General features: G+C 44.6%; 1 protein-coding gene across 4 annotated transcripts; it reads left to right on the forward strand.

The window, feature by feature from the left end:
- Positions 1-7,332: 7,332 nt before the first annotated feature.
- Positions 7,333-237,497, forward strand: PAX5 (paired box 5). 4 transcript variants are annotated; one of them, XM_050943148.1, is made up of 11 exons: positions 7,333-7,462; positions 24,197-24,362; positions 29,506-29,703; positions 34,918-34,982; positions 36,917-37,006; positions 39,621-39,749; positions 88,780-88,955; positions 125,176-125,305; positions 168,708-168,809; positions 217,895-217,981; positions 233,791-237,497. In XM_050943148.1, the coding sequence occupies exons 1-11, from the start codon at positions 7,417-7,419 to the stop codon at positions 233,865-233,867; spliced, it is 1,266 nt and encodes a 421-aa protein (XP_050799105.1). In that variant the 5' UTR covers positions 7,333-7,416; the 3' UTR covers positions 233,868-237,497. The 4 variants fall into 4 exon arrangements, with proteins under 4 accessions (XP_050799105.1, XP_050799107.1, XP_050799106.1 ...); XM_050943149.1 differs by lacking the exon at positions 7,333-7,462 and adding an exon at positions 16,530-16,869; XM_050943150.1 differs by lacking the exon at positions 36,917-37,006.
- The last annotated feature ends 50,861 nt before the right edge of the window (positions 237,498-288,358 follow it).

A 288,358-nucleotide genomic window follows, 5' to 3' on the forward strand; every position in this document is an offset into this window, starting at 1 on the left:
CCCGATCCTGCTCTCTCGGACTATTGCTGGTAATTTCAGTGGGAGGCGGCTGGGGGCTGTCACCGTTTGCATGCCAAGCTCCCGACTGTAGGAATGACTGGGGATTGCGCCAGGGGCAGTGCGGGACAGGAGCAGGGCGCCTGCGCTTGCCCGTGTTTCTGTCTGGGTTTTGGACCCGGCTCGGAAACTACCCGAATGGCAGCTGGGCTTTAAATCCTGCCCAGCGAGCTCCTGCTGCTCAATCAGTCCCGATTCGTTTTAGGCGGGGATTAAGATGTTCAAACCCCTGGTTCGGTTTGATTTGATTTGACTTCGTAGCGCGCTGAAAAATTCCCCTGCACAATGAACAGGAAACACATCTTGAATGGCCGGGGCGAAAAGAACTGGTTCAATTCAGCCGCTCTGGCAAAGCTGGTGCCTCCCCGGTGGTCAGACGTCTATGGGGCGCGCTAGGGCTCCTGGAGCCAGCCCCAGCCTCCCCGGGAAAGCAGACTCCAGCCCAGGGCATCCCAGAAAACCAGCCCAGGGCGAGCAGGCTCCAGCCCAGAGCATCCCAGAAAACCAGCTCAGGGCCAGCAGGCTCCAGCCCAGGTCATCCCAGAAAACCAGCCCAGGGCGAGCAGGCTCCAGCCCAGGTCATCCCAGAAAACCAGCCCAGGGCGAGCAGGCTCCCAGAAAAGAATATAGCACGTGAAGTGGCCCCTTTCCTGCCCCGCCGCTGGCTTGTTCTGTTTTGTTTTGCCCGGGACTAATGTCCTAAGGTTTCTCCTAACGCTTAGTTTTTAAAAAAAGTTCTAATGTCTCCACTTTAACCATTGTAAAACGCAGGGCCTGCTCCTGACCCCCACAGGAGTTTTACCCTCGGTTTCATGCGAGCAGGATCGGGACCTTACCTCCACTTTGCTCCCCTTGAGGGAAATCGCCACTGGGAGCAAAGGGATCGGTCCCCGGAGTCTCCTCTGCCATCGGAGTCTAAAACATACGTTGTGCAGGGCAACATCTGCATCAAGCGCGGTTTGCTGCTGTTAACACGAGCCGGAATGAGGGGCCCTGGCGATAAAAAGAAGCGTGTGACCAATAGAAGGGTGTGTGGTGATTTCCAAGGGAAACCCTCAACGTACATTTATTTTCAAGCTTAATTTAAACCCCCTCAAATCTGTGCCCACCCGCATGTTTCAGAAACTCCGCTCTCAGGTGGGAAAAAGGGCTAAAGAAAGGGACAAAAACGGAGTGGAGAGGGTGATATTTTTACACGTGCCAGGCTCGGGCAGTTGTGTGGAAATTGTCAAGAACTCACCCAGGACACAAAGACCTGGATTTGGCTCCAGTGGAATCGCTTGATGCTCTCTGGTGGATCTGCACCGAGCAGGTCCTTCTCAGCAGAGTTCGAGTTGTTCATGGGAATAACATTTTCTTGGGGTGTCTTTCAGGGACGAGAAATACTTAATTCGCGAACAGAAGGTTGGCGAATTGTGACAGGTTCTTGGAAGCCTCCGCCTGTCTCTTAAAAAAAGCCCCATGTTCCAACACCTTAAGAAGGTATGAAGGCAGGTCCTGGCAGGGGCCGCTTGGCTATGATGGGAGCGCTGAGAGATGGGAGATGTTGCTGTCCCACTCGCAAGGTGCCAGCGCTTTCCCTTTTAAATCCCCGGCCGGACGTGGCTTTGGAAAAGTTGCATGTTCACACTCCCGTGCGCCTGCGACAGTAGAATGGTTTTCCCAGCGGAGCCGGGGGGCTGCAGCGGGGTGCAGCTGGGGGCAGAGGGGGGTAACTGGTTTGTCCCCTTGCTGTGTACTTGGTATTAAACTCTGCCGCAGCTTGGCTGGGATTCGGAACCAGTGGGATCCGCTGTCATTATTGTGAGTTACTGGCGTCCAGTCTCTGCCCTGGAGGCAAGGGACAGGGGGAGGGGGAGAAGTGACCATGACCTTGGGGGAGGCAGCCAGACTTCCCTCCCTCGGCTGCAGATAAGCTGCGGGTCTCTGCTCCAGCTCCCCGCAGGCTCTGGGCTGCTTGTGTCCCGGGGCACACGTGGGAAGGGGGCAATGGAGTTACGCTGTGACCCCCTGGCCCCCAGGCACGGCGCGATAACCAGCGGCGCTGAAGCCAGGAGAGTCGCAGCGGCTGGTGGCGGAGTGAAGGTTTCTCTGGTCCTGGGGTGTCCTGGACTGGGGAGGGCGTGAGGTGTTTTACCCCTGACTCCCGGGTGGGTCCCCACCTGGCCCTGTCCGTGGGGTGTCCCCGAGCGCGCCCGAGTGCCCTGGCTTCGCTGTAATCCCGGTTCCCGCTGGGGTCCCCCCCAGTAAGGTATGGGGCTGACGGCGTTAGCCGGGGATATTACCCTCAGGACAGCGGCAGCACCGGTCACCGACCCTCCTAGTGTCACATGCAAACCCCGGGGTCCAGTTCCGCGCCGCGTCGTTTGAATCCCAGCCCCCGGGACTCTGGTCTCCTGCTCACTGCCCCTGGTGTAACGCGGGGAACCGCTTTGCCCAGACGGGAGCGGGCTGGGCAGATGTGTCCCACTCCCATCGCCTCAGGAACAACCCGTGTCCGGAGCCTGCGGGGACTGGTGTTTATTGATTTCACTCGGCCCCTGGAAAGCCTTTAACCTGGCCCCAGATCGGATCTGATTCCCGGCTGGCCGCGGGCTGGGAAAGGTGGGCAGCGGAGGAGGAGCTGCGGGGGCTGGGCGCAAGGTCAGGAAACAGACAAGCCCGGGGGCCGAGGCTGCTTCCCAGCTCAGGGCCAGGTCTGTGCTGCGCGCAAAGCGAGGCCACATCTGTGCTCGGGGCCAGGCACTGCTGAGGCTCTGGCTGCATTTCTCCTTTTCTTCACTTGATTTCTTCTCGTGGCGGGGCCCGGAGGGTTTTGCTCTTCCTTTGCAGGGGTGGCATAAGCAGATCATGTCTCTCCACCTGCTGGGCTGCAGACTCAGCGGGTGTGTGTGTGTGTGTGTGTTGTGATCTCTCTCTAAGGTGCAGCCTCCTGCCCCATAAGGTTTGGGAAAAGCCAGAATTTGTGCATATCCCGCCGCAGTAGCTGGTTTTGCTGCACTCCTCCTGCGATTTTATGGGGATTTCCTGGGTCTTCACGTGAGAGCAATTAACTTCAGTCACTCAGTGCATTAAGTGGCGAGCTTCATCGAGCTTGCAGAGGCAGAGCCAGACAGCTTTCCTGCCTGGATTTGTTCTCCTACAACCCCGTTCGTTTCTCAATGGACGGGGCGAATGCACATGGCTTCTGTTCCCAAGCTGTGCCCTGGAAGGGCAGGCGGTAGAAGCGGGAGGCCCAGGCACTTCTGGCGGGCGGTGCCCCTTTCCGGAGAAGGGGGCACAGAGTTTGGGAAGTGCCTGCAGCTCCTAGATCGCTCTCCTGGGCAGCCCCTCTCTCCTGGGGCTTCTCGGGAGTCAGGGGTCAGCAAAGGCAGGGTGTGGGGAAGAATGGCCCCAGCCCCCCAAGCTGTGGCCGGAGGGCAGGGCCGGATTGGCCCTGCCCCGTCCATGGGCTCGCTGCCTGGGGAAAGCAGGGCCGGAGCCGGCCCCAACCACCCAGCCCTGGGCGAACGCTGGCCCGGCCCCGCTGTCTGAATGGGGCTCAGCTCCGGGGCCATTCCCTCGCGCAAGGGAGCCGCCAGGCCGCTCCTAAGGCGTGCGAGGCCCGCGGGCTCCGGGGCGTGCAGGGCTCCGCTCCTGGGCTGGGCCCTAAGGGCTAGGCACGGCCCAGCGCTGGGGAAATCCACGCCCACACCCGCAGGAGAGCTGGGCAAGGGCATGCACCCTCGGCCACGCGTTAATCCCCAGGCAGGGGTCTGCCTCCCGGGAGAGACACGTGTGTGTGCGTCCACATACACACAGAGAGAAAACTCTCCCATGTGCACACGTTCTTGTGTCTACAGAGAGACAGGCATACACGTGTCTGCGTATGTGCAAGTAGAGGATAAAATACGATTATTTACAAACGTGTATCTTTATGGAGACACACAGGTGTATATATAAACATTCATAGCTAGCTGAGAATACACAAATATACATTGATAGAGATATACACACACATTATCTATATACACACGATATATATACCTTTGTCTTTTTAGGCTAATATTTTAATCTAAGCGGGCTGCACACACATTTGTAGACACCTTGTTCCATGGCCAGTATAGATAGATAGATAGATACGCATCTCTGTGGATTATATATACGCACATATATACAATTCCCTATCCATACACAAATATACATGCACATGGACACACTGGCATATCCACAGCCGCACACGCACACAGTAACACGTCCATCTACCCACACGCGCATGTGCGCAGCATACGCACCCATCCGCCAGGAAACGCACCCGAGCCCAGGTGCTGCGTGGCAGACCCGAGCCCTGCTCTGTTGATGGCGGGGGCTGGAGAGGGTCCAGCAGCTTTGGGCTTGGTCCCGCTTTGTTCCCGGCGGCGCCCCGTGCCCAAAGCGATTGTTTCGTACTTTGATGCCGCCCTGGGGGCTAATTCATCCCCCTCTGCTCCGCTTCCGGGCTGGGGAGCAAAGACCCTTCCACCTGTTTGGAATATGGACCGCCCCCCCAGCCCTTCCCCCTATGGGCCAGCACAGAAAGCCACGCGCTCCCTCCCGCCTGGGTCGGTCTTGCGGGGCTGGGTTTGCGGGAGGATCAGGCCCGCGGATTCGTGTCCCGGTCCCACCAAAGCGCCCTGGCGAAAAGCAAGAGCCCGGCCCCTGGGGTCAGCGGGAGGCTAGGAGGTGTTTATTGCAGCGGGGTTATTTTTATACAAACAAATGAGCGCAAAGGACGTTAGGAAAAAAGGGAAGTCACAGAGCTGAAGGCAAAACAAAATCTGCAGCGGGCAGCTCGGGCTGCTTCATTTCAACGGCCCGGTCCGTCGTGTCTGTGGCCCGTTTAGCGGCCGTGGAACAAGGCGGCTGCAAAGGCGTGTGCAGCCCGCTCCGAGTAAAACATTGGCAGGAACAGACCAAGCGACGGGCTGCGATGGCTCGCTGCTTTGCTGGCCGTGGGAGGATGTTTCAAATCTTGTATATGGGCGACATGCCGATTTCGAAAGTATTTGATTTGAAATGAGGTTACAACAATGTGCCCCGGGTTCCTGGATGGGAGGATAAAATATTTGTTAAGGTTTTTAAAAAACGCACCTGTGAATTGATTCCCATCTTCGCAGGGATTTTCCCCCCCTCAACCTCTTTTTTTTTTTTTTTTTTTTTGTATTTTTCACTCCCCGTTCACAAAGCAGTTACACGCCCATACAAAACACCAATACCGTTTGAGAAAGAAGGTAAACCTGTCCTTTGGGATCTGCCTATGGCTATAACCATTAATACTTCTTTAATGCATTAGCTTAATATGCCGCAGTAAGATGCATATTCTTTTATTTTCCTCTCTTTGCAAAAGAGGTCAGGAGAGAAGCTGTCCCTTGGCGAGGTCAATTCGATTCCAAAAGGTGCTTTCTACCCAGAGCACCGCTTCCCACGGAGCCAGGGAGGAGAGGAAATATTAAATGCATTTTAATCGGGTGAAAATAATAATAATCGCGATCCCTGATAAATTAACGAGGGGGGTGAGAATTCAGGAATCGCAGTGTTTTCGCAGGAGAAACGTTCGCAGCCCTTTTCAATGTACATGGCTGCTATAGGATGTTTACATTCGCTTGAAGCTAGCTTGGAGTATGTGGGTGTTCATTTTAGTCAAAGCTGGAGTTTAAAGATTCCCTGTCCGCCTTTTTAATTGTAATCGAGACAGGTCGGCGTTTAGCCCACTAGAAAAATGCCTTTGCCACCCTCTGTACGGTGAAAGAATATTTTGCATAAATGTATTGTTTGCCATTAAATCGATATCGGCCCTTCTCACCATATTCCCCCCTTTCCACTCGCTAAATACGCTAGAGAGGGGCTTTCGCTTTGCTAAAACTGTCTCCACTGAAGCATATTCTGCACTCAGGGAGAGAAAAAATAAGGTGTCTAGAAACTATTTTGATACCAAGTTCAGCTGCAATGGCAGATAGCGAAGTGTGGGTGGCTTAGCCGTCTCGTGGAACAAGTCGATTTTCGACAGGCATGAATATTTCCAAACTAATCAGATTGACTACAACAGCGAAGGCGCTTAAAGTGCAAACGCTTTTCTTCCGAATAATTTTGAGTCCGATATTTAATTTTCGATTAAAAATGAACAGCATCCCGCCTTGAGCACAATTGTAAGGCCTATGTTTGTGTGTGTGTTTGTGTGTGTGCACACGCACGTAGGATAGAGGCAGTAAAACACGAGACACACATATTGTGAACATAAAAATCCACCGAAAAATCTGTATTTCCACCGAAGACTTGCTCCTGCGTAAAATTCCAATATTTGAAATGTCTCCGGTGTTAGAATGGTTACAACATGAAAATAAGAAACGTTCTCCTTAATGCCTTACTTAAAAAAAAAAACCCAAATCGAAGTACACGACTGCATGAAATCGAATGATCCTTTTTAATTTTTTTTTCCTGAGGCCTGTGGGACGTTATTGTTATGACTGGTCCTTCGATATAATTTCGGAGGGCACCGTATAAATAAATATTCCCCCTCGAAAAGTCTAGCCTAGGCGCCTCTTTAAAAAACAATCAAAGCTGAGATGATTGTTGAAGGTGCTGCTTCTAGTTCACGATCATCTGGGCTAGTTTTGCAGTATGGTGCCTTTCTAAGCAAGAAGCTGATATTAGGACAAAAGGATCCTTGGTAAGGGACTAATTTTGGTCTGATTATCCAAGCAGATATATTTAAGCAAAGACAAGTGTCCCTCCCTTTAAAGCGAGTATTCGATCAAATACTGCAGGCAACAAGAATATAATATGTAATCATTAAGTTTAAGAGGAAAAATGATTTCCCGGTGTGTCCCCATCAGCCTTTACTGTTGTTTGCCCATTTAACGCTATGAAAGTTGGTTTTGATGAAAAGTTGATCAGGTTTCCAGCTATACATTAAAGCCCTTGACTGTTTTTGTTTCAGTAAAGTCACAGGCGTCTCTCTGCCTCCGCCCTTCGCACGCTGCTCTGTAAACAGCTAAAGTCACACTTTAAGGCAGTTGGGTTGCAAACAAACTTTGATTCCTGCTACAACAGATGTCAGAGTTTCTTGGTTTTTGGCTGCGTCTGGGGACATCTTGTGATGTTTTAGAGAACAGGACATGATCTCACATGGCGAGAAGCTCTTTAGTTCCTTAATCATTTCACGGTTCCTTCGGAGGCTTTTTTTCCACCTAAAACGTTTAGTTTCAGCTCAGTGATCAGCTGCAAAGGCTCGACGGGGAGCGGAAGAGTTGAATTATTCCAACCTGCAAGCAGACCCTCAAAAAAAAAAAAAAGTGGAAACTTTTTTTCTCTGTCCATTTCACCAAGTCCTGAAAAATCAGAATGGAATTAGAGAAAAACTACATGACTTCCAGGACTGGCCGAACAGGTAGGACTGTGCGCCTGGGTTTTAAAGGAGCTGTAAATAAATATGCAATTTCACTCTCTAGCCCGAGAGCTGCCTGTGCGTTGGGCACAAGTAGTTTTCATATACGGTGCGTGTCTATATGAATCTATAGGTGGGTGTCTCCGGCAATACATGCAGTGTGATACTGATCTGTTCTCACGGCATGGGGATAGGGTTATATAGCTCTGGGTGTACAGGCACTGGGTTATGTTTGGTTGTACTGGTAGGGGCTTCAGTGGGTTACAAGCCCAGAGACTTGCTGCTTGGAAAAGACGGTAAGAAATGTTCAACCAGCACAGGGGCTGCCCTGCCCCGCACTCAGGTACCGAGCTGCTGGTGGAGTGAAGTGGCCGCATTGTGTTTGCCTGGGGATGTAGCTTTTGGATCGCCAAAGGGATTATCTGGAGATCGACCATTTTCAAAGCAAAAGTCAACACTTGCGCCAGGCATGGCAGAGTTCGGGGGCGCTGGGTGCGGGGAACAAGGCTAGCAACCATTTGCGTTTCCTGCAGGGGTTTCAGCCACCCAGCCAGACGCTCTGTTTGTTTTTTTGCGGGGGGAGGGCGCAATCGGCAAGCGGCCAGAGCTTTGGAGGGCAGGCTCAGTGGACGGCCACAAACACGATCAGGAGCATTGCGTGGGTCCCACCGCTGGATGCGTAGGGGGGTTTGGGACAGTCCCGGCGAGGGGGCATGGCTAGACAGAGCGCGGACCCCGCGGTGTCAGCTCCAGGCTCGGGACTTCCTGACCCAGGAGGGGAAATCCTCCACCACCACCACCCCAGCGCATCGCCCGCACGAGCAGCCGGGCGAGCTCTGCTTCCCAAGTCTTCGGGGATGCTCCGGACGCTGTTCCGGCTGGGGGCTGTGACTGTCACACTCTGTAAAGGGGCTAGAGATCGGGGCGTTTGTGAGGGAGGCCGAGCCGGCGCTGGGAATGGCCTGGGGGGCTGGGGGCGCAGGGATCTGCCCTGCAGTGGAGAGCCTTGAGTGTTCCCGGGTCCCGCCAAGCTCGCTATAAATCATGCAAGTTTGCAGCGATCGATGGGCCCGTCTATTAGTTAAATTGCCTGATTCATCGGTTAATCGATAACGCGTTTCCTTGCGCTTAGCTACGGGCCCTGGGAGGGGCCGGGGAAGGTCCTGGTGGAGGGGGAGCCCGCTGGGGGGTAGGGGAGGTCCTAAGCCGCGCCCAGAAGCTGCCCCGGTCCCCAGCTTTTGGCTGCTCCTGCCAAAGCTTTGCCCTCGCCCCTGGTCGGGGCTGGGCCTTGCTTCTCCGGGGCCTGCCTGCCGGGCCCTGCGGTGGCGGCTCGCCCAATCTGGGCAGGAGCCGGACCCAGCACGATCCGAATTGAGCGTTGCCTGGTTGTGCCCTAGGCCATCGGTCCATCTTTGCTCTCAACTGGCTGGGGGCGGTGGGACAGGCCTGTACCCATGGCAAACCGGCCTGGGTAGCCGGCTAGTAGCCACGCCACAGGCAGGTGGGGAAAGCCCAGACCACCCCTCCGGGAGATCAGGGGAAGCAGGCCGGGAACCCCAGAATCCTAGGGGGGGAGCTTCCCCCTAGGCCTGGTCTGTAGTTACAGCCCTAAACTTTGTGCCCCGTGTTCACTCTGGACGGAGACCGGCGCCCTGCGCTCTGTGCTTGCTCCTGGGTCCCATTCCGATGATGCCTCCAGCCAAATCGCAGACTTGTCTCCCCTGGCCTGGGAAGAAAACACAACCTGTGTCCGCTTTGTAAAGGGCAGGCAGCGCATCCGGCGCTGCCCGGAGGACTGGCAAAGATGCGGGCGCGGGGGGTGATGGCTGGAGCAGGATGACTAGACCGTCACCTCCGGGCCGGCCCTGGTTTCACTCCGGTCTGTACACACACCGCAGCGGGAGGCTCGAAACAGAAAGGTGACACGGAACAGCGGAAGTAATTTTCGGCTTTATTCTGTATGGCCTGTTGCTTCCAGCCTCCCTCAACTGGTTTCCCTTAAACCGATTTCTGTCATTTGCTCTCTGGTTTTCCTCCTTTAAGGGCTGGTGCCTTCTTTTGCCCCAGAGAGCAAGTGCTTCTAAACACCAGAGACTGAGCCCAGCAGCTGTGCATTCCCCCACCCCAGAAATAGGTACCTTCATTCCGTGATTACTTTAATTTGGAGGCTTTGGGGGGAGATTTTGGCCCCCAGTTTAGTGTGAAACAAAATGCCTTCGTCATCAGAGCTTTCAAACGGACACCTCTGCTCTGGAAATGGAGCTGATCTAAATGACTGTATGTAAATTGCACCTGCCACCCTGCCTAGCAGTGTCCGTCTCCCCAGCCTAGAGCTGGAAGAGGGGCCTGCCTTGCAGAGACATCCAATCACAGCTGCAGCCTCTCTCCCCTTCCCCCCCCCAAAAAGGTATTCACTTGCTGGTAACAGGGTAGATCCCCATATCCTCTAGTACGCTCTGCCATTCTCCGTGTCTAGACGGGAACGGAGGTGGGAGGTGGGGTGGGGGGGTACCTGACGCATAGTAACACAGATCAACTCAAATCTTCTCGCCTCAAACTGTCCAGGGATACCTGCAGCTGTGGGCTGGAGGGGGGAGAATCTTACCCCTGTTTTTTCGTGCGTGGGGTTAAACGAGGGTTGGTGGACAATCTAGTCTCCCGGTGCTTCTCAGGCCACTGAATCTAGAGTCTGTTAAGGGAGGCGCTTTCCCCCTCTGTGACCTGTGAAATAATCTAGAGACTTGTTTATTTTCAACTCTGATCTCACCCTCAAACACTCCCCGGGGCAACACACGTGGGACTCACGCTTCCATTCCCGGCTTTCGCCGTCCTGGGTGGGTTCACATCATCACCCATCACTACTTTATCTGAGATGGTTTAAAAAGAAGTGGGTGGGCGCTGGGTGACCTCGAGGTCCGCCACGAGAATGGCAACTGCATTATTTATCTTCCTCGGGTTTAGAGGGGAGAGGGGGCTCGGGAGAGGGAAGGTTTTTGTCTGCAATAAACCCTCTACCTCACCAGAGCCCATCACGGGAGGGGGAGATTGAAATAAGAACTAACAAGGCGGATCCCTTGCTCCAGGCAAACCTCTAAAACACATAGTTAATAACCATCAACATTGCTGGTGCAATGGTGTCCTGAGAACTTGATCTGTCAAAAGCGACAGAGTCCTGTGACGAAGTGGGTATTCACCCACGAAAACTCATGCCCCAATACTTCTGTTGGTCTATAAGGTGCCACAGGACTCCTTGTCGCTGATAACTTCATGTGGCTGGTGACCGCAGCTTAGCACGTGGTGTGGGAAATCGCTGCACGCCGGGTTTAAGAGTTGTGTAAATAGATGTATATTTTCCAGTCCCACGAGATGAGCATGTTTGCATCTTTGGGTCTGGATGCAATAACCTCGGATGGGCTGGTCCTAAAGAAACGCCTTATTATTTATATTGTATGATTTATTTGCTCAAAAAAGCTGGCTGTGCAGTACTGAAAGGATGCTGCCGATGAAGCCTGCTGGGCGTCTCTCCGGACTGTGTTTCTAGAAGTTGGGGCGGGGGGAGGGAAGGGACCAGGGCGCTGATGGAAAGTTACAGGGAAATCCTCTTCCCATGTATTTGTCCTTCGCAAAAGTCGCCTTTGATGCCCGCTTTGTGCCAGTTTTAGAGTAAATCCCTGCCAGCTCCAGCGACGTGGGCTGGATGCAGTCGAATTGTTCGTGTTTTTATACAAGTTTTACCCGCCTCCTGAGTCCTTTTGAGGCTCTCTCCAAACCCCTCAATGTGCTGGTGCCTGGCACACGCTGGCTACAGCTCATTAAACCCGAGCGCCCCAGGGCAGGCTGCTCGCCCTTAGCCAAAGAGATCTTGCAGCACTTCGGGACTGCTAAGGGGTCCCGCGTGCTCCAAACTGGTGTTACTCATAAGATTTTTTTCCCCAGTGAAAACTCCCGGAAGGTGAAATTTCCCTTCTCGATTGAAACGGACCGCGAAAGGCTTTTGCGGAGATTTTTGCAAGTTGTTAGCGCGGTGTGATTTTCAAGCTCTCTTCGGGCGCAAAGTGAAAATGATCAGGTCAGAATTTGAACCCCCTTACACACCCTGTCGTGACCCCTCCCCTCCCTTCTCCAGCTCTTGAAAAAACACCGACCCTTCCGAGTGTGGCGCTTGGTGCGCAGAATTAAACCGCAACCCCCGGGCAGCTGCGGGAAAGACGCTGCACAAATCTGACCTTCTCTGAAACTAAGTTGTGAGGTCAGCACTGCTTTACTCTGCCTGCAGCTCAACGCAGGTGGGACAGGCTCCGAGTCTGGCAGTTTCTGTAGCCGGAGATTTGCACACACAGGAAGGTGTTTGCCAGCTGCGGGAGAGGCTCCAGAATTGTTTCTGTTAGACAATGGATACCAAAAGCAACTACAGACACTCTACTGTAATCAGATCGTTAGAGATACAGCAGCTAAGTGCCTGGAGCTTGGAAATCCTCGCCTGGAAATCCTTGTCGATTAGCACTTCTCGAAGGAAGAGGAAAGAATACACTTAATGCTGGCTGAGGACGTTCAGTGCAGTGTATAGCGGGAAGCCTTTCGCTTTAAGCGTGTAAACGCCCCGCGGCCAGCCTTCCTCCCCAAACTGCACCGAGCCCTGTTTGGCACAGCGCAGTCTGGACTCTGGGCAGGCGTGGGACAGATTCACCGCACAGCCGAAGCATGGGGAAAGGTGTGTGCCTGGGTGTATTTCACACGTGCGTTCAGGACAGCCTGGGAGCTGCACACCACGGGACGACACCCGACACCCAAAGGAGAGCCCAGAGAGGCTGCGGGTGCGGTCCCAGGTACATGCACACGTCAGGCTAGCAGGAGGCGAGGAGGCTGGTTTTTGGAGAAGACGCTTGTGCTCCCGATGTAGAGGGTCAGAGTTTACCAGGCAGGAACTCCCCCTACTGTTAATTTCATAAGGCTGCAGCAGCGCGTGGGGAGAGCTCTTGAACACAAGCAGGGAGGAACCAACCTAACCAGAGGAAAGGGCTTTTTGGGAAAGGGCTGGCAAATCCGAGCGGTGTTAGGCGTTAAACTGTACAGCGCCGAGCCCGCAGCCCCTTAGAAAGACAACGGGGCCGAAGGAAAAAAGGGAGGTGGTAGAGGTAGGTAGTGGCGAGTCAGGACGAGAAACGAGGCGTTTAGAGCAAATAATAATAATAATAATCATAATAATAATAATCATCATCATCAAAACTAGCCATAACAAATGCCAGCAGCGTATTGCACCGAATAAAAGTGCTACCTGTGGCAGTGACTTCTGCTGCAGTTTCCCTTTGCAAATGGCTCCCACTGCTCTGGCTCAAACTAGTTCATGAGCTGGGAAGACCAGGCGCCGTGTGGACGCTGTCTGTGTGATCCGGCTCAGCCCAAGTCACTTCAGCAAAGCGTAGAACTGCCCAGTAGGGTTTTCCCAAACTGTTCCACGAGTGTCTTGGCCAGAGGAGAGCAGCAAGCCGGCCTTTCAACCGGGCTTCCAGGGAACACGTCCACCCGCATGAGGCGTGTTAGCGCCGGGTGCACAGGGCCCTGGCGTGGGTGCCAGCGATCACACGGGTCTGGAGATACCCGTGCACAAGAGACCAGGGAAACGCGGCTTCACCCCATGAAAACCACAAAGCAATGCGAGACCTTGGGGGGGGGGGGGGCGGAAAGGCCTGCCTGGCCTCTCTGTAGTGTCCTTGGGGCACCTGCTCTCACTTTCCAGAAATGCCTCATTTCTCCCTGATCTCTTCCCGGGGCTAGAGTCGCTCCTACCGCCCCCTCTAGGACTAAGCGAGTCCCTGTGGCCCTGGAATGGGCTGCCTGGGTGGGTTAAGGAGCAGACCCCCCTTGCTGAGGCTAGGGGTGAGACTGGACAGGCCTTTCCCCCGGGGAGGCCGACGGCAGGCTCCGGAGCCAAGGGCATGGCCCTGTTTTCTGCACCAGTTTGTGTCTCTCCAGACCTCTCCCCTGGGCAGCGGGGGCCTGCGAAATGCTGCGCAATAGCGTCCAGCAGACTCGTGTCGATGGAGGCGCAGACTCCCAGCTAAACCCCGCCCTGGCTCCCGTGCCTCGGAGCTGCCGGGCACTGTCCACAGTGGGGAGAGGTTTCCGGACTCCGGGCTCAGCGTTCAGAAAACAGAGAGCATCGTGCATTGCAGCTGCCCGGCCAGAGACAGGCCTGAGGTTCAGCTGCGGTGCGAGGGAGGGAGGCCACGGGCTTGGGCTGGGGGAGGCTGAATAGTGCCGAGGCCAGTAGCCCCTGGGTGTCGGTGGCCGCTCCGCAGAGTGAGCTTGGGGTCATGACGTGCATCACTTCACCCGGGGCTCTCAGATCAGCCGCCTCTCTTAGCAGGGCTATTCCTCTCTGCCCCTAACACACAGAGCGCGGCCAGGGGGAGGCCAGGGGCTCTCCTCTGCCGGCCAGACCCTGGCTGGGACAGAGCCCCCCGGGAAATACCCAGGAGCGTGTTCCTGCCTCAGCTACACGACTCAGCGATCCCTTCTTTGGGCCTGGGCCACACTGGTTTAGACAACCTCCCTGCTCCAGTGACCCTGGTTCCCTGTCCGCTTTAGATCCCTCATTAATGTGGAAAGCAAGCGAACAAAACAGAGTAACCAATCCTTACACCCACAATACACAATTTGGCGGTGCTTTGCTTCAGCTAGTCACTTCAGACAGGGAAAGAATTATTTCTGCATCTCTCTCTGTGTGAGACTATTATAAGTATCTTCACACACAGAGTGATTTATATTATATTATATTATATTATATTATATTATATTATATTATATTATATTAGCATGCATATATATATATGTCATACATTATATTATATATTATATTATAGGAGCATGCATATATATGAGTCATATACGTGCATACATATATTTATATATAGGATTCCTCTGTGTGTGTGTGTGTCTATATACACACATGCTCCTATCTAGTCATTATAATATATATATTCTCCTGTGTATAATTATGAGACACAGTCATAATTTATAGTATGTACGATATAGTTTATATATAATATAAATTATATGTGCTATAAATGTGAGTCTCCGTGTACCATATAATTATACACAGAACTATATATGTGTGTGACTGTGTAGATACAGTCTGTATAGTTATATTCACTCTCATATGCACAGCGACACAGGCGGGGTGTATATCTGTACACCTATAACATATATTATTGATGATGCACTTGCTGCACAAAGTTATCATAGGAGGGAAGAAATCTAACAAAGGGCACAGTTCCTTAATTCTGCCAAGCATATGCAACTAGATCCGGTAATAACTATAGATTTCATGAAGGCAGAATAATAACCAGCAGCAAAACAGACGGTATCGAATCTCTTTTGTGAGGTGTGTCGTGCGCTGCGCTCTGCAGCCAGGGAGAGGCGGCGAGCTCCTCGGTATATTTAATGATCATTATCGCCCCGCTCTCATTTCGCGGTTCCCTCGGTAAAAGGGAGCATCCTTCTGTGACTTTGTGAAAGTGCCTTTTTGAAACAATTGCTATGGTGGGTTTTTGTTTGTTTGTTTTGGCCGCCGTCTCATTAACTTGGGAGTGAAAATACCTGGCTCTGTGTGTGTGTGTGTGTGTGGGGGGCGATTTCACTTTTACTGGAGGCAAAAAAGTTGGAGGGAAAAAAAACCCGCCCCCGATCTCAGCTTTGTCTCCGGGCCTGTCCTAGCGTGGCTGGGAGCTCTGTGGGGGTCCGCTCGCCAGCAGCTCCTGGCAGGACCCGGCTGGCCCGCGCTTTGGGGCGCTTTCCAAGCGGCGCAGAGAGGAGCGGGAGTGGCCAGGACAGATCAGGGCGCCCGGCCTTTCCGCAGCAGGGGGGCGGGGCGGGGGCCCGATCCTGAGCGGTGTGTCCCATGCCCCCCCTGCGGCCGCAGGCCGCCTTCCCCGCCCCCATTCCCGGGGATAACACAACCTCCCCCCCCACCCCCAGCCGGACCCAGCCCGCCTGCCATCCCCCATTCCCGGGGGTAACACAACCTCCCCCCCTCCCCCAGCCCCGGGGGTAACATAATCTCCCACCTCCCCCAGCCGGACCCAGCCCCCATTCCCGGGGGTAACACCACCTCCCCCCTCCCCCAGCCGGACCCAGCCCGCCTCCCATCCCCCATTCCCGGAGTAACACAACCCCCTCTCCCCCAGCCTCCCTCCCATCCCCGGGGGTAACATAACCTCCCGTCTCCCCCATCCCTGGGGGCAACACAACCTCTCCCCCTCTCCCAGCCGGACCCATCCCTCCTCCCATCCCCCATTCCCGGGGGTAACACAACCCCCCCTCCCCTAGCCCCCTCCCATCTTCGGGGGTAACATAACCTCCCGCCTCCCCCAGCCGGACCCAGCCCGCCTCCCATCCCCCATTCCTGGGGTAACACAACCTCCCTCCCCCAGCCGGCTGGACCCCACGCTGCCCCAGCAGGGGGGAGGGGCGCCCCGGGAGCAGCAGCCCGACGTGATGGCTGGCCACCCCCTCCCCCGCATACTCCCCCCAGTTTGTCAATGAACCGGCTCCGCCCCCGCTCTCCCATTGGTCGGGAGCTGGCTAATCGCAGCCGGCCCCGCCCGGCAGCCAATACGGGGGCGGCCGGCAACTTTACTTTTCCGATTGGCCCGCGGGCGGGTGAGTGACGGCCCCCGCCCCCGCCCGCTCCCAGAGGCTGAGCCCCGCGCCGCTGTCCACATGCAGCAGGGTCCTGAAGGCGGCTCCGGCCAGGCGCCTCGCTCCGCCATGGGCGCGCAGTAGCCGCGGGGCAGCCGAGACGGGCAGCGGGATGGGAGCGCAGCGCCGGGCGCCGGAGCCCGCCGGGGCGGAGCGGCGGGCGTAAGGGAGCCGAGCAGCCCGCCCGGCATGGTCGGAGCTCCCGGCCCTGCTCGTCCAGCGCCTTCCAGCTTCCCCGGGGCGGGGAGCCCCCGACTGGTCCGGCCCCGGCCCCCAGCTCACCCCGCAGCCCGCTCCGGGATCCCGCTCCGCGCCTCTCCAGCCCCTGGATTGCTCCGGACCCGCCTGAGGAGCTGTGCCCGCCCGGGGCTCTGCTGACCTTCTCCATGGCGCCCTGACCAGCGCCAGCGCCAGCGCCAGCGGGAGACCTGCAGGGACCGGGCGGCCTTGGGAACCGGACCGCCCCGAACTCCTCCCCAGGTCCCGTCCCGCCGCCGGGCAGGAGGGACCGGACATTGCCGCGCCGGGAAGGATCTTTGGGTGGGGGTTTGTTGCTGGCCTGGAGCGAGAGGTCTGGGCTTTAAGTCCCCGCAGTTTGAGCCAAGGGAGCGGGGCCGAGCGCCGGGGAGTTTAATACCTGACAGGAAAGCTACCGGGGACCGCTCCGATGGAAATACACTGTAAGCACGACCCGTTTGCAGCAATGCATAGTAAGTAGGCGGCTAGTTCCACTTCTCTGACATTTAGCACCGATCCCGCCACCCTGCCTGGTCCGATCACAGAGTCCCGAGCGGTTATTAAAGGGGGGTCGGTGTAGCTGCCTCTGGGCACCACTAGCGAGGACCAGCAGCACTTGACCTGCGCTTTGCAGGCAGGATGGAAAAGACAACAGCCGCCGCCGCTGGCTCGCTCTTTCCCCCTTGAATTCTCGAGATAGACTTCTGCGGTATTTCTAGAGAATATGTGTCACCTATATCCCCATATACACGCCACTCGGACCAGCCCTTGCTAATCAGTGTTTTATGAAAGTCAGAGACAGAGTGCACGGAGAGAACCAGAATGCAAATTTCAAACATTGATTTACCTAGCGCAGGTACTAAAACCACCGGGGGAGAACTACAGAGAGGAGTGTTTGCCATCTCGCAGTGAGAGTCAAATGCCAAAACTAAGCAGTACAATCAACCCCCTTAAATAGTTCCACCGAACAGACCTGTTCCTTTTTGTAAGTCTCTCCCCTCCCTTTTGTCGGATGGCTTAAAAAGTTGAGGTTTTCCTTAGTCGACTTTTACTATTTCTCTATTATTTATGTACAGATAATTTTTAAGACAAATCTTTACTAGAAAAAATAGGTCTTGGAAATATTAGAAACAGTCTGCTTTAGTGTGTATCATTTACTCTCTAGAAGAATGATGTACAAATATTTCTAAATCAAATCTCTCTCTCTCTCTTTCTCTCTGAGAAAACATTGTGTTTGGATGATACTGAAAAGTTTGGTCTGCAGCATTTTTGCAAAATTTAAAATACCGATTTAGCCTAAAAATACTCAGAAGTTATCAATGATAAACTGAGTCTAAAATAATTTTCTTCTAAAAACATAGAATTATTTTTTACAACATCAAAGTCTAAGTGAGGCAGAATGGCCAACTAGCAGAATGTGTGTAATGTGTTTGCTTGAGGTTTGTTGTGCTCGAGAGGCTGGGAGAAGATTTATCCATTAACACAGTGTTATGTGAAATGACATCTTCTCTCATGGTGAGTTAAACGCTGGATTAGATCTAGAGATTTCAAGGAAATATAAAGTAGAACTAATCACATTTCCCTTCTGCACTCCAGCCTTTTAGCCAAGACAGATTTGTTTTCAGAATAAAAGAACGTGATATATAGATGGACATTATCTATCTTATAATAATATAAATTTAGAATAGGACACACAGTAGATGATTATAGAAGGGCAAACTGTAAGCTTACAGGGAAACGTATAAGATGAACTACAAAGAAAAATGCAACTTTTTTTATTAAAAGAACTAAGGTTATATTTTAGCTAAATCGAATGAGACATTTAAAACATTTTCAAACTAACCTGCTTTTTAAAAAAAGGAAAACTGTAAATGGAAAAAATATTTTGATTTTTTTTTAATTTACAAATCAAAATATTTTAACTGCTGTGCAAATCGAGCTTTTCATTTAGGAGAACGACAGTTTGAAATATGACTAATAGTGAAACCCAAGATTTCTCGTGGAGTTGTCTTTCTGCTAATTTGACGGGCAACCATATGTGGAAAAGCCACCAAGGGACTTAGCTGCTTCCTCCATTAACCTAAATAATGATAAATCAATATCTTCTGCAGGAATGTAAGAGGAGAAAAAGAAATGGAGGGGCAAACCCCCAGTTTGATTATGATGCCTTTTGCTATTGTAGTCAATCTGTTTCTGGAAAGATTTAGTGCAACTGACTCCGAAAGAAAGAATTTCTGGCTGAATTTTCAGCTGTACATTAACAGCTATTCTGTTCTCCCTCATGAGACCTAGTTAAAACATTTGGAATAATAATAACATACATATACGTGACTCTGAGGAAAGGGATCAGACTTCTTCCTGCACAACAGCCCAGGCAGTGTTTTGTCACAAGTGGTGATTTAGTCTTTAGCATCCTCAGTGAGCGAAGCCAGCTAACGCCAGCCCCGTCGGAAATACTCCCAGCCTAGAACCGCCTTTGGAGCCGGGAGCAGAGAGATGCCCACCAAACAGCGGAATGCCCTGGCCAGAGAGGACTCATTTCCCAGGGAAGTCTAGCAAAGCCGCCACACAGCGGGAGAGCAAATGCGGAGCAGAGAGCAGAGTGCTTACAATGCCTGCCGTTTTTTCTGGCCCAGGAATAACAATCCCACATTGTTTCTTCATTCTCGTTGGAGGGGAAAGCTGGAAGCCTCCAGCCCCCGAATCCAGCATCGGTGCAGTAAGGAAGAACAGTGTAGTTGTATTGTGCTGTGCTTTCGCTACCAGGAAAGTCAGTTTTGTACAGGTGGGGACAAACCCTATCGGTCTGGTCGCACGCCCCAGTATTTATCCATGGGAGCATAGGTAAAGCTGTTAATAGGTGGGATCTTAATGGCATGTTTCGTGGTTTCAATACCTAGCCAAGCAATAGGTTGGCTGGAGCGGGGACTCACCCCGGGAGTCTGGTCAGTGGTTGGGCTGGTCGAGCTGGGGGTGATTCTTCTGCGACTTAACAACAATAAGCAGCACGAGGTTAAGACCAAGTCCCTGCACCTCCATCGCTTTCCACAGCTTGGTAACGACTCCGCCCCCAACCCCGGGGCATTTCCTCTCTCTAAAAGTTTTGCTCGTTCAACTTTTCCTGCTTTTTGCTTCCCACGGGGGCGAGGGGAAAGGCTGAGATATGACGCGCCAAGCCGCAGGGCATTTTGCCTGCAAACGTTGCCAGTTTGCACGTGTGCGTTGATGTACGAACAATAAAGATCCTGGCCAGATCTCACCTGCGCTAAAATTAGCCCCAGACCAAATCCTAATAATCCGACAGCTCCTTCCTTTCCTATTGGACGTTTGTCTTTGCGGGAGGCTGAGGGGCAAGCTGATCGCTGGGCGAGGAGAGGGAACCCATCACGCGCGTTTCAACTGGGGGAGGAATCAGAATACGCTGAGTCAGCTGCTTCCCCTAGCACTGGGCAGCCTTTGCAGCTGAAATCCACCTAAGCAGCAATCCGAGCAAACGAGCCAGCGAGGATCCCCTTGCAACCGGGCTGGGCTCGAAAAGAAGGGACCGCCAGATGGACAGTTAAGAGCTGGACTTTCCAAATAAACGCCGGACACATTGAGAGAGACAACGAGAATTCATTTAGAAGGGCGCCTCTGTGTCTGTTCGTTTGCCCGGCTCGCCCATCGTTTTCTAATCGTGAGAACCGAGTGGGAAAATACCGTAAAGGTGTTTTGTTCCTTGAGGTGGTGGCACTTAGCTTTACCTTCTGCAAAAGAGTCCCCACCTGGTTCTAGGTGCGAGGTAATATTTGCAAAGAACACTCCGGGGGTTATTTTTCGCAGTGGCACTTTTTTTAAAAAAACTTTCTTTAATCCCCTGTTAGCAAATGGGTTGGCTCTATTGTGAATCAGCAACCCCTTCGCTTACAGCCAATCGATGGAGCAATGCTGGATTTAGTGCTTAAACAGCTGCTATAATGTGTGTGTATTCATAGAGACGTATCTCTCTATACTTCTTTCCCTCACAGATATGCATATATACGCATATTACACACATATATATGAATATATACTATACATGTATGTATTGTGTGCATATATAATATACATATATTATAACAGACACAACAATACACACAATCCATCCATCCATGTATATCTACATATATATGTCTATATGTATTGTATACTTGAATACTTCTCAGTGAAGACTATACAGTACATATGTACATACATATGTATATATGCATACATGTGTGGATTATGTTATATTATATTCACATAACCACACACACAATACATAAATATGTAGTATATATATTCTCCATAGTTAAAATTGCGTAACAGTTTCTCAGTAATAGGCACAGTAGTATAGAGTGCTGCAGACTTGCCCCAGACTTAGATGTGTTGTACTTTTATAATACCACCGTTGGCCTGGCATAGTGCAGTTTTCTTGTGTAATCCCCCCGGAAGACACTGAAGGCCCAGTTATTTAACAACGTGTATTTTTCACAGGGAGGGACTGGTTACTGTTGTCCTGCCAAACTCCCAGAGCTGGCCCTGCCAGGCTCGCTGTGACCTGTACTCTGCAGGCTGATTTTTAAAAGCATTTGTCTTTGCCTTCCTTCAGTGAGAACTTCCATCTGCTAGCCGAGGAGCGGGTGATAATGGGGACAAATACGGGGGAAGAGGAGACGGCATCCCCACGGATGCATCGTTTCCCTTTCATTTGAACTAGCTATTCCTTTCCCAGCCCATACATTTCCCCGGCCCGAAGGTGAATGGTACGAATCCCAAGGCCCGTTAAGTGCCCGTAAAAGGCGCTAGAATGCTTTTTAACCCCAGCTGCAGAGTATTTTAACGTAATTGAACCTCTCCTGCTCCAGCACACGAAGGCAGGGAGCACAATTCACCCAGGCTGAGCAATTTGCTCTGCAGAGTGACCCTAACTGAAGAGGCAGGGTGATCTCATAGCCTGGGCTGGTTAATTTCCCTGGTCTCCATCGCCTGGAAAGCCAAGTGGGGATGGCTCCTTCCCTGGCTAGTGAGACTTGGCATCAGGACTAGAGTGGTTTTGTGTCTTGGGGACAGGAGAGCAAGCAGCGAGTGAGCTGGCGGGGTCGGGGTATTCATTTGCCTCCAGGAGACCAGCAGTATTTGAGAGCTGTACGGAGAAGACAGAGATTTTCAAACTGTTGGCTAATTAATTTGCCGGGTTATTAGCATAACGCCGCTTCCCTTTGTTAGAAATCCAGAAGGATCCAACCCTGCACAGGTTCAGAAATCTCCTCAGCACAGAGCTATTGCACGTAGAGAAGCTCGCCCCATGGCTTGCCAGCCTTATATATGTTTTCATAAAACCACCGACTCTTTACTTGATGATTTATCGCTACATCTTTATTATCTAGCAGCTGCAATCATCCTGTTCTCTCGGAGGGAAAGGCCGGGTTGCTGGGGAGCGCCTCCCGCTGCAGGACATTTTTTGCTGTGACTCTCAAGCATTTTAATCCCCACATAGCCAAACTGGGGGCTGCCTGAGCCAGCAGAGAGATCTTTGTTAGCCACAGGGTTGTTGTTTGTTTCCGGAGGGAGGAATATAACTCCCTTTAGAGAGTGACCTATTTGAAGTCACAGAATGGTTTCATCCCATAGCTATTGACAACAAACACCAAGGCTTTACGTTTCCCCGCCTCTATTTTAATAATCACGTTTACACGTGAACCTAACCCCGGGAAACTCAGGCAGGTGCTGATTTTTGGCTGTTTGGGGGAAACGCGGATGGGTTACCGTTTGGCTTCACTCCGCGGCACCGAAGTTCAAGTCGAGCAGGGTTTCACTTTCGCCGGGGAGAGCTGGCAGGGCATGTAGGGAGCCGAAACCCTGTCCCTGCTGAAGCCGGGGAGAGCATCCCATTCAGCTGGTGAAGCACCGCTCTGCCGCCGCTGCTGGGTGAGCCTTGCTGGCCGCCAAGAGAGATCGCGTTCGAACTTCGAGCGAAAAGCACCGCAGAACAGAGGGCTCCTTTGTTTAATTGTCCATCTAGAGGGTACATTGTTGTAGGGCATTAAGGAGCCTTTGACTCTGGGAGAGATGCCCGCAAAACACCGAACTTGTAATATTTGAAGGGAATAATTACAAAATTAAAACCCTTCCCAAAACAAAGTCTGAGCTTTAAATATCCAGATTTTCTTTCTTTCTTTCTTCTTCTACTTTGAATTGCTTTTCTAGATGAAAAGAGCTTTGCCCTTTTTAAAAAAAACTTAAATACGATGTTAATAATTGAATATCATTGAAATTGCTTAGGAACCTGAGGCTAGTTTGTTTCAGTTAAGTGGGGTTGTACCTCTGCTTTTTGGTATTCAAAGCAGTAAGGACATTATTTTTCTGGCCTTAAAGGAATTTCAGAATCAAAACGGATAGGCTCTGTAAAGCTAAAAGGTTGGGATGGTTCACTCTGGAAAATGCAGCACAAGGTTATCCTCAGACTTCTTTTGATATGTTCGGAATAAACTCCTTTTTGGAGCAGAAACACTTTGAACCTGACGCTTCCACTAAGATCTGGTGTGCTGAAAAAAAGATTCACTTCTGAAATTGACAAGGAACTTCGGCGACTGGCTCCTCTGTGTAGGCTTAAACTGGCTTTAGTAATCAGATCTTTAATGTGGATTCATTATGTGTTCTGACAGTTATCGAAGGGGTTTACAAAGTTTCATAGTAGTTTATCAATGGGGAATTGACAGGATTTAAATAAAAATAGTTTATACAATTGTTTTTTTTTAAGCACTGAGGCATTTGACCTGTCAGCTTATTTTGCATAGTCCAAGTTTTCTGTAAATAAAGATTTTTCTTATTACTTTTTTGTTCCAGTTTTGGTAACAGGGCTGTCTATGCTATTATTTGTTTTCAGTTTTGCCAGCCTTCTGTGATATAAGTAGTTTGAATGATTACCAACTTGAGGATTAATTATATTTCGTCACTGCCACATGGGATTATTACATGTTCATTGGTTTTACACGATTTAGCTGCTCCTCATCTAGCTGGGTCCCATTTCACATCAGATATATGATTCACCTTGCTAAAGGGGAACAGTGCAAATCTGCTAGAAAAAGAATAATGTATAGGTGTGGGCTAAGCATTCCCATTTCATTTGTGGGACCATGATGTCTGCAGAGGCTGCTGTAAATTATAACAGCAAAAGCCATTCCATATTCCCACTCCCCCCCTTTTGATTAAATTAAGCATTAGGCAGTCATTTGGGGGGGAAAAGTAAACGATCATTAAATTCAGTGCAACCCTTTTCTGACTGAATGAAACTAAATTTATAAGGAAAATGGTCCCAGTCTTATTTGAACACAGCCTCATATTTGTAGGGAAACTAAAAGTCACCTTTTTACCATGCAGCCGCAGGACTTGCCTGGGCAGTTCTTACTCAGGCAACATCTTCCATTGGTTTCAAGGGGAGATATTGCCTGAGTATTGCTGACCTGGGCCTAAAACTGTAATTTGAAATGCTGTTTTACGTACTAGGGGCCTGATTTTGATGTCACTTCACTCAGGAGGAACTCCATTGAATCCAGTGGGGTTACATTGGTGTGAGATTGCTACGAGAACAGAATTAGGTTTCAACTTTTAAAAGTCTCCCTGCCTTGGCCGTGAGTGATGATCAGTAATTTGAAAATGTTTAAACTCTTGTTGAGGAGTGAGGTTGGTCATTGTGAAGGAGGAATCGGTGGCTAAACAAGATTGCGGTAGAGAAGTGTCTTCCAACTATCACAAAGATGTTTTTTTTCCTGCTTGTTTTTTTTTTCCCATGTGTTTCAGGACATGGAGGAGTGAATCAGTTAGGGGGTGTTTTTGTGAATGGTCGTCCACTCCCTGATGTTGTCCGCCAAAGGATTGTGGAACTTGCCCACCAAGGTGTCAGGCCGTGTGACATCTCCAGGCAGCTACGGGTCAGCCATGGTTGTGTCAGCAAAATTCTTGGCAGGTAACTTTGTTTCTGTAAAGGAAAATATCAAACTCTGGATCAATGATTCTGAAACAAGAAACATATCAGATGGAGACTGATAGAAATGACCTAGGAATGACAGGAAATTGCATAGGATCAGTCAGTCACAATTTAAGTTGTCTCACCTGGGAAGTGAAAGCGATTTTTTTTTGTTTATTTACTTCACGAAAAATTCTTGCAAATAACTGAAGAAATGAAGGGGAGGGATGGCACATGTGGTCTAAATTTCCTGCACCTGTGTGTACTGAACAAATTGACAAAGCTGTGCATCATCTGCAGTAAAATGGAAAAACCAGAAGTTATGAATCTGGCAGTGAAAGCTACCTCTTTTATTTTCTAAAGAACATTCTATTTTTAGCATATAATTTCACTGCCTAAAGCCACCAAGAGCAGTTGTCAGTCAGCACATTCATTTACATGGCCTCTTTTGAAATTTGTCACAAAAATTTCATTTTAAGGCTTGTTTTATTCTTGTGATAAGTTATATTCCCAATTAGAACACAAAGAATTATAAATAATCATTAACGCTCTTAATTCTGATACTTTGAGAGTAGCCATCTTTTCTGATTGGAGATGCTCAAAGTAGTAAAGAAATAGTAAATTAAAAAAATCGATCATGTCAGAATTAGGTTGTGAACTTGATTTAGATTCAGGAAAGTCATGACTGCATTTTAACTCCTTGTGCACGAATGTGAATACCATATATCACTGGTTTTAAATGAACTAGAATGCAAGTATCTTGGGAACTTTTTGCTGCCATACTTTTCTATTACCTTCTATTTTCTCTCTATAACTCAGAGAAGTTTTTAAAATGTTTATTGAGCATTAATAATTGAATTAACTTCATTGTTTGCATTCCACTGGTATTAGTCATATTCTGACCTTCACTTTCCCCCCTCAATTTTAATTGATCTGTTTTATTGGTCGGACTGTAGTTATAAAGATTGTTAGAGCAAACATTTGTCTAGCAGTGTACATAGACTCTTCCTTCTAAAATAACTGCAGCAGCAGTCCCACGTGGACAAATGCAGTACTCAAAATGAATCTAGCAAAGCTAAGGATTATTTCACGCTTATTCCATGAGACCCATTGTCTCTATTGGAGTATTTTCTCTGCAGTCCTATTCAGATTGCTGCTATAATGCCATAGGAACCAGTCATATGCACAGAAGGTCCCAGAAACCCAGTGGACCTGGTTCTTCTCTCACATGCCACAGTTTTACTCCAGTGTAATTCCATTGGAAATCAGCAAAGTTACCCCTGATTTTACACTGGTGTAAGTGAAAGAACATGTAAGCTCTGATATCTTTACTCTTTCTGAGAGAGAGACTTTTCTCGTGTGGGACTTTCCTGCCTACCACAAGCTGCTCCATTCTGTTTGATCTTTGAATCTGTTCTGAGTGCTGGTCCTATTTGTGACATCCTACCGCTCTAGCAGTTTTACAAACCATTTTTATTAGTATCAGTGCAAAGCTAATAAATAGGCAACTCATTTGCCTACTGCGGAAAAGTCCAACCACTTTCCTGTTTCAGATTTGAATAGATTTGTCATTAGATATATTTGCATTATGGAGCTCAGAGAGCAGCTCCTGAGTTTTGTCATTTAAGTTGTCAACAATAAATTGGAATTTCATAGCTCATTATTTTCATAACTAATAATTACGGTGGGTAAAATGTCACTGTAATTGGAGCTGCTGTCTGTGGGGAAAAAATACGAAGGCTCCACGCAAAAACATTCGGTTCCAAATTCTGGAACTGAAAGTCTTTGAATCCGCTTGTTTTTAGTCAAACGTTGGAAAAAAACACAAAACATTCAAGGAAATAAATGTGAACCTTTGGGGTGATGGTCTGGATGGTGGCAGAAGGAGGCCGACTGTAGCTGATCGCTCACGGAGCATTACAACAGGGGCGTCTGCCCTGCGCCCATTTGAGGGGAGAATTGGCAACCTGCCTGGAGCTCAAGGGCAGGATCTAATTTGCATAAAATCAAGCAGATTGCAGCTGCCCTGTCTTTAGTGTGGGGTTGTGGCCAGATTGAGAGGGAGAATTGCACTCTGGGAGCTGTAGTCTCTGTGGGCCTTGCCCCAGGTTAAAGATAGACTATCCAGGTGGGAAGAGTGCTCTGTGGAATTCTAGAGGTTTAGTTGGCCTGCAGGTTGCCCCCCAGCATTACAGGGAAATTGGGATTAAGTTATTCTGGGGCTGACTCTGTAAGGGCCTCATTTTATGCCCTTTAAAGTCATTGGAATCTTTCCATTGATTTTAATGGGGTTCAGATCAGGCCCTTATCTTCTATGCCAACGTCCTTCAATGAGGCAAAACTGTTACCCAGCAACATAGGGGCCTGTCTGTCTGCAGAGTCCAAAATGCATCACCAAACTGCTTGTCAGTTGGCTAGTTTCCTGTCGGCTAGATTATCCAGAGCTGGAGGCGACAGTAAGCAAGGGGCAACAACCAGTGATCGTTCACACAGGCAGGCCCGAGAGAGGGAGACTGGTTACACAGAGGAATTTTTATAAATGCTGCCATTTTTTGTTTGATCCATGAAAATTGTGAGTGGTTAGTAATGTAGCACTAGGCTTACCAGAGCCCTGTTCTGGAGCTTTCACTCACTGGAGGGATGGCATAAGCGAAGGTTACAAGGTCTGGTTTGCACAGTCATTTTTCATAGGCATGATTTTTTTAGGCGCATCATGCAAACATGTTTGTGCCATTATTTCATCATTCACCCAAGGAAAGGGTATGGGGTGGGAGCAAGTATTTCCTTCCTGCCTCAAGTTCATTGTTAGGCTCAACTCAGGGCAGCCCAAAGGTTTAATCCATCACAAATGTGCATCACCTTCCATTACTAGTACTCAAATGAGTGCATGGAGACAGAAGTGGAACAGACCATTTGTTCCAAATTCATGTGAAAACAGGTGCAAACATCATCTTGTCACTCCCATTAAAGGGATTTTTTTAGGCTCTGAAAGAAGATTGCCCACAGGATGATTAAATCTGTAATACAGAAGAAATTTGATGAATGCAACTGCCCTTGAGACACAAACTTCGGTCTCATAACATGTTCATGCTCTTTTGCATCGCAGAGATTTTAGGAGATTCTTTTTTCCTCAGACAACACAGATGTCAAGTAGCTGCAGAGAAAATATATCATGTGAACATATGTTTTTATTGGGTGGGTTCTAGTAAAGATCGTGCTAAAAATCTGGGATGTGCCAAGGTCAATGAACAAGTTTAGGCTGATAAAGATGATACAGCCAGGCAAGGTCTCCCTGTATGTAGAACCCATGAAGAAATGGGAGCTCTAAGCACAGAGGGCGTTTAGAATCAGGTCTGATAGGGAAGAAAGTATCAGTCTCTCTGCTGTTAGTTCTGGGCTTATCTTTATCTGGTCTTAGAAAATTACAAACTGTAAAAAAGTGCATGGCATCGTTGACTTACACAGCCAGAACAACGTCATCACTTACAGCACAACTTTTTGGCTTAGCATTTAGGGAGATTGTTTTCTTCCTTAGATTTCCTCTTGGTCCTCTGTGGGCAGAACAAGACTCTCACTTTAAGCAATACAGTAACAGCAGTTCTCAAAGTGTGGGTCAGGACCTCAAAGTGTGTTGCGATGCTGTTTTAATGGGGTTGCCAGAGCTGTTAGACCTGCTGGGGCCCAAAACCGAAGCTGAAGCCCGAGGGCTTCAATCCTGGATGGTAGGCTCAGGTTACAGGCTCCCTGCCTGGGGCTGCAGTCCTTGGGCTTCGGCTTGGCCCCGCCCACGGCAGTGGGGCTCAGGCTTTGGCCCCCATTCCAACCCAGGACAGCTGGGCTCACGCAGGCTCAGGCTTCAGTCCCACCTCCTGGCGTCATATAGTAATTTTTGTTGTCTGAAGGAGGTCGCAGTGCAATGAAGTTTGAGAACTGCCACAGTAGGACCTCAGAGTTATGAACACGTTGGGAATGGAGATTGTTTGTAACTCTGAAATGTTCGTAACAGTGAAAGAACCATAATGTTGTGTCCAAACATTTACAACTGACCATTGACAATGCAGCTTTGAAATTTATTTTGCAGAAGAAAAATGCTGATGTCCCTCTATTTTGTAGTAGTTTAACACAGTGCAATATTGTATTTGCTTTCTTTGTCTCTGCTTTTGCCTGACTGTGCACTTCCAGTTCCAAACAAGGACTGTGGTTGACTGGTCAGTTTGTAACTCTGGTGTCCGTAACTCTGAGATTCTACTGTATTTTCCAAGCTTTTGTTTCAAGAAAAAGAAAAAAAGAATCAGGTTCTCAGCTGGAATAAATTGTTGCAGCACCACTAAAGGAAGTGGAGTTGGTCTCATTTACACCGGCTGAGCAGCTGTCACAGTGTCTTTAATACAATTCTGTTAAAGGGCCTGATCCTACCACTCTGTCTGATTGGAATAATTTTTAATCACATGAGTAATCTCACAGACGTCAACAGAGCAATTTGTGGGCAAAGATTATGGTATCAGGCCCTACGAATTTAAAGAAACCAACCACTCTACTTTCTTCTGAGAATAGTGATGAGAAAATATTTGTTTCCTCCTTAAGAACTGGATATTGAAACCATAGCTCCCTGGAAAAGAGAATACAACAAAATGTTACACTGGCATACTTACTTCAAGTGTACTCTGCAAATATTTGTCATGATACTACTTTACCTGGCCTTCACGTGGGTGGGAAGTGATGACAAGGCATTTACATTAATGATGGCGAATTTCCCTCTAAACAGTAATTTATTACAACAGAGTTTAGTACAAAAATAATGGTGCTGAATGTGATTTGTTTCTATTATGTCCCTACCTCTGATTAATAACACACATTTCCAGTTAATTTAGGAACTCAGCATGCCCTTTAATCTTGCATTGTTTCTATTGTCTCGCTGTTATGGAAAAATATATGTTTTATACTGGGGCCCATTTTCAATTACTATAAATTAATCCATTGGGGAGATAATGTACTACGTAGTCAGGAAGTGTGAGTGAAAGGGCAAATGTATCATAGAAGAGACTGGAGATGCATTGTGCTAAAAGAGTGCGCACTGTAAATCTCCAACCTTCCTGTCTGTCAACTCTTGGTAACTAAAGCTTTGTCTTGGATTCTCTCCCAGGTACTACGAGACTGGGAGCATTAAGCCTGGAGTGATTGGAGGATCCAAACCAAAGGTCGCCACACCCAAAGTCGTCGAAAAAATTGCAGAGTATAAACGCCAAAATCCCACCATGTTTGCCTGGGAGATCAGGGACAGGCTTCTGGCCGAGCGAGTGTGTGACAACGACACCGTACCCAGCGTCAGCTCGATTAACAGGTACAGATTTGGACAGCCCCGGTGAGTGGCTTTTGCCACTAGAATTTGCAGCTTCTCCTCATTTGGGTCATTTGCAAGTAATCTAGTTTGTGTTTGTTTCCTGGATGACTTGGGCAGCCATGAAAGCCAGTGGTTGAGAACCGGGGCGAGTGTGTGGCATATTATGAACAATTGCTATCACCACGCAGCCTCTCTGCCGCATCCCGCTCCCGACCTGCAGTTCCTTTGCTGGGAAAGACCCACGCTTATTCGAATTGAGCCCCACACTCGCAGGGTTGGATTCAGCAGTAAGGGATTTCAGGATATAAACATTCCCTAGGGATAAGATCGAGACCACCAGTGACCTGAACTACTGGTGATCTAAAAAAGGTTTGAATTCAGATTCAGCTGAGGGTGGGAAGAGTGGATGTCTAGTGATTAGAGCATGTGAGCATTTCTGGATTCCCTTAGGCCAGATTCATGTTCAGTGGGGTAAGGTACTGCTCACCATGAGTAAGGCTGATGGAATCTGGTCTGTAACCTTTATATGCCTCAATTATCCGCCTGTAAAATGAGTGGTAAATTTACCCACCCAGAGGGGTGTTTGGCGAGTTAATTAACTTTTAAAAGAACTTTGAGGAACCTCACATGCAAGGTACTACCCTGGGGCCTGACCCTGTACTACAGGAACATTGCCATCGACTCTCATGGGCACAGGATTAGGGCCCTGTGAGGTACAAAGTATAATTACTTTTTTTCGAAGTGCTCCACCTAAATGAATCTTAAGCAGAACTATTTAGGAAGCCAGCACTAATCCATTTTGTGTGTGTGTGTGTGTGTGTGGTTTTAAAAATCAACATAGTTTTCATGCAATGTCATCCAAATCCCCAGAATGCAGCTAACTCTAAATTTCCATGTGTGTGTAGGGTCATGTAATAAATAGATGCCATATTATTTTATGTGTCTGTTTGGAGAGCCCAACCTGGATGCCCTTGTGGAATTGCCCCTGAAGTATTAATAATCTCTGACATGATAACATGAAAAATAATGGGTGGCCCTTTACCTCCAAATCAAGTGCAAGACTGGGTAGACAATTCAAAATGTTGAATGGTGTCTGCAGTTTCCTAACTGGAGTGAAATCCTAGCAGCATTCAGTAATACTGAGAGATTTACAGATTTGGACAAGAAAGAGACTAGTTTGAGAAACGGAACAGAAACCGGGGGCTGAAAGAAAATCTTAATACTTGGTGTCCTCAGATAACCGAAGGGCAGCTCCACTCCCACTGAAATCCATGGGCGTCTTGCCATTGTCTTCATTGGTAGCGTGATTATTATTTTTAATTATTGGACCTTCGGGGTCAGGGCTTCATTGTGCTGGGTGCTCTACAAGCACATAACCAAGAGACACTCCCTGCCCTAAAGAGATTACAACCTAACTAGGCCTCTCACTTGTTTTAATCCAGTTTTCACATTTCACTCTTTTGTTGCCTTCTCTACCACTCTAGTGTATTTCTCGTACCAATAATATCATGGAGTGATCCTGTTTACATGTCAAAAAGTTGTGCCATGATTTGGAAGCCACCCCATTTGGTGGAAATCTCATCCCTTCTCATGCATCTGCAGTTGTGGCTCAGAACCTTCCTTTGAAATGCATTCAAGCTTTTTGCATTGGTTTGTTTTATTGGGCAGAATCGTTTTTTGCTACCTTACAGCCCCTTCCTGCTGTTCAGGACTTGCAATTGCATGTAAGAAAAACCCTACATATGGTAATAAGTCGGGAATCTACTCCAAAGACGTGGGGCCCCAATTCTGCCGTCCATTCCTGTTCAGCTCAGCACTCTCTGGGACGCAAGCACAGGATTAAAGTTAAGCATATATGTAAATGCTCTGCTGTGCTGGGGCAGTAAGGTCTGACCCTGCACATCTTTGCTCATGTAAGGTAGTACCACTGCAGTCAGTGGACTTCTCATGTAGTTAAGGACTACTGTTGTTACTGGGTTTGCTGGGTCTGTCTCTTTAAAAGCAGTTCATCTCTGAGAGCCCTGGGGGAAGACTACCCAGCCAGAGGATGATCGTCTGACATTCCACTGCATGGGACCTATAGTCCATAGCAGTCTCCGACCCCAGCTCCAAAACAGGAACCATGGGGCTGGTGCACATACATAGGGTAATGTGAAAGTCCCCATTTCGTTTTAACTATTACATGCAGGATTTGTTTTTCTCTAGCCCTTGGCAAAGAACAATTCCCAAATTCTAAAATGGTAAAGCACAGAATTTACTAGGGAAAATCATCAACATGAGCAGAGCGCCACAGTGCAGACGCAGGGCAGATATAGTATACGCTCATGCACATTACGTTCCTACATGCGAATGTTTGTTCACAGGGCACATTAACATTAACAGGGTAACATTTTCAAAAGCACCTAAGTGACTTAGGAGCATTTTCAAAAGTGACTCAGGGGCAATTTTGAAAGGTATTGCGACACCTAAAGATGCAGGCAGGTGCCTAGAGGGGTTGAAAATGGGTTCTGGGTTTGTAAATCACATAGATGATTTTAAAGTGTAACCCTCTATCCATTGACTTTGGATCCCCATCGAAAGCTCTTGCTTCTGCTTTGTGTCGTAAGTAGCGATAGACAATGGCTGCACGGCCCACATGTGGAATAAATGAAGGGGAGTCATGCAATATCCTCATTCCACCTGGCCTCCCTGCTTCAGGGGAGGGAGGGAGGGACGAAGGAGCCAGCCTATTGCTACTTGCAGTGAAGGCAGTGCTGCACCAGGGAGCTGGCTGGCACGCTAGGCAGTCTCGTCTCTTACCCCGTGCTCATCACCATAGCACAGCTGAATGCCTTCTAGTACAACATACTTCAAATAACACCTGCCAGGTGTTTGCCACATTGATTAATGCCCGACCAGAAGATCCTCAGATACTATGGTGATGGGCCAAGGAGAGGAACCTGGGTAGAAGAGAATTCAGAATTTGGGATAGCCTCAATTCATACAACCAATACTTGATAATATTAATTAATATTAATCATAGTAGACTCCTCAGCAGGAGCAAATTCATGACAATAAGTTTTAATTAATCATAATTATTAGCTTCACTCATGTAATCTGCAGCCTCACTGGCTGCTTTATTATCCGTTAACCTGCCAGAAATAAAGATATTTACATGTAAGAAGGCCCTGACTTCTCTTAATTCCTTCTGACAACTCAAAATCCTTGTGCAAAGTGTTATTTCCTCCCCTTCCCTCTCATGCAGATAGATCTCACTTGAGGGGCTCAGCCCTGCTCCCATACTAAGGTCAGTGGCAAAGCTCTCACTGGCTTCAGTAAGACAGGATTGGGCCCCTGCTCCAGAAGTCCTGGCTTGTTGCTGGGGGAAAAGAATGCTGGTAGGCACTGGCCAGCTTGGCCCCACCACCAGGAATGTAGTGATTAGAACTCAGCACCTGGGGCCGCTTCCCAATCTGCAGCTTTCAGGGCCTGATGGGAGAGGCAGGGAGGGAGTCAGTTCCTACGTTAGGGAGCATGTCTCGCCAGCTATTTCTGCTCAGTAGAGAAATATGGGAATGCCATGTGATTAAGTACCTAGTGTATGGGGCTGGGATTCAGGAGACCCAGACCTGGGATTCTATTCCTCGCTCTCTCACTGGCCTACTGGGAGATCTCGGGTGAGTCATTTCCCCATTCTGTGCCTTGGTTTCCCCCTCTGTAAAACAGGGATCATGATACTGACCTGCTTTGTAAAGAGCAGCAAGACCTTCTGATGAAAAACTCCTTATATAAAGAGTTAGGTGTTGTTACTATTGTGGTCACTACTGAATGGTTGTAAAATAATAGAAAAAGATCTAGTGGGAACAGATAAAAATTCTGCAGAAAACTAATTTTACATAAAAGGAGTCTGAATGATAAAGCCCTTATCTGAGAATAATTTTTAAGCTTCTTCCTTTTGCTATACGCACAAATGCAGACCCCCACTATAACTTTACACAGTTGGTCCATGACTGAAGTTTTGGCATTCTTGGGTGAACATATCAATGTGCAAAAAACTGATGTAGAGCAAGGCATAAACTGGGAATCTAGCTTGTTAAATAGCCCCGGAAGAAATAATCACCACAGCATGCTGTCAAAATAGTACATAAAATGTACAGACCTACTGTGAGAAGCATGTCAATGAACTATGTAGTTAGCTGAGTCAACACCACTGCACAGTTAGTATTTGGGCCTGATTTTCCTTCCACTGAAGTTCATGGCAAAATGTCCATTTATGTCCTGGGCAGATGTCTCACACCTTTTGTCTTTCCCGCTTATACATTGTCACTGTCATTTTTGCTAGCGCATTCCTGTTGCCTTTCTTGCTAACTGGCCCCTTTCCAAAAAGCCACCACACACCCTTTCATTTATGTCTCTGTATCAGTCCTACACCACATGCACAACTGCAACAGATGCTGCTCTCTGGGAACACTGGTGTAAATTGGGAGTGACCCCTTTGAAATTCATAGAGTGACTCCAGATTTACACCAGTGTAAATGAGACCAGAAGATGGTCTGAGGGTCCAGTTATGACAAGGTAATTATTGAGTTTTGATGTCTTGCATTTGGTCCAAGATTTGTTGCTTTCAGTGTTCCGTTTGATTTGGGGTAAAAACTTCAAAAACGCCTCAGAGACTTAGGAGTGTAAGTCCCATTTTCAAAAGTGAAAAAGATTTTTAAAGGCATTTAGGCGCTCAAAGATAGGTGATAGGTGCCTACTGGGTTTTTTTAAATATGTTGGTGCCTAACTCTTACAGAAATCAACGGGAGTTCGGCGCCTTGGGCACTTTTGAAAATCCAGCTAGGCATCTACCTCTATTTTCAGGCACCTGAAAACCTTAGGTGCTTAACAGCCTAAATCTCAATGGAACATGGGCTCCTAATTCACCTGGGCCCAGATCTTCAGCTGTATTTATATGCTTTACTCCCATTGATTTCAGAGAGGTTCCTAAATGCCTTTAAGGATCTGGGCCTTCAGCACTTTTGAAAATTTGGCCCTAGATCTGCCCAGCTGTCTGACTTTCACTGTGCTTCAGTGGAATAATACAGGAAAAGATGTTTCCTTTACCATCTAAGTGTCCTGAATGGACAAAATACCTTCTAATGTTCTCCAGGCACTTATATTATTTACCTGCAGTTTCTACAGTGTGCATGCATCATAGTAAGGAGCCATTTGTTTCTTTTCAACTACATGCAGGATCATACGGACTAAAGTACAGCAACCACCCAACCAGCAGGTCCCAGCCTCTAGTCACAGCATAGGTGAGTCAAACTTTTTTTATATGAACAAAATAATATAATGGAATCCAAATATTCTAAAGAACTTTTAATCATTCTTATGGACAGATAATTCTGCATAAAACACTTCAGCACACGTACTAATGCGCCTTCTTTGTCATTTGGCAAGGGCTGAACATGGTAAATGAATTTTATAAATACTGCTAAAAGATTTTGAATTTTACTGATTAGTATGATAAATAGCTTTCACCGTGAGACAGAAAATTGAAATCTAAACCAACTCCCCTCCCCACTAATGGGGATCTATAGAAAGTCAGATAATTAAAGTAATAAATCAAGAAAGGGATACTTATTCATAACATTTTCTGCATCATTAGTCAGTAAGTAGTTTTGAATGTGTTTTTTTCTTCTATCAACCATCCCTTCTATAAGTCTTTGTGCACTTGCAGTCTTGGGTGAAGAGGTACCAAAACTTTCCAAACTTTCTTCTCCTGTTCTTCCCTTCTCCTTCCTAATGCAGATGTTCAGGCCAGAGCAACATGCTCCAGCCAGGTTCCGATGCTGCTCATGTCAGGAGACAGCAACCCCGATTAATACATTTTTGTGGTTAACGGAGTTGGTGGCCTCAGCCCAACTTTCTTGTTCGTGGAGATTTTTGATCTCTTTAAACATTGTCTTAGGCAACTGCATGTGTATTGCATATTCTCCCTTTGTAGGCATGTTCACTCAAATCAGAAGGTGGAGCATTCCTCATTTGAAATGTCCATTTCCTGCAGCGTTCATGCCTCTTTATGTGCAGAATGCAATGAAGGCAGTGAGCAGCGGACATTATTTACTTCAGTTGAACCAAGATTTGTCTTTTATAGCTAGTCCCTAGGAGGTTAAACTTGGGTTTGCTTTCTTAGTAGCAAGGTGTTCCATGGAGGGTTGCTAAAGGAAAGGGAAGGGAAAATGGCCTTGGGGTGACGGTACAAGACTTAGGCAATCTGGGTTCTGTTACCATCGATGCTACAGAATGGGACCTCCATTAAGCACCTTGCTTGTGGGTCTGGTAGCTCATTCTGCAAGTAGCCCCGGTGGGATAAAGTACTGCTCAGTGTGAGGAAAGGCAGCAGAATCTCTGCCCTAGTGTCCTCATCTGTGAAATGGGGGTAAGGCTCACTTCTCAGGTGTGCTGTGAAGTTAAACTGAGAAATATCTGGGAGGTGCTTTTTGCGAGACTCAGTTGGAAAGTGCCTGGGCGTACTGCTATTTCCAGACATTTGGAATTGTTTTATCAAGACAGTGACTCTAAGAGCCTCCGCTGAAGAAAAGCAGCAGCTAGCGTGAATGATAGGTTAAGGCTTGATTGTGTTACCAGTGAGTTCAGGAGCAAAACTCCTGATGGCTTCAGAGGAGCCTTTGTTTATACGGGGCAAATCCTGACTCTGCTTTGCTCTGCATAGATGGAAGCTCGGTGGTTCATCTTGATGCTGTGGCCGCCGAGCACAAACAGAGTGCTGACTCTCCCTGCTGGCACTGTGGGATTAGCAGCTGTGGGACGGCAGTGTGACAGCCCATCCCCTCCTGCACCCACCCCACTGCCCTGGGTCAAAGGATGTGTGTATGCTCATGCTTCCCTGGCCCCAGGAAAGGATGGAGAGCCAGCTGTGGAGAACCTTAAAGAGGCCAGTTGGGCACAGCAACAACACTGGCTGACATCTCCAAATTTACATTGACCTCTAATGCCACTCCCTGTAGGACAGGTCAGTACCCCACCTGCCCTACCGGGGACATTCTGTCAAAGGGAAGCAGCTTTAATTCATGTCCTGGACAGCTCCTGGGGGCTTTCGCTCCATCCTCTCCCCAGCTGGGCCTGCTCACGCTGTCTGCTGTGCTCTAGGGCTCCTGGCAGACCCAGCTTGCAGGCTCTAGCCCTGGCCACCTGCAGCCTGAGTTCTGCCTGTTTGTGTTGACAGAATCCAGGCAGCGAATCATGCACATTGACTCATTCTTACCACATGCCAGGGTGGTGTATGAGGATGGACGGGGAAACCACAGGAAGGAGGGTAAGTGCTGTGCCCATGGTTACAGAGGGAGTCAGAGCTGGGATTCGAACTCTTGGCTTGGGCACTATTTCCATCTGCATCCTTGGTCAAATCACTTAACCATCTTGCCTCAGTTTCCCTACTGGGGATGTTATTATTCAATTACTTGCTTCCCAGGAATTGTGTTGGAGGTTAATCAGTTTGTGCTCGCAAAGCATGTTGAAGATGTAAAGTGCAATCTATAAGTGCTAAGCATTATTATAATTACAGTTATCCTATCCATTCAAAGCCATTCCACCTCTTTAAAGCTGTAAACTGATAACCAGACATTTCGACAACGTCTTCTGATCTTGGTAATCCTTCTTCGAAAGGTTCCCGTAGCAGGGTGCTCACCTCATACTTTCCTCCTGTTTAGTGTTCTGTGTAATACTGGCGAATGACTCCTCTTCCCCTGTTGCAGTTGCTGGCGTCAGGATGAAGGGTTTAATACAAAAGGCTCACTGAAGCACTCCGACGGTTAGATTACCCACCCTGTAGTTCCCCCACTAATAATACATCAGCAGGCTTGGATTGTGGCTTCAGGTTAACTCCATATCACACTAGATTCTTATTTAGTGGCTCAATATGTAATGTTACATTTATTGTATAGAGAACGAGCCAATTTAAAAAAAGATAAACAGTAGATAAAGCACAACATGAGCTTTGACATTTGTGAGGTGCATATATAAGGTGTTTGATGGGTGTGGCAGTGAGACTACTTTTCAATGGCCTTCAATGGTCCCTAAAACAAGCACAGTAGGGCAAACTCAGCCATGGGGGAGGGATAGCTCAGTGGTTTGAGCACTGATCGGTTAAGTCCAGGGCTGTGAGTTCAATTCTCAAGGGGGCTACTTGGGGATCTGAGGCAAAATCAGTACTTGACCCTGCTAGTGAAGGCAGGGGGCTGGACTCAATGACTTTTCAGTTCTATGAGATAGGTATATCTCCATATGTTATTATAGTTGTTGTTGTTAATTGGAGCCTTGGACCTCTAGTCAGGGACTGTTGTGCTAGGTGCTGTACAAACACAGAGAGAAGAATAGTCCCTGCCCCAAAGAAGTTACACTAGAAGAATAAGACGAGAACAGATGGAGACAGACAGACAAGGGAGTGTAATGAACCAGTGACGCAACATTGTGTCAGAAGGAGAGGCGGTGTGCTCAGCTCTCTCATGGCACCACTGCCAGATCCAACTATTTTTTCACAACTCTCACAATCTTTGGTCTTTTTCGTAATGTCTGAGTTGCTGGAATCAGATTATGGCCTGAGAATCGCAGCTTTCATTAACAACAGGAGAAAGCTTCTAGGCCACACGGTGGGAGAGAAAAGGCTGAGACCCGACCCCTCAACACTCTGACACCCAGGGGCAAATAAAAAGGACCCCACATCTTTTTGATTATTTTGTAAATCTAATGATTTTGGGGGCCTGACTCCTGATTTCTGAACACTTGGGTTTGGCAGCACAGTCTGCTGCCAGCCAGTGGTTTTAATGAACAATGGATGCCAGGAACCAGAACCACCGTGGTACTGATAGAAGAGAAGCAACCTGAGTGGAGCACGGCCCTGAGGGTTACTTTAGGGCCCAAAGCTGCTTTCTTTGCTGGAGCGGGGTTCACTTAGTGGCCACGGCTCAACAGTCTTCAGAGTCCTGGGGGCCTTGTAGGTAATCTGAGGGCCTAGTGGCCAAATTATAGTCTGTCCTTCTCTGGGTTACCCCCGGTTGGGCTAGGGGCAGAGGGAAGGGTTGGGAGACCCAGGCCTTCCCTCTCCACTGGGTCCAGAGCAAGAGGGGAGGCTGTGTTTCCATCTCCTCTAGCTGATACCCCAGACCAACCTCCCCTGGGCCACTTCCTGTCTCCCAGGGCACTCTTCCTTTTGGGGCATGGTCCATAACAACACAAGATTCTATTACCACAGCAACCAAATACACAACAGATGTGATCACAGCCCTCTGCCTCCCTCCTCGAGGAGGCTGTTCAAGAGTCACAGTGATTGAGAGAGTCACTTGGGGTTGCCCAGTTCCCTTCCAATGTCCAGTGATTTCCCCCTTGGAGAAAAATGGTCAGGGCCCTGGCTGCCCCATCAGGCCTTGGTCCAGTCCAGGTCCTTCCTTTATGGATTCCTCTGTCGCAGAAGGTCCTAACAGGCTCCCTTCCTGCAGACAGCTTCTTCTTCCCTCTCCCTGTGTGATTGCCAGACTCCCATTTTAATCAGGTCCTCCATTTGGGGCATGCTCCACGGCTGATGTGGAGTGGGGCCTTCTTGGCCCAGCAGTGCTCCATCACCGCTTTCATCTCAGTGAGAGGGTCTGCAAACCCCATCGCATGTGCACACACAAAGCCCCTATTTCAGGCAATTGTGTGTTTGCCACAAGCTATGCTCCATCAGCCCCTCTTCAAAACTCATGTGTCAGAGGAAACACAACAAAACAGGCATGACCATTCAGCTTCTTAGCTGGGGCACTGCAGAGTCACATGAAATTGTTGTGGCTGAGGGTGTGGAAAGTGGTCCCAAGATGACTGGGATGGCAAGAGTTGTGGGCACGCTTTGGCTTTCATGTTCGTCTGCACGCTGACTGCTCTGCTTTTAATTACAGCCTCCACGGGGTCCGTGACCCAAGTCTCGACAGTGAGCACTGACTCCGCAGGCTCCTCCTACTCCATTAGTGGAATTCTGGGAATTACATCCCCCAGTGCTGAAAGCAACAAACGCAAACGCGATGAAGGTAAACGGGCCTATTTTCTCTTTGGTGGGTAGCATGTACTGAAAAAGGGGTGGGCGGCGTTAAAAAGATGCTCTATCTGCTATTGTCCTCAATACTCACTTTCTTAGAATTCACCATATCTAGTTGTGTCTAACATGGGTCCATGTAACCTGCTTTTGTGACTTAATCTGTTAATGTGGGAACTGTTTCTACCGGAGTGCTACTGCCTGGCCAGTTGGGCTGAGATAGGTACTGAGACAACAGTGTTGCTAAGGAGACATTGCCTGTGTGTGCAAGGTTTTCATGCTGGTGTGACTCCATCAATGGCAATGGAGTTTCTTCCGATTGCTACAGGTTTACGTGAAATCACAATCAGGCCCAGATAGTTTGCCCCTGCTCTACTTGAAGTCAATGGCAGCTAGAATGGAAGCAGGATTGGTCCCATGGTTGGGTGCCAGTATTCAGATACGGTAAAGCTCTTGGGATGCATTGCATTTTATCAATGACTTAAGAATAAAACTGAACTAAACTAAGAAAGCTTCCCGCCCATCAGTGCCAATGGCAAGATACATTATTACGATGGCACAACACTGCACCTTGTTAAAAAATAAAATACAAACGAGGTGGGTTAGACTTGTCTGAGGTCGGGATGGTTTATAGGAACAGTTTCCTTTGCCCCAGCTCCCACTGACATCAGTGGGATTTTTGACAGCGAAGGTTGTACTGAAGACTGCTTGATTTTGCTTTGTACGGAGCATTTCCTGTAGGTTTTGCATTTTTCTTAAGGTTCATAGTTCAATGTCACTTTGCAGCTTGGATGTCGCTTTGATGAACACGTTGCATTACCTTTAAAAATAAGAATAATTTAGGACAAAGGACAGGATATTCTGAGTTTGAATTTTTTAAAGATGCCTTAAATTATAACCGACTTTTTCCTTAGAATCATAGAATCATAGAATATCAGGGTTGGAAGGGACCTCAGGAGGTCATCTAGTCCAACCCCCTGCTCAAAGCAGGACCAATCCCCAACTAAATCATCCTTGAAGAGATGTTAAGGATGTTTCTTATTATCTAACCACAGGAGTTCCAGAGGTTAGGAAATACCATCGGGAGAATATGGCAGCCACTCCCACCTATTATAATCAAAGGAGTGGGACAATTTTAACCCTGGGGCAAGTTTAGGGCCTGATCCTGTAGACATTGTTGTATGGGAGTGACTTCACTGGGACATCTCACATGTGTAAATTACTTGCATGTGGCAATGGTTGGAGGATTGAGGCCTTAGTTTGTTTTCTTTCTGCCCATTTGTTGCCACCCCTGCTTCTTAAACTACTACAGTCGTTGCTTTTGTGCAACGGTGGTCACAAAGTGCAGACACTGCAGTGCTTGACGAGGAGTCTGTTCTGCCAGCCATGAGCCTGCCCTGTTCATGGGATTTGCACACACACCTCAAGGGGAGAAATGACCCTGGAGTCTTTGTAAACTCTGGGGCAGGAAGGGAAAAAGCAGTGTTTTCTCGGTGGCCTTGAGCCTTCCAAAGAGCCTGACAGGACATTTAAGCCAGTTATTCTCCTGTTCAATTCATTCCACTCTTTGTATGTACACACAGAAAACGAGCCTGACTTTTAAACAGCCCGGAGTGCCTGTCCAGGTCGAAACAATGAGTGCGTGTGGCCGTTCCCAGGGCTGCACAAAGCAGTCAGGTGCAGAGGGCTGTTTAAATCCTGGGACCATGGAAGTCAATTGCAAAACTCCCATTGACCTCTGTGGGGCCTAGATTTCACTAAGACTGTGGCTGGCTGCATGGGTGCAAAGACTCAGTTTGTACATGCAGTTGCAGTAGGTGTGCACATTAATTAGATGTGCAGTTACACACTTGACTTTTTGAAAATCAGGCCATAACTATACAAATAAATATTGGCATTATAGTAGGAGCAGTAGCAAAATCTGTAGTTAATTAAAGATGTATAACCATCTACTGTGGTGATAAAAGCAATATGGGAACCGGGACAGAAAATTTAGAATCTCCATCCTACAGCCCTGTTTCCAGTCACTTGTAACTTTCCAAAACATTCTCCTTTGGGGCCGACATTTTACAGGGTTGATCTGTGCTGAAACGTGATTTTTAAAAAACTTTGAGCTAACCTTTTCTGCAGTGCATTAAGGGAAAAGCGGCATAGCCCCTTGGGTTTTGGAGAGAGGCAGTCTTAATGTTGCAAACTCTCACAGGGATATCAGAATAGTTTCATAAATTTCTTCTAAAGCCCCAGCTCCTGTCGTCACAGGAGAGTCTCAGATTTCATTTATAAGAAGTAAACCCTCATAGCTGCAGAGAAAAGATTGAGAATGTGACTGTGAAAGGCTCAAACCCAGAAGGCTACCCATCCCCGGTATGCCAATCCGCAATAGCAGTACTGCTATCTTCAGCTGCACACTGAAGCCGCACAGCTAACGGACTCCCTCCTGCAGACTCGTTAAGAGGGGTAGACAGGGTGCTCTGGTAAGTGTCTAGCTAAACGATTCCATGTTATGGAATTTCTTTTTTCTGTCTTAATCCCCTCTTCCTCCTAGGATATTCCATTAACACCCTCCTTCCCCCACTAAGCGATTGTCACCTGCGCACAGTTAAGCACTCAAAATGCACTCCGAGTAGTACAAAGAAGCCCTGCTTTTGTATTGGAGACTCTAGAATAATGGAATCATATTATATTGTATTATTTCAGGAAGAGGAAAATGTGATGGTTTAATGATGGACTGTATAGTAATATATATGCACAAGGGGGCAGAGTTAACTTTGCCATTGATTGACTTTTGGGAGCTCAGTGCTACATGGTTAAGGTTCTCGTGACTTAGTTTTTTGACATATGTCTCTCTCAATATTGAGGGAGGGGTCTGTCTGTCTATAGATCTGTGATAAGCAGAGCCACTGACTAGGTAACCATTGTAAATTGATCTAGGCTTCTGTCTGAGTGGGACAGTGAAATGCAATGAGTTCGCTCTTCAGCTCTGCAAGATGCATCCAGCACTCAGAAGGATTCTTTGCCTTTTTTATTCCTCTCGATCTGGACATTTTTTTTAGCAGCTGTCACCAGTCTTTAACCCAGTGGGTTGCTAGCCTAATAGCAACAGGGGCAAGCCAAATCAGACAATCTTTATTGGCTTATACAGCTGAAGGTGCCATTCCCCCTCCCTCATTGTAAAGTAGACTCGGAGCAGATGTGCCTTGGTGGGGGATCGGTTGCTTTCACTTATAGTTAAAGGACATACTACTGGGGACTGACACAAGGAGCAGACTACACAGTAGCTAGACAGGCTTACTAAAGAGAGATGCGATCGGCTTTCTAAGTTTAAAAAGGCAGACGCCGTTGGGCACGTTTGCGGTTTTGTTTTCAGATTCCCCTCTCTACCTTCGGTTGCTTCATTCGGATTTTCCCTGCGCGTAGTGGGAAGCCCGAGCAATGCATGTTGAGCAGATGGGTGGGAGGATGGAGAATGATCTTATTTTATCATCTTCTAATGAATTCCATTCAGCTGAAAAAAGGCCGTAGAGGGGAGCAGGCAGTGAGCGTGGGACCCACAAGTAGGTTAGGTTACATTTTAAAGACAGGTTTTTACAAATATCCCTATTCAAAGAAATTGTTTTATTCCATTAAAAGTGCCTACATTTTCAGAAATGACTAGGGGCTTGTGGTGGCTCAGTTCCTGAGTGTCCAGCCTGAGCCTTCGTAAAGGGTCCTGGAATTCAGAATGTGCTGAGCAGCTTCCCTCTGAAAAGCAGCATCTCAAATGGGACTCTCAAAAATGGAGGCTCCCAAGATCACTGCTCGGTTTTTAAATGAAGAGACTCTTCTGTTTGGATTTAAACTTTCCCTGGTGATGTTTGCCACCAGGGGTGAACATAGATCAGATGAGGAGGGGGAGTTCTCCAGTTCTGGCTGCTGTCCTCAAATTCAGTTTTTCTTTTGGTGGTGCAGTGTTATGTTGTCTTGTGATGACAGGACAAAGCTATAGGAGAGAATAGGGGAAAAAGACAAAATGTATGCGAAAGGAGGTTGTGTCGCCAAGCAGACTTACATCCAACCAAGGAAATGAATGTGTGTAGTGTGTCTACAATGTGTGTGTGTATGTGTACAGTTGTCCTTTGTGTGTGTTTGTGCAGGGCACAGACATACTGTATGCATTACATGTGTTTGTGCAATGGGTGCGCATTTGTGCAGCTTGCATGTGTACTGTTTGCAGCGTGTTTGTGCAGCATGCCTGCACACGGTGTTTAACGTGTGTGTTTGCACACCGCATGTAGTGTTTGTGCAATGTGCACTGTAAACAATGCATATGTAGGGTGCCTGTAAGTGGTGTTCAGCGTGTTTGTGCAGTGTGCGTGTGTGCAGTGTGAGTGTGTGCATGTGTATGCGTGCAGTGTGGGTGTGTAACGTGTTTGTGCGGTGATTGGGTGTGGGTATAGCTCAACAGGGTCACGTCCCTGGAGGGCCCCACAAGCCCATTTCTATACGTATGAGATTTTGTAACAAAACTCCAAATGGGTGCTGATGCTCTGCCTCTGCAGTCACTGAACTCACCTTGTAGTTACTGCATGTGAGAAGAGGTTTAAATACGTGTTTTTTAACAGAGAGATTTGATGCAACCTCTCTCTCTCTCCTCCAGGATTTCTCTGTCTGTCTCCCCTGGCCAGCAGGAGGGGCAGGCTCCCTACAGAGGTGGCAAAGGGGGCTCCCAGCTCAGCTGGGACACCTCTTCATCTCCCATCAGGTGGTGCTGTTGCTACCCCTCCTGGCAATGTGGCTGGGAGTCCCAGAAACCCCTCAGCCAGGCACTAGCTCCTCTTGCTGCTCCCACTGCAGAGTCTGCTGTTTGGTGGGGTCTCAGCTCACAGTCCAGGCTGAAGGGACGCTCCGGGGCGGGGAGCTTTCCTTTTCTTTAACCCTGGCTTGTCACTGGCTCTCTGCACCACTGGGCTAGTGCATGAGACCTGCAAGTGAAAACGGCTGTGCACCATGATTTGGGTTTGGCGAGCCTGTTCCCATTGGCCGAGCTGAGCGCTGTGCGCAGAGCAAACAAACCTACCTGGACGGAAGCACCCGTGATTTTGAAAACCGTTTCAGGACACACACTCCCAAGACACACACTCACACACACAAACCAATCAAAGGCCAAGTGCAATGAGAGCAGGACTGCATCAAGGCCCTGTAATGAGTAGGGCTGGGTTTCCCTCCTTCTGGGTGCATGGATCACGTCCTCTCGGCAGGACCATGGCCACCAGCTGCTGTAACGTCCAGGCAGAGCGGTGGGCATGTCTCCACCACAGTTAGCATGTGGTGAGCAGGAGGCAGCCTGGCCGCGGGCAGGAGTGCGCAGCACTGGGGAGGGGAACGGGCCAGGGGATGGAAATCTGCATTCCACAAAGTGCTTCCATCACAGTGTGTCATTGCTGAGTGCAGGGCTAAGGTCCGATACTATTGGAACTCTTCTTTCCGAGGTTATCAGAAGGGATCACCCCACATTTTTAGCCACTCGTCCAGCTCCCCTAGCTTTTACCTAGGTCACCTCTTAAGAAGAGCGCCATTGATTTCAGCCAGGAGCGTATTGTCCATAGCTCCCTCACTAGCTGGGGGTCTGGCCTACAGCTCTTTAGTGTACTTACCCATCCAGTGGGTTCTCATCCCTGGCCGTACACTGCTGTGTCTGTGTGCCACTGGGAGAAAAATCTGCTGCTTTATTTATCTTCTGCTTCTCTTTGCTGCTTATGCACCAGGCAGCCCACTTGGAACATTCTCCCTCTTACAGACCCAGATGATAACAATAATTATGATTTTCTCGGGCCAGCCCCCTCCCCGCTGTAAATTAGTGCAGCCCCAGTGACTAGGGCTCTGTTGATGTCCACCAGCTGTGGATCTAGCTCATCAATATTTCACCAGTGCCAGAAGTAGTCATGACACTGTAGAGAAGATGTAGCTCCTGCCCTGAAGGATGAAAATCTTACAAAGTGTAGCCCTTACTCACTCTGAGGAGCATTTACTCCCACGAGCAGTGCCACTCTTCGATGGCACTGCTCCAGGGAGTATGCTCTCCCCATCAGGGCAATGGGCAAACAAACGAACCATGGTAAAAGCCGGCAAAGGAGAGAGAGACCGGCCTGGGTGAGGACAGATAAAGCTGTTCAGAAGCCGGGTGTCCTGGTAAGGCCAGGTGCTCTGGTGGAATGCTAGTGCTGTGTCACTGGGGCGGCGATGTTGCATGTGCAGCATGTGAGTGTCTCTCCTTCCCTCTCTGCTCTTTACTGTTATTTTTCATTTGGGAATGAGATAGGGCAAGAGAAGGGGAGCTGGTGGGAAAGGAGAGGAGGCCGGTGGCTGGGAGCTAGCTGAAGGAGGAGGGGATTGGGAGGGGAAGAACAAGGATCTGAGGGGTGCTGGAGGAGGGAGACAGCTCCAGCACATGGGGAGTGGGGATGCTTGAAGAGTGGCCTGAGTGCAGAAAGCCAGAATGGGAAGAGCCAGAGGCGAGGGCTGATACATGCAGGAGCAGGGCCGTTCGGTGCATGAGGAGCTCTATTGATGGGAGGTGGAGGGAGCCAGCTGGTGGGGGAAGGAAGGCTGTTGAGGCCACAGCCTGATTCTCTTGTCCTGGTAGAGGGCTATTTTGGGCAACTGCTTCCCAAGCTTTATAAACTCTAAACGTGTCTCCTTTTGGTTTCCCTGGCGACTGCGGAGGCTTCTTTGAGGTCAAGAGACTAGGAATTTCTTCTCCCTTTCTCCCTTCTGCACATGGACCAAAGGAGGGAGGGGAGCTGCTTTGAGTAGGTTCCTCTTTCTCTTCTCACATGTACCCAGGGAAGGTGGTGTCTGCCCGGGTTTCCTAGGGTCATTTGAAATTAGATCACATTTATATTCCGGGATCCAAATACCTGTCAGACATTAGGGCGCTCACTAAGGAATACCACCTGACAATGGTTTACTTGCCATGTGTAATATAGAGAGCAGCTGGGGCAAACGCGCTTCTTGTCCTCACCACTGAGGTGAGAAAAGCCATTGCACCACATGGCTGGTTCTTCAGCAGCTGCGCTGGTGCAAGGAAGTTTCGTGCCCTAGGCGAAATGTCCACCTTGTGCCCCCTCCCCCGCTAACCTCGCCCCCTGTGGCAGCTAACTGAGCCCGCCACCCGGGGAGCCCATCCCCCTGTCCGGGGAGGCCCCCCCCGCAGCAGCTACCCCCCCTCTGCAGCTAACCCCACCCGGGGAGACCCCCTCGCCCCACAGCAGCTAACCCTGCCTCAGGAGACTCGCCCCCTCTGTGGCAGCTAACCCCGCCCGGGGAGTTCCCCCCCCTGCAGCAGCTAACCCCGCCTGGGGAGACTCCCCCCGGGGCAGCTAACCCCACCTGAGGAGCCGCCCCAGCTCTCCTCCACTCCGCCTCCTTGCCTGAGTGGTCTTTTAGGCTCCTCCAACCACTAGGCACCCTAGGCGGCTGCCTAGTTTGCCTAAATGGTTGCACTGGCCCTGTTCAGCAGGGTTTTCCTTCTAGACTTGCTCAGGTAGATTTCATGGAGAAAATAAGGGTTTGGTCTTTGAGAGCCTTGTAGGTTCTAGTCAAGTTGGAAAAAACTCATTTAAGACCTTGTGATATTGCTGGTAATTAATGTTAATTGCTGGAAAGGATTTTGTGATGGAAAACACATGCAGGCTGTTCCGGTCAGCAAAATGGTGCAGTCTAGCTCAGAAGCCAAAGACTATGGACCAGATCTTGAGCTGGTGTAAATTGGCATAGCTCTGTTTATATCAGGACCAGATATTATATGCTCTGGGCTAAAGCTATCCTCGTAGGTGGACACCTGATATTCCGCATTTCCGTGCATAGGTATCTGTTGAAATAATTCACTGAGGAACGTAGCCTGTGAGGACATAAATGGTGAGGGAAGCTGTCAAAAGACTGGGCGGGAAAATGCAGAAGGTTATGGAAAGAAAAAATCATTCGCTGATGGAAATTTTATATTATATTTTATATTAGAGGTGTGCTCAACTAAAGTGCCTGACAAAAGTCAGTGACAGCACTAGTATGCTGGGTTCAGAAGAGGTCAAGTGGGGTTTAGGTTTACCAGAGAGTGATTCAAGATTTGTTCATCATATGTGAGCAATGTTGTATAGCTTACAAATTATTAATTTATATATATATATATACTCTCTCTCACACACAAACCTAAAAACCAAAGACATATGGCAAAAAAGGAATGGGAAAAATAGACATAGAAATTAAACTGTTTGGAATCTACATGTAACAAGCAATGTGAGAGTAAAGAAGAACATGAGAAACAATGGATGTTTGGAATCTACTTATACAGTTAGTAAATCCTTAGTCACATGCGTATTCTTTACTCATGAAAATATTTCTGTTGATTTTAATGAGATGAAGATTTTGAGGGTCTGGGGGCACTGATTTAAATTCCTTCCTCATTCAAATCGTTCTTTGAGTTCAGTAATGCTTTCCAGATGTCTCAAAATACTATGAGATGATTGTTCAATCAATGTATCCATTCCCCGAAAGCAACTATATCTACACCCACACATTGAGAACAGCCTGTAACATGATTCGATTTGGACTTTACTCTCTACATCACAATAATGACTCCATGCATGGTATTTCTAATGCAATCCACTGCTTGCTGGAATTATTTCAGAGGAACCATGCAAGCTAAAATGCTGGAACAAGATATTACACTTCCTGCTGTTGCCTTTATGGGCTTGATTTTCCACTCGGTTACACCATTTTTACATTGGTGTAACTCCAGCGGACTCTAGGGATTTACACTGATATAGGGTTGCTGTTAAAAGGCGGAAAGTATTTGAAGTATTAGTAGCACTTGGGCCAGATTCACCAGTGTGCTCTGGCTGCTGTGAGCCATTCCAGTGAGGCAAAATAGTCATTAAACCAGGCTTAACTGGCGACTTAGCTGTGTTCATAGTTACCCAGTGTCACTGGAGCTGTGGCAAGCAGCTAGTGCACCCCAGTGAATCCTGCTCTGCCCTGTCAAGGAGTGCTAGGCACAGGACAGACCTGTTATCCAGGCTGGATGCTTGTCATCTCCAACACCAGTCAACGTCAGCAGTCTAGTCTCGATTCCCTAGCTGAACTGTGAAGCACTTGTAGGATTTTATCCTGCTGCTTTCTGATGGAATTAACATTTAAAGTCTCTCCCATCTACATTACAGATCGGTTGAGGTGCTATATAGACACAGTCCAGGAGTTGCATTATATGCACTGTGGGGTTGCATTAGAGAGTGATAGATTTGAAGGCCAGGAGGGACCATTGTGATTGTCAAGTTTCACCTTGTGCACAACACAGGCAGTAGACTTAAAGTATGAACTTCTGCCACTTGAGCTAAAGGACAAAGTTCAACTATCTCCTTCCTTCTGAAATTAGCTGTGTTTCCTTAAGTTTGGACAAATGACATTAAATGATTTATTTGTACAAATCTCCTGTGTGAAATAGATCAGCCTCTTTCCATTGTTGCCAATCATTAGATTATATTTTCCCAGTGTTTTCCAAGAGGATTTATCCCATAGCTGGTGCCTATCGTTCAATCAGTGGAATATGATTGTTGTCTTTGTTGTATAGTAGCTTTATGTTGTGTGAGGATGTACATTGTCATTAAGTTCTTTGTTATCAAGTTCTCTCCAGTTGTTGTTGTTTTTTGTTCTGAAGTCCATTTATAAGAGTGATGGTTGATAGATGTACATTTAAAAATTTCACATTTTTGGTTTTTCCCCTTTCTCCCAGACAGTGGAATGAATGAAATCCGGGGATTATTTTCTGTTGCTCATTTTTAATTTTAATTTTAACTTTTTTTTTTTTCATTTTTCCACTCTGTAACCTTCCAAAACTTCCTCCTCTTTGAAAGAGCTGGAGAGCGGCCAGAGGAAAAATGAAACTCTGCTCCTCTAACTTTGCCAAAGCATGAGAAGTTTTGAAACATGTCAGAGGAGCAAATGGAAAAAATAAAGAGTGGGGGGAGAAATCCAGTTTATAGGGGAATCACTTGATTCTTCTCAGGTGTGCGTCTTTCAAGGTTAGCTAGCCCAGGCCCTCCTGCCCTTGGAGAGCAAGCTATCCTGTTACACAGCTCAGCTAAGTAAGTTCAAGCTGCAGCTGATTGCCTCCGTGATAGGCCTATTGACTTGAGGCAATGCCCGCAACAGTTAATGAGGGTCTTTCTAGGGACTGCAGTGGGTGCTGGATGAGGCCCATGCAAAACATGACTCAGCGAAATCCTGCCTTGCTGGTGAGAGCTGATGGGACCACAGCACAAGGTAGGGACAGGTCAGTGGTTTGAGCATTGGCCTACTAAACCCAGGGTTGTGCGTTTAATGCTTGAGGGGGCCATTTAGAGAACTGGGGTAAAAAAAACTGTCTGGGGATTGGTTCTGCTCTGAGCAGGGGGCTGGACTAGATGATCTCCTGAGGTCCCTTCCAGCCCTGATAGTCTATGATTCTATGAAGGTGGTATGGCTGCTGGCATATCTTCAGTTCTCTGCATGCCACAAGCCAGTGGGCCTTCCTGGGACACTTTCCATCCTGAACCCTCATGTAAAGGCAGCAGCAGCTGTTCTACAGCTCTCTGGAGTAGTACCCAAAACACTTGACAATGACTAGGCAGCTCCTGCATTGTTGTGCTGATCAATATGGTCTCTTTGTTTCCTGGTACTCCCCTGTCTGTCTGTATCCACTGGCTGTTTCTTGGCTTATGTTTAGATGGCAAGCTCTGTGGGGCAGGGGTGATCTGTTTGTGCAGCACCTAGCCCAGTGTGGTCCCGGTCCAGAACTGGGACTCCTAAGTGCTTCAGTTGCCTTGTTTCACCTCAGAAGTGGTTGCATTTCAGTGGTGGATAAAGTAATTCCCAAGTCTAGTTTGATTATTAGGATCAATGCAGACTCAGTGGGCTCGCTGTGCAAATCCAGCTGCAGGATCTGGCCCTTCCTTTGTAAAGCGCTGGAGGGACAAAGACTGGATACAGATGCCACATATTGCACTGATAGACAAGGTGGGTAAGGTTAATATCTTTTATTGGACCAGCTTCTTCTGGTGAAAAGGACAAACTTTTGGGCTGCACCGAGCTCTTCTTCAGGTCTGGGCAGGTCTCTGAAAGCTTCTCCTTTTGACCAGCAGAAGTTGGTCCAGCCAGAGATACCAGCTCACCTTGTCTCTCCCATAACCTGGGACCAACACAGCTACCACGCCACTGCAGAGAACGTCTTACTGACATGTATTGGATGACAGGGGCAGAGGTGCTCTGAACATGGAGCTCTTAATATGAGTCAATTAAAAGTGTGTGGGTCTCTCTCCGCCTCCACATGGCAGCATGTGCAGCTGCTCTCTGATTTTGCTAGTTGGATCCTTTTCAAAGCTCAGGGAGGCTAGTGAGGCTAGTGTCTGTCTCTCCTCCCCTGCCTGTCTGTCTGCCTCCCTTCCTCTGTCTCAGTGTCTGTCATTCACAACTGTTACAAATCCTGGAGCAAGATGGTGTACGGGCTGTGAAATGGCTGCGTTTGGTCCCCCTTGGCCAGCCACTGAGAGCTTTTATGAATGGAGCAGTGTTTGCCTCAGGGATCAGGGCTGTGAAGAGCTCATTAATGGATAATGAATTCTCCCCCCTCCCGCCGTTCCCTGAGAAGGAGTGGTGGTGATGGTGGCGGTGGTGGTTTGACACAAACAGTGACAGGGCGTGATCTGCCGATGAATGGCCACTGTCATTTACAGAGTGATCGGGTGGCAAGCAGCACTGCCGCTCTCTGTTCTGGGCCTGGGGCTTTGATCTCTGGGAGTGTGTTGGCTTCCGCCGAGCCTCTAAGGGACACCTATTCAAACCCTCCCCCACTTCCCCCAGACAGACTAAAAGGAACTGGAGTCTCATACACACACATGCACACACACAGTGTTCAGCTAAATGCTAATGCCATTCAGCTACCCAAAACTGGAGGCATCTGCAAAGAAGAGCCTCGTCTTCCTTTAGACGGATCAGTGGGGGCAGGGAGGGGAGTTTTTCCTTGTCTGGAACCACATTAAAAATGTGAATTTATTAAATGCATCTGGCTTTTCTTAGACCAGGCACTCACTTTGCAGGCTGAACAGGGAGCTTCCCAAATCAGCATTCTGAAATGGAACGAAACCAAAACGTATCCAAATTCCCCACGAAATGAAAGCCAGGAAACGAAATGAAAGGAAACCTTTTGGGTTGAACATTCTGGGTTTTTCATTTCTGTAAAACAGAAACATTTCGTTCCGATTTTGACTTTTGCATTTGTTCAAACGTTATACAGGACAAAGTAAAAGTACAAAAAAGTCATTTCCAAAGGGAATACCAAAATGCTCCATTCTAATAGTTTTCTGAAACTAATTTTCACTGAAATTAACATTTTCACAATGTTTCAATTTCAGCCAAAAAGCATTTTCTGTTGAAAACACAATACGCTGGAAAATTAGCAGCCGGCTCTAGTAATGAATTCCTATGTGTAGATCTCATTTGTTACTGTGGCAGGAGTCCCCAAATCCTGCACGTCCCTGAGTATGAGCAGCCCTGACACCCAGCCCTGATCCCCTCGCTACACCTGACCCTGAGCTTGGCCCTGAGCATCTCACTATATCTGGCCTTGAGCATAGGGTGACCAGACAGTAAATGTGAAAAATCGGGATGGAAGTGGGGGGTAATAGGAGCCTATATAAGAAAAAGACCCAAAAATCGGGACTGTCCCTATAAAATCGGGACATCTGGTCACCCTACTTGAGCACAAATGTAACAGGGTGGCCCGTTCCTTTAAGGGCCAGAGGCTTTGGGCCTGTCATTCCTGTTCAATTACCCCTGCCTGCTACACCTGGCCAGGGGAGGTCTTAAAAGGAGGCAAAACCAGCAACTGAGGGCTGGTGGGGGGGGGCAGTGGGCTGTTCTGTAGTGGGCCAGTAGCCTAAGTGGAGATAAGAGCCAATCAGGGAGTGCAGCCCCCTGAAACCCTGCATGGGGGGGTGATGGTGCTGCCCTTTGGACAGTGAGTTTGAAGCTCAGGAGACAGGTTGGTGCTAGGAAAGTCTTGCAGCTGGGGCCAGCCTGCAAAGAAGGGGACTAACAGCTGAGCCTGGCTGGGCTGCAGATTTACTTGTTTTGCTATTTTTGGTTCAGTGAAAGACTCTGAAGCCCCAAAAGAGGTTGAGCCCTGTTATGAGGCCAGGCCTGTGGCCAGAGCGAGCTGGAGAAGACACTGAGAAACTGAGGCAGGGCTGCTGCAGTACCATTTTCAGCCATGGAACACCTTGATTTTTTTCATTTTGAAATGACTATCTGTTTCTAAGAAAATATCTAACAAACAATCTGTTTCTAAATGATAAAATAAATCAAGTCAAAATCAGAACAAAACATTCTGATTTTTATGAAAAACTTTCAATTGACCTGAAATGATGTTTTTTTCAAAAACTTCATTTTGTGGCAAATTTTTAAATTGTTTGTTTTTTTGTTCTGATTCAGAACAAAAGCAAATTTTGAAATGTCAGAATTTCTCAGGAAAAGAAATCCTGAGTTTCAACCAGCCCTAAGAAATATCTGTCTAGCCAGACCAAGAAGACAGCTAAAAAAAAGACTTAGGTGCAGTGAATAATGGTTTTAATGGTGGTGATTTTGTTTCAAGCTGGAAGTCTTACATTATCTCGCACTTTCCACTTCACCCGTGTACAATCTTAAGATGTTGGATTTCATTTATATATTGTGGGAGAGAGCCAATAGTGAGGATAATAAAAATTGGGAGAATGGGGGGAAAAATGGAGAGAAAGGTAGATTCTCATCAGGCTACATTGTCGCAATCCAGTTACTTTGTTCTCTATATAAAATACTTTTCAATTATTTGCCTTCATAAGTAATTAAAGACAGGCCAGAGCATCTTTTGCAGGGGAAAATGGCAGCAGTCAGTGAGCATTGTGGTGGAAATATATTTAAATTAGAATAATCCAGATCTTGTTTGCTTCTAGGGTTGGCTGCAGTATTTTGACTTGCAGAAGGGAAGGATGCCATATACTGCTCGTTTTGTTCTGGAGTAGGGTGGGGGTGGTGCATGGATTGACTGATTTCTCAACTGGCTAGTGTAAACCTGCAGGTGTTACAGTGCAGTAGATTCAGCTTTGTAATTATGGGTCAGTTGACCTCTCAGTGAAGGTCAATTGGATGAAAACTGCTTTCAGTGGGCCCACTATAAGGAGGTGAATTGTGACACCTGCTGCCAGGCCTGAGAGGAACAGTCCGGGACATTTCATTTTGCGGCACAGCCAGGCTGCTGAGCCCTTGTTTCAAAGGGAGCCTGCAACTCGACCAGTTGTGCCTTTAAAACCCCGTGAAAGGTAGAGTTATTCCTGTTGTGTACGTTGGCTTTTCTGACAGGACCGGAATGCAGTCAGACAACAGCAGTGATGTTCGTCTTCCAGACATGGGCAGATAAGGTTTTACACTGTCTCCTCTCTCCCCCTTTTCTGTACGTAAATCTATGTGGCTAACATCTGTGCAAGTGCTTCCCCTACATCAAATGAAATGCTTCAAGCTTTGCCAGTGAAAGGAGTGCTGAGGAAATGTAACCTTATTCCAGACTTGCTCAAGTCAAACTAATGCAAATTTCTGCCGGTGACAAACAGGGCTTTGAAACATGCTGAGCTCATACCCACCTCAAAGGGCCTCTTACAAAGCATTAAATCATTTGGCTGCTCAATAGTTAAAACTGTTAGAAGGAACTATTTGAAACCAGGTACAGTATTTTTCTACACCATATTTTGTCAGAGTGCCCTGAGGCACTGACCTCATCATCCCTGTCTTATTTCAGAGTAGATTTTGCAAAGAATTATAGGCCCCACTTCTGCAAATGAAGCCATGTGGATGGACACTTGCTCTGGCCAAAGCTGTACTTGGCCACAAAGGCCAGGCTGTATGGAAAGCCATTGTCAGTGTCAGAACATCAAGAGGCTTTTGGGGGAGGGAGGGCCAGGGGGAAAGAGAACTGAACTTAGAGATGGAGTGAAATAATAGTTGCAAAACCCAAGATTGTTGACAAAAATTAGATATCATATCTAGCATAGCATATCTAGCATAGCATATCTTCCCTGAAATCCCAGAAACTTTGTGAAAAATTTAACAAGAGAGTTTTGCGACACTGATCTGTGTTTGTATAGTGCCTAGCACAATGGGGTCTTGCTCCGTGACCGGGTGCCACCAGAGAGCTCTAATAAATAATAACAGGCTGAGGAAGTAGTGGTGATGTCACCTGTTTAAAGGCCTCATAGCTTGAAGAAATGAATGCAGGTCTGTGAGCCCCAGAATTCTGAATGCTGTTCCTCTCTCATTTTGATTGGGCATCAGACTTTGCACTTATTTAGTACTGAACTGAATTCCTGAAGCTACTCCATGAAGCCCAGCCATGGTTGGCCCAGGTCAGGTGACTCAGGTCTTGGGCGGCAGGGCTAGAAACTGCAGTGGAGACGTTCGGGCTGGGGCCGGAGCCTGGGCTCTGAAACACCGTGGCAGGTGGGGGAGGGGTTCAGAGCCTGGGCTCGAGCCTGAGCCCAGCCTACTAGACTGCAACTTTTAGCCCTGCAGCCCGAGCTCCATGAGCCCGAGTCAATTGCCCCTGGCCCTGAGGCTCGGTGCTGGGGGATTTATTGCAGCGTAGCTGTATTGTTCTCCTCATTTTGCCTGTGGAGGTTTACTGAAGTTAAAGGACTTCTTCGTAGTCACTCAAAGCCAGGATCAGACAGCGGGGCTGAAATCCGGGCTCCTTTGACTTCAGTGTGAGTTTTGCCATTGATTTCAATAAAGCCGAGACTTGGTCTTGCATCCCCTGGCTCCCTCTCTGTGGCTAATTTGCTAGGCTACAGTAGCTTTCTAGGGCTGAGTTACAAGCCCCTGAAAAATGCGATCCATAATGGAAATGCTGCTGTTTATTGGCGCTCCTATTAACGGCTGTAATGACGACGTTAAGCTTTTGTTCATGTTCTGTCTGGAGGCTTGTGAAAATAGTATTCCTTTTTAAAATGGACTGACTGGGCCAAATTTTCCCTCTCCTTCACCCAAGGTTTCCAGTGAGAGAGTCTGTCCTGTCACATAGCAGGATTCAGTGTTAAAATCTTCTTTTCTCACCCCTCTCTTTTTTTTTTTGTGGCAAAGTAGATACAGATAAAACATAAAATCAGCCTTGCACTAATCCAGCCCATTAATAACATGCAAATAGAGACGTTTAGGGTCAGGATATTGGAAATCTGTCAGTAACAGCCATCAGTGACCTTAAAAGCTTTCTGAGAACATGCTTACTATGTCTTCTCAAACCGTGCCGTCAGCAGTGGCCTGTTGGTTGCTGGTGCAGCTCCAATATGAGGAATCTGTTTTCTCTGTTCTTGGTGTTTTCACTGCCATTTGCTAGGTGCAGATGGTTCTTCTGTCTGCACAGGAATACACTGTCAATAGCATGCTGGGTCTCTGACTATCTGGAGACTGATCACCAATATATTTGAACACCTTCATGGTATCTGATTGGCCTTCAAACACATGATGCCAGTGTCCTGGTTTGTTTAAATGTCTTCTATTCATCCTGCAGAAGCTGCCCTAGTGGTGGCTATGACAAGAGCTGGTAGGAAAATGGGTGCATGGAGGTTTCCATGGAAAACATGGACAATTTAAAAAAAAATTGTGTTATCAAAAAATTTCTACAGAAAATTTCAACTTGTTGTCAAAAACTGAACAAGTTTCAGCTGAAAAGCAAAAGTTTCAACTGGGAAAATTGGAACTAAATATTTCATTTCAGGTGGGGGCAATTCAAACTGAAATACTTTGGGATGTTGGATTGAGTTGCAACTTTTCAGGTTGGCTCGATATTAAACTGTTTCTCCCTGAACTGCCTCAGTGTCTCATGGGCATTGTAGTTCAAATGTATTATATCCCTGTTCTCTGTGGGCCAAACATCCTGCTCAGACTACATCTCTCAGATGCACATGGGCTCCCTCTAGCTGACATGTCTCAGTGCTTAACAATGAAGTCAGTTCTGGTGCATCATGGCAGACTTAGTGTGGCTAGGAAGCCTGGCCCGTAAGGGAGAATGGGGTTCTGAGGTCCACCGTGGCTGAGGAGGACAGTTCAATGTCAAACTGAGCTGACACTAAACTTTTCAGTTCTGGAATGTTGACATGCTTCATTTGGATCAAAAACATTGACAGGGAATGTTCTGATACCTCTGAGTTGAAAGTTTTGGTGTTTGGCCCAAAACATTTGCGTATTGGCTGAAAACACAACCAGAAACATTGGTGTTCGAGCAGCCAGTTCAACAAGAAATCAACATTTTCCACAGAAAGCAGCCACTTTTCACAAAAAATCCATTTGGTCAACCCCCCTCAACTTCCTGTCAAAAAATGTGAAACAGAATTTTTACAGTTGGGCATAACTATGACCTTGATATGATTTGTAGAGCTGTTACCACAGGATTGCCAGCCATTTCACGTTTGGGATCTAACAGTTTCTTGCCATGCAGGTAGCTTTTTGGCATTGTCACAGTATTCCTTCTGTTTTATTTTCCTGGCAAATCATTGTTGTGTAACTACCCCAGCTTTAATAGTCTTTGGCTCAAGAAGCTTCTTAGATATCAGTGCTAAGATTTTTGTTGTTCTGCTCTTGAGACTTTCAACTGGTGAGCCTAATCAAGTATTGATGTGTGCAGGGCTGAAAGTAACTTAAAGGACTTACCAGTACTCCAGAGTCCTTTCCAGCCTGAGGGCTCCATTTCTTCAATTTTTGCAAAGATTTAAGTTATCTTTGGCCATTTTGTAATGCTAAAGATTGTAGCCTGGGCACTTGGTGAGGGTGGATAGCTATTGACTCTCATGAACTGTATCCAAAGAAAGGAGGGATGAAAAAATGGAAGATACATGATGTCTAGGCAGGATTGATTCTAAAGAAAATGTTTTTCATAATTTTACAGGAGCAATCCATGAGCAGCTCTTTGAATGTTATCTATGTGGGGTATTTTTCTGGCCCCCACTACACCAGTATGGGAGCACCTCCCAATCTGTAGTGCATTTGTCCTCCCAACATCCTTGTGGGGTAGGGAAGCACTGTGCCTCACTTTCCATCTGTACAATGAGGATAAGTGACTTGCCAAAGGTTGCACAGGGAATCTGTGGCAGGGAAATGAACCCAGGTCTCCAGATGCCTAGGTTTGTGCTTGAACCCTCCTGCACCATCCTTTCCAAATCCAGATAAAAATGTTTCTGAAACATAACAGTGGCATTCCCCCATGGCTGCCATACTGATAACTGTGAAAATGGGGACTCTGGATCAGAACCTGAACTGGTATAAACTGACACAACTCCCCTGAAGTCAATTTAAACGAGATGAGGATCAGATCCTGTAGATTAAGTGTGCCTGGATTCTTTCCTTGCTTAACCAGTGCTAAAAGGTCTCCCTAAAAGTTACTTTTTTGTCAAGAATCTCCTCCCATGTAACTTTCACACACACATCCTCTTCTACCAAACAAGAGAAATGGAGGTTACATATATGTGTCTGAGTTCCCAAGCAGCTCTTAGAAAACGCAGCCCTGCTGTCACTAGGAGCATCACACTTGTGTTTGGCGATACTGATTTGGTTTCTGAAGTGTAAGCAAACACTAAGCTGTCACGGTTTAACCTGTCCATAGCAAGATGGACACCAGCATGGATAGAGAGGAGGAAATTGCCTGTGCAAACTGTGTCTGTGCAAAGTGAGTTCCCTGGAAAGTGATAAAATTGCAATCATCTGCCAAATTGATTCCACTCTGCCTCGCTTTACAGCTCTTTCCTCACTTCAGGGGAGAGATACGTATCTTCCTATGAAAGCTGCAAACTTCCCTGCAGATTGGCACCACCATCCATAATACAGCACAGGCCGTGCACCTCTTCATCACCCTGGAGACAGAAACAAGACTAAATTGTTCCACAGTGGTCAGCCACGCTGTAGCCACTGCAGTGAGGGGTCATCAACCTCTGATATTTAAAAAATAACGGTGCGGCTTGAATTTGCTTCCTGTCTTCCATGCTGAGTTTGTAAGCCAGTCACATCTAGCTAGTCACTGCAAAATTGAGCCTGGAGCTTCCTGTTTAGAAACCGACAACACACATCCCAGGAAATCATGCTATCTCCATTAAACTGAATGCAACTAGTTAATAATCACCAGTTCAGAGGGTGCAAGGAGCTTTCCTATTACTCTGGAGGTTTCTCTTAAGAACAACCCTACAGCCTAGCAGATAGTTGCTCTAGGTGTGTGTGTGTGTGTGTGTGTGTGTATGTGTGTGTGTCTATCTGTAATCTGAATCTGTCAATATTCTGAACATACACAGTCGTCACGCACACAAACAGGATCAAATTTTCAAACCAGCCTTAACTAGGCCTCCACATTTTATGCCCCAAACTTTCTCATAAAAGTGATCGGTTATGCAATGAAAATCATCTGAGCTGCTCAAACATCAGGTCTGTAGGCATCTGAATTGTTAAGCTAATGCCTGCAAGTTGTGGCAGCAAAAAAATGATCCTTTTTTATTACCCTATCCCACTGTGCTAGTCACTGTACATTCATATCGCAAAGAATTGGTCCCCGTCCCAAGGATCTTACAATCTAAGGCGACAGGTTTTTACAAATCTGGTCTCTGGTGTGTATGAATGCATTTGCAAGTGTGTGTGTATATACACACAGGCATACCGTTCTCCATTGCCCTAACCCCTAGAGATAGTAAACAAAAGGAAAATGAGAGCCTTTCAAAGGAAGTTGATATACAATATGTAAATATATTAGGTTGATTATATTACATTGATTATAATTGATTTTTGTTGGGTACTATTTTTTTTGTGTTTTAATATATAGTAGTATGTTTATATCTAGATCTACAGATGTGTTTCTCTCACGTATACTCACAAACACTCTGTGTTATGTATGTACAGTAAATGGGAAGACCCACCTAATTATAGCTATAAATTATGCAAAATAGGTAATATATGTATAAAAGATTACTCTGGATCTGCATATATTATCACTGATTTTTGCCAGCCTCTTTCGACAGGCTACCGGTTCCCCCTTGCTTGAATTCAGGACATCCCTTTCAATTGGGTCCATGCACGTCTTTGGACGTTGAAAGCAGTATAAGGAGAACAGATATTCTTATGTTCTGCACAGTGCCCAGAAATATGGTGACCTCGCCTTTTCGTCTGTGATTAGCATCTGCCTGTTCATTCCGGTATGACCTACTGTGCTGCCCTGTGCCTTACGTTTCTAATCATCTTCCAAGTCCCGCAATCTTTGTTGAACTCTGACATCCAGGGCTAGTCATTTGGGTCACCGACATTCATCTGGTAACCCTCCAACCCCATTAACACGATGTTGTCGCCAATCTTCCTCCTTTCCCTCCTAACACAGGGAGAGGCAGCGACATTTGTGCTCCAAAGTTGAAAATTGTTTTACTTTTGTGTGGAAACAGGGCTATTGGCTTATGTTACTGACAGTAGTCCAGGGGTGTCTTGGGGCAGGGGGCAGTGTCTTAAGGATCACATTAAAAAGGAGAGAGACGTGCTTTGGGACGCTTCTTTGGGATAAATCCACATCAATATCCCTGATGAATGGAGATATGCCAGATAGGTTCTGTTCTTGCGGACTGAGAGCCTCCTATGTTATGTTCCTTACAATTCACAATGGCCGCCTAGGGTTTGCACGTGGGATGCTTGCCCCTTCTCTTGCATTTCATTTCTCAGTGGATGTTTTATCTAGCTATTTATCAAGGTAGCAACGCCAGCCTGTAACTGCTAGCACTTGGATGGCTGAATCACCTCCTGAAATACAACTGCAAAGGAACAGCAGCCCAAACTAACGCCAACTTCAGTCCAAGGGAGGAGGCAGAAAGCTCTTTCAGCAGATGTTTGATTAATAAGCTAATCTGATCAGAAATGACCAGGGGGTAAAGTGTGTGTGTGTATTTGGGAGAGCAGGAGAAAAAAGGTCCTATGAAAGTATCCTGTAACTCAGTGAAGTAAAAGGACAGCAAGAAGGCTGATAGTTACTAGTGTCCATTAAAAACAAATTATAAACAGAGCAATCATAGATACAATTGCACTGACATGGCAGAGGTCTTTACGAGTGCTGATGGGTTGCCGATAGTCAGCTGAAACAAATGGTTCAATAGTGTGATACCTCAGCTCCCAATAACAGAGGGCAAATGGCCTTCCAGGAGGAGATATAGATTTTCCTCTGAGATATGGAAAGGGAAATAAATTAAATTATGTTAGAACATAGCTTAAAAAAGAGGAGTAGGGGGGAGAGACAGAAAATAAGCTTCTGCCGGCATTTGCAATTTAATTGATGTTTGGCGGCAGGAAGCCAATCAGTATAAGTAAATTGACGTTGTAAGATAAAAATAATCGCTTAATGGGATACCTTCCCCCCTGGCGGAGGCAGAGCGGATAAATGTAGGTAGGCCCACAGAAAGCAGCGTGATGGCTGTTACCGGGTCCAGCCTGCTGCTGTCTTACTGGCAGGGTTCTGCTCATGCTGCTGTTTATTTTTACGGCATCTGTCTTCGCTCCCTGAGAGAAGGCAATGAGCAGTTTCACACTGATTGCCGCCCCAGCCAACGGCGGCCGAGAGAGAGCCCATAATTAATGACTTTATTTGCTGGAGCACTGCTGAGAACAATTGAGTTTGTTATGGTAACAACTGATGCCAGCTTTCCCAGAGGCTCAGGGGAGGTGTTTTAGCGTGGAGTCCAGCCGCCAGAAGCCGGGCAGCGTACCAGATGATCCACTCGCACGGGGAGCGCTGGCAGATGAAGTGTCAATAAAGCTGAGTGATTCAGCCTTGCGCTGATGAGAGCCGAGTGAAGGATGGGGGCTGGCATGAAGCATGGGCCTTTCTGGACACGCGCTTCCAAGATTCATTATTACGATGCCTTTTTTTAACCAGGCAGCAGGGGCTAGTCATCGTGGGAGAGCAGACTCCAGTTCGTTAGTCTCTCTCTGTCTGTGAGACAAGATGGGTGAGGTAATGTCTGTTCTTGGACCAACTTCTGGTGGGGAGAGAGACCAGCCTTCCAACTGCACCAAGCTCTTCTTCAGGTCTCTCTGTCTGGGTCAGGGCTGCCAGGAGACTTTCAGAAAACTGCTGACAGTTTGTGCAGCAAGATCTTTTTTCTTTCTCTCCTGCCTGGCGGCTTGAAATGCTCTGAATTTCCATTCAGGGGGCAACTGAGATGATGCGCGATACCCCACCTGCCAGGCCAAATCAGAATTTCCCAGAGCTGATGAATTTGTGTATGTTTTGTGGTGCTGCAGGCGAAGTTATTTTCATGCTAAAGGCGTTTCCTTGCTTTGATTCAGGTCCCTTTTGTTGCTTTTTTGAAGACGTCACTCAGAAGCAGAATGGCGCAAAACTCGGCGGTTTCCTAAGCAGGGGTTCATGCAAAGATTGTCTTTGGTTTCACTTCACCTTGCTTTACAGCTCCTGAATTTCACTTTGAGTCTCAGGGATTAAAACAAACACAGTGTTTCAAAGCGAAACTCTCTCTAAACCACCAAGTTTCATTTCATAGCACCCTGTGCAACCCCCCCCTTGTACACAGCATGATTTTGGTGTGAAAACAGGAAAGACTTCATGTTGGCTTGCATTGGGGCCCATGGTCACTTGAACCTGAACTCAGTCTTTCTGCAAAGGTCTGTGAACTTTCGATAAACTTGCCTGAGTTTGGAGACTGTAATGAAACAAAGAACGAGGCAACTTCTGTGTGATCTTGAGTTTCACTGAGAACATTTCACATTGTTTTAGTTCCAAGTTTTACTTGCTTATTCCTCATCTAAATAAACCACAGAGGTCCTTGGCCCACTCACAGTTTACCTTCTCCTAGGGTTGCCAGTTTTGGCTGGATGTATTCCTTGAGGTTTCATCACATGACATAATCTTTAATTGAAGATTAATCTTTAATTCTGGAAATGCCAGGACAATCCTGGAGAGTGGGCAACCCTACCCTCTCCTCTTTCTGCCAATGGCATGTTTTTCCCATTGATAATTCACATTAAGAGTTCTTATCATCTTCAATATTGTCCGTCCGTCTTCTCCTTGGGTGGGCATGAGTTACCATGAGGATGTCCTTCCAAAAGATGCTGAGCTGGTTTGTTTTTCATCATTTGAGCTACCTACTCGGCCCACTGATGTGATTTCATCACATTTACTTCATAGACCTGCCACAGTTCCCTATCAGATCTTCCTCTCCACACATCATTCTCCCAAAATTCATCTGAACACTATTCTCCAAGGTATTTATCCGTCTTCTTTCCTTCCCAGTAAGTGGCCAGGTGTCGCATCCTTATCAAACACATAGATCCTCTAGATACAGTCTAAATTTTAAGCTGGAGAAAAGCTTTGCTCGAGTGAAAAGGAGCGCGGCAGGGGAGCAAACTGCAATATTTTTGTACACTTAAACATCAGGGCAAATGCTGAAGTTCCTTGAACTTGTTGCTGGTTAAAAATAGAAGCAAAATTAGGATTCCTCCTTTTGTCATTACAATTTTCAAAAATTCACAACCAATGGAAGTTTGACCAAAGACTTGGAAGGGGGATTTGCAAAAAACAAACCTCCTGCCCAAAAAAACCCCAACCCAACCACCTTGGGTGGAATTCCTGTCCCTGCCCCATTTTTTTTAAAGACAAATTTTGCAAATGTTTGAAATTTTCTGACTCAAACCACAGAACAATGGTGGATTTAAGAATGCAAACAGGTGCACTGTTGTTGAAAGAAAGTGTGTTCTGTGTTTCCTGCCACACAGAGCTAACAGGTGTGATCAGAGAAGCAGCATGTGTGTCCCAGTCACCTCCAGGGTCTGCTCATGCAGATCCCTCACAAGGGCAGGAAGGCTCCTGGCAATGCTCAGGAGAGGTAACAGGTAGGGGAGGAGTTGCAGAGCAGAGAATAATCGGGAGAGATGGGGGAATCCTAGGGATGGATTGCCAATCTCTTAATTTAGAGCGTGTTGATGGTCTTTGGTGAGTACAGGCCAGTTGTGGGTCTGTTTATGGGATCCTGGGAAAATATTACAAATCACAGCAGCTAAGATGGAGAGGAAGTGAGATTCTTATGGCCTGCCGACAGTGGGTTCTGCACAGTCTACAGTTTTGGCATAAAGAGCCCAGAACTCAGCATAGTCTTCAGTTTGGAACTCAAGTGTGGTGTTAATCTCTCACCTAGGTGCATTTTTTGACATCTTGGCATTGTGGATTGAGCTTGGGGCCAGGAGTCAGCTGCTCCTGGATTCTAAGTGTGCTCGCTCTTCCCCCAAGTTGCTCTATCTCTATAATGGAGATAAGATGTACAAACCTTCCCTGCAGAGTTATTGTAAGGCGTAATCTGTTAATGTTGGTAAAGCACGTTACAAATGTAAATCACTGGGTATGCGCTGCTTATTATTATCTATTTTATTTATTATCCTATATAAGTGAGAAGATCCTTTTGGCTTTTTAGAGTACTGGTTAGCTAAGAATCAATGGCCTTATCTATAAGAAGAAAACTGTTAGCTAAAATTTAAAATATACCTTTTATCCTAGTGATGACCAAGCCAGTGAACATATAATGTATATTAAATCGGGCTGGAAAATGTTCCCCCATCTTGTGGAAAATGCTGACTAAAAACAAATAGTTTCTGTCAATTTTCTGCAGAAAACATCAGCTGTTCAACAGAAAACAGAAAATCGATCTTTTTTTCTTTTCTGTTTTTTTTTTGGGTTTTTTTTTTTTTTGGCAAACTAATGTGATCAACTTTGACCAAAGTTTGCCAAAAAAACTCACTTGTTTAGTTCTGTGTTTGGGAGAAAATGTTCAATCTTCTGAGTGGAAAAATAAGAATTTTCAAGGAAAGCAGATACTTCCTTCATTTTGCCAAAACCACAATTTTCCTGGGTGAAAAAAGTTTTGATGGAAAATTTTCAACTGTGTATCTTTCTTTGATGCTATCCAGTATTGTCACACCTTGCAGAGGTGATAGAAGAAAATTCTATGGGGACCCGTCACAGCCCCAAATTTACAATTTTTTAAAAGAAATTCCTCCTTGAAATTGTTTGGTTTTAGTGAACACTTAAAACGAAGAGCATTTTGTTGCGAATCCCTGGGAATTATCTTACTTTAGGTGCTACATTAGCCATCTTTCATGTAACATACATCTGAGTAATAATGAAGAGAATATTTGTATTTCTCACAAGATTTGTGGGCTTCGTCTTGCAGTCTTTATTCAACCCTACAAGCTCAACGTTAAGTAAGGACTGTGAGGCAAGATCTTTGTTTTTTAAGCAATAAAGATCTTCACTTTTTTTTTTTGACATATTCATTATGGGTTTGATTGTGCGGCCCTTGATCACATTGCTGAGCACATTTTCACACAAGTAAGTCCCATTGACTACTCTAATGAGTAAATGCTCCTCGGTGTCAGTCAAGGTTATGCAATCTAACCCTACATTCCTGGCATGCGAGAAGGCTGTATATGTGCTATAGGATGAGCAGGACGTATGTATTATAAGAGGGAATTACAGTGCAAAGATAGGTTGGTTTTATTTTCCCTACAGATTAGTGTGGACAAAGGCAGCTTGATCTGGTGTGAAATTGTTGGCGTTCCTTTAGAAATGTATCAGAGGGATAGCTGTGTTAGTCTGGATCTGTAAAAGCAGCAAAGAATCCTGTGGCACCTTATAGACTAACAGACGTTTTGGAGCATGAGCTTTCGTGGGTGAATACCCGCTCTTCAGATGCATGTGGTGGAAATTTCCAGGGGCAGGTATATATATGCTTGCAGGCAAGCTAGAGATAACGAGGTCAGTTCAATCAGGGAGGATGAGGCCCTGTTCTAGCAGTTGAGGTGTGAAAACCAAGAGAGGAGAAACTGGTTCTGTAGTTGGCAAGCCATTCACAGCCTTTGTTCAATCCTGAGCTGATGGTGTCAAATTTGCAGATGAACTGAAGCTCAGCAGTTTCTCTTTGAAGTTTTTTTGCTGCAGGATGGCCACCTTAAGGTCTGCTATAGTGTGGCCAGGGAGGTTGAAGTGCTGTCCTACAGGTTTTTGTATATTGCCATTCCTAATGTCTGATTTGTGTCCATTTATCCTTTTCCGTAGAGACTGTCCAGTTTGGCCGATGTACATAGCAGAGGGGCATTGCTGGCATATGATGGCGTATATTACATTGGTGGATGTGCAGGTGAATGAACCAGTGATGGTGTGGCTGATCTGGTTAGGTCCTGTGAAGGTGTCGCTGGTGTAGATATGTGGGCAGAGTTGGCATCGAGGTTTGTTGCATGGATTGGTTCCTGAGCTAGAGTTATTATGGTGCAGTGTGCAGTTACTGGTGAGAATATGTTTCAGGTTGGCAGGTTGTCTGTGGGCAAGGACTGGCCTGCCACCCAAGGCCTGTGAAAGTGTAGGATCATTGTCCAGGATGGGTTGTAGATCCTTGATGATGCGTTGGAGGGGTTTTAGCTGGGGGCTGTATGTGATGGGTTTGTCTTGCAGTAGGAGGCTTCTGGGTACACGTCTGGCTCTGTTGATCTGTTTCCTTATTTCCTCGTGCGGGTATTGTAGTTTTGAGAATGCTTGGTGGAGATTTTGTAGGTGTTGGTCTCTGTCTGAGGGGTTAGAGCAGATGCGGTTGTACCTCAGTGCTTGGCTGTAGACAATGGATCGTGTGATGTGTCCGGGATGGAAGCTGGAGGCATGAAGGTAGGCATAGCGGTCGGTAGGTTTTCGATATAGGGTGGTGTTAATGTGACCATCACTTATTTGCACCGTGGTGTCAAGAAAGTGGACCTCCCGTGTAGATTGGTCCAGGCTGAGGTTGATGGTGGGGTGGAAGCTGTTGAAATCATGGTAGAATTTTTCCAGAGTCTCCTTCCCATGGGTCCAGATGATGAAGATGTCATCAATGTAGCGTAGGTAGAGAAGGGGCGTGAGTGGACGAGAGCTGAGGAAGCGTTGTTCCAGGTCGGCCATAAAGATATTAGCATATTGTGGGGCCATGCGGGTGCCCATAGCAGTGCCACTGATCTGGAGATATATATTGTCATCAAATTTGAAATAGTTGTGTGTAAGTATAAAGCAAAAAAACTTCAGGACCAGACTTCAAAGAGAAACTGCTGAGCTTCAGTTCATCTGCAAATTTGACACCATCAGCTCAGGATTGAACAAAGACTGTGAATGGCTTGCCAACTACAGAACCAGTTTCTCCTCTCTTGGTTTTCACACCTCAACTGCTAGAACAGGGCCTCATCCTCCCTGATTGAACTGACCTCGTTATCTCTAGCTTGCTTGCTAGCATATATATACCTGCCCCTGGAAATTTCCACCACATGCATCTGAAGAAGTGGGTATTCACCCACGAAAGCTCATGCTCCAAAACGTCTGTTAGTCTATAAGGTGCCACAGGATTTTTTGCTGCCTTTAGAAATGGACACTTAAAAGATTTGGTTCCCTTTTACAATCATTTCTGACACATAGTTGAGGAGCAGTTGGTTTTATGCTTCTGTCATTCGTCTCACTGATTGGTAGGATCTATTTGTATCGTATGGTGTGGAAGAAGCCGAGCCATAAAGTTTGGAACCAGTTCAGAATTTCCCCAAAGTTCAGGGGTGTTTGGATAAGAGGTTCTGACTGGCCCATGTCAGAGAATAGCCGGTTACAAAGGCTGGATTCTGATCAGGTGCCAGTTTTCTCTAGTGTTTGGTGCATATCTCTCAAACTTCAGATCTGGCACTGTGTGACACCAGCAATCAAAATATGTGGCAGATTTCCAAAATGTGGCTCACCTGTACTTTGTTGTGTGTCACACCATTGACAGATTATAATGTTTAAAACTGAGTAATTTTGTTTTAAAGGATGTTTTCTCATTATCTGAATTAAAAAAAAACTGGTGAAAACAAACAAGCAAGTTATTTGATATGCATCCATAAAGTCCTCCCACATGGACCACCAGCAGTATTTGAACCCTGGACAATCAGTTTTCCTGCATGGATTTCTACCACCTGAACCTCAGAAATAACTGTTTCTCTGTCAGCCACCACAGGAAGGGGACTTGACACACACATTACCACTGGGTTACAAACTGTTTGCTAGGTAGCAGCAGAGTGTTGGAGATCAGGAGTTGTGGATGGTGTTTCTGGCTCTGGAAGTGGTAAAATCCTTAGAGCAGTGGTTTGCTAGAGGATAGCCAGAGGTCCTAGATTTAGCACTTTTCAGTCTGAATGGCAATGTGGCTAAGACCTGGCTCTACCATATTAAATCTATTCCAAGCTGTGCCTGAAGTGTCCTCAAACAACCTTTCCATTAACTCATCCCTAGTTTTACCTGCAGTACACAACTGCCTTGTTGGGTGGGTGTATAAGGCCTTAGTGAGTAATAAGGGCTGTGAAGTGCACAGAAATATAGAGGGCAGTCAGCAGCAATGAGAGAGAACTAATGACCTCCTGGCTCCCAGCTCAGGGTGTGTAGTCTGCAGGGTATTTTGATGAGGGACGCTTTCATGTGTCTGTGGAACGCTGCCTGATTCAGCCCCAGTGTGGAACGTTCTGCATAACCTGCTGTGCTTGAGAGCTCCATGTTGTGGCTACTCAGACCTGGGCTTTTGATCTGGCACAGATTGAATATTATTGGCAATAGGGAGGTACACAAGAGAAATGTGTGAGATTTTGCAAGAAGGAAAGGTTCAGGAACCAATCGGAAGCTGCATACTTCAGCTGTGTTTTCACAGCAATACGTGCAAAGGATGGCCCATACAAAAAGAACCTTGGGTCAGAGCTCAAACCCCTATAATGGCTTTGTGGTGTTCTGGCAGCTCAAACCAGCCATAACCCCAGCTTAAAGTCCACTTGAGGATGCCTCATGTGTAGGGGGCTCTTCAGTGCTAGAGCTTCCAACACAGCACCCTCTGACTGCTGATACAGTGGTCATGTGCGAGGGTGAAGAGGACCTGAGTGGGTATCCCTATGCCCCCATGATCCCTATCTTCTGGAACAGCCCTTGGGTCTATGTGCAACTGGCATAATGTAGATTAGCCTCCATGCATGGCGGAAGGTCTGGCCATTGGATTAAGGTAGAGCAAAGGCCCAGAATCTGACCCCTAATTACTTCATTTGTTTTGTCTGCAAATTACTCCATGCTGCAGTATCTTCTACCCACACACTGCCATTGACAGTAGAACTGGCAGGCAACAGTTTTCCCATTCCCAGCAAATATTTGAGATTTTGGAAAAACTGTCCTGGCCGGAATCAGGATTAAAAGTCAGAATTTCGAATATTCTTGAACTGACAAAATGAAACATTTTGGTTTGTGTCAACTGAAACTTTCATTTCAGGGTTGAAATGTTTCATTTTGATTTTGACCATTTGATATTAATGTTTTATTCTAGCTCAAAGTTTTAAGCAAAGAGTAATTTTAAACCAGAAAACTGAATTTTCATTTTGAAAATGTCAGTGGGATTATCTGTTTGATCTTTTATTTAGCTGTGACACTTAGTACTTTGCGCAGACCTAAAGAAGAGCTCTGTGTAGCTTGAAAGCTTGTTTCTCTCACCAACAGAGATGGGTCCAGTAAAAGAGATCACCCCAACCACCTTGTCTAGCTAACTAGACATTTCAACAACTTCAAAACTCTTTTTTCCAACTTTTTTCAAGTTGAGAAATACATTGAAATGGACCCTTTCCTGTGAATGGTTTCAACAAGGCAACATTTTTTGATGGGAAAACATTTTTTTTCAAAATTCCCAACTAGCTGTCACATACAGTATACGCAGTATCCAATTCAGTACCATTGGCTTCAATGAATGCATGCTCAAAACCACAGATCGCTATGTACTCAATGCTGGACTTTAGTTTTCAATCCACCACCATCCATTCACAGAAATTATTTGGAGAATAATTCTGAGTAATGGAATTAATTGAGAAAATTGTAGTCTGTTCATGAAGAATTGGCTGACATGAAGAGACAAAATTCAGTTAAGCTATTCATTACAAATTATTTGCCGAGTTTTGCCGTTTGCATTTCATTGGGTAACTCAGCCAGGAAAAAGAAAAGAAAATAATGGAATGTAGAAAAACTCAGCCACAGAAGTGAACAGAACAGAAATTGTGAGTTTGCTGGAAATCGGCTTCTGATGCATTCATTTCCATTGGATTCCTAAGCAAAGCTAAAGAGACAGAATTGCTTGTCTCACAAAGCATTGACAGAGCTCCAGTGAGCGCACCGGAAGCAACCAGCTCAACATAAAACTTCCACAGTAACAGTGAAAGGATTTTTAAAATAATGGAAGTACACCTCTACCCCGATATAACGTGACCCGATATAATACGAATCCGGATATAATGCGGTAAAGCAGCCCTCCGGGGGGTGGCAGGGCTGCACATTCCGGTGGATCAAAGCAAGTTCGATATAACGCGGTTTCATCTATAACGCGGTAAGATTTTTTGACCCCTGAGGACAGCGTTATATCAGGGTAGAGGTGTATATACAGTGAAGTACATTCAGACTTGCCTGATAAGGGAATCCCTGGCAATATATGCAATATCCAGGGAATTGCACTGTAGATGGCTAAAGTTACTGCAGGATAAATAATTAATGTTTAGGTGTCACTAATTAATTCATTAATTAGTACAGAGCTACACTGTTTTTCCCCTTCAAAAATAAAATCTTGCCTGGTTTGATTTAGTTCTGTATTCAACACATCAGAATATTTTAGGTTTCTAAAAGAAGAGCCAGCAAACCCAGTATAAAGGATTGATTTATTGTTAGAGCACTGAATGCTTTTGGACTCCTTCCGCTGTGCAATTTTAAGAAACTGTGATTACAGAAGTTTGAATAACTAAAATAATGGGGCGCTAAGAGGCCTTGTGCCACCATGGCATAGTTGACTCTGCCGGTGTGGTGTTCTCCCACAATGTGTCTTCTCTAGTTAGATGGAATCTCTTTGGGGGCAGGAACTGTGCTGCTCTGTTTGTGCAGCACCTGGCACAGTGGGGCCCTGTTTTTGGTTGGTTCTGAGGCACTGCCATAATGAACATGTTGCATTCATCATGATTATGGATCATGTTGGTTCATGCCAATGGAATATGAAATGTAAGAGGTGGATAGCGGCTAAAATTTAATTTGCAGGTTGAGATCTGCACGCTCTGGATTAATGAAGATTCAAAATTGTGGGGAGGAGAACAGTTGAGGTGGATTGAGACCTAAAGTACAATGATAAAGACATAACTATTATCATTTGTTATTTACTATTAACTATTTATATGTATCGGTTCTGTGCATGTTTATGTGCTAATAGAGAACACACACATGCACAGATTTATAGTACCATACCATCCAACACTCATCCCTTAGGCTCTTGTGTGTCTTCCATTAAACGCAAAGGATGATGCCCTCTGGGCCCAGATACTGCCACGTGTGTTCCAGGGATGGGATTTTGGGCGGCAGTGTTGTGCCCACAGGTCTGAATTACAACTTTGAGAGCTGTGGGGCGCTGGAGGAGATGGAGTACAGGGTGCGCCCCAGTGCCAATGGACTGTGGAAGTCAAGTGGCCTCCAGTTCATGAGCACTGGATCTTACTACATCTGCAGCACTGTGGATGCCTGTTGCTGGTACGCAGTTGGCCCCATACCCCTAGCTCTCTGACAACAGTAGCCAAATCACGGTTGCCTCCTGCACATGTGTGCTAGAGCTGCAGGCGGGATCCTTGCTCTCACATATATATTACACTGTAGTGTTTGTGACCGATAACAGTGTGTGTGTGTGTGTGTGTGGGGGTAACTTTCCCCATGTTAGGGATGAACTTGTCACTCATGAGTGACAGAGAAATGGGGCAACACATAGGTTTTTGAATTCATCATCCTAACCAAATTAAGGCCCCAATGTTTTAAAAAGAACACATGAACAGACCCCCTATGCCTGCATGAAACCTTATTGAAGTCAATGAGGCAAGGATGCATATGGCTCTCTCTACAATCCGGGCCTATATTATTTCAGATCCCGACATTCCAAACTTCCAGCATGCTGGTTTCTGTCTCTGACATCCTGGCCCCCTCAATGTCATTGGCAAAACTCCCAGTGACACGAGCGGGGCTGGGATTTCCTGCTCTGTGTATGTATCTTGTAGATAAACGTGATTAAAATGCTAAGAAACCTACAACTTGTCTCCAAAGTGAAGCTAGAGGCACAAGCTATCACTCTGTGGTCATCAGAATGGACGATGCACAGATACAATTTCTGGGCGTGAGAAATAGACACAAATGTTTGGGTTGTGAAATTGCCCAATATGAAATGATGGAATTTTATCCATACTTCTTTTGTTTGCAACGAATGTTGCCCAACTCTAACCCACTTATAAAATATGTAAAATACTATTAAAACTACATATTTCACATAAATTGCAATAATATACTTGTAAATATTTTATACTGTGATAGAGTTCTGATCTCCATTATAAAACAAAGTCCCACTTCTGCAAAGAGTGAGTCACGTCCGCAACTTCAAGTCATTCCATTGAGTTCAGTGGAACTGACCCTATGCTTAAACTTAAGCATGTGAAAGTCTCTACAGGATCATGCCCCGAATTCTTAAGTTTTAAAAACTGAAGCCATATTCAAATGGTGCTAGGCAAAAATCATATCAACAATTTCTGCCACTGTGGTGGGCACAGGCATTGGTACACCGCAGTCCCTCCTATTCTCTGCTTGTGGCACATAATAGTCTAGTGTCCTCTGGGTAGTGATACTTTGGTCTAATTTCAGTTGTTGGGTTAGCATGCGGGTGCTGGTGGCCTGTGATATTCAAGGGATCAATCTAGATCAGTGGTCCCCAACCTTTTCTGGGTGGCCGGTGCCCGATGACGAGCCACCGAGGACCGTGGCCGGCGGACAAGCATCCGTCAAAATGCCGCCGAGAAGTGGCAATGTCAAGAGGCATCGCCATCGAAATGCTGCTGAAAATCAGTGGCATTTTGGCAGATACTTGTCCGCTGGCCAGTATGTGGGTACCATGGCGCCCGCGGGCACTGCATTGGGGACCACTGGTCTAGATGATCTGTTGGTCGCTGGGGGCTGTGAACTCTGACTCTTCCATGGAATCTTTTTGGATTCTAAGCTCTGTGGGAGGAGGGACTGACTCTTCCTGTGTGTTAATTCAGTGCCTAGCACAATGGGACCCAGTCTCCCTTGGTGCTGCTAGCTGCTATTGAGTTATTAATTAAATAATTTAATTAAATGTATTTACATTTACATTTGCAATCTGAAAGTAACAGGTACAAATACTATACTAATAACAGCAACAAAAATAATTTTCATCAAAGAATAATGAACGTCACTTGCTTTTGAAGAGTGTATCATTCTGAACCTTGCAATGTCTGGAACTGGATCCAGAGCACATCAGAGTCAATAGGAGTCTTTCAATGGGCTTTGGCTCAGACCCGTACCTAGTTAGTGTTTGTATATTAGATGCTGCTGCTGATTTTGCACTAGGCTGCACTAGTGTTCACTTTAATTCTGCGTGTTGCACCCTTAAGTCCATTACACATAAAGCCGAATAGTTTAGTCAGTGTAACAGCGCATTCCACCCTTCTGCAGAGGTGCTGGTTTCATTTGCTAATGATGTGTACCGGTTTGAACGGTGGTGTGCAGAAAGGGAGGCGGCCTGCTGTGTGTAAATTCCTTTAATCCATCCTTCGAATACGTGTTGGTCTAGTCAGGTATGTCTTGCTAACATACTGGGACGGCACAGCTACAACAACACTGCGGTAGTCAGGTATGTTCAGACAGCGCTGTCATGAAGCACTGAATAGTGTATAATACCCTTTATTCAAGAAAGTGGTTCTGAACCTGGACCCAGCCCTGGGCGAAGTCCTGCCCTTGCTGAAATCTGAAAGTTTTGCTGTTGGTTTTAGAGGGACCAGGATTTCGCCCGTGGTAGTGAAGACCAGACAGGACACTCCTGCAGGAGGCTCCTCCAGGGATGGAAGTGGAGGTCCCTTGTGTTTTGGAAAGCGCCTCCATCAGATCTATAGTTCTTTTTTTTTTTTTAAGCCAGAAGGGACCCTGCTCAATCCTCCAGTCTGACCTCCTGTATATCACAAGACAGAATTGAGATAGTTAACGGGAGCCGGGGCTTGGCACAAGACAGTGCCTGGCATGAGGAACATATGGGCTGGCACTATTTGCTGCTATTGGCCAGACAAAGTGAGGCCAATTTGGCTGTGGCTATTCACAAGCAACAAACGCAGGCAGTGCTTTAGGCTTCCTGCTCTGCGCAGCAGAGTGTTGGGTTTTGTATATTTGTGTAGTTTTGTAGAGTCCAGCTGCAACAGTGATGGGCACTTAAAGCACCCCAATTAAACAAAGAAATAAAACTAGTCTCTGGGCCTGATCCTGTGTGCACATAATCACGTGCACACCAGTGGAGATCCATTGGCTTTGATGAGGCTCTCCACCAAAGTAGGGTAATGCATGTGTGCACGTGTGTATAGGATTGGGTGCTTCTTCAGGCCCTGACTGTGATAAACACTTCAGCATCTGCTATTTATGTGCTTTAAAGTTAAGCATGTGCATAAGTGGTTTGCAGGATCAGGGCTAAAGTGCTCAGCACCTTGCAGGATTGAACTCTTCATCAGTCAGCTCTTTTCAGTACAACTATCCAGGAACTGCTCACAACTGGGCATCTTCATAGACCGTGAGAGAATGTACTGCTGGGGTAGCACCTAAAACACAACTCCGTCAGCTGCCATATTGGATGAAATCCTGGCCCCACTGAAATCAGTTGTGTCGGAGAAAAACTTAGTTTTTACTTTTTGGTTGGGTGCAGCAAAGTTAGATACTTTATTTTTCAAGCAATTGCACAGAGAGAGAGAGAGTGCACTAGGACACAGGGTTTTCCCCTCCTAGGCAGGTCTTTCTTTAGGTAAACAATTGCAGCAAACATTTATACTTTTTGTTACATACAATAATAAGCAACAGCTGCATTTTGTTTATACACAAATCATTTTGATATTTTATTTTTTTAATTTTATTTAGACTACAGTTTACATTTTATATTTAACACAAGACTAACAACTTTTTACACAGTTTTTTTTATTTGCCTTACACAATCTTTGCTTTTACAAATTTTGCGTTATTAGATTACAGCTAGCCTGACTTTTGCTTAGAGGTGACTGTTTGCACTGACATTCCCTTTAAATTCCTGTCAGCTTTTGCTTTACTTCCACAGTTGCAAAAGTCCCATTGATTTCAGTGGCATGGAGATTTCACCCGCTGGATCCATTCTGCTAACGTCAACAAATACCTTCTAGAAGAAGTGACAGCATATTGGCTGGGTTTACACAGATCCTTTTGGATTGTTCATGTATTTTTGCACTGTTTTTCTTTCTCAGCTATCAGCTTTAGGTCTCTTTTCTAGTTCTGCTTCCCTCTTGACATCTGGAGTAATGTACTTATAGGATCCAACTGACATGTACACTAAGTAAGACCCCGGTACACTGCCGCTCTGGTATAAAGCAGTCTTTGGGCTTGTCTACACTACCCGCAGGATTGGTGGGCAGCAGTCGATCCACCGGGGGTTGATTTATTGCGTCAGATGCAATAAATCGACCACTGAATGCTCTCCCATCCAGTCTGGTACTCCACCAGAACAAGGAATGCAAGAGGAGTCAACGGGAGAGCGTCAGCTGTCGGCTTACCGCAGTGAAGACACCACGGTAAGTAGATCTACGTATGTCAACTTCAGCTACGCTATTCACATAGCTGAAGTTGTGTATCTTAGATGGACCCTGCGTGGTAGTATAGACAAGCCCTTAATTGTAAATGAAAATCAGGCCCATGCATAGTCTGGATACTGTAATGTAAGAAGAAGCTATCAGTTCTTTGGTGGTTATTAAGGCATTAATTACCTGTTATTTGTGGTACATTCTTACAACAAAGCAGTAACAACAGCAAATCCTTCACTTTTGAACAACCATCTCTCTTGAGCAAACATCTGTCTATCTAGTTATCTCTCCATTGCTAAGATTCTTACCACTGACCAGAGAAGTTAAGCAAATCAGTATTTTTCAAAGTTACAAAGTCTTGTCCCATCAGGTATAAGGGAAGTCTGGTTTGGCAGGTCTATGTTAAACAGAGGCTCCAGCTTTATCTTCTGCTGATCCTTTTCTATCTTAGGAAAACATTCGTAGAAATTGCTTTTCAAAATAGATTATTAAAAGATGTTAAAACATGGTGTAGAGTGATGTATAAATGATTTTAAAATACTTTAGGTTACCTTATAACAACCAGTTAAAAAGCAATTTCAGATTGGCATGCATAAAATGTGCACGTCTTTAACGTGTTGTATGACACATCTGAGAAAAAGGGTTTAGGAAGAAATCAGTTTCTCAAAATTTAGTAACAAACTCGTCATGACTGTTTTATTCAGAGAATTACAGGAGTTACAATCTCTCTTATTAGAATTTCTATACTATATACTGTACCTGAGTTATAGTCAGGACTGGCTCTAGGGCAGTGTTTCTCAAACTGGGGTTGCTGCTTGTGCAGGGAAAGGCCCTGGCGGGCCGGGCTGGTTTGGTTACCTGCCGTGTCACAGGTCTGGCCGATCGTGGTTCCCAGTGGCCGTGGTTTGCCGCTCCAGGGCAATGGAAGCTGCAGGAAGCGGCGTGGGCCAAGGGACGTACTGATCGCCACTTCCAGCAGCTCCCATTGGCCTGGAGCGGCGAACCGCAGCCAGTGGGAGCCGCGATTGGCCAGACCTGCGGACGGGGCAGGCAACACATCGGCCTGGCCCGCCAGGGGCTTTCCCCACACAAGTGGCAGAACAAGTTTGAGAAACACTGTGCTAGGGGTTCTGGTGTCTAGGCAAACTAGCCAGTGGCCACCTCTGCTGCCTAGGCAAACTAGCCAGTGGCCACCTCTACCGCCTAGGCAAACTAGCCAGTGGCCATTAACTTGGATACAAAATCTGCTGAAATCAAAAGGACACTTTCCTTTGACTTCAATGAGTTTTGGATTAGGCCTGTACTAAATATCTTGCTGCCTCTTATATTTCACTGACCCCTGTTGTGCCTCTCTGATTGAGCCAGTCCTGATTGTATTGCTCTTTGTATAAGGTGGGGGGAGAAGGTTAGATCAGTAGTTTGAGCATTGGCCCACTAAATCCAGGGTTGTGAGCTCAACCCTTAAGGGGGCCATTAGGGATCTGGGGCAAAAATTGGTCCTGCCTAGTGAAGGCAGGGGACTGGACTCCATGACCTTTTAAGGTCCCTTCTAGTTCTATGAGATAGGTACATCATCATTTAAAAAAAATTAAAAATGTAATGCTGATTGAGTTCCTTTTTACTCAGCTGCTTTGTTTTTAAATTATACCCCTAAGGGTTTGATCTCCTTGCTAGTGGGAGAAATGTATCATTAGAAATAGCTTTGATGATACTGTATTTTTTAAAAGTGCCTACAGTATCAGTATTTCCATCTCTAAGAATTTAAAAGTCATGAATCAGCCCCCCACCCCCAAATCATGAGATTGTTCCTTTTAATCTCATGATTTTTAAACCAAAGCTGGGTCCTGTGTTTTGTAGTTTATAGGCTTTAGGGTGCACTCTGGACATACCTCCAGGCTTTTCTCTGCAACCTTGAGGACTAGAAACTTACTTTATTAAAAGGGAAAGCTGAGATTCTAACCTAATCCTGTGACTCCAGGAGCTGGAGCTTTAGGGAGAACACCAAATGTCATGAGACGTGATAAAATTGAAATAGTTGGCAACACTGTACCATGTAACTACTTTCCTTCGACTTTTAGTATAAAGTTTTGGAGTGACATCACTGGAGCTCAGAAGGCCCATAACACAATGGTTCTGCTATGAAGGAGGGGCTAGGAGATATTTTTGTGGCTCATGTGGGGAACTCTACAGCACCCGCATGTCATGGGACGCAGTGCTGTGAGGGGAGAAAGGGAGCTCTAGATCTGCCAAGCAGTGGACTGTGTCTGGTAGAAAAAGGCTCAGTGTAGCAGATTCTGAAGTGCAGGCCACATGAGTCAGGAATGGCACCAATTCATTGGCTACATTCCCTGTGTGGGAGGATGTAGGAGGCCAAGATATTACTGGATTAAGGCTTTAGACACAACACACCACTGGCTCCGCTGGCTTCACCCCTGCAGTCCTGCCCCCATACCATGGTACCACCTCCCACATGGGCATGATTGGTAGCAGGATGCCTCCTTCACCAGAGAGGACAGCAGATGGGGGCCAGTGGGAGGGTGTGTGTGTTGTACATCTTACCTCAGGTGACCAGAGAGCAAGTGTGAAAAATCAGGATGGGGATGGGGGGGTGGGAATAAGTGCCTATATAAAACAAAGCCCCCAATATTGGGACTGACATCTGGTCACCCTAATCTCACTTCACAAAACACTATCTCATACAGGCACAGAGGCAACCTCTCTGCCATGGCTAGAGCGGGGCAAAATTTTTCAGATATAACTTTCCCCCCCCCACCCCAGTGAAAAATGCAGATTTGGCCACTCGAAAACATTTCACAAATTCATATCAGTTTTGCCGAATTGCTTCAGACAAAAAAACAAACCAAACAAATTTCAGAAACTGTAATGTTGTTTCGACACTTTCTAAAGGAAACATCAATTTTGGGGGGCAAAATGACTTTTTTTTCTTAGAAGGTTCCTTCAGATTTATTTTTTAAAAAAATAAAGGGGATGGGGGTAGAAAAACCCATCAAAACACTGAGTTATACAAAGGGGTTTTTTTGTTTGTTTTTTTAAAATCTGAAACAATTTATTTTTCACTTTTCAATTTGCCCCCAAATTTTTTAAATTGTTTTCAGGTCAACCTGAAAACAATCCCTCTTCCCCTGATTTTTATTTTATTTTATTTATTTGTTTCCCCCCTTGGAACGGCCAGTGAACCAGAAAATCCGTCATTTGCACAAATCTTGCTCTAGCCGAGATCCAGGGTCTCTTGTGTCAGGCAGCTTCCTGATTCTCTGCACCTCAGTGGCTGTTCCATCCTAAATCAGTTAGCAAGGGTCCCCAATCCCTCTATACCTGGTCAGGTTGGGGTAGGAGCCAGCTATGCCAGCTTTCCCCCACCTGAAAACTCTCCCAAACTGATGGGATTCTTATCCGGCTGGATACGCACTGTGAAACAAGATCCAAACCAGGGCCATCAATACTTGCTTAACGTGCACAGTTGTGAACTTGAGCACCTGCTGTGCCTGCCAGCACGACTGTTACTCATGGTGGGGAGTGCCCATACACACAAGCAATCCCATTCAGGACAGCAGCACTATTTGCGCACGTGCTTCCCAATGTGCATAAAGGATACAGAGTCAGACTCGTGAGGATTGGATTTGTTGAGTAAGACGGTGTGAGTTTTGTGATGTTCCTTTTCTGACCATAGTGCACTCGAATGTGATTTCGGAGCAGCATTTGTGTTAACACAAACAGATTTTATAGTAAGATTTCAATATGGGTGTATGAGATTTTTAAAGGAATAATCTGTGACTCATTGAGTTGACGGTTTGTAATGGCACCAAGTCTATGTTTGAATATACCGTGTTAAACAAAGCAAAAAGAACTCCCCCAGGAAAAAAATCCAAAACCAAAAAAACCCAACCAACCAACCAAACCCCCTCAATCTTTCCTGCATGCCTTTGATCATGTGTCCACATATCCAGCAATTCTGCAGCCATGGCATTGACCCCTTGTTTCAGAATTGTGCTCTAGAATCTAAGCTTTCATTTAAAAAGCTATTCTTTCTCTAGCCTTCATAGTAGCAAGGAACATCTTAAAACCACGACCCCAAATGTTACCATGGCAGCACTGTCTGCCGACTGTCTGGAACAATAACTGGGAAAGGGAAACTGCCCCAGACAAGCCTGTGGGGTAATAAGACTGCAGCATGAAGATGGCAGTGTAATATCCACACCATTAACTGTTTCATTGTTGATCATTTGAGCAGAGGCATCCAGATAACGGGTTTATTCCATGATCTTGGACTGCCTCAATTGTTTAATTTATCTGACCCGGCTGCAGAATATCCACTGTAGACTCCAGTGACCTGGCTGCAGGATGTGAATCCAGCTGGCCTCAGAACACGTGGGGTCTGGCCTTGAAGAGGCCAGCTGCTGTTTTGGTTTAGGACACTGTGGCGAATCAGAGTGCTTATGGCCATTTAAAAAGGGTTAAGGAAGCATTTAAAAACAACAACAACAACAACAACACAGGAGTGTATTTGAGGCAGGCAGATATGCTGTAGAGAACCACACTTTAATACTCTTTAAAGTACCTGAGGCCACCCCCTTCTCAGAAGGGATGAGAGATAAGGGTGACTGCTGATTGCTGGGGTCAGAATTCAAACAAGCGTCTCCACACTTCAGACTCAATCTCTCTTTTATCATTTGTTAAGGCTCCATTATGCTATACATGATGCTGTGCAGTCTAGTTTCCCCATAGATTCTTAGGGCCAAGAGGGATCACCAAGTCTGACGTCCTAGTATTATCCCCATTTTACAGATGGGGAAACTAAGGTGGCATGACTTACTCAAGACAATAAAGAGAGTCTATGGCAGAGCTGGGAATAAAATGTCCTTAGTCCTAGGCCAGCGCATTAACCACAAGGCCATGTTCTCAGTTGCAAAGGGCCCTGTTACAGTTCCAAGGAACAAGTGTGGCTGGCCAGAGGCTGCTTGTCACAATCTGCTGCCCGAGGCAACGTTTCAGGGTGCTGCCCCCTCATGCCACTCAAGTTTGGTTTGGCCATTCCCTCTGTCATGGCAGAGGAGCAGTTGGGCCAAACTTGCTGCCCTAGGTGGCTGCATAGCTTGTCTATAGCTAGAGTGGCATCTGTGGATGGCAAACAATAACAGGGAAGCCAGGGTGGAGCAGCCTGAATGCAGTTAAATAGGCTAGTTATGTGTGTAACTTGCTGGCTGTGAATTATTTGACATTTAAAAAAATAGCGATAAATAATAGCAGCAAACTTCCAGTAACCCACAGCTATAATTAATCATTCTCTCTCTTTCCCTCCCTCCTCACTGCACACACATCCCCCCCCCCTTGTGTCAGGCTGTGATCGTGCTAAATTCTACATGGACAATTGCAGTTCAAGTCAATAGGAGTTGGATGTGTGTACCAAGGGGCCAATTCAGCTCATTGTATAGCACTTTGAGATATTTGAGTGTGAAAGGGGCAATAAATTATCTATCTTGTACCTATCTAGCTACCTGCGGTATGCAGAACATTACAGGCATGAAAACAAGGCCGAGTAGATCAGATGGTGGATAATTCTAATTGTTACACACCCATATCACTGTATGGTGAGCTTGGCTTTTACAGTCATTCTGTCTGTGACATCAGTAAAACACAAGAGATTAAAATGCAACTTTAATATGGGAGCATTTAGAAGTAGTCAGAATTTTTGCTAAACTTGGCCATGAGACAATACACTTCAGCATCTGTCTGCTGGTCTCTGTGTATCCAAGACGAGCAGAACTGGTCCAAGTATATCTAACAGGTCAAGCTTTGAAATGAAGAAGCAATAAGCCAGTGAAATGGTACTATCACCAAAACATGATTGATCAATTGAATTCTATCAGAGACAGTGGGCAGTGAGATTAACTCAGGCCTGATAGGTTCAATGAGTTAAAGCATGATGTTCATTTCGGCTTCATTTCACCAGTCTTTGCTTGTGAAATTGGTCAATCAATAGAGGTTGAAGATCATATATATATATATATCGGTGACCATCTTATAGGGAATATAATCTAGTGTAGTCAGCTCCTGACTCCGGCTGCCTTCAGTGGGTAATGGAGACAGAGCTGAGACTCTATCAGTGCCATCGAAATGGCCTGATATCTTCTCCAAATGAAAAGTATTTTTGGATCTCTGATGATTTATCTTCCCCCCCCACTCACTTTGATCTACGGCAAAAATCATACTCATCTTGGAGAAATACAGTGATTTCTCTTGAAAACATTTCATCACTGAGCAGATATATACACAAAGCTTCTTTATAGTGATATTGTCCCTTGCAAAAATAAATAACTGTTTAGAAAACTCAGCCTGGGTAAATGCAAAGATCTCCCACTGTGCATGTGATTTTTTTTTTAAAACCATTACTTTGATACAGACAGAGACCAAGTAACTGCCTGCTACAAAATGCTGAGGAGATGGGCTGAAAATGCAGTTTACATTTTAAACAAAGCCTTCCAAGTGGTAATTAAACAAAGTCTTCATTTTTTCTAGATTAATTTACAGGCATGATACAAGGAAACAAATCACCTTTTTTTGCCCCTGGTAATATTTCATTTGCTTCATAATGTTTTAAACGTCGTGGGTAACATCCTTCCTAATTAGCTTGCATCTTCTGTAAGGTGAAGTAATTAGGTATGATATTAGGTAATGAAGTTGGACAGTACAAAGTAGAGACGGAAACCATGTCCTGTATTAGCATGAGCTGTTAATGCTGTTGATTCTCTGCCTCTTGGTTTAATCTTTTTAAAGCCATGTTGATACTTAAAAAAATGCTCCCAGCCTATTTGTCATATACAATAACACCATAACTTCAGACAAAAGTATTTCCTATAGACCTATATTTCAGCTATAGCATTGTTAATAGCATAGGGAAAAATTATTCTAGTTGAATGTGAACCTTAAGCCAGCTCCTCAGCTAGTATAAACTGGCTTAGCGCCATACGTTGATTTATACCAGTTGAAAATCTGGTCTGTCATATTTTGCAATTATATACTGATATTAATAATATAGTGACACAATACTAGTTTCCTTTTCTAGACAAGCAAAGATGGTGTGGTGCTGACTTTTTCATTTCAGTTCTTTTAAATACAATCCTGTAGTTCTAATTTTGCATAGGATTTAAAAGTGTCTTAAACATAAGTCTCATTTGTGCTCCCAAGTCACCTGGGGGCATTTCTGAAATTCCTATTGTTTTGTGATATCTATCCGGGGTAATTACATGGGTATATGCTGGTACTACAAGCAAGGTCACAGCTTAGCAAATCCTTTAAGGTGGTATCTCCATTCCTCTCCCCTGTCTCCTAAAGTAATTCCTTCTTAAATAACAAAGACTTTCTACTCATGGATATTATTCAGGCAGCTCAAGTAGTAGATTGTCAGCAATATACATAAATAACACACCTTCCTGAAGGTAGACCTGTTATACGCCTGACTGTGCCTGTGTTATTTACAGACTTTTATTTACTGTTGCTAACTCCTTTACTAGCGTGAGTGTTGATTATATTAGCCTATAGCTGCCTAAACTGATTCAGATTTATTCAGACGGTGGCCGACATTTCTTGTTAAAGTGAAGCTCACTTTTCAGGGTAAAAAAACCAACAATTAAGGAGGCTTTTGTAGTTTTGCTTATTGATGCAAGGAAAGCAGCACAGAGAGCTCTGACTGCCTTTCTTTTAGTGAGTAATGGCCAGTGGTAAGTATTGAATGGGGGTCTTTGGGAGCCTGTTGGGATGTCATTGGGACCCTTCAACCAGCTTGGAACACCCTGACAAACACGGGTGCTGTCAGACACAATGAGTCCTTTACTTGTGAACTGTGTGCTAGATTGTGACTTGGATTACACGCTCCACAGGGATAAGACTCCGCTGCTCAAGCTTTGATTGGCTACCTGGTTGTTGGGTCTGGGGATGCAGGTTTAAGCAGGTGCACCACTCCCCCAGATCAGGTGGCTGGGGCAAGGAGGACACAGCCAAGGGTAACTGAGCCAAAATGAATGGCTCTTGTAGTCAGCAGATGGGATAGGCCAGCAGAAATTTACAACCCCCCCAAGGAACAGGGCAAATCTGGGAGGGAATGGTGAGTACATGCCTTGGCAGCACAATGCTTCCTGGGGTTTCTTCTGGAGTACCATGGTATGCATCATTACCCCTTTTGACCTGAGCAGCAAGCCATGAGTCAAGGTCTCTTGGTTGCTCCAGTTAGGAGGAGAAATTGGTGAGAGTCAGGTATTTTCTGGTGCAATTTTGTTTATTTGCAAGGAATGTACACAATCCTGTTTCCTGCTATTTGATTCCTATGGTGTTCAGGGAGACAGTTTCTTTGTTCACTGTTCCTGGCTTGCCTGTCCAGCCAGCCCTCTGTACCTAGAAAGCTTTTTCTGAGCTTTATCTCGGGGACACATGATGGTGCTTCCAGGTGTCTACTTGGTTTTCTCTCTCTGCTCCTGGCTTGCTTCTGTGTCACTGTCCCTGGGTGTATCGCTGCCCACAAAATCCAGATTACTGGGTGGGGTCTCATACCCCCTTTGTCTTAGGTGAGGCTGTTTAGCTGATTCTCACAGCTCAGGAGAGGGAAGAGATCCCAAGCATTTGGATGAGGTTTAACCCAACCCACAACAGCACCATCACTTACAGAAGACTGTGTCTAAAAACACAAACTTGCCTGTAAAATATAAACACCTCCCCCCCCCCGGGGCTGTAAAGGATGAAGCATTTGCTTTGGGACAGTATCCTCTTTTGAATCAAGGAGAATCCTGTGCTTGCCTCCTTTATTAGCATTTCTGGAAAGATGCCATTGGACTGGGAACTAATTGTTTTGCAGAGTAGGTGGGTGCATAAATCCTGCTACTGTCAACAAAACATAACCCTCCTAGGCTGGTGCCTTGATTATATGAAAAATGTCTTTACCACTCCCTGGTGCCCGTTTATAACCCAAACTGTTTCAACCTGCCAACGGTATTTTAATGATCAAAGATGTTTTGGTGAACTGAAACAATGCATGATGCTAATGATAATTATCTTGCATTTATATAATGACTTGCAGTCAAATCCGCCCCAAAGACCTGTATGAACTTTGCTCTTTGACATTATGTACTATGCCTAGGATATAGGAAGCATATTGCCTTCCAGTGGAATGAACCAATTCCATAGCGAAATACAGTGACTATTTAATAGTGTACAGCAATGCTGAATACCAGTTCAGTGCAGGAAGTGGAAAAATGCTGAACCCATTGGAAAGTTCAGGTGTTGGGGGTTGTGGAGGGAGTGTGCGGGGAGAGGGGTGGATTTAGGTAAGCAGAATGCAATTAACAAAGTTGGAAACTGATCTACACAGTGGAGCCAAAACCACTTGTTAATGGTCACACGTCATCAAAACAGAATTAGTCCCAGCATCATTTCTGCTTGTCTCTATATCCTGGTAGGGCGCCACGTATTGTACATCATTCATCTAAAACAAAACCAAGCAGTACCAGGAAGTGCTCCATGTTGCACTCACTGGAAAGGAGAACAGATCCTGGCCTAAAGTAAGGTCTTTCTGCACTGTTTCTGGGGTGCAGCCAGGCCTTCAATGCACCCTAAATGAGCAGCTGAATATCCTAAATGTATTTAAAACTGGTGTGTTAATTATTATTATTGTTGTATTGTGGGGCTCTAGCCCCACTGTGCTAGGTGCTGGACACATACAGAACTAACAGATGGCCCTGTCCTAGAGACATTGAAAGCTAAGTATGGCTCTTTGTCATCTTTTCCTACCTCCCCGATATTGGGGGTTGGAGAGTGGTCAAGGCTTCGCCCCAGGGCACTTCTGCTGGTTCTTATTGTGTAATCACCTACTGCCGAAAGCTCTGGTATAACTCTGGGTACTGAAAGAAAATGGCTGCCTTATGCAAATCTGGAAAAAAGGGGGTAAAAGAGGGACTGGAGAATGTGCCATATAGAAGGTACCAGCTAAGATACTCTTTCCTTGTTTGTTGCCCTTAGCATATCACTGCCCTTACTGAATCCCTACACTGGTTCCCCTTTCATCACCACACCAAGCTCTGATCTTGACCTTCAAGGGTCTTAACAAACTTGCCTCTCCCTACTTATCGTCTCCTATCTCGTAGCCCTATACTCCTGGCAGCTCCACTGATGATACCTGCTTTGGAGGCCTGTTTGTCTCCTTCTCTCACAACCACCTCTGTGCTTTCTTCCATGCTGCCCCCACGTCTTTCCTGCACAGGTTTGCAAAGGTACTGCCATCTTGTCTTTTAAGTCACCACTTGTGGTGAGGTGTACATGGAGTCCTCCAACCAATGCTGACTGAGTCAAGTGGCTGGGAGGAGTGGATGACATTGGAGAGTGTATGTGAGATATATCAAAGGTATTTCAAAATTGTGTATATGTGGCTGGAGCCCTGTCCCCTGCCCTTCGTATGTCTCTTGTCTTCGATCATCTGCGTCTTGTGTAGGGACTGTGTCCAACTGGGTGTTCACATACTGCCCAACACGGTGAGGCCCTGATCCTGACTAGGGCCTTTGGGAGCAACTGTAATACTACTAAATACTTCTTCTGCTACTACTTACAATTCCTAGCATTTATTTTTGGTAACCCAGGCAATCAGTAACATCCAGTGATGTAACCAAATGATGACTTGAACCAAAATAAAGCTAATTCTAATCTTCAGATATGCCCACCAAACCAAAAAAAATAAATAAAGTCAATGGATGTGCTTACTGCAAGTATGTGGTGTTGCAATTGTTTCTAGATAAACAAGACTCCTCTGCACCATATTTAAACAAAATCAGATCCAATTATACACCCACTCTTTTGATATATAAACAATGCGGGAACCATTAGAAATGCATGGAACATTTTCCAGGTCATTCTATAACTTAGATTATTTTTCTCCCTTTCATCACCCCTTCCTAGACTGAAATTGTGTAAAGCTTTAACTTCAAAGCCAAATTGTGAATAACATTGGTTTAACCTGAAATTTAAAGCTGGCATTTCCATGCTCTGTAGACAGGGGCTCTCTGGCCTTTTGCTACCATGCAGCTAGCAACCAGAATTTTAATTTTATAAGCCATGGTTGACTAAACCCAGCACTAGGTCTATTAGATATTATTTGATTTGGAATAGAAAAAAGATTTAAAGATACACTGCTCTCCTATAAACCTTTGTACCTTTTCACACTACTGTATGCATGTCTAGACATTCTGTTCAAAGGACAAGTTCAGATTTTCCCTGATGGATTTAAAAATTGACTCTAAAACTGTTAAACAAACCTACCAGTGATATTTCTGTTTTAAATCAGAGTGACTGTGTCTAAACAGGTAAATAAAAAACGGTTATGACTTGAATCATTGGCTATAAAGCAAAAGGATTCCTCTTTCTGTTTCCTTGTTTGTCTTCCTAACAGCAACCATACATTCTGTGACACCAGTATGATAAAGATGCTGGCCAAAGTTTTCCAAAGTGATTAGTGATATTAAGTACCTCAATTTTGGGGATCCAATTTGATGCACCTTAAAGGGCTCTGATTTTCTTAGTGTTGGTGTGTGGAGCTTTGTGGAAATGAGGGGGCTTTAAATTGTTTCAAGTTGAGCACGCAAAATTGCTTTTGAAAATCTTGACCGCTGTATGTAAAAACCTAATCCTGCATTACTGTAAATCAGTGGGAGTTTGGCATGGATTTCAAAGGGGGTAGGATTGGGTCCTATCGGAAGAATGGTTGTTGCATAGATCTCTTTAGATACTTGCCATCTGCAAGTTTAAATGATGCAGAACCTGTAGTAAATTGTCAACACTGCTGGACATTTATAAGTGATTCATAATGGAAGCCATCTTAACTGTAAATAAAACCTTAGCTCATATGGTATGTTTAGTTACACAACTCAAAACTTTCTTTAAGGCCAGCTCTTGTCTTTCAAATGTGCTCATTTTTGGTATCTAGTGCAGCGTTGCCAGCTCTGACAATTTAGTGCAAGTCATGTGGGATGCGGTGTTTTTATTTAAAGCTCCTGGAGTCATGTGAATATGGGAGAATCGCAGCTTTTGTTTAATAAAAGTACATTTGTAGCCCTCATGGTTGCAGGGAAAGGCATGAAAATGCTACAAGTGCATCTTAAAGGCTCAGAAATCAAAAGGCAAATAAAAAGCAGCCACGTTTTTATCTTCTGAAAATCTTGTTACTTTTAAGCCAATCTCATGATTTTGGGGGGCCTGTTTCATGATTTTTGAACCTCTGGGACGGCAAAACTGCTGAGTAATGTTGCTAGTCTCTGCCAAGTGAATGGACCTAGAAAACACCCATTGATTTTCAGGAGCTAACCATCCCACCGCTACTGTAAAATCTTATTACTAATACAAGCGGCCATTATAACTAACACTGGATTGTGAACTGGGAGCCAAGAGGGCAAAGCAGATCAGACCCTCTAGGATACTGGTGAGTGCCAGGCCATCTTTAATAGCTGGGCTGCTATTGGTCAGTTGTAGTTTCTGATCAGCCCTGGGATTGGCTGGTGGGCTACTACCTGGACAAGGTGGAGCTGGCTGCAAACAGACCTCTTTTTTGCTCTGCCCTCCACTGCTATAGAGTAGATGGCAAAGTTTAGTGTAGCACTGAAATTCACCAATGAAAAATATGGCTTGCAGCATAGCAGGAACGCCTCCATTCTACAGGCAGAGGAAGCAGCTAATACATTTATGTTACTTTAGTGTGTGACTGAGGGGCTAGGAAAATCTGCCTGTAACACCTCAGCTGCTGTGTCTTGATGCTATGAACCCTCAGGAATTATGCATATGTTAACAATGGAACATGTCCATTGCAGCTTACATTTGTTTTTGGGGGCATGGAGAACTGCCTTTTTTAAGGTTACTGATAACAGTAAATGTGTTCTGTTTATCCCTCGGATCCTGATCATTTTGTTATGTATCAGAATAAAAGACACTTTGGACTTGAAACTGTCCATTTGCACCGAGGAGGAAGCTAGCCTTTACCATACCTTATAAAGTTAGCAATGGAATGTGTTTAGTAAATTGCGTTAAGACTTTGCTATTATAAATTGCACCGCTGTTTAATAGTGTCTCTTCTACAAGTTAACTTTTGCTTTTGAATATGCTGACACATGTAATCAAAGGACAGAGTGGAACACAGTGAGAAGCCTCTGTGTTGTGGCGGTCATTGTAATAGCTATTTATTCTTCTGTGTATTTTGTCATCTATGAAAGGTATTCAGGAATCTCCAGTACCAAATGGCCATTCCCTCCCGGGTAGAGATTTCCTTCGGAAACAGATGCGAGGAGATCTTTTCACCCAGCAGCAGTTAGAAGTGTTGGATCGAGTCTTCGAGAGGCAACATTATTCTGACATCTTCACAACAACTGAACCCATCAAACCAGAGCAGGTACGATTGTGAACCACCAAGCTTTTCAAATGCATGCTTTCTGGCTGTAGACACTTTCTTGCAGGAAATCACCAAACACTTAGTTCTCAAGTTCTAACTAGGAGAACATTGGAGAGTGGATGTCATATCAAATTCTGTATCAGTAAGTGCACAGCAGTCATAAAAGAGTCTGAGTTTTAAAAAAATTAAAACATGGTGCTTAAAGGCTGCAAAGTGTTTGGGGTGTGAAGTTGCATCTGATGGTAGCTTTATAGCAGGATTTGCAAAGAAGGCCAAGGTTTTCAGAATTGTGCAGCTAATTTGGGTGCATAATTACGGTGACTGTGCATATAAAGTGGGATTTTTTGCTCATGTAAATGACCAGCCTGTCTAGAGTGAACAGATGTCCCTATTTTATAGGGACAGTCCTGAAATTTGGGCCCTTTTCTTATATAGGCGCCTATTACTCCCCCACCCCCTGTCCCTATTTTTCACACTTGATGTCTGGTCACCCTAAGTCTGTCATCTAAGTGGCCATTTGCTCAGGCAAATACCTAATTTGTGTATACAATTTGGATGGTTGCATGTGCAGATCAGTTGTGTAGTTCTGAAAAATCTGGCCCTGTTTTTAGGAAGATCTTATATTTCCACTCCTGTTTTTCACATATGGGAATAAAGCCCTTACAGGTGTTGACTTATTCTGTTTGTTTGCTAAGTATAAGGTTCTCGCTGCTGTTAGGCCACTGCCTTCTATTTAGTCACAAGTGCAGTACGTATCTTTGCTGTCCTCTGTGTGATGTAGATATTAAACTATTGCTGTCAGTTCAAGTATAGGGTTCACTTGTCACTGGTTCTGTATTTAGCAATACATCTGGTTAATCATTGGTAATATCCTGCATGTCCACTGGTGAACTAGGGTTCCAGGATGTAAAGATGGAAGGACTGATCTCCCTTGCTTGCACACATCCATATGAGAGCAATGGAGGGATACTCAGAAAGTGGGAACATCCTGGATAAATCCAGGTTCTGGTAGTAGCTCAAGGAATGGAGAAATATGTTGCTATACGTTTTTTTTTTTTGAGAATCCTATGCAGTGCTGAAAATTATGCATTATGGTGGAAATCCCATGAGCCTTTGATCACCAGTGTGACCTCTAAATATTGGAGGAGCTTCTCCTTGGTTTTGTGGTTGTTGCAGTGTGTTCTACTTACGTATGTTGCAAATCTAAACCTGAATGTGCGAAGCCCCTTTCCACTAGGTCACAGTTCATATCCAGCAGTGTTGGGGCAGGGGGGAGGGGGCTCAGATCACAATGGGCTTGTTTTGTTCCTAGTTAGAAAAAGCAAACAAGGCTGTCCCTGTGGGTGAGAGGAAAGCAAGCACTGAGAGACTCAAGGAGTGAAATGCCTTTGCGTGCCACTAGATGGTGATTATTCCATCGCTAACGTCCATCGTGGTAACGTGGAGATGCTAGCACAGCACTTGTCCACATTGTCCACTCTTTCCACACTAGCTACATGAAAGTCTTTAGCTGCTAGTTCTCTTTCAGTTCCCTTACTTTCACGGGTCAAAGAAAATGCAGTGCTGGGAAAAGGCTGCTTTGCCACCTTGTTGAATCTTTCAGATTCTGAAGGATCCAGCGTCACTCAGAATTGGAGCTTGAAGTCAGAGTACACAGCACAGCAACAAATCTAGGCGAGTGAAGTGTTGCAGGTTACCGAATCCCTGCGGTGGACCCGTTGCTCTAAGCAGAACAAAGGGATCGGCCCAGGTGTGCTGCTGCGCTATCCTGATCACCACACATTCAGCTGGCTGTGGTGAAGACTGATTGCATTGGGTCCTTTTTATCTGTATTCTTGGGTGGCTGGTCCTGCTAATTAGTCATGAGTTAATTAGGAGGAATTGGCCCACTAATTTAATAACTAAGACCCGGATCCTCCAAGATACGTAGGCACCTAACTGCCACTGAAATCTATCAGTTAGGCGTCTCCATACCTTGGAGGATCTGGGCCTAAGGGCTTGATGCTATGAAGCACTGAGCACCTCTGAGTGTCTGTTACGCCTGTTGAAGTTACTGGAGCTGAGGGTGTTCAGCACTGTGCAGAATTGGCCTTCATAGGATTTGATGTATTTAATCAAAAATGGAGTTTCCAGCTGGATTGCTGTATAGAGGTCTGAGTGCATTCGCCTGCCTGGGGAAGCTTGGACCCAGGTTTTCAGTTTGTACGGTGGGCTGGTGGAAGACCAGCAATCCTAATGAACACTGACGCTCTGTGCAGTAGCTCCCAGCCCCCGCTGCAATAGCGGATGGAGCCCACCTCAGTCCTCCTAAGGGAGGCCAGCCTAGCCCTGCAGACATGAAGCCCCCTGAAATGGGGAGCGTCTCTGGCTCCAGTCTCAGACCCAAAGAAATCAATTATAAACAAAATATTGAAGATATTAATTGCTAGAAGGGAAAAACCAGAAATCTCCCAGCAGTATATAGTCACAGCAGCCTTAAGAGCCTGATCCAAAGGCCATTGAACTTAATGGAAAGAATCCTGTTGAGTGCAAGGGACTAGGGGTCAAGTGGTAAGCTAGCAATGGGGGTAGGAATGATTAGTTGTTGCTGAGGAGACACAGAAATATGTTAATGCAAGTCATTCGCCCCAGAGGTGTGGCATTCTGGCCGTTGTGACAATAAGCTGCCTGCTCCCTAACTAAAGTAAATATCCATAAATATCTGCTGTGCTCCCAGTTTTAGTAATTTTATTCAGGCCCAGCCTTTCTTGATTTCAGGAAGTGGTTTACTTGAGTAGGAGCTCCAGGATTTGGTCCGCTATTCGCGCAGGTGAATTACAATTCTCCATCCGTTCGAATATGGAGCCTCCCACAGTTCTGCCTTGGGAGCCCCTAGTGGGGATTTTCAAACAAGTGGTGAGTGGAGATGTGGTCAGGCTGCAAAATGCACATCTAGGTTTTGAGAGGTTCGGGGCATTGGCGCTTGGGTTTTGGCTCAGCCTGTCATAAAGAGAAAGGTCATCGGCGACATTTAGAGGTGCATCCTGGTTTGGATTTTGAACCCCTTCATAGTTTGTGGTGTTTGTATCACAGCATGTTAGTTTGGTGTTAGCTCTAAACTGAGGATCTGAAAACTAATGGCAAAACTCCCCTGTCTGACGCTACCTCTGCACTTGTGGAGCACAAATGGATGGCTGCGGGAGCTCCATGTGTGGATGAGACTGAAGATCTTCAGTGCAGGGTGGAGAAGAGAATTGTGTTTGGAGGCAGCTTATATGGACTAGGTCTAGGTGTGGTGCAGGGAGCAGGTTGCACTCGTTTCATGGCTGGCAGTGCCCCTGTCCCTGTGTGCTCCCACCCTGAAAGAATTCAGGCTGAATTGGTTGAAATCCTCCCACAGGCTTTTGCTGGGATATGGCTCTGTGTATGTGTGGGTGTTATGTCCTGAATTAGGGTGCTTACTTACCTTGGTGAACACTTACCCAAAGCAGCAGTCCCGCTGATGCTGCATGGACATGCTCAGCTGTCAGTTCCCAGTTTATTTAATTCTTCACAGTTTGTTTTATTCTAGCATGGGCATAGCCCAGGCCAGCTCAGAGCGTGCAGTTGTCAGACCCCATAAGCTAAGTAAGCTTCAGCTGGGCCAGGACTGGAGTGGGGAACTTCTGAAGGAATTCCAGGCTACAAGAGGCACCAGTGCAGCTTCTGAGTCAGGGCTAAAACAGTGCCACAGCCTGGCTCTGGAAATGCTGTGCCTGATGACAGATGGTTTAAGTCCTCGTGACACTTTTCATGCAAGTAGGTGTGACAGCATCAATTCCAGCTTTGGTAACTGTGCTTTACCGGAAGTTTCATTTCTCTGTGGTCAGGGGCGGCTCCAGGCACCAGCGCACGGAGCACGTTCCTGGAGCGGCAAACCATGAGGGGCGGCCTGCCGGTTGCCGTGAGGGTGGCAGTGAGGTTGCCTTCGGCGGCACACCTGCAGGAGGTCTGCTGGTCCTGCGGTTTCGGTGGCAATTCAGTGGTGGGGACGCCAAAGGCGCGGGACCGACAGACCTCCCTCAGGCACACCGCCAAATCCGCATGACCAGTGGACCTCCCGCAGGCATGCTGTCGAAAGCTGCCTGATTTCCATGCCTGGGGCGGCAAAATACATAGAGCTGCCCTGTCTGTGGTATTCCTTTTTGCTTCCTGGCCTAAACTGTTGTGTAGTTTTTTCCTCTGATCTGCAAAACAGCTGCTTTGTGGTATCCCAGGGGTGACTGTAATGCAGAGGTGGGTAAACAGATTGATTGTGGTTTATACAGAGCATCTGGCACATCTGAGAGACTTTAGGCTGGGATGTTGTGAAAATGGATTCACTCATGGTTTGGGGGGGTTAATCTAGCGATAAGCACCAAAGAAAAGCTCATGAGGAAATTAATAATTCTATCTTCAGAGCAGGATTTGACTAGTGTACCGTAAATAAGGCCTGGGGTCACACACTGAACAATGAGGAGAAAACAAAATGTTGAATAGCTGCTCATTTAGTGAGCATCATCCAGTCGGTGCACTGAATGAGACAGGCTCCTGTGTCAAATAGTGTGTGATCATATCATTAAAGGCTGTATCATAACACAGACACACAAAGGGGCCAAACTAACCTGATTTCTGGCATTTCCTAACTTTGAGTGCTTGGCTTTGCAACCAACATGTTCTTTTAATGTACAGTTTTGTATGCATAGGTGCATATGTAAATATTATCATGTTAAGGTTGTAAAGTCTAGCACTCAGAAGTTAAGAAATGCCAAAATTAAGGTCGTCCATGAAACCTTAATTTGATCCCCTTGCACATATGCATTCTGGGTGGGGAACAGTGCTAAAGATGATCCCCTTGCACATATGCATTCTGGGTGGGGAACAGTGCTAAAGAACCCCTCCTGTAAATATTAATTCCTTTTGTCATTTTGTGCCCTTATGTATTCACTTTCTGCAAGCATCCCATGGTCAGTTTGTACTCGCAGAAACTTTTGGCATAACATAGATTTCATGTATTCCTGGAAACTGAATTTTAAATTCTCTCTCACAAATATTTGCCCTAGAAACCCTACTGCATTTTTCTAATCCAGAAACAAATTGTCACCATCTCATCTTTCTGATCAATCACAGCAAAGCAACCCAGCTTGAGCTTCAAATATTTCTGGTCCATCTGCAAAGAAAGACATTCAAACCATCTTTCCCCAGGCTGGGATCAGAACCTTCTTTTCTTTTTAGTGTTTCTTGGTGTGGGAGCCAGATCTTGCTGTTAGCTACCCCTTGATGGAGCTTCGTGGAATGTGTCAATGGGTCACCCAAGAGTGTCTATCTTCTGCAGGCCGGGGATATAACTCTGCAGCTGTAGTCAGGCTCCACATCCCATTACTGTTCCTAAAGCCACCAGCAGCTGAATTGTTTCTACCTGTACCTGCCAGCAGCCTCAGGCAAAAAACCAGGAGATGTTTAATGAGCACAAATTTACATAGATTGGATTAAGCCTCTCATAGGCTGGGTAGTTGGCTCCACCATCAGTGTAATTGCATGGAGCAAACCCTGCTGTCAACAAGCAAAGCTACTGGAGGAGCTTATGCTAGGGTTTCAAGCAGGTGCAAATTCCACCAGTGAAAATACTGGCTTTACCTGTCCACAAAGAGTGTTGCAACAATGCAGCTACACTGACAGCAGGCCACAGACAGCTGTTATCAGTGCTGGTCTCCAGTCTAGACAATGCCTTAGGGTGTGTCTTCACTGCAGAATTAACTCTGCTCTTGCTTAGGTGTTGCCCCAACCTAGCCCCGTCCACTCACAAAACCGTGTCAGCTGGGCATGGGCTGGTGTTTTAATCTGGACTAGTTGGCCCATCTGAGGCTAGAGGCTAAAGCCTTGGTGCTGCTTCTACTCAGCTGGCTCTGTCCACTTTCCACAGAGGACACAGGCTAGTTCCACTCTGTGCTGATAGTCCTCCATTACCTCCCCACAATTCTGCCCTTGAGCCCAGAAGGACAGACAAGCTCTCCCACGACTCACTGGGAAAGAATCCTAAAGTGGCTCGGCTGATGGCAGCACCAAGAGCCATAGGATATGGCCCCAGCAGTCCCAGCAACGCACACAGGAGGGCGTAGCACGTGTGGGGAACCAGTGACTCTTGACTGGCTTTGCAGTGTGGCTGCTCACACCCAAGCTGGGCTGCCCTGGGTGCTCAGTTTGGATCAGCGGTACCCAGGTCTAACTGTGAAGGGTCTAACTGTTAGATTGGTTGATGCTGAGGCAGGGTTCCTCAGTTCAGTGGGGAGAGACTTCCGCCCACTCCCTGTACTATAGGGAGAGACCACCCCAATGAATTTGCCCTTCTCCCCCTCAACAGGCTCCTAAATGTCTAGGTCACTTTTTAAAATGGGACATACACTCCTAAGTCACTCTGGCACTTCTGAAAATTTTACCTAAGAGTTGGCTGAAAAACAAGGCAAACTTTCAAGAAAATGTTCACGAAAAATTATTCCTGGTTTCTCCCCCCACCCTCCCATTGAAATTCAATACTTTGATGAAATTTGTCACTGGAAAACATTCCAACCATTTGTATCACTGGTTAAAATGGGACACATTTTTCACCCAAATGTGAAAAATCCATCCCATTTCTGTGGTCCATGTTTGAAACAGATGAAAAATATTGCTGAAAAATCAACATTCAGTAAACTTTGACCAGCAATGAGGCACTGGAGATTTGAGAAGATACACGCCACATTCCCTTCTTCCATCCCAAGGACAAATGGTAAGGGGCATTCCCATGGCCTGTGGAATGAGGGGATCGTTGGGGTAGGCAGTGAGAGCTGCATTCATAATTTTGGATACAAACAACATGAAACTTGGTCACTTGAAAACATTTCGTCTGAGTTTCACTTTGAGATTTTCATGTTCTTTTGAACTTGAAATGGAAAAACCCGTGATGCAAAAACATACCTAAATGTATATGCAGTGAAGTTCTGTACACTAAAACTATGGTTTTGTTCAGGTCTAATCTCTGACCTATACTATTTTCTAATCTATTTATCTACAACAGTCATTGTTTAACAGCAACAGCTCAGATCCTCAGTTGGTATAAATGAGTGTTGCTGCATTGCAATCAGTGGAGCTACTCCAATTTATACTAGCTGAAAATCTGGCCCAATATATGCACCAGAATCAGACAACTATTTAGACGATTTGGGTCATAAATTTCCTACAAAAAAAATCTAAACTGGATTTCCGTCTCCATCTTAAATGGATTTTCTGTTACATTCCAAGCATTGCACATGGGTCCAACCCTCGTTGAAGCCAACAGGAATATTTCCATTGATTTCAACAGGGCTTAGATCAGAGCCAATGAGGCATAACCTGATGTGACTAACTACAACACTATGTAAATCAAAGACTTAAAAGAAACCACCTGTTATTGATAGCAGACAATTCCCAGCACTGTGCAGCAATTTTCCTGTTACCTTCTGGGTATGTCTACACTACCCGCCGGATCGGCGGTAGTGATCGATCTATCGGGGATCAATTTATCACGTCAAGTGTAGACACGATAAAATAGATCCCCAATCGCTCTGCCGTCGACTCCAGAACTGCACAGTGGTGAGAGGCAGAAGCGGAGTCGATGGGGGAGTGGCAGTGGTCAACTCCCCGCCGTCCTCACGGCCAGGTCAATTGACCTAAGATACGCAACTTCAGCTACGTGATCTTCGGTTGACCCCCGCCCCAGTCCCTAGCCATCACATTCAGTTTGGGATAAAATTTTAATATTTTGGATTTGGATAAGCATTCAGGAGTTTGTTAAAAAAATTTTGATGGCAGATCCATCAGGTGGAAGGAAAAAAATGAAATTCTGTTCAAAACGAAATACTGCTCCTTAAATCTCCTTTGCTTTAGAAAGAATCAGGATAAGGTAGCTGGAGCAAATACATGTGTCTTGGCACTTGTGCTTAGAGAGGACTTAATTCCCTTTGAAAATTTTCAGTTTTTACTTTTATGAATAATAATCTTAAAAAAACCATGTGTCAAACTGAGAGCTTGTGTTTTCCACTTAAAGGATCTGTACTGCAGAAAGGACTCAGCAGTCTCTGTAGGAATGAAACCAGTGAAAGAGGGCGAAATGAATGGTAAAATCCTCCTTGTATAGTTTGAATTTGTACAGCTATAAAAACACACAAGACAATGACATAATGAATGATTTTTTTTTTTGTTAAACTGATTCACTGAATTGCAAAGTGCAATCATTAGATGAGTACAAGATGAGGTGCTGATGGGATGATCACTACTTGTGCAAAGCCACTGGGCTATGAATAACTCACCCTGGTTTCCTGTTAGGAACTAACTTTTTTGATGAATGATGACTTCAGCCAATCTTATTAGAGTGTTAAAGGGGAAAAATGATTAAAGTATGAAAATTCCTTGAATCTCCAAAGTTCATTCCTAGTGAAATTTAACCATGTTGGATCATGAAACAAAAAATATAAAGCTGATATTTATTGAAATCTTACTTAAACCGTCTGTGGTGTAAGACTGGACAGTGGTAAAATCATCCCTGGCTACAGTTACACCTTCTGGGCACAACCTTTCACTCCTTCACCACTTGTAAAGTCTGTGGGCCAAATTGTGCTCTCTTATTCCATTGCAAATCCCACTGTCATAAGAGGGGGGCTATACAAGTATTAACTGAGGACTGTCTGAGTCCCAACCTCTCCTAAATAGTGCGCAAAGGCAATGAGTTAAAACAAAAGTAACATCCAGCTAAACTTCAGTCTCCCAAGACTTCCTTACAGTACCCCCTGTGCCTACTATCCTAGTTCTTTCGATAGAGATCCACTCCCAACTTTTTTGTATCCCTTTTGGAGTTAACAAGCCACACTTACCACAAGACTTCAGCAGCTTTGTACAGGTTTCTAACGCTCAATGGGCCATCCAAAAAGCCCTGCTATTGGGAGAGTAATTGAAAGCCAAATCTGGGCTTTACAAGGTGTTGGGATAAAACTTTCTCGAACAGGACGCAACTATCAGAATGCAATCACCTCAGAGAGTCGGAGACCCTAGTTCTATCTGTGCTACTGAGAATAATTGTTTTCTCTTCCTGGAAACCAAAGAAGTTCAGCATGATAAAATATTCTGAATCTTGTCTGAAACAACTGCTCTCTATGGCCCTGATCCAATGGCAGTTGGAACTAATGAAAGATGCCCATTTGGTTGTAGTGGGCATTGGATTGGGCTATCTGAGGGCTAATATTTGCTTTGTACTTCTCCATAATACGACTGTTACCCTGGACAGCTTTTACAGCCAAGCAGATCATCCTGGAGAAGTGTATCTTTATACACTTGGAAGGAAAGTGTAATAGATGGCCATCTAGTATACTGTAATCAGCAGGATTTAACACATCTTCTCATGGAGAATAAATACTGTCTCATTTCATCATTTGTTGTTTGAGTTGCAATTGTTCTTATCCCTGAAAAATGGCAGTGGAACAGGAGGGGTGAAAATAACCTCAGAGGAAAACAGATTTACAAAGCAGTTTCTCTCTCAAGTAAAACTACCTTTGATTCTGTCTGTAGTTTTATTGGGGGGTGGGGGAGAGCAACTCCTAAATCTGGCACAAGGAAGTACATCAGGAAAGAAAAACATTCCCCTATTTACTCTCAGTAGACTATTAAACAACACCAGGCTATTAATTTGCCTTTTGAGTCTTCACTAAAGCCCATAAAAGCGCACAGTTGTCAAATGGAGTTCATTTTAATTTCCTTTCAATCACAGTAAATTATTCAGGTGATAAATCAGCTGGGGCAGCCTCCTGGCTGTAATAGAAACCCTAATTCCTGGCTAATTATCCAGCCCATTGCTGCCAACAGATCAATACCACTACACAATGGAAAAGGGCTAAGGCCTGCAGTGGGCAGAGGCAGAAGACAGCAGCTGGGAACAGTGACATGCCTGTGACCTCCCTCGAAGGTCAAAGGTCGCAGGAGGCTAAACTTTGCAAAGGATCTGACCCTTGCCTTTTTTTTTTTTTAAAGGAATGCATCCCCTTCCAGTAACTAATTTATCCTCAGACTTGCAATATTTTGCTGAGGCAATTATAGCATTGCAATTCACAGCTTGTCCTTCTGCCTTTGCTTTTGTTACTGTGGCTTTTGCTGGCCGGTCACTACTTACAGGGAACTAATCCCGCAGTCTGTCTGAGTGTGTGTATGTACCAGAGACAGCCCCTGCTGGGTTCTTGTCTGGAGTGGAATTCAATTTGCCTCTCCAGCTTTATAAATGAGAGTAAAATATACTTCCTTTTTCATTTGCTTACCGTGGATAAGACATGGGGCAGGCCCTCCCTCTCTTCAGAAGGACTGGAGTCATCCATTTAAATCTCTTGTATTCGTGACTGTGCTGTTCCACAGAAAAACAAAAGGCGGCCAACTAACAAGGCGAGGCCTGGCTTGACCTTTCGGTTCTATTCGAGTGGATGGCCTGGAAGATAGCCCAATGGTACAACTCTGAACTGGAGTACAGGAGCTCTATGGTAGGCGTGAATACCGTTCATGATATCTAGCTGCTTAGGCATCCAGGGAAGAGTAGTGGTGGACAATTCTGGGCACAGAGAAACATGTGTTTTGTAGTGTTAAAAACGATCCATCAGGCTAGTTAACGAGTAGTTTTGATTGACTCTGAAGGAATTCCTGTCCAATGGTCTTTGCCTGGCTAGATGGTGGCTTTGAGAAGTAGGTAAGAGTTGAAGTGGGAAAAGTAGGGTGCAGTGGATCAGAGCTCGATTCCAAGTGCATTTCACCAGGGGAGGGGAAAGTAGTTCTTTAGGAAGCTAGACAGTACTTGCATTATCATCTCTTTCTGCCGTTGGCAAAACTTGGTTGTTCAAAAACTGCTCTTTGGATAAAGACCTCCAAGGATGGAGACACCGAACCCTCCATTTTAAGAGGGTTTTTTTTAGCTTTTCTCCTCACTGCCCCCTCCCCTGCCCATAAATAATCCGTGTAAATGTATTTTTATGTCTGGGGTGAAGCCAAAGAGTCTACTCTAAAAAGCAGCTAAACAAAGCTCTCCTGCTAGAAGCTCAAATGAGATGGACCCACCAGAGTTTGACTACTGAGAGTGAGGAGAAGTGTGTGGTCTCCCTATAATGAGGGAGCAGGGATAGTGATTGTAGCAGACATTTTGATCAATTATAATTACTCCTTTTGAACTTCTTTGTTTCAAGATGGATGTTTCTTGTGATCTCATAAGTGTTATCTTGGTTATGCGTCATCCTTAGGCCAGGTTAGTGAAACCTGAGTATGCTTTGTCTGTGGATTTCCTCTCCCTCCTCCTCCACAGATGAAATATTCCTGACCATCCTCTTTTTTTGGGGTGAATTCAGCTAAATATCTAGTGTCTATCTTGATTGCCACTCCTGTGCTCACACTTCCAGTGTTCCTTGTAAGTCAATGTGAGTCAATACTTCCTATCACTGTTGTCTCAAGTAATCAAAATGACTTCTGCTGTTGGCAAAAATGTTCTTTTTTCATAGTTGCTCTGGAAATATGTGGTGGATATTATCTATACAAGATGCATCCTAACAGGTCTCTTTGGTTTCAAATAGAGGTGGTCAGTTTTTTCCGTTGGGGCAGGTTTTTCCCTCAGAAAACGCATTTTTGTAGAAATTGAAATATTTTAGGGAATGATGTCAAGTTCAATTAAATTTTCAGTGGGAAAATGTCTAAACGAACAGGCTCAACTTTGTCATTTTGGATCAATAATTCCAATAGTTCTGATCATTGCTGATAATTTCTGAACTGGAATGAAAACAAATGTCAAATTATCAAAATTTCCGGCGGAATGGAAATTCCAGTTTGTGATCAGCTCTCGTTCTGAACCTACCTGGAGCTGAATGCTCAGAATTTTCATGGACTTCACGGGGTGTTGAGTGCACCCAGCACCTTGGACTTGGCTCCATAGTCAACTATCCCTGTTCCCTTGCACTGTTATTATTTGTTTTTATGGAGTCTAGAGGGCTCAACCGACATCAAAGGCTCGTTGTCCTAGGGGTGCTAAGCATGCACATTGTACGAAGGAGTCCCTGCCCTGACAACCTTACAGTCTCAATAGAGATGACAGATAGCAGGTGAGAGAAAGGAAGTATTATTAGCCTGTTTTTACATATGGGGTTGAAGCACAGAAAATTTTTGACTCATCAAAGGTCACACTGAGAGTCTGTGCCAGAGCTGGGAACTCAATCCAGATCTTCTGACTCCCAGTTTTGTACCTAACCACAAGAGCCACCTTTTCACTCAGTGGGTGAAGAGAACGTTGGTAGCTTTCCTCATTTTGCACCCTAAAGATGTGCATCTTTGTAGAGAGAAATGAAAGGAGATACCAGCTGCTGTAACAAAAACAATTGTTATTTTTAGCATTTAATTCTGCCTATTAAAGAGGAACTGCCCAAGTTTTGTATTTAGGAACCTTTTTTTAAAAAATAAAAAATGAACAAACAACCTCCCCTGCCCTCCTTTCTGACCAGTGGACTTTTGTGTGTACACTTTTCAGGAAAAAAAGTATATTATTTCCCATGCGTTGCACCTTGTTGTGACATGTCATGTTGGATGGTGGTCAGTCACATTGTGCTATGTTATGTGACACAAGGTAACAGTGTGACTGATGCTCATTGTATTGCATGACAATTGACTGTGGTTGCTGAGAAATTTCTTGGAAACTACTGCTTCAGAAACCTTACAGCTTGCTAACAGGCTTCAGAAGCAACTTTTTCATTTCTGAAGGACTGCAACTACCTGTGCAAAAGGATGCCCTTTGTTATCGGAAGCAGCTAATGGTATTTCTCATCTTCCAGAAAAAGAGGAAATGTATTAAAAGTTTAACATAAGGGATATTAAAATAACCTTATTGTAACTGGAGCTGGGCAAACAAAATGTTGGCATCTGAACCAAAAAATCTGAAAAAAAATTTAGTTTTGGGATTATGCAAAATAAAATTGTTTTTTTTCTTGCCAAAATGAAAAGCCAAAAACCCTCTTCATTTTGGGTCAAATGGAGCATTATGTTCGACCCAAAACAGAGTATTCTGTTTTGTTCTCAGGTTGTGTTTTTACCCTCTTCCTTTCGTAGATTTAAATTAAAAAATGAAAAGTAGAAACACTTACTTTCAAAAATGACAAAATAAAACACTTCTACTTTTTTGGAATTCAGCTGAAAAAAAACCCAACAACAACAACAAAAAAACAGGGAGGAGGAAACTATTCTCAGAATTTGACCCAAATCCACAGTTTCAGTTGACCCTAAACTGCATTTTTTGGCTCACAATTTATTCACCAAAAAGATTTCCCCAAGCTCTAATTGCAACATACATGGGAAAAATGACAGGTGAGGCTGTAATATCCCTCTCTGCGGCAAGAGCTCTGGGGTGAGATTCTGTTGTAGGTCCCCAGTTTTGTGAGTGTCCCAGAGCCCAGCCCCTGCTCAGTTTCTCCAGATCATGAGTCTGGGCATGGGGAGAGAGCAGGCTGCACTTTCTCCCCTCTCATGAGCAGAGAGAGCCTGGGAGCTTTGGCTCGACCCCCTAAACACAGACAGCAAAGCTGAGCTGGACTGAGGGGACAGTACCTCTACCTGTAAAAGGCTCCCCTCACTTATTACATACTTCCCCTGTGCAGCAAGGGGGAACCCAGGAAGACTCCTTCCATAGGAGTGCAGGAATGCATTACCCCTTAAGCAAAGGCTCAGTCACCTTAGCACAAAGAAGAAGGGACTGATGTTTTTTGTTGTAACTTTGCAAATTTTCTTTTGGCACCAAATTTTCTTTAGCAGTATTTAAGTTCTGCCCAGGACCGTACCACTAGCTGCCTAACAGAAACACAATCAAATAAGATCATAGTTAGGCTTGGAAGGGTTAGATTTTTATCGGTAAATGTCGGTAAACATCAATTTCACCGTGTACACCACAACCCCCCCAGCAAAAGTTCCACTGACAATCTGAATTTATCGATAGGCAAAGTAAGAAAAATGCTGCCTGAGAACTTATTTGATGAAAGGATATTTGCTCTATATGCTTTGACAACTTGTGTTTTAATGGGAAAGCTTTAACTTTTGGAATCTCAACATCTACTGTCATTAAATAATTATTGTCTGGACCCTCCCGTGATCTCCTGAAACTGTGAAAATGTCAGGTGATTAAAAAATGAAATATATGCTTAAAAATAAGCATTGATATTACCTGCTGAAATTATAAATACATAAATCTAATTCTGCCAAGTCTACATATGCTGCATGCATACATACACCTATGTGCTTTTACCTGTTATTTCCCATAAATATTGTGCCCATTGCTCATTTTATTCTTTTCACAAAGTGCGCTGAAAGCAAAAGTGTGTCACTTTTAAACTTGATGTAAAAAGAAATATATACCTATTTCAGATTCGAATCTCAGTTACTCATTGATTCCAGTGGAGTTATTAAAGGTTTGCAACGATGTAACTGAGATGAGAATTTGTTTCTAGGATTTGTAGTTGTGTAGGTGTATAGAATCTTTGCCAGTGTCCCAGACTATAAGAATTCTAAATATCCCTGTAACACACATTGTAATATCCTCACAGCGCTAGTTCTTTCTAGGTATGTTGGGCTTGGATTTAATTCCACTATCACACAACCTAAGTTACCTAGGTTCTCAGCTGCAGTAAGTAAAATATCCAGCTACAGCTTTTTAAACACCCTCATCATCTCCAATTTTTCTTTGTTTCTTTATCTCAGGCAAACTATGATGGGCGACAGTGTATCTCCTTACTTCAGCCTCTAAGGTATCACACAGAAAGGAATAGAAGAGAAAGTTGGTTATTGCCACTTTTCACTATTCCTAATAGCTGGGGTTGTGCAAATTCTTCTTGTTCGGGGAACAAAACTGAATGATGAGAAAAGCCCCACCATTCTGGTTCTGCTGCTGTTGCACCCTATGCCAGTGAAAGACAGCAAAACACCTGTGGTGGATGCTAGCAGGAGTATTGGCCAAACAGCTGAATATGATAACTAGGAGTACAGATTCTTAATGCTATAGGTTTTTATACTGTGTCATTGCCATAGTATCTGATCTAGTATATTGTAGTATACTAGCTGTCTGTCCCTTCCATTGCTTATGAACGAACTGTCAAGGGATCAAAAGATTTATTTTAGAATAAACAAGACTTAAAAAAACTTTCAGTACTAGTTATTTCACAGAAGCAGCTGCAGTGACAAAGTGGATCTTAGTTTATCCATCGACTGTTTTCCTCTTTCTTTATGATGTTTTACTTGCCAGGAGTTTTTGTGGTGCTTTTATGTTGTTAATCTGACATGTAGATGCATGCCAGGCAGAGACCTGAGAGGGTGACTTTTTTTTTTTTAGTCCTGAGTTTTTTGCTTTCTTCCAAACCCACTAATGGTGCACTTCAGAAGCGTGCACTTGCATTTTTTAAACTCTGACATACTAAGAACTGGTGATGAGCACTACAGGAAGCCCCGAGATGGTTCTTTTTGAAAGTATAATACACTCTCAGTTTTTTACTGCTTTCTTCCTTCCTTCTTGCTCTCCAGTATCCCTGTCAATGGAAATATAAATTCCCAGGGAAAACAGTTTCTGCTTGATGCTCTCTCTCCTTTGTCCTTACTTTCTCCATTTCACAGGCTGTGTCTGCACAAAAGGTTTTTGTTTGTTTGCAAAACATTTCCACGGTTTCTATCACTAGCTCTGTCCCACTTGAGGTAGCAGCAGTCAGGGCCCTAGTGCAGACAGGGTCTCAGGTTACCACATGTTCTAACCGCCATGTTGTCTAAAATGACTCAGAGAGCGCAGTGGCTGAAATGTCAGCAGCTGCCAGCACCTTGTCTCCAGTAAAGCTAAATCACTGGCAGCGGTGGCTTCAGGCACCAGCTCTCCAAGCGCGTGCCTGGGGTGGCAAGCCGTGGGGGGCGGCCTGTGATCCCTGCAAGGATGGCAGTCAGACAGCTTTCCGCGGCTTGTCTGCGGGAGGTCTGCTGGTCCCGCGGATTCGGCAGCGGGTGCTCCGAAGCTGCGGGACCGGTGGACCTCCCGCAGGCGTGCTGCCGAAGGCAGCCTACCTGCAGTCCTTGGGGTGGCAAAAAAGCTAGAGCCGTCCCTGATCGCTGGTAGCAATTGTCGAATATTTCTGGAAAGAAGGATAAGTTCTGCTGTTGAAGTGTAGGCTTGTAAACTCTTCAAAGACTAAAATTCTCATGGACAATGAGATTGTGATGCATTGAGCTCTTCTTACAGCCCTGTCTACTCTGAGAGCTAGACTGCTAGCTACTACTAAGTTTAAATATAGCAGAAATACAGTTCCAGTCCTGTTTTCCTTGAACAATGTAGAGAGCTGCTAACAACAATCATGTTTAAATAGTTTAGCTAGCGAGGCTGTATTCCCAGGCCTTGGCTACACCTGAAATCTTTCTTAGCATTCCTAGTGTTGAACTACTGCCAATTTAGATTCCCAGTAATGGGAGATCTAATGGAGGCAGGGTGTTAGTGGTCGTCAGCAGTTTTAGGACCATGTCTTCTAGCAGGGTTAGACAATACAATGGTAAAAACCCATGTGCTTTCCTGTGCTAGAGCTTCCATTGTTTCTACCAGTGGAGCTGCATCAGTGATAACATTGCCCAGAGTTACATTAGGAAGACACCGCTCCTATTTCCATAGGAGACGTCTGAATTTCCCTGGGGTTTGGTGACGGGACTCTTGGTAATTTAATTAAGCTTTCTGTTCATCACCTATTTCACTGGAGAAAGGTGGATTTCAAGCTTTGGGGAGAAAGACCACATCAGTGCGTTAAATGGACTTTAAAATAAAAAATAGCTTATTGTCTAGGTGGGGCTTTCATATCCCTGGTAGAGCTGCAATTAACTGCCCATCAGTCCAAAAGAAGTAATAAGCAGTAGTCAGGCAAACAATGGACTCTGTCCAGGAATTGAAGAAACGCACTGATTTACTGACCATTCATCAGACTTTCAATATGTCAAAGCATAATATATGACTAAGATGAGTACAATATAATTGCTCAAGCAGTCTCTGTTCCTTTGAAAATAAGTCAGGGAGCTCATTCATGCAATTTACAGTATGTATGCAATGCCCACCACTTGTTCTGGGAAAATACACACAGAATTGTCTGAAGTTGGCTTGCTATGAGGATAACACAATGTTACATGGTAGCATCACTCACCACAGGTTTGTGTAATGGTAATATTGACCTACTGCCCGCTGTCTGTGTTAAACCTACAGGAGAATGAAAGAGAAATAAATACGCAAATAAACTTGCCTGTTGACTTGTTCAATGGGCTGCAGTGATAATGTGGGGTTTGCTAATTTAAACAGAAAGCCCTTGCATTCCCATGCACTTGGGTAACGGGCGCAGCAAGAAATACTGCTCTTAGCTCAGCTAATGAGTGAATCCTATAATATTGCTTCATGTCATAACTTTGCAATTATCCTGCCTTTGCTTTGAATGGAGCAGAATAGAATTTCAACCCTAAATTACTCTTATTTTCAAGAGACAATACTTTTTATCGGACCAACTTCTTATTTGCAAGCTCATTTTGCAGGCATTTCCTATATTTATGAGGCAATTTAAACACCAGAGGGAAGTATTTTAAATATATCCCAATACAGCCTGTAAACTGTGGGCATCTCGATGTGTTAAATGATTTGAAAGGTAATTCCTGCTGTTGGATGTGTCCTTTCTGCTTTCCTGAGTGACAGCGGCATAGCCATTGTACAATTGCACTGGAATGGGAAATGCTGACGTGGTAATTGGATGTGGGGTGTGTGTCCCCTGAAATATACAGATATTTAGGGGCTCTTTCTGCCTTTCCAATTATGAACAGACCATGGACAGTTCCAACACGTGAGTCTTTAGATGTGGTGATCAGACAACGTTTGCGATATGTAAGCACACAGGGTCTCATTCCAAGCCCACTTGAAGTCAGTGGACTTTGGATCAGACACACAGTGGTTGTCGTTTAAAGAAGTCAGACTCTCCTAGGGATCATTACATGGTGTGAATTAGAAAACCAGTTTCTCCCTTTACTCTAAGCAGGAAACACATGCTATCAGATGCCACTGTCTGCTCTAGCACTGTTTTGTCAACGCTCTCCCTGCCTCACTGACTATTGTATTGCTCTCCCTGCTATGTGAGAATGTGAGGCACATAAAAATACAATAAAACCAAGTGGGTCCAACTCATTTGGAAGAAGAACCTCAGTTACACGATTCCTTATTTCTCATGTAAGTAATGAATAATAGGATAACAGACTTGTATGGAATGCAAGAATAATTGGGTCTGAAATGAAGTGAAGTCCCATGTATAGAGGGGCAGCTGAACAAGGATAGCTGGTAGCATCTCCATTTCTCCCTTAAAATGTAATAAATGGTGAAATTAAAGCACCAATTAAAAACCCAGGGAACTTTCATTTTGTGTCCTTACTTGATTTCTGAGCTCTGCCACTGTTGTCCAAGGGAAGCCTAGGAGAATCTCCCAAGGAGATTTCCAAAGGTACAAAGGAGAATTAGGTACTCAACTCATCTTGGAAATCAATGAGGGATGAGGACTTAACTGTTCTCTGGCTTGGTTGTCTTATCTGTAAAATGGGAACATTGGACTTGCCTTCTTTACAACGGTGATGTCTGTAAAGCACTTGAAGATCTCAGAGTGTGTGGCAGAAAAGTAACATATGATTGGATTTTCAAATTATTAGAGGGCTTAACACAATTGAACTGACTGGCATTGTTGTTATTTTTCAGAGGAAGCTGATCAGTCTGCCCAAAATTTAGGGCGTCGCTGGCTGCTTGTCACTGAATGGCAGAAAAAAGTATTCTTCAGATAATGTATTTATTTGACCGGTCAAACAGAGCTAGTCAAATAACACACAAATTATTCATCAATTAAATTAGGATATGGGGAAAGGTAGAATGCACCAAATGATGTTTGGCAAATGTTTTTTAATGTGACCACCTCCCAGTATTTTCTTAAAGTCCCAGTTTCCAGAATCATGTGATTAGCTGAGAATCTCAGCTTTCTTTAAAAGAAAAGGTAACTTGCTAGCCCTTGTGGTTGTGAAGAAAAGCTTGAAAATGTGACCCCATTGCATGCTAAAGGCTCCAAAACCAGAGGGCAAACGGAAAAGAACCCAAGATTTGTTTGTTTGTTTCCAATCTCACAATGTTTAAGCCACACTCATGAACTTTGGGGGCCTGACTTCTGAATTTTGTACATTTAGTGTTGGCAATATTATGTTTTCAACTAACTGCGTGTGTCCTAATGGCAGCTGTCAGGCTGGAAGAAGGCTCCTGGTAGGATCGTACAGAACTGTTGTATTCCATTCAGTGTTCCCATGTATTTAAGTACATTAGTATTTTGAAGTACTCTACGTATTAGTACGTAAGTACCTTAAATATTCTGCACCTACTACTAGTATTTAGGTACATTTTAAAGGTACTTAAAACACAAGTAATTTTTTTTCTTATTTGCAAGTACTTTTTCAAAAGAGTTTTTTGAAACAATCACAGCCCTCGCAACCATCCCAGATTGTGGTGGGCTCCTGGGGCCCATTGTCCTGGCTTGGGAGCTTCAGGCCCTGAGTTCCTGCTACCGCGGCTCTTGTCCATTGGCCCTGTTGTTGCACCTGCGCCCTTCACCTCTGATTGGGCACTGCTGCAGCTAGGGAGACTTGTGAGTCATTCCTAGGCTCAGCCCAACAGAGCGGTGAGTCAGTGAGGGGCGGCAGAGCCACGGCCACCAAACACGTATCTCTCAATGTCCTGCAGTGAGAGAACAAACCCAGTAGCTGCAGCTATTTTTCTTTCTCTTCCACTAGGTACTTATATTATTATTATTTAACTGGTTGTCTGGTCAATATATGGACGATTGCAGGGGATATGGGAGTTGAAAATACCTCCCAGGTCCTCAGCAGCGGTGAATCCATGTAGCTCCCTTGAAGACGGAGGACCCATTCTGACTTACCCAAGCTGAGGTTCTGGTCCCATGTATATATTTATCATAGGTTAGGGCCCATTGCTATCTACTATACATGAAATAAATAGCTGTAGCTTTGACAATTTCTGATTGAGAGGGAAAGAAGTCCGGGCAGCGGAGGATAGTTCCTCACTTCAGGTGAAAGTCCGAGGTAAGTGGCAGAAATGCGAATTTATCTCAATGGCATTGGAAAATAGGGCTTCTTACAGTGATTCCATGCTCCAGATTTGCAACATCTGCATGTCACATGTGCTTGTGCCTCCAGAGATCTTGGAGATTTTACACTGGGAAAATGATAGCAGCATTTGATTAAGTAGTGAATTTGGCCCATTGTCATTGTTGACCATCATGTGGAAAGAAGCCCTACATAATTCCAAAATCTGCCCATGCTAAAAGAGGTTTCTGTCATATATTTAGTAATTGTGGCATACAGTATGGCCTGATCTGTGACTGTCATAAACCACTTTGCTGTTACCTTCATTGTGGCACAGTTAACCTGTAGCATGGTTAGTAGTCTGGTTAGCAGATCACAAGAACAAGCTGCTTCCTGTCATTTCTGGCTTTTTTTGGACAGACATACTGTGAGGGAATCTTTCTTGCTGTATTGTCCCTCTGATAGCGCTAGTCATAGATAGAGCTGGTCAAAAAAGGAGAAAAAAATAATAAAAATGGTGTCCAACATGTTTTGTGAGAGGAAGGGGTGATCAGACAATGAAAATTCCAATTCAAATGATCACAAAATTGAAATTAGAAAAATTTTGACCACCTCTTGCCTCAGCTGGAACCCAACAATGTTAAATAAATAAATTTTTATATCAACATTTAAGAATTCCATCTGGTGTATTTTGAGTTCCGTTCTAAAAATAAGCAAAGATTTTGGAGAGTTGCGTACTTCATTTGAGCTGGTTCACCTTTAACTTTGTAACATACCACTAAATGCTGCAATCCCTACTGCTTTCTATTGGGATCTAATCTCATGATGACTTGAACATGACTTAGTCGTGGAGCAGAGGGAAGCCCTACATGGTTTTTTGTTTGTTTGTTTGGCTTATGGCAGTGTACATCTTTGGAAAACATTGTCTGTAGATTAATGCTTTGGATTAACTGTGGTCTGCCATAGCTGTGGTCTTCCAACACAATGATGGAGCAGTTGGTGAACTGTGACCATGAGCTCTGGGAGTATGGGGATGGAAACCCTTCTATCAAGCAGTGCTACATGCCAGTCAGAAGAGTTAGAGAGCTATGAGACGTACTGTGTTATCATGTGTTGAGATCTGTAAGTTACGGGAGGATCAGCCTACAGTCTTCATCACCAGATGATTTCACATTTGTAGGGTGTAAGACTTGATTCTCCTTGCCTTGACCTTGTCTCCTTGCCTTTATCTCTGTTCAAGGTGGGTGGTAGCATTTTACCTTTCCTTTGCACAGGTCTATGCAAAGTAGAAGGCAGTGGACAATGAGGTCCTTTGTCTTCCTCTCTGTCCAAATGACTTTTACATGAAGGTTTTAAGTTTAGAGACAAAATCCTTGTTTTATTTAACGTGGGATTACAAATCCTTTACACATGGTTTTCTTCCATTTCCTGCATTAACTGCTTCCCAGCTCTAGTTTATTTTGGGCATCTCCTTCACAATCTTCCCGTAGGTGATCAGAGCACACCTAAATGACTGCAAAGAAGATCTGTGTTTATTGACGTATGTAACTTTATGGGTGTTGTGTTTTGTATTTTTGTTAGAAAAACAGCAAGAAAAAAGTTAGAGCAAGAAGAGTGCAGCCAGCTGGTATGCTGCATGCTGCCTTTTAAACAGATCACATGGAAATAGCTGGGAAGGAGAGTATCCCATAATCAATGACCAGTTTTGAAATATGGTGTTTAACCTCTCTCAACTTGAGTTTCCTCATCTGTGAAATCCAGACAGTATTACTGGAAAGAGTGTTAGGAGGCCATATTAGCTAACATTCATAAAAAGTACATTGAGAACCTTGGATAGGAAGTGTTATGAATATACAAACTATTATCTTTATTTATGGTTTTGCAGATGCCACCTACATTACTAGGGGCACAATGGGGAAAAAGTTTGTTGGTACTTGATTAAAAACTCCACCCACAATCCCAGGGAACCTGGATGTTTCTGCCAAAATTATCAGTAGTGAAATACCTAGCAATGCTGCTGTTTGAATTTTCTGATTCAGTGGCCAATATCATATGTTTCTGAAGAAGGTGCAGAACCACCACAATAGACAATTATACATTTCTCTAGCTAGTGTAACTGAGGATCTTAATATTGTTATATTTCCAATCCTTTTTTTGAGTCCTCTTTGCCTCAATAATGTCTTGTGGCACAGAACAAGTACTTGTTGGGTTAAAAACAAAAAAGATTTCCTTCTGTCAGTTTTAAATCTGTTGCCTTTTAATTTCATTGGGGTGCCCCCTTTGTTTTTGCATTGAGTGGAGCACTACAGACTATTGACAATGAACCAGTTGTTGGATTAATTTAGACCATTTTTTCCTGTTCACAAACATTCTGGGCTTTTTACAAATATGTTCATTCACTGAAAAGACTCAACAGATAGTTTCTGCCTATAGACCTAGCATTTAGTGCTTTTTCTGAAGTTCATTCGCATAAATGGGAGGCCTTTCACTGACTTCAGTGCATTTGGTTCATCGTCATCATTCATTCAAATATTCATTATTAGCAGGGCGTGACTGAAAACCAGTTGCATGAGCCAAATTTTTAATATATGATGCCTTTAATTAGTAATCCTAATCCATGGGGACATAGCTCACAACTGATTAAGTTAGACAGAAATCCTCACTGGTTTCAGTGGGGACTTCTGCTCAGAAACTGACGGTATGATGCAAATCCATGGTGCACAAGTATTCCATCCAATATTCTGATGAGTGAAAATTCAGTCACATGAATGGTGGGGAAGAGAATGAAAAGGATCACCAATGCTAAGCAAGGAAGGATGGTCCAGTGGTTAGGTAGGTAGCTTATGACACCTGAATTCTGCCACAGACTTTCTGTGTGACCTTGGGCAAGTCACATGGCCGCTCTGTGCCTCTGTCCCCATCTGCCCTATGGGGATAATGACCCTGCCCTGACTCAGAGGTTTTGTGAGGATACGTTATATACTGTCAGATGCTCAGATACTATGGTGAGTAGGGATGGGAGGGATCATATAAACACCTTAGACTGGATACTGTCCAAAAAAAAATGTCCATGAACATTTCTTACAATGTTCATCCAGCTTCAATTGTAAGAGAGAGTAAAAAGCAACCCTGATCTTCCTCCTCTGTCAGTCACTAGTTTATATACCTTGATTATAGTGCATTTTATTTCCCTTCTCTCTAAACTAAATAGCCTTACTCTTTTTAATCTTTTCACCTACAGAACTCATGCTCTATAGTTTTCATTCATAGGATCATAGAAATGTAGGGCTGGAGGGGCCTTGAGAAGTCATCTCGTCCAGGATCAATGAAACCTAGATCATCCCTGGCAGGTATTTGTCCAGCCTGTTCTTAAAACTCCCTGGTGAAGGGGATTCCACGACCTCCCTTGGTAACCTAGTGCTGGAATAGTTTACCAAAGGAGATTGTGAAATCCCCATCATTGAGGCTTTTGCAAATAGGTTAGACCTCTCAGAGATGTATTCATTATACATCTCCAGAACTTTTCTGTTTCTGAGGGTGAGTCATTTAGTTTAGAAGATGGCATTATAATAATGTCAGTATTGTTCCCTATTCTTGCTCATTACAATAAGGCTCATACATGGAGGGTGGGTGGGAGGTGGTGGTGAAAGACAAAGGGCTTAATTCTCCATGCCTTATAACCTTGTATAGTCCTGTAGAGCTCTGCTGAGCAAGAGACCCAGGGCTGTAAAGTGCTGCCAGCTCAGGGTGGAGACCTCCTGACTCTGCATAGTGATAAACGACTGCACAAAGTGCAAGGCCGAGGCAATTTGGATTCCCTGGGACATGCAGAAGGAGAGAGCGGGCAAATAGAAAACCTCTTCCATGACACTACATCCCAAAGCAGGTGGATCTGGCCTTTCATCCTTGGTGGGTTTGGTCAATGGAAGAAGGCTTTGTTTTAAAATTTCAAATGAGAATTTAGTATCTGATGGCATAGCTGGCTAGCAGCCGGCTCTTATTGTGCTAGGAGATAAATGTGATTCCTACACAGTTACGGTGGGTCTGAGCCTGATTACCCTCTGACTTACAGTGGTGTAACTCAAGAACAACTCCTCTAAAGCCAACAGAGTTCCACCAGTAGACCGATGAGAGACAAGAATCCCACCCTATTAACCAGACTTTATTGCAAGCCAGAAAACATTGATCTGATTGAACCTTTGCTCTTCAGACAATTGATGAAAGCTCCCATTATCTATCCAAATCACAGAGCTTCTCAGCGGTCTTCAGGTACAGGCTGTCCCTGCTCCGGCCAAGCCTTTGTTTACTCTGTGGGATGCATTTCTGCTGTTTTACAGTGCAGGCTTTGATCCCTGGTCTGCCCTACACATACACACATTTTCTCCGCTCTTTAAATCCATGCAGGCATATCTGGTTAAGCACTTCTCATTTTAGTTAGAAATAACTGCTCCCCACTATGGTTAATTTTACTCCAGGTAATCTCTGAGGTTGAAGACAGGGGACAGTTTAAATGTGAAATGAAATCACTCAGTCCTACATATTCATGTGCAGACACAAATGCACACTCTTCCAGCCTTGTTTTTATTTAATTTGCCAGCCCTGTTTAAAAATAAAAAGACCAATTTCAGCCACAAGTGCTAATATTTTCCCATGCTTTTTCATGGCGTTTGGTTGTTCAGTCAAGGCAGCTTTGTGTGTGTGTGTGTGTGTGATTTACTGATCTGTGGCTTGCCACATGTCTTTAAAATTACAGTGCCCATTTCCTGCTGAAATAATTTCTACAAAGAGTGGCTCCTATTACAGCAAGAGGAGCACGGACGTCATGATTTATTATTATTTATGGTCCCAGGGCCTTGTTTATGCACGATGGGTTAGGTGCGCAGGATAGAAATGCCATTATGCAAATGACATTGAATGTCCTTACTGAGCCTAAATAATTTTTGTGTTGGACGATTAAACCTCATCTGTTATTGATATGGGCTGCAGTCGGGCTATTAAAGAGTCCCAACAGTACTTACTCCCAGTAATGGGAAAATTGAGAGGAAGAGGCTAAACAATTGCCTCAAGTGTGCTGTGATTGTCTGGTAGGAGTGGAACATAACAAACCCCCTGAATGGAAATCGTGTTTACTACTTAGGGATAAATAAAGAAGGGCGAACACGCAATAAATTACACTTTGTGATTTGAATCAGCGCAGCAGTGCATTTGCGTACTTTCAATTTCTTTATTTAAATATATATATTTTCTTTTGGGGTAAATACTAGAAGTAGCCAGGAATGATTCCCAGCCAGTACTCTCTCTGTATTTCATGAGAGAGGGAGGGGGAGATGGAGGACGAAGCCAATCTTCTCTGAGAACAAGGGAGCGACGTCGTCACTGGTGGGTTTTTTTTTTTTTGACACAGCTGTGCGGTCACATTTTGATCAGTGTTGATAGCTTATGAATTCCAAAATTGACAAAATTTACAGAAAAATGAGGATAATCCATCTTCCTTAGCAGCCTGTCAGGAGCTGGCTATACTTCATAATCCTCAATTACAGATGCTATTTTCAGATATTTACATGCAGATATTAGAACAAAATGAAAATGAGAAACAAAGAGAGAATGGAAATGCAGCTATTTATATGTATAAAAGGAAAACAACAGGTAAATTCTAGGCATTTAGATTGGATTTGGGGTCCCAGTAGCAGAGCTGAGAGTAAACTATGTGTGTTTGTGGATTTCAGTAGGAAACAGTCAAATGCAGCATATATTTCCAGCATGCAAATAATCTGAAGGTTTAGGTCAAAAACAGGTCAGTTATTCTGAAGTATCAGAGTAAATGTGATCCTGGGAAGGTGCACTAAATAATTCCCACTTTTCTAGGGAAATCTCTGGGGTTTGCCCCAGTTCTAATTGGATGTGGGTTAAAATGAAGCACAGCTGTTAATTTTTTAAAACCTAGTCTATAAAAGAGAGCTTTATAAAATATTTTTTCATAGTAAGAAAAAATGATTCCATCATTTGAAATCAAACTTTCATCCCTTTCTAAAGAGTCACTACCAAGTGTTGACTAAAACAAAGGGAAATTGGAGTTCATCCCTGATGGACTGTGTGTATAGGATTTACCCCCAAGAAGAATTGGGTTTGGGGATAGTGCTAGGCAGAGTAGAAAATGTGATGTAAATCATGAAATGATGGGGCAGTGGGGCAGCGAATAGGTTTTGATATACAGCTCTTCAGCTCCCTTCCCACTTCACATTCAGGGGAGGTCAGGAGGAGGGTTTTGCAATGAAATTTCCATTCCCATAAAATTTAAGACAGAATTGCACTGATGTCCATACAGCTGCATGTGGTACTGGGCCTCCGAAAAGCTGGGGAGATTAATTAGAACTGCTTTGGATTAAAGTCTCTGAACCATGTCGAACGTTACATTTCCCTCCCCGCCCTTTGTGAGTCTGACATAAGGCTTCAGTGGAAAGCATGCCCAGTGCTTGTTAGCTCTACCTTTATTTGTTTATTCTTCCTGCATTGTGACACTCTGACATGACTATGTTAAGTTCTAGCCCTTCTAATGAAAATGACGGTAATTCCATAGCCATATTAGATCAGTGGATGGTCGTGGGAAGCTAGGAAAACCCTAGAGATGTTTTCTTTTGGTTTTGGAAAAGAACATGGAGGCAGATCTTGTGGACCAAAGCCAAGTCTCCATTCCGTGTGTGTGTGTGTGTCTCAGACGCATAGACTTTAAGGTCAGAAGGGACCAGTATGATCATCTAGTCCGACCTCCTGCACAATGCAGGCCACAGAATCTCACCCACTCACTCACTCACTCACTAACAAACTCCTGACCTATGTCTCAGTTATTGAAGTCCTCAAATTGTGGTGTAAAGACTTCAAGGTGCAGAGAATCCTCCAGCAAGTGACCCGTGCCCCACGCTGCAGAGGAAGGCCAAAAACCTCCAGGGCCTCTGCCAATCTGCCCTAAAGGAAAATTCCTTCCTGACCCCAAATATGGCGATCAGCTAAACCCTGAGCCTGTGGGCAAGACTCACCAGCCAGCACCCAGGAAAGAATTCTCTGTAGTAACTCAGATCCCACCCCATCTAACATCCCATCACAGGCCATTGGGCATATTTACTGCTAATAGTCAAAGATCAATTAATTGCCAAAATTAGGCTATCCCAGCATACCATCCCCTCCATAAATTTATCAAGCTTAGTCTTGAAGCCAGATATGTCTTTTGATCCCACTACTCCCCTTGGAAGGCTCCAAAGAAGGTCTGTTTTTCCCCAAAGACTTCAGCTAGCGACTGCCTGGTGGAAGGTGCTCTAAGAATCCTTGACCATGGGTTGAACGAAAGAGAGAACCACGTAACAATGAATTTTCAGAGGTGCTTTGGTCTCAGTGCTTCTAGTCATGGTGTGTGGTGTTGTTTTTTTTTTAATTGGATATGTCCAGGTTGAGTGCCAGGGGCTTGTACAAAATATGCCAGCCAAGAGACCAGGTTAACTATGAGTATGTAGAACTGGGCACAGAATTTTCTTATCATACACCATTCATGATGCACCGTGATGGCACCACCAAATCAACGTCTATCCTTGAGAAGATAGAGAAAAAGCAGCAGTCTGGCTTTTTACAGGGAAAGGCCCCGAGTGCATCACTTTATCTTACTGCACATTATTAGCTGAAAGGGAGGGCAAAAGGACAGATTCTGTAGGCACAAAACAGCAACAAAAAGACCACAAATCACTTAGAGTATTTTTGTATTTTGACAGTTCAACTGATTTCCTTTCACATTACCGTGTTCCTAACAACAAAAGGCACCTATATAATACAAAAGAATGAAGAAATATCAGTTGGTTTATTTAATTTTTCAGAGTTGTGGTTGGAATATTGAGCAGCTGAGAAAAGCACAGCATGTGTGTCCGGGTAGCACCTTTGAAAGGTTACTTTCAGTGCAAACGAGACATCCCTTTCCTTTCCTCCCATCACTTGGTCTTCTGACAAGGTTACATATTTTCAGAATGCAAAATAAGTAAGAGGGGAAAAAAAGGAAAACATTTAATTTTAGCACTTTTTCCCTACCACTCAACCTGGATCACAGTAATACATCACAGTAATCCCAGCCAATATAACTTGAGACTGAAGGTGTTCTAGCCAGGTGTTCTATTCCAGTTTTCTCTCACCTTTCTTTGTTCGGGGTTCATACACTTTAGGGAAGCCACCTTTCCCCCGGGCCCCCGCTTAGTATGCTACTCTGGAATACAATTCCAATAACTGCATCAAAAAGAAAATCGCTCAAGAGAAAGTTGTCCACTGCCATTCTTTCTCGCCAATCCTAACTCAGTGTGCACCCACAAAGGTCTATATCACCCCAGCTATAGCTGCTGTGGCCGCCGGCACTAATGTATTGTTCATTCATAGAATAACTCTTGAAGAACAGTAGTAGCAAGGCTGCCATCCCTCATCTTCCTTCACTTTTTTCCAACAAACAAACTGGGAAAAGACCTAGTGTGGCACTAAGGAGTGTTTAAAGAAAACCCTTTAGGTGTTAACTGTGGAAGTTCACCACATAGTACAAGATCTGTACTCTTTCACAGGCAGCCCAACCAAAATATTCCCCCAGATAGGTGCAGGAAAGGACAGAGGAATTAAAAGTGGTTTAAAGACCAAAGGAAATTTAAAAGTAAAGGCTCCTTCCTTCCTGTCTCGTGGAAGGAAGTAGACATAAATAACTGAGGAAACTGACTCTTTGGAAATCTAGGACCACAAGTCAAGGTAAAGAAGAAAATTGAGGTGTCACAGTCCAAAATTGGGGGCAGAAGTGGAGTTGGGACATGAAAACCAAGTCCTAGAGTTTGCATATGAAGAGTATTGCAGTGCTATAATGGAACATGCTTTGAACATGGCTGAAATGTATTCATCGTCAACGTCTCATAGATGATTGTGCAATGAGAGCATATTAAGGACAGTACATAAGAGCTATCTACGTTATACCACTTCTGCCATGGTCAGAAAAATCCCAGCTGAGTAGTTTGGATCATCCAAGGAGCATCAGCTCCTTAGAACTCTATGCACGATATAAGTGAATGGCCTCTGTACAGAACCCCCCCCACACCTTTCTATAGAGTGCCTGTGGGAAAGCTCAACTCAGAAAGGCAAATGATATCCTTATCTGTATTCACTGGAGTAATGTAGGTAACTGCGTTAATATTCTTTGCCTATTTTGAACTGGCCAGCTGCTGTAGAAAGTCAGTTGTGGTATTGAGATGTGTATTGCTACTAATTTTGGTTCTATCTCATGGTAAAAAAAGAATGTGGAGTGAATTCGAAACCAGTGGAGAAGTACTGGTAGGGAAATCTAACCTCTGAGCTGTCTTCAGTCTTTAACATCAAAGGGTTATTTTAAATGAAAGGTTAGAATGTAGGATACTGGCAATATTATTTGTCCTGTATCTCCAAGGCCAGAGTCCACAGCATGCTTCCATCGCCTGAAAGCATGTGTCACAGGAAGGATGTTCTTAAAACCAAAGTGCTGGTTGAGTCTTCATCATCCTGCTTCTTTTCCTCCTCTACCCAGCATCTAGATTGTGTGATCAGATGTCCTGATTTTATAGGGACAGTCCCGATTTTTGAGCCTTTCTCTTATATAGGCACCTATTACCCCTCACCCCATCCTTATTTTTCACACTTGCTGTCTGGTCACCCTACATCTAGACATAGAATAGTGATTGGGCATGTCACAGAACAGAAAAGGGACTTAGGACCAGGTTCTCATCTGGTGTGAATCGGCGTAACTGTGTTGACGTCAGTGAAGCTGTGCCAGTTTACACCAGCTGAGAATCTAACCCTGAAAGTGAAGCAGAGAAATGGAAGGCAGCAGGAGTATCACTTGCAAAAATGGCTAGTGATTGTGTTTTTTTCCAAAGGCCCTTGAGCATGTGGAAAACTTGTGTCTCCTCATCACCCTGGAGTGGGAAGGATTACATAGGCACATGAAAACTGTTTGTGTACAGGTGGAAGTATACACAATAAAAGATTGGCGGGTGTCAGGGAAAATCCTTTACTTCCTGGGGACTGGAAGAGCAGCTCTGGGGAAAACTGCTGTTTTCTTCTGAGGGTGAAGGCAAGAAAGCCAGACTGCTCCGGGCGCTGCTGCTGAATTTTATCACTTTGGGAAAGTCACTTAAACTCTCTGAGCCCAGTTGGCTACAGGTATAAGAAGGTACCACTCCATTAAAGGCAAGGGGATTGCCCTACCTGTGAGAGCAGTAAATGTGGCACTCTGTGCCTCAGTTTCCCTTTTGTAAGAGAGGCCTGGTACTACTTTTATCAAACAGGTATTGTAAGAGTTAACTGTTTGAAAATAACGACTGTGTCCTCCCATCAAATGTAATGCTGTGTAAATACAAATACTTGGCCTGTGACTTCCTGCAAATATGCAGAATCTCTCTTTGGTGCTGCTGATGGTGTTGTTACAGAGAGACCTTATTCAGTCCAGACAGTGGTGTCTCTTTGTTCATTTCCCTTTAGACAGAATGACCGTCTCTCAGGCATGGATGCACCAGGCAGGTTGCTACTGTTAGTCAATCTGCAGCGTATACAACATCTGATCCTCCTGACGTAGATGGGTTGGGGGAGAGGGATGCAGAGAGAAATCTCACATTATAGTTCAGAAGCTTTTTTTTTTCTCACTGCTCTCCTTTTATATATTCTCCTTCTTACATTTCTGTGTTTTCTTTCTCCTTCATGCTATGGCAGTGGTGCTCCATGCTGATGAGACAATACTTGGTGCAACCCCAGGCAGTCATTTTTCAGGTAATTTCTTAGGGTACCAAACACCCGACTCATGCTTTTTCAGGTATCAAGCTAGTTGGGTTTCCCCGATTATGCAGGGCTTCTTTGGTTGTACTTGGGTAGGTTGGGTATTTTCTTTTCCTGGCTATTCCTAGCCCGGAGACCATGGGGCTGTGTTGCAACTAGAAAAAATCAAAGAAGTAACATTCTTAGATTAACGATCAGTCCCCACGGCAGCACAATTCTAGAATGTAACTAAGATTTTTGGCTACTAATTATGAATAATCAATGGTTAGGGTTAGTAGGGATGAATTTCTGATACAGTCACAAGATCGAGGAGGAGGAAGGATCTTCATTCTTGATAGTGAGAGGAAAAGCCCCTCCAAGAGTTGTTAGTTTAGCAAGCTTTGCCTTTTTTGGCGTCATGGTGGGATGTATGGCAGTTATGCGCTGTGTGCGCGGAAGAGGGAGCAGAAAAGATGATAAAAGGCCCACCCCATGTGACAAAGCCCTTGTTTTGTTCAGTGGTGGTTACGTGCACGTCCAAGGCTCTAGTGTTCCAATACCAGCCCCAACTGCAGAACACAGAAGCTAACCTTTTCTTTAGGGACTGACATGGAACCATCAGTGTTATTAGGACTGCCTGCTCTTTCTGTGTGTCTCTTTGCCGTGTGTGTGTGTGATAAGCTTGGCGGGGAAGAAGATCCCATTTTTATTTGTTTGTGAAGTGCTGGACCCACAATGCTGCTGTATGAAGTAATAATAATTATAATCAGCCCCAGAACTTAATGCACCTGGGTTCTGCAGGGAATTTAAGTTTGGACTCTTTTGTTGGGTTTATAAAATAGAGGCTCTCTTTCTGCTCTGTACTCCAAATTCTTAGCTTCTATTGAGGCAAATGTTGGCTCCAGTTGTTTAACTGGCTTGTTAACATACTCTACAGCTCTGCAGCGTGAACTGCTTTCTCCAGGACTATTGTACTTTCTGTTTCCAAAGCCGTACGAACGGTGGTAAATGCCAGTCTAAATCTGGCACGAGATGGGCATTGTTCATTTCATCACAGCTGGCTTGGCCTGGTACCAGCATATGCTAGACATACGCATATGGAGCGTCCTGCCATGAAACACAGGAACGCGGAGCACAACAGTGGGCACCATCAAGAGTGCTGCCATGTAGCCACAGTCTCCTAGCAGCTGCTGTTTTGGGGAAAACCCATACAGCAGTTAATGTTCTTCTCTCTTTGTTTGGGCACATTGCTTTCTGAGGGGAAAAGTGGAAAAGCCATTGACCAGCAGGCAGCTGTGTTACTCATGATGTGATAAAGGACTATGCTTTTTCTGACTGAGGCTTTATCCATATTCCTCTTGCCTCGAGTACCAACAAACATGGGTAGGTGTTGCTGGCAGATCTCTCAGTTCAGGGCCTTTGTGCTGGCCAGGCCATAGCAACAGGCCTGTGAAGTTGGCAGTCACAGCCCCAAAGGAATTTCCACAATGTAGGGGTTCCCCAGTGATGTCATGGCTCTGTATCATCCTGCAGCCCCTGGTGTAGAGTGAGCGTCAAGAGCATTCCCCTGGGAATGGGGACATGGCTGGAATACCACTGCATTCTGGCTATTCCCAGCTGCTGAAAGAGCCCTTGGGGCCCTAGGCTAGGTGCAAGCTTGGACCTTGCTGAGGCTGCTCTAACCTGTGGCAGGCTAGCCAGCCCCTGAACACGGAAGGTTAAAGCCACCTTTGCCTCCTCCTTATTCTGCCATCCTGGGCTGAGTTAGTGATGAATTTCCACCCACATTTTCCTTAATGGCAGTAGTAGCTTCAATTGTTCCAACCTGCAGAAGGTGTCTCAAAACTCTGGCTAGTGCAGCAACTTTGGTCGATCCTATTTTGTAGGCTAAAATAGGCACCCCAGACCCATAGGTTTACAAGGCACCACAAGAGTCATCAAGAGTCCCTGCCAAGATGCAGGATTTGGTGGGTCTAAACCATCCAAGACAGATGGCTCCAGCCTCCTTTGGAAAACCTCCAGTGAAGGAGCTTGCATGACCTCCTGAGGCAGTCTGTTCCATTGTCCTACTATTCCATTGTCCTCCAGTTAGGAAGTTATCAATAAGCTGTCTATGCTGCGGTCAAAAAGAGCAACATTGGCACCAGGTGCATCTTTACAGACATGGCGTGAAGTAGTGGGGAAGTACCTGCTGAATTTCCAAGGCTGTTTGAGTGGGGCAAACAGTGAGTTCTGTGCAAAAACTTTTTGCTATGGTAAAAGTTTGTAGTTATTGATACTAATTCTTGTGCAAAGTTTAAGGCTTCTGTTATTGAGAGTATAGAAAATGTCGTCTTGTTTGATAAGCCTTGTCTGCCCTTATGTTTTTGGGTAATTATAGTCAGTGTGAGGTCTAATCCTGATATTCCTTGTTCCAAAACCAGTTACTGGAGGTTGTAGGTCCAATAAAGTGAAAGGAGAAGAAAGGTAAAGTGTATAAGCATTGTAGACAGTTCCCGGACCCGTAAAACTTGCATTTTGCTGACAGTGAACATATCAGTTGCAAGTGCAGTGGCAAAAGCAGTGGAAACCATGCTGCTGGCCTAGAAATCTGTAGCATTATTGCTGAGAGTTGGCCAAATTTAGACCAGCTGTGAGTGGGTCAATAGAAGTGCATCCGTTTATACTGGATCTGAATTTGGCTCAGTACATTGGCACAGCTTGACGTTTTACATCAGGCAGCTTCAGACTATAACTCTTTTTACAAAGTGTTAATGGTGCTCGTTAGACTCATCACAGGGTTTGTCTGCACTACAGTCCGAGGTGTGATTGCAGCAGGAGTAGATCTATCAGAACCAACTGTAGGTGGTTTGGGTACTGCTAGCAGTGATGTCTGGGCAGCACAGACTTCAGCATGGGCTAGTTGTCCAAATACATACCCAGGATCCTGGATGGGCTTGTTCATCCCATGCTGAAACCCGTCCTGCTATTGGTACCTAATCTAGTTAGATTAAAACTAGCTCAGGAATGTCTACACCTGCTGCAGTCACACCCGTGATTGCAGTGCAGACGTACCCGAAGCTCTATAGGTAAGCATTAAGTTGCATCAGTACTGTGCCTTTAAGTGAACTGTCATCAACATTACAATTAACTTCAGCTCTTTCTAGTGAAAGAAGGATTCTAACCACTGAACAGGGCAGATCTATGTACTCTACTGTAACAGCACGTATTAAATAAATGCTACTTTTTCGGAGGATATTTTGCGTGCTCTCTTCTCCTTATCAGAATATGCTAAAGCACAACTTGACTTCAAGAAGTCGGGGTTTCGCTGGGCCAAACTGCTCACACAGTCCCATACTGCTTATTATTCCAGCAAATTAGCTTTCAAAGGCACTGTACATCCTTACAAGACAACAGCATGAGAAGATGGGCAGTGGTATTTAGGACCCTCTGAAGGACTAGGGGATGTGATAGGGTTTTAATAATCAAGGCTAGAGAAGATGAAGGCATGGATGCCGTGGAGTGGAAGTAGTGGTGTACGCAGCGTTGTTGAGGAAGTGTTGATGAGCAGATAGGCACACCCACAGATGTGTCGAGACAAGGGGTGTTTCAGACTCAAGGGGGTGCAGAAGACTCTGAAAAATGAAGGAGACAGGACACATGGGGTTATGCCTCAGTATTTTCACCTGGCTGAAAAATCTTGAACCCAGAGAGTATCACACAATTGATTCTCTGGCAAGATACCACTTTGATGACACCAGCAATGGTAAACTTGGCAAAAAATATTTGCCGCACCTGCTGGCAAGTGCTCCCTGGTGATGTCGGGTGACTCTGGTGACTTGTGCAGCTTGAATCTGAAGCCTATTCTTCAAGAGGAGTTTGAATCTGCCATTACTGGGTTATCAGTATGAATGCCTGCTAATTTTAATAACAACTGTGCTACAGAGACACAAATATAGACAAACCCTGATATTTATGCCAAACCCCAAGCTGAGCTTTCTGTCTCAGACCATGCACTGAAACCATCTCATGGCTCACCGATAACTTTGAAAACATTTTGTATTTAGGAGCAATCATGTTTAAACAAGATATTTTCTGCATTTCTCCTTACTTTATTAACATTTTAAAAGGAATTTATGGAGTGCCTTGAAAATATACGGGGCCTGTTTCACCACTGCATTACTCCAGTGTTGCAATGCAGTTGCAGTGGCTTAAACTGCAGTAATGCAGTGCTAACTCACCCCAATTTTTAAGTTTATTTGTTACTACTACTTATTCTTCATTGAAATCATAACCTCCGATTGCTCTGCACAGGGTTATAATCTCACAAATATGGGAGCATGGCATTGAGGGAAGATGAACTCAAAAAAGCAGATTCTAGTTTTGTGTAAATAGTCCTGAAAATTACGGGAGGCGGGAAATGCAGATAAACGTTCTGCCACATACGCAGGATTCTTTCTAAATGTAGGGCCAGATCCCCAGCTGCTATGAACTGTCAGAGCTCCATTGGCTTTCAAAGGCATCAGTGGACATTGTCAATCTTACTTCAGTGGAGCCATCAGAGGCTTTGGCCTCAGATGTTTAAAGTTTCCCGTATGAGATCGGTGGATCTTTAATATACCCAGGTGACACTCGATCTTATTTGTTTTAAAATAAATTTGGCATTGGAAATGCTTTGGGAGATGTGGTTCCAAGGCTGACCATGAGCCCCTCCTCGCAGTAACTAGGTTTACCTAAGTACGCTTTATTGCTTACAACTTGAAGGAACTACTGTGTTCTTCAGTGGGATGTGGTTGAAAAACATTTCTGCTTCCATCTTCCCTATAGGCATGTCTTTCTCTACAAGTGTGATTAGTGGAATGAGAACATTTTGATTGTGTTACCATGAACTATTAGTGAACTGTAACAGGCAAATGACTTGCTGTCAACAGTTATAGTCACCAACTTTTGTCTACAAGATGCTGCCACACTGAAAGATTTTGTTGCTTAACAATAATAATATTGGATCCTTTTAGTAAAAAACAAAACAAAACAAAACGTTTTTTGTTCTACCAAAGCAGCAGAAACAAAGATAAGACACACGTAGTGTGGGTTAGTAATGACAGCTTTCGCAGCACATTTTAAATGTTCTTTGCCTTTCACATGGTTAATCTGATAAAACAGGTTTAGGATTTATCTTTTTGCATTGTATGTAATTGTGTTATACTGCATGTATCAGAAAAAGGTTGTTGAATATCAAATATACTATTTCTGAGGTATCTCTTGCTTAATTTTCCAGACGACAGAATACTCAGCCATGGCATCATTAGCTGGTGGATTAGATGATATGAAGGCCAATTTAACAAGCCCTACTTCCGCAGAATTAGGAGCTAGTGTTCCAGGACCACAATCCTACCCTATTGTAACAGGTAAGACATCTTGGGAGCCTGATATATGTTGAAAAAGAAGTGTTTGTTGGCCAACTGGGGGAAGGGCTGAATGGTATTTTGCTGCTCCTGGCAACTCACTGCCATTTATAAGAGACATAAACATAAGAAGTGCCACTATTCTTTTCAGAAAGTCTCAACATTGGTGTGAGTTCATAGCCATTCAAGCAGTTCCAGGCCCAGACGCTCAGCTGGTGTAAATCAGTGAAGATTTCTTTAAGTCAGTCGATCGAGACCAGTTTGCACCAGTAGAGGCTCTAGCCCTCCAAATCTAAACCCTGAGTACCAACACATCACAAAAAGTGAGGACTTGTCTCTGCTTTGGGTGTTGCAGGTTGTTTATCCTGAAAGTGTTTGGCATTTGAGACTGGTCTGAATTTTGATGGCATTTCAGATTGGACTGAATTTCTGGTGCATCCGATCCCTCCAAATACAGATGCTCTGGACCACTTTTGGAATTCCACTCTTGCTATAGGTTTTGGCATTTAAAAGAAGCAATAACTCATTATAGTAGTGTTAAGTCAACTGTATTTGTGTAACAGTCATAGCCATTGAGAGGAGGTTAGGGACCAGTGGCCACTAGATTTTGATAACATTCGTCGACTGAGTCAGCTACATCACTTGGAACTAGACTGCACAAAATGCAATAGAATCTCAAAATATTTCCCGTAAGAATCACTCATGGCTTAGTACATGAGCCTCTAAAATTCAAGGATGTATTTTACCTACCCTTAAACTTTTTCTTTTGTTTTTTTCATGACACTTGGTGACAGTTCAAATTTCAGCCTTAGATTTTCCTTCATTTTGCCTACTGTGGAGTTTCATTTTGGCCCAGGTCCTCCAAGTATTTCAGGCACTAACTCCCATTGAAATTGGTGTGAATTAGGTGCCTAAATACCATTGAAGATCTGAGCCTTAGCTGCTGAGCAGAATGTTGTGAATTTTTAGGCTGCCTCCATCTTGTCTTTAAGCACAGCAGTTGTGCAGAGTCTGTGAACAATTTTGAAAACACTAGTTAATGCAGAGTTACTTTTGCGCAATGCAGAATCAACCTGGGAACTTATTGCCAAGAGCTTAGCAGGATTCAAATAAGATCATATAATTATATGGTTAATGAGGAAATCCGCATGTCTAGTATGTAGGATATACCTATATGTACACATATATATTGGCAGGAATATAAATCATCATGCTTCAGTGCATAAGGCAAACACTGAGTGATGGAAGTTAGGAGCAGTGTTCCCTCTGGCCAGGTTGTTCCATAATTGCTCACTACAGAGCCTCTTATATCTTCCTCTGAAGCACCAGGTACAGGTCACTGCCAGAGACTGGAATTGCCATGGCAGATCAGACAAATCAAATTGCTTTTAGGATCTGATCCAATGCCCACTGAATTCAATTCCATTGACTTTAATGGGCACTGGATCCAGTCCTGAGCACACAGTTCGCTCATCATAACCAAGGTTGTTGAAGGGGGAAAAAGGCAGAACTTCCTAGAAGCTGTGAGAACAAATGTGTATCATGGGTTGGTTAGACTGTTTGATGTACTTTTGGGAGGTGCTCAATAGGATGGTGATGGGAGCAGCGTAAGCATCTCCATAGAACAGAATAGAAGTTCACTGTGCAGGTCTAATTTACCTGCAGGTGCTCAGCACTTCAATGCTAAGGTGATGGGTGCTAAAGGAGACTGTAAGAAGCAAATTAGGAGGGCACGAGGTTAATAAAAGAGAAATGAGTAACAATAAATTCTGTGAAGCTGAGAAAATCAGAGATGTTGAGTGGATCACCAAGGAGCAATTAAGGAGGAGAAGAACAATACAGAGGGGGTAAATATTTCTTTGCATCAGTCTTCCCAGAGAGGATGTTGAGTGAATATCTACCTACCCGAGCCCTACACTTTGCCAGTGGTAGGATGAGGCACTATGAAAGACTAAGGGCTTGTCTAGATGGGGAGTTAGTTGAGTGACAAGCTGGGGTGTTAATCTACAGTGCACTAGCATACCATGCCCCAAAAGTTCCCTAGTGCTCATTGGCCTACCCCTGTTTCAAACAGGGGAACTTGTAGTGCGCCGCTGTAACTGAGTCCATATGGACAGTTAGTGCCTGGCTAGGGTGACCAAACAGCAAATGTGAAAAATTGGGACGGGGTGGGAGGTAATAGGAGCCTATATAAGAAAAAGACCCCAAAATCGGGGTTGTCCCTATAAAATTGGGACATCTGGTCACCCTATGCCCGACATGCTAAGGCAGTGTAAATTTACACCCCAGCTTGCTAGGCAAAAATTAACAAAAGGAGATGCATTCTCCACCCCTCACAATTAACTTGTAGAACCTATTGCAACAAGTTTCAGAGTATCAGAGTGGTAGCTGAGTTAGTCTGTACCAGCAGAAAGAACAAGGGGTACTTGTGGCACCTTAGAGACTGAGAAATGTATTTGTTAAATAAATTCGTTAGGCTCTACGGTGCCACAAGTACTCCTCGTTCTTACTGCAGCAAGATATCCCAGACACTAAGAATTTAGTAGGGTCCAAGGATTTCATCCAAACTGCTAAAGTCAATGGAAAGACTCCCATGTACTTGAGTGGGCTGTGGTTCAGACTCCCTCGAAAGAGCAGCTCCTTATATGGGCAATCAAATCACCCACCAGATAGGATAAAAAATAACTGGGATATAGGCCTTCTGTGTCAGGGCATAAACCAACCACCAGCTGCCTGGGGCTGGGAAGAAACTTACGTAAATTATTCTGTAGTTGTCCATTATGGCGCATTATACTTGCACCTTGCCCTGAAGCAGCCTGTACTGGCCACTGTTGGAGACAGGATACTGGATTGGATGGACCCCTTGTCTGCTCTGGCAGGATAGTTCCTGTGTCCCGGCATATTTTCCTGCCTCTCGGAAGCAGCACTCCTTCCTCTTCCCACCTAGGCCTTTTGTGTAATGGGGGGATTGTAAAGCAAACCTTTCCCAGAGAGTGTTCTCTGTATGCCCTGGCATGAGCCCTATTCATAGGGCTGCCTCCCCTGAGAAACTGCAGTCTTGTAATTCTTACTCAGGCAAAACTCCTATTTACTCCAAGGAGAGTTTGCCCAAGCAAGGAATGTGTCCCCAGACCTGCAGTGCACCCAGAATGTCCAGACCTGCGAAGCACAGGAGCAACCATTTCCTCCCCACGATCCTATAGTGATAACCTGGCCATTCTTTTTATGGGCTTTTTTACTTACCTGTGATGGACTAGTCAGCAATATTTACTAAAATAGGACCTGGGGACTCTAGAAAAGCCGCTACTTGTTTTGTTTTAAGCTAGAACCAAATGTGAGTTCTTATGCAAAGTTATAAGTAATTTTAAGAAGTTGAATCGATCTGTTGGTTTTATTTTTACGAAGCCTAGAAAAATTCTGTCACTGATCTTAGATGTGAGAGAGAACCATAACAACACGGGTGTTTCGGAAAGGGTGAGGTATATAATTCTTATCACACCGGAGTTTATTGTCTAATGTCTGGGTTTATAATGGTATTCACATTAGAGTTCCACTAATATGTGCAGTCTTTTTTTTGGTACTTTTGATTTATGAGAAAAATCCATATGGCTAAAATATTTCATTTCTTTGGTAATATCACTGTGTGTATTATGGTGTATCGTGAAGCCTCAGACAAGATCAGGGCCCACTGTGATAAGTGCTGTACATACACATAGAAAGAGACAGTCCCAACACTTTACAATCTAAATAGACATGACAGACAAAAGCTCAGAGGGAGACAGTATTATCACCCCTATGTTATAGATGGGGAACTGACTCACGGAGGAAGAAGTCTCTAGCACAACTAGGAATTAAACCCAGATCACCTGAATCCCAGACTAGTACCTGAATCACAAACTGCCATTCTTTGGACAATCTATAATAATAATGTTGTAGTTTTAGAGATGAGCAAATTGGTTCAGATTAAATAAGAACCGAGCTGAATTCCAGCTTCTCCTGAGGTTCAAAGACGTCTGGCTAACTTTTAATTCTTGATAGTGCAGAAGCATGCAAAAACTTTCTGGTTCTGGGTGAAATAAGGAGAGAATCTGTCTTGTGGTGTTTCCTGCCTAACCGAAAGCAAGGTCCTACAGTTCTGAAAATCTTACAAGAAGGCTTGGCCTTTGAAGACTTCCAGCTCAATTTTGCAGACCTAAGATTTTAAGGTAGTTTAGATAAAGGTCAGCAAAGCATTCAAACCTTGGTGTTTAAGTGTTCCAAACCACTGTGCTTTTGAAGTCTGGTCTTTGCTGCTTTTAGAAGGTGTTCCAACATATGTTACTGTATAATAAACATGCTTGTTATAATACTTGGTTGTTGGGAGACCCAAGGGCAGTTTTATATTTAAAAAACTGACAAGTGAATTGTAAACTCCAGCAGAAATCTTTGATTGAAATCATCATTTTTATAGGGAATCTTTCTGTTTTGTGTGAAGCAGACCAATAAATACCGAGTGGCCCATGTTTCAGCATACAGAAGGCCATTAATGTGCAGGGTGCTTAAAAAGCCCCATATTCCAGGATGAAGAATTTGAAATATATACTCATGAGAGTTTGAGAAATAGGTTTTATTCTGGCCAAGAAAACTAATCTGGTTCTTTTGATAAGCTGAGATCTGCAGTTCAAGCTTCAGCAGTTTTTATGAAAAAGTCCGGGGACATTGCTGGGCTTCTATTTGCAAACTGACCGACGTCTAGTTCGTATTGTGAGTCTTTAAGCCATCTCATAAAGCAGTTTAATGGAAAATAGGCTGAGAACTAAGGGGATAAGTGTATTATGATCACAGTTTTTCATTGTTCTTATTCCAAGACCATGTTTTGGACAGCAAAGCAACACTGAGAAATGAGATGTGAAAGATCCTCTGTATAATTGTTGATGTGCAGTGTGAGGTTCACGTTTCCGAGTAGACTGGTAGATCAAATTGGCAGTGATATCATTTGAATAAAAAGCACTGCTTAAACATTGGCATTCATACCAGCACATGCCTTTAAAAATAGGCCTAAGTGATGGCGAAAGGAATTGTTGATGACCGTTCTCAGCGTTGTTTCATCCACAGACTCCCTTGTGTTATGGACCGCTGGCTAACCATCTGATTAGCGAGCCACCTGATTTCTCTCCATCGTTTTTATGCCACATTAAATATTAAGTTAAAAAAATTCCTTCTCTTACTGCTTGCTGCCATGGTTCATAAGCACGCTCTCCATTTGCAAGCCAATGACATGTGCCTAGCCCATTACTGCTGTAGTCAGCAGTTTCAGAGCAGCTTCTGATTGTTACTAATTACCTGCAGATGCATTTTCTCCGCTCCAGCTTGCTGACTTCAGCTTGGTCGCTATCACTTTGAGAGGACAAAGTGGCACTGAAATTGATACCTCCGCTCGGCTCTCCAATACAGCGCAGAGGACAGATTGACAAATCCACAGGCAGTCCTGACTGCAGCTGGTTTGAGAGTCAGTTTGCATTAGCAGTGCCCAGAAGTGTCTGGATTCAACTGTCGACTGGCCTAGCAAAGGAGCCAAATAAGAACATTTCATTTTAGTGGGAGCAGACACAAACTCTATCATTCAGTTAAAAGAGGATGCTTAAAACGAAGCATCCAAGGCAGATTACGGTTTTGTTTTCTCAGCAGAACATAGGAACCTTGTCATTTACCTCCCCAGAAGCATTCAAGACCAACGATCCCTTCCTTAGCTTCCTTTCCAGGTTGCGGCAAAAGTAGTGCTAGAAATGTTGGACTTAGAGAATGCAAGGAAAATGGGCCTGGCTAAGTACACGACTCCAGTTTTAGTAAACTCAAGTTTGTGTTTCTTTATGTAGATGTATCTGATACCCTTAGTATAGTATATTATGCCAAGTAGCTATTTCTCCATAGATCCAAGTGTACAAAGCTAATACAAATAACACACACATTTCTCACAGTTGATATTTCCATACATGTTGCTAGGTTTACATTAATATGAAGTGAACGTGGCCAAATGAAAGGAAGCACATGTAATGCAAAGGACCCGTATTTATCCTGGGATCTATGACGAAAGACTGTAGTTACCTGATCCCTCGCCAGACTGTGTTGTTCCTCCAGCGATGCCTCAATTTATTCGGTAGCTCTGTCTCATTAATCTCTAGCCTACTTCATGTCATATTCATCCTGACAGGCAGTGGCTGCTATTTACGTGCCAGTGTTTTGCCAAAGCTTTTGTTGCATTTCAATGCTTGTTTATCATTTCTAATGCTGCGAGCAATACGGTAGGCAGGTAGCAGGCCTGGAGACCTTTCCATCAAACCTGATGGAAAGTGCTTAAAATGCACAATGATGCTGAAAACAACCCCCAGGCTGATCTCATGCCACTTGCATTTTTAAATCATTACAGATTAGACTAGGTCTCCCCTACATAGGCAACTTGCCCAAGATCTACAGGGAGTCTGTGGCAGAACCAGGAATCAAACACAGGTCTACCTGCAACCCAGTCCTGGGCCTTAACCATGGTCAGCTTTCTGGCATGCTGTAAAGTTAGCCTTTTCCCTCAAGCCTCTGGATAGGCTGATACTTGGGTGATGCACTGGTCTAGTTAATGGGTATTTTTATTATCAGAGCTAGCTTTTGTGGTATTTGGAAGAGTAATCAATCGAGTGTGAGCCATGGTTGTGTTTGAAGCGTTGTAAAGCTCCCGGAGCCCAGGATTAGTGCACAGAAAATCTAAGGGTGTCAAACTTGAGCTAACCGGTCCCACTCCGATTGACTTTAAAGGGAGCAAAGTTAGGCCACTATTGAGTGGTTTTTGAAAACCTCACCCTAAGTAACCAAACAAAATATTGCAAAGACTGTACTAATAAAAGCACTATTCTGGGATACATGCTAAATATTAATATATTCTTGATTGTTCCTTTAGGATATAAATCACTCAGTGTCTTGTGTGATCTGAGAAGTTCTTGATCCAAAGAGGATTTATTTTAGCCACATTTCCTGGGAGGGAGAGGGGAAGGTACATGGTGTGCTTCACCCCCCTCCACAATGGTATTTATCCAAAAACAATACCTGGGGACAGATCTGCTGCGGATGTAAAGGGCCATAGCTTCATTGAAATCCATGGAGCTAGGAGTGTGTTCACCTGACAAGCACTGTAAGTGCTGGAAAGTAGAGTATACAGATGAGGTCACCTTGGTGTCCATTGTTTTACTAGTTCCATCTCCTGTTGATGTCTATGTGATTGACCATGCCTTGGAAATCCTAAAGGATGAAATAAAACTTCCCAGTTGGGGGTTTTCCCTTTGAAGCTTTTTAAATCTTCCTTTTCGAACCTCCTACCAGAAGATAACATGTTTTACATCTGCCTTGAGGGATAAAAACGCCTCTGAGTTTGGATCTCAAAAGGCTACTATCACAGTTAGGGAATATATCCCAAAACATCTTCTGGGAATGTGTGTTAGGAGGAAAGGGAAATGCATAAGAGATCTTTAACTAAACCCACCTTTTCTTCCATTTGTCTGTCATTGATATTTCCATGATCTTAGGATCTGGCTCATTCATAATTATTGTTTTAAATATATATATATTTTAAATATAAATTAGAGAAATATAAATGTCTCATGTTTATAAGGAGCTGAGGTATTGCGGTGCTGGATGAAGTAAAAATACCTAACTAGACCGAATAAGTAATTGACATGAGATAGGGTATGCAATTGTCATGGAATAAACTCTTACATAGAGTTGCTAGAGTAAATACTGCCTTGATTTCTTCTGACTTGAATGACTCTGCAGACAGGCTTCCCTCATATCATAACAGAATCACGGCCTTTTTTTTTTTTTGTAAGTTTTACCTTCTCTTTATTCTGGTCATGCTGAAAACAGAAAAAGTTTAACCAATTGATAGAGTGCAGCTCTCTTCAACCCTTATATAGCCTCTGGGATTGATGCCAAGGTAGCTAAGAAAGGGCTATTTATCTTTTAGGTAGAGCACCTTATCTGACCTGCCTTTTATGACCCCTTTTTTGATGATGATCTGAGACAGCTACATTACTTTTCATGTCAAATTGAAAATATAACATGAAAATAAAAATACTAAAATAAAATAGAATAAAAACTCACATTTATTTTTGAATAATACCTAGAAAAAAAGGACTTTTCAGCCATCCTTTCACACTCAAATTCCCAGTGAAGTCAATGCATGGATTAGATGTGCAAAAAATGTAGGCATGGGGTCCTAATTTCATAAATGTCGAGTGCAAAAGTGGAACAGACCTAATAGCGCTTGGAAAATTATTGTGGAACCTGCAATATCTGATCACTGAGGAAAATACTCATTGGTTTTAGTTGTATACTTTTATTTAAAGAATTGTTAAATATTTTTATCTAGTTGGTTCTGAAGGTCATTTTTTCATAGTTGTTAATTTCAGGTCAAACCCTGGTCTCATAGAGAACAATGAAGAGTTGCCATTGACTTCATTTGCAACCAAGATTTAGCCCCTATAAAGAACATTTACAGACGCTTGAATTTTTGAAAGCATTTAGAGAGGAAGGATGGTCATATAGTTATGGTACTCGCTGTGCCTCATAAAATCTGGCTTCAGGTCCCAGCTCTGCCACCAGCTTCTGGTGTGACCTTGAACAAGCCTGGTGTGCCTTCATTCCCAGTCTGAAAAATGGGCTAACACTTGCTTTGTGTGTCTTCTCTAAGAGTGCAAGATCTGTGGTGTAGGGAATTGCTTGCTATTTGTTTGTAGTCCCTTCTGTGCTAATAATTAGAGGGCGTTTGAAAATGGATTTTCTATCGCCTGAAAAATGCCAAGGTTTTGAAAATAATAAAAAAAAAAATCATCCTCAATTGGGACAAAATCCGAAACATCAACATTTTTTTCTGAAACTAAAATTCCAAACAATTTTTTATTTTGGGTCAATTGAAACATTTCATTTTCATAAATTCAGAACATTTCATCTTGATTTTCACCATTTTTTATTTATAAAGTTAATTAAATTTCAAAATAAAAAGTTGTTTCAAAATGAAAAATTGAAACTTTTCATTCCAAAAAACATCAAAATGGGACATTTGAACATTTGTTTTTCTCCAATTTTTTTCTAAACAAAATTTCACATATATCAATAAGGTTTTGCAAAGCATTTCAGTGTAGCCAAAACAGTATTGACGGTAGCTTGGATTGCTAAAAGCATTTCGAACAAGTGGGACAAATCAGGGCACATCATTGGAAGTCTGACTATTGATGTCAGAAGAGTTTTGACAAATATTTTTTGACCAGCTCTAATAGTAATAGTAACAAGGCTTGCTATAACTATTTCTATATGGAAATTGTGAGTAGTGCCTGAACATTATCACCCGATAATGTTGCAGTGCAAATTGGTGATAAGAGATGCCTACTCCAAGAACAACAAAATGCCAGATTTACAGCTCACTCTCTATACTTAACAGATAAATGTGCAGATGCCTTTTTCAGTAACCTGTTTGTCCCTCTGAATAGGGTCTGTCATGTTGTGAAGAAACTCCCATAAGCTCCCTTGGAAAGGCAGCCGATCTCAAAAATGTGTCATTTTTTAATGATGGCCCAGAGTTTAGCTTAAACATGGTTGACTTTTTCCATTTTTTTTGTGATTTTTTGTCCTTCCATTCAAAAAGAGCTAGTGTGTCTGAGAAGGGACAGATATTATCACCCTGGCCCGCACACTGCTTAAGACCATGTTGAACAACTAACTGGTTCTGGTTCTTTCCAAGACATACATCCTGATCCTATTGGGAGTTTTATCATTAATTTAAACAGTGGTAAAAATGTCTCAGTGTAAAGTATCCATATTAATAATTTGCACTTATGTAGCATCTTTGCTCATTATCTTGAGAAACGTAAGGCTTGCTTTTCACGCTTATCTCCATTGACTTCAGTTGGAGATCAGGCATAAATAGTGAAATCCTGGCCCAACTGAAATCCATGGAAATACTTTGATGGGTCCAGGATCCACCTGAGGTTTTTCAACTTGGGCACCCAAAATTAGTGGATATTTTTGAGTATTTGGAGACCTGAGAGATTTACCCAAAGTCAGACACAGATGACCAGCGGCAGATCCTTGATTAGACTTCAGTACTCCAGATACCCAGTGATGTTCTACTGGACTGCTCCGTTGTTACTTCAACACAGTGTAGTCAAATCTCCGCCCAAGTGGCATTTTATGATTCCAGAGAAATAATGTAAGTTTGTCTCAAACTCCCAGACTGCAAATAAAAATAACTGAAAGGGAAAAAACTCCAGTTAATAGAGACATTATCTGAATTGTTCTTTTGAGGAGCACAGCTAACAATACATCTGAAAGTTCTAGAGATTCAGCTGACATGAAACTTCTAAGTAGGCAGAATGATGCATTAGAACCTTATATGGCTCCAATTGTCATAATGTTGGAGCATCTCACAGTCTTTAATGCCTTTATCCTCACAACGCCCCTGTGAGGTAGGGCAGTGCTTTGATTCCCCTTATACAGAGGGGGATAGTAGCACAGAGGGGTTAAGGGCCAGATTTTCAAAGGTATTTCGGTGCTAAGTGCCTACCTCACATTGAAATCAATGAGTTAAGTGCCTATGTGATCTTCAGGTGCCTAAGTCCCTTTAAAAATCTGGCCCTACATGACTTGCCCTGGGCTCACTCAATACCTATCTGGCAAAACAGGACTTTGTCTTTTCCAACTCCAGCCCTACCACTGCACCGTCCTTCCCCTAAATCCTTTTAATAGAGGATAGTTAGTAGCTCAGTACCTCGAGGAGCCTTCCTAGAATGGACGATCTGGAAAAAAGTGGTGAGCTGGGAGGAGGAAAAATCTGTGAATAATGCCACATTATTTAATTAATCAAGACGGGAAGGAGTTCCAGAAGGACCTAGCCCAGCTATTGAGGATGGGCAACAGGACAGCAGATGAAATTAAGCATAGACATTTCCAAGTTGGAAGAGACCGTTTGAACAGCTCATACATGCGCATAGGTTCTAAATTAACTAAATGGAGGGGAAAGGCCTAGGCTCTATTGTTTACACTGAACTGTCCACATCTGCTCAATGTGAAACGTTGGTCAAACTGCAAACAAAATGTTAGAGATGGAGAATAATACTAACAACCTGGTAATTCCATTTGTGCACTGAGGGCGCATCCGCACCTCAGATACTGTATTCCATTCTAATCGCACAATCTTCAAAAGTCTGGGTCAGAAAAAGCAAAGGTCTAGGGAAGGGCAATGAAAATTATGACACAGGTTTCCTTAGCAGGAGATATTAAAAGGATTAGGACTGGTAGTAAGACTTGACGTGGTAGAACTGCAGATAAGGAATGGTATGGAGATGGGTCCTTGGGCAGGCCTGTCATTATACTAAAATGATGTTCACCCAAGGATGTGAACTAAAATGACCCTCTCTTTTTTTTTTTACTCAATGTGCAATTAACATGTGGAACTCACCGCCACAAGATGTCTTTGAGGCAAATAATTTACTAGTTTTTTAAAAATAGGATTAATTTCTCTGAATAATAAGTTTATGTAGAATAAAAATGTGTATGGAATAGAAACCCTGAAGCTTCGGGATCTATGACAAACTGCTACCAACCTTGTATTAGGAATAAACTTTCCCATATTTATGCTATTGCATAAATGTCCATTCAGACTAATTTGCACTCACCATCAATAGAGAGAGTATACTTTTTCTGTTTTGTTCTGGTTCTTATTTTGTGCCCAACATCATGGTATCGGGGCACCTTAGATTATGGCATTAAGCAATTTAAAAGGTATCAGTTATGTGTTTCTTTCCTTCTTCCTCTTCCTGGTTTCTGGAGTTGCACATGGATTTTTAAAAATGTATGCTGTGTAATGTGTTTACGTCAGTGATGACAGGAAAAAGTTTGCCTTGCACCTGATAAGAAAATAGTTCTTGGATCCTGGGGTCGTTTGTTCCACAGTCTGGGACGAACCCCTGAAAAAGCCCTGTCTCCTTTACATTGCTGGAGGCTGCTCCATTGTGCCAGGGAAGCACACTCCTCTTGTTTGCTCTTTGGTCAGATATTGAGTGAGACTTTGTTAGACTTGGTGAGTAGGGGTGTTATATGGGCCCATCTATGCCCGCTGCATAGAAATGTCAGTCACTGACAACTCTCTTCTTGAGAGCTTGGCTCTGCAGCCCAAGCTGTAAAGACTCCTGCTTTTAGCTCTGCAGGTCACTGGCTCAGTCCCTGGTGTTGGCTACCATGATGGCCGTCACACTTACAGGTGTGTCTCACTGGCATACTAGAAGGTCGGGAGGTAGGCTTCAATCTGGCAGGAGTGGGAGAGCAGTAGACAGACCTGCTGCTGGGCTTCTAGTAGGTAGGTTTGATTTTTACAGGGCCATGAGAGGCTATGATATTTTGGGAAGTGAGACTCCTTTGTGGAGGTTCCCTCCAGCTGGCAGGTTATGTCATCACTGGTGAACTGGGAGGGCTGCTCCTGCTAGACGTACTTTCAGTAATGTTTACATGGGGATGAAAGGTTAGACACAAGATTTTACAGAGGCATGTCACAGCCTCTCACGCTCTCCACGAGAGTCAATGTAGCCAGGAATAGCTTCAGCAGTTCGTTTCCCTCTCTGATTCCAGGCAGGTGCAGCTCCCTTTCTCCCCGGCTTTCAGGAGCCAGGCACCAAGGGGCACCAAAGCTACATAGAAAACTGGGAAATTAGCTAACAAACACTATGTTTAGTGACACTTGTGTTACGACAGGGCACATCCACGACAAACCTTAAAAGTAAGGAAGTTAGAGGTTGAGGAGAAACTCCAAGACAGTGGAACATACAAGTCTATGTTTACCCATCAATTAAACACCCATGGCTGGCCTGTGTCAGCTGACTTGGCCTTGCTGCCGATGTTTAATTGCAGTGTAGACTCACTCATATTGCCTACAGCCCTGTTGATAACACACTCCGGTGCACCGTAAATCTTTCGCTTCCATCTCCAGTAGATAGTCAGCTTTCTCAAACTCGCATTCTACTGCAAAACTCAATCAGTGACCTCCGCAGCACTAGGGCAAAATCACTTCCCCAGCACATGGCATGTGTCACAGTCAGATGTGCTGAACTGCTGATACCAAAATACATGAGATCGCTGGGGGAACAGGCATAACACAGTATCCAGCTCCTACACAGGTGGGCAAGAGGAGAAAGAGTCCCGCCACTTGTGTATTCACTCTTGGGTTTAGGTACCTAACTCCACACATGCCTGGGCCCAGTCTTGTCTGTTAATATTAGCATTGCCATTGGTATTTAACAAGCGCTGGAATTGGTGGCCATATCAGAGGAAGGATAATTCAGTGGTTCAGATGCTAGCCTGGAACTCAGACATTGGCTGATTTCCTAGCTCTGCTACAGACTGACCGGATGATCTTGGGCAAGTCACTTAGCTGCTCTGTGCCTTGGTCCCTCATCTGTACGAGAAGAATAATAGATCCCCCCACCACCACTTCGCACTGTATTTTCAGGCTAAATGTTAAAGACTGAGAGGTGCTTGAATAGGATTATTATGTACGTCATATGTGCCTTCGACACAAGGAGTAGGATACGACTAGCAAAATGAGGTTGTTTTCCTCCCCACTTTTGATCTCCCAAGGGACTTCAGTTTGGACTAGATTGTTCACACGTTGTTCTGTAGTTTTACTGACCCAGCGGGCTCTTGGTAATTCTGTCGGACATATGGATGGCGAAACCTGCATTTGTCCCGTGTGTGCAGTGTTGCATCTAAGCTGCGGCTCTCCCAGGTACTCCTATGTCCAGTTTTTTACTTATTGCTTGTATTCCTCTAGCCCCATGTGGCCTAACTGAGATCACGGCCTCCAGGTGTAAGCAACGTGCAAACACATAGTAAGAGATGGTCCCTGGCACAAAGAACGTGAGGGAGTTAATTTTACAGAAGAGAAACTGTGGCATCAAGAGATTAACACACAGGTGAAGCGTGAGTGCAGTCCAGAGCCTTAGCCTTGAAACTAGTTGGGAAGAGAGAGATTTTTCTACCTGTCTCAAATCTTTCTTTCCGAAGAGAACAGATTATCAGGACTGCTGCCATTCTGTTAGTACCGCTTGGCGGTGGTGCTCGTAACTACGGTTAGCCTTGCCAATGCAGATTCACTGGTACTGAAGTGTGATTTTTTAATTTTTTTTTGCAAATATATTCTTTAATTCAGTGGATTTTTTTTCCTGAAAAACGCCTGCCACCCAGGCTTCGTAGTGGGCCCGGGAAGCAGTGGGGTGGCTCTGCACATCATTTATGAGTGCCAGGAAGAGAGTCTTTCTCAGCACTCTCCTGCTACAATTCACCAAGGCTTTCCCAGTGTTGCACCCAGTCTCTTGGCTGGTGTTTGTATCTCATGGATCCTTGCTTTGCTGCTCCCTGAAATGCACCTGCAAGCTGGATATCAGTCTGCACAGCAAGCTTACTTGTATCATGAAAAGGAGGTGACACTGTGTTGTATGGTTAGGTGACCTCATGACAGGTTGCCAGAGATGTCCTGTACCTGCTGATACTGGGGGGTTCAGAGTGAGGGCAGTGGCTTCAGCAGATGTTACTGGGCATGCTTAGTACGTGTGAGCATGCTCAGTATAAGCCAAGCAGCAAATCGGGGACGGGGGGGGCTCCCACGTGTTGCATTCTGATGATCTCTCCTCTCATTCGGTACCGAGCTGTCACCTCCAGTCGGCCCATTTACTAAGTGTTTAGCCCAGCACCTTCGTGCTTTCCCCGTACTGCCTCTCCCGCTTGGGTGGAGTTCCCCCGCAAACATCCGCAAAGCTGCCTCGTGACCTGCCTACATGTCCCTCCCCAAAACGCTCCCTTGTCGTGATGCCTACCAGAGACTCGACAACGGTTGGGCCGCTGGTGTGCTGAGCCCACTGGCCATTGTACTGACCAGCATTGTCTTTCTGTGTCCTTGTGCTCCCGTCTCTGTTGTCTCATCTTATACCTAGATTGCAAGCCTCCTGGGGTGTGGACTGTCTCTTTGGTCTGTGTTTGTGCAGTGCCTAGCACAGTGGGGTCCGGGTTCGTGACCGGGGCTCCTAGGTGCTACGGTCAGACTACTGCTATCAATAATAAATTACAACACCTGCCATGCTGGCTCAGCACCCCTATGCTGTGGGTGTGGTGGTAGGCAGGAGCACAGCTTGTTCTGACCCCTACGTGCAGAGCCCTGAGGTCTGGATGGCCAATGTAGAGAGGCTTTCTCCTCTCTGTGCCCTGGCATGGGTGTGAAGTCTGAAAACTCCAGCAGCTCTAATGTGTCATCCCTGCACCCTTTGCCCTACCTCCGTTTACTCCCCGGACGTGTGCTCCACCATGGTATAGAGGAAGGCTGTAAGGCAGAACTGTTCGGTGTCCCTGGCATGCAGCGAAGAGCATAGCACCTCAGTCTGCCATCATCATAGCTGGCTTCCTGGAGGGATTCTTTCTTTTGACCTTTGTAATTATTCCTGTTCCATTTTTTTCTCTTCTCTAAAACTCTAGCACTCCTCTCCAGTGTGCTAAAGATGTGAGTGAAATTGATGACTAGAACGTCTCAAGTCTTTATGATGATGAATGACTTGCACTGCCAAAGCTTTTATTGTCTGTGATTTGGGAAGCAGGGGGAAACTGATTTATCATGGCTGACTGTCGTGCTGTTTAATACAGTTATAAATCCTGACGTCACTGACTGGTGGTATGAACTAGAGAACTCCTCTGGTTAACCGCCCCCCTACCCCCTTTGTTTAACTTTTATAGATTCTCCCTTTCATAGCTCTGCGCTTGGCTGTCACGGTTACACTCATCAGAAGGTAACATTCAGAAAGTAATTTAAAAGCATGGGAGTCCCTGCGTTCAAAATGTCTGCCACATGCTCCAGGGCAGAGCAAATCAAGTGGAGGATTGCAATGGGCTTTCCCATCACAAAGCCAACGCTGACATTTTGCTGTCCACCTGGGTCCAATACTGCACCTCGTACCAATGTGAGTCAGGACTGTGGGTCTGAGCTCCTACACTGTAAGGAAGAAACACAGCCAGACCGGTAACATACACTAAGCAAGTGCTAGCGAGGGGGACCAGATCTTCAGTCCTGTTGCAGCTGCTTTGCAGCACTTTGGTGATTTAAAGTGACTTGAACCTGGCTTAGGGGGACAACCTGTCGTACAGCAGCAGGTCCCACCAGTTTAGGGGTCTGGTCTGGAGAAAGGGGGAGTGGCCAACTTTAGCAATCCCCAGCTGCTGGAGCAGCCCTTGGGAGCTATGGGTAGCAGATGTAATGCAGAGCAGCCTAAAGACAGTTCTGTATTTAAACTGAGGGACCAAACTGGTTGCTGACTCAGGGGAGAGTGAAGGTGCTGCTCGCCTCTACTCCTGAGCTAGGGAGGCTACACAGCAGTTTCTATTATAACCCTCTGTTTTCACATGCTCATAACTTGTGGAAACTTTCACCTTTTGGGCCGGCATTTCCCACCGTTGGCTTACTGCATTCAGACAAATGTGGTGAAGGTGTGAACAAATCCCCTTCTGTCATTTTTGAGTTATGAGACAGTGAGGAAAAGGACACCTTTTCTCATTGTCTAAAATAACCAAATTACGTGAAAAACACCCAAAACCAAACCAAAATGCATTAGCAATCCCTCTGTAAAATCTTAGTGGAGGCAAAGCACCTGTAATTTTACTGTGAGGTAAACCAGGTGAGCTCAATACTTATATTCTCCTGTCAATGGTTGACCTTGCCTAGTTTATCTCTCAGTAAAATTACAGTGCATCATCTCTGGTAGGATTTTCGGGATAGCTATCATGCGTGAGTTACCCTGTGGCAAAATGTGCTATTTTGGGCATCGAAGACAAAACTTCAGCCTCCGCACTGGCCCTCTGCCCACTCACTGATCCAACTCCAGCGGGACAACATCCTAAAAGCCATCATTGTTATAGCACCTAGAGACAGTATTCAGGACCAGACCCTGTCATATTAGGTGCTGTACAAATGTACAGACTGACATGATTTCAACTCTATCAATCAGGAATTAGAATTGGAGTTATTTATATTTTAGACAAGTGTTATGTATAATAGTCAAATGTTACGAGTCAAGTCACTCACAAAGAAAGGGAAGAAAGGAAGAACTTGGATGAGGGTACATAGTCTATGAAACGATCTGCACAACCTGGTAGTACTGAGTCAGAGTGCTCTCCTCCCCCTCTTTTCTACCAATGTTTAAAATATAAATTAGAGCCAGTCAGAATTTTCTTCAGTGTTTGACCTACTCTAATGTAAATGTGCCCGCTGGTGCGTATGCTACCACTCACCTCCATACCAATTCACAGGGATGTGAGGTGCCATAGTACTTACCTACAGAGCACGGCATCTTTAGCGCAAACTGTAGTAGCTCATAATTTTAGCTCTGGAGATTCCTTGGTTCAGTTCCTGCTGTGTCAGCCATGCTGGTGGCCTTCATACAAACAGATAAATACAATAGAGGTCAGCAATCCCCACTGGCCATCCACATCGCTATTACCAGCTGGCAATTTCCCACAGGAATGATGGTAGAAATGTCTTGAGTAGGGCTTCTGCTTTACAGGGTTCATTTTGGGGGTGGGTGGGTATTTTTAGCAGTTGTTGAGTTTTATGTGTATGTCCAAACACCATTTCCAGTGTTTTATTGGTGTTCATCTGTTAAAATTGAAAATCCGAAGCCCTAGTCTTGAGGAAAGATGGTAAAGGGGAGAGGGTAGTGGCTTTATAGACTATTTCTGGGGGGGTATTTTAAGGTGTGAGGGGCAGTGTGGAAGAAAGCGCTGAGACTAGGCTTTCTGGCTGATCAAATATGAGAACATAAGAATGGCCCTACTGGGTCAGACTAATGGTCCATCTAGCCCAGTATCCTGTCTACTGACAGTGGCCAGTGCCAGGTGCCCCAGAGGGAATGAACAGAACAGGCAATCATCAAGTGATCCATCCCCTGTTGCCCATTCCCAGCTTCTGGCAAACGGGCTAGGGACACCATCCCTGCCCATCCTGGCTAATAGCCATTGATGGACCTATCCTCCATGAACTTATCTAGATCTTTTTTGAACCCTGTTATGTATTTCACCCCCCAAAATGGTTTCATTTAATTTTTTTTCATCTTTTTGGAAATACTTTAAAAATGTTTTGTTGGGAGAAAAACACTTTCACATTTTTACGTTCGTCTTCCCTGTTCAGTGGAAAATGGGGTTTCCCTTACTAAAATGAAATGAAAAATATTTTTTTGTCAAAAAACTCCAAACCCCGAAAGAGTCATGCCTCTTTGATGAAAATATTTGAATGGCTCTTATAAACGGCTAATTCAACAAATGTAGTGATGGAGGGAAGAAGGGATATGAGAGTGTTAGTTGAAGAGGCCGGTGGGATCAAGCAAAAGTTTTTTGAGGCTATGAGAGCTGGTGTTGTGGGGGAAGAAATTAGAGAACAGCGAGCTGGTAAGGAGGAGGATGAGGTGGTTGATGAGACTGGATGTTTGATGTGGGAAGGGATGGAGTTGTTGGGGCAAATGGAGGAGAACAGGTTTGAAATAATTTAGATTTTTAAGTACGTCACAGTTTCCTGTATTTTACTGGCACTGGAAATGGAAAGGCCAAAACACTATAAAGGATTCTTTTCTCACAGGATTTTCAGCCCAGTTTTGCAGAGCCCAGGGGTTACCTTCTGGGTGCTTATCCAAACGGAACTCATGTTCTGATCCTTTTAAGCAGCGCCGGCTCTAGCCATTTCGCCGCCCCAAGCACGGCGGCATGCCGCGGGGGGCACTCTGCCGTTCGCTGGTCCCACGGCTCTAGTGTACCTCCCGCAGGCGTGCCTGCGGATGCTCCACCGGAGCTGCGGGACCGGCAGACCCTCCGCAGGGACGCCTGCGGGAGATCCACTGGAGCTGCCTGCCGCCCTCCTGGCAACCGGCAGAGCGCCCCCACGGCATGCTGCCCCAAGCACGCGCTTGGCGCGCTGGGGCTTGGAGCCGGCCCTGCTTTTAAGGTTAGCCTATCAGTACAAAAACAGTGAGGCCAAACTATTAGCATGAAATTAAAATTAGAGCTGATCAGGAATTTTCTTTAGGAATGATATTTAGACAGAATATGTCATTGCCACACAACTGAAATTTTCTACAAGAAGATTTTAATTTTATTGAATTTTTTTTTTTTGGTCAGAAAAAATTATTTGGGTTGAACTGACCCAAACTGAAATATTTTGGGTTTTTTTTCTGGTGGTTGTTGAGTTTTTTGTTTGTTTTTGCAGACCCAAAACTATTTTTTTAAAATAAATTCAACTATATATTAAACTGCATTGCCCTAGGGCAATGTGCCTGATGGGAGTTGTAGTTTCGGACCTCATATTCTCCTGCGGGCCAGACTCCTGGTAGGACTACATTTCCCATAAGCCAATGTACTCATTTACAGCTGACTAAGCTGTGTAGTGTATTATGGAAGTCACATGATTCTCTATGCAGTAGTCCAGGTAGGGAGCCTGGCTCATAGGAGAGGCATCAGATTCCTGAATTACAATTCCCATAATGCAATGAGAAAATGCAGTTTAATGTTGAAATGACTTGAGACAGAGCATTTCAGGTCACTTCAACCAACTGAAATGAAGCATTTGAAGTTTAGGAATGTTTAAAAGTTTTGTTTTGACTGAAAAAATTCCAAATAATTTTTTTATTGGAATTTCTGATCCATGGAATATTTGATATTTCAGCTTTGTATCCCATTTTGGGATGAAAGACAAATGTGGAAATGTCAGAATTTCCTGTGAGATGAAAATTCTGAATTTTACTCAGTTCTGATTGATTAAATGTTAAAGCTCTGAGCTTGAATCTCTTTGTTATGAAACACAGTATAAAAATTGTTGACTACATTCGAAATGATCCTCAGGTCTGATATGTCTCTGTTGCACATGAATTCCAGACCTAGATCATAAATAATGATTCTTGTGAAATGGAAAATTTAGCATGGGATTAACCCTCTGTGACACAAGCCAGTTGAAGTTTTGTTCCCTGTGCATATCGAGCAACTTCAATAATTGATTATTAATACACCTTCCCCGTTCATATTTCTGAATCCATTGGCATGCAGTAAAACTCTGCTTGCTAAAATCTGCTGAAGTCCTTGATACACTTGCCCATGTAAGGAGTCACAGTAAAGCCAACAGAGCTATTTGCATGAGTAACAATTGCAAGAGTGGGACTGATATGAGATATGAATGTTCTGATTTCTGGAAGTCTTTTTGTAACAATTGCAACAGCCACTTTTGAGAATCATTTCTTACGTCATCACTGTCATTTTAGGTAGAGAGAATGAAAGATTTAGATACCATACATTATTATTATTATTTATTATCATTGTTTTATTTTATTAACCAACAAAAATGTGCTTGATACTGTGCACAACAGAAAATGAAGACAGCGCTTGCATTAGTGTGGCCACTCATGCATCCCCGGAATCCTGGATGTTCCGGTACTTCTGGGAATGGTGTGGACCTGGCCCCACCAGCATGGATCCACCACTGCCAGAAGTGTGACCTCACGTGCACAGTATGCGTAGGGTTACGGCAGTGGGGATAGAGCAGTGTGCTCTTCAAAATGGCATCCCCTGGCTGATACAGGACAAAGCCAAGTTTGGCCGTATCTTGATACCGGATGGGAAACAGGCCATAGGATGCAGGACTATCTATCTGGTTTAAAACTGGATGAATGGCCTGCTTATCTTACACTGAAGAACTTGAACTTTAAGGCCCAAATTCAGGAAGGCAATTACACATGTGCTTAACTTTCAGCAAGAGCTTACGTGTCATTGAAACAGGACTTAGGCACATGCTGAAAATCAAGCATGCCCATAAGTGCTTTCCTGAAGGTAGCTTGACATAAGCGTGTGATTCAAATCCCACTAAAGTCCATGGGAATCTTTCCACAGAAGTTAGTTGGCTCTGGATCAGGCCCTATAAATCTTAAACCACATGAGCTGTTTTTACTGCTTGGAGAAGCTCCTTTGGCTTCAGTGGAATTGGTCGCATGAAGAGCCTTTCATACCAGGGATTTCAAGTCTGGCCCTTTGAGAAGAAATGGAGAAGAAAGGATACACTGGGAAGCCCAGAGGAAGGATTAACTTTGAGTCCTATGTTAACATCTAAACTCTTTCAGATTATATGTGAGGTTCCTGATTTCCAGCTGAAACTATACTTGGTTCTTGTTGCTTGGCAAGTGAAAACTCAAGTCTTTCCAGTTCTCCTCCGTAGACTGGTTAGCTTTCTTCAAGGATTATTTTTTCTTCAGTGAACTTAAAGTAGATCATTCCAGAGCTGCCAACTTTTTATTGTGACGCTCACAACATCGAGGTCTTTTCTTGAAGCCCCTGCTCCTGGATTCAGCTGGGATTATGGAAGAACCCCTGCTTTCATTTAAAAAATAAAGGAAAGTGAATGACTTCAGAGAAAAGCTTGAGAACGTGATCCAGTTGTTCCCGAAGGTTCAAACACTAGAAGACAAATAAAAAAGACACCAAATGTATTATTTAAAAAAAACCTCATGATTTTTAAGCCTATATCTTATGACTTTTGAATGCTTGAGGTTGCCAATATTGTGTTTGTGTACTAGGAGGGGAGAGAGGCTCTTTTGGCTTTGAAGTTTTCAAACAGCGGATCACCTTAGTTGTCTTGCAGCTTCATAGTGTCAGACTGATTACGTGGAGATGGCCTCCTGGTGCCTGCTGTGCCTTGGTTATTAGAAGTATTGCTGTGCTACAGAAAGGAAACAACAATAGAGAGAATGGGTTGCTTCTGCACACGTTAAGAGGACTGATCAAGCCACATGAGATCCCATTTCAGGCATAATGTGCATCAGAGGGCAAAATTAGATTGAGAAGTAAATGGAGCCTAAAATTTCCATAGCTTTATCCGTCAAAAAGCTGCTTCATTGCGTGGTTTTAATTCTCCTAGTTCTTCCATTCATTGCATCCAGCACACTGACTGCAGAACATTTTAGAAATAATGGGATGAAAAAAAACCCATCTTTAATTTGGCGGTGGTGGTGAGGTGCATCAGGGCAGTTCAGACCTTAGAGTAGATATGAAATGCATGTGCATGTTACACCACAGTAGAGAATAGCCAGATTGGCACTTTTAGCTTCAGCTGGAGTTTTCTGCACTTATTAATATTTTGACCTGTTTTGGAGGCTTTTGTTAGGTAGAATTTCCTTTCATTGCTGCTTGTAAAACTCCCTCAATGATGAACTCTTCTCTGTCCAAAGAAGAGAATTTTCTGGGCTTGAAGTTTGCCAATGGTGGCGAGCCCATTCTTTGTTTTCAAGACTCCCTTTGTTTCCCTTTTTAATGTGTTTTCTAGACAAGGGGAGGCTAACTGGTCTCCCAAGTAGACACGTCTTTTGCTTTTGAAAGCAACACTCGATGTCATTTCAAAACTAACACAGATAGGTAAGCAAAGCATTGATGAACAGTGAAAAATTCCCATCTGAAATCATGGAAATTGTAGCTTTGGGCAATTGAGACCAGGGGGTATAATCAAAATAGTAAGGGGAAGCGTGTATGAGTGCCTGTGCTGAGTCTGTTTATGCATATGTGTGTTCTTTTCATATCCAATAAAAACCAAGCATCATGCAGTTGCATGAATTTCCTGCACAATAATCTGTTGCAGCAATGACTTTTCTCAAGTTGCATTCCAAAGTATATATAATGCACGATGATACACATATGGCATTTAATATATACAGTGAAAACAAGGCTAGGTTTTTATCAAAGAACAGAGGTTCAAATGCCACTGCCCTGTACTTCAGACCTGACCCAAAGCTCACAGAAGTCAGTGAAAAGACCCCCATTGACTTCAGTGGGGTTTGCATCAGGCCCCCTGTGTAGTCATTTACACTTGTGCAAAATGTCTGTAAAAGGCCAGAGGAGAATTTTGGTTTGATAGTGTTCTATACCCACTTTGCAGAGGTGTAATTGGTTGTACCAGGGGAGGAGACCTGAGGGATGAGGTCCCTTCATTATTGGTCTGTTCCCTAAGGAGGTTCATGTATTCACGTATGGGTAGCTATGTGTATGTTAAGTCAATGCTTTTACATTTGAAATCCTGTTCACTGAGTGGGACTTGTCTTGTATAGTCATTCTGAATGCAGTCACTTTGGTTGTAGAGATGTGAGAGCATGTCTTTTTCTGGTGAGGGAAAAAGGCAGGAATGATTTGCTGTTGCAATTAGAGTTGTGCAGATAATCAATATCTTGGTTTGATGGCTGAACTGAAAAATAGAAAAAAAATTAGGTCAACCCACAACGAAAAATGTGTCTATTTCATGGTGAATCAATAATAGCTGAAAACAACAACAAAACAACAACAACGAAAAAAAACCACACACACCTTTTGGGTCACACTAAACATTTTGTTTGACCTGAAATGAAATGTTTTGTTTTAAAGCATTTTTTTTTATCTTTTTAAAAAACAAATTGAAGTAAAATTCAGAATAAAAAGTCACTTTCAACTGACAAGTCAAAACACTTTGTTTCAAAAATGTCAATACTCAACATTTTTAGATGGCTTTGTTTCTTTTCAACCAAAACTATTCAGTAAATTTTAACATGAATTTGTGAAATGTTTTGGTCAACTGGGATCTTCATATTTTTAATCCAAAATAATTTTGTCTAAAAAATGTCACCCAGCTCTAGTTCCGATGTAAAGAAAGATTTATGTTGCATTAATGACATAGCAATTTACACTCAGCCTGTCAGCGAGGGTATAGAGGACCAACAAAGTCGTTTCTCAGTGAAAAAATGGAGCAGTCCATTGTTGGTGGCACCATTATGTGCTGGTTTTCTGCAGTTCTGTAAATGGCAATACTGTGCTAAGGCTGCATGAGCGACCTTAACTGTACAATACCGTACTTCCCAATTTGAAGGCCAAATTCAGACTCATGCAGCTGACTCAGCCCCTGGCAACGCAAAGGTGTCATACAGCTGAGAATTTGAGACTTTTATTTTTTTTTCTACAAAGTGCAACCCTGTATTGGAATGACCGGATTTCTAATGATGCTTGTTCTCTTAAGGATTCTCTCTGCCCCCACCCCCTCCTTACCTTAAATTCCAGTTGATGACCTCTTTTTCCAGGGAATTTCCTTTGGGTGTTTGGACATCTGAGAATCGCTGAGTGACAGGAGTGCCTGTGGAGCAGGGGTAGGCAACCTATGGCACAGGTGCCGAAGGCGGCACGTGAGCTGATTTTCTGTGGTACTCACACTGCCTGGGTCCTGGCCACCAGTCCGGGGGGCTCTGCATTTTAATTTAATTTTAAATGAAGCTTCTTAAACATTTTAAAAGCCTTATTTACTTTACATATAACTAATAGAAAGAGACCTTCTCAAAACATTAAAATGTATGACTGTCACGTGAAACCTTAAATTAGAGTGAATAACTGAAGACTTGGCACACCACTTCTGAAAGGTTGCCGACCCCTGCCATGGAGCATGCAAGCTGTGCAGAGATGAATTCCACTCCTCCCCAAAGCATCCCCCGCATTGGGACCTTACGGAGGTTATAAGGTGCGCATCGGGGCCACATGGAGATGAGAACTCTGCAAGCCCACAGTCTATGAAGAAGCTGCATTTAATAACTAAATAGGTCACACTTTATATTAAGGTTCCATATATAAATAGTGAGTAAAGGGTTAATAAGTGTTTAATAGGTGTTTTAATAAATGGTTTATCAATTGTTATTGATTGTTGTAGAGTCTAACAGGCCAGTAGGGGGTAGATTTTTGAAGGTATTTAAGTCCTAGGTTGCTTATAACTATGCCATGTAACTGTCCACAATACCTTGTACCCATATGCTTCCAACTATTCACCACCCGTACCGCTCATGTCTGTCCCATTCTTATAAGACCTATTAACCATAAATTAAACATTGACAAATGGAATCTTAATAGAAAGTGCAACCACTGCCCACAAATCCTCCCAGACAGTCAAAAGCACCGGCCCTCACCAAGACCAACAGGCTGTAAAACGTATTGAGAGTTTTTAGGCCTAACTATTTGGTAGTTATGATGAGCCATATCAAGGTGGGATCACTGAATGGTTCTGAACTCATTTACCTTTGTTCCGACCTTCCAAACTCACCTTGGCATCAGATCACATGTGACATTTCAGGCATATTGGTTTAGTTTAGGTGAAGTTGTGGCATGCAAGGTAAACGTTGAGTTTGTGATGGAAAGCATCCTGCATCCTTCACTATGCAGAGATTTATGTTTCCATAATAGAATTATGACTAAAGGTTTTCAGTGATCAAGCAATGGGACTGAGATTTTCAAAAGAGCCTAAGAGAGTTAGGTAATGAAATTCTAGTCTAGAATAATAATACTTGGCACTTCTTCAGCAGATCTCAAAGTGATTTACAAAAGAGTATCATTTTCCCCATTGTACAGATGGGGCAACTGAGGCACGGAGCGTGGAAGTGACTTGGCCAAGGTCACTCAGCAGCCCAGTGGCAGATCTAGTAATTGAACCCCTGTCTCCTGACTGCCAGCACAGTGCTCTAGTCACTCTAGCTAATAGATTACTTACTGCCTTCTCCAGGAGAATTCTAACATGCTGTAATCAATTAATGCTGTCACTAGGAGTTCAGAAGTAGGTTGACCAAGGATCTGTATTTTAGGTTGTGGGTCATGCTCACCACATTGACACAGATTCATCTTTCATCAACAGAAGTCTCAAACATACAAGAGAAAAGGGAAGTAGAGAAACCAAGTATTCAGGGGAATGAGATTACTGGCTCTTGTATACATCTTGTGTAGCTTTATTTTTTTCATTGAAAAATATCTTCCAATCTCAAATTTCATATGAACTCTAGTTATCTGTTTAGATTCAACTGCATGCAGGCTGGAAGATTTATCTTTTCCCCTAATCCATCATAACCGTGTGATAGTAAGGTGTTTCTCTCTGTAATGTTGTGGACTCTGACTCTGGGAACCTGGCACTGATACACCTTTCCACATAACGTCTAATATCAACGTTTCAAACCCTTCTGTATATTGAGGAAACCAATATGTCTGGTACAGAAGCATGGCAGGTGGGTCATGGGGCAAATCAGTTCAATGATTCTAGAGAAAATACCACGGAAAATTTATGCAACACCAGTCAAAAGAGAAAGCAAGCAAGTCAGATTGAGTGACACAGAAAATGTTCTTTTTAGAATTGGTTGTACTAGGTAGTAACTACACAGAGTTGCTTAGCAATTGAAAAGAAGAATTTTTAAAAAATTCTTTTCATGTTTCCTTCCCACAAGGAAATGTCTTTCCAATTTTTATCCTACTTTGCCTCATATTTAGAGAGGATGTAGCTGTGTCTCTGACAAGTGTAAATCCATGCTTTAAGACGTGACTGTATTCCCTTATATATCTGCTACTTTTCAGGTGAGAAGGGAGATAAACAAAGGCACATCTGGGGTTCTCATTCCAGTACAGTGTGCTTAATCTAAATTTTATGGCTTAGATAGCAGATTGCAGTGCTACTGTCACAGCCTTACAGCCACAGTCACGGTGGACATTTCAATACCTCCTCCACTAACCTTTCCTCCACTGCTTTCATTCCCGGGCTGCTAATTTCACGCAGGCACTTAAACATGATGGATAATTGTGTTCTGCTTATCAATGTTTAATTTAAGGGCTGTCCCATCTGACCTGGATGCCCTCTGAAAGAGCTATGCCTCGTTATTGATTTCATGGTCACACCTGTGACATTACCTGCTTTGTAGGAAGTAGACTTTGACATTCCTGTGAGGCCTTGGCAGCCAGACCTAATTGTCAGAAGAATAATCGAGCTAACAAAATCATTACAGCTGATCTGTGTGTTACCACTGTTTTATCTGCCTCTAATTAGGTGCAGGGGAGGTAACTGATGGCAGTAAGCATGCTACAGTAGGTTTGATGTCCATAAATAGAGCTGGGCATATAGTCAGGGGGAAATTATTCATGAACCTCTTGGCAAGTTAGAAATTGAATTTCAATTCCTCCAGGTCTCACCCCATTTGTGTTTTCATTTAGGAAACAATTGGGTAAGCAAAGTTTTGCTCATGCAGTTGTTTGCGGGAAAATGACATTGGGCTTATAGCTAATATTACTTCAGTGATTTAAATGAAATTATAATAAATAAAAAAGTAATAATTGGAGAGATACCTATCTCCTAGAACTGGAAGGGACCTTGAAAGGTCATTGAGTCCAGCCCCCTGCCTTCACTAGCAGGACCAAGTACTGATTTTTGCCCCAGATGGCCCCCTCAAGGATTAAACTTACAACCTTGGGTTTAGCAGGCCAATGCTCAAACCACTGAGCTATCCCTTCCCCCCCTAGAGTCTGAACTTCATTACATTAAATTCTGGACTTCATTACAGGAGGCAGTGGAAATCATGTGACCACCATCTTGGACTTTAGTTCATGGGTTTAGTGACTAGGAGGGAGGTGGCCCTTCAGAGTGGCAGATCATGGAGGAGGAAACGGGGAGAGTGATGGAGTGGGGGAGGGGACTACTTGGCGTGGGTGGGAGAAGGAAGAAGTTAAAAAAAAGGACAGGAGGAGGAGCAACTCAGTAGCTATGTGGGGCCACTCTAGACATGTTGCAGGAGTGCAGAGCTGTGCACTCAGCATCCTCTGCAAAAGGCAGATGTCATGTGATGCTGGGAAAGGAACACAGTCATTTTCTTCTAATACTGAACAAGCACCTTTTTTAGAATAAGAAAACCAGCTTTATCCCGTAAGCTGCTGCCTGTCATTCTGCTTCACTCCAGAGCTTCTGCCTAGAGCAGTGCCCAAAGTCGTCCAGCCTGCCTCCTGCCACAGACTAAAGCAAACGATACTTGTGCATGTGTATACCAACTTTTTGGCAAAAATCATAGAGATTATCAACATTTTTCAATATTTTTGGTAAATGAAGAATATCCAAAATGATTTGCTGAAAATGCTGGTTAAAATATGATGGAAAATCAGGTCCATTTTGAATGCAGTAGGGTAAATTTGGGGCCATTTGGTCAAGGCATTCCCACTATACAACCTTCTTCAATTACCTCTTCTTTACATTTAAACTTTCTCAGAACACTTGTTTTGTGTGCAGAATTAGGGAAAAAAATTTCTGGGCAATAGCCAAATGAAATGGGTCTCTGGCCTGCCCCATTAAAAATCTGACAGCTGGTGCCAAGAACAAGCTACAAAATTTCAGAAGTAAAAAGAGTGCCAGACAGAACACCGTGATCCCGGCATGGAATATAGCACTGAATGTAGTCTCCTGGCAGGGGGCAGAAAATGGGATTCTCTCTTTCACAGAATATCCCGTAGCCTGGAGACCATACATTCAAGTTTCATCTTCCACTAACTGCTATTCATTTCTCTGTGTACTTCACAACTGTTGTTATTGACCAAGATGCAATGACCAGACCTGATGGGCAGGCAACTCTCGTTCCCCTAACTTATAAATAACATGAGGTTGCACAAGGTCACTAGTTAAGAGTTGGAAACAGACCCTAACTCTATAATAGCAAAGAGCCAAGTCTAATCCACATCAAATCAATCTGTTTGCCTGTCGTGCTTGTGACTACTTCTCTCACCATTACGCAATGTTTCCTTCAGAACCAGGATTCCCAGCATTCTAGTGCTGACGAGCAAACATTTGTGCAATCTACTTGCAAAGTGAATGAGCCCTGGTGATAATGGGATGTGGAGTGGTCCTGAAAATCGTGTCCAAATCCAGCTGCTGGCCCATGTGGATGCTACCAGGAGAGGTGGGGAGTCAAAAGAGACATCTGCCTGCCGCCCCCAGTGATGTTCAAGGGGCTCTGAATTATTGTCAGAAAGGCCAAACTTATAAATCACAGAAAACACGGACACGGTCGCCAAATCTTACTTTTCTACATTCTTAAACTCCAAGATTTTCCAGATGTCTAATTAGCCCCATGTCTCCTGGAAGATTGGTTGTTTTTTAAATAACAACATCCAGAGGCCCCAAAATACCCACTTTCCCCCCAGTAATGGGACCCCAGAACCAGCCCTGCCTCTGGAGGTCATTATGGCTCGATGTGATGAGATTTCTGCTTTCCAATTTAGTTAAGGCTGCAGCTAAGTTTCTGTTTAAAATCAAATTTTGCATCCTCTCTAAAATCCTCCAGAAAATGTCAGATCAGTCTGAAAATAGGTAAGCCAGAGACCTGATGAAGAGGGTCTTAACAGTCACTCCTGGAAGAGCCCAGAATGGCACCTGGGTCCCACGTGTAGCAGGAACAATGTTTAGCCACTCACTGCTGGTGCCTCATTGTGAACTATTGAGAGGAAGCCTCGACATGGTGCAGGAAGTCCTGTGCTTGAGCAAACAGACTGGGTCCACGGAGACCCGTGTCTCCTTTTCTGCCACAGCCTCTCCATGGCAAGTCACTTAAAACATATTTTTTGGAGGTGGCACTAATTTTGTCTCATAGACTCATAGACTCATAGGTCAAAAGGGACCAATATGATCATCTAGTCTGACCTCCTACACAAGGCAGGCCACAGAACCCCACCCATCCAATTTTATAACAACCCCTAACCCAGGACCGAGTTATTGAAATCCTCAAAATTGGTTTGAAGACCTCAAGCTGCAGAGAATCCACCAGCAAGCGATCCGTGCCCCACGCTGCAGGGGAAGGCGAAAAACCGCCAGGGCCCCTGCCAATCCGCCCTGGAGGAAAATTCCTTCCCGACCCCAAATATGGCGATCAGCTAAACCCTGAGCATGTGGGCAAGACTCACCAGCCAGCACCCAAGAAGGAATTCTCTGCAGTAACTCAGTTCCCATCCCATCCAACATCTCCCCGCAGACCGTTGAGCAGACCTATCTGGTGGTAATCCAAGATTAATTGCCCAAATTAACGATCCTATCATAACATCCCCTCCATATACTTATCAAGCTTTGTCTTAAAGCCAGAAAAGTCTTTTGCCCCTACTACTTCCCTCGGAAGGCTGTTCCAGAACTTCACTCCCCTAATGGTTAGAAACCTTCGTCTAATTTCAAGTCTAAACTTCCTAATATCCAGTTTATACCCATTCGTCCTCATGCCTACATTAGTACTAAACTTAAATAATTCCTCTCCCTCCCTAACGTTAACCCCCCTGATATATTTATATAGAGCAAGCATATCCCACCGCAGCCTTCTTTTGGCCGAGCTAAACAAGCCAAGCTCTTTGAGTCTCCTTTCATAAGGCAGGTTTTCCATTCCTCGGATCATCCTTGTAGCCCGTCTCTGAACCTGTTCCAGTTTGAATTCATCCTTCTTGAACATGGGACACCAGAACTGCACACAGTATTCCAGATGGGGTCTCACCAACGCCTTATATAACGGTACTAACACCTCCTTATCCTTGCAGGAAATACCCCGCCTGATGCATCCCAAAATCGCATTTGCTTTTTTAACAGCTGTATCACATTGGCGACTCATAGTCATCCTGCTATTAACCAGTACCCCAAGGTCCTTCTCCTCCTCCGTCGCTTCCAACTGATGCGCCCCCAATGTATATCCAAAATTCTTATTATTAATTCCTAAGTGCATGACCTTGCACTTTTCACTATTGTATTTCATCCTATTTCTATTACTCCAGTTTACAAGGTGGTTCAGATCTTCCTGAATAGTATCCCTGTCCTTCTCCGTGTTAGCAATACCCCCCAGCTTTGTGTCATCGGCAAACTTTATTAGCACATTCCCGCTTTTTGTGCCAAGGTCAGTAATAAAAAGGTTAAATAAGATCGGTCCCAAAACTGATCCTTGAGGGACTCCACTAGTGACCTCCATCCAGCCTGACAGTTCACCTTTCAATACGACCCGCTGGAGTCTCCCCTTTAACCAGTTCCTTATCCACCTTACAACTTTCATATTCATCCCCATCTTTTCCAATTTAACTAACAGTTCCCCATGCGGAACCATGTCGAACGGCTTACTGAAACCTAGGTAAATTATATCTACCGCATTTCCTTTATCTAAGTAATCCGTCACCTTCTCAAAGAAGGAGATCAGATTGGTTTGACACGATCTACCTTTAGTAAATCCATGTTGCAATTCGTCCCAATTACCATTGACCTCTATGTCCTTAACTACTTTCTCCCTTAAAATTTTTTCCAAGACCTTACATACTACAGACGTCAAGCTAACAGGCCTATAATTACCCGGATCACTTTTATTCCCTTTCTTAAAAATAGGAACTACATTAGCAATCCTCCAGTCATATGGCACAACCCCCGAGTTTATCGATTGCTTAAAAATTCTCGCTAACGGGCTCGCAATTTCACGCGCCAGTTCCTTTAATATCCTCGGATGGAGATTGTCCGGGCCCTTCGACTTCGTCCCATTGAGCTGTTCAAGTACGGCCTCTACCTCAGTTGCGGTAATATCCACTTCCATATCCTCATTCCCGTTTATCATCCCTCCATCATGGCTAGATTCCTCACTAGTCTTATTAAAAACTGAGGCAAAGTACTTGTTTAGATGTTGGGCCATGCCTAGGTTATCCTTAACCTCCATTCCATCCTCAGTGTATAGTGGCCCCACTTCTTCTTTCTTTGTTTTCTTCTTATTTATGTGGCTGTAGAACCTTTTACTATTGGTTTTGATTCTCTTTGCAAGGTCCAGTTCAATGCGGCTTTTAGCCTTCCTCACTTTATCCCTACATGTTCTGACCTCACCAAGGTAGCTTTCCTTACTGATCCTGCCTTTCTTCCACTCCCTGTAAGCTTTCTGCTTTTGTCTAATCCCCTCTCTGAGTTGCTTGCTCATCCAGCTTGGCCTACAACTCCTGCCCATGGTTTTTTTCCCCTTTCTTGGGATGCAGGCTTCTGACAGTCTCCACAGCTGCGACTTAAAGTAATTCCAGGCCTCCTCCGCATTTAAATCCACTAATTCCTCCGTCCAATCCACTTCCCTAACTAATTTCCTTAACTCTTTAAAATTAGCCCTCGAGAAGTCGAAAACCCTAATCCCGGATCTACATTTGTTTATCCTTCCATCTAGTTTGAACTGAATCAGCTCATGATCACTCGAACCAAGGTTGTCCCCTACCACCATTTCTTCTACGAGGTCCTCACTGCTCACCAACACCAAATCTAAAATGGCATCCCCTCTCGTAGGTACTTCAACACCCCCTCTGTAAAATGGTGGTACTGATACTGCCCAAGCTCCCAGAGGGGTTGTTTATATACATCCGTTCAGAGAGACAGAAAACCCTGAAACTGTGCAGTGCGGGTGAGTGGTGCTGAAGGGGAAAATTTTCAGTTTTGCAACCAAAATGGGGTGTGGAAGCCTGGAGCTTCTCAGGTAGAGGATCTTGAGCTGGACTGTGGGAGTTCTAGTAACAGCAGGAGGGTTGGGACAGGGGCATGGGTAAGTGGGGAGACCCTTGGTCTCGGCTGTGCATGGGGAAGGGAAGGAAAGGACCAGTGCAATCAGGGGTACAGAGGCCTTGCAAGGTTTTCTAATGATGGAGTGTGGGATCCTGAAGTTCCGTGTTTTAGGAGGGTGCAGGGAGAAGGCCCATTGTTCAGCGGCATCTTTGACTCAGCCCAAGCAAGTATTTCTGTAAGTGGTGTGTGGAAAGGCACAGAGGGAGTTCCCTGAAGTGTTTATGCATCATTGATGGCCTTGCAAACATGTAACTTTTGAGTGTGGCTGATGGCCAACCACAGACACCAAACACTATTTTCCGTCCAGTGAAAACATCAAAAGGAGGCATTTGTAAATACTTGGGGGCAGTCCCTGTGAGATTCAACTGATCAGGCATCTAAATCCCTAGCAGCAGAGCACAAAGGGGTGTGTGTGTCCTTCCTTTTCTTAGAACTACAGCAAAATGAGGCTACACATTTGAGCATCTCATTGCATACGTGTTTGTCTTCAGCCCTGATAAAACTAGCTCAGGAGAAAACCTGCTAAAACTGCAACCAGTGGGTTCTGTGGTTCTGGTCCCTCATGCAATGAGACCAAGATAAATTCAGATTATGAGTCTGATCCTTCATAGCTTGTGCATCATGATTCATTGATTTCAACGGGAGTTTGGGTGCACAAGGGAAGCAGGATTGGACCCTAAATGGTTGCATACTATAGCGGTGTATGTGTGTGTTATGTCGATGCATGCGGCATCTTCTGTTCCGGTTGTAAGATAAAAGGTACACTTGCAATGAAGCATTTAGCTGTTTCAGACCAAGTCCTTTCCACAGCTGACGACTTTGTGATTTGGACAAACATCTGCTAGGAATTTATCTGAGCATCAAACTCATTTTTACTTGTGACCTATTTGAAATTTGAGCCCTGTTCTCTAGAGATGGAAGATTAGTTTATTAACCCAGAGCACTAGCTAACCCCTGACCGTGTTCCTGAGTGAATGGAAATTTCATGATTTCCCTAAGCATGAACTGGAGGATAAATGCTTAGTTGTCTTTTAGTGCATCCTGTTATGTGTTCCTAGAGATGGAAATGACAAGACCCTCTATCATGGAATAGCAGAACAATGTTGGTTAAAGGGTTTTGCAGCCATCCTTCCCACCACCTGCACCCTGTGCAATAATTAATTACGTCTCTTGTGGATTCATTTCTTTCATACTGTTACTGGCAATCAGGTAGATAAAAGGAAAAATATTGTTGGTGCTCTGTGGTATTAAAAGTGAAGGGTTTTCACACTGTCAGGGTAATGAATTCTGCAAGGGTTTAAAGCGCCTGGACTTGGGGGAATCTCTGTGTCATGTGTCTAGGAATGACAACCCCCAGTGGTTAATTACTGCCATGGATGAGAGCTGAGCTGGTAGCAAAATGAGAAGTTCATTATGAGTTAAATCTGAAGTTAATTGGATTCACATTTTCACCCATTGGTATACAAAGATACACCTCAAAATGCTCTTTAGGTTAAAAAAAAAAAAGTTAGGCTCTGGCAAGATGGTGCCAAATGCTGCTGTGGGTTATTTTATCCTGGCTTTGATACAACAATTATCTTTCATGTAGACTGTTTGACTCCATTTCACAAACCACCCTGAGGTGTTTGCCTCGGGAGGTATGAACTTTTGTAAAAATGTCTCTTGTAAGTTATGGTCTCTGCTCAGAGGAGAAAATATTGCTGATCTTTGTTAGAGCTGGTTGCAAAACTGAAAATTTTCCACAGCTGAAAGTTTTGAACAAAATGTTTTCATTTGAAAGATTTTGCCAAAAAAAGATCATTTTCCTATTAAAAAAAATTTGAAATGAAGCTAAAGGAAAATTTTCATTGCAAATCTGAGTTTTCATTTTTGTTTTGAGTTTTGAACATTTTAAAATGTTGGGTTTTGCTTTTTGGCTTTCAGATTTTCAGTCCCTGCCCTACCTTTGCTCATGCATGCACTCTGTCTGTCTGTCTGTCTCTCTCTCTCTCTCTTTACTTCCTGTCCCCTTTTTTTCCAATTGGAAATGCGGGAGAAAATTAAACAGAGATGAAAAGGTGGGAAAGAGAAACTGTTTCCCCCTCACTTTTTCACCTTTCTACTTTTTGATGGGGGGAAGGAGAGGGGAGAAGCAAAAAGGAAAGAAAAGAGAGGGAAAAAAATCTGAAAACTGAAAATCAAAAACTGAATTTTGTTTGTTTCCAAAAAACTGAAATGAAATAAGATTTGCATTATGTGATGAAACAAATTCTCAGTTCAGATTTTTTTTTGTCCTACAATTGGAAAAATTTGTCCATTAATTGTTTTTGCAAAACATATTGAATGTAAGAAACTGCATTTTATGCAAGATAATTTTTTCAACTGAAAATTTTCAACCTGCTCTAATCTTTCTTTCTTTTTTTTTTCCTGAGTTTTCTTGCAATGGAATTCTGAATTTCATGGAGCTACATAGTATAAGAACCTGAATTTTATTCCTACAATAGAATTTAAGGGTCTACATTTTCAAAATTGACAAATGATTTGGGGAGCCTTCATTTTGTGGATTCTTACTTTTTAAGACGTCTTTGAAGGGCCTGGTTTTCAGAGGGTGGGTGTTCAAATTGAGCACCCCAAAATGGAGTCACCCAAGATAATCAGTCACTCTGGAAAATTTTGGACAAGGTGACTCTGCATAATTAAGGCATCTTTCTCCCTCATTCTCCACCTCAGCCCCACCAGATTATAAAGTGCCAGGGGAGGCACATACAAGTACCAAGTGATGGAAGGACCTTCAAGCTATGGAAAGAGGCAGTGACAACATATTTCCCACCCCATGGGAATCCAAGGAAGACCTCCATAGATGTGGGCTCTCTGTTCCTTGCATGAGGGTAGGGCAACAGGGCTAGAGAGCCGTCTTTCCACATGGCTTGTTCAGCTGGCAGTCCCATGGTTGGTCTGCTAAAGCACACTGCTAGAAGCAGCATTAACATCTACTCCATGCCATGGCTGCCTAGAAAAAGATGAAAGATGCATAGCGGTGTAGCCAATGGCAACACGGCTCCTACTGGAGGCCATGCAAATAATTCCTCTAAGCACATGTCTTCCATAGAGCCTGTCAGTTTGACTGCACCAATGAAAAGATTGTCTTATATTTTTGAACTGGCTTGAGATAAATCTGTCTCCAGGCCATCCAGTACAGGGGTAGTCAATTATTTTTTGTCAATCTCCAAATTTCTTAGCTAAGGTATATTCAAGGTCCAGACTCCAGAGAAAATAATTTAAAAAAAAGATGATAATAAATACATAAAAGGATTTCAGGGTCCATTCAAAAGTGGCTGGCGGTCTGTGGTCCGCCTATTGTTTACCCCTGGAGCACATATATACATAGTATTGTTTAGCTTATAATGCAAGTTTCTATGGGCATAGACCAGACCTTCCTCTGTGATTTGTATAGTATGAGCACATGGCTGGTTCTCAGTAAATAGTTGATACCATAAGAATAAGGTAGGGCAAATGAAATACACAAGGGCCATCAATGACCTGTAACAGAAATTTAAGCCACAGGTTCACTGAACTCAAATCAGATCACAGATGATAATCAAAATAGGATCAACCACTGTATTCATTTTCCTAAAGCTCTGGGGCAGAGAATCATTTTTGTTATATTTGTGCACAGCACCTATCATAGTGGAAACTCTGAGCTCTACCACAAAACAAATGAGATAACTGTTGTTATTTTATAATAATAATTTGCATGATTGATAGGAGGCGTGATAATCTAGCATTTCTCGGAGCTGTATGGAATAAACCCATATAGATGTCTGCATCAGTCTCAGAATGATATAAATCATTACTGTCCTTATAACTGCAATGAAACTGTGATTGAACTATACGGGTGTATGAGCTAAAGTCTCATGATCTGTTGTCACTGTAGTATATTCTAAACATGCATTTACTCCTACAATACAGAAGCTATCTGTAACCAAACAAACCAAAAGCCGACGTTTAAACACACAAACCAAGCCTGCTATGCTGAGGTTGCATCAGCAATGCCATTCTGGGTCAGTGCTAAGGAACTCATAATCACTGTGAGAACTAGAGCTGGTGATTGAGTAAGTGGCTGATATAAGCCCTGATCCTGCAAAGATTTATGGGTACGCAGAATTGCATGTAACATTGTTTATTTAAAGTACGTTTACAAAAGGTCTTTGCAGGATCAGGGTGTTGGCACTTAATCGGTGAGACGCTCTCCGTGGTGAAAATGGGCAGTTTGTTGGGGGAAGTGCTCTCTGTTGAATGAGAAGTAAAAGTCAAGGTGGAGTCCATTTATGATCATATCATGATACTATTTATGTAAAAGTATTATCCTGGTGTTCTGGCTATTTTCCAACGCAGGTAGCTATATCCTACTGACCTAAATTCCTTCTGCAGTTAAACAGTATTTCCCACTTCCATTCCTAAAATGTTGTGCACTGTCATGGTGGGGTATTAGTCAATACACTTCACCCCAGAAGTAGCTACATTTCAACTTGCAGGTGAAAGGATTCCTGTCTCCCTTTGCAAAAGGTATTTATGTGAAAAGGATCTTATAAATAATACTGCTTTGCCTTTTGTACAGCACTTTTAAATCCATCCATCTCAAAGCAAGTTACAAAGGAAGATTGTTATCCCCAAATGGGAGATGGAGAAAACAAGACACAGGGAAATGCAGTGTTGGCCAAGGTCTCTCAGCTGCTCAGGAGCAGGGCAAGGAATAGTGTCCCAGTCTCCGGCTTTCCCATGTAACAACATACATTTTGTTGTTGTCTGTTTTACGTGCACACATGTTGATATGTTTTCAAAGGCGGGGTGATTTAACTTCTAACGATACGCTGTATACCATTACAGAAAAGGGATGTAGAGGCACACACATGATCCTATGCTTCTTTGCCCAGGTGCAATTTCTGAAGTTATATATTTTTTTAAACTCTCTCTGTATATCTACATGAAATCAACCCGTGTATTAACAGGGAGCTCCAGGTACAGTAAAATCTTTGCCCTTGGTCTGTAGCCATATGGTAGTCTACTAAGGAAGATCTAAAGTTTTCTTGGGACCAAAATAGAAAAAAAAAACAACAATCCAATTCTGCAGCAATTCTTAGAACAAAACATACTTTTAGGAATATTCCTCCCTCACGATAATACCATAGAGAGAGTTGCTCTATTTCCCCCAGAACTGTTTCCTTTGCCAGGAAGCTTGGAAGCAGTTAGTTATCTGCAAAATGTAAACAGGTATTTGTCAGCTAATCAATTATTTGGAGTGCTCAGCATTATCAGGACTCTTTGCAGTGGAAAGGAGTGAGCTGTGTATGTTCCCTCTGTCACTGACAATGACATACAGTCAGCCCTGTTTGCGCTGACATAAGGTCATCTTTTCATCCCCAGTGAGGGTGGGGACCTGTGCAGACTGTCTGCTAGTGTTTCAAACAGTGCTCTTACAAACTCCACAGGCTCCTACAATCTGTTTTACATTCCTTTGTTATAGAATTTCGAGGGGTGGGAGAGCCAGGGCCAGAGTGGTCTCTTCAGTCCTTTGTTCTGCCCTTCTCTCTCTCTTGCTTTCTTTCTCAGTTTAGATTTTAATGAAAAATAAGTGCTAACATTTCCAGCTAACGCTTGTCCTCTGCTCACAGTCCAGGGGTGATTGCTGGTGGTGAATTGAGAATAATTCAGTGAGTGAGTCCAGTCCTTATCCCCTAGCCCAGAGTGGAGAAAGGACAGTGCTGTGATTAAGGCATAGGCCCATGCCACAGCAAGTGGTGGGTTCTAATCCTACCTCTACTCTCAGTTTTGTATGTTATATAGTCCAGTTTTTCTACGTATTAAGGCACCTAAAGGTGCAGATGGATGCCAAGGCAGTTTTGAAAAATCCACTAGGTGCTTGTCCTCCATCTTCAGATGCCTAAATACCTTAGAAAATCTGGTCTTTAGTCTCTTTGCCTCAGCTTCCCATCTGTAAAATGGGGCTAATACTACTCCTTGGGGAGTCTTGTCTACTTAGGCTGTAAGCCATTTGGGGCAGGGACTGCCTCTTACTTTATGTTTGCGCAGTACCTGGCACGAAGGGGCCCTGATCTCAGCTGGAGTTGGTCTTAATAATAATGTTAAGTAGTTTCATTACTATTTGCATAATCCAGTCTGTGGGACAATCCCCAGTTTCTTAGAAGCATCTGAGATCAGACTGAGAGGGAGAGAAGTAGGGTTGGGGCAGCCCCTAAGACCTGCTCACGGATTCTCCGCTGGATCAGAGACGTTGACTATTGAAAACTGCCCAGACCCAAAGCCTGCAGTGCGATGACTCTTCCAAGCATGTTAATCAGCAGCCGACAAAGCATGTCACTGGGACAGTGGCTGCAGGTGTCAGGTTTCCCTTTCCATATGGCATGCTGAGAAGGAAAAGCAGCATTTGTGAAGAGCAGTTTTTCTGCCTCTTCCATAAAGACAATGAATAGATAATTGGATGCAACAAAAGCCAGGCTTTAGCATCGTCCTCAGGCCAGAATCATCCAACTCCAGTGCCTAAAGTTAGTCGCCTGCATCCAAACTCATTCTGAATACAAATGGCCTGATTTGAAGAGGACCTGGGCACCTGTGGAAACTGGAGTCACTCAGCACATCTGAAAAGATCCTGGACATCTCTGATTGTGAGACAGGCTTTTGGAAAAAGTGAAGTGGATTGTAAGCGAATTAAAACCGGCTCCATGTAAACTAGGAGATGGGTGAATTGGGGGTGGAGAGTGGGTTACAGCAGATCAAAATAGGAAAGGGATCTCTTCAGTTCTCCTGGCTGTCATCACAGGTCCAGACACCATTTGATGATGTGGCATTACATCATCTTGTGGATACAGCAAGGGAACAAAGGAAGGGATGTATCGCACAGGCATGCATGTTCCAAAGCAGGCCAATAGCCAGCTAAACATGAGGAGGATTGTGAGGGGCACATCCCTGGGGCTTCCCCCGCCCCCCCGGCTTGCATCACTCAGGTTTTACTAGGACGTAGAATCTCTACAGATTTAAAAAGGGTCACAGACATGGGGGGAATTCCACTGTAGGACACCGAAATGCTGGACTTCATGCATTGCAGAAGATTCCCGGCAGGGAAGTTTGATATGAGATGTCTCTTATGATCTCTCTCTGCCTTCCACCTAGAAGGGAGAGAGCTCTGGGCATGCAGCCTCCCTTCTCAGCTCCCCTGGAGGGGATAGGAAGCTGGGAGGGTGCAAATCGAGAGCTCTCCATCTGGACATCTTCTCAACTCCCGCCTGGTGCTGCCACCACTCGTCTGACTGGCTGGGAGCCCCAGAAACCTCAGTCAGGCCCCCACCCCACTGCAGATTCTGCTGTCCACTGAGCTGTCAGCTCCTCAGCCAAGGAGGAGGAGCTCTCACTTTGCTTGTTAGTGGGCGGAAGGGGAGGCTGGGCTTCCACGTGCTCCTCTCTCTAATCGAAGGGGCTGATGTGAGCTTACCAGATCGATAGAAACTAGATTTCCAGTGGAATCTGGGAGACTTAAAACTGCCCTCGGGCTCATGACTTCAACTCCAAGTCAATGTCGTGGGATCATTACACCGCAGAGCATCTTAGGGCCAGATCCTCGGCCCCAGCGTCGCTCCACTGCAGCTAGACATGTAGTAGGACTTTGAAGCCAATGGCGCCCTGCTGATTTACCACAGCTGAGCTTCTGGCCTGGCTGGTACATCTCAGGATAAAATCTGCTCCAACACGAGGTCCAGATAGGAAGCTGCTCCAGTTTGTTACATACGCTGTCTCCTGACGCAAATGCCTCCCATGCGTTCGGTGTACAAAATAAATGTTTTAGTGGATATTTGACTGCTGTGACCTGATCTCTCACTTTGTTTTGGGGTTCCATGGTGAAGCAGAGCAGATATCTCACTTCACTAGGCAGAATAACAAGGGCTTCAATTAGCTGCTGGAAAATACACATATCTCTACAGCAGAGTCTAGTTATCTGAGCCCTTTCCCAAGTAACTCTCATTTGTTAAGGGTACTTCATTCTGCCATCAAAGGGTTTCATTAGCGCATTTATCTTCGTTCCAATGGAAATCATGACCCATCAATACTAAATGTGCAGATTTACGTAAACACCCCCCCCGCAGGCCTTTCCCCTCTCCTGCTCGAAGTACCCAATGTCCTTTCTGTAGAGAAAGGTAAATCTTATAGAGATGGTTGGAATTTTGTGCCCTCCCCCTGCAAAAGGAAAATATTTTGATGAAACTGTCGCCATATCCCTCTCACTTTTTCAACCAGCTCTGATTCTACCTTTCACTTATGAATATTGTTGTATGAAAGAATTTGTAATTATGTTGAAAACAAAGCAGACTCCTCAAAATAAGCAATAGGGACATAGATAGAATGAGTCGGACATGTTAGACTTTTCCCTATGAGTCTGGGTGGGGTGGTGCTCGTGAATGGTCATTAATTTTTTAAATTTCAGGTATTTGTTTCAAATCATGGTTTGCTCACAAGTAAAACCGTTGGCAGGTCTCATTGTAATCTTCAGCAGATGTTTTACCAACCGGATGGAAGCAACAATTTGTCTTGAGTGACCGTCTGCTAAAATAAAGGCTCAGAAGTCAGTCATGAGGAAATGTGAAATATGCTGAGTCCTCTGAAATCAATCCACCTTCCCATGTAATATGTATAATTCTTACAGATTCACACCACTCTCCATCTCCTGGCCGTAGGGAGAGCTAACTGATGCACATGAGGAAAGCCAGCTGGGTTTTTATAGAAATTAAAGCTCAGTTTATTTTTGAGTGACAGTAGTTCCTTTGCTAAACCAAAAGCCCCCATACCTGTGAAGGACTGGGACACGTGCCGTTTTGCAACTGTGAAATGTATGCATATCCCTGTTTCACCTTTGGATTGCTTAGCCCTTCAGAAGAGACCGTCAGCCACCACATTAGAAACATGGCAGGTGGTACTAACCACACTGCCCAGCAGGAAGGTCATTTCTGATTGGTGGGCTGATTTAAAGCCTAACCGTGCAGAGGGCCTCCAAAACCCTACATTTGTTTGTATGGAATTATCGTAACTGTAATAATACACTGGTCTTAAGAATTCTTGCATTTTCAGCACCAATAGAGGCATTAAAACAAATGTCAAACCATAGCAAATCTTTTTATTTCAGATAAAATCCTTATTAGTCTGCTGTTTATTTCCTGGGGATGTTCCAAGACCCACTAAGCATAGCTAGATCACAGACAGCTGTGTGTTTCCAGGGTCTACAAAACACTTACAAATTACAGTAGTCAGACTTTGAACTTGTGTGGGAGGTCAGGAAAACAGTCACAGCAACAAGAGCAGAACATTTTGATCTGTGATAACCATTTGCTGCCTGAACTGTTTAATTAAGATGCATGATGAGAGATCTGTTCCTTTAAAAGTGCAGGAGCAGTGACGCTGAGTTCCCACCTACCCCTCTTGTGTGTGCTAGGCTAGCAGAGTGGATAACGTAGCCAGCATTGCTCCACGGTCCCAAGGAGAGATGATCTGACATCACCAGTGTGATATGTACTGATACAGAGCAGCAGTAAGGATGCCCCACTTGAGGATTTGCCCTCTGAATATCAGGGCCTTTAAGTTCAGCATCAAGAATTGAGGCACCCAGAATCTCTCAGCTCTTTTGAAGACATAGGCCTCAGACTATCACCCAAGGTGACACCTGACGTCTATGGAAGAGCCAGGAATTGAACCCAGAACACCAGTGCACCCACTCTGAGTTCACAAGACCATCCACTCTGAATTCTTACCAGGGGCGTCGTCAAGGTCTTTAATTTTCGCTGCTAATTTTCTGAAGTTAACCAGGGAACTACATTCATGTCGCTCTGTGATACCTAGAAGTCCTGCTTTGTCTATTTCAACTTGTGAAAAAGGTTAACTTGGGGACGCGAACTGTGAAATACAGAGTTTCAGCCTTACTCTTGCATGCGGTTTAGAATAAAAATGTTGCTGATAGTCTTGTATTTCTATCTTGTGCCTTAGAATAGCAGACAGCCTGATACACTGAGACCATTGGAGTGTCAAAGCTATGAGCATAAGAAAGAAAGAAAGAAAGAGACAGACAGGTCCTAATCAGCATGTACTTAACTTCTGAGTACGTTAGGGTTGGCAACCTTTCAGAAGTGGTGTGCCGAGTCTTCATTTCTTCACTCTAATTTAAGGTTTTGCATGCCAGTCATACATTTTAATCAGGGCTGGCTCCAGGGTTTTTGCCACCCCAAGCCGTGGGGAAAAAAAAACAAGAAAAAAGCTGCGATCGGCGGCATTTTGGCAGTAGCTCCACTGCGCTGCTTTCTTCTTCAGTGGCAGGTTCTTCCCTCCGAGAGGAACTGAGGGACCCACCGCCAAATTGCTGCCGAAGAGCCTGACATGCCGCCCCTTCCCCTTGGTCAACACAAGCACCTGCTTGCTGAGCTGGTGCCTGGCCCTGGCCCTGATTTTAATGTTTTTAGAAGGTCACGTTCTACAAGTCTATAATACATAACTAAACTATTGTATGTAAAGTAAATAAGGATTTTAAAATGTTTAAGAAGCTTCATTTAAAATTAAATTAAAATGCAGAGCCCCCCGGACCAGTGGCCAGGCAGTGTGAATGCCACTGAAAATCGGCTCGTGTGCCGCCATCGGCACTTGGGAATAAGGAAGGCCCAGCAAAGTTCAAGCTGGCTTGTCTGCCTCAGTGCCGAGCTGTGTGTGCCTTCTCTCGCTGTCGCTCACTTTATCAGAGCTTTATGGCAGCTTATAAAGAAATTGTCTCTTCTCTCTCTGCCAAGCTAAAAATCCCACTTTGGTATTCACAGTACAGTTATGACAAATGCCTGGCCTGTGTTCTGGGTGTTCAGGGAAATGTAAAAACATGTCTAGTTGTTGTGAATGCTCACATGGTGATTTGTTGGTTTGATTCTTCAGGTCGTGAATTGGCAAGCACAACCCTCCCAGGATACCCTCCTCACGTCCCCCCTGCTGGACAGGGCAGCTACTCTGCTCCAACACTGACAGGAATGGTGCCTGGTGAGTTTAACAACCCCCCTTCCTCCCCCCTCAGCATTACAGAAGCAAAGCCAAGTGCTTTCTGGTTGTTCTGCACTGATGCCAGCAGAAAACAGAATTACAGTGATGAAAAGAGAAGAACAGATGCAAAGCGAGTCTAAATAAATAAACCAGCCTCTCTCTGGCACAAGGGAGAGCCTAACTTCTCCACTGTCAAAGCAAAGTCTTCCATCCTGTAGGCAGGGAAAGGCCTTTACCCCACTGCATGGCCGTTTGCTGTGTGTTGATCTGATCACATAGGGACAGCCTCAAACTCCCCCCCCCATTCGTCATGAGGATGATTTTAATCAACACTTTAATGTTAAGCACGTCACACATATTGGTGCCAGTGGGCTAGATAAGCTGCGTTGTGGCAAACGTTTGTTGGACTGGAAGTGTTCAGATGGTTACTTTACTAAGCCCAAAATCTTAACAACTCGCGCATCACTGAATTTCCCACAGGCTTTTTCCTTTTTTTGGTAAGCTCTTTTTACATGTTTTTGAGATGGGAGCTTCTGATCATCTGCTGGAAGGCACTCCAGCTCAGATCTTCAGAGGCACCTATGTTCCTAGCTCCCATAGAAATCAGTGAGAGTTAGGCACCTAACTGGACCTGAGTGGCCTCAACCTCTTCGGAAGTCAGTGGGAGCTGAGCATGCCCAGATCTCATAAGAGGCACCTTGTAGGATGAGGTCCCTATGAATACAGTTGGGTTATCCATTATTAGCAACTTTTGATTGACAATTATTCATCTATGATCCTAGATACTATGGAGATACTGTTGGTGCTTTAGACATACAGATAGTGATAAAGCTAGAGACAGATGAGTGTTATGTTGTATATACTCCTGGGTTTGACATTTAAGTATGTTGAAAATCATTGACTTCAAAAGAGCTATGTGGATTTAGAGCAGCTGAGGATCTGGCCCTCACAACCTTTGATCTCAATGTTAAGGCCACCACTGCTTACTAGGAAAAGTGTTTATACTGTATTATGAACCCCAAGCATTCAAAAGTTAGGAGTAAAGGATTTTTAAAAATCATGGGACTTTTAAAAAAAAGTTGGGTGTTTTTTTACTTGCTTTCTAGTTTCTGGGCCTTTAGGGTGCACTTGGACCATATTTCCAAGCTTTTCCTCAATCTGTTTAAAAAAAATGAAAGCTGAGATTATTACATAATCACATGACTCCAGCATCTGGAGATTAAGAACAAAATATCATAAAACTTGTGATAACCAGCATAAGAGTTGGCAACATTGGCTTTATGTCTAGAGTGTGTGGCAGTTTGCATATATGATCTATTGTGAGTGTACTTGTCTCCTGGTAATAGCTTTAAGAAATTAAGAAAAACACATTTATTCTTCACATGAATTAGTTTTAAGAATTAGACGTATGAATCAGGTCATTGTAATAACATGTAGTCATTTTTGCCCATAAAAAATGTTGCAATGCTATTGAAAATAATGTATGGGGGGGATTTTATAAAGATTGACATAAATACAGAAATATTACTTTCCCCTCAAAAAGTAAATGTGACACAACAATGGCTTATTTTATACAGCTGTAATGATTTACATCATACAAAAAAAACTTGCCTGGAACTTCAGGCCAGATTCTCAACTGCTGTAAATTGATCTGCTGATTTCAAAGGAATGTCAGCAATTTGCACCAGCTGAGGATCTGGCCTGAAAATGCAACATCTTGCTGTGATTGCAAGTCACTTCCTACCATTTAAATATTAAGAACCTAAAAAAAAAGTCACATCAGTGTTAAGGTACTTTATTAACAAGATTTCCCTAAATGTGTTTTGCAGTTATGCAAGCATCTCTGAAGAGCAGCTAGGAACAAGGATGGGTGAACTAGTCAGGATAAAACAATCTGCCTCTGATTACAGGGGGGTAGGGGAATAGTTCAATGGTTTGCGCATTGGCCTGCTAAACCCAGGGTTGTGAGGTCAATTCTTGAGGGGGCTGATTAGGGATAAGGGCAAATCTGTCTGGGGATTGGTCCTACTTTGAGCAGGAGGTTGGACTAGATGACCTCCTGAGGTCCCTTCTAACCCTGGTATTCTATGACTTAATCAGAACCTGAACACAAAGTAATGCTTTATTTTGCAAGTTGGCAAAGTTTAGTTAACTCCATTTACTCTGACCTCCTAGTTCTTTCCACGTCTGCAAGTTAGGGTGACCAGATGTCCTGATTTTATAGAGACAGTCCCAATTTTGGGGTCTTTTTCTTATATAGGCACCTATTACCCCACACCCCAGTCCTGATTTTTCACCTTTGCTGTCGGGTCACCCTACTGGAAGCAGAAGTAATGCAAGACTGTGAGAGAGGTTGTTCTCCTAACACTATTCCCTCTGTGTTGAGAAGCATGGCATCCTGGGATCTAGGGAAGGAACCTGATCTCGAGCAAGCGCTGTCTTTCACTTGAGCCAGCCTGAAAATGGGAAGGTTTGCATGAAGCTTCTTAATAGCAGAAAGTGTTAAATTATGTGCATAGCACATCTGTGCTTTTAAGGCTAAGCCTGCTATTGTGCAGCTGTTATGAAACCCAAATACTCTGCGTATTATCTAAGATGATACCAGTTCCCTGAGGTGAAAGGAAAAGATCATCCTACTTCGTGTCCTGGAGCAATTTGTGCCCTTCCAAATGAGGGACCTGCCCTTTCATGTGACTAAGGATTTTGGGTGACCCGCTGGAGATGCCTTGAAGAGACCTGATTTTCAGAAGGTGCTGAGCACCTGCTCTTTGAAAATCAGCCCCTTAAAGGTGCCCCAACTTGAACAGTGGAAAATTGAGTCATTTTTGAAAGTGTCGGTGATGATGTTTCAAGGTGGTTCTGTTACAGCCTGTGTTAAGATTTTATCTCACTAGTCCTTATTATTAATGATTATTATTTGTATAAGCATAGTGCCAGGGACCCCAGTCATTGTCCAGGACCCCATTGTGTTAGGTGCTGTACAAATACAGAACAAAAAGACAATCAGTTGTGTTTTTCAAGTGTGCCTAAGCATGGTAGGCCCTTACTCCCATCGGAGTGTGTCTGAAAATCCCTTTAGGTGTCTGCACCTTCAGGTGCCGAAATCCTTTGAAGACCTGGCTACGTTTACAGTCTGCTTCAGTTTGGACTACCAGGGAGGATGAAGTGCAGAGCACAGCAAAGTGTTGTTCTGTAACTGCCCCCCGTAGGCACTGCTGGCGTGAACTACAAGGTACTTAGTTCGCATGAACATAGCTCTGTTTGAAAGAAGATTACGTTAACGTGAACTAGGTACCTTTTAGCTTGTGCCAGGAGCGTCCCCACAGGGCAGTTAGAACGCAACACTATGTGCTCGGCAATTCGCAAACCCCCATAGTCCGCACTGCGGCACAGCATAGACAAGTTCTTAGTCTCTGTCTCAGTTCCTCCATCTGTAAAATGAGGTTAATAGCCCTTCCCTACCTCGCAGGGGTGCAGGGAGCATAAATACTTTACAGATTGTGGGGTGCTCAAACACCACTACTAAGTAATGGTACCTGAGATGGGCAGGTTTGGTAATACCCAAGACCAGTCGCACATTATTTGGCAGAGTTTAGAAAGATGCAATGCAATGATCTAGACTAGTCTGATTTCTCTGTGTAATAGATTTATTTTTAACTACACGTAGGCTGGTGTGATCTATTAGATTGAGTAACTGCAATGTTCCTTTCACTGGTTCTTTTAATAACAACCTTCTGCTCCAGCTAGGTTGAAGGTCACCTGCAATTCTTCTAGGTTCTCGTCCTCATTTAAATGTGGGTTTGCTAACTAGAATCCAAAATACGTTCTCTGTCCTCACTTGTCCCTTGTCATTTGAAGGGCCAGTTTCAGAGGCTTCTTCTGAATGCACATAGTCTTTTATGATTTGGTTCTGAAGGAGCTGACAGATCAGGTTTAATGCTGTGTGCATATCCATGTTTGTGCTCTGATATGGCTGAATTATTCTGCCCTGAAATTTATACCAGGGGAATGTACGTTTCACCAATTCTCTGGGATTCCCTCCTCGACCTGCTGCTTCCCTGGAATAATTTTCAGAGCATAGGCTCAGAATGTGGTTATTTGATAAGCGCTTTAATTGTGAGCCATGAACGATTGTTATAATTAACTGATTGTGTCAGTGAAGTGTTTATAGACGTGGGAGAAATAGAGACATGATAAGACATATATGATGTTTTGTTGCATCCTTGTTGCTCTCGACATCATTGATGTGACTGTGAATAACCCAGTCCCCAGCTACAGTGCCTGTGTTTGTACAGCATTTGCCAGGGATTCATACAGCACGTGTCCGAGGGGCTGGGGAACGAGTGTTAACTCTTGCAACTCAGGGATGAGAATACCTGTCCGGAGAATTCTTGATGTGGTAGATCAGAGCTGAGTCTACCCAGCTCCTCATGCTCTTATCTCCTTCCCTCTGTCCCCACACCAACTCCCACTCCCTTCCTGCTTTTTCCCCTCCTTCCCAAATCTTCCCTTCGCTCCAAGGCTCATCTCAGCCGGCAATGAACCTTGTGTTCCCCACCGGCCTGGCCTTTTCTGCCAGCCACCTCTTCAGCGCCGTCCTCCCGGCCCCATGCCAGTTCCTGCTCTCCACCTGCCATTGCTGTCACTCTGTCACGCACCCTCCCTTCTTCTCAAAGGGGCTGTGAATGCGTGGCCTCCTCCTGGGTGCCCTGCAAGTGGCCCCTCACCTCAGTTTCCCTCTTGATTCTTGAAATAAACTCAGGGCAGCCTTTGGAGTATATAAATAGCCCGTTTTGTGGGGTTAAGTTATTACCAGAAGTCCCACTACCGTAAACCAGAATCCTCCCAGCACAGTCCAACACCAAATATGGCACCAGGCCACATCCCAGCCCCTCTAGCTGGGGTGTTTCTCTGCCCTGTTTCCTTCCCAGGTCAGCTTCCAGCTCTTGCCCAGGATCAGCTCAGTGGGCTCACCCCTCCATTATTCCTCAGCCTTCCATCAACTCTGGGCCTCCATTTTGGAGGGCCAGCCGGCATTGCTGTCTGCTGCTCTCAGTCTTCAGCTCTGTGTGACCTGGGCAAATCTGTAGGTGACTCCTCAATTGCCTTCTGCTTTCACCAGCCTCACCTGGCTCCACAGCTGAAGCAGGGACCTCTCCCCACTCTCTCCTTCATGGGCAACCTCTCCTGAAGCTCTCACCCCGCTGTGCTCTCCCTCAGAGCTCTCTTTGCTCTCAGGACTCCTGGGTTCTGAACTCTCACTTATAACTCCGAGGGGCAGCCCCACCCTCCTCATTCCCCAAACTAGGGCGCACCCAGACTGGAACAGGAGAGCTGAGCCCAGTTTAATGTAAGGGGCCAGCTACCCTATGGCAGGGACCTTTAGTCCCTGGCCCATTCCAGGGGGAGCTCAGGGAGAGCCTGTCTATCAAGACATGCACAACAATGCCTTCCCAACTGGTCCTTGGGCATGATGCATCTGTCATGATCTGTGGGCCAGTGTGAAGAGGGAGCAACCATGGTCCTTTGTGCTCCGTGCCTCCCTCCCACCATCCTTGGGGTGCCAATGCCCTTGTGAGTGACCCCAGGGAGCAGTTACTGCCCCCACCCCCACATACTCCTACCTCCCCATAGCAGCAGGCATAGCTCAGTGGTTTGAGCATTGGCCTGCTAAACCCAGGGTTGTGAGTTCAATCCTTGAGGGGACCATTTGGGGATTGGTTCTGCTTTGAGCAGGGGATTGGACTAGATGATCTCTTGAAGTCCCTTCCAACCCTAACGATACATACAGGGCCTGCAATTGCAATGAGCAGTGCTTGGGGGTGGGTCCTTTTGTCACTTCCACTTTGTGGCTGCGTCAGATCCAGTCCAGTAGCAGTCTGGTCCTTTGTGAGGACTTGGAGGAAGGGCAAGTCTCCCACTCAGGTTCCTGGCAGAGCTGAGACAGGACACATTGGGACTAGTTCGACCCAGGCTTTCTGAAGTGGCCTCTGCTCCCAGAAGCCACATATTCTCCCTTTACCCTGGCACAGTGCACCAGGCTCCAAAGGATTAAGTATAATGGTTTGTATGCACAATGACACTCAAGAAAACTAATCTGAATTAACTAACGGTGTAAATTTAAAGTGGACTAGTTAAACTGCATTAACCTCCTGTGTGGGGTCTCTAATTCTGAATTAATATGACTGTTATTCGATTTAGTTTAATTTACTTCCAGAGTGAATTAAACTGAACTGAATTAAAATTGATTTAAAACCACTTTCTGAATAAGAGCATCCACACAGGGTTTTAATGCAGTTTAAACAATCCACTTTAAAAATGAATTCAGATTAACTTGTCTGAGTGTCTTTGTGAGACAAGCTCTAAGAAAGTGTTAGGGCAAAGCAGTTTTGAATCAACTTCCTGGTTGCACAGGAGAGATGGAATCTCCTGGATTAGCGCCTCTCTTGCTTATTGGTCTGATTATAAATTGGGTGTCTCTTGCTTTACTATGTTATTGTGGGGTACCACACAAAGTATCCGGGGTTTAAAAATACAGGCACTGACTGACTGTCTCTGAATGAAGAATTCTTGGGTAACTGCAAAATATCCTGACTAACTGAGCAAGAGAGAGGTGAGCTTCATAATTAATTCTATAGCTAACCATGGTTCTACCACAGCTTTAAGGCAGGGGCCAACGTTAGTGGGGTTGCTGCTGCTGTGGGACATACATAATGCACAAACAGCGCTGGTTGGGAATCTTCCATCCAAAGAGGTTTTTGACAAAAATGCCTTTTTTCCATTGACTTAGGCACCTATTTTCAAAATGTGTCATTTTCGCTGAAATTTCATTTTAAAATAACCAAAACAAAGCATTGAGATGATTTCCAAATGGCCTGGTTTGGTATTTTTGGACCAAAAGTGATTTTGAACTTAAAATTCATTAAAGGCCAAAATTGGAACAAAATGTTTAGATTGAGATGATTATTTCCCCCCCAGAATTTTGTTTTGTGGCAAACTTTCACGTTTGTTGTGGTTTTGTTCCATTTCTGGAAAAGAAAAAATAATCCAAATTGAGGCTTTTCCCACTAAATGGACAACACAGTTCTCTCGGAGCTCTAAGCACAACACTTCCTACTGAAATTCCCCAGTGATGCTGCATTTTTCAGGAATTCAGGGTGTACTCTCCTCTGTGGCCTGTCAGCTCTTCTGGAAGGGAGGATGGCATATATCAACAAAGAGAATTATCCCCGCCAATGCGACTTGCGACCAACTCACTTAAACCAGCTAACTCATTAACTGAAAAACTTTCTCCAGAAAAATCGAGTTCTATACTGTGCTTTAAAAATGACAGCCTTGTAAAAACGAGAACCTGGTAATGTTTTGGGATCCCAGGAGCACACCTTTCCCCATCAGGATCTTAGCAGTCCCTGCACACATGTTGTCTTATCATATTGACTGCCACTCATGGAAAAATTGCCTGTGAAAAGTAACATTTCCAAATGACACTGCAGGACCAGCAAACTAATTGCATACACCGCTACCTCGATATAACGCCACTCGATATAACACCAATTCGGATATAATGCAGTAAACAGCGCTCCGCGGGGGCAGGGCTGCACACTCCGGTGGATCAAAGCCAGTTCAATATAACGTGGTTTCACCTATAACGCGGTAGGATATTTTGGCTCCCAAGAACAGCGTTGTATCGAGGTTGAGGTGTATTTCTGTGATAACATCATGTCTAGATGTGCAGAATTCCTGGGTAAAGCATGCTCTAAAGTAGGAAAAAGGGTGGGGATTTATATATGTGTGCATCATTTGCCAATACAATACAATACAATACAATATAAGCATGTGCATAGGTCCCATTGCTATTTATCGAGGCATTTAAGGACATGTCTAGGTGCTTTGCTGAATCCAGGGCACTATGAGTGAAACATATTTGCATATATCCCACTAGCTGTATGTGGCAGTGTGGCCCAATGAATAGGGCACTGGACTGGGAGTCAGGAACTGTGGATTCTCCTCCGACTTTTGCCACTGGCTACCTGAGTGACCTTGATCTATCACTTCACCTTGCTGCATCTCAGCTTTCCCTTCCTTAAAAGAGGAATAATGATGCTCATGTGCTCTTGTAGAGCATATAGTGATGTATAGATGAAGATAAGTGTTAAGGGTTATTTATTGTATTATGTGTGGTCCAATCCACAAACCTCTTTTGCCCAGAAATCCCATTATTGTCAATGAGAGCAGAGCCTGATTCAAGACCATTGCGATCAGTGGGGGTCTTTCAATTGACTTAATTTGTCTTTCGATCAGGCCCTGACTGAGGGCAGGGTCTTGGATCAGGCCCAGAAGTTTTGGTTAAATTTCCACATGGTTAAACTTGCGTACATTGCAGTCAAACAGCAATTTACAGGTATGACTCATCTGAAATTCTTATGAATGGAACAAAGTAAATTTTGATGTGTGAATTACACTGTTAAAGTTACAGATTCTGTGAAATGTGTGTGGAGAGAGATTGTGGTATTAGGGACTCATCCTTTTAAGGGTTGAGCTTCCCTATCTCTTGGAAGAAGTCCTCAAGGTCTTCCTCGGTTATATTGGTTCTCTTACTCATTCCCCCAGCCATTGAAACCACAGTCCTGAATAATACACAGATCTGCTTGTCCACTCAACAGAAACCGTCAGAGAACAAAACAAAACTGGAGCCAAATCCTGTCTCTTGCTCATGCAAGAAGTACCACTGACATTGGCCCTGATTCAGCTGCTGTCAAAGGCAATTGACTCCAAAGGAAGCTGTATTGGGCTGCTAAATGGGACCACAGGTGTAATTGTGGGAAGCAGGACAAGACCTTTAGAAAAGGGAAAGAGCCAAAAATTGCAGCACAGAGAAAGTACTATGACTCAGTTTCCTGTTTTACCTGGTACCTGATTGGTTGGGAAGATTATGGCCCAGTCAACCAGATACCATAATTTGCCCTGAGGGATCTTAGTCAAGGACTTTGAGTACAATGTATTCCTCCTGCCTCTGTCCTTGTACTGGTGGAGGTCATGATTGTGCTCTGCAGGAAATGTATTTTTAGTGTATGGTTTTAGAAGTGAGACTTGGAATTGGGGGTGGAGTCTAAGAGATTGAGGCAGCTAGAGCTTGAGGGTGATTGGGTTGATTTGTCGCTGGATCTGGTATAGTCCAAGGAGTCGACAGTCAAGTTTCCAAGAGGGTCTGTCCATGTGGAGGTGTTCAGTTGAAAGCCACATCTTTTGTCCTGAGGCATAGGCAGGCCCTGTTGTCCACATTTGTCTGTGTGCCTTTTGTAGCCCTCCTTTGCCTTTTCAAGGTGCTCCTTCACCTCCTCTTGGGTGTGATGGATGTCTTGTACTAGATCCAAGGTAGATGGGTTGAGGGAGAATGTATGTAGTTGGGGGTGAAATTGGAGGTGGTACCCCCAGTTGATAAAGAAGGGGCTATGGCCTGTGGATGTGTGGTCTGCATAATTGTATGAGAACTCTGCATAGGGTAACAGTGAAGGCCAGTCATCCTGGTGATGGTTGATGTAGCATCATAAGTATCGTTTAAAGATCTGGTTGATTCTTTCCATGTGGCTGAGGATGGTAGGCAGAGTACAGCTGTACTCCTAATAAACATAGGGTCTCCTGTCAAAAGTGGGCAGTTAACTGAGGCCCCCAGTCAGAGGTGATGTGATCCAGGAAGCCCTAAAAATGTATGATATTGTTTATCTAGAGCCGAGTGGCTTCCTCCATGGAGGGTAAACATGTGTAGAGGATGAAGTGAGCCATCTTAGAAAACCGATCTACCTCATCAGGATGGTCATGAAACTACTGGATTCTAGTAGTTCCACCACAAAGTGCAAGAAAAATCCTCCCAGGCTGAGGTGGTGTGTCCAGAGGATGGAGAAGACTACAGGGTCTCGGGCATGGGATCTTAGAGTGGGTGCACATCTTGCAAGAAACTACAGAGGTCTCTGTTGTGGGGGGCACTCAGACGCATCAGAAGAAATGGGACATTAATCATTGGATTTTATATTGCTTTAAGTGTCCTACCAGAGTGGAGTCATGGCACAGTTGTAGAACCACTATTCTCACAGGACCCCTCCCGAGTGTCATGTAGTTGTTGGCTGATAAAGGCCAACTCATCGGGCAGAATTCCTGAGACAGAAGCAGAATGAATGAGTGCAAGTAGGTCCTGGTGGCAAGTCGGATTAAGTATGGGACTTGAAAATGGTCCCAGACTGGGGTCTCATGGATCAAAGCCATTTCTTCAAGACAAGGCTTCATTGCCATTTCTGGTTCCAGGGCAGTATGTGATGGTAAAATTGAACTGAGAAAAGAATAGGCACCACTGGAGCTGTTGGTTTTAGAGCCTTGGCTGTACGCAGGTACTCCGGGTTCTTATGGTTGGTAAACACTTGGACCAGATGGCAGGCCCCTTCCAAGTAGAGTCACCACTCTTCGAAGGCAGTCTTAATTGCCAGAAACTCCATGTCCACAATCTTATAGTTTCACTCAGCAAGAGTGAACTTCCTTGAGTGACCATAATGTAATTATCATTGTGGGTGGGGGAAATATCAGACGCCCATCACAGTATCGTTTAACTTCAGAAGGGGGAACTACACAAAAATGAGAGAGCTAGTTAAATGGAAATTAAAAGGAACAGTCACAAATTGAACTGCATGGAAACTATGTAAAAACACCATAATAGAGGCTCAAAAGAAATGTATACTCCAAATTAAAAAAAAATACATAATCCCAACTATATATATGAAATGATGGGGTCTAAATTAACTAACTGTTGCCTCTCAAGAAAGAGATCTTGGAATTGTCATGGATAGTTCTTTGAAAATATCTGCTTAATGCGCAGCGGCAGTCACAAAAGCGAACAGAATGTTAGGAACCATTAGGAAAGGGATAGATAATTAGACAAAAAATGTCACAATGCCACTATATAAATCCCTGGTGTGCCCACACCTTGAATACTGCATGCAGATCTGCTCATCCCATCTCAAGAGATATTGGAATTGGAAAAGGTTCAGAAAAGAGCAATACAAATGATTAGGGGTATGGAACAGCTTCCATATGAGGAGAGATTAAAGAGTTTGGGACTTTTCAGTTTAGAAAACAGATGACTAAGGGTGGGGGGAATATGATAGAGGTCTATAAAATCATGAATGGTGTGGAGAAAGTGAATAGGGAGTGTTATTTACTCCTCCTCATAACACAAGAACCAGGGGTCACCCAATGAAATTAAAAAGAAGAAGGTTTAAAGCAAAAGGAGGTACTTCTTTACACAGTTCACAGTCAACCTGTGGAGCTCATCACCAGGGGATGTTGTGAAGGCCAAGACTATAATGGGGTTCAGAAAAGAATTAGTTAAGTCAATAGAGGATACGTCCATCAGGGGCTGTTAGTGAAAATGGTCAGGGATGCAACCCAATGTACCAGGTGTCCTTAAAGCTCCAACTGCCAGAACTGGGACTGGACAATAGGATGGATCAGTTTATAATTGTCCTGTTCTGTTCATTCCCTCTGAAGCATGTGGCACTGGCCATGTCAGAATCCTGGAATGCACAGCTTGATAGGCACCTGTGAATGAGAAGTACCTAGATGGTGCTCAGGATTCATCTTAGTGGAGATTAGGGTACAGGGAAGTTCTCTTCTCTCTAGGTCCAGGCTGGTTTCCCCTGATGTGCATGGACTGGATTGTTTCTCTGAGCTCCTTGGTATTCACACTAGGTAGGCTGAGATGGCATGGCCAGGTTCATGGCAGAAGAAGCACAGGTGCTGCTGATGGCACTGATCTTTTTCATCAAGTGTGAATTGCTGATGAACCAGATCTTCCTGCATAGTTTCAATGGGTGATACAGAAACTGAGGTCATGGTATGCAGGAAGTGGGGGCTGCAGGAAATCTCTCTTCTCCTCCCTTCATTCTCACAGTCAGTTATCTTTGTGGGCAACTCTGATGCTTCTGGGTGATTGTGGTTCTGCTGTTTGATCCGTTCTTGTTGCATTGGGCTAGGTCCTGTATGGTTATTATGTCTGAACAAGCTGCCATGGCTGAGTTGTGGCAGCTAGACCTAGGAGTCAGAGCCAGAAACCTCAGTCACAAGACAGGAGTCAAGAGTCAGCTGGGCTGGGATACTGGGAGCTCGGAAGTAGGAGACAAACTGCAGATCAGAACCGTGAGTTGGGAACCCGAGCTGAGGATGGGTCAGGATACTAGGGGTCAGAGGCAGGCAACAGATTGGAGGTCTGAACCAGAAGTCAGATGTCAGGAATCAAGTTGGGACAGGGTGCCAGGAGATCAGGCTTGGGGAGCAGGAAGCAGAAGGCACACAGTCTAGAGCAGGGTGGAGCCCTGTTGTTTGGACATCTTCCTATTCCTGCCACTGGTTGAAGTAGGGCCAGCAGGCCTATCAGCCGCTCTGGGACTCTGCTAATCAGACCTAGGGGCAAAGCCTCACACTGGGGCTGGACTTCCTGGGAGTCAGGCAAGCTATTGCCAGCAGTCTGCCAGGTGGAGGGTTGGAGTGTGGCTACTCCCATGAACTTTTTAGGCCAGATGTGAGACCCAGGGGTCATGACACCCAGGACCAATGTCCAAACAGTCCACTGGGTGGCAGGGACCACAGTCAGACCCTTGCAACAGCATCAGAACCCCTACAATTGTAGTGGAGACTTCATAACCAAACATCTTGGGCGCCAAGTGGTGAGTGAAAAAACCCATGCAGCCCTTGGCCAATTTGCCATATGGCAAACATCCCTTCCAGAACCCCCAACTGGCAATCACCCCGGCCCCTGGCATCACCAGAGATCCAGCTACTAGATTCATGGTGGGGTGGGCCAAGGAGCTCACAATGGCTACTGCTCCTTGACAGCAAACTGCATCACCCACTTACCACTCTGCCACCACCAGATGGGAACCAGTCACCCAGTGCACTCCCACTGCCCCACAGCAGTAACAAGCCTGAGAGCCCAGATCCAGATGCAGGATGTGACCGTTGGCTGCTGAAAGGGAACCCAGCTGAGTTCTCCCCCACGCCAGGGAGCACGATGAGCACTGTAGAATAGCGTATGTGTTTGGAAATGCTTTTCATGCCATCCTCTGAGAGATCAGAGCTGCAAGGGCAGGCTGGCTTTAGTGGAGCAGTTGTAATATTAACAACCCAACCAAGCCAATGCTTTTGTCATACATGAGACATCCTCTAGGGTGTTTGCTGGAAGCACTTATAAGATCGATTGCCTTTCTAGAGCACTTGGCACACTAGGTGGTTGGGACATCAGAACTACTGCACTGGGTCAGAGTGGTGACCCTATCCTGCATCCTGGCTAGCAGCAGATAATTCAAGGAAAGGAACTAGTAACCCTCCATATCGAACAGTTCTGAAATGACCTACCCATAAGGGAGGGAGGCAGGGATACCTCAGTGGTTTGAGCATTGGCCTGCTAAACCCAGGGTTGTGAGTTAAATCCTTGAGGGGGCCACTTAGGAATCTGGGGTAAAAAATCTATCTGGGGATTGGTCCTGCTTTGAGCAGGGGGTTGGACTAGATGACCTCCTGAGGTCCTTTCCAACCCTGACATTCTCTGATTCTTTTTAACTCCCATCATTTAATAGCTTCTGCCCTGAAGCATGAGAATTTGTATCCCTTATAAATGCTTATTCTGTCTAATGTACCTCTCTAGATGTTCTCATTATCCATATAAATGTCTAGTCCATTAATGAATCCTACTAAATTCTTGGTTTCAGCGATAGCTTATGGTGATGTATCCCACAGGTGAATTATGTGTTGGGTGAAAAAGTATTTCTTTCTCTCAGTTTTAAATTTGTATCATATTATTTATTCCAGTTGCGGCGGTGCCCAAAATATGCTAGATGCTTTCCAAACAGAGATGACACAATGTTTGCCCCAACAAGCTGTAGCCCGGTGTGCCCGGGGCAGCCCTCACTTAAAAATGCCAAGGTCAGGGCAGGCTGCAAAAGGGACAGCAGATATTCCCAAAACTGGTGGTAAAACTGACATTAAACATACCAACCAGTCACAAACTGTGCTTCTGATGCCCACCCTGGTTATCAAGAAGCTGAAAAAAGAAATCACACAGCCTCCGTTATTGCATTCCAGTTCTCGGGCTCCCAATCAGCACATAGGTCCAGTACAGTGAGAAGTTACTTAAAAACTCTGCTCACTGTACAAATTGTTATTCTGCACCCCAAAGGGCCAGCCACATTGCCAGGTCAGTATGAGATTGGAAGGTACTACCCTGCCAGCCAATCCTTTAGTGTCCAAAGCTAAAGGTGTATTATAAAGAAAAAAGAACAAGAGAGATGTTAAATGGTAAAGCAGTCAGATACATGCAGAGATTTCAAAGTCCATAGATCATGTTCTTAGCAGTATTGGTGAGTTTTCTGGCTTGAAAGTCCCTCTGGAACACATCCACAGCTTGGATGGGTCAGTCAGTCTTTTGTTAAGAGCTTCATCTGTAGAAAAGTCACTCCAGAGGTAAGAAGCAGGATTGAAGACAAAATAAAGATGATAGTTCACAGCAGATGGCATGGAAAATCCTTGGAGTTCCCTGTCCGTAGGCATGCCATTACAAGTCCTGCTGACTCATAAGGTGTAGCCTCTGGCATCTTTCAATGGGTTCTTTGTACAGCTGATGACCCTTGATGGGCCATCAACCAGGTTAGGCAGTGCTGATGCCAATCTGTCTGGGGGTGTCACCCAGAAACAGCACAAGTTTGGAAATACAGATATACCCTATATAACTATAACTCACAATACAAAGGTGATACAAACATATTAACAAGATCATTGTACCTGGCAAATCATAATATTTTCACAGATACCTTACAATGCAAATCTGGTCAGATTCCTTACCATTTTATAATATTGGTATTAACAATATCATAAAGTGTCTCCCATATTTCGTACAGCATCACACAAGCATCACTTTGTCTTGTACAAGAAGAATGTTAAATAGGAGTGCCCTGTTTATCTTCATTCCATTCATTATTTCATGTACCTCTATGCTATCCCACTGATCTCCTTTCCAAGCTAATCAGTCCCACTCCTGATCTCTCTTCATATACAAGAGTTCCCATTCCTCTCCTCACTTTGTTGCATGTCTCTGAAATGCCTCCATTTCTGCTATATCCACAGCTGATTGATTTGAGACATTCTGACAAAATGTTTTCTATTTTTTTTTAAAAATCCTCTCTTTAGTTACGTGTTCTTGATGAGAACTGAATATAGCATTCCAAGTGATTCATATATGCTCCTGATTTACGTCACAAGATTGTATTCCCCCCATTGTTTTAGAGGTTCAATCATGTTTTTAATGTTTATCCCCCCCTCCCCCACCCACACACAAGGAAATTGATGTTTCAGTATCTTGCCAGAGTTCCATTGATGCGTATCTGGTAATAAATGACATTCTGCAGACAACTTATATTGTACAACATGTAAAGAATATGACTGATTTTTTGTTGCAACTTGCAATGTCTGGTATTTCCAAACAAGGGGTTAAATTCATTCCAGGTGTAACATCACTGAAGTCAATGAAATTACACTAGGAATGAGTTTGGCCTCTTGAGTTAAATATGGAGGGCAGTCCTTTGTCCAGAATCTGTGTGTGCACCAGGGGCAGATAACCATCAAGCAGCATTTGTCAGGAGGTGCCGAGTGTCTTCTGCATGCTTCTCCTGCTTCAAGCGGTGGGAGGAAAGGGAAGTGGAAGCAGCAGCTTCTGCAGTCAGAAGAGGGGAGTGAAAGTGTGGGTAGGATAGCAAAAGGGCTGATCGAGCTGAGAAGGGGTGCAGGTCTGCAGCTCCAATGTCTAATGCAAAGCACAGCACTTCCAGCAATACAGAACCCTCTAACAGAGTTTTGCAGCACCAGAGCAAGTCATGAGACCAGGTTCTAATGTCTCTGCCTGTCTAGGTTCTTAATTCTCCATCACAATAGAAACTGACTGCATATCTCTTATTATACATGATTTTGTTTGTAATGTGGCAGCCCCTAGAAGTTCCAAAACAGAGATCAAGGCCCCGTCATTCAGGGTACACACATAATGGAGGTAGTTCCTGGGCCCAAAGAGCTTGCAATTCAAATGATCTTTTATTTTCTTCCCAACACCTCCATGCCTTGCAGCTTGCCCTTCTGCCTTGCAGGCAGCTAACAGACCCATATCAATCTTCTCGAGTCTCAGAAATAGACAGAAGCCTCGAATAGCTCTCTCTCCGTTTCAGTGCAAATAGGGAGTAAGTTTATTGTTGTTAAACGGGTGTTAAGTGGGAGGAAAATCAGATTTAGAATCTAGCTGGAAATGGACAGATAGCATGTGTCTGCCTGGCACACCCCTTGTACTTTCAGTTTAAAAACATGCTGCATATCCCCCTCATCCTGTCCAAAGGGCCTGCGGCATATCATAATTGAATTTGAATAAGGTTATGCTTAAATAATCATGCTCATTCATTTAAATATTTGTTCTGGTTCTTGTGCTGAAAATGCTCAGACAATGGCCCTTGTTACCCTCTGGCTTTATTTTTTTTTTCACTTTTCTCTTCTTGCCTTCTCTGGGGACGAAGTACTTGGCCTCATCGCTCATGTTTTCCCTTTCACTTGACTGTCATTCTCATTGTCCTCTCGGGGCTCAGAACCGAGGGTGACAGGAAAGGGTAGACCGTCCGGGATAGTGATGCTGGAAATATAGTCATTAATGGGACTCTCGAAACCCAGATGTCCTTTCTGAACACCGGTAATTTGTTTTTAATGAAAAACCATGCAGTGACCCTGAACAAATGAATTTCCTTCATATGAAGTCTATGTGCAATTACCCGACTAAAGGCACCTGCAAACAGCCACATTCAAACCTAGGATTTAAAAAAAAAAATCAGGAGCAATTGTGCTACTACTGTCTTTTGTTCATCAATAGGCTTGGAAGCATTAGATTTTTACTGGTAAATGTTGATTTCACCGCACATACACAAACCAATCAAAATATTTCCATCGATAATCATCAAAATTTACAGATAGGAAAAGTAAGAAAAATGCTGCTTGAGAATGTCTTAGTGTTTGATTTAAGGCTGTTTACTTTGTATATTTTGACATACAACGTTGACAATTTGTGCTTTGATGGCTGTAAAGTTTAACTTTTTGAGTCTCAAAGTCTACTGTGATTAACTAATTATTATCTGACTGCCGTCCCATAATTTCCCAACCTGCAAACGTTTAAACTGATTAAAATAGAAAACAATGTTTGAACCCCATAATTATGTGCAACTGTGAACATTTAAAATGATAAAAATAAAAAACAATGTTTCGAAATAACTCTCAATATTATCTGTTGAAATAATTAAAAAAAAAGTCTAATTCTCCCAAGCCTAGTTATAAAGATGATGCCTAGTCAAAACCACTAGGCACTTGGAAACAAGTATGCTGTTTTTACAATAATTCTTCTTCTTGTGACTACGATGACCATAACATACAAGACCACAAAGTAGTGCTGGGGAAGAAGTTAGATTGTGTGAATTTCCTCTCTGGAGGCTGTTTGTTCTAATGTAGGAATGCATCTTGTGTGTACCTGCAAGGGGAAACAATATATCCAGCAAACTGCTTAAACAAAGTACAATGTAGAGCCACCACTATTGTATAAAGGACAGAGACACGAGTGCTGTATCATAGCTGGGATCACAATGAAGGTATTAGGATTTTAGTATCTTTTCAATAAAGCCTTTGTTTTTTCCAGGGACTCTGAAGATCTTAGTCATATTTATTGTCATGTGTTTATTGGATTTGGTCTTGTTTTGTGTAAGAAAGCTTCAGTTCTGCTAAAGTTCTGTGACAGCATTTTGTAATCTTCTGACATGCAACAGTACATGTATGAAAATGAGTTAACTGGAAGGAGGAAAAAAGACTAGGAAGGGGCATGACAAAAGATAGCATGGCAGAAGATATAATGGAGCAGTGGGGATAGAGTAAAGAATTAGCCTCTGATTCTCCTCTGATTTACACCCTGTAAAACTGGTGTAATTTGATCAATTTCAGTGGAGTTGCCTCTGATTTACATTTATCTAAGTGAAAGCAAAATCGGGCCTTTAATTTTTAAACAGGCATATTTATACCTGCCTCTGGAAATTTCCATTACGTGCGTCTGAGGAAGTGGGTATTCACCCATGAAAGCTCATGCTCCAATACATCTGTTAGTCTTTAAGGTACCACAGGACTCTGCTTTTTACAGATCCAGACTAACATGGCTACCTCTCTGATAAATGAGAAGTGAGTGCTTGAAATTCCTTCAGTGTACTAGAAAGTTGGTAAAGTACCTATTACCTTGGTGCCCAAAGAGAATTTATAAACCCACCTAGGGTGACCAGACGTCCCAATTTTATAGGCACAGTCCCAATTTTTGGGTCTTTTTCTTATATAGGCTCCTATTACTCCCCACCCACTTCCCGATTTTTCACATTTGCTGTCTGGTCATCCTAAACCCACTGAGTATCTGTCCTAACCATGCTCCATAGTCTGGTTTCATAGCAAGTTTTTCTTTTTCATCATACAGATTACAGGCACTTATTCTACCCACCACTATTGCAACATTTTGCAGGGCAGGAATGCAAGAGGCCAAACTGTATGTGTCTTACTTGCATCTGCTCCTGATCCATGTTATGTTATCGCTCATAGCCAATTCTTACTCTAGAACTAGACTTTGCCCTAAGGTAACCTACTAGTAGCTTTTCTGATTTCTTCCTGTAGGGCCAAATTCTGGTACCCTCACTCACTTTGAATGGTGCCTGACTCCTCAAGTGATCCCTCAGATTTCAATGGGAGGACTGTGGGCATGATCCTGGGAGTGCCTGAGCCCCCTCAACTCCCACGAACTTCTGTGAGAGGTGAGGGGGCTCAGCATCACACTCAGTCCTTTGTAGGATTGAGCTTTGTCTGGACCTGATCTAAAGCCCATTGAAAGACTCCCACTGCCATCCCACTGGATTTGGGATCAATCTGTGTCATTGGCTGGGACTACGTTTCTAGCTTTGTGGTACTCATGGACTTTACTCTTTCCCCTTCTGGCTCAGAGGTTTAGATTTCCCCCAACATTCAAGAGGCCTGGTGTATAGGACATGCAGTAGGGAGAGGTCCCATGGCACACCCCTACACATGGCATCTACAATCCTGTTTTCAGCATAAGGGAGACCCCACTGGCAGCTGCATCCAGTCCTTGCCTGGGCAGAGGCAAGCATGTGCCCTTGCTGCATGTTAGGATGGCTGTGATGGGAAGCACTGGCCATTTGCTGTAGAGAGGTACCATAGGGTCCCTCTCCTTGCACCCTAAGGGTAAAATCCTGAACTCATTGAAATCCAGCACACTTTGGCCATTGACTTCAGCAGAAGCAGGATTTCATCCCTGGCTTCTTGAGGTGTCAGCCAAAGTTTTCAAAAGTGGCTTCAATTTTTGGACTCTCAGCTTGAGAAAACTTGGGCCTGATTTTCCAAGGTGCTGAGCATCTGTAGCAACGTGTGATTTCTGGGGGAGCTGTGAACACTCAGGGCTTTTAACATCAGGCACCAGGCACCCAGATATGCAGCACCCAGAATCAGTGGCCATTCTAGAAAAATTAGCTCATTGATTTGTAGATTGTGTGTCCTCCTTCCCCTTCTGAGATAGGCTCAGGCTCCTGACCTAAGAGGCATAATTGGACCTTTAATGACATGTTTGTCAGAATTGTGACATGCCAGGTAGTTTCAAGAATATATAAAAACTCAGAAAAACTATTCCTCTCTATTTCTCTCCCTCACAGAGAAATAGAGATTGGTCAGGCAGGAAATATTTTGAAAAATCTCCATAATATTTTCCATACACTGCCACAGTATTAAAGAGTCTAGATCCTCAGCTGGTGTAAATCTTCATCATTCAGACGAAGTTAATTCACAGTCCTCCTGTGCATATACTTAAGTCAAAGTCCAGCTCTTGTTTCAGAAGTGCTCTGCCTTAGAAGGTCCCTTCACCGTGAGCCCCCCAGGTGGTCATAAAAGTATGTTGCAGTCTGCAGCTTCAGACCTAGCGACAGCTGTGTCAAAAGGATGCAAAGCACTAGCACTTCAGGGAAAAAATCCTTCACATTTGACGTGGTGATGGAAGTAGGGTTCTATCTTTCTCATTTAAGTGAACTGCCCTTTTTGAGTGCATTCCAGATGTTTTCAAAAACACCCTTTTCACCTCACATACACACACATATTTTGTAGTAAATCACGATACAACCGCTGTGCCATCACAAATATCTTAGGGTGCTGCTGGCTCTCAAATTAGCTCTACTGATGATTCCGCTAATTAATGGCAATGCAGATAAGTCAATGATATGCGTTTAACCACTACTAATGCACATCTTGAATTAGGGACTGCCAGGATCTTTAAAAGCCTTAAGATACATTTTGATGTTCAGCTCCCAGGAATGTTATGACTGCACCTGCATGGAATATAGATAAAAACGGTATTGTTTTCAGTAGAATGTCGTCAGATATTATTTCATTAACTTGATTTGGAAATTACTTTGGAGGAAGAGGGAAGGAGCTGCCATTTGAAAAGGAGAAGCTAGGGTAGTTTACACCTACTATAGCTAAGCACAGCTGTACTTTATGGACCAGATCCTCAGCTGGAGTAAATTAGGGTTGATCCATTCACTTCAATGGGGCTATGCTGATTTCCATCAGCTTAGGTTCTGGCCCCAGGTGTTTTACAATCCGTGTAGAACGTCTGGTCCACTGTGCTGGTTTTCTTTACTTTAACCACCATTTCCTCCTCTGTTTAAAGTGAAACATTATGCATATCTGGACATAAGTAAGCAAGGCAAAGTGTGTATAAACAAAAGACTCCATATTTAGAAATGGGGGGAGGAGAAAAAACGTATTGTATTGCTCCACTCTTTGGAAATTTCTATGCATTTGTAATAACAAAATTACCATAATTTTCTCGTTAACGCAGCTAGATCAGTCAAGCATTGTTCCAAACATGTGGAGGCTGCTTCTTGCTCTAGGTCTGCCAGTGAGTTAAGCACGGTGAAAATTAGCATGCAAATAGCCCTAATTCAGCAGTCGAGCTGTCAGATTCACATTCAGTGGCTTGTTTCATTTGAAATCCCTGACAGGAACGGCTTAGGCGATCCCACCCTCAAGTAGTTCCAGCCAGAAGAGGCACCAAGGGGGCACTTTCTAAGTGACAGTTTGGCTAGTTTCAGTCAAATAAATCAGTCACGTCAACTGGTAGCAGAGTACAGCTACCCTGGGTGTGGGGGAGGAGATATGAGGGAGGGTACTAGGATATCCACCCAGGCCTCCCCACCAAACTTTCCCCAGCCTATAGGGGGGACTTGAGGGCTCCTGTTGCTTGCTAAACAATTTGTTTGAACCGTGACTGGTGGTGGCTGCGGAGTGTCGCCAAGGGTTTTTAAATTCAGATATTGATTTTCAAGCTAAGCCACTGTTTGCTGCATAAGGACTTCCAGTTTGGAGCCGTTTAATGCTGATGGATGGAAGTCTGTGTTTACAATCATTTCTTCTTGTAGCGCCTGGCCTTGTTTGTGGTAATGGAGCTCGGGTAGCACCATCGTCGAGGCGGCTGTGCTAGGCAAAACAAAAAGCACGCCAGGGTGGCAGGAACTGGCTGCTAGATACAAACAGATGGCTTCCCTTCCACCTTATTCCAGAGTCAGGCCCGCTACCGGTCCAAAAGGAGAAAGGGAGATGTGGAATACACTTAGAGGGGGGCTCGCTATATCTTCCAGTCCTGATAAGCTTCACTGTACAAGCTTGATTTGTAAGACTTTCAGAATGGACTTCCTGACTGTATCGTCCTGGATCCTGTAGCCTCTAATCAAGCTAAGGAGGGCAGGATTGGGCCATCCACACAAAACTTCATATGCGCTTCCCAGCTCCTATGCACTGTGTTAGGAGGAGACACGTGCGGGAGTGCAAAAACAGAGGCCTCTTCCTGATTCCAACCCTGTAATTATTAACAATAATAATGACTTAAATAAAATAAGTGACCATTTCTATGTCCCCTAGCAGCCGGACAGGCTTGGGCTCCATTGTGCTAGGCACTGTACAAACGTATGGCAAATGACAGGGCCTGCCCCAAAACACTTAGGCCCAGATCCTCAAAGCTGTTTAGGTGTCTGGCTCCCACTGATTTCAAGAACTGGACCTTTCAGTCTACATCTTTCCATTGCCTTCCAGGGGCATTGGGTCAGGCCTGATGAGACTCGATCTATGAATGCTGACTTCAGTTTTAAAGAAAGAAGCGTTTCTTTCAAAACTGGCCGACTGAAAAATAAAAAGCCGGGCCAATAGCAAACAGACAGACTGGAATTGCGGGGAGGGAGGAGATGCCCATGGGATCCACCAGGTTTGTGGTTTGGGTTAGTGAACCAAAGCACTGAAAAACCAACAGAAGGGAGCTCCAGTGCTAAGCTGTGTGACGTCACTGGGAAAAGTCTCCACCGGGGGAAGAGCATAAGAGCATATTCACCCCAAGTCAGTATGTGTTTAAGGGGATGGAACATTCTGTCCTTTTTATAAGGTAGCACTGACTTTACTAGCCGCAGTGGTCAAATGATGTGTCTTAGTTATTTGCCAAGTGCCAGGTATTCCTTGTCTTTGTCTTACTTAATCTTGTTGGCTAAAATTTTCAAAATGAATTAGGTTCCAAAATCCATAACTAAATGGCCTGATTTTGGAGATGAGGAAGCATCTCCCGCTGAAGTCAGTGGGGCATTGTATTGGTGCAGGGGTGCTTGCTGCTGGTACATTTTTACAGGATCAAGGTCTTCTGCTCATGACTGGAAGACCAGATCACCCAATGTCATCTGAAATATTTTTCCTTAATAGATTAAACCAGTTGATGTTTCCCCAAATGTTATGTATCGAAGACAGTGCAGTAGGCCAGAGATAATATAACTCTTCAGCTCAACTCCTTGTCAAATTATGCTTAGCTATCAGGAAGGAGTTAGATTCAAAAGAAAGGAGCAGGGACAAAAGAATATTGTGGCATGTTGCCTGCACGTCGGTGCAAAGATATGACGTATCTGATGGGTATCCATGTCATAGCTGTGTTGTGCAGTGAGTTAGCTGCAGCACTGTAGAAGTGCTGGGTCGCACGGGGCAGTCACAAATCAGGGATGTCCTATTTCTTTCACTTCCCTGATACACCTGCTACATTTACCAAATGTGTGTCTGAAATCTGTCATCGCATGGGTGGAATTTAGAATGTGGTGGCTTTAATTCACATGGTATTTGACAATGGCTAGCAAAACTATTGTCCACTCGTAGCTTCCCCGTGAAAGCTACATTTTTCAAGGGATGACTCTGTGTTTCCATTGAGTTAGTAGATTTTTGTATATAGATGCCTTTTATCCATGTGTTCCTGTCTGTCTAGCGTCTCCCAATACGTACTTGTATTAGGACCAATGAGGATGTTGTGCATAGGCTACAGAAATCCTTCCGCAGAAACCATATTTCCATGTTCCAGTGGAGATAAGTAATCACTTTTGCGGCTTATTTGAGGGTGAATTTTAGCCTAGAGCAAATATTTACCATTCAACGCTGGTACCCCAGGCTATTCCATATTTGATATGACCATCGGGTTTCAACAGTAGAAAAGTTCTTTTCTTGACTAATGGCAGGAGGATGGGTGTACAAAAGATTTGTTTTCTGGGATATAGATTTTTTTTATGATTACCGTTGCCACGAATGGAAGTAGCTAATGGCTCCACTTCTTTGCTTGTGAATAGAGGTGGTTGAAAAATGCAATTTCTGTCCCATGGGAAGTTCTGACATTTCTAAATTTTGTTTTTGTCCCTAATTGGGATGAAAAGTCAAAACCTTGAAATATTTTATGGAACAAAATATTCTGAAGTATTTTTATTTGGAATCATCAGAAGGACCTCATCAAACTGTTCTGTTTTGATAATGATAAAACGTTATAATATAATATTAATATATAGAAGATAACATGCATAATGTATTAACATTCATATTTAAATATTACATAAAAGTCACAAGGAAAGTGTCTGAAGGAAACAAAGTGAGGGTAGATGAAATAAGAAACTTGAAACAAAATATTTTCTATTTCTAATCATTTAAAAACTTTTGCACTGAAAGTTTTGTTGAAATTGACACAGTCCAGTGAAACAGTTCTGTTTTGACAGCATTTTCCAGTGGACAGCTGTTTCACTGAAATCTTCCACCAAGCTTCCTTTGAATATGTGCAGGAGGAAATAGATGAGAGGCACCCCGTAGATCCTGCCCAGGGACTGTCTATATATGCCCAAAGAAGAGGTAGGATTGAAATGTGGTCCAAGAACTTGGCAGGACATTGGGTGTGTTCACTTCTTCGCTAGAGGTGGAGATGGGAAGCTGCAAGGTTGCTAGCAGGTCTGGCTTCACCTTCATTGACTTCAGTAGGCTTTGGATCAGGCCCTTTATGCAGTCACTGTATCAAATAGGTATGAAATTAAAACTTGTGCACACGCTCCCATCCTCTGCATGGGAGGAGCAGATGCAGTACTGTGAAATCCGCACACTTCTTTCTTGTTGGCTGCATGTTCTAAGCACAGATGCACTCGATTATATGTGACTCAGGTACCAACAGAAGAGGTTAGTAAGCAACAGAGAACTCTGGCCACAGGATTTAGTATATCTTAGAGGCAATGACTTCTAAGATCATTTAAGCTTTACTTAAATACAGAGCTTGCAGGGTCACTTGGAATTAGGTGGTTTGAACACTCCCACCTCCCATAGGCAGGCAGAGGGTAAACTACTTACCCGACCAACAGAAAGGTCCCGATGCCCTGTGTTTAGATGTACTCCTGCAGTTTCCTCCTGATTCAATCTTTCTTTGAAGAGAAGGCACAAAGCAGACTGGTGAAACAAACCAGTAAAAACCTGTTTAATATTTAATCTCACATGTTAATTAGAGTGAAGCATTTCTGTGATGCTGTATGAAAAGCAAGTCAGTTCCCATGGAACTGAGCCTGATATCCTCCAGGATCTGTGGAGATCCGTGAGTTCCTTCCAACCAAAACTTCCACACTGTAGGCAGATCTCTAGCACATAGTCCTCATTTTCCAATCTGGTGTTTTAAATATTAACACAGTTCCTTGGAGAACCACGCTGACCAACCCCGTCCAAGCAGGCCACAGCTAGTGTCTTGACATGGCTGCTGGCCAGTTCCAGCAATTTGGGATACCTGGTGAGACGCTTACGTCTGCTCTGCTTTTAAAGCAAGGCCCCTGTGTGTTTGTCGAAGGTTATTTCTCTGTCAGGTAGATGGCACTGACTTGACCATGGTGAAGAGCAATGGAGTGTGTGGTTACATGCTGATAGATGTTCAGCTGTGTGTGTGTTTTTTTTCTGTGTGCCGGCCCAGCCCTGCAGAGACAGCTGGCATAGTAGACCTCGAGCGAACCGCTCAATGACCACAAGATCTGTTAAGGGACAAAGGCACCCATCCAGGTTTATTGTCAACGAAGTATGGTACTAGTGTCCCACAGACTCTACCGGACTATAATACATGCATGCCTGTAACAATGGACAGCTCAGTGAATGGCAGGACTTTCTGTTCCTCCCCAGGCTAGACAAAGATACTATTTGAGATACATTTTTATACTCCAATACAAACAAGTTAATACTGCCCCTCTGACATGGTTACTGTAGTTACTGCCTGCTGACATGGCTAGTTATTACCCATTACCTTGTACGTGTTGGTTTGATTAAAACATCTCTGTTACATACTGTTATCCTGACCTTATCTTTTAGGAGAGGTCAGTGTGTTCCTGTTATTTTTGGGGAATGTTTTGGTACCACTTTATATCGGGATGTGTTTGTGGGAGTACTCTGTAACTAGCACTTCTTAGGAATGTGTATTTCTGCAATATTAGCCCTGTTCTTGCCAGATGCTGTGAGCAGGTCCTGCCTCATACCAGGCCTTTGATGCAAGGCTTATGTTTCAGTCTCTTTTCCTACTACAGAGTGCAGTTAAACCAGATGAGAAATTCTCCATCTTGTGGTCAAATGGTCATTCTCTGGTACCACGTTTGGTGCTAGAAAGAAGAGTTCGCCTCTCTCATGACAAATTGCTTATCTTTTTTTCAGAGCCTTCCTGAGCTCCTTTGAGAGAGAGGTGGGGCTGAAAGGTGAAGCTGGAATGCCGCTGGCTCTGTCCGTGGTCTTGGCTGTATTACTCATGAGCTACAGTTGTGATTCGAGTTGCTTCAAACATATTTCCACGCACAAAAAAATGGAAGAAAATTTTAAAATTTTGTTTTCACCAAAATTTTTCGTGGATTTTTTTTTTTTTTTAGATTTTCATGTGAATTTCATCCACTTTTTTTCAGTTGTTTTGGTTTTAGGAGGGTATTTTGACAAAACCCTAAAAAGATTATTCCAAAAGTGCCTTTTTAATTATTTAGATGAAAAGTTTTTGAGACTCGACTCCACTTGCCCAGAGGCGGGAAAAAGGACTCAAGAATCCTCTGATACATTTGCGTGGGCTACCTGGACATTGGGCCTGGGCATGAAAGAGTGGCAGGGCTCTTCGCCCATGTATTCCTCCCATGGAGTAGGGGTGGGCCGGGAGTGAGTGGAATTTTGGTTTGCTCAAGCAGTTGATCTAGTCTGAGGTATTATTACTGGCATAGGCCAGAGGAGGAGCAAAGGAGAGACAGAGTCTCAGAGGGAATCCCTGAATCACACTGCAGGTACAATGAATAGCTATGCCGACAGGCAGACATGGAAGGGTGTCTTGTGGGTGGTAGAAGAAAAAGAAAATCTGGTATAAAATGCACTTGAAAAATTCAGAGATTTTGACTTTTCATCTCGATTCAGGCCGATACTAACTGTCAAAATCTCAGTTTCCTGAGGGATGGAAACTCCATATTTCAGCCAGTTCAGTCAGTGGAGTTAATATTTGGTAAATTTGGAGCAGGTGAAAGGGAATAATGTGATGCTGCAGGTACTGTGAAATTCATTGTCATGGAAGGGAACCGAGGCGAGTGTGTTAGGTCACATTCAGGCCTTTCCCCTGGTAGGGTCAGTGCATGAAGGAGGGGAGCTGTAGCAGACTGCAGGGGGTTCCCCAAGACGACACACCAGCCGGGAGCTGGCAGAGTACCTCAGGGGCCTTGGCGAGAGCATTGGCCCCTGTTGCTTCCCCAGACCCGAGCTGCCTGCTTGGAGACTCTTGTGGGTGCATGCTCCAGTCTCACCCCAGCAATGCACACCTTAGTGTCAGGTTTGCTCACTGAGCCCTAGGTGGCGGTGAAGTGGGCAGCTGAAGTGACCCATCCTTTCACCTCTTGCATGGGACCAGTGCAGGACTAGCCAGAATGTAGCCTCGTGGCTGGGGGCATTAAGAAGACTGGATAATTTTATGAACAACAGTTGTGTTTGCACCCATATAAACCAAGGGAATAGTAAAGGGTGTCAAATCTCATGCTTTGGGGTTCAAGCTGGTTGATTCAGGGCCCGGGAAAGGAATTTCACCCCCAGCCCTATATTCAGCATCGACCAATTGGCTGGGTGCATTGGGGCTTTGCTTTACCTTTCTCAGTAGCCACTGTCAGAGGAAGGATACTGGCTTTGGCCTGAAACTGCAGAGCAAACCTTGGCCTGTGTTTCATATTTTCATTTCTGGTTTACTATGCTTTCAAAACATAGTTACAGCAGATAGAGGTCTGTGTGGATGGGGAAGGCTATAAAGATGCAAGAGGAATTATTCGCCAGCATTAATTGAGATGATCCATGCAGCCTGGCTGGGCAGTTGTCCTCTTTGTATAGGGAAATAAATCTCTGCATTAATGCAGTTCCAGCGTGGTTGCTATGTGGCACCACCTACCTTTGTTGTGTTAAAGTTAAATACCTTTGTGGACAAAAGTCTAAAGTGCACAGCTAAAATCTGCATGTTTCCTGTAATTGCAGAGGTAAATCTTTTTGTCTCCTTGCAAAGACTGGGTGGGATATTTCATAAATGTGTCAGAAGCAACATTAAAATTTTATGGCAGGCAGTGCGGGTCGAGAGCAGTACAGGGTCTGCACAGCAAGGTACATCCACCTTAACCCACAACTCATTACTCATTGATGGGATTTTTGCACCTCGTAGCGTCTCGGAAATGAGGTAGAATTACAAAAAGCTGCATGTTACTGATTTTTAAAAAAATATTAGGATCCATTCAGCACCATTGGAAATAACAGTTCCAGTCTTTGTCTATGTACTAGCTAATGTGAAAATGAAGTAGGGGGAAATACAGAGTCAATTTGTATGATAATAAAATATAAAACAATATAAGTCTCACTTTATATCACTCTCAGAAACCACCAAGTAAATTGGCAATTTTTATGTGATCAGGAAGTTTGGAGAAATATGATCTGAACGTGCCTGAAAGCATTCTATTAACACTGCCCCCAATAGACTGATGGTGGCAGAAGAGAGGAAAACAGCTCTGAAGCAGACATGCCAAATCCGTGAAAAAACCCACAGAAATTGGGCTTGGTTTTGGCTTAATTGGCTTGTGAGTTGCTTTTTGGCTAGTTTTTGGCTTGTAGCTTATTGCTTCTTTTTTTTTTTTTTTTAATCGTCTCCCAGCAAGCAGGGGCAAGGGGTGGGGGGAGAGAGTCAGGAGTGCACAGTGAGCCCACCACAGTCTCAGGCAGCACGCTGGGGGGATCTAGTCATATAGAATGTTGGGGTTCTTAGGGACTGGCTTGTTTTGGCCTTGTTTTGAAATGGGATTAACTTGATTTTTGGCTTATTGTGAAGGTCGGGGAACTTATTTACCGTGTGAAAGTTGGCAACTGTGCTCTGAAGTTTCTGCTGCTTCCCTTGGCATCTGTGCAGAAAATTAAGTTCTTTTACTAGGATTTTTGAACACAGATGGGTCAGTCGTTGTACAAAGGTTACATTTAAATATGTAACCATTTAAATATGGTTCATTAAAGGATGTTAGGAGCATGCTCATGCATGAATAATATGTACTCTAGGTGGTTATAAACACATGTATGGAAGGCATTATAGATGGCTATAAGCAACCCATTGATCTGTTGGATTCTGTTACAATTGATTAACCATTTATTAAAATGCTTATTCATTTATTAATCCTTTATAAACTATTTATAAATAATGAGCCAGTGATAGAAAGTGTGGCTGTCAGATGTATGTGTGTGTGTGTTATACATTATACCTTAGCTATGTCTTAGATGAGCACTCTGAGCATATCCATGGGAAAGTATTGGGTAGTAGCATTTTTCTGTAAGTCGGAGAAATATGGATTGAGGAACTAATTTGAAAATGAAGATAGCAACGACTGGCTGGGTTTTGGGGATGTACAACACTATACAGAAGGAGGCAAAGAAGAGGAGCAAACTAACTATCGCCACCTCAGTGTTACTTAGCAAGGGAGATGGCAAGGTTGGTTCTCCTGAAAGCTCTTGGAATGGGCACAAACGGGAACAGTTAATGTTGCAGTTTTCTTCATGTATGTGTAGAGATGCATTTGCCACCCAGTGTAACCCAAAATACCACAGTTCTGACCTGGTCTTGGAATAGCAAACAACTGGTTTCTCATATCCTTCTGTGTGGTAACAATTGCCAAATGCTGGTTTTTAATAATGAAGCAAGTGTGGCTATTATGGTGGGTTATATAATGCATGTGTGCATATGCATAGCAGTAGGTGGATGTCACAGTTGTAAAGGGACACTTACGTTGTTTGGTGTATCCTTCTCCATCATTATACTCATAGAGTTCTACACAATCCCCATTATTTCCTTGTTTAGTCTCAGATACCTCACAGGTGAGTGACCTCCCTGGGCAGGTTGCTTTTTCTCTGCTTGACCTCAGTTACCATAAGGACTGGCTGTAAGTATTTCAGGGTCTTGAAGTAAGATGACCAGGTCCTTTCCAGCCTGTAATATGGCCTATGCTATTGTCATTTACTGAAGGTGGGCAAAGGGGCATTGTCCAGTGTGTGTGTGTGTGTGTGTGTGTGTGTGTGTGTGTAAGGGTGTGGGGAAGCACTTTGACATATAGGATTTTATATGGCCACATGTTCTTAAAGTCACCACTGGTTATAAACACTTCTCATTAATCTCCTGTGCATTATACTTCTCTTCATTTTACTCTGTTACCTTTTGTACCTTCATTGACTTCTGAAAATAACCCTTCCTGCCAGTGCACAGACAGTAATTTTAGGATAATTTTTTCAAAAGTGCCTAAATGACTTACCAGTCCAAGTGCCACTGACTTTCATTGGCACCTGGGCTCCCAAGAGATTAAAGAATTTATGAAAATAGGACTTAGACACGTTAACATTGATCTTAAATATTTTCGTGTAAAGGAAGGAGAAGGCAGGTTTAGTTTCCAGCAGTGCGTTGTTGCTTCCTCATTGGGAGAGAGAATCTGACATGGAGTACTTTAGTTTTGCCAACTTTTATGTACAATTTGCACTTTAGAATATGGCATTAAGGATATTAGTGAAAGCAGAACACAGCTTACAGTCATGATAATAGTCATTAACACTTAGTGTTTAGCACTTTACATTTTTTCAAAGTACAGCACTGACACTAAATTATAGCTTACAGCTCCCAGGGATTCTCAGAGCAGCTTTGTACCATTCTTACCCAGATGCTTTCTATACATAACTTCTCCAAAGCTCAGTCATTGCTAGAGCTGGTCAGAATTTTGGTGTGGGACTTGCTTTTTATTAACATGTTTTGAAAGAGAACAAGCAGTTTTCATTTAATTACAAACCTTTTACTTTGTTTGCATTTGATTAAAAAACTTTAAAGCAAATTTTTTTTCAAAACAAAATGAAATGTTCTTTGTTTAGAAAATTTCATTTGGGATATTTCTTCTTTTGCCTCATTCTCTCACTTCTTTACTTCCCTCTCCTCTCTTTTTTTCCCGCTGCAAAAGAGGGGGGAATAAAAATAATTAAAAAAATTAAGAAGTGGGGAAAAAATGAAAAGTGCAAGAATGTGTATTTTCCCACAGTTTTTCACTTTTTAACTCATGTCCAATTTTTCCCAGTGGGGAAAAGTAAATAAGTGAGAGAGTATTTTTTCTCATTTTCTCTAACTTTTGAGAATGTGGGAATTTCCCCCGCTTTTTCAACATGAAATATTTCATCCATTTTGAAAAAAAAATGCATTTCCCCCAATGTTTTTCATTTCAACGTATTTTCAAAAATGAAGACTTTCCTAACCCACCTCATATATAGATAGATAAAATTTGTTTCCAACTAACCCACATTTTTCTACCAGTCGTAATTGTTGCTACACCTCACAATAAGGGCTCAATCATGCACAGTGCTGAGTAGCTTCTGCAAGGTGCTGAGCACTCTCAACTTTGTTTGACTTCAGTGGGAGATAAGGATGCTAAATGCTGCCCAGGACCAGGCTGTAATGCCTTTGGGTTAAGATTCAGACTCAGTCACGCCCAGTCAAATGAGCCAGGTGCAATCCAAAACCAACCCCTGAGCAAGGGTTTGTGTGTCTCTTTATCAGGCTACCCAAAAAAGGAGCCACTTGCCACGTTCCTTCGAGTTGAGAATTTTAACATTTTGTAATAATCTCTTTTAGGCAATAAGTGCTGGGCTGTATTGAATCAAATGAAAATAAAACACGTGGAGCATTCTCCTAATGTATTTATTCATGTGTTTATTCAGTGAGAGTGCTGTGTTTTGTAACTTAAATGTTGCCATAATAATAATAATAATAATAATAGTAATGTTGCAAATCTTGATCTCCAAATGCAGGCAACTCCTCTCTTAATTCAGTGAGTAATGACTGCCAGCTAGATTATAGGGAACAATCCTGCATCGGTGGAGAGACCGACTGGATGGTCTGTTAGGTCTCTTCTCTTGACTTTTATGGTTTTAGGATAGAATTTGAGTATAGACGGTGTTAGGGAATTATATTTTAGGGTCTGATCATGCAGACAGTCTGCACTCAGAGCTCCCACTTGTTTTCTACATGAGTTCCACATGCTGAATGATTGTAGAACTGGCTCTACCACTTGCCAGTCGCTCGGCCGCCCTATTGGCAAATGCTGTGTAGAGTCAGGGAATGTTATGTCAATTGCATAAAAGCAGGAGGCACATTTTTAATGCAGTGAGTATCGTTTTTCCTACAGGCTGTAAAATACATTGAGTTCTGTAATGCATCTACTGCTCCGCTTCTGTTAAATGATATGTCTTGTGTGAATCTCCAGGACATGGATTCTCTTCTGCTGTGGGTGCAAATCAGAAGGAATTTCACTGAAAGAAATGGAATTATATCAGTATAACTAAATGAGAGGACAGCCAGGCCCAAAGATTTTATATTACTGCTATTGAAAGAAAGGAATGTATGTGGAGCACCTGGAAATACTTGAGTTTTGCTATTCACAATCAAAGGAGTTTTTTAGGAATGTGTTAGAGTGTTCATAGCTATTAAAGCAGCAAAGAGTCCTGTGGCACCTTATAGACTAACAGACATATTGGAGCATGAGCTTTCGTGGGTGAATACCCACTTCGTTGGATGCATGTCTATTAGAGTGGGTAGGGAATGTTTCAGCAAAACATTTTTTCATCAGAAATGCTGATTTGTTGACACGGAAATGGTTTGTGAATGAAGGTCAGTTTTGATAAATCTGCTGGTTTGAAAAAATGTCAAAAAACAAGGTGCGAAATTGTCAAAATGGTTCTTTTGACTTTTTAAAACAAAAAAATGCCTTTTTGATTCAAAATGACTTTGTTTCCAAATTTTAAGCCAATTAGACCCCAAAAAAGCTTAAAAGAAGACGAAAGGTCAACACTGAAACACCACACATCCAAATTTTTGAAACCAAACATATCCATTGACCAAACTGAACTTTTTTCCAGTTTTCGGTTTGTGAATATTTTCAAGATTTTGATTTTTCATCCTGAGTTGAGACAGAAAAACATTTTGAACTCTCACAGATATTCAAGGACTGGGAAAATCATTTCCCACCCAGCTCTAGTAGTTAGTTAATTAAGAGCCTGATTCAAAGCCCACTGAAGTCATTGGGAGTCTTTTCATTGGTTTAATTGGGCTTTGGATCAGGCCTCAGTGCACTGTATCTCAGCTTTAGGTTAATGCCTTCAAAATATTTCTCTGACTCCACTAAGAGGAATGGTTTTACAGACATATGAGAATGTGCACATTGGCTGGGCAAAACTCTTCTCCTCTGCAGCGTGTTCTGCTCATCTCCCATCTGCACTCGTTCCGCTCGCCAAGCCTCCGCTCACATCAATAGCGGTATCGCCCCTGGAAGAGGTACCGAATATGTGACTGAGATCCATGGTACATGTCGGCGAGAACTTTGCCCAGAAAATATGCTTGTGCCTGATTCTTCATTTCTTACTCCTTGTCTGGGTTAGTGTGGCACTCTTGAAATGAATGGAGTTACACTGAAGTAAAACTGGAGTAGCAGTGGAGAATCAGAGGCCATCTTGTGCAAAAATCATCAGGGATCTGTTGGACACACAAGACTTGTCTACGTGGAGTGACCAAGTGTGCCAGAGGCACTATGCTAATGCAAACTATGTACCTTCTAGGGTTTCCCAGCAGGGTCTACACGGTGCAGTTAGAGCGTAGTACCATAATGCACTTTACAAATCGCACCTCTCTAGTGCACTTTGCCGGTGCCATGTAGACAAGCCCAGAAAACTCAGTTACTCTGCTCAGAACCATAGAGTTAATCCAGACCTACCCTACAATAACTGAGATCATAATGTTGCCCATTTGGGCATAATTGTACTCCCCCTGAAGTCAGATGTAACTTTGAACAGATTAAAGCCTGTAGGATCAATGAATCCATTTCCAGTGTTGTAATGGAAGTTGCTATTTTACCTTGTAATGAATCACGCTGCTGTATGAACTGTTGGAATGGATCAGACCACAGGTCCATCTAACCCAGTAATCTGATACCTGCCATAAGGAAGTTTTCTTCCTGACTCCCATCATTTCGTGGTGGTTTATGACCTGAAGCATGAGAGTTTCCATCTTTTCCAAATCCAATTATAATTCTGGTATTCTTGCTGTGAGCAATCAGGCATGTTATTTTGTCCTAACGTCATTTTGGAATCAAATTGGAGAGGCAAAACATTTCACTCAGAAATTTCGCAATTGCTGTCAAGGTAAAAATATTCTATTCTATGGCCTGTTCTACACTTCAGAGTTTTGCTGGCATAGCTGCATTGGTTAGGGATGTGAAAAAATTGCACTGCTAACTAACACAGGTATGCCAGCAAAAGCCCCAGTGGAGATGCAGTTGTATTGGCAAAAATGTCCCCTTGTGCTGGTCTGGGCAGTCCCTAAAACATTACACTTGTATAGCTTATTTTGTTTGGGAACTGGTATAAGCTACACAGGCAAAAGAACTTGTTGGTACAAGCCTTGTCTGCACTATGAAGGTTTACTTACCAGTATAGCTATGCGTAAGTGGCTATACAGGTCCTCATAACCCTCTCATCAATGTAGTAAATGCAGTGCTAGAAGGAGCTCATAAAGTAGGTGACTAATATCTGTCACATATGGTTCCTTCTCTTCCAGCCTCTCCCCAGAGGAGAACCATGTATGCAGCAGAGTGTTTTGTTCTGGCAGGGTTTTAGAAGGTACATGCTGCTGAGTTTTGGCTTGGAGAAGGCAAGTGGAAGAACCTTTTCACTCGGAGCAGAAGGTGGTGGGGGAGGTTTGAGATGGGCCTAAAACCCTGTGGGAGTTTGTAATTGCAAGGACACTTGGCCCAGCAGCAAACATGGCAGATTAGTGGTGGTCTCGGTGTTTGTTACCTGTAGCCTCCTCAGAGATTCTGCTGTCTTTCTAAAATACTCAATAGGGGTGGTGAATGCAGAAGCAGCAAGGCCTTCAAGAAGGTGAATACTGTTGAGAATAAAGTATCAGAGGGGTAGCCGTGTTAGTTTGGATCTGTAAAAGCAGCAAAGAATCCTGTGGCACCTTATAGACTAACAGTCGTTTTGGAGCATGAGCTTTCATGGATGAATACCCACTTCGTCGGATGCGTCACCCACGAAAGCTCATGCTCCAAAACGTCTGTTAGTCTATAAGGTGCCACTGGATTCTTTGTTGAGAATAAAGAGTGTTTTCCTAAAGACAGTGCTTTGCTGTTTCCTCCATCCCTCTGCGCTCTCTCACCCTGGACTGCAATGACACTTTATTTCAGTAAAGAGGATTAGTTATATTGAGGGGAAATGAATGCTCTGTTCCCTGTGGGATTACATGAGCGTATTCTCTCTTTTCTAACTTACATCATGTTTGTTAGTCAATATGCCTCTGTTCTAAATGCTACCTGGAGTATAAGTGACCGAATTAAAATAGCTATATTGCTTACATCATAATCGATCTTCTGAAATATTGGTAAAGGGGACTACCCTTACTGTCCTTTGGGTTACACTTGAAACTTTCATGGTATTTGACATACAATCCTGTTCCACACAAGACTTTTTCTGATAATAGATGTTAAAGTTGTGTGCATTTAACAGCTATTTCATAATGGTAATATGCAAGCTGCTGCAGTACATTTTGGTTGCTAAGTGCAGTATTTAGCCCTGTTCTCCATGCAGTCAAGCATATCTTAACTCCCTGGATAATGATTGTTATTGGAATTTGCTGAAGAAATTTATGGCCCATATGATTACTTCCACAAAAGAAAACGTTAGAAAGCAAATAAAAAGTCATGAGACTGTTAATTTAAGAAAGTTACTGTAGTTCCTTCATCACACACACACACACAAAAGGGAGAGAGAGACACCTGTAGCCCTTGTCAGGAGGGGTTGGAATGGAAAAGGATATCACAATTAATCTACAGAGGCCTGCTTCAGATGTGAGTGCAGGATAATTCTTTAATTTACCCCAGAGTCCAATACAAAGTGGACAGGGTACTGTTATTCTTGGCCAGAAGGCTATTTCCCCCCGCACAACCTTCTGTTCTTTTTCCTTCGGTGGTTGAATTTATTGAACATTCTGTGGTGTTAATCTGTCGACTTGAAGGGCTAAAGAAGAACGTTGTAAACCTGGAGCAGAGATGGCAAAAGGATATCACTAATTAGAACTGGAAAACATACAGGCAAGGACAAATCAGATGAGAAAGGACCTCAGGGGTTATAGCCATATGGAGAGGTTAGGAAAGCTAAAGAGTCTGTTCTCCTATTGATGTGTAACTATAACTCCCATTAATGTTAATCAAAGGGGTGCGTGTGTGTGTGTGTACAATTAAATGTGCATTCGCTAGAAAAGAGGAAATTCAAAAGGGAGCTCAGCTGAGATGTACAATCTGAGGGTGACAGAGACAGTAGGTCAACCTATGAGAGCAGGTGACACTCATGGACAAGAAATATATGGGTTGCAACTGAAAGTCTCTTAAAGGGGTTTGGGATAAAGATATGGAATTGGTAATTAATATGTGGCCAGACTGAATAGCAATAGAGACAGCACATGTGAATATATTCACGGGAGAGTCATAAAGGCACTGGGGCCTGATCCAAAACCCTTTGAAGTCAATGGAAGGACTTCCATTTGCCTCATTGAGCTTTGGGCCAGGCTCTGAGAGAAGGAAAGAATCCAGAGTTAAAATATTGGTGGAGGTGTGGCAATGCACCTTGACTGGCTCCTTGGCTTTCTCCTTCCATTCTAGATGCATGTGCGCTGGTACTGAGTGAAGACAGCAAGAAAGAATTTGCATACGTGTTTGTGAATAAGCCCCAATCCACTTTGCTTGTATTCGTAGTTATAGTTCTGTGGGATCTGGAATCTCCATTTCACAGAAAATTGTGGGATTTTGGAATTAGTTTTCATTCAAATCAGAGCAAAACACTGAATTTTGAAATTTCCCATGAAATGAACTTTTGATTGACCCGAAACAATTTTTTTTAAATGTTTCATGGCAATAAAATTGAAACAGTTGATCAGCTAAATCAAAGCTTTTTCAGTTTTGGCTTTTAACATTTTTTTCATCCTATGAGAGTAAATTAGTTTCACAACAAAAAATTAGAATCTTCTGTTTCGACATCATTGGAAACATTTTATCCTGATTTTTTTTCCCCAAATTGAGTATTTTGTGCATTCCCATGGAAAGTTTTGAGTTTGAAAAAACAGCATCTTCAGACTGAAAACTGTCCTGTCAGAAAAACACACCTCTGTTCATGAAATTTGTGATGTATTTGTGAACATTTTGGTCAGCAAGTTTGTAGTTCCCCAGAAGCTTGGCGGAATTCAGAACCCTTGCTAATGCCAGCATGGAACCATGTATGTGAAATGATTTCCATCCCAGAGCCCCCATCACCACTTGGAAATCTTTTTGTTGGGTCAGCTGAGAGCTGGAATGGGAAGGAGTAGGGGAAGAAGTCGTCTCAGAGGAGCAGAACAGACACTAGCTGCCACAGCAAAGAGGAAATTCATGAAGAGGAGCCATAGAGGAAGCAGCCTTCACATTTTGCCCATTTTCTGAGGCTACAAACCCAGGCGAGGGTGAGGAGCCCTTTGTTCCGCATGATGGGAGAACGGAAGGTCAAGCACCAGCCTCTTTCCATGGGTCCACACAAGGGTCTGGGGTGCATGGAGGTATTTGTGGTCTCTCCTGATGCTCTTATGAAGGGTTCTGCTGGGTGATGACATCCCTGGGTCTCCTGTGGATAACTGTGGGTGTGCCTAGTGCCTGCTAGTTTGCTTCATGTTGATTACACTTTTCCTACACTCAATGCATAGAGAAGCCCATCTCTATCAGCCACACTGAAGCTTGCTCCGTTGTTTCTGAGCCTGCCTTACTCCCGCAGTGCTCGACATGGACAAGAGGGATCAGAGCTCCATGTAATAATCTGCCTTCATCCCAGACAAATTGCATAGGGTGTTCACTGCTGGCAATAGCAAAATAGCCTCACGCCCATGATTCCATGCTTTGCTGTTGCTCTCCGGGTCCTGGCTGCGGCGCTACAGCTGCTGATAGCCGGTGCAGGGCAGCTGAGTCGGCCCTGTGGGAATCTCCAGCATTCCTTTTCCCTGCTAGCAGATGAGTCAACCTCTTTCGCCACATCTCCCACACATGTTCTCTGGGAGACTCTTCACATCAGTCACTGGGCAGAGGGTCAGGACTGGGCTCATGAACCACTTAAGACCTGTTCTGAGGTGGACTTTATGCTAGCTCCTGCCTGGGGTGAATTTCCCCCAATGTTTGCTGATGATCAGGTACTGTTCACTATTATTAATTCACCAGGACTGGCTCACCACCACAGCACCAGGCACACAGGCGCTCTCCCTGTACTCCGAGTGTGTGCTTCCCAGGACATGGCTGGTTCTTGGCAAATGCAGTGGTGAATGTGATTGGTGGCAGGACCTAAGATGAGTGCACTGAGCAAATGCGCTTGGCAAATATATGAAACGGGGTGTTGTGTATACGATTGGAGAGGGAAGCTTAACACTGCACATTCCCCATCCCCTGTCTCTCTCTCTCTCTCTCTCTCTCTCTCTCATATACACACATGCTAAATGACTCTGATGAATGGTGGTAGGGAGCAGAAAATAGGGATTAATAATTTCAGTGGATAAACTTGGCAGATATAGGGGTGTGTGTGTGTGTGTGCGCGCGTATGTGCGTAGCAATTCCCTATCACCCCTTGACAAGGAACCAAACGTGACCTCACCCTTCAGAAACACTGTAGTGAGCCACTTGTTGAACGGCAGCATGACAACTGAGGATCCAATCTGTGCACTTGGCAGGTAGATGACAGAGTAAGTGGACCTTCATACGGGGTGGGGGAAATGCAGCCATTCCCCAAATCCACCCTAGCCAGAGCCTGCCACTCAGTTAATTCAGGCCACTCAGCGAAACAAGTGTCTGATGGCAAGTTTAGAGACTAGTGCTGGGCGTATACGCTCATGGACAATAACGTGGTTTGAAAGAGACAGCAGAAAATTGAATGCAAAGTATGCTAGACAGCTGGTAATTCTGGTTTATAGTTTTCTGCTGCCATCAAGAAGTGACTTGGCTATTTTTAAATCCAGGGTTCATCTCGCCCAGTATAATGCCTGTTCTTGGGCAGAAGCAAGATTTTAAATGTCTTAATATACCCTCTGCCTGCTTCTCTGTTCTTTTTGTCCCTGAAGTGCTTCTCTGCCCTCTCCTGGAGAGATTCAGCACTTCCACACTTCCTCTGTTTATAACAGTGGTGTCCAACCTTATTGCCACATAAACCGAAGCACAGCCTTGAGTGGGCCACACAGATTCTACAGATTTTAATAAGACTTAAGGTCACTTGTTGATTTATATTTTAAGTTCCGCTTGTTTTGTATGTATTTAGATAGGTTGTTTCTATGTACAGCATTGTCTATTGAAACACTTGGCTAAACTATAATGATGTAAACATGAGGACAAAATGCTAATGAATCAGCTGTTAGTATAGGATGTTGAAGCAGGCCGCAGGCCTGCTGAAATGCTCTTTTACGGCCCGTAGGTTGGGAACCCCAGTTTATAACATGTCGTTTACTCAGTCAAGGGACAGAAACAGTATCAGGGGTTCCTGATCTCAGCCACGTTAGTGTAAATCTGGAATAGCTCTATTGAAATCAGGGGAATCATTCTGGGTTTCCATTGGTGTAATAAGAGATCAGAATCTGGTTCTGGGGCCCTATGGATCTGGCCAAACAATGCAAGTAGGGTGAAACTCTCCCCTGTGCAGAAAACCAGCACAGGGCCTGGACACCACTACAGTCACATTGTTGAGGGCTTAGATGGGACTTGAGTGGTCCATAAGCCTTGTCTGGCTCTCTGCCCACGAGTGAATTTCCACATGGAGTGTGCTGCAAACAGTACTGCCAACCTCCCAGTTCAAAAATCATGAGTTAGGCCCCCAAAACTCATGAGATTAAAAAAAACCCCCACATCTTGAGTGCTTTTTATATGCCTTATGACTGTAGTTCACATGTCTGAGTTTTTCTCCATAACCATGGGGTCCGGAAACTGGCTTTTTGAATGAAAGCTGAGAGTCTCATGCTTTCACGTGACTCCAGGAGCAGGGGCTTTAAGAGAAACACCAAATACCACAAGACTGGAGTTGGTAACACTGTTTACATGTAGCTGTCAGTAATACGCCATAGGCAAAAAGTGTTTGCACAGATGATTTGTTTAATAAGTGATCCCCAAAGGTCATATTCTTCTAAACCCCAGTGTGTTTGTGACTAGTGCACAAACAGAAATGGGTTAAATACACTCAGGAGATTTTGTTTCTCCAGCTCTAATGACTCTGGGATAGACTTTACCTCCTAAATAGTAGTTTAGCTGGTGAGTTAGCCCATTGACTTAAATCGGACTCTTTATAGGCTAAGGGACTATTCGGCTAGTGAGGCTGGTGGAATCTTGTATATTAACAGTATATTAACAGTAATGGCACGAAATAGTGAACCCACTTATGGCAACATTTAAAAGGATCTTCTACAAGAGCCATGAGGAGGCATAAAGGCAACGGAAGCCATTGCCTCAATACCTTTTTGTTTCGGTGGCTGTAGAAGTCAAAGCTTTCCTACGGCGATGCAGTGAGAGAGATGATCGCTTTAAAGAGGGGCAGTCTTAACGAAGGCCGTTGCTGTTTAGCCATGAAGGAACAATGGATCAAATCACATTCCCCGCCTCCCCAGTGCATGTGCGTCCACGCGCTCCCACACAAATATATCCCTGGGTGGTTGATGCACAGTATTTCTTTTGAACGGGGCTGATTATTAAATGGTGCTGTCAAGAAGTAGATCTGATGGGCCCTGGACTATCCACAAGGCACTCGTGCAGTGCTCATTCATCTCGTTTAGTTTCACTGTACTCCTGCACCATTTGTCTGTCCAAGGCCTGTGATGGTAATAACAGGGCTGGTGGCTTTTCTCCCGCTTCCCCTTTTCTCCTCTATCTCTCTCTCCCCTCTCCACCCCCCCACCCCCCCGCTTGATGGATATGCAGAATATGTGGGATGAAGCAAGCGATACTGTCACCGAACTGATGGTGTTCAGTGACTCCTTGAGCTCTTGGCTGGTCTGTACTGCAGGAGCCTGACACCCTGACCACTGAGGCATAAAAAACAGAGCATTGGAAGCCTCAGCCTGTCAGGCGCCAGAGCGTCCCCCAGAGAGGCCCAGAGATGTGTACTCAGAGGGGGGAGGGGAGCAGCGGCTGGGGAGAGGCGAGGAGAGAGAGTGAGAAAAGAATCAAGCAGTGAAATGTTGGCTTGTTTCTACTGCTGCTCATGCAGGAGCATGGCTGATTACTGAAAAAGGAAAGCCACCTGCTCACTAGCATGCACAGCACAGGAACAGGGAGAGCTGGGTCTTCCTGAGCTGCTAGCTAGGAGGGGGTGGGGAATGCACAAGATCCAGACAACAGTGCCTGGGAAGCTTAGCGAACTCTGCTGTCCGGTCTCTGTGGCAAGCCTCAGCGTGGCGAGAGAGGTCCTCTGAGAACCAGAGAACCTCTGAGGTTGCACATTTTGCAGGAAGAGGCTGCAAGGCACGCTCAGGATGGCTGCATGGTGCAGCCGTGCTCAGGATTGAGGTTGTTGGCTCGCACTTGGAAGAGTGGGGCTCGAGTTCTCATTCAGTTTCGGGATGCCTTGTTGAGGGGGTCTGGGTGAGAGCTCCTGATGTGTGGGATGGGAACCGGTGAAGTGATCCATACAGCTCACTGCCCTCTCCTTGTTCCATGCTAAATGACAGGCTGGGAGCTGGTGGAATGGTCCATGGGACAGATATGGCAATTCACACTGTCCTACATCCCACCACTGCTACAATATATGTCACAGTTTCAGGGTAACTGCGTCTATATTCCCACTCCGGGGTTGCTTGAGGGCACCCTCTTAACTGTTTCTGGCTCCCAGCCATCACCTCTCTTGGGTGGAGACCCGGGTCTCACTCCCTCCTGACCAGGGGTTTTAAGGCTGCACAGCTCCCTGATCTACACTGTGATATGCACAGCAAACCCGGCTGCCTAAAAACCCCAGTGCCTGCGCTTTGCTTTCTCTCCAAAGGCCCTGACCAGTGTCGTGCCCACAGTTATAAGTTACCAGACATCTTCTCAGTGCATTGATTCCTAGTGTAAAAACATTACAGAGAAAACATATTAAAACAGGAGAAGTTCTTACACCCTGGCTAAAATGTTTACCAGAGGTCAATCCCCACTCCAGTCCAGAGCTCTGGTAGTTTTAGCTTCAACCCCCCCAACTGGGTTTTCCCCATGGTTATAAGTTCATCTGTCTTAGATCCAGAACCAGCACAAAAGCTGGGCAAATCAGCCATTTCTTTGTACAGCTTGGGCCTTTGATCTCAGCCTTCTGTAACAGGTAAACAGCAGACAATAACCCTGTTCTCAGGGGTAGCTTCAAAAGGCTGGGTTTTTGCATAACCAGAGGTGGGTAACTTGCCTTAACCTCTGCCTAGGGATTCCCCAGGAAATCCACTTAATGGCCCAAAATCCGTATTTGTCTGGCACAGGTTCAGTATAGTCTTTTGAACTCCCAGGTTTTACATCTGTCACATCTCCCCCACCCCACCCTGAGAGGCTACATACAATTTCAGGCCCCAATAATGCGTTAACTTGGTACAATTAGGTCTTTCAAAGATATTGCAGGAAATTGACATATTTGTCACCAGTTCCTGCAGAAGATACCACACTACACCCACACCTTGAATACTGCATGCAGTTCTGGTCACTCTGTCCCAAAGTAGATATAGTAGAAATGGAAAAGGTGCAGAGAAGGGCAACAAAAATGGCTAGCAATATGGAACAACCTCCATATGAGGAGAGATTAAGAAGACTGGGATTGTTTATTTTAGAAAAGACAAGAGTAAGCATGGGGGTACGATAAATGTGTACAAAATCATGACTGGTGAGGAGAAAGTGAATAGAGGAGTGTTATTTATCCCTTCACATAACACGAGAACCATGGGGCACCCAATGAAATTAATAGGCAGCAGGTTTAAAACAAACAAAAGGAAGTATTTCTTCACACAATGCACAGTCAACCTGTGGAACTCCTTGCCAGGGGATGTTGTGAAGGCCAAAAGCATAACTGAGTTCAAAAAAGAATTAACTAATCTTAAGGGTATGTCCATACTACCCACCGGATCAGCGGGTAGCGATCGCTCTATCGGGGATTGATTTATTGTGTCTTGTCTAGATGTCAGAAATTGATCCCCGAATTGATCGCTCCTGTCGACTCCGGAACACCACCAGGGCAAGAGGTGGAAGTGGAGTTGACAGGGGAGCCGTGGCCATCGATTCCATGCCCTGAGGACGGGAGGCAAGTCGAAATAAGATACGTCAACTTCAGCTACTCTATTCCCGTAGCTGAAGTTGCGTATCTTAGATTGATCTCCTCCCCCCGCAGTGTAGACCAGGCCGTTCATGGAGGATAGATTCATCGATGTCTATTACCAAGATGGTCAGGGCACAACCCCATGCTCTGGGTGTTCTTAAGCTCTAGAAGCATCTGGCACTGACCACTGTCAGAGACAGGACACTGCACTAGATGGACCATTGGCCTAACCTACTATGGCCATTCTTAAGTTCTTATTAGTGGGTGTAGCTAGGGTGCTTCCCTGCATTCTAGGGGAACCCTTTGACTTAATTTCTGGACAGTGTTTAAGCCATTACCTTTCATAATTTCACGTTTCACCTATGCATATAATAAACATTCTGTTAGCGAGCCAGCATTTAACAACCATCCTGTGTAATATCCTACATTAGAATATATGGGCCTGAGCTGTCTGATGCCCCCTCTTATCCCCACCCCACTCCCACAGTCAGACTCCAAGAAGGCCAGTGGAACTCCTCACCCACATCTGATTGCCTGCTAGCCCCAGGGTTTTGAGGGACTAAAACTTACCGGAACTCAAGGTTGGAGTTGGGGTGAGCTCTGCTTATCTTCTTAGCATGCATGTAGTTCTTCAATTGTTTTAATATCTTTTCTCTGCAGTGCTTTCACCTTATGGAAAAATATGCTTGCTTCGAAGGAAATGTGTAGTAACTTGGCAAAATGTAGGTGCTGGCCTTTTTAGGCAGTCTGGTTTGCTGGGGATATTGCAATGTAGATCACGGAGCTGTGTGGTTAAAACCCCTGGTCAGGATGGAGTGAGATGAGGGTCTCCTCCCAGGAGAGGTGATGGATAGGAGCTGGAAACCTTTAAGTGAGTGCCCTGGAGGGGTCACAGCGACCATTATGCCCCATACATGTGCAGCTACCCTGAAGCTGAGACAGCCCATACATCTCATGTCCCTATCCTTGTGCCCTCTCCCTGGATGTGCTGCGGTATGATGGAGTGGCCCAGACATCTCATTCGCCTGTCCTTGTGTCATGCCCATCCTGCCATTTTTGGTTATTTTAAAGTAATGTTTTAACTGAGTTTTTTTTATTCTAGTCACTCTCCTCAACCAGTAAAGAGGGCATACAACCCCATTCACAAATCTCGGCACGAATGTCTGCTCAGTGGGAAGAACTTTGTAAATAGCATGCGTCAGGCAGGCTGTGAGGTTGGTATAGAAATCCCTCGCCACTTGCAATGTATCCGTGTGATCAGACAATTGCAAGGTAACGCACACCGTGGAGCTGAGCTGTCCCTAAGCCCTTGAGGGAGGACGAGGGCTTTGCATTCACCCTACAGTTACTCAACATTTTGTTGTCCTACATGCTTTGAGGAAGTCAGTGCTAGTCTTGGCTAGAGAGGGAGTCTGGAGCAAGCTGGAAACCCAAAGGAAAATAGTCGGCGTTTGGGCTGAGCAGGCAGTCTCAACTGCAAAGAGAGGGCACCCGCAGCTCGGTTGTAAAGGGGCTTGTTGAGTGATCCTTCTCTGAAGCTGAATAGCTGTTTGAATTTAGTTCTAGTCAAGCATGGGTTGCAAATTCCAGGTGGCTCCTCTGTTTTTCGGCCTGGTTCTACCCTTCCTACATACAGTGAGTTTTCACAATGTTAATTCACCTTGGAAAATGCTCAGGACACCATAGTATCAGGCGATGGTCAGACCGTTACTGCATGCCGCCCTTCAGCTGTCGATTCATCCTACCAGCACCAGGCATGTCTGACATACAGTCCTGGTTCCATCGGGCCCTTGTGGCTGCTCTGAAGCACTGACCTATCACTGGAATGTATGTGTAAACACCTGGAGGACAGTTGACCTGACTGATATGTTCTGATATGTATTGTGTCAAATCTGTGCCCACAAACACAGATCACCGGAACCACTCAAACTACCCGCATGCCCCTTAGCTGATAGAACCCAGACTAGAGTGACCAGATGTCCTTATATTATCGGGTCTGTCCCAATATTAGGAGCTTTGTCTTATATAGGCAACTATTACACACACCCCATCCTGATTTTTCACACTTGCTATTTGGTCACTCTAGCCCAGAGAATGACTGCAAATGGTCGTTGTTAGTAGTAAGCTAATAGACAGCACTAGAGGGTGACATAAAGTCCTCACAGCCAGTGGGCTTTCTAACCAATGACACCTACACCACTAGTGACAGCACGGGTGCTGCACTTTTCCCCATCCCAGAAATCATTCGTTCACATACACGAAATGCATAACCAATATTTACACTGGAAAGCTCCATTGTGTTTTGTTATGACAGAGTATTCAGTGTAATGCATCTTATTCATAACACTCTTCTCTCGTCCCTCTCTTCTTTCCTCATCTGCTTTATCTCCTTCCTCCTTCCCAAGCCCTTCCCCTCTTTTCACTCTCAGGACCATTTTCCCAATGCTTCTCATTGATCCTTTGCCTCCTTGCTTTTTTTGCAATAGCTCATTTTAAAAAAAACCAACCAAGAATAAACATTAAGGCAGAGTTAACCTTCGGGTATTGTATATCGTGTCCATCATTCAGCAGGACAGGGAACAGAGAGGAAACTTATATGCTATTCACTTCAACAGGAATAGACATTTGGGAGTGACTCCATTTCTAGTCACTTGCAGTGATTAATAGAGTTGTACAGAAGCAGTAATAATAATAATAATTAATAAACCACCCGAGCCTTTTACAGAAGTCTAGTAAAGATGTACTGGGCCCTTTAAGGAGTAATGTTTAATAATCTGACATTCAATTGTTTGAATCTTTATTTTACATTTCTATTCCCGTGAAAGCACCTTAAGCCATCAATTTGGAGCAGCTGTTGGAACCACAAAAAACCTCTGAGCTTTTAATGTTAAAGAAGCAACCCTAGGGACCTAGGAACTGCCAGACTGGCTCAGACCTGAGGTCCATCTAGTCCCATATCCTGTCTCTGACAGTGGCTAGGACCAGATGCTTCAGAGGAAGGTGCAATCCGTCTTGCATTAGGCAGGTGTGGAACAATCTGCCCCTATAGTAGGTCTTCTCCAAGTTCCTAATTAACAGAGATCAGTTTAAATCCTCCTTCAAAATATATATAATTTATGTTAGCATTTAGCTTTGGATACTCCTGGTATCTATATAAATCTTCAATCCTTTTTTGAAGACTGCTAAGTTTTTGGTCTCAACCATATCCTGTGACAATGAGTTCCACAGTCTAATTCCATGTTCTATTTGTGTTTGCCTCCTTTTATTTTCATTGAAAGTCCTCTAGTTCTTGTGTTACGTGGGCAGGGAGAACAGAAATGGCCTCTCTCCCTTCTCTAGATCAGTCATCGATTTTTATGGATTTCTATCATGTTCCCCCTTATTTTGTCTCCTTTCTAAGATAACAATCCCCGTCTTTTCAATATCTCTTCATCTAAGTGATTTTCCAGGCCCTTGATCATTCTCATTGCCCTCGTCTGAGCCTCCTCCAGTTCTGGAATATTCTTCTGAAGATGGGGTGACCAGCACATAACACGTTATCCAGATGAGGCTGAGCCACTGTATAATATTTTTTGTATTATTCTCCATCCAGTTCCTTATGCATCTTGTTTGCTTTTCTGACTGCAGCTTCCCATTGAGAAGAGGTCTCCTTTGAGCTGCCTGTAATGACATGGCATTTTAACTAGAACTAGTTGGGAATTTTTTGACAATGATATTTTGTTGAAACATACAGTTTATGAGAAAGGGGTGGTTTTGATGAATTTCTCAAGTTGGAAAAAAAGTTTCAAATTGTCAAAACATCTCATTTAGACACTCTGGAAATGAAAAATGTCTGGTTTTGGTTCTAAATGGATTTTGTTTTTGTTGTTTTTGAAATTTAAGTTGATTTATAATAAAAAAATTAGAATAAAAAAGATCACTATCAAAATGATTGCAATGCAATCTTTCAATTCACCTGAATGCAGGGTTTTTTTCTGGTTTTGTGATTCATGATTTTTTTTTGAGTTTTTGACTTTTTGTCCCCATTTTGGGTGGAAATAACTTCTGAAATCCCAGATCTACAAGCTGTGTTTGCCAACTTAAAGAGGGAAAGTGCACATAGCATTCTCTGCCTTTATTTCATAGGCCTGGTCTACACTGGGGGGCAAGGGAGAGCGATCTAAGGTATGCAACTTATTGCGTAGTTGATGTACTTAGATCAACTTCCCGTGGTGTCTTCATCGTGGTCGGTCGACTGCTGCCGCTCCCCCGTCGACTCTGCCTACACCTCTCAATGAGCTGGAGTACAGGAGTCAATGGGAGAGTGCTCAGGGGTCGATTTATCGTGTCTAGACTAGACACGACAAATCGATCCCCGCTGGATCGATCCCTGTCTGCCAATCCAGCACGTAGCGTAAACATACCCATACACTAGTTATGAGACCTCTCTCCCAATAGATATAGCAATAAAGTTTTGGCTCATGTGAGCACAAGACAGTTCAGATGAACATACTGGGACTGGCAAGGATCACTTGTGACCTTCTTCCTGGCTTTTGTCAGGTGGCTGATGGCCTTAATGTTTTGATGAACGTGTGTGTGTGTGTGTGTGTGTGTGTGTGTGTGTGTGAGAGAGAGAGAGAGAGAGAGGTGTCAGAAAAAAATAATTCCTGACAGATTGTAGAATAATAATAATTATTATTTGTATTGTGATATTGCCTAGTGCTAGGTGCTGTACACACTCATAACAAAGTGATGGTCCTTGCCGCAAAGAGCTTACAATCTCAGTATCAAACAAGAGATGAGACATGTACAGAACACACAGCTGGGGAGAGCAGAAAGTAGCAGTGAAACGATCCTGAACAATGTGGTAATGATGTGAGCTCACATGATGCTTTGTATGACAGGAGCTCAAAGCCCTACACAGCCGTAAGCATCATTATCCTGGTTATAGAGAGGGAGAGAGATCCTGAGGCTAGCCAAAGGTGATGTCGTGAGTCAGAGGCAGCAGTTTCCTTGAACAAACTGGGATGCTGGTGTCCATGTCTAGAACTTCAACTGCTCCATCCCCTCCAGCTTTTGGAAAGCCTGGTTGAGGAGTTAGGCTGTACCTCTTCCCCACAGCTTGGCCAAACTGGGGGCCAGATGTAGTACGGGGCAACTTAATTCCAGGGATGAGGCTCAGCATGACCCCAAGACCCCTGGAATTTCTCCTGAGGGTATCTAGCCTTAGTGTTCCCTATCCTGGTGAAACATGGAAGGAGCTAAGTATCAGAGGGCTAGCCGTGTTAGTCTGGATCTGTAAAAGCAGCAAAGAATCCTGTGGCACCTTATAAACTAACAGACGATTTGGAGCATGAGCTTTCGTGGGTGACATGCATCCGATGAAGTGGGTATTCACCCACGAAAGCTCATGCTCCAAAATGTCTGTTAGTCTATAAGGTGCCACAGGACTCTTTGCTGCTTTTATAGAAGGAGCTGGAAAGATTCCCACTGGTTTGGATCAGGCCCAGTGTGAGGAACATGAGGAAAATCAAAAGGAAAACTCCATCTATTGATTTAGAGTTTGTTTTCTAACAAGTGTCCCAATTTCCATTCCTTAGGGAACCAGGTGGACCGTAAAGCCTACAAGAAGAATTGCACTGGATATCACCTAGACTGCAGACTGCATTTAGCTGCTTCTTCCCCCTCGCCTCATCAGTGTGTGTTTTAGTGCCAAATTACCATTTATTTTGTTTTCTCTTTCCCTTACTTAGGGAGCGAGTTTTCTGGAAGTCCATACAGCCACCCACAATATTCAACATACAATGACTCCTGGAGATTTCCCAACCCTGGATTGCTAGGTGAGTTTTCCTACCCGAGTTTCTACAGGAACAGCCTGCTCACTGCAGCTGGGGCTTGTCCTGTAGGTGGCATATCTCCTCACTGGATGTTGGGCCAGCTTTGGCCTTTGTAAATGTTCAGTCATGGTAAGTGAGAAGAATCTCCTTGCATAGTCTTACGTGTCCTTGTTGGATTCCCTCTGGCTGCCCACAGTGATAACAATCCTGGTTCAAAATATACTAGTACAGACCCTTGGGCTGGCCTGGGGTCCTGTCTCTCTGCTGGCTCTTCTATCTCCATCTCTCTTCCTCTGACACGCACGCACCGCATTGCCTCATGCCTTGACCCCATTCACTGACAGGTACAAGATTCAGATTTGTTATTTGGAGGGCTACAGAGTCCCTTGCCTGCAGAACATGGTACGGTCACTATGCTGTTAAAAAATAACAATATCCTGGTGTTTTTAATCAACTGAAAATGTTTGTTTCCAAATTAGAATAAATAATCTATGCCAGAATCCAAGACCAGAGAATTGCCTGCAAGGTTAGTTCAACCTGCTCGTCTTGCTCGCTACCAATGCCCATTCTTATCAGCCCCCCATTTCATGTCTGCTTTTTAATTTGGCTTTTGCCACAGATTGGGGCTCCATTTCTGGATGGGCTTCTGCTAGCAGGAACCCCTACACCTGTGCAAAATCTTTTCAGCTTGAGGGGAATCTCCTGAGCCCAGGGTCTGTGCTAGCAGATCCTCATGCAGGATGGGGTCCCTAATCTACAGAGTGAACACGATCCATTTTACACCACTGTCTCAAAATTGGCCCCTTTGACTTTATATATACACACAGCACACAGTAATGAGGATTTTCCTGCACAGTTTGCATGGAGGAGGCAGGCAAAATACCAATCAATTGTCCTCTATCAACTGTAGGAATAGGAAAAAAAATGAGGCATCCTTGTGGCACCTTAGAGACTAGCAAATTTATTTGGGCATAAGCTTTTTGTGGGTTCTAGCCCACAAAATCTTATGCCCAAATACATTTGTTAGTCTGTAAGGTGCCACAAGGATGCCTTGTTTTTTTTGCTGATACAGACTAACCTCTGAAACCTGTGGGAATAGAGTTTTCCAGATTTATGAATGACAGGCTGATGTAGGTGACCTCCAGCAGAGGAATAATTTTGGAATTTTTGACTTTTTTTCATTGTTTCTTTGTTTTAAGTAATTGAACCTCTAAGTAACGGAGCTACTCAACCTTTGTTCATCATAATTCTTGTCTTTGAACAAATCCTTTGGGAGTAACAGACAGCTACAGCGCCCCATGCCATGGTACTGGTAGAATACCGCCATTGGCAGTACTACAGTTCAGGGTCTGTTCGTGCTTCCCTCATAAATCAGAGGCCAGATGCTCTGCTGATGTAATTTGGCATAGCTCTGCTGAAGCCAAACAACCTACATGGATTTACATGTAGGATCTAGCCCAGGAGTTAAGATAAAACTTTGATTTGGATGCTTGAATCCACTTTAACTGAAACACATAAGGAAGGGAGGGTGTTTTTCTGCAGGTCTTTTCAAAGAAAATGACCCGGTTTTAAATTGTACAATTGTAGCAAAAATCAATAGCAACTCTTCACCCCGTAGGAGTTCCCCGAATAGGGAAGGTGTGTTCTGTGCAAGCAGAAAGCTAACAGCAGCAACAAAAAGATGTCATTTGAAAAGGATGCCATCTGCAAACTAGCTAAGGCTAGATTCTGAACCCCTTACTCATATTCGAAAGGAATTACTTCCCCAAGTAGCCTCATGTACCGATGACATACTGAAGTTTAAATACCTCTTGAAAACGCACTGCTACTTTGATATCTGCAAGTAACAATAGCATGCTTCTCTGGAAATTTCAGATTGCCTGGTCATATATGGATATAAATATATCAAACATTGTGAGCCTGACTCTTGGCCAGTATAAATTGGTGTAGTGCTTTGAAGCCAGTGGAGCTACACTGATTCACACCAGCTGAGGACCTGTCCCAGTGTTTTGAAAAGTTGCAATTCGATTGAACTGAAGCAAAAGATTTGCCTTCATTTTAATCCCCTATGTTACAGTCACTTCAAAAAAAGCACTTCTGAGCCATTTTGAAATTTTTCTGAACAGTGTATTTGTATGATGGGTAAGGTTAAGATTTAGTCAGGGGTATTTTTGGTAAAAGTCATGGACACGTCATGGTCAATAAATAAAAATTCACGGCTCGTGTCCTGTTCATGAGTTTTACCAAAAATACCCCTGACTAAATCTCTACTTCTGGGGCCCTACTGCTCTGGAGAACCCCTGGCAGAGGGAGGCCTGCTCTGGAGTTGGGGGTTGACTGCCCCCTGGTCGGTGCTCCCAGGGACCGCTCTCTGGGCTCCCCCACAGCCACTACTCCAGCCACCCTGGGACCACTGCCACTCGGGAGGTTCCCCAGGACACCCACAGGACCGCTGCTCGGGCAATCTCCAGAGCCAGTCACACCAACCACTGTTCCGATGGACACCAGAGCCACCTGCCCGGGGCCTCCCGAGCAGTGGCCGGAGCAGCTGGCCTTGGGTCGCTCCAGCAGTGGCTGGTGCGGCTGGCCATGGGGGGACCAAGCAGCTGGGGCCACCTGCCCGGGCAGCCCTGAAGTCAGCTGCACTGGCAGCTGCGGAAGTCACGGAGGTTGGGGAAATCACAGATTCCGTGACTTTCTGCCACCTCTGTGAAAGAATGATCAGCTAGGAGGCAACAAGAGCCATGTAGAGTGTCAGAAAAAGAAATCTAAGCTCAAGATTTATCCTTTGGAGCCCGATCCTCTGTCCTCTACTTGGGCAAGGCTCAATGAGAGTAAGGAAGATGGGGCTGGGCCCCAAGTCATGGTTTCACAGGACTTATTACTTTCATAGCAATGTGAGTTAGGGAGAGAATGTTGGCTCCGAGTTACCATCCGTACTCGGAAAGGCCTAACTGGTTTGACTCTACATTCCTGCAGCCGAGATTTTTGGGGGTTCTTTTAGCTCTATAAAGGGTGTTTTCACTCTCTTGAGACCAGCGTTCATGCAGTATTGGATTCAAAGCCATGACCCTGACAAAGTTAATCACAGCATGCAGTGGCAAGGCTTGTTTTTCAAAGTCCTGATCCCTTATTGAGACCTTGAACACTTAAAAGAATACATGTTCAGTGAATTATTTTTGCTGGTCGGGAAAGAATCGTTGCAACAGGAGTTGCAGCAAGCTGAGATTTTGCCAGTCCCTAGTGCATCCCTGGGGAAAACAGAAACATGGAAAAGGGGAGCAGTGGCAGTGAGAAAGGAAATTTCAGGGTGAAAAATGATAGATGAGGAGCAGCATGAAAGATAATGGGAGTCAAGTGAGCTAAAACCACAGGTGACCTAAAGGATGGAATTGTTGCTTCCAGGGTTTTTCCTTCCAAACACGCATTAGCTGTGAAAAGTGTTAGCTAGTTTCCCTCCCTTAGGGTGGTGTTTTACCATTAAACGGGACCCAGTAAGTTGAAGTAGCTGATCATACGGCAATACCAATTCTGCACCTCTATTTGTTCTGTGGGTCTAATCCTTCCATAGCGCACTGCTGCCTGAATACACCCCGTGGGCTCAGTTCAGTTTTCATACTGGTCCAATAGAGGTTAATAACATCCTCACCAGGCTGTTCTGAATGCAATGCTCTATGGCTCTCGTCACCAGGCCGATGACCAAACTAAAGTAACTGAATCAAAGTGCTTGATGTGTGTTTGTTTTCTTCAGTAGTTTTAAATCACTGGACAGGTACCGAACAGGCAGAGCCATCTAATGACAGCATAAGTCATTACTGCTGCCTGGAGCCTTCAGGCCATTCCGTTCGACACTGTTCAGTTTCTTATACTGCTCTGACCGGCCTGGTACCTGAGTTCCTTTCTCTGCGTTCAAGTGATGTAACCAGCCTCGGGTGTCAGACCCCTCCTGGTTTGTAGGCTTTAGATTCTTAAAAATAAGGACCCAATCCTGCACCCACTGAAGTCAGCAGGAGTTTTGCCACCAACTTAGTGGGAGAGAAACAACCCGCTCAGTTTCAATATGAGTGTGTCTTCTGAGCACAGCTTTAACCTTAGTTTTCACTCTTAAAGATGTCCGGCTGCAGTGACCAGTTATCAGTGTGTAATTTTGCAGAGAGCTGTCATAAAGCTAGGTGCGTCCTTCTTTGTTTTCCACTGCAGTGTTAAAATCATAAAGGCTGCTGTGATTTGTATGAACACATACAGACACACACACACACTCAGTTACCCGTTATTGACGTCTAGCGAGCCTGCCTGTTTAAAGTCTACTTACCACAAACATGCTAAAAGTGGATAATAGCAACACAGTCTAATGAAGAAAAATGATTCAATTTCATGCTGGTTTGTTGTAATAACTTCTTTACCATTTTCACTCATTACTTTTGACTGGATGTTGATCACGGCACATTTTGTTTGATGCACTGTTCCCACTTCTGGACTGATGTGATTTGTGTGCATTGTGAAATGTAAGTGAGTATGACAGGGTTCCCTTTTGGATATACCTGAGCTATCTAGCTGTTGTTACAGGAGACAGGGTCACAGGATCGACAATATTGGCATGGCTTCATATGAGGTGAAAGGGTTTGGAACCTGTCAATTAGGATTAGAATCAGTTCTTCAAGGGGTTTCTAAAAAGGATTAGAGAACAAGTCTGTGCCAGAAATGACTGTGTCAAGAAATAAATTGATGATTATATAAATTAGAAAGAAAAAATGACAGAAGAATGGACAAGTTTATTCTAGATGAAAGGGTAATGACAGGGGGAGAGAGTGAATGTTTTGTGATGTGATGGTTTCATTTTTCACTTTAAATACAGGCCTTTTTGATTTCACCACAGAAATGTGAATTGGAGAAAATCAAACTTACAAGAAATGTGGTGCTGTTGAGCAGCTTCAGAGAAATATTGGGCTTTAATAGCTGCACCGAGTAAGAAATGTAATGGGGGCAGGAGAAGGCCGGAGGAAAATGGCTTTTGTTCTTTCAGTCCTGAGCGATTCAGGGTGGGATCCCGGCTCCCTTGAAGTCAAAGTGAATTTTGCCGTTGACTTCAATGGGGCCTGGATTTCCCCCTCTATTTTTTATCTAGCAGTGATCTATTTTTTTCCCTAAATTTTCATTGTTTTTGCCTTAACACTGAGAGAGACCTGCTTGGTCGCTCCGTTTGGCTTCATCGCTCTGAATTGCTAATTAATTGTGTAAAAGCAGAGCTTTCCCTAAGTCTTCTCCTTTGATGGTGCTGGATCTGGAATCCCGGCTGAAGCATGCATCTGGACGGTTGGGAAATCCTGACTGGGCATCAACTTAGACGCCAGGACAACACAACTCATTGAATTGTAGGGCAGGGCAACCAGTGCACTAGGTTCTAGGGACTAAAAAAGGATGTTCTTGAACAGTCTTCTGTTTTTTAAAATTGATCTCACATTACACATGGCTCCAAAGCAAAACTTTGGATCTGAACACCTCTGCATTGGGGCACAGACTGGTCGGAAAATAGAATCCTTGGAATGCTTGGAGGAGAAAAATAAAAGAAAATGAAGATTTTGTGCTTCATTGTATATGTGCCTAATTTCTTTTTCCTATAAAAGATGTGGAACAGAACAATTTTTTCTGTTTAGTTTCTAATTGAAAAAAAATGTTCCAGTTTTCCAAGTGTTTTGTTGTTTGTTTCCCCAACTGTCTCTCTCTTTATTTCCCTTTTTGGAACAGGGAAGGAGGTAAAAAAAATCAGTGGAAGTAAGGGGGAAAACCCAAAGCAGCAGATCTTTAACAATCAGAAAAATGAATGGAACTTTTTCACTTCCATGTTTTTAATATGAATCTTCTGACCAAAATAATAATTTTTCATTAGAAGTTTCAATTGGACTGAAAAGCCATTCCCCTCCCGCCCCCTTTTTTTTGGACTAGCTCTCATTGGAACTGTTGAAACATCACATTCAGCACAATGATCAAACCAGGACTTTCAACACCCCTCTGAGGTAGCTCCCCAGGTGTGTTATCTTCATCTTCAAGATCATAGAAAATTCGGATCGGAAGGAATCTCAGGAGATCATCTAGTCCAACCCCCCTGCTCAAAGCAGGGCCAATCCCCAAATGGCCCCCTCAAGGACTGAACTCACAACCCTGGGTTTAGCAAGCCAATGCTCAAACCACTAAGCTATCCCTCCAAAAAGTAATAATTGGAGATATACCTATCTCCTAGAACTGGAAGGGACCTTGAAAGGCCATTGAGTCTAGCCCCCTGCATTCACTAGCAGGACCAAGTACTGATTTTTGCCCGAGATCCCTAAGTGACCCTCTCAAGGATTGAACTCACAACCCTGGGTTTAGCAGTCCAATACTCAAACCACTGAACTATCCCTCCCTTCCCAAAAAAATTCTGCATCAGTTTCAGCCCTTGCTGGGGATTTGAACTGATTGAGCTTGACTAACACACAAGCATGGATGATCCTCAGCTGGTGTAAATTGGTGTAGCTCCACTGGCTTCAGCTTTGATGGGGAACCAAGGCACAGAGAAATTACATGACTTGTCTGCTGTCACAGAGGGAGTCTGTGACAGAAACAATAATTAAATGCAGATCTTCTGGGCCCCAGTATCTAAGCCACAATGCTCTCATTCTCTCAAGTTTCTGCCCTTGGGATTTGCCTTTCATTGCAGCCTTCCACCTGCCTACAGGGGATTCCCTGCTCTGCAAGGTGAATTTTATCCAGTAACACTGAACAAAATTCTGCCTCTCTCACTTGATCCAACCCCCATGCAAGTCAAAAGGAGTTTGGTTCAAGGGAGAATGCCCATTGAGTTCCTACTGAAAAGGAACACTCATGCACTACCAAGCTGCAGACCTCTGAATGTTAGGAGTGCTGCTTCTGGTATCTAGCTCCTCTCCATGGGGTAGCTTTCGTAATGTTGTTTGAGAATTTAAAGGATCATATCAGATGAAGGGTGTGTTCCTCCTCTTCCTATGACTGTACAACACTAGTTAACACTCATGAGTTTGAGTGCATGAAACAAAGGGAATTAATTTTTCATGTGTCTCAATGAAATTCCTTTTAACCATTTCTTCTATACATAAATTCCCTCCACGCCCCCATCCTCAAAAATCACTTCCTTTTGAACTAGACTAGCATCAGTCCAGTCCATACTTGTTGCTCTCCTTTATGAACTCTGAAATGCTATAAAATATCTGTTCTTAAACTTTTTATCTTCTTAAATAGGTTTTTATCATCTTCCAGGGCAAACAGTAAATGTTTCCCAAACAGGAACATGCCTTTTCTTCAGACAGGAATACTTGAGATGCAGCAAGGAGTCAAAACCATCATATGCTTTTAGAGTTCATCTAGTTTGACCCCCTGCATAACACAGGCCATTAATTTTAACCCAGATCCCCCCCTCTATTGATCCCAAAGACTTAAGTGAAACCAAAGCGTTTTGGTCCTTGGGAAGCTAAACTGTTGTGTGCGATAGGGCAGAGATAAGGAGAGACCGAGGTGCAACCATTGCCCGAGTCCCCTGTGGTGGCAGGGCATAGATTAGATGAGATATGCCCAGATGACCCCCATCTGTGCTACAGAGGAAGGTAAACTCCCTCATGGTCTCTGCCAGTCTGACCTGAGGCAAAATTCCTTCCTGACCCCAAATCCAGAGATCAGTGTGACCCTGGGCATATCTGAACAAGACCTACCAGCCAGAAATCTAAGACAGAAGATTTTCTGTACCACCTCATTGCACGGTCCACCCCAACCAGTATCTCCTCTATAGCCAAGGCAGATTTCTTATGCTTCAGAGGAAGGGCTTGGGGGAGTTAAAACTGTGTGTGAGGGAAATACATTCCTTCCTGAGCCCTACAGATGGACTGGCTGAAGCCCTGAGTGGCTCTCCAGTCAAACATGTTCTCAAGAAGAAAGAGTTCAATAACCAAAAACTGATCCCTAATTCTTCCTCCTAGCTGGGATGTCTTTCTCTGTAATCTGTGTTGACCCTAATCTAGACAAAAATCTCTGGAAGATAGTTATAACTCTCAGAGTTTAACCCTGCTATATCAACCCTCCATACTGAGAGCCTCCTTGCGTCTCTATGAGACATCTTCCTTATTGTCAAGTGTTATCAACTCTTAGAGCTAAATTCCCCAGTGCCATTAATAGATATAACTCCGTTTGAAATCAGGGACGCTTCTGTGAATGAAGAACTTGGCTCCATGAGTTCTCTTCCCAGTTCTTTCTCTGGCTTGTGCTGTGCAGAATGTTAGACAAGATGATCATAATGGTCTCTTTTATCCTTAAAATCTATGAAATTGCTTACCACTCTGCACCTCTATTTCCCGTCTGAAGTGTGGGGTTGATAATGGAAGCCCACCTTGGGAAATCTTCTGTGGGCAGTAGGTTGACACTATATTGCTTTTTACATTGCTCCACCACAAAGTTTAGAAATTGTCAAAGGAAGGCGGCACCTCCTTCCCCTCTTTAACAACAACACGATATTATTTTTCATAGTTCTAACTCCTGTACATTACTTTCCATTTGTTAACTTGGTGCTGCTTCTATCATATACCACACTGTCATCCTGAAGGTAGAGTAGTTTGTCTTCTGCTTGCTTTCCATCTTGTCCCTCTTCTGGGTTTCCCCATTACAGCTGGTGCTTCTTTGTGTAGGTCATCTAAGGAGATCATAGGAATACCTGTGTTTTATTAGAAATACTCCCATAACATACCCTGAACAAAATTCATTATTTACTTCCAACCCTTCCGTGGAACTTTGTGGCTGGCGAGACATGCTAGAGGGTCTTTCCATTTTGAAGTATGTGCTGATTGCCTCCTATTAAACGTTGTATCCAAAGACTCCTAACCTGCACTATCACTGGTGTTGTATACTTAATGCCTGTAGTCTCAGTCTTATGTGTTTGAAATATTCATATCTCACTTATGCCTTGAATGTTGTGACTTCTTCATGATGTCTGACAGTACCATAGTGATTTCTCCTCTTGTCTCCATCCTTAACCCTGTTGCCAGGATCCCACTGAATGGTTGCTGAAGGGTTCTTGGTCAACTTTGCACTGCCTCCTCCGTACACATCTTGATGGCATGCTGCGTGGGGCAGACACGGCATATTTTAAATTTAAAAGAGTCTGGAAAATTAATTTGAAAACAAATTTGACTCCCCCAGTGACGTCTTAGGGTTAGAGTTAAGGTTAGGGTTAGGGTTACACACCCCTCACTTTACTTGCTTTTCTGATGCTGGGAATAAAAAGACTGGGCCTCGTTCACCTCTCATGATGGTTTTAAATGGCACAACTCCAGTGACTTTGGTGGAGTTACACCTGCTGTATGCTGTGGGATCAGAATGAGGCCCACCCTATGGTGGTCTTTAGGGTTCCTTAGCTTAATCACTGTCCGAATGTCACGGCAGCATTGCTTTGTGCTGCGTGTTGTCAGTGACCCAATCCTCATTTAGCCTTGCATTGTCTTAGTGCCTCGTAAGAGTAACCCCTGCTGGCTGATATTGCCACTGCCACTGCCGTAACATGGCAGGTTTATGGATGATGGGCTGGGGTAGAGTTCTCCTCTCCACGCCAAGACACTTCAGGGGAGGGACAATTGAAGACATTAGATTACTGGTCTGTTTGGGTCCTGGGGACAGATGAAGTGGGGCCAGTGGGAATAAATCTCCCCATAGAATAACATCTTTGCAATGCACATACATGTACATTTTTGAGCTGGAAATTCTCTATTGTCTGGACACAAGTAGCAGCCCTAGCTGGGGAAATGAGTTTGATAGCTCCCCAGCCTTGCATCCAACAGCCACCTTGTTTGGATTGGCTGATCAGAGAAGGCCTGATCTTGCCCCCGTTACACTCCCCTTGTAATCAGCAGTTCTCTCTCCATTAAGTCCAGTGGGCACGTGGAAAGGAGGCGAGTGCTGACTTTGGGACCCCTCCCACCTCAACACACATTGGTTTGGGATGAACAGGAGTCTTTGTCTCCTCTGCCTCGAAGTCCCAACAGAAATGTCCAGACATCCTCTTCGGGATTTGCTCTCCACTGCATGCACAGTCAGCAGTTCTCTTTCTCTCTCTCTCCCTTTGTGGTTAATACTTTTTCCTTTTTTTAAGCATCAGACAATCATTCACTCAATGCAATATAAGGCTGTATCACATATGGATCAGCTGAATGTAGAGCTTGTGAACTGAGAAAGCTTCGTGCTGGTACTTTTCTTTAAACAAAGGAAAATGCAAGCACTTTGGAGAGCCCAGTGAAAACAAAAGAAAGCTTGAAACGGGGCTTATGAGATCTCCCCCCAATTAATATTTTTCAGCCATATATACTTTTGCTTTCCTATGAGAGTCGTGGGTTTCTAGGGAGAACAACCCATGAGCTTGATTGTGAAGAGAAGTCACTTGGATGTTTCCTACGCGTTGAATTAAGGGGGCCTTTTGTTGACTCGATGATTTATCAGAAGCCTTAGTGATCCTATAATTATGAGCCTGGCCAGTGGGGATGATACAATAATGTGCCTTTGAATATGTGCATATATAAAACCTGTAGCAGACTGAGAAAAATTAACTCATTACTGTAACTCGTGAATGCGGGCCAGATACCTTTTCAGAGTTCTGTGGTGGCAATAAGAAAAGGCCCAACAATGGACAGTGTATGTGATTCAAAAATTCCAGCTTCATTTCTTTTGTGATTACCAGAAAAGATATTTGGAAGAAGATTTGGGGACCTGTCAAGACCTTTTTATTTATCATCACATTTATTCTTTATGGCGGCACTGGGTAAACACACTGAATTGGAAAGGTAGAACCAAGAGAATTTTTGAAAACCCTCACTGGCAGTGTTATTTATTCATCTGTGCTGGTGCTCACAGAGAGAGCGCTCAAATGAAGTTAATGGGAAATATCTTGAGCTACAGCATGGAACACATCGGTTCTACCTTGGAACATGGAACGACGTAAAACAATTGGCCATGAGAGACTCAGTGACTGAACTCAGGATTCTGAAGTGCTACTGTGTGTCTGATTCTCCTCTCACTCCTCCTCCCTAAACCGTTATCTTCTTATATGTTTCTTACTGTTGGGTTATTAAAAAGGCTGTTCTGGAGCTTGCCCACAATATGTATTTGCTTTCTCCTAACTCCAGATCATTTCTGGAACAAAGATGGCTTCCACTTCTTGTCACCTGACCTTTTACATTGTTTGAGACTTAAAGCTATACTAGCAGTCCATTTAAGCTAGCCCTGCCCTCTCTTGGGAGAGTCCAATCTTCTGTTCTTCTGAGGTGAAAATATGATCATGGTGGCTGAACTTTAAACAAGAAAACAGTCTATCTGACTTCATTGGGATGACTTGTTGGATTATGTTAAGCATGCGCGTCAGCCTCTGCAGAGTCAGACCGTTGTCCTGCGTTCCAGCTAGTTCTGTTCAAACCCATAGCACCTATCCCACCTCCTCTGCAGCAGGTTTGCCAGTCACAAATGGTGGTAAAGGTGGGCTTTCTAATGAGCTTCTTTGGAATGCAATGGTCCTCAATCCAGTGTCCTCGAATCGAGCTCTCCACTGACATAGCAGCTGGAGCTGCCCTGCCAGGAATTACTTGTAAGCAAGCGACACGGCACCTGGTGAAGTTGTTCATTATTGATGTTCAGCCCAAATATTTGATGACCTGCGGGGGCTCAGAGCATTGTAAAGCAGTTCCCTCCCCCTGTTGGGATTGCAAGCTCAGACTCAGTGGTGCAGAGTAATTGAGGCCAGGGTTGTGTCTTGTGCCGGCATTTCACTGAGGCATGTTAGTGTAACACTGTTTTTGCTGACCTGCCGGTGCCAAGGCAGCTTGGACATTGGCGCTCGCCTCTGGTGAGGAAATCTGAGTTGAGTTCCTGGCATGCAGGAGGCAGGAAAACACAAGGCAGTGGCATGGGTGTTGGTGTCTTAGTAGAGCAATGTCTTGAGGAGCCTCTTGCTCTGTTGAGAGGCCATCTCTCCTTTGAGAATGTGGCTAAACTGCTTGAGCCTGGGGAGTATAGTAGGAGAATTACGGTAATGTTGGACACTCTGCATTGGCTTAAAAGTATGAAAGTATTGGCTGTAAATTGGAGATGATGGTACTTGGTGACCACAGGCAGCGCACACCCTCAGGTAACAGCTCACTATGTCCTGAAACATTCTGATTCTATTTTAGGCTCCGTTTGCTCACCTGATGTGCAGCCAGTCTTATTGCATGCCTGGTTACTGTGTGAAGGCTTTTTCTGGTAACCGTAGCAGCAGGGTTGCAGGTGGGGGCATACACAGAGAGGAAAGAGACTAGGGAAGGAATGGGGGTGGGCTTGAGCATGAGTGGTGGCATTTCTGTAAACCCAGCCTGAAGGATCCCCCTAAACATCAAGAGGGGAGCAGGAAAACCTGCAGAATTCTTTTAATACATTATTTTTTAAATAGAATTACAGAAAGGGTGCTTGACCTGGAAACTGACTATTCCAAGATGAGTTACTTCACAGACCAAACAAACTCAAGTTGGCATTAGAATCACAGAATCCTAGAATGTCAGGGTTGGAAGGGACCTCAGGAGGTCGTCTAGTCCAACCCCCTGCTCAAAGCAGGACAAATCCCCAACTAAATCATTGTCCCTTTAAGACCCAAACTGATCTTTCTCATTTGGGTAAAAAAGGAGCATTACCAATGAGTATGAGTTGAAAATCAAAAAGGAGATAGAGCTGTGGAAGAGAGAGCCCTCGCTCAGCTCAGCAGAGAGACCAGTCTGGGCAAGTGGAAAGAAAAACCCTATCTGTAAGAATTACAGCTGGAGCTGAAATCAGCTGACTTTGCATATTATTTTAGCACTCAGGGATGCAGTTCTAGTACTCCGGTGTCAGCACTTGGCCATCTAGAACACAGTCCAGTGTAGACATTTTTTTGAATCCCCTTTGCCTGAGTCTGGTGGAATGCAGGCAGTCTCTGCCTGTCCTAGAGGTGGTGAACCACAAGCCGAGAAAGCAGAGCCACTGGGCAAGGAAGGAGACCCATTTTCAGCTAACGCAGTTTATTGACTGTAAAAAGCTCTTTTTGCTGTCACACCAGAGCACAGGACTTGGCAGAAGAAGAATGGGCAACCCTGAGCTACAGGAGTGAGTGAAGGTAGCTATGTTAACATTTGTGGTCTGAAACTATGACAACAGGCATCCCATAGATCCAGGTGAAACGAGTGGCAGTTCTTCCAGTAAATGGCGAGGTGCAGGGGGGCAGGATGAAAGATATTTCCTGGAGCAAATCCCCATGCATGTGAAGGGAGCAGCCCCAACCTCTGCAGAAGCATGGAGCCCAGGGTCCCCCTAGGGTCTGGGGCAGAAGGAAGCATGCTGTGAATGCACCAGCTGGCTGCTTTGGTTGGCCTCCCTCCACTTGCACTGGCTCAGCATGTGCTGTGGGGCTTGGCCGAACCCACTGCCGGAGTTGACACTACATTTCATTTGCACTTCAGTAGCGCTTGGGAGCCCTTTGTGCTAGATGCTGCATAGCACAGAACGGAGTGGTGTCCACTGCCTGGATGCGCTGACAATCTGAGCATAGGACCAGAGCCGGCGGGCAGATACAGTCCAACAGGGAGAGCACTAGGAAACAGGACAGGAGTGGTCTTGCTAGAAATAGCCGGGTAGCCGCAGCAATATGGGCAGTGGAATGTACCTGAGGGCTTGTACTCCATGCCTCGGCCTGTGCTGTCACAGCTACACTTCTGCTTTGAGCATGTACGTCGGCCTGAGCTGGGAACTCCACCTGTGGCTCTGGCATAGACACACCCTGAGAGTTGAGACCTCTCTCAAAATGGAGCAGCTCAGCCTCAACAGCTGGCACTGGTTCAGGGATTTTGGCTGTTGCCTCCTCTCTGCGGCATTATGGAGAGAACGAAGGGAAGAGCTCTCCAGGCTCCCTACATGCCCCGTCTGGCCCTCAGAGACAGACCCCTCATCGTGACTTTCCCCAGGTCTCCACACGCTCTCAGCGAAACTCTGCGAATTCAGTGTTGATGCAAAGCTAACTACACAATTTCTTGCATTTCTGATGTGTACAGCTGGGGGCACCCAAAACCTATAGCACAGTATGCAGATAGATGTGTGTGTGTATTTGTGTGGGATGCATGGGTGGGGGAAGCAGGTATGTTCTTTCTCTCCCTTTTTACTATATCTGTACATGCAAGGTCTGATTCTCTGAAGTGCTGAGCACTTGAGGCTCCAGCTGAAGTCACTGAGGTTCAGCACCTTTGTAACAAGGCTAGCATAAATCCACATGATTGGCTAGAAGAAATCACTGTTTTGGTTGACGTAGTAGACTCGCTGCTAATGGACTAAGAGGACCGTCGTTCAAGCCTTGGGTCTGGTAATGCACACGGTGCACCCACTGTCTGGGGCCATCGCTGATTGCTTAGACTTGCTGAGGTCTTCAGGTGCAAGCCCAGGTCAGTGTGACTGGACATGCTGTTGGCTTTATTAACCTGCCAAATTCCTTGAAGACCTAGGGAATGAGTTTAAGTGTCTTTGCCCTCTCCATTGCGTGGGTAAACCCACAATCTCCATTCAAAACTGCATGCCACAAACTTTGGGCATGCAAAATGCAGCATTTGAGGCCAAGGTGAAGCCACTTTGAGGAGAGATAGCTCAGTTAGGGCAGAGATAGTTCAGTGGTTTGAGCAATCCCCTGCTGAACCTAGGGTTGTGAGTTTAATCCATGAGGGGCTGTTTAGGGATCTGGGGCAAAATCTGTCAGGGACAGTACTTGGTCTTGCTATGAAGGCAGGGGACTAGACTCAATGACCTTTCAAGGTGCCTTCCAGTTCTATGAGATAGGTATATCTCCATATACACATGACACTTGGAAAATTAGCCCTTTTAAGTCTATTTCTCATACTCCTTTTTGTATGTTGTTGTGTTACCTAATAGTCCATCCTATCTAGACACGTATACTTAAAAAGTAACCCACACCTACATTCAAACAAAAAATCTAGATTTTGAAAGGATGATCCAATCTAGCGATGCTCAATTCTAAGGGGCCAGAAAACAGTCACTAATATTGTGCAAATTCCAGGGTTTGATTCAGTTCAGACACACTCAAGCCCATCGACATTCCAGAGTTTGCAAAACTTTGAAACTGGCTTGCTTGGTGCAGCTGGATATATGTATTCAATGCTGAAGGCATGTATTCAATCGAAAACTAGCATATTGGGTCCACTTCTGACTTGAGTGACCAATTTCAAAGCTCCGACACAGAATATCAACTCCAGACACTTAGCAGATAAAACATTAGCCACTTGTGATAGTTTTAAAATGTTTTCGAATACCAAATAGATTCACAAATGCCAGGAAAGATTCACAGATACTTCACAGAATCAATCCCCCTCTGCCCTTCTCCAAGATTATTGAATTCTCCCCAACCAGATCTAATCCAGACAAATGCCTTGATCCCACCAGGGGATCTGATAGCATAGATCCATTTACCCTTGGGAGTCCAAATCACTTCAGTGAGACTCCACACAACCATAATGGACTGGGCTTGCCCATCTCTTTGCAGAGCTGAAGATACTGAAAGGAGAACTGAAATGTGAGGTGCGGTCTGCAGCATTCTGGCATTTAATGTTTTAAAGTGATGTGTCTTGTAGCATTTTTGTTGTACCACTTTGCAGGCCCTTATCAGCATGGGTCTAACTCCAGCCAAGACAGCTCTCTGGTGCACACGGTGTATTGGGCAAGCTGCCTCCTTTTGACCTGTGTGATCCTCATAGCCATCTTCTCTCTTTCAGGCTCTCCTTATTATTACAGTGCCGCAGCCAGAGGAGCAGCGCCCCCAGCAGCTGCTGCTGCCTATGACCGCCACTGACCCAGGGAGTCTGGAACTCCAGCACTTACTAAACATATCATCCAGGCTGACGGCATCTGATTCCCCATGAAATAACCATGCAAATCAGACTGCAAGGAAGGAAGACAAAAGTATCCAGTAGGAACCCGCTGGCTGAAATTTTACTCTTTAAACTGGGTGAACTAATTATTATTATTTTTTAAATCCATGAAATTCTGGCGATATTAACTGGGCTCTCATACAAAACAAAGAAATGGGAGAAACCAGTTCTGCTACCGTCCCATCTGATTTGAAAGGTGCAGTAGCTGCATCCTACATAAAGCCTACTGATCTCGCTGCCTCTGGTTCTCTCAGCTGCGCCTGGGGACCGGAAGCAGTTCTGACTTTGAGCAGGCCAACTCGGGATGTCTCCCTTAAGGTGCATTGACGCAGGCTGTGTGACTCAACGTGAGCTGTCTGGCTTTTTTTAATTTTTTTGGTAAATAAGGATTGGTCTGCTCAATTTACACAGCACCATTGTAAATAACTTGCTTCCTTGTGTTACTTTTGAGAGTGGCTTAGCGTAAACAGCGACATGGTACAAACGATGAACCGAAAATGCATCTGAAAAATGTGTTTTCAAACTGGTGCACTGATTCAAAGAATTCAGTAAGCTTTAACCGACTTTGAACCAGGTTAACATTCATTGTGGCTATATTTGGGGCTGATGTTACTTCTATATACAGCGTCACAGCTGGCAGCCGTGTGTGAACATGCTATGAGCTGGCACGGAACACACGAGCGACTGAAAGACATGGGCGGTTTGTGACATTTTACTGCTAAATATTTATTTATGTTTGTTTGTAATCATAACTAGCACTGAAACAAATTCTCTGCTTTCAAGTTAAACCACATCAGAGAAGGAATTCCTAATTAATAACCAACTCCTTATGTATATCTATATAGATTACTTGTGAACACCCAATTATTTCTATTTTGTAAAGAAATGAGAAAAATCCCAAGGTAATGATTTTTCAAATTGATATCTCAAATAATATTACATTAAGGGTCACCATGTACACTGAAACATACAAACACTGCATTACAAATCAAACACATGGGGGACACACATTTTGGGATACCTATATGTTTAAATGAAGACACTTCTCAAAGTCATTCGTTGTACCCAGTGGGCTACAGTAAATCCATTCCACTGGAATCCATAAAGTTACACTGGGGATAAATTTGACCCATTAATTCTGTATATTCCCCCTCTCTCTCAAAGAGAGAGCATTAATAGAACCAAGTGACATTTTGTTCAATGTTCTCTACTTCCTGGAGCTAATGAACAGAAGAGAGCAGCTTACAAATGATTGGTTAAGCTAGTACATCAATCAGCACCAATTCAACGGAACCATATCAACTACTCATTATTTCCCGAAGGAAAAGCTTTTTTTAATCCTATATGATCAGCAAACTTCTCGTCTACATAAAGGGAAAATTAGAAGTGTTTCCACTGAAGACAATGGAAAACTCCCACTGACTCACATGGGCTCAGGATCTGCTCCATAGCCTTGCGCAGAGTTGCCATAATTAGTGTGAAAGGGACAAATTCTACCATCCTTACACTGGTGAGCACTTACATGCTGTAGTAATCTGGTTTGGGTCCATGAAGATTTGAGTCTAGCCCAAAATAGGTCTCCTATAAGTGGACAATTGAAGTACAAATATTATTTCCAGAGTAATAACTTTTTAATTATAATTTTATCTTTGTGCTGCTTGTTCTGAATGGATGTCAGCAAATCAAATGGTAGCAATTCAGTGAGTTTTGGCTGCATGTTCCTTCCAAAACCTTTGTACTATATTTAGTATGTCTTCTGATCAGACTCAGAACAGAGACATCTCTAGTTTCCAAGGCAGATAGTCCCTAACTGGAGCCGGGCTCCTGTCCAGGAGTTTAGGTTAGTAAACATCCACATACCCACAGATGAAATGTTCAGAGGCTAATGTGAAGGGGAAAGAAATCCAGGAGAGCTGACTGTATTTTAAAAAAGGCTTATTGAGGGTGCAGGAACAAACCATCCCGATTTGTGGAAAGGATAGCAAATATGGCAGGCAATTAGCTTGGCTTAACAGAGAAATCGTCGGTGAGCTTAAACACAAAAAGGAAGCTTAAGAGAAGTGGAAACTTGAACAGATGACTAGGAAGGAGGATAAAAATATTGCTCGAGCATGCAGGGGTGTAATCAGGGAGGCCAAAGCACAATTGAAGTTGCAGCTAGCAAGAGATATGAAGAGTAACAAGAAGGATTTCTACAGGTATGTTAGCAACAAGAAGGTGGTCAGGGAAAGTGTGGGACCCTTACTGAGTGAAGGAGGCAACCTAGTGACAGATGATGTGGAAAAATCTGAAGTACTCAATGCTTTTTTTGCCTCAGTCTTCACAGACAAGGTCAACTCCCAGACTGCTGCACTGGGCAGCACAGCATGGGGAAGAGGTGAGCAGCCCTCAGTGATGAAAGGACAGGTTAAAGACTATGTAGAAAAGCTGGATGTGCACAAGTCCATAGGTCCAGATCTAATGCATCCGAGGGTGCTGGGGAGTTGGCTGATGTGATTGCAGAGCCATTTGCCATTACCTTTGAAAATTTGTGAAGATCGGGGGAGGTCACGGATGATTGGAAAAAGGCAAATATAGTGCCCATCTTTAAAAAAGGGAAGAAAGAGAACCCAGGGAACTACAGACCAGTCAGCTTCACCTCAGTCCCTGGAAAAATCTTAGAGCTGGTCCTCAAGGAATCCATTTTGAAGCACCTGGAGGAGAGGAAAGTGATCAGGAACAGTCAACGTGGATTCACCAAGGGCAAGTCATGCCTGACCAACCTGATTGCCTTCTATGATGACATAACTGGCTTTGTGGATATGGGGAAAGTGGTGGACGTGATATATCTTGACTTTAGTAAAGCTTTTGATACGGTCTGCCATAGTATTCTTGCCAGCAAATTAAAGAAGTATGGATTGGATGAATGGACTATAAGGTGGATAGAAAGCTGGCTAGATCATGGGGCTCAATGGGTAGTGATCAACGGCTCGATGTCTAGTTGGTAGCCAGTATCAAGCGGAGTGCCCCATGGGTCAGTCCTGGGGACGGTTTTGTTCAACATCTTAATGATCTGGATGATGGGATGGATTGCAGCTTCAGGAAGTTCGCAGATGGCACTAAGCTGTGGGGAGAGGTAGATACGCTGGAGGGTAGGGATAGGGTCCAGAGTGACCTAGACAAATTGGAAGATTGGGCCAAAAGAAATCTAACAACAAGGACAAGTGCAGAGTTCTGCACTTAGGAAGGAAGAATCTCATGCACTGCTACAGGCTGGGAACTGACTAGCTAACCAGCAGTTCTGCAGAAAAGGACCTAGGGGTTACAGTGGAAGAGAAGCTGGATATGAGTCAGCAGTGTGCCTTTGTTGCCAAGAAGGCTAACACCATATTGGGCTGCATTAGTAGCAGCATTGCCAGCAGATCAAGGGAAGTGATTATTCACCTGCATTTGACACTGGTGAGGCCACATCTGGACTATTGCGTCCAGTTTTGGGTCCCCCACTACAGAAAGAATGTGGACAAATGAGAGAGAGTCTAGCGGAGGGCAACAACAATGATTAGGGGACTGGGCCAGGGGCAGCTCTAGGCATTTTGCCGCCCCAAGCACGGCAGGCAGGCTGCCTTTGGTGGCTTGCCTGTGGAGAGTCCGCTGGTCCTGCAGCTTCGGTGGATCTCCTGCCTGCGGGAGGTCCACTGAAGCCACTGGACCAACGGACCCTCCGCAGGCAAGCCGCCGAAGGCAGCCTGCCTACCGCCCTCGCGGCGATCGGGAGAGTGCCCCCAGTGGCTTGCCGCCCCAAGCATGCGCTTGACGTGCTAGGGCCTGGAGCCACCCCTGACTGGGGCACATGACTTATGAGGAGAGGCTGAAGGAATTGGGATTGTTTAGTTTACAGAAGAGAAGAATGAGGGGGGATTTGATAGCAACCTTCAACTATCTGAAGGGGGATTCCAAAGAGGATGGAGTCGGCTGTTCTCAGTGGTGGCAGATGACAGAACAAGAAGCAATGGTCTCAAGTTGCAGTGAGGGAGGTCTAGGTTGGATAGTAGGAAAAACTATTTCACTAGGAAGGTGGTGAAGCACTGGAATGGGTTCCCTAGGGAGGTGGTGGAATCTTCATCCTTAGAGGTTTTTAAGGTCAGGCTTGACAAAGCTCTGGCTGGGATGATTTAGTTGGGTTTGGTCCTCCTTTGAGCAGGGGGTTGGACTAGATGACCTCCTGATGTCTCTTCCTACTCTAATCTTCTATGAGTCTATGAATGTAGCCATTATTTTTCCTCTTTTGACAGTTAATAGTTGATAAACATTATTCAGTTTAAAAGGTACATAACAGTATGTGCAGCTCCTTTATTTGAGCAAGCAGTGCTCTCTTCTTTTGAGACATTTTTTCCAAAATCATCCTCTGAATCCTCACTAAATGTTGGGTTATCATTCTGCAGTAGGGCTGTAAAGGGAATTTTCTTTCTCTTGGATAAAGGTGACTTAGAATCCCCTCCAAGTTTCTTTGATTGGCATGTGCACCAACCTGCATGCACTGAGCCTTCTGGAACGTTAGGCTCTTTCGGTTCCCCAGCTGAAGAGAAAATGATGTATCTGCAAATATACAGTTGCAAAGTATCATGGGAGTGCAAAGTATCATGGGAGTGGTAGCTCCATAATTAAGGCTGAGTTGAGTTATGCAGGTGTATATCTAGAGAAATGTCATGACCAGACAGGAAGCTTACAAATTTTCTTTCTCTCTTTCCAGTAACCAGATTACATGTGACCGGCTGCTCCTCTTCTAAGTTAAATAGTGATGGTGCAGCTGTGTTGGTTCTCAGATATTAGAAAGAAAAGAAGGCAATATCTTTTATTGGACCAACTTTTGCTGCTGAGACAGACATGCTTTTGAGCCTCCCAGAGCTCTTCTTCAGGTCTGGGAACCTAACTCACAGTGTCACTGCTAAGTACAAGGTAGAACAGATTGTCATAAATAAAGTGATGGAGAAAAAGAAAAATATGCACCATAGATTAAATTCTCCCCTGAACAGAGGGTCAGCCTGAGGACTACAAGTCCTGTCTGAGCTATATTTTGAGGTTGTAAGTGGCGCCTAGACCTCGGGCTGGCTCTCTGCTTTGGGGTGAGTTTCACCCACTGCATGCACTACCTGGCAGACACGTGGTTTATTTATTTCATAGGAGTGAAGTGTCTTGGAATGTTTAGACTAGATTTGATTTTGTGAGCAGAGTAGACATTAGGTGGCTGGATGCTGGCATGAGCATGCTCAGTAAGGAAACGGTTTTTGTTATGCTAATGACAAAAGAAAGGTATGCCACTAGCACGGTTGGTAAATTTCATCCTGTGGATGTGCCTCAACCTATACAACACACTGAAATACACATGGCTAAACCCTGCTGGCCTTAGTCAATTAAGTAGTCCATTTCAATCCCGTGGGACTATTTCTCACATATGTAAGGTAAGCATGATCCAGCCCATAACCTGTGCACACCATCCTCCTAGAAAATAAATTCATTACCACTATTGGCTGGTATTAAGGAAGGGATTTGCAAAACCACCTGGAAGATCTGGACAGCCCGTTCCCATTCATTTTAATGAGAAATCAAATCCTTTAGGTTTCTTTGAGAATTAGAGCCTGACAGTAGATGGTTGTCTGGGCATCATCAAAAATTACCGCCTGCAATTCTTTATCCATGTGCCTAATGTCCACTTTGTTGGTGCCATGTTCCCCCCATTCATTTTCTAAGCTTCACTTAGCACTAGGTTGTATTAGCCCTTGCTTGTATGAACCACTGCTCGCCACTATGGGTTTGCCGGGCAGTCGCACGCACTAGACAAATCACTTGGCTGTCTTTGCATCCCTCAGAAATGAATTAACAAACAGTCTACCCAAGTGTGTGTGATAGATGCACATGAGTATACTATGCTGTGTGTGCCACACACACACACCCCTTTCAAGCTCATTAGAACCCAGTCTCTGTGTAACAAATCATATTGTAATGACTCTTACCATCTGACCAATGCCCTGACTCCTGGAGCTACTCTGGAATTCCAGTGGAGATCTGAGGTACCTCCTGAACATGCGTTTTTTTTTTGTTTTTTTTTTTTTTTGCATTTGGGAACTGAGCAAGGGAGCTAAATGCATCCCAGGAATCGCATCCATGTTACAAAGCAGTTTTTTAAACTACATATGGGGATTAGCAAACTGCTCAGCTGATATAAATCTGCCTAGTTCCGCTGACTTTGGTTGATTCATCCCAGCTGAGGATCTGGAAATGTGTCTGTCAGGATATTAGCTTGGCCTGGTGCCACACCCTCTAGTAATGAAGTGTTGATAAGAACCCACATTCCTTTCCCTATGCAGTTTTTATAAGGTGTGCAAGGCTTGGCCCACCAAGCACTTTGGTTATTCCTGGTTGCTTTCTAATGCGCTTATACTACTAAGAATAGTGACCTAAGATCAGCAAAAGGGCTGTCTTGGGACGTGATCATGGAGGCACAGTATATATGTGCAATGTACTATACATCTATATGATAGCGATGGGTGAATCTCAAAAGGTTTGGAGGTTTGGCTCTGGTTTGATAAGTCCTATGAAGTGTGGATGCTTATCTGAAGCTCACCCAATTCTTTTGATGTTTCATTCGTCCTTCTCTCTTTTCTTCCACCATCCTCTGATTTGGCTTCCCATTGATCCTCCACACTCCTGCACTGGGGTCACCCTGCTGGCTTCCATCTACACAGGCTCTCCTCCGATTAGCAAACCTTTTGGGTCTTGAAAGGTAGAGGAGGAGGGTGGAGCTGTGGAGAATGAGTGAGCAGTGGTAGCATTATGAGAGGATAGAGACAATGCTGTTCCACATCCAAATCAACAGAGAACATGAGACAAGACCCAAATCAACCAGTGTCAATCAAGGAGATGCTTAGAAAAATTCTGTAGGAACATGACCATAAATAGGACTTTAAAATAGAGAGCTGTATAGTTGACACTGAATTTGCTTAGGGTCAGTTTCCAGAGGCTCAGCTCAGTCAGTGTAATTACCGATGTGTTAACATAAGGCCTCAGTACCCATTGATTGGCATACTCAGCATGTCCCGGGATCAGGCCCTTAGCCTCCGTTGCATTGCACCAAAATCAGCTTTGAAACACGAGCTTCTTCAGCCAGCACCCCATATTCCATGGCAGAATACACAGGTGAAGTGGAGACTGCAGGTGCTGACAAACTCAGCTGAGTTCTTTAGGGCTGATCCTAGAAACTCACACATGAACAGCCCTCTGACATGATCATCCTCAAAGATGGAATCCTGAAATCCAGGGGCAGTTTGCCATTGACTTCAATGGGGGCTCTGCTTTCATCCACTGACTTCAGCAGGGCTTCTGGTTCAGCTCTCTCACATGACCAAGGGGTTTGCAGGATCAGGTCCTTAATTTGTTAAATTGGTGTCATTGCCCTACGTGGAGGGGAAGTGCTGTAATAAGGGATTATCACAGTCCTTGCACAAATCAGACCATGTTCCCTTTGTGGGAACTGATCCACAGCTGAGAGACTCATTTGGGATATATTTAATCCAAATTTTGGAAGAAAACATGGAACGTCCTCATCCTGGGTAAACTTGCTGTGTCTCCTGCAGTACCTTCCCCGTTTATCACCCCGTCCCCCAAATCCTGATCATTTCCATCACCTTGCTCCAAAGTATGAGATTCAAAGCTTTGCCTGTTAGCTGTCAGCCCAGAAAATGGACTCTGGAAGTATGGTGATGAAAGAGTGTGTGTGTGTGTGTGTGTGTGTGTGTGTGTGTTTTGTTTAGAGACACATGGGCAGCGAGGGAATGTGCTGATCTTCGTGGAGACTGCAGGCCCCAGGTATGATGCCTGATTGCTTTAGGCCTGGTGTAAGGAAGCTTAAATTTAAAAAAATTAAAATGAAGGTTGCAACCTGAAAACGTTTTGGGTTCAGAAAAGAAATCTGATTGGTGGTGGTGGAGCGGGTTATAGGCAAATACACATTGTGACATATATTCTCCTTTGTTGTAGAGGCATGTATCCCCTAAACACTAGCGGGAATTATGCACAGGAAAGATTAGACCAGCCCAGTTTGCTTATATCAGGAGCCACTGGGTCTTGAGCCGTCTTTGCTCACGTACTTGTCAGGCCTTCTGCCATATCTCTACTCTTAGCTGAAAAATACCATTCCGCATTTGTGACTATTTTTTTAAATTGACCCATTGTGCTTGGAGTGGGACAGGAGAGGAAGTCATGTAATGAGCTCTCTTATTTTTCAAGCAGGAATACCCACCGTTACTTTAAAAGGTCTGTCTCCACTGCTGAGTTAACTCAGGTGATTGGCACCTGGGTCAAACCCGAGTCACTGTGTCCTCCCTTGTATATGTCTCTGGGACTTTGGGGGCATAGCCCATGAGTCTAAGGGCTGGTCTACACTACGAGGGGAAATCGATCTAAGATACGCAACTTCAGCTACGTGAATAACGTAGCTGAAGTCGAAGTATCTTAGATCGAATTACCTACCGTCCTCACGGTGCGGGATCGATGTCCGCAGCTCCCCATGTCGACTCCGCTACTGCCGTTCGGGTTGGTGAAGTTCCGGGATCGATAGGAGCTCGTTCGGGGATCGATATATCACGTCTAGATGAGACGCGATATATCGATCCCTGAGAAATCGATTGCTACCCGCCGATACGGCGGGTAGTGAAGACGTAGCCTGAGTGCTGCAGTAAGCTAAGCCACTCTGTGGTTCTTTCCCAGTGAATTGTAGGAGAACTCGTCTGTCCTTCTGGGCACACAGAGAAAATGGTAGGAGAATTATCCGCACTGAGTAGTTTAGCCAGAATCCTCACTGCGAAGAGGATGGGTTGCCAGCCTGAGTCAATGTAGCACTTCCCAGGCTGTAGCTTATAGCGCAGCAAGGGCTAGTGAGCCTGGACTGAAAGCAGCACCACACTCAGGTTTTCTGTGTGGGGCCAGGGGCCAGGTTAGAGGCAGCACCTGAGAAAGAGTCCAAATTAACTGCAGTGAAGGCAAATCCTATTTGATTGCATTTGTGGAGGCAAAGGGCTAAATATTCCTGTTTATCAATAGCCAGTTAATTGCTATCAATTTTATACTCCACACTCACTTCCAAATGTAGCACAAGAAATAAAGTCAAAAGCACTTTGCTGTTGGAGTTAATATAACTTGACACGGCAACACCAAATGAAGTACACCATCAAAGACATGCTTGACACCAGAAATACGCACGTTTTAGTCTCCTCTGGCTCGGTTGTCAGCTCTTGCTCTGATCTTTACTTATTAGTTCTCTGCGAAGACAAATGCATGTACGGTGCTTCAGAATAAGAGCCAAAGAGAAGGTGTTTTGCAGGACACCTTTGCAGCAAGAGAGAGAGGGTGTGTACATTTGTTTCCACAATCCATGTATCTTCATGTATCACTATGGGGTTGATCCAGAGTCTATTGAAATCACTGGCACTCTTTCCATTGGGTCATTGTGGGCAGTGGGCATTGTATTCCACTGGGCATTGCATTAGGCCTGATGTTTCCAGACTATTTCTTTTGCTTTGCTCAGCCTTGTATTGGAAGAATCTTTGTCCTGGTTTTTCACTTTCTAGTGGCCTTTGTACATTCTGAAATTACAGAAATGCGTTATATTGCAAATGGAATTCCTTTCCAAGAAAAAACACACTGTGTTTTTTCTTAGAGACAGACTACTTTGTATTCGGGACTTACAGCATCAAAGAAATGCGTTATCTATTGTATCCACCAAAGTCTGTGATGCCTGCCTAGAAGCTTACTTGTTAAAATAAAATAAAAACTGAAAAAAACATACAAACAAGAAAAAAAATCAACTAACAACCCCACCCCCCTAAAATAACAATTTAATTGCCTTTGAAAGTAGGAGATGTCTGTCTCCACACAGAAAAAAAAAACGCTTCTTAAAATGTGTATGTTTTGTATTCTTTTTTTCTAGTAGGAAAAGAACTGACTTGAAATCTTGGTGTTTTTTCCTTAGTGCTGTGTGTTGCTTTTGTGTGTTATAATATTTGAATGTAATTACAGCAGTGCCAATTTGCCAAAGATGTCGAACATATTTTGGGGTTTTTGGTTTGGGCGTTATTTTGGGTACTGATGGGGGAGGTGGGATGGGAATGGGGGGGAATGAGGTATTGGATGAAAGGGAGGGGCGTTTTTGAGGTTTATTTTTGCGTTTGGATTTGTTTTTCCGTTTTTTTTCTTGTCAATACTGGAATTTGTGATTTTATTCTAAGTTAAATGGTTGACTGCAACACTTTTATTTTTTAGATTAGTTGAAGAAACATGCAATAAGATTGGCGTAGTTTCAATATCCGTGTGTCTTTTCATGAGAGTGACTGTTACTTGTGGACATTTGAGTTTATGTAACCTTTATGTGAGATAATTATTTGTAAATATTTACCATAATTTTATTGGTTCCTAAAATAAAAGTAATTTTTTTAAGTTCAAAGATTCTGATTTTACTTTTGTTTTGAGTGTGGCTTCAGGGTCACTTGAAACACATTTAGAAGGGGTTAGACAAACATAGGAATGGTCGAGGTATATTTCATCCTGCCCCAGCATGGAGGGATGGATTTGATGACTTCTTGACATCCCTCTCAGCCTTACATGGCTATGATTGTCTGATCCTAAGTAGAGCCCCTGGGACACCATTGCACAGGGACTCGGTTTCAAGTTTGTAGTCGGCTTCTTTGGCTTCTTCCCCAAAGTCCTAATTCATTTCTGTCCTGAAACATTTGGGTCAGCTCCTGATACCTTTACCTACAATGGGTGGAATTCTGATCCCACTGAAGTCTAGACCCAATGAGGACAACCTTACCCTATGAGAAATCCCGTTGATTTCACAATAACAACTGATTTCAGCAAGACTGCTCACAGATGGCTTGATCCTACAAGGTGCTGAGCACTCCAGTCCCAGCCCAGCAAAGGATCCAAGGACATGCTTTACTTTAAGCACTATGAGAGGTTCCATTTAAGTTAATGGATGAAATCCTGGTCCCATTAGAGTCAAAGGCAAAACTCCACAAGGATGACAAGTGGATTCAATATACATGAGAGAACTTGAATCTGGCAGCAAAGTAACCCAGAGACAGATGTGCAAAAGTTACTATCCATGCAGTTAAAAGAGACTCAGCCTGTGCCACCGGCTTCCTTGCCCCCACCCGGCTTCCATGTGGAGTGGGCCTCTGTGAGGATCAACTCAGAAATAGCTAGAGTGCCTCTGGATAGCCCCTCCTTGGCCTGGCCTCCCATGCAGCAGAACTGCTGCCTCTCTGCAGTATTATGGGTCTTCTGCAGCCCCCAGGATTTCCCCAGTTCTGGGCTTGATCCTGAAAAGGGTTGGGCAGGTAACTTTCCTCCCTTGGGGCAGAACCAAAATTAGTCTCAATGCATCAACAAAGCCCAGCTGCAAACATTGTATTGAGCACGATCCTGTGGGTCCCCTGGGGATTTCAGCCGCTTGTGTTCCATGAGTCCTTGCCGTTGGTGCACCAGGGACCCTACCTGTCCTGTCGTGCAGTCTGTGCTGTGTCGGGTGACGTGTTGCCAGGAGCATGGCAGGGAGGGAACGAGGCCTGTCTGAGTCACAGTTCTCTCCTTGGCTCTTCCTTTGTTTCAGAGTTAATGTGGCCTGCTGCTGGTTTCGATGCTGGCTGGGTATGTGGAAAGACAAGAGCCAAGTATCCACCTATTTCCACCCCATCCTGCCCACTCCCTGCCCACCCACCTGGGAGGCGGAGTAGTCACCCTGGTGAGGCTACTCCCCACCATGGAAGCCACAGATATGCAACCCACACAGGAGACATCTATCAGCCCCTGAGCCTTCCTGTCCAATGATTGAACTGAGGTTTATGATGTGGATAATTAGCCATAAAGTCTCATATGCTGCCATTACATATACAGTAAGGCCCCGCTCCACAAAGCTAGTTAGCCTCCCAGCGGCCACTGAGTTCAGTGGAATACCCTGCAGTGGATCTGGGCCGAATTAACTATTATTAAAAAACACGACAGCATTATTAAATAAGCACTATAGTTAATAAAGGAGTAACTGTCAATTCACATTGAATTATGTATAAAATCATTATTTAAAGGTGACTGCATGGCAGTAACGGAGTCAATGCAGAATATTGTCATTTCTAATGACCTTACATTTTGGCTTTGTCTTACTCTATTGGCAGTAGTTCTGTATTTCTTATGTAAGTCAGTGCATGACATTGGCTACTCTCATTCAGGCTGGTGTCCTCTGCACAACCAGCTCCCAATATCTTGATTCCACCCCAGCCTGAGCGAAGGTTACAAGATCTTCACAATTAACACGTGGCAGGGTAGGAAGTTTCCTTTCTGAATGCTGGGGAGTGCAAGGCAGGGCTCTTATTTCTGTGGCAATAGCCCAAGTTTTAGTTTTGCCCCAAATGATTCTGCAAATAGCCATTCACATTTTTTAGTATATTTGTTTCAGTTATGATCACGCCCCTCCTGTCTTTGCTCTCGGTGAAAAGTCTAGCACAGTGGTTCCCAAACTTGTTCTGCCGCTTGTGCAGGGAAAGCCCCTGGTGGGCCAGGCTGGTTTGATTACCTGCCGTGTCTGCAGGTTCGGCTGATCATGGCTCCCAGGGGCTGCAGTTCGCTGCTCCAGGCCCAGGGGCAGCTCCAGGCACCAGCACGCCAAGCACGTGCTTAGGGCGGCAAGCTGCGGGGGGCGCTCTATCGGTCGCCGTGAGGGCGGCAGGCAGGTTGCCTTCGGCGGCATGCCTGTGGAGGGTCCGCTGGTCCCGCGGCTTCTGCGGACCTCCCTCAGGTGTGCTGCTGAATCCGCTGGACCAGGGACCTCCCACAGGCAAGCCGCCGAAGGCAGCCTGCCTGCCATGCTTGGGACGGCAAAATACCTAGAGCCGCCCCTGTCCAGGCCAATGGGAGCGACTCAGCCCATGCCGCTTCCTGCAGCTCTCATTGGCCTGGAGCAGCGAACCGCAGCCACTGGGAGCTGTGATCGGCCAAACCTGTGATCGGCCAAATCGGCAGGTAAACAAACCGGCCCGGCCCGCCAGGGGCTTTCCCTGCACAAGTGGCGGAACAAGTCTGGGAACCACTGGTCTAGCACATGAGGCTGTGGCCAATTTTAACAAATGTTAAGCAAATACTGAGGAATGGTCACAAAATCCCAAATTGTGAATGCACCCTCCTGAGCACTCGCACTGCTTCTAAGAGGGATGCTCTACCAATCAGGAAATGGACGCAATGCCGTGTCATCTCAGTGTCCGAAACAGCTTACAATGTGAAATACTAACTACACAGTGAACAACAGCAAGAGAATAAGTTACGGAACTTCACAGACATTTGGCAAACAATTGCAAATAAATTCAAGAAAGTCATGATCTGCTCCTGGACAACAGGGGAAGAGCGAAAGAGGCAAAATACATTGGATACATTATTACTCCCTCTGTTCTAAGAAGTGCATCTGAAGATGTGGTTTTTTACCCATGAAAGCTTATGCCCAGATAAATCTGTTAGTTTTTAAGGTGCCACCAGACTCCTCATTGTTTTTATTGAATCCACCATCACTTCAGGAAGACACCCAGATTCATACTCACTTGCACATTAATGCAGCAAATTAGCAGCACTGTGATGCCATCCTGGCAAGATTGAGCACTCAGAAGTCAGGAAATTCTGGAAAAGTACAGTTTGGTCAGCAACTTTAATTCAAGTCTGTAGCACGTGCCATGTATTTTCATGTGTCCATCAGCAACCCAGAGCAGCAGCCTAACATGCCACCTTAAACCCTTCGCACTTGACTCTTTGGACCCATGGCCATGACTTGTTGTCTGTACCTGTTGGACACCAATCCATGGCCATGACCTGTTGTCTGTACCTGTTGGACACCAACCCTCCAAACAACACTTCTCTTTGGCTTGTGCCGGGTGGCATGAGCTCAACCCAGCCCCTCATGCACTTTCTTAGAGCTTGCAGTCCTCTCACCCCCAGGATGGTCTCTTTGAAATTCCCAACCAATCAAAGATTTGAATGGTCTAAACAAAGAATCATAGATTATTAGAGTTGGAAGGGACCTCAGGAGATCATCTAGTCCAACCCCCTGCTCAAAGGAGGACCAATCCCCAAATAGCACCCTCAAGGATTGAGCTCACAACCATGGGTTTAGCAGGCCAATGCTCAAACCACTGAGCTATCCCTTCTTCCCTGAAAGTCAAGCTCTAATTACAGAGGGGCGCCACAGGCTCTGATGGTTGTGCCTAGATTTCTCATTTGACAGGCCAAGTGCCTTTGTTCCTAGATTTTGTGTAGAGAGTGCAGGCGGGGACAAAAGAGTCCTTGGAGCATCCTCCAATCTTTGCACGTCAGGGACAACCAGGCCTAGGGCTCAGATTTTGCGCACCGGTATCCTACAGTCAATCACATATGAGAGTTGTAATTTAGAGTCACTTTCCCTGCTCGGTGCAAGAGAAAAGGGGAGAGATTGACAAATACAACACACACCCCTGTTCCTATTTATAAATTAGTGAAGATGCCAGAAAGCCCCTACATGAGATTTATCATGAGCTAGAGAATGGAGACACTGCTGGTTAATTTCCAAGTCTGGCTCTCAAGAACTGTGTCTGTGTTATCTCCTTCACAAAGCTCTGCAGGCTCTGCGATTCTTATTTCTGACTATAATTTTTATGCTTCAACTCTGTTTGTCAGCCAAACCTTTGAGTGGAGGAGTGCATCTGTTCTGTTGTGTTCAGTTCCCTTTCCCCATAAAACTTCCCACATGCTGGCTGCAAAGCGTCTTTTCGAATGTTGGAGGTACTGCAGCAGACTAAAAGACTTGATAAAGTTTCAGTGTGACGGACAGAGGACATCTCCTTCCCTTTAGGTGTTAGGCCCCATACTGCTTCATTCAACAAGGATGCCCTTCAAACTTGCAAATACACCTTTATTGCAAGTTTCCATACAAATGACTATTGTCTAATATGCCCTGGGATTGTCATTCAAACTTTCCATGAATAGGACATGAAGGCCACTGTTAAACAGAGGAAAATATTTTTGCCCCAGCAGACTCTGCAGAGAAGGGCAATACACAAAACAAAATTTTGATAGTTCCAAATCAAAATTTTTCAGCATCTCTCTTCTGTGGGCAGTTTTGACATTTGTTCTGCTTTGGAGTGCACAAATTTCAAAATGTCAGAAATTCCCATTGAACGAAAATTCCATCTTCTGATCAGCTCTGCTGGTCACCTTTGTGTCAGGAAGGCTTCCTCTGCTTCCCATCTTCAATGTGTGGTCACATGATTTGTCCCCTCCCTGCCCCCGCCACCTGGAAGTGAATAATCTGGTTTATAGCCAGTCAGAGACCGATCTGGACTGAGGTGCACTGGCAGAGTCCACTTGGAGTGCATGGGCCTTCTGCTGGTCTTGCTGGTAATATCTGCTGTGTGACCCCTGTGAAGGCAAGGAGGAGGAAGAGGGCACACCGCGGAAGCAGCAAAGGCTGCGGTTAAAGACCACAGTGCAGAAGCAGCATTGCCAAGGTCGCAGAACACCCCAATCACAGGCCAGGAAACACAGTTGGTGCTCATTGCGTTTTTCTGAGTTGTGTTATTTTACGTTTTACAGCAGAGCTGAGAGATTTTTAAAGACTCAAGCCTTCCCTTTCCCGCGTTCTTCTCTGCTTGCTTCTTTCCTTCCTCCCTCAGTGCCCATCCTCCTTTTCTCCTCCTCGGATGCCCTTCCCCCACAGCAGTTTTCCACAATCCGGGCAGTGTTGTTTCAGTGGGCAGTGGCTGAGATTTTCAAAAACGGAAGCACCTGATGCTAGGTTCCTGGTCAGGTACTTAGGCACCTGTGGGGAGATTTTAAGGGTGAAGGAGCTCAAATCCCATTAATATTACTATTGCTAGCCATTTCTAATATAACACTTTTCATCAGTAGATCTTAAAGCCCTTCACAATCTGTAACGTATTTATCCTCACAACTCCCCCATAAGGTTGGGCCATGCTGTCAGCCTGTGACGGGTGTAGCTATCCCGCACCAGCCCTGAAAGGCTTAACTGTGCTTTGCTGGCAGAGGAAGCCCCGCCCCTTCGACTCTGCTGGGCATGCTCAGCCTGGAGGCAGAGTATAATAGGAAACAGCCCAACTCAGTCTGGGCAGGCTGCTGGAGACGGAGGATGCAGACCGCAAGCTCTCTCCAGGGAGCTGCTACAGGTCCCAGTTACAGAGCCATGGCACATAGAGCTCCAGATGGACTCCAGGTTGCCTGACAAGCCCAAAAAAGGGACTTCACCTGCAGGAGATATGACACTTGAGAACCCCTGGGGAACCGTGGAGCATTGCTGATGGAGAAAGGGTAGGAAGCAGCCCAGGGAACTTAGACTTTTCTCCGGTGAGTGAACCGGGGAGCCAGTCAGCGTGTTTTGGGAGGATCCCTGCTGACTCAGTGGTGAGCACCACCACCACCTCCAGAGCCTTGGGATGGGATTTAGAGGAGCAGGGAAGGCCTGAGTCCCCCTACCCTGGGTGCCCCACACCCCTGAGTGGCATCCCAATTCTCCAATGGGCCAGTAGACTACACAATTCTACAGAGGGGGGTAACTTCAATGGCTCAGGCTATTAGGCCACACTGCCCTGAGCAGAAGGGCCGACTTTATTGACTCTGGCCATTAGGCCATGCTGCCTTGAGAGGAAGGGCTGCTTAATTGACTCCAGCCACCACGTTTTATCATCAGAGTCACAAAAACAGGACCTAATGGGCTGCTATACAGTTTTTTTCCCTTCTTCTCATCATATGTGACCTGGCATATGGGATAGACTGTACCTAATCCCACTACACAGATCCATTGTGCAGATGGGAATTGAGCCATGGAGAGGCTAAGTGACTTGCCGAATGTCACATAGGAAATCTGTGGCAGAACAAAGCATTGATGCCAGGGCTTCTTGGTGCTCCTAAAGCCCTTAGGTCAGGTGCATAGCCACGAGTGGGCCACCCACTTAGCATCCAGGCCAGATCAGAGTCCCCCGAATCCACAGGCTGGGACTCATGACACTGGATCAGTGTCTGTCAGCCCAGCTGCGATCCCCTCCTGCCCGTGCTGTGCACTGCTGCCCCATTCTCTGGCCCCAGTGCTAGCCCAGCAGGTGGTGTGCCTTGTGGGGGTGGGTCTGGGCGGGGCTAGCATTGGGTCCGGAGACTGGGGCAGCAGCGTGCAGCACCGGAAAGAGGGGAATGTGGCCTGCTGGGCAGACGGACACTGAGCCAGGGTCAGGAGGGGAGGGATGCCATAGATGTGTGGCTAATGCTAATATTAACACCATCAGTTTGCAGCACTGGGAAAGTCGATCACACCTGAGATAAGACTTCTGAATTCTGTCCTCTCCCTCTATTAAACCCATTGTAAACAATCCCTGATAATGCTTTAAAATAATGGTACATTACTGTAACAATGCTTAATTAGAGTGGAACTGACAAATGGAGCCATCATGATTAATGTTATTCTAATGAATACATCTGCAATTTGCTATAACACACAGAAATGTCTGGCTTCCCAGGAACGCCTGAGATACAGAGTGACTTTTATATTCATGGGGCTATAAGACATCCTTCCAAAGGAATCCTAGTGTAATTTAGCATGAATTACTGTCCATTTATCAGACACCGTGATCCAACATAGCAATTTATCGAAATCCTCTATGTGCGGTATAGACTCTCTTCTTAGAATACCTGCTAACGGAGGAATCCTGTTAAGGAAATACATTTACTGTACATCATTAATGCTCAGTGCATTAAGTGGCCTTTCAAGTAAACGGCGTTAAATAAACTCTTCTTTAATTTCCCAGTTTAACTTTTTTTCCGTTAACAAATACATTAAGGCTGTATTCATTTACATATAGCTGAGGCAGGCACAGGAGAATGAAATGTTCAGTCAGTGAAGCCAAGCGTGGTTCCCAATGTATGTACCATACGAAGGTGGTGGGAAGGTAGAAAAGGCTAACTTTCTAGCCTTTGGCCTCTAGAAGGTTGGGTTCAAATCCTGTATTAGTCATGAAAGAAAACAGGTTTGCTGGGTTGAGCTCAGGGGTGAAAGTAACTTAAAGGACTTACCAGTACGCCGGAGTCCTGAGTAGGGCCGTGGCCTCAACTGGAAGAGGTGGGACTTTTAAATCAAGATTTAAAGGCCCCGGGGCTCTGGCTGTGGCTGGGAGCCCTAGGGCCTTTAAATCACCCCCAGAGCTACCAGCTTCAGAGGTGGCTGGGAGCTCCGGGGCTAAGTGGAGATTTAAAGGGCCCACGGCTCTGGCCGCCACTACCGCAGCAGAGCTCTGGGCCCTTTAAATCGCTGACAGAGCTCGGTTGCTGCTACCCGGGGGGTCCGGCAGCCGAGCTCGGGCAGCACTTTAAAGGGCCTGGGGCTCCCCACAGTGGCAGGAGCCTCGGGGTAGCAGCAGTAGGGCTCCAGAGGCAGTTTAAAGGGCCTGGAGCTCCGGCCACTGCAGGGAGCCCTGGGCCCTTTAAAATGCCAGCCTGGGTAAGCCGATCCTGCCCAGCGTACTGGCTCTTGCTGGTATACTGTACCAGCTAGTACCGCCTTACTTTCACCTCTGGCTGAGCTGGCCTCTTGGTCCACCACCAGCGGAGGTTTGACCTAAGGATTAGCCTCTGCTCAATAGACAGGCGTAGTAAATAGGACAGAATCCTTTGAAATAGTTTGTGAGCCCTCCAGTGGTGCTCAGCATGGTCTGTGGTTTTGCAAGCAGTCAGAGCCGCAGTCTGTCAGTAGTTAGGGCTGGCATGTGTGAGCATCATCAGTAAACACTGGTAGTGGGACCCCAGCTGTCTCTGTGTGGTTCCGTCACATACAAATACTGAAACCCCACTAGGAATAAGAATGCAGCAGGACACTCCAGGCCACCGCACCCCAGCAGTTCCCCAGACTGCGCCATCCCTACTGGCATCCACCGTGCTGTGGATGCCTCTCTCTAACCTCCAGGATAGCCATTGTCTTCCTGTCCCACCTTCCCACTATGGCTTTCCCACAGAACAGGCCACCTCCAGGGTTTAGGCTGGCTCCACTCCGGCCGTGGTCTGTTTCCAGTCACCGCTGCAGCCTGCCAGAAAATGACAGCCTAAAATCGCCAGTCACCAGAACAGTTAGCACATTGGTCACCATAGGCCAGGGCTTGTGTGAAGTGCCTAGCATAGTGACAGCAGGGGGGACTAGAGCACTGCCGGGATCTCAGTATAATGTGGAAATAGTAGCCTTGCTCACCCTTGAGCTCATGTTCCCATATTTCATAGAATCATAGAATATCAGGATTGGAAGGGACCTCTGGGAGTTCATCTAGTCCAACCCCCTGCTCAAAGCAGAACCAATCCCCAACTAAATCATCCCAGCCAGGGCTTTGTCAAGCCGGGCCTTAAAAACCTCAGCACAGATAGATGCTCACTGTGTATTTCCTCTCTTGGGGCAAAGAAAGGCTGTAAGCCAGAGCATAAGGCCTGCCAGCTTCAGATGCCTGAGCAAGATAAAAGTCCTCTTATTTCTACTGTCTTCTCAGATGTCTCCTTTGATAATCAGACCTTCCTGCCTTTGAGATATTTGAAAATGGGCTTTGGTTGCTATTGCCAGTCTCCGTCATTCCTGGGAAATAACTGTCCTAGCCAGATTCCATGTTCTTGGGAAGTGCAGTGGAATCTGTGTTTTTTACTTCTGCTGTCGGAGAGGTTCACGAAGAGCTTTTCTGGTTTAAGTAGAGACACGCAGGGTCTGCTTACGTTAACAGACAATGGTCTGCTTGAAGGAGTCAGGATTTGCTTCTCAGTCAATCTACGGGGGTGTTTTACACACAAGATACGGGATAAATGTGGATTTTTGAATGAAGAACTACTGTGTATTTATAACACAACTCTTAGTGCTGAGTGGGAAACTGTTTTCCCAGCCTGGGAAGATATTCAAGATTTGAAAAAAAAATTCCCATTGTGACAAAGTTCCTCTTCTACCTTGGCGGGTCCTGCGCTTATTGGCGGATTTGCTCACCTCAGTGATCTTCCCCTCTGGTGGAACCCACTGTCTGGGACAACTCCTCCTGTGTCTGATCAGGAGTTGGGAGGTTTGGGGGGAACCCAGGCCCACCCTCTACTCCGGGTTCCAGCCCAGGGCCCTGTGGATCGCAGCTGTCTATAGTGCCTCCTGTAACAGCTGCATGACAGCTACAACTCCCTGGGCTACTTCCCCATGGCCTCCTTCAAACACCTTCTTTATCTTCACCACAGGACCTTCCTCCTGGTGTCTGGTAACGCTTGTACTCCTTAGTCCTCTAGCAGCACACGCTCTCATTCTCACTCTCAGCTCCTTGCGCCTCTTGCTCCCAGCTCCTCACACGCGCAACACAAACTGAAGTGAGCTCCTTTTTAAACCCAGGTGCCCTGATTAGCCTGCCTTGATTGATTCTAGCAGCTTCTTGATTGGCTGTAGGTGTTTTAATCAGCCTGTCTGCCTTAATTATTTCCAGAAAGTTCCTGATTGTTCTGGAACCTTCCCAGTTACCTTACCCAGGGAAAGGGGACCTACTTAACCTGGGGCTAATATATCTGCCTTCGATCACTCTCCTGTAGCCACCTCTTGAGGGTGAGACGCCGCGGTGGGCCAGCCTATACTCCTCCCTGATTCCAAAGCCCGCCGGGGATATCAGTTGGCGGCTCCTTCACGGGGTCGTGAGCATGGGCGTGTACTTGGTGCGGTTTGCCCTTATCCCAAACACCTGCCCCTTTTGCGGTATGAAAGAAACCCTGGCGCACATTTATCTAGAGTGTGCCAGGTTGCAGCCCCTATTCCGGCTCCTCTTAGATATATTATTACGTTTTTGGGTGCACTTTTCCCCTCACCTGTTCATCTACGCACTCCCCATCCATGGCCCCACAAAGTCGCAGGATCTCCTTATCTGCCTCCTCTTAGCCCTGGCCAAACTGGCCATCTACAAAACCAGGGAGAGGAGGTTGGCAGACAGGATTTCCTATGACTGTGGGGCCTGTTTCCTCCCCTCCGTCCGTTCATGCACCTGGGCAGAGTTCCTCTGGGCAGCGTCTGCTGGCTCCCTTGATGCCTTTGAGGAGCAGTGGGCGTTGTCTGGGGTTCTCTGCTAGGTGTCCCCATCAGGTTCCCTTCGTTTAGCCCTATGACCTCATTCCCGATCCTGTTTTTTTCATTAGTTGTCCCCCGGAATTATTTGGTATCATGGACCTGTGGATCCTCACCTTAGGCTGGGCGGAGGTCATTTCGCAGTGGGCGGGCTTTGCCTGCCCACTTCCTGGATACCAATAGGATCACTCTCCTGTAGCCATCTGGCCTGACCCTGTCACACCGTTGAAAATCTGGATGAAAGGTTAAATTTTGAATTTTTTTACAAAGTGAAAAAAATATCCTTGTGGGTCCATCAAAAGGTTTCATTCCAATAGTTTCAAAATACTTCACTGTGATTTTTGACTGTTTACTATAATTAGCTTAAAGATCACAACAAAATGTCATTTCAAACCAAGACATCAACATTTTTCACTGTGAAAATGTCAAAATGGGATATTTCAACAACAGAGAATCTTCTTTCAACTATTTTTTTGCCTCAAGACAGTCATCAAAACAGACCTTTTCCAGTTTTGATGAATGGGCATTTTTTAACAAGAAAAAAATTCCTGATCCCCTCTAAGGATATATATTTATTCTTCATCGTGTTTCCCACTGGGAATTTTCAAAGTTTGTTCCAATTCCAGGTGTCCTAGTCTTTTCTGTGGTGTTTAAGTTGAAAATCAGATGTAAGCCTTATTTATAGGAGAATCTGATAGCAATCTGTGAGCATCTGCCCCTGTCTTTACTTGGTATCTTTAAACAGTAAGGTGCAATTTCCCCCTAAAGGTAGAAAATAATGTGGCAGTATTCCTTTCAAATAAACCAAATCACCTGGTTTTCAAAACCAAAGGTAATTTGTTTTCTGTTTCCCTGGGCAACCCAGGGAAGAGTATGTGAGGATGTTTCATTCCAGAGGCAGAAACAATAGTTATATCTAATGATTTGTCCACATCGCTGAACGGCTAGCAAGTCATCAGAAGCAAAAGTAAGCCACAAACATAGCGTCCGCAACAAAAAAATGCCGCAAAACCAAAATTTAAAGCTATACACATTTTATACTGGAACCACTGGTCTAAAATGAACCTGGCAGTTGGGAACATAAGTAGATAACTGTCTGATGAAAATCTTAATCCGTGCATCTATGACTTATTTTTGTGAATTCTAATAAACAATGTTGCTATTCAAATAAAACCCACACACGTTTGGCTGTTTTGAAAATGGCAGTGCATGTGTATCTCTCTTTGCCTTACAATAACCCAGTTTAATATTTTATTTCCATTATGCAAAATCCTCCCATCCCTGGAAGCCTGTGTTCCTTCTTGTCTTGATGTGCTCTGCATGTGCTAATGGCAGGGGTTGATAAATAAAACCAGAAGGCATGGGATTGTTTGGCTCAGTGACTTACTCACTTCTGGGACCACAGTTCTCAATTCATTGACTAAAAAAATCATTCTGATTAGCTGACTATAAAAGATGCAAAGCGAAATAAATTTGGTGTCCCTGCTTGGGAGGATTAGATGCACAAAAGTTCGTGAATATTGATCAGATCTGAAAAAGAAATGCAGTTTTGATGGGGAAAATACCAACAACTTCTTGGATGCTCACTGATCATTCAGAATCAAATGCAAGCTTTCCTCTCCAAGTTTCTCCATAAAGAACCAGGATAAAGATATAAGGACAACATTTTTATGACTTGTGAGATGCTCTCCAAAAAGGTTCTCATGAAATAGCTGGGTGAAGAAATCTATGAAGCAGACTCCCTATTTAATATGTTAATGCCAGATCTTTTGCACACACCATTTTGTTAAGCCCTGTTTGGAGAGCTTCTCATGTGTCTCATAAACATATTGTTGATGTAAGCAGGGTCTGAATGAGCTTTCCCCTGATGGCTAGTGATGAGCTGGGGAAAAGACTTCAGGAATGGACTGTATTCGCATAGACATGCCTACTCTGCCTCGGCACGCAGCATGGTGGAGCTGCTTTGCCACAATGACTTTTGGCTGGTGTTAGGTTACAAATCTCTTTTGTTTTGGGAGCAGGGATAATGAAATGTTGTTATCCTTATTGTACCAGTAAAGGGCAGCAGAATTGTACTTATCCTGCCCTGATTGAGGGCTTCCCCTTAAACTGAACCTCACTCGCTAAGCAGTGGGTAAGGATACCACATGCTCATGAAGGAAAGGTCTGAGTAAAGGATTGTAGCCTCAGAATGTGTCGCTGGAGAAGTGGCAATGAGCAAGCAGCAGAAAACAGCCAGTTGCAGAGGTGCACAATGACTTCAGAGACATTGCTTGATGGGGAAGTGGACCTGTGTGAACATCTCTCTCAATTCTGGGCCTTTGGTAACCAAGGATAGCCAACTGGGAGTGGGATGCAGCGGAGGGAGAGGGGAATGAGGTATTAAAGATACATTGGTTCATTGGCCTTTCCCACTGCACGGTGGGAATCTGCGTCAAAGGACACTGCCCAATGTGCTGTGAGGTTGGGTTTGCTTATGGTCACATGCATTTGAATGTGGTTGTGCTGTTTTCCCAACTAAAGCTTGGTTCCCTTTTCCATTTAATAAAAATTCTCTTGTGTTATACATAGACTCAACGCTTGCGAGTGGGGAAGTATTGTCTCTTAGTGAGACCCAGGGTGGTGGTAAGTTTTCCCGGATTGCTGGATGAGTGCTCAACCTGGTTCTGTTAAGAGGAACCCCTAGATATTGAACCCAACTAGTAGTGGATTAACAAATTTGTTGCCTCTAGGACCTCAAAAAATTGCCACCGCTCCCCCCTCCCAGCTCACCTCTGCTCCCCCACGGCAAGCCTGGGAGCGAGGGGAAAGAAGCGGAACTGTGGCGCTTGGAGTGATGGTGAGCTGGGGTAGAGAGTAGTTCCCTGCCCCGCCCCCCCGAAGAGTTACTCCCTGCGCCCGCTGGCCCCAGGTCACCTCCGCTATCCCCCGAGCGCGCCGCTACTCAGTTCTCCTCCCTCCCTCCCTGTGCTTTTGTGTGGTAAGCCTGGGAGGGAGGGGGGAGAAGGGGAGTTGAGACTGAAATGACAGACACAAAGTGACCCGCACTGTGGACAGATTTGGGCCACCTCACTTTTACTGCTGAAAATTAAGACTGTAAGTTCTTTGGCACAGAGTCTGGCTTTTTGTTCTGTGTTTGTACAGTTCCTAGCACAGCGGGGGTGCTGGTCTGACTACCCACCTATAATAATAACAAGTAACAATTTGTTGTTACTAGTGATACTGAGTCCAGGGAGTGAGATTTCCAAGCTAGCGGGTGGAATCTTACGTTATATTCAGCTTGGTCCCTCATGAATATTTTTTTGGTGTCCTTCGACTGTGGCTTTTTGTGGTAAATTGCATCCCCTGAATGGACTTTGGCAAGTGGCTAAATGTGATTTCCTTTGCGGTGACATTTCTGGGACACCCACACAGAGAATCTTTTCACATTCTGTCTCCGGAAAGTGTAATTAAGTCCTGACAAAATTCAAGTCTAGATATCATACTCCTTCAAGCAAGTTTGCATTTATTAATCTTTTTTTTTTTTTTAAAGGATTCTAGGATGAAACTCTAGAGATGTGCCATCTCATTTCCAAGGAGGTCATGGGAGACAGCAGGCAGAGTTACACTGTTAAATTCATTCCATTATTCACACATGTACACAATAAAAAAAAAAAAACAGAGGCAATACAATTAGCTATGCAAACTCCATAATCCAGCACAGTATCAAAGGAGGCAAAGTACTGGAATTCAAAGCAAATATTACCATGTAACACTGGATCCAATACTGAAAAGCCGATGACAGAAATAATATTGAACGATATTGTCCTGAACATATTGAAAGCCCAATAGAAATTTAGCTTTTTGTTCTAAGTTAAATTTGATTAAGGAATGGAGAAATGCCGTCTCAGCAGAAGCCTGGGCCTCGGCGTCCATTTCAGAAAGGTGCAGAAATTCTGACCAGACCAGGTTGTTCGTTCTTCTGCAATTCCAAAGAACAAGAGTCACAGACATGCAGAAGTGTAGCGTGGAAAGAGTCTCACAGGTGAGCTGCCATCCGGAGTAGCATTTGAGCTCACACTTCCAGGATAGACTGTAGCTTGGTGGAGGGATAGCTCAGTGGTTTGAGCATTGTCCTGCTAAACACAGCATTGTGAGCTGAATCCTTAAGGAGGCTTTTTAGGAATCTGAGGCAAAAATCTGTCTGCGGATTGGTCCTGCTTTGAGCAGGGGGTTGGACTAGATAACCTCCTGAGGTCCCTTCCAGCCCTGATAATCTATGATACAATATCACAGCACACACAGCTAGCCAAGAATAGGTCATCTGTTACTAGTGTGTTGTTAGCACTACAAGTGCCAACCAGGATCAGGGCCCTTTTATGCTACTTGCTATAAAAACACATAGTGAGACAGTCAAAGTCCCAGAGTTTACAATCCAAATTGACAAAGCAGAGAGATAGGATGAAGTACTAATTTCCTTTTTGCAAAGGGGAAATTGAGGCACAGAGTGGTTGACTGATTTGTCCCCTACAAGGAGTCTGCATAATTATCAGAAATTCACCTCAGGTCTGTCCTTTAACCAAAAGCCCCTGCTTCCTTACAGGCAATGAGCACTTTCCAAGTGACCACCATCCAGGGTGTTATTGTCCCAGCTGCCACGTTATGGTGGGTTAGTTTGTGCCCACATGGTTGCTAGAAACAACATCGCCTGGAAACATATTTTCTGTTGTATATTGTCACTGGGTGACACTGGCCCTTTAAGCGGGTAAAGGCCAGTGCACCTGTGACTGGTCAGTTGACCGCTCTAGGTAGGCCTCAGAGAGGGCACCTGGGCTCTAGAAGGAGCAAGACTGGATCCCTGGGGAGTCCAAGCCTCGGAGGAGACAGACACAGGAGGTGTGAGCGAGAGCTGCCCTTGGAGACCGGAAGCAGCCAGGAAGAGCTGACAGGAGTTGCTTGGGAAGCAGCTACAGGAGACCCAGCAGAGAGAGCTGAGTGTGGCTGGGAGTTGGAACAGGACTGTTGGTGAGACCTGACCCAAGCTGGGGCCTCCCAATGAGTGCAGTCTCAGGCCTCTTGGCAAGAGGGGATGATCCAGGTTAGTCAGGGGAAGCCCAGAAGCAAGGAGGTTGTGGTGAGGGGGCGAATGCCCTGGGCAGGAAGGCCTGGTGGAGTGGGACATTGCAGGAGGGAGAGCACTTGGGGCATAGACCTGAATGAACGGCTTTGGGAAGATAGTCACTCTCGAGCAGGGAGTGCTGGAGTCGGGGGCTCTGAATCAGGGGCAAAAGGAACTGGGACTGCTGCTAACTCTTGGGTGGGTGACCTGGAAGTGATGTCCCTGGAGAGGCTAATGGGAAAGCCATTGTACATTTATATGGTTACTGTGGGAACTGGAGATTCGCTTTTACTCCAAAGCTTTGGGGAGTTACTGCCCTGATGTATATGATACATGATGCCTGGAGGAGACCTTTTTACTGGACACAGAGACTGTTGTTCCTTTCATGGGAGGAAGAAAAAGGAAACTGAGGCAGAGCACCGGTCATGCCAAGGCCTGCCACAGGACAGTGCTCCAGGTGGGGCCATCCTTTGACATACTCCCAATTCTTGTTCACGCTAACTCCTGATGAGTGAGGACAATGCATGTCACCATGATATGGCAGTCTTGGGCGCACTGCATTTTTTTATTTTTATTTTTGGTACGTATTTTGCTATATCTTCCTCCACTGGAACAGAGTTCCGCTAACGCTTTGTAGGGCAGTAAGTCCAACGTCTATCTCTAGTCAAACAATTCAACAAATAAGAAGAGAAAAATTCTACAGTTTGGGATTTTTGAAGGCGCTAAGAACTGGCCTGACTCTGCTTCCATTGAAATCAATGGGAATTTACCATTAACTTCAATGAGAAGAATTAGGACAACATTGAGTGCTTTTGACCTGTTGAGTGTCAGGGAGCCAGGAATAATGAGCTGACTTTGCCGAAGAAACCTGTTTGCTTGTTCCAAAATGATTGGCTGTCCAATTTGCGCTTTAATAAAGCAGCTGATACATTCTGAATCGCAAAGTATTCCTTGAAAAATGAATTTAGTGGCTTGGATAGGAACGGTGTTAGGTGGATTGAAAACCGGCTAAAAGATCATTAACAAAGGGAAACCTATTCAGATGTGGGAAAGTGTCTGATAAGTGACAGCAGCAGTTGGTATTCGATGCAATCTTCATTAATAATCTGGCAGACAGTGTTAACAAGTTGTAGCATGGACTTTGTGAGTCAGACTCATAGATACAGTGACAAGAGGAGGGGCAGAAAGAAATCAGAATCAGCCCTGGGTGGGAAATGATTTTCTCATCTGCAAATATTTTTCAGAGTTTGAAAGATTTTTCCCATCTTGAATCAGAGCAGAAATCTCAAAAATATTCATGAAGCAGAAAAGAAAATATTTTTCAGTTCAAAGGTTGTTACAATACTTTCAAAATGTTTGGTTTTCATTTTGACCTCTTTCTTTTTTTTCAACCTTTTCTTTTCAGTCTAATTGGCTTAAATTTCTAAACAAAAAGTCATTTTGAACTGGAAAACCTGATTTTTTTGTTTGTTTCAGAAGTGTCGACAACTTCAATTTTTTCCCCTCAACATTTTTTCGAGGGTGGAAATTTGTCAAACCTGACCCTATTTCACAAACAGTTTTGGTTTCAACAAATCAGTTTTTTTGAATGGGGAAACAATTTGTTGAAAATGTCTCAGCTAGGAGTCTAGTCAAGATTCTGGGCTGTTGACTTCAGTAGATCTGTACTAGCTTACATTGGCTGAACCCCCAGCGTGCTGACTTCAACGAATCTATGCTGACTTGTGCCATCTGATAATCTGGCCCATTTTATTCAGTTCTGGGTGCCATACTGCAAGAACAACTAAATATTATCCGAATGCTGGAAGGAAGTTTTAAAAAAGCCATTTCTCTCTTCTTTTTCCCCCCTGATATAAATAAATATTCCTTGGCTAAGTGTCAGCTCTAGGATATGAGGTGGGGATGTCACATCTACAGTAGAATCTCAGAGTTACGAACACCAGAGTTACAACTGGACCAGTCAACCACACACCTCATTTGGAACTGGAAGTGTGCAATCTGGCAGCAACCGAGACCAAAAAAAAAAAAAGTATGATGGTTAAAAGCAACATTTTTCTTCCGCATAGTAAAGTTTCAAAGCTGTATTAAGTCAATGTTCAATTGTAAACTTTTGAAAGAACAACCATAACATTTTGTTCAGTGTTATGAACATTTCAGAGTTATGAACAACCTCCACTCCGGAGGTGTTCGTAATGCTGAGGTTCTATTGTATAAACATTTGTAAAGAGTCTACGCCAAGGAGGGTAGGAATTTTTAGGGTGATGCATAGGGTCACAACCAGAACTCATGGGATTATAGGAATGGGTTTTATTTAATCCTTTCTCCCTCCATCTCATTCCATGGAGGTGAGACAACCAAACTGAGCCTTCAGAAATGATGCCTGGGAGATGGATGGATGAGCAGGAACTACCATGCATAGCGGGCACCGCGGAGTTCTTTGTGGGCCTGTGGAAGAGACTTTAACTCATTTGGATCCTTACATGATGGATGCTACCATTCGACAAAGGAAGGGGCCTACAGTCCCTTCTGGAGAAGAATCTACAAGGGAGCTGACTGCTACTAGGACAATTATTATGAAAAGAATTATATGATGCCACTAGGAGCTGCAGGTGCTTAACCTCTTTGAAAACCAGTGCGCTTTTAGAGAGGCTGTGGGGTACGGTGAAGAGGGCATTGGGCTGGCACCCGGCAGAGAATTCCTGGCTTGGTCACTGCTCTGTTGCGTGACCTTGTGTGGAATCCTTTCCCTCTCTATGCCTCGGTTTCCTCTCCCCTACCCTCTTTGTCTGCCTTGCCTATTCCATGGGGTTAGCTCAGGCCAGGGACTGTTTCTGACTAGCACAAGGGGGTCTCAGTCAAGGTTGAAAATTACAAGTGCTACTGTAATACAACTGATGATAAAAAGTTCTATCTTGGTGCCTAGGTTTAGGAGCCTAACTCGGCAGCCAGGCTTGAACATGCTGGCCTCAGCTCTTAGTGCATGTAACGAGACCAGCATTGTATGTCATTCTACCTTGCTGTAAGAACATAAGAATGGCCATACTAAGTCAGCTCAATGGTCCATCTAGCCCTGTGTCCTCTCTTCCGATAGTGGCCAATGCCAGGTGCTTCAGAGGGAATGAACACAACAAAGCAACTGAGTGATCAGCTTCTGGCAGTCAGAGGTTTAGGGGCACACAGAGAGTGAGTTTGTATCTCTGACCATCTTGGCTAATAGCCATGGATGGACATGTCCTCCATGGACTTATCTAATTCTTTTCTGATCCCACTTGTACTTTTGGCCTTCACAACATCCCCTGGCAATGAGTTCCACAGGTCGACTGTGCGTTGCGTGAAGAAATACTTCCTCTTGTTTGTTTTACACCTGCTGCCCATTAATTTAATTGGATGCCCCATGGTTCGTGTGTTATGTGAAGGGATAAATAACACTTTCTTATTCATAGTCATGATTTTAAAGACCTCTATCATATCCCCCCTTAGTCATCTCTTTTCCAAGATGAACAGTCCCAGTCTTATTAATCTCTCCTCATATGGAAGCTGTTCTATATCCTTAATCATTTTTATTGCCCTTCTCTGTTCTTTTTTTCAATTCTAATATATCTGTTTTGAGACAGAACTACAGGCAATATTCAAGGTGTGGGCGTACCGTGGATTTATACAGTGGCCCTGGGAGCAAGGGAGCCCTATGGACTCTGACCATTAGGTCACACTCTCCCGTTTTGTGATTTTAGGCCTTCAGAGAGACTCTAGCAGTTGGGGCATAAGCTCCCTGCCAACCGTATGTGACCAGACATCCCTTGATGGGGTGTATCTATCCCATAACAATGAGATACAATTAAAGCAATAGCAGGAAAATATTACAAATTCTCAGCACAGTCATTATAACATATTGTCCCGACACTGGGCTGTTGGAACATGCTCCGCCTAAGGCTAACCGTGGTGAAACGGTGCTATTGGTCATATGTCTAGGGCCTGATTGTGCAAGCCACAGACACGCGGGCGAGCACTTACTCACCCGAGGGGACGCTTTGCAAGACTGTGGTCTCCAAGCCTCTCACAAGTGCTAATGAATTTATTTTTCTAATACTACTCTGCGATAGGGAAGTATCTTTATCCCCATGTGCCAAATGGAGAACAGAGGCCCAGTGAGGCTAAGGGTCTGTCTGCCCTGCGATCAGAGGTGTGACTGCAGCTTCCGGAGACATGTCCGAGCTAACTTTGATCTAGCCAGCTTCAGTAACAATAGCAGTGAAGCTGAGCTGTACAAGTGCACGCAGGACCATGGGCACATACGTGAGCGGTTAGCTCATGCTGCCACAACTTCACTGCTATTATTACTTGAGGTTGTTAAATCAAAGCTGGCTGGGGTTCATCTACACATGCTGCGGTCACACCTCTGATCAGTGTAGACATACCCGACGTGACTTTTCCAAGGTCACAGAGGAAGCCGATGGCAAAGCCAGGAATACAATCCAGATTTCCTGCCTTAGCCATAAGGCCATCTTTCCTCCAGATGTAGATGAGTTCTGCTGGATTTCATGCTATGTAGTTATTTAGCTGTGAGCACATGTTGGCGTGAAGATGATTTCCAGTGTATTTTCACCTTCTCCATATAATCAATAAAAATTTAAATGAGAAGAAGGTTGGTTGATTCTTTAAATCCTATTACACTTGAGCACCAATATTTATAACCCTCTGCAAAATTAAGTGTTTTAGGATTCCACTGCAGGATAATAGCATTTGCAAAATGCCTTCCATCTTTTTGTTGATGTTATTAATCATTCCAATGGTGTGTTTTAAATGCTCTACTTCCAGGCCTGCGAAATTATACAGTGCGTTGCATAAATATTGCACCTGCTACAACAGTTCCACATTCCACATTTGCAGTATTACAGCCAGAGCTACCAGCTCTGTATCAGCGCTTTGCATTGTCAGTATTATAACTTCTAACTGCGGGAATCATGTTCCACTATATTTATCTAGTTCACCAAAATAAGACAAGTCTCCAATGCACCACATGCATGCTGTTTGCTAATCCAGAATGAATGCAACCAATATGAAAATGCGACTTATATCCAAATAGTATCATTTGCAAAGCAGCAAATGTATATGCAACAGAGATTTTCATCTTGCATAGAAAAATACATAAATACAACAATCACCCTAACATCACAACTAAAGTAACTTTTAATTGTTTTCCCTTCACTTATATTTTCTGCTTGGCTGCCTCTGCTTATGGCTTTAGGAAAGGCCAGCTCGTCAGTTTTGTTGTTAATCAAGAGCAGTAATTGTGTAAGTTATAAAGACACAGAACCATACTTTGCTGCATAGGACAACAAGTTCCAGAAAATGCAAGGTAGTATTTTTTTCATTAATAATGTGTAAGATTGTTATTTGAATAAACAGGGTCCCAGAGAGACTTTGGAAATCAAGACATGACACATGATTTCCCCTGCATCCCTGAAGAGGTGCATGTGTACCCCTTCAGAAAAGGGAATTACAGTTAGGATATTTTGGGCCTGATTCCCTACTGTGTTGTGCTGGCTTTCTGCTGCTGTAAGACAATGAAGTCAGTGGAGCTATGCCAGGATAAACTTGGAGGAACAGTGATGAATGAGGCTTTGGCTCTTTAAACACAAGACCACTCAGCTTTGCTCCTCCTCTAGGGTATGCTGCATGTGGACCAAATTATGGCCTGTGGGTTATGTGGGACATGCCCAATCTGTGCAGAGGGAGGCGTTCTGTCTCTACAAGGCATCATCACTTCCGGGGATGCTGGAGTGGGAGTGCCCAGAGCTGCAGCTCTTGATGTCAGGTGGTTTCATCTGCGCATTTTCCAGTGCAGCCCTGCCAGTGGGCGATGGTGCATAGGTGAGTGGAGACCCAGGTGCCTCCTGGGTGGCTGTGCTGGGTGGGAGTGGATGGAAAAGGGTTCCCTGTGCCTTATTCCCATTTGATGCCTCTACACAGGGCGAACCATGGTTTGGCCTTGTGCATGCTTGTAATAACCTTAGTCCCAGATTTGGACCTTAGCGTCCAAAATATGGGGGTTAGCATGAAAACCTCCAAGCTTAGTTACCAGCTTGGACCTGGTACCTGCTGCCACCACCCAAAAAATTAGAGTGTTTTGGGGCACTCTGGTCCCCCTGAAAAACCTTTCCTGGGGACCCCAAGACCCAAATCCCTTGAGTCTCACAACCAAGGGAAATAATCCTTTTTCCCTTCCCCCCTCCAGGTGCTCCTGGAGAGATACACAGACACAAGCTCTGTGAAACTACACAGAGAGACTCCCCCTCTCTGTTCCCAATCCTGAAAACAAAAAGTACTTTCCTATTCCCCCAGAGGGAATGCAAAATCAGGCTAGCGATCCAACACACAAATCTCCCCTTGATTTCTTCCTCCCACCAATTCCCTGGTGAGTACAGACTCAATTTCCCTGAAGTAAAGAAAAACTCCAACAGGTCTTAAAAGAAAGCTTTATATAAAAAGAAAGAAAAATAAGTACAAATATTCTCTCTGTATATAGATGATACAACACAGGGTCAATTGCTTAAAAGAATATTGAATAAACAGCCTTATTCAAAAAGAATACAAATCAAAGCACTCCAGCACTTATATTCATGCAAATACCAAAGAAAAGAAAACCATAGAACTTACTATCTGATCTCTTTGTCCTTACACTTAGAAACAGAAGACTAGAAAGTAGAGCTACTTCTCCAAAGCTCAGAGCAAGCAGGCAGCCAGAAAACAAAGACCTTAGACACTCAATTCCCTCCACCCAAAGTTGAAAAAATCCAGTTTCCTGATTGGTCCTCTGGTCAGGTGCTTCAGGTGAAAGAGACATTAACCCTTAGCTATCTGTTTATGACACGCCCCCCAAATTGCAGACAGTGGGGAAGCTCACTGGCGGCGATTTCCTTCTAGAACTTGAAAATAAACAGATTAATACAACACATACACCTTTACATATACTCCTAAGTATATAACTAACAGACTTCTACATTTTAAGAACACTTTTTAACTACTGAATTCTGGGAAACTCTCACGGGAGAGTGCATCAGCAACTTTATTAGAAGCTCCTGTGATGTGTTGAATTTCAAAATCAAAATCTTGGAGAGCTAAACTCCAACGAAGAAGTTTCTTGTTGTTCCCCTTGGCAGTATGAAGCCACTTTAGTGCAGCATGGTCAGTTTGTAGTTGGAACCGCCGTCCCCAAACATATGGGCGTAGCTTTTCCAGGGCGTACACAATGGCATAGCATTCCTTTTCACTGACTGACCAGTGACTTTCCCTCTCAGACAGTTTCTTGCTGAGAAACACGACAGGATGGAAGTTGTGATCTGTTGCTTCCTGCATGAGCACTGCTCCTATACCACGCTCAGATGCATCTGTGGTTACTAGGAATGGCTTGTCAAAATCCGGGGCCCTGAGCACAGGGTCCGACATGAGCGTTGCCTTAAGTTGGGTAAAGGCCTTTTGACACTCATCAGTCCACTTAACTGCATTTGGCTGGGTCTTTTTGGTCAGGTCGGTCAGTGGGGCAGCGATTTGGCTGTAGTGTGGTACAAATCGCCTGTAGTATCCGGCCAAGCCTAAGAAGGATTGGACCTGCTTCTTGGACCGTGGGACAGGCCACTTTTGGATAGCATCCACCTTGGCCTGTAGGGGGTTTATGGTTCCTCGACCCACCTGGTGCCCCAGGTAAGTCACTCTGTTTTGGCCTATTTGACACTTTTTGGCCTTAACAGTTAGTCCTGCCTGCCTGATGCGCTCAAAGACCTTTTCCAGGTGTAGTAGGTGTTCGGGCCAGGAGTCCGAAAAAATGGCCACATCATCGAGGTAGGCAACTGCAAATTCTCCCAGTCCAGCTAGTAGACCATCTACCAGCCTCTGGAAGGTGGCGGGTGCATTTCGAAGGCCGAAAGGAAGGACATTGAATTCATACACCCCCGCATGGGTGACGAATGCTGACCTCTCCTTGGCAGGTTCATCTAGCGGTACTTGCCAGTACCCCTTGGTTAAGTCTATTGTAGAGATGAACTGGGCACGTCCCAACTTTTCCAATAGCTCATCGGTACGTGGCATTGGATAGTTGTCCGGACGAGTTACAGCATTTAGCTTACGGTAGTCCACGCAAAAGCGTATTTCCCCATCTGGTTTGGGTACCAGAACCACTGGAGATGCCCATGCACTGGTAGATGGGCGGATTATACCCATCTGTAGCATGTTCTGGATCTCCCGTTCTATAGCAGCTTGGGCATGAGGAGACACTCGGTAAGGTGGGGTTCTGATTGGGTGAGCATTACCTGTATCAATGGAGTGGTATGCCCGTTCAGTCCGTCCTGGGGTGGCTGAGAACAATGGGGCGAAGCTAGTGCACAGCTCCTTGATTTGTTGCCGCTGCAGACGTTCCAGGGTGGTTGAGAGGTTCACCTCTTCCACGCCACCGTCTTTTTTCCCGTCGTAGTAGACACCGTCAGGCCACTCAGCATCCTCTCCCTGGACTGTAAACTGACAAACCTGTAAGTCTCTGGAATAGAAAGGCTTGAGAGAATTAACATGGTACACTTTAGGCTTTAGTGAGGAATTGGGAAATGCTATGAGGTAGTTTACAGCTCCCAGGCGCTCTTGGACCGTGAATGGCCCTTCCCATGATGCTTCCATCTTATGGGCCTGTTGCGCCTTCAAGACCATAACCTGGTCTCCTACCTTGAAGGAACGTTTTCTGGCATGTCTGTCATACCAGGCCTTTTGCTCTTCCTGAGCATCCTTTAGATTCTCTCTAGCAAGGGCTAAAGAGTGTCTAAGGGTGCTTTGTAGGTTGCTTACAAAGTCCAGAATGTTAGTTCCTGGAGAAGGCGTAAACCCCTCCCATTGCTGCTTTACCAGCTGTAATGGCCCCTTAACCTCGTGACCATACACAAGTTCAAATGGTGAAAACCCTAAACTGGGATGTGGTACAGCCCTGTAGGCAAACAGCAACTGCTGCAACACTAGGTCCCAATTATTGGAGAATTCGTTGATGAATTTTCGTATCATGGCCCCCAAAGTTCCATTGAACCTTTCCACCAGGCCATTGGTTTGATGGTGGTATGGGGTGGCAACCAAGTGATTCACCCCATGAGTTTCCCACAGTTTTTCCATGGTCCCTGCCAGGAAATTAGACCCTGAATCTGTAAGGATGTCGCAGGGCCAACCTACCCTGGCAAAGATGTCTGTTAAGGCCAGGCACACAGTGTTAGCCCTGGTGTTGCCTAGAGCTACTGCTTCTGGCCATCGGGTAGCAAAGTCCACTAAAGTCAGTACGTACTGCTTTCCTCTGGGCGTCTTTTTTGGGAAAGGGCCCAGAATATCCACAGCTACTCGCTGAAATGGGACCTCAATTATGGGGAGTGGCTGGAGAGGGGCCTTGACCTGGTCTTGAGGCTTTCCCACTCTTTGGCATACCTCACAAGACCGGACATACTTGGCAACGTCCTTGCCCATCCCCTCCCAGTGGAAGGACTTCCCCAACCGGTCCTTGGTTCTGTTCACCCCAGCATGGCCACTGGGATGATCATGGGCTAAGCTTAAGAGCTTCCCCCGGTACTTAGTTGGAACCACCAACTGTTTTTGCGGCTGCCATTCTTCCCGGTGTCCACCAGAAAGAATTTCCTTGTACAAAAGTCCTTGGTCTATAACAAACCGGGATCGATTAGAAGAGCTGAGAGGCGGTGGGGTGCTCCGTGCCGCTGCCCAAGCTTTCTGAAGGCTGTCATCCGCTTCCTGCTCAGTCTGGAACTGTTCCCTTGAGTCTGGGGTCACCAGTTCTTCCTCAGACTGTGGACTTGGGCTTGGTCCCTCTGGAAGCGATGTAGGTGATGGGGTTGTTTCCGTTGCTGGTGAACCGCTCTCCGCTGGTGCACCTGAGGGTATTTCAGGCTCTGGCTGAGCCTTTTGGGTATGGCTGTCTTGTGCTTCTGCCAGTTCTGGCTCGCTGGCGCCCTCTGGCCTTGAGTTTGAAGATGGGGTTGCACTTGCTGGTGCTGGTTGCTGTTCCAGTTCCGGGCCTGGGACTGGAGATGCTGTGGCTGTTTCAGTGGTAGGCATGGAATCCGGGTCCTCTACCTCTGTCTGGGTCTCTGGTAACACAGACGGGGCCTCTGTGGACGGTTCAGGAACAGGAATGGGTCTGGAAGCTTGCCTGGTTTGGCTACGTGTAACCATTCCCACTCTCTTGGCCCGCCTCACCTGGTTGGCCAAGTCTTCCCCCAGTAGCATGGGGATAGGATAATTGTCATAGACTGCAAAAGTCCACATTCCTGACCAGCCTTTGTACTGGACAGGCAGTTGAGCTGTAGGCAAGTCTACAGCTTGTGACATGAAGGGGTAAATTGTCACTTTGGCCTTTGGGTTGATGAATTTGGGGTCAACGAAGGATTGGTGGATAGCTGACACTTGTGCCCCCGTGTCTCTCCACGCAGTAACCTTCTTTCCGCCCACTCTCAAATTTTCCCTTCGCTTCAAGGGTATTTGGGAGGCATCCGGGCCTGGGGATCTTTGGTGTGATGGTGGTGTAATGAATTGCACTCGCATGGTGTTCTTTGGACAGTTGGCCTTGATATGTCCCAGTTCATTACACTTAAAGCATCTTCCATCTGATGGGTCACTGGGCCGAGGTGAGTTACTGGAGACTGGTGAGGTTGAAGGGTAGGGTATCTGTGGCTTTACTTGGGTGGTATGTGGGGTCTTTGGCTGTCCTCGGTGGTAGGGTTTATGGTCTGTGTGCCCCCTGGGGTAATCGTTCCCCTTGACAGTAGCTTTTTTGCTTTCTGCCAGTTCCATCCATTTGGCTCCAATCTCCCCCGCCTCAGCGATATTCTTGGGGTTTCCATCTTGTATGTACCGTGTGATGTCTTCAGGAACACCATCCAAGAACTGCTCCATTTGTATGAGGAGGTTCAGTTCTTCCAAGGTTTGAATGTTGTTTCCTGTTAGCCAGGCCTCATAGTTTTTTGCAATGTAGTAGGCGTGTTTGGGAAATGACTCCTCTGGTTTCCACTTTTGGTTTCTGAAACGCCGACGGGCATGATCTGGGGTTATCCCCATCCTGTATCTGGCCTTGGTTTGAAAAAGTTTATAGTCATTCATTTGGTGCTTAGGCATTTCAGCTGCCACCTCTGCTAAAGGTCCACTGAGCTGTGACCTCAATTCTACCATGTACTGGTCTTCGGGAATGCTGTACCCAAGACAGGCTCTTTCAAAATTTTCCAAGAAGGCCTCGGTGTCATCACCTGCCTTGTAGGTGGGAAATTTCCTGTGCTGTGGAGCAATATTTGGCGCCGGGTTGTTAGGGTTGGCTGGCACATGCAGCCCAGCTTTTGCCAACTCCAGTTCATGTTTTCTCTGTTTTTCCTTCTCTTCATTCTCTTTTTGTTGTTTTTCCATTTCTTTTTGGTGCTTTTCCATTTCTCGGCGGTGGGCCGCCTCTCTTTCTCTTTCTCTTATTTCCATCTCTGTTTGTTTTATTTCCAGTTGTCGCCTGTGTTCAGCTTCTCTGACTTGCTCTTGGGCCTCAATTTTTGCCTTAGAAGTCATGATTCCTGTTTTCTTGTGTTGGCGTGCCCTCCGGTGTTTATCTTCTGCACTGCAGGTTCTCTGTTGCCTCCTGAAGTCTGCCTAGCAACAGTGCCTTTAGCTAATTTTCCTTTTCTCTCTCTAGCTAATGTTCAATGAAGGGAAACCAGAAAAACCACTTTATTTGCATGCCTATAAGTGCTGGTACTTGACTCCTAATGGGAGGGCTATTGCATGACAAAAGACCCTTAACATGCAAGCCACAAACTGCGAGAGAGAGCAGAAAAAAAAATTCTCTCTGGTTCCCTTTTAAAACCAACTGCTTCTCTCTGCTAAAAAGCCCTTAGCAGAGAAAAGAAAAATATAATATTTCTACTGGCTTCTGGATTCTAGTCCCACCAGCTGCACACCATGTAATAACCTTAGTCCCAGATTTGGACCTTAGCGTCCAAAATATGGGGGTTAGCATGAAAACCTCCAAGCTTAGTTACCAGCTTGGACCTGGTACCTGCTGCCACCACCCAAAAAATTAGAGTGTTTTGGGGCACTCTGGTCCCCCTGAAAAACCTTTCCTGGGGACCCCAAGACCCAAATCCCTTGAGTCTCACAACCAAGGGAAATAATCCTTTTTCCCTTCCCCCCTCCAGGTGCTCCTGGAGAGATACACAGACACAAGCTCTGTGAAACTACACAGAGAGACTCCCCCTCTCTGTTCCCAATCCTGAAAACAAAAAGTACTTTCCTATTCCCCCAGAGGGAATGCAAAATCAGGCTAGCGATCCAACACACAAATCTCCCCTTGATTTCTTCCTCCCACCAATTCCCTGGTGAGTACAGACTCAATTTCCCTGAAGTAAAGAAAAACTCCAACAGGTCTTAAAAGAAAGCTTTATATAAAAAGAAAGAAAAATAAGTACAAATATTCTCTCTGTATATAGATGATACAACACAGGGTCAATTGCTTAAAAGAATATTGAATAAACAGCCTTATTCAAAAAGAATACAAATCAAAGCACTCCAGCACTTATATTCATGCAAATACCAAAGAAAAGAAAACCATAGAACTTACTATCTGATCTCTTTGTCCTTACACTTAGAAACAGAAGACTAGAAAGTAGAGCTACTTCTCCAAAGCTCAGAGCAAGCAGGCAGCCAGAAAACAAAGACCTTAGACACTCAATTCCCTCCACCCAAAGTTGAAAAAATCCAGTTTCCTGATTGGTCCTCTGGTCAGGTGCTTCAGGTGAAAGAGACATTAACCCTTAGCTATCTGTTTATGACAATGCTCACGTTCCAATCTTGTGGTTTGGGCATCATCTGCAAATATATCGGGTATTATCGGTGAGGAGAGGCATTTTGCAGCACTGTAAAGCTGCACAAAGCTTTGCATCTTAGAACAGAAGATTTTCCCCACCCGCTAAGAGCTGACACCAACAGGGTGCAACGCAGGACATAAGTGACTGGGAAGGAGAATGAGGAGAGAGTAGTGGTGATGGGCAAAGAGAAAGAAGGGTTCCGAGAAGCCTACGGAGGGATTAGGGGGAAGACAGAGGGGAGGGTTTAGCCAACAGAAAGGACGAGATTGGTCCTCATATAAGCACAGAAGGCAGGAGGAGAGAAGGTGCAAATCCCAGCAGGATGGACTGAGGTTGGGCCAGGATGAGAGGTAGTGAGCACAGGCCATAGTGGCTATGTCTTCCCCAATACAGCTTCCACCCCATCTCTACAAACTCCCACCCAACCTCATTGGCTTTTCCCAAATCAGTGTTTTGCCTGGGTGGGCACAATTAAAAACTGTGACCAGCTGGGCAAAAACACAGGCCGCTTTCCAGGCTAGCCAGGAATCCAGGGTGCTTGCAGTCTGCCCCAGATCTGAGAGTGCTCGAAGGGGGTGAAAGGGACAGGAACACAAAGGGACTAGGAGGAACGTAGAGAGCAAGTGGGGAAACAGGAGGAACTACGATCAGAGCTCAGGAGGAGATTATGACGTGCTTTGGACTCATGCACTAAGGCAGAGATAGCCATGGAAGAGCTCAGAGCAGGGACGAGACATGCGTGGAGCAATGGTGCAGAGTGACTCTAGTGGTAATGATCAGTGCTGACCCAGAGCCGCTCTCTTCATTTTCCCTTTTAACTAATCATAAAAACAATTGTTACTTACAAAACTAGGATACCGTGGAAGTTAACCACACACCTCTTCTGTGGCAAGAACAGAGTGAGATGTTAGTACCAAACCATCAGCTGACAAGAAATCTGCAAAGAGGTCGATTTCTGCAGAAGACTTTGGTAGGACAGATGCTTTTATTTTTTAAAACAAGAATAGGCCCTTTCTCTAGTGAGAGCTGGACAGCCTTTGAGCAAAATTGGGCTCATCTTTAAGCATTCATATGCCAAATCAGACCAACAGGAAGGCTTACGAAAGGCCTAGAGAAATAGAAGTGGGAAGATTCACCCAGTTCTAATACCAACTTACCCCCGCTTTCATTATTCACAGCAATCTTTTACGCAAGGGGTTTATAATATATAAAGTACAGCCATCTCCTAGAATGATCTTGTAACTTGGTGTAGAACCTACTGAGTTATTAAATGGATTTAAGTGGATGAACTCTGGTGAAGCCTGCTCAACAATGCATGAAGAAAAGAGAGCTGGAGGTGTAGAAAATGTCAAATAGCTTTCTCATATGCATTAAACTATTAATAAAGATAAAATGATCTTTATGTTTTTGGTTTATAATGTCTCTTTTATGAAAGCAAGAAGCAGCGTTGATTCACGATTCGTTGGTTTCGCTACTTTGTGTCATTACTCAGAACACGTCAAGAATAATACCTAGACAAGCGGCTACGCCTAGGGGAAAGGTGACAACAGAAGCTAGAAGTTTTTGGCTGTGGGGGCTATGCCCGTGGCATTGTGGGAGTTTCTTAGCCATGCAGTGTGTGTTATGAGGGGGGAAGCAGGGTGAGGAGAAGGAAATGCCACTTTTTGGGAAAGTCACAGAGCTAAAGTTAGGATAATCTGTGGAGAAAACACACATTAGTCACTGAGAAATCTGCCGTGTTTCCTGAAACAGGCCAGCGGGAATTTGTTCACCTTAAAGGTATAAATGTTGAACTAGCTCATTAAATACAGAGGCAACTGTGACCAAGTTGTCTCCTACCCATCACTAACTTGCAACTAATTAGTGTATCTGGCATTACAATACAGAGTTAGGATTTTCAAAGCCGAAAACTTGGCTTCTAAATCCATATTTAGGCCCCTAAATAAGAGGGTTGCTTTTTCCCCCCCAAAAAGTGCGGAGTACCTAGAAGCTCCCATGAAGGAAATTCCTGTTGAAAATTCAGGCTACTTAGAGTATGTCTACACTGCAGTTAGACACCCGTAGCTGGCCTGTGCCAGCTGACTTGGGCTCAAGGGGCTTGGGCAAAGGAGCTATTTATCTGTGTAGACATTCGAACTCAGGCTGCAACCCAAGCTCTGGGACCCTCCCAACTAGCAGGGTCCTTGATCCTGGGCTTCAGCTCAAGCCTGAACATCTACACCACAATTAAACAGCCCCTTAGCCCGAGCCCCATGAGCCTGAGTCAGCTGGTTTTTAAATGCTGTTTAGAGATATTCTTAATAGGCACCTAAACAGGATCCTGACTTTAGGCAAATTTGAAGAGCTTGGCCCAGGAAATCTGTCATAGAGCAAACTGATCCTACCAGAGGTCCAGATCCAGGCCAGTCCTGGTTCAGCGTAGCACCTGGGCATTCTGGGACCTGTAGTCCAAAGGGATGATGGGAGTTTTAAGATGCTCAACAATATATGCTGGGTGCGGGAGGAGGAATATATTATCTCCCTTTACGCCAGTAAGAGAGACTAAAGACAAGTGGAGCTTTTTGTGAGTATTTCTACCTGAAGGGAACAGGGCCTACTGTTGGGTCTCTCCAGGTAAAGGGCCTAGGAGAGGTCTTGGAAGAAGCTGGGAAGCACTCTAGAAGGAGAGAGAAAAAGGAAGAAGGGTGGTTTGGACTAGGAGTCCAGAGATGGAGAAGGGAAAACTGGAGACAGGAGCTGCTGCCTGTGAGTCTCCATCAGGAGGCTGTGAGGAGACCTGCTGGGATGGGATTACTGATGGGCCCTCCACCAAGGGAACGAGCTGTGCACTCAGGGGTGAAGGTTTGGCTTTCTGTTGGATGCTGGTTTGTTGTGGTTATGTTTCTCCTGGGTTTGAGGGTTTGCCTAGAGGGCTAAGCTACCCCACCGATGAGGAGAAAGTGAGTCAGAGCCAACTTATGGTGCAGGTAGGTGAGCCGCTATGGCAAGGCCATATTTCTTAATGATTGGGGCACACTGCTGTGTCTCCCTGCCTCCTAATTTTTGGTCTGTCCAACTCCTGCCTACATGAGCAAACTGCCCCATTGTCAGCCAAATCAGTGCTGACAGCCATAGGTTGAAATACGGTTATATCTGTCATGCAGACTGGTCCTGGTGCCGCTCTTATCCTGCGCCCAGTAAGCTCAATGCTGTATGCCTCTCTCTCCAGTGCTCTGGCCCCATGGCCTCCTCACTACTTGCTGCTCACCTTCAGCCTGTTGTGCTATTTCATATTCGACTTGGTTTTTCCTATTGGTTCTTTTTTCACTGTGTCTCTTGCTCATCACCCTTTCCTGTCTCCCTCTAACCTACTGGTGAGCTACCCTGAAAGGCTGACATCTACCCTTTCCTCACGCAACCTGTACTCTGCTTTCTAACAGCTGACCTTCCCATCCCCTCCGTCTCTCTCTCACCCTCCCATACATTGTCATCATCTTCACCCCCTGCTGGCGTCCCCTTATTCACAACCAACTGATCTCTCGTCCCCTCACCTCCTTTGGCCACAGCCAGTCTACAGATCCCTCTGTTGGCTGGAGCTCTCACTACTGGGTTGGCTCCACATGTCAAGCTGAGCCGGTGAAAGGCAGCCAATGTATTTGGGGAGTAGCTGCCTAGAGGTTGCCCAGTTAGATGCAGATGTGCTCATAGCGATGTTATTTCAGGATACTAGCTGTACAGTAGGATGATCAAATGTCTCAAGGTCTTATTGACACCAGGAGAAAACATCTGTCTAGGAACAAAGGAGCTGCCAGACTGGATCTGGCCCAAGATCCAGCTAGTCCAGTGCCCCGTCTCCAACAATGACTAGTGCAAGGTGCTTCAAAGAAGTTGTATGAACCGTGCAGTAAAATAATATACCCCCAGTGTGAAGTTTTCTTCTGATCGCTAATGATTAGAAATTAGCATAATCCGTACAGCCTGAGGTTTTCTAGCCCTTCAAAAACATTAACGTTCAGCATTTGACATGGTGCCACATGGAAATTATTGGTCAAGATAGGGAAGCTGGGATCAGTACCAGTGCCATACAGTGGATATGGAATTGGCTAAAGGGGAGAAGGCCATGAGTTGTGCTGAGAAATGAATTATAACACTGGAGGGAGATCATTATCAGTTACGCAAGGATCAGTCTTGGAACCAGTCTTATTCAGTGTTTTTATTAATGACCTTGGCACAAAGAGGAGTGTGCTCATGAAATTTGCTGATACAAAATTGGGGGTCATCGTCAATGCAGAGTAGGATGGAAATATGATTCAGGAAGATCTGGATGACCTTGAAGATGGGAGTGATGGAAATAGGACAAAATTCAACAGTACACAGTGCAAGGTCATGCACTTAGGATCTCATAATTTCTGCTATCAACTGGAGGCTCATCATCTGGAAGTGATGGTGAAGTAGAGAGACCTGAGTGTGCTGGTTGATCACAGGATGGCAATGAGCCACCAATGTGATGCAGCTGCAAAAGAGGCAAATCCTAGGATGTCTCAGGTGGGATATTTCCAGTAGACAAAGAGAAGTAGTAATACAATTGTAATAACGCACTGGTGAGATCTCATCTGGAACACTGCATACAATTCTGGTTACCCACGTTCAAGAAAGATTAATTTAAACTGGAACAAGTGCAGAGAAGAGGTACTAGGATGATCGGGGAATGAAGGGTCTACCTTCTGAGAGGAGACCGGAAGAGCTTGTCTGGTTTAGTCTAGCAAAAAGAAGGAAGTGAGAGGCTATTCTCCATAAATACATTAGGGAAGTAAATACCAGGGAGAGTGAAGAACTATTGATGTTAAAGGACAAGGGTGAGACAGAACAAATGGATATAAATTGGCTGTGAACAAATTAATCAGAGGGGTGAAGTTCTGGACCAGCCTCCCACTGGGAGTTGTAGGGGCAAAACAACTTATTAGTGTTACGCAAGAGAGCTGGACAAATTTACGAGTGTGATTGTATGACTGGGTTGTTTATAGGATGGCGGGCAGGACTCAAGAGCTCTGGGGCTCACTTCCAGTTTTTCTCATGTTCTTAAAGCTCATGCTTCAGGGTTTCAGCAGGGAACCGGTAGAGGTAAGGAAGGGATTTCCCCCCAGTGTATTCTGGGGGGGTTCTGAATTATTTATTATTTTTATTATTTATCTTCTCCTTCCTCTGAAGCATCAGAGATGGCCACAGCTGGAGATAGGACACTGGAAGAGGAGGGGCAGGTCTCTGAGGTGGCATCAACCATTCTGTGTCTCAGGTGCTGGCTGGCTGGTTCTTGCTCACATGCGCAGGGGTCTTGCTGATCACCATATGTGGGGATCCAGATGCCCTCCAGGGAACCCAGCATGTTGCGTCTGTGTAATCCATAATAAATGGAAGCCAGCATGCTTCAGAGGAACACCGGAATCTTTCTGCCCAGGTTTGAAGTGACATGTCAGTCTGCACTTATTACCAATCTGGACTCAGCCTAGCCTTAAGCCTAGCCCAGGGTTCCACCAAAGTAGTGCTTCATATCTGAGATCAAAGGGGATACAGGGCCCTCGCCACTCTGCCTCAGCCCCTTCTTTTCCAGTCAGGAGAGAGACAGTGATGCATCATGTGAGGGAACTCACGCACAGACTGCTTCTCGAGCACTTTTTTTTTAAACCAGCAGCACTGTGCGAATTACCGACTTCGGGTCCCTGACCGAACCGAAAAATCAAGGAGGAGGGGGGGAATTTGGTTGGGGAAGTGAACAAACCATTTCATTTCACCCATTTTTTTAACGTTTTTAAAAATAAAATTGTGGTAACATTCAAAATGATGTGACTTTGAATTAAAAAAAAATCAAAGGTTATGTTTAGAAAACGATGAAATGAAACTTTGAGTTTTCTGGAATTTTTCATAGGTCAGGGGGTGGGCATGAGGTTCACTGAAACAGCTGGGTGAATTTGACACAAATCCATGAAATGGTTTGGTTGACTTGAATCTGCAGTTTTCAGTGAAAAAAGTTTTCGATGAGGCATGTCACCCAGCTCTGTTTACCAGCCTCATACTCATACACCCTTCTGTAATGGTAGTGCTTTCACAGAAGCAGAGTATAATCCTCTTAATATGACCCATGCTGACAGAGAGTTCATTTTATGTTTATTTATTTATTTATTTAACAAGCAAGAAACATTCTAGCCTGTTACAAGCAAGTTATAGCAAGCTAGAATCCTCTCCAGCATGACGTCCTTGTTGGTAATGTAAGATTGCTTATCTATTTTTGTCGTTGTACAGTAAGCTACAAAAGGACACAGCCCTATGATAACTTTTCCACCAGGGCTAAACTCTCAAACAGCAGGGAAGTGATAAACACCATCCTATTTAACGAAAGTACAAGCAGTGGTTCTATCTCTCCTATCTATATAGAACAAGAATCTGCTGCACATCATCCATCCGTCCATCCACTATAATAAGTGCTTTGGCAATTCTAATATTTAATTTACTTCCATTGTACTATTTCAAGTATTTTTTCTTCAAAGACTTGTCTACCTCTTCAGCGGTAGCTATTAGAAAAGGAAATATTTGTGCAACTTGTTTGTCTTTTTCACATAATAAACCATTTTGGTCCACAAGCATTACTCAAATCAGATCCTGCTCATTAGGTATCACAGAAAGACATGCCAGGAGGATGACAAGGGGAGGCCAAAAGAGAGATCATAAGAAATGGTTCTGCACTACCTTTATTTGGGAAAGACAGAGTTCAATCACACAGCTCCAGTGATCTGAAGTTACCAGCGTAAATATCTGTTTCAAACAGCTAACCCCTGAGAAAATTCCTATTTGAGTAATGGTTATAGGAATTTCTTCCTCTTTTTATAACTGATACTTTTGCCTTTTGCAGTGTTGTTGTAGCTGTGTTATCGCAGACAATATGAGAGAGACAAAGTGGGTGAGGTAATATCTTTTATTGGACCAACTTCTGTTGGTGGAAGAGACAGACTTTTGTGCTTCACAAAACTCTGCAGATTTGGAAAAGGTAACTAGTGTATCCAAGCAAAATACAAGGTGAGACAGATTGTTAAGCATAAGGGGTGAGTGGTTGGTGTGGGCTCTTTTGTGAGGGTGGAAATCTATGATGAGATTTAGCTCATCTATCCAGAGGATGAAAATATCATCAATGTATCTCAGATAAGATATTGGTATCATGGTACATTTTCCAAGCAATTCTTCCTCAGGGTGCCTCATGAAGAGATTGGTGTATGGCGGCACTGTCCTAGTACCCATGGCTTTTGCCATGGATTGGACAAAGTGTGTGTGTTAAATGTAACATTATTATGGGTGAGGATGAAATGAATGAGTTTGGTTATATGCCTGGACAACACCCAGATATCCACCCCATTGTCTTGTAGACATTTAACACTGGTAGTGATGCTGTTGTGGTGAGGGATGTTGGTACATAGGGAGATATCGTCCACAGTGGTGAGAATAGTGTTCTGAGGGAGGTAGTTAATGAAACCCTACAGGCAACTATGTACAGGAAACCTATGGGTCACCACATCTACCTCCACAGATCCAGGATCCAACCTAGACACACCGAGAGATGTGTTATCTACAGCCAGGGACTCAGAGACCACAGAATATGCTCTGAGGAGAAAGTCTGGGTTGTATACCTTAACACATTTAAAACCTCCTTCACCAAACAAGGACACTCCATCAGAGAAATAGATTGCATCATGGAAAAGCCCATCGATATACCCAGGGAGAACCTGCTTCACTACAGGGAGGAAAAACCCATCATCTGCACACCCCTAGTTATCCCCTATCATCACTCCACACTGGAACCCATATGGGGTATCCTCAAACAACTACAACCCATACTTGATGGGGACTACAACCTGAAAGAAATCTTTCCCAGACACCTTCTTCTGGCCTTCAAACAGCCCCCCAACCTCACCACACTCATCATCAGAAGCAATCTCCCAACAAACCAGGACACACAAACTCAAAGTGGCACCTGACCCTGCCAGAATAACAAATGCAAAACCTGCAGCCATATCTCCCCTGCTACAATGATCAACAGCCCGCACAACACATCTTTCGAGATCCATGGTCCTACACATGCCTATCTCAGCATGTGGTGTACCTCATCCAGTGCACCAAATACCCCAATAACAACTATGTGAACATAAGAACATAAGAACGGCCATACTGGGTCAGATCAATGGTCTAACTGGCTCAGTATCCTGTCTTCTGACAGTGATCAGTGCCAGGTGCTCCAGAGGGAATGAACAGAACAGGTAATCATCAAGTGATCCATCCCCTGTTATCCACTCTCAGCTTCTGACAAACAGAGGCTAGGGACACCCAGAGCATGGGGTTACATCCCTTCCCATCCTGGCTAATAGCCATTGATCGACCTATCTTCTATGAATTTATTTAGTTCTTTTTTGAATCCTGTTATAGTTTTGGCCTTTGGGTGACCACTTCACAAAATAATCACTCCATATCTGAACTCTTAGTAGTCACTGTCCTCAAAGGAAACCTGCACAATGCCTTCAAAAGATGAGCCTGGGAGTGTAAATTCATAACTCTGCTAGATATTAAAAATCATGGTCTCAGAAGAAAAACTGGCTTTATGGTTCATTACAACAATCAGTAACCCGCTAATCTCCTTTGTCCTATGACTGCAGAGGTGTTAATTGTCTAATTCCTTTTAAGTGGCTTTTTGCAACATGTGCTAACCCCATATGCCTAACAATTTATCCCACCTTGTATTTAGCTGTGACACCCTCGCTACCTTTCCCAGGCCCAAAGAAGAACTCTGTGAAGCTCAAAAGCTCGTCTCTTACACAGGACATAAGACCAGCCATACCGGGTCAGACCAAAGGTCCATCCAGCCCAGTATCCTGTCTGCCAACAGTGGCCAATGCCACATGCCCCAGAGGGAGTGAACCTGTTAGGTAATGATCAAGTGATCTCTCTCCTGCCATCCATCTCCACCCTCTGACAAACAGAGGCTAGGGACACTATTCCTTACCGGGGAGGCTCTAGACATTTCATCGCCCCAAGCGCGGCGGCATGCAGCTGGGGGCACTCTGCTGGTCGCCGGTCCCGCGGCTCTGGTGGACCTCTCACAGGCTTACCTGCGGAGGGTCCGCTGGTCCCGCGGCTTCGATGGAGACTGGCAGAGTGCCCCCCGGCGGCATGCCGCCCCAAGCGTGCTGGGGCCTTTTCCTTACCCATCCTGGCTAATAGCCATTACTGGACTTAACCTCCATGAATTTATCCAGTTCTCTTTTAAACGCTGTTATAGTCCAGCCTTCACAGCCTCCTCAGGTAAGGAGTTCCACAAGCTGACTGTGCGCTGCGTGAAGAACTTCTTTTTATTTGTTTTAAACCTGCTGCCCATTAATTTCATTTGCTGACCCCTAGTTATGGTATTATGGGAACAAGGAAATAACTTTTCCTTATTAACTTTCTCCACATCACTCATGATTTTATGTACCTCTATCATATCTCCCCTTAGTCTCCTCTTTTCCAAGCTGAAGAGTTCTAACCTCTTTAATCTTTCCTCATATGGGACCCATTCCAAACCCCTAATCATTTTAGTTGCCCTTCTCTGAACCATCTCTTCCACAAACAGAAGTTGGTCCAATAAAAAATTATTGCCTTGGTCCTGGATTTTGTCCATTTCCCCCCAAGAGAACTTGGTACTTATGAACGACGTTGGATTGGCAGCTCTGGAGACTCAAGGCTTTCTGTTTATCTTAAGTACTTAGCTGGCCCCCATTCCCATAGTAACGGACTGTCCAGGGCCACCCAGAGGATTCAGGGTGCCGGGGCAAAGCAACTTTAGGGGCCCCTTCCATCAAAAAAAAGTTGCAGTACTATAGAATATTATATTCTCATGGGGGCCCGAGGCAAATTGCCCCACTTGCCCACTCCTGCCTCCCCCAGGCAGCCCTGGGAAAAATAAACATTTAATAACCTTCCGCATCTCGGCACAAACCCAGTTTTGAGAAAACTTCTTTTCAAGTCACGTTTACAAGGTATCACTGGTTCTCAGCATCAGCTAGTGCTAAAAGGCACTAAAGCTCATTAAAAGAGTTGGACAAATATTTTCTGTCAAACCTTTTTTTGGATCAAAAACTAGGGGTTTTTAAAAAGCAGAAAAAAATCACGGACAATGTCTGCTTTCCTTCAAAATTTGTTGTGGTTTTTTTAATTGAAAAGCTGAAATTAGTCTGCCAAAACCTGAATATGGTTTGGGGTTTCAGAAGTGTGTGGCCAAATATTTGCTGCTTGCTGTGTTTGTTTAAAGAAACAATAAAAAAATTCTGCTTAAAAAAAATTCCAAAACTTTTGACTCACCTCAGTTTGTGACCAAACGCCTGAGCCTATCTAGTCAGAGATTTTTCCAGGTTTCTGATACTCTGCTGGCTTTCTTGACTCATATCTGTCTCCATAACTTTGGGTTCATTTAACTTAGAACATAAGAACGACCATACTGGGTCAAACCAAAGTTTCCATCCAGCCCAGAATCCTGTCCACTGACAATGGCCAATGCCAAGTGCCCCAGAGGGAGTGGACCTAACAGGAAATGATCAAGTGATCTCTCTCCTGCCATCCATCTCCACCCTCTGACTGGCAGAGGCTAGGGACACCATTCCTTACCTATCCTGGCTAATAGCCATTAATGGACTTAACCACCATGAATGTATCTATTTCCTAGAGACTGGCTCCATGGAGTCCCTCACAAACTGGAGACTGTTACTGTGGGTCTGTCTTTAGTATAGCTTATGTACATACTCCATGAACTGAGCATTTGAGCTTGCTCCAGAATCTGGGATGAGCCTATGTTGTGAAAACTGAAATGCTCAAAATAGCACATGCATGTGAATGGACACAGGGGTTCTCAAACTGGGGGTTGGGACCCCTCAGGGAGTCACAAGTTTATTACTGGGGGTTGTGAGCTGTCAGCCTCTACCTCAAACCCCGCTTTGACTCCAGCATTTATAATAATGTTAAATATATAAAAAATGTTGTTAATTTATGGGGAGGGGGTTTACACTCAGAGGTTTGCTATGTGAAAGGGGTCACCGGTACAAAAGTTTGAGACCCACTGAATTAACCCCTCTGGAGCCTCGGGGAATGCAGAGGAGGGGTGGTCTCCCTTGGTAGGGTTGGGAAGGAGGTAGGTTGTGCAGGATATTGTTCTTCTCATGTGATCCCTCCCCCATGGAAAAGATAACAGCTGTCTGCAAGCCTCAAACTGCTGAATGAGCTTTAGGGTAGGGAAGGCTGTGCCTCCCCAAACACTCCAGGACCCCACCCCCCACCAATCCCAATTCCCTGTCCCCTGACTGCCCCAACCCCTATCCATCCCCCCCACATTGAGTCCCTGGATCCAACCCCCCGTTCCTTGTCCCCTGACCACCCCTCCCAGAACTTCTGCCCCCTCCCTGTCCCCGGGACTCTCTGCCTCTTATCCAACACCTGTATCCTCTGCATCAGTCTCTAGGGAAACCCTGCGGGCCACAAGGTTCAGCTTTTCCTTGAGCCTGTCCACGTGCCTGTGTTTTGGGTAGTAGCTCCTATTGTTTCATCTCCCTGAATCTATAAAGGAGCTTGATTGTTTCTTACATTTATCCTTAAATCAAGGGTAGCTGTCGGGCCCATCAGCTTCAATGAGGTTTCACCCAGCCGCTCAGCGTAACAGGATTTGTCCTCACAACACCCCTCTGAGGTAGGGAAGTGCTATGGTGCCATTTTACAGAGGAGGATCCAGCACAGCGACTAAGGGCTAGTGCCACAGAGGGATTTAGGCACCTAAATCCAGAACCCTGCTTAGCCAGAGAGAGATGGACTCTGTAGCCCAGCTCCAAGGGCACTCACCTGGGATGTGGGAGACCCAAGTGCAGGTCCCTGCTCCCCCCCAGGTCAAGGGCAGATTTGAACCTCGGGTTACCATAGCCTTGGTGAGTGTTGGCTATGGGGTGGGCTTCCCTTGCGGGAATAAAAGCTGACCTGGCTTGAATGCCTGCTTCTGGGAGGGGGTGCATGGCTGAGACTACCAAGTGGAGGGAGACGTCTTCCATTAAGCATCTAACTTCCTGTGAAGGGTGGGGCTTAGGCCCTGTTGCTGTCCTCAGCATTTCCCACTCTCCAGCTCTGGCAGTTCCCCACTCAGTCTGTGAATCCCATTCTTAGGTGACTTCCTCTTCCTATGCATTGTACTGGGAGCCTGGGCATCTAACACAGAGCTGTGGATTCCACTGGACATCAGGGTGCCTAAAAGTTAGGCACTGCAATGTTGAGCCTGTCCCTTTGTGGCTCCCAGCCCTAAGTGACTTACTCAAGGTCACACAGAAAGTCTGTGGTGAGGCAAGGACTTGAATGCCAGTTTGCTAAGTCCCGAGTTAGCACCCTACTCCCTGGACCAGCTTTCTTCTTGTGTGTTTATTCTGAGAATGGAGAGGGGTAGACTGGGTTCTATCACATTCCTTCCCCCCACACCACCGCCCATGTGCCTGTAAAGAGAGTGGGAAATTCACTGATTAATCTTTGTTTGGCACTAAGACACAACAGAGATTGGCACTTCATTGTGCCAGGTGCTGTACAAACACATAGTGAGAGATAGTCCCTCCCCCGAAGAGCTTATAATCAGACCTATAATTCCTGGCCTTCCTGCTGAGACTTCAAATTGTGGTGGGTCTTATGAGGTGGGAACTGGATTGAGAACAGCAAATCTTCCTGTAGGCCACCAAAAAGGTCTTAGCCAATAGCCACCATTATTAAATGTGGCCTCAATCCAAAACGGCAGCCTGGAGCTGGAAGTTTTTATATTAGATTGTAGTTTATATGTGTATATTTTTATACTATTACAAACAGCCTAAGCCACGCACTGTTCTAGAGTAGACAGGTTAAAAAGGATCTTAAATGTGCAGAAGCCTGGCTTGGAGCACAACAGAAAAGAACAGAGAACGAGGCAAAATCACAAGTCTTATCTAGGAGTCAGGTCATCCTACTGAAGCAGAGAAAGGCCCAAATTAGTTGACCAAGATCCACTAAAACTTGGAATTAAATTAATACACGGAGAGAATCTATCAGCTTATAAATATCACATACCTTTGAATGGCACCTGATCCAGTTATGTTGTTTTCTAACTGCAAACGTGGGTCAGCAGTGGGAAAAGAAATTGCAGTAGCATTTTATTCAATTTTTTGATACTTGAAGGAGTGTGACAGTGAGAGAGAATGGCAAAATCACCCCATCCTAACTACTAGCAAACATGCAGTCTCAGGAACAGAACTCACAAGAGGCAGCTCCAAAAACCACACCTGGGTTAGTTAAAAGAAAAGCACTGCTAACTCAATAAAATAGTCTACAATATAGCGGGGGAGGACTGACAGTGGCGCAAGATAGTCAAGTTATATGCATAACATATAAACAAGTTATATGCATAACATATAAACAAGTAATTTTCAGAGTGTAAAAGCTATTTGACAGACAGCTGAAATATGCAATTAGCACATAGAAACCAGTCCTAGTTAATGATACATCTTAATTATCTATGTAATATTATTTATGTTACACTTGTAAAGTCCAGTCTTGTAATTACTGTTTGAATGTTAAGAATGAGGATTGCTTTTTTTTTTTTTTAGCTATGAAGCAATAAGGAAAGATAAATGTTTTTGCCATATAAGATGAAAACTGCCTAATTTAAATGATGTTTCAGCAAAAGCATCTTTTTTGAGTAGCTGTGGATTCTGTTCTGGCCTCTGGAACCAAAATGACACATTAAAGATAAAATGCTTAAAATGCAGTGTGTTTTGAAATTGGGTAAGTATTTTAACTCTTAGATATGGGAAGCAGCATAAGGAAATTGTGCAAAGCCTGTTTGAAGGTGAGGTTACAGACTGCAAGAACAAAATCTGCTTCCAAGATGAACAAATGTACAATCAGTGTCCTTCACCCATAAACTGCTCTTGGGCAAGGAAAACACCGAATTCGAGTGCAAGTTATTTTTTTCTAATGTTCTCCATCCATAAAGAATGAACCTTTGGTAAGTGATCCATCCAATGATGGGAAAGTTGACCCTGGTTTCTCTGGGCTGCTAGAGCTCATGTGTGAAGCAAGTGAGTTCCACCTGATCAGAGCTGGCAGGGAATTTTTAGACTAAACTTTTTTTTTGTCAGAAAATGTCTATACTGTTCGAGAGAGAGCCAATTTTGACAAATATCCTGATTCAAAATTTTTTGAAAACCAACAAAAAAAAGTTTTGAAATCGTTGAAATGTCTCATTTTGACACTTCTAATACAAAGTTTTGTCAATTGAAGATGATTTTGTTTTGAAATGTTAATTTATACTAAATGTATTTTTAAAAATAGGCCAAAATCAAAATGAAACATTCCAGCTGACCTGATCCTCTTCCCCCTAACACACACAATTTTTTTTTCTTTCAGATTTTCAGTTCACAAACATTTGCATCCTGTTTCAGGACAAGGGCAAAAAATTCAATCTCTCATGGACTGGGAAAGCCATTTCCCACCCAGTTCCAATGCTGGTGGCAGGGTTATATTTTTAAACAGATCTAAGGCCTCCTTTTCACTTGTTCCTGAACTCTCCCATATAGGACCTAGATGACAGTATTTCTGTGAGAACTGAGACTGTGAAGTGTTTTTGTCTGGTGAGCAGGGTCATCTGAGAGAGGTTGCTTAAGCACAAGCAAACCTACTGACCCTGGGAACAATATGGTCTCCCAGGATAGGGGAACAGGAGCTGGATTTCCCAGGGGACGTAGGTGCTAGAGTCAGCGCTATAATACTGGCAGGGCCATACCAAGCCACCCGTTTGCTTGAGATGGTGGACAGTATAGCTGAAGGGTCAGCCCATCTGGAGGGGTTTCCCTCTATTAGCTAATAACCTGGAAGGGAATTCTAAAGCTGAATGAAACCAGTGAGTGTCAGACCCTGGAAATGAGGCTGAGGACCAGGCTTGTGAATTGCACTTTCTGTGTGCCACGGGGGGACAGGCTGGGCTTGGTACAGTGGAAATGGGTGAATGTTTTAAAATGTCACTAGAGGGAAGCCGGCTGTCCAGCTTGAGGGTTATTTCCTTGATTTACAACGGCTTATTTGGGGCTGCTGCTTTTATATGGAGAGATGTTTCATTAAACTGTAGAAAATCTTTTCATTGAAAGAAGCCGGCTTGCAAGGTTAAACAGCATGTAAGAACTGCTAATGGTACTCATGGTTAATTAATAGCTAATTAACAGTTAATTAATAGCTTGTGGTTAATTCCAA

This window comes from Gopherus flavomarginatus, chromosome 3 (assembly GCF_025201925.1).
Source record: "Gopherus flavomarginatus isolate rGopFla2 chromosome 3, rGopFla2.mat.asm, whole genome shotgun sequence".
NCBI classification, from domain to species: Eukaryota; Metazoa; Chordata; order Testudines; family Testudinidae; genus Gopherus; species Gopherus flavomarginatus.

Bases quoted from the DNA above. Each gene is read 5' to 3' on its own strand.
- PAX5 (XM_050943148.1), top strand. From the start codon at position 7,417: ATGGAATTAGAGAAAAACTACATGACTTCCAGGACTGGCCGAACAG. The intron at 34,983-36,916 runs GTGAGTCAAACT...TTGTGTTGACAG, and splicing joins AGCCTCTAGTCACAGCATAG to AATCCAGGCAGCGAATCATG. The intron at 168,810-217,894 runs GTGAGTTTAACA...TCCCTTACTTAG, and splicing joins ACTGACAGGAATGGTGCCTG to GGAGCGAGTTTTCTGGAAGT.